This window comes from Equus asinus, chromosome 15 (genome assembly GCF_041296235.1).
Source record: "Equus asinus isolate D_3611 breed Donkey chromosome 15, EquAss-T2T_v2, whole genome shotgun sequence".
Classification (NCBI taxonomy): Eukaryota; Metazoa; Chordata; class Mammalia; order Perissodactyla; family Equidae; genus Equus; species Equus asinus.
The window spans coordinates 29,314,055-29,576,742 of record NC_091804.1 but is presented as its reverse complement, the minus strand read 5'-3'; the positions used below and the strand labels follow the sequence as shown (position 1 = coordinate 29,576,742).

At 48.5% G+C, this 262,688-nt stretch overlaps 4 protein-coding genes and 1 long non-coding RNA gene across 13 annotated transcripts; 2 read left to right on the top strand and 3 right to left on the bottom strand.

Annotated features, from left to right (window-relative positions):
• Nucleotides 1–36,990: 36,990 nt before the first annotated feature.
• TGM2 (transglutaminase 2) lies at nucleotides 36,991–69,732 on the top strand. Of its 2 annotated transcripts, XM_014847180.3 has the most exons (13): nucleotides 36,991–37,129; nucleotides 40,872–41,051; nucleotides 45,739–45,981; nucleotides 48,836–48,954; nucleotides 51,409–51,537; nucleotides 52,535–52,712; nucleotides 56,369–56,504; nucleotides 57,173–57,276; nucleotides 58,459–58,701; nucleotides 60,433–60,705; nucleotides 65,678–65,838; nucleotides 66,891–67,027; nucleotides 67,806–69,732. In XM_014847180.3, exons 1-13 carry the CDS (start codon nucleotides 37,120–37,122, stop codon nucleotides 67,954–67,956), a joined length of 2,064 nt encoding a protein of 687 aa, XP_014702666.1. In that variant the 5' UTR covers nucleotides 36,991–37,119; the 3' UTR covers nucleotides 67,957–69,732. The 2 variants fall into 2 exon arrangements, with proteins under 2 accessions (XP_014702666.1, XP_070342013.1); XM_070485912.1 differs by lacking the exons at nucleotides 66,891–67,027; nucleotides 67,806–69,732 and having other exon boundaries at nucleotides 65,623–65,734.
• A 4,053-nt stretch (nucleotides 69,733–73,785) lies between these two features.
• On the bottom strand, nucleotides 73,786–81,586 carry LOC139040324 (uncharacterized). Its single transcript, XR_011494638.1, has 3 exons — nucleotides 81,457–81,586; nucleotides 79,959–80,071; nucleotides 73,786–74,959 (listed from the first exon to the last, which is right to left on the bottom strand). It is a non-coding gene; the product is annotated as an uncharacterized lncRNA (long non-coding RNA).
• Nucleotides 81,587–81,649: 63 nt separating this feature from the next.
• Nucleotides 81,650–155,799, bottom strand: RPRD1B (regulation of nuclear pre-mRNA domain containing 1B). 7 transcript variants are annotated; one of them, XM_014847178.3, is made up of 8 exons: nucleotides 155,206–155,793; nucleotides 149,937–150,066; nucleotides 142,260–142,393; nucleotides 134,765–134,877; nucleotides 133,083–133,209; nucleotides 126,857–127,032; nucleotides 125,237–125,322; nucleotides 103,402–106,033 (listed from the first exon to the last, which is right to left on the bottom strand). In XM_014847178.3, exons 1-7 carry the CDS (start codon nucleotides 155,354–155,356, stop codon nucleotides 125,269–125,271), a joined length of 885 nt encoding a protein of 294 aa, XP_014702664.1. In that variant the 5' UTR covers nucleotides 155,357–155,793; the 3' UTR covers nucleotides 103,402–106,033; nucleotides 125,237–125,268. The 7 variants fall into 7 exon arrangements, with proteins under 7 accessions (XP_014702663.1, XP_044604731.1, XP_014702664.1 ...); XM_044748795.2 differs by lacking the exon at nucleotides 125,237–125,322 and adding an exon at nucleotides 107,282–107,365; XM_014847177.3 differs by lacking the exons at nucleotides 103,402–106,033; nucleotides 125,237–125,322 and adding an exon at nucleotides 81,650–81,724.
• Nucleotides 155,798–199,961, top strand: TTI1 (TELO2 interacting protein 1). 2 transcript variants are annotated; one of them, XR_006514395.2, is made up of 9 exons: nucleotides 155,798–155,882; nucleotides 172,133–174,475; nucleotides 178,730–178,939; nucleotides 181,809–181,957; nucleotides 184,977–185,117; nucleotides 187,099–187,303; nucleotides 187,595–187,682; nucleotides 199,246–199,552; nucleotides 199,719–199,961. XR_006514395.2 is itself a non-coding variant. In XM_044748791.2 (8 exons), exons 2-8 carry the CDS (start codon nucleotides 172,174–172,176, stop codon nucleotides 199,427–199,429), a joined length of 3,279 nt encoding a protein of 1,092 aa, XP_044604726.1. In that variant the 5' UTR covers nucleotides 155,798–155,882; nucleotides 172,133–172,173; the 3' UTR covers nucleotides 199,430–199,961. The 2 variants fall into 2 exon arrangements, 1 of the variants encoding a protein (XP_044604726.1); XM_044748791.2 differs by having other exon boundaries at nucleotides 199,246–199,961.
• A 25,519-nt stretch (nucleotides 199,962–225,480) lies between these two features.
• VSTM2L (V-set and transmembrane domain containing 2 like) lies at nucleotides 225,481–262,383 on the bottom strand. Its single transcript, XM_044748693.2, has 4 exons — nucleotides 262,020–262,383; nucleotides 237,710–237,879; nucleotides 236,100–236,150; nucleotides 225,481–226,871 (listed from the first exon to the last, which is right to left on the bottom strand). The coding sequence occupies exons 1-4, from the start codon at nucleotides 262,138–262,140 to the stop codon at nucleotides 226,599–226,601; spliced, it is 615 nt and encodes a 204-aa protein (XP_044604628.1). The 5' UTR covers nucleotides 262,141–262,383; the 3' UTR covers nucleotides 225,481–226,598.
• Between the last annotated feature and the right edge of the window lie 305 nt (nucleotides 262,384–262,688).

The window sequence follows — 262,688 nt, the reverse complement described above, 5'->3', positions numbered from 1 at the left end:
TGCCACTGACAAGTCTGTGAATATCCCACTGAGATGGGAGCCCTTTTTTCCAGCTCAAGGGTGGTGGGCTAGGGGTGGTAGGAGGAGAGTGGCCTGGGAGTCAGGGACCTCACGTGCCACTTCTGCCCCGAGGCCGACTGCCTGCGTGACCCCAGGCAGGTTGCTTCCCCTCTCTGGTCCTCAGTTTTCCCCAACTGTTTGATGGGTTTGTCAAGCCTGCTGGGCCAGGATAATAAGATTTTGGGATCCTCGAGCTGCACACCAGGCCTTTTTCCTCTCCAGAGGGGTGGCTGTCTGGTGAGGGAGCAAAGCCTGAGAACCCCATTGGGCAGAGGCCTGAGGCAGAGGTAGGACGGAGCCCAAAGAGAAGTTTAGGCACTTTACAGTTTACAAAGTACTCTTTTGTCCATCCATTTCCTCATCTGATATTCAACCCGAGGGCACAAAAGTCATACTCTAGGATGTCCCCACTTTACAGATGAGAAGACAGAAGACAGGAGAGGGGAGGTGACTTGCCTAAGGTCACATAGCAAGAAGAGGGATGGAGAAGGGGAAACCTCAGCATCTGGGCCCAGTTCTGATCCTTGCCAAAGCCAGGGGAGCAGATGGGCCTCCCTCTTGTCAGCCCCTCTGAGACAGGCGGCCACCCCCTCACACCCTCAAGTCACCCACACCAGACCCCGGCAGGACAGCTGGCTGGGGTCAGGGCACAGCCTGCCCTCACCAAACAGACATGTTTGTTCTCTGGGGGCTGTAAACTGCCTTCCAGCCCAGGACAAACCCGTCTGGCCCCAACCCCCTCCTCCCAGCTGAAAAATAGCTCTTTGAGGCGGGAGTCAGTGGGCCCCCTGGAGAATAAGTGCTCTGGCTGGGTGGCAGGACTCCTGGGGTCCCATTCCCCTCTGGGGCACGATGAGGGACCCTGGTGAACCACCGCACCTCCTCAGGCCTCACTTTCCTCGTTTGTGAAATGGGGGGATTGGGCCAGACCAGGCATGGCCAACTGTGTCGCCTTGTGTGTGGAACCCTGTCTCCTCTCCCACCCCGGCCCCTCTCTGTGCCCTCACCATCCGCCTAGGTGCCCAGGCTGGAAACCTGCAAGCTGTCCTTACACTTCCCAACAGGCCCTACATCCACCCCCCGCCATCTCCTCTAACTTTCCACTTCTCTCTCCCTCCACCTCCCCACCCTCAGAGCAGCCTCCACCCGCTCTCCCAGGAACAGCTAAAACAGTATCCTCAAGGATCTTCCTGCAGCCACGTGGGCCCCTTTCATCCGTCCTCCACACAGAAACTAGAGGGAACTTGCAAAATATAAAGTAACGTCAGTCCCCGCTTAACACTGCCCAGTGGCGTCCCGTGGCTGTCCGGATAGAAACCCACCCCTCGCCGTGATCCACGGAGCCCCGTGTGGCCAGGCCTCCACCCACCCTCTAACCCCGCCTTATTCCCTCAGCTCCACGGTCCCTGACTTCCAGCAACACTGACTTCCTTTCAGTTCCTCAGCCATCCAGGCTCTCTCTGAGGTCAACTTCCCCTAGAAGCAAGCATGGCGGTGAAGATTAAGTGCAAGTGACTTGTTGAAAAGGCGATCACGAGAGGAACCAGTGGAGGGAAGAGGGAAGCAGGACGGAGAAGGGAAGGGAGCCAAGGTGCCGTCTCAGACAGAGTCCCAGCCTCTGGGGGGGGGGGGGACTCTGCAGGGTGCCATCCCCCTCCAGGCACTTCGTGCTCTCTGCAAAAGCACGCTGCGCAGGGCCGCCAGCCTGAGGGCAGTCCTTGGAAGGGCGTTGCCCATAGAAGACAATATTCTGTGTTAAGATTACATAGAAAGCTCTTACAACTATATAAGAATTTTTTTTTTTTAGATTTTATTTTTCCTTTTTCTCCCAAAGCCCCCTGGTACATAGTTGTGTATTTTTAGTTGTGGGTCCTTCTAGTTGTGGACTGTGGGACGCCGCCTCAGCACGGCTTGATGAGTGGTGCCATGTCTGTGCCTGGGATCAGAACTGGTGAAACCCTGGGCCGCCAAAGCAGAGCGTGTGAACTAACCACTCAGCCATGAGGCCGGCCCCTAAATAATAATTTTTTTAAATTCCAGTGTAAAAATAGACAAAGGAGGGGCTGGCCCAGTGGTGTAGTGGTTAAGTTCACGTGCTTCACTTTGGCAGCTGGGGGTTTGCAGGTTCGGATCCTGGGTGCAGACCTACACAGTTTGTCAGGCCATGCTGTGGAGGTGTCTCACATACAAAATAGAGGAAGGTTGGCACAGATGTTAGCTCAGGGCCAGTCTTCCTCACACACACACAAAAAAACTAGGCAAAGGATCTGAATAGGCATTTCTCCAAAGAAGGTACAAAAAAGGCCAATAAGCATCAACATCATTAGCCATCAAGGAAACGCAAATTAAAACCACAATGAGATACCGCTTCACATTCGCTAGGCTGGCTAGAATAACAAAGTCAAATAATAACACATATTGGTAAGGATGTGGAGAAACTGAAACCCTCATACGCTGTTGGTGAGAATGTAAAGTGGTGCAGCTCCTTTGGCAAACAGTTTGGAGGTTCCTCAAATGGCTAAACATCAAGTTACCATGTGACACAGAGACTCCACTTCTAGGTATACACCCAAGAGAAAGGAAAACAATGTCCACACAAACATTTATACAGGAAGGTTTATAGCAGAATTATTCAGAATAGCTAAAAGGTGGAAGAAGCAACCCAAATATTGATCAACTAATGAATGGATAAACAAAATGTAGTCTATCCATACAATGGAATATTATCCAGCCCCAAGAAGGAATGAAGTCACTTCTAACTTATTCTATGAAGCAGGCATTATCCTCACACCAAAGCCAGATAAACGCATCACGAAAAAAGAAAATTACAGAGCAATATACCTTATAAATAGAGATGCAAAAATCCTCAACAAAATACTAGCAAACCAAACGCTACAGCGTATTAAAAGAATTATGCAGCGTGACCAAGTGGGATTCTCCATAAGAATGCGAGGGTAGTTAAACACAAGAAGAGTAATCGATGTAATAAACCATCTTAATAGAACGAAGGGAAAAAACCATGATTATCTCAAGTAACACGGAAAAGACATCTGACAAAATCTAACACCCTTTTGCAATTAAAAAAAAAAACTCGGAAAACTAGGAATAGAAGGGAACTTACTCAACACGATAAAAGGCATTTACGAAAAACCCAGAAGGAACGTCAAACTCAAAGGTGGACTGAAAGTTTCCCGCTCAGATCAGGAACAACACAAGGGTGCCTGCTTTCACCACTGCTATGCACTGTTGTCCTGGGAGTTAGACAAGAAAATGAGAGAAGAGAAAAAAATAGAAGGTATCTGATTAGACAAGAGAAGGAGCAATTAGCCAAGAAAAGAAGAAAAAGAATGAAAGAAAAGACATCCAGATGGAAAGGAAGGAATAAAATAGTCTCTATTCACAGATGACATCATCCTATATATAGAAAATACCAGGGGCTGGCCCCGTGGCAGAGTGGTTAAGTTCTTGAGCTCCGATTTGGCGGCCCAGGGTTTCGCTGGTTTGAATCCTGGGCACGGACATGGCACCACTCGTCAAGCCATGCTGAGGTGGCATCCCACATGCCACAACTAGAAGGACCCACAACTAAAAAAAAAAAATGCACAACTATGTACCAGGGGGCTTTGGGGAGAGAAAGAAAAAATAAAATCTTTAAAAAAAAAACGAAAAAAGAAAAAAAGGAAAAAAAGAAAATACCAAATAATCCACACGAAAGCTACTAAACAAGTTCAGCAAAGCTGCAGGTTACAAGACCAGTATACAAAAATCAGTTGTGTTTTCCTACACCAGCAATGAACAATCTGAAAAGGAAATTAAGAAAGTAATTCCATTTATAAAAAGCATCTAAAGGAATAAAATACTTAGGAATAAATTTAACCAAGGAGGTGAAAGACTTACGTGCTGAAAACTAGAAAACATTGCTGAAAGAAATTAAGGGAGACCTAAACTAATGGAAAAACATCCGTTTTCATGAATAGGAAGACTCCGCATTGTCAAAATATCGATACTACCCAAAGCGATCTTACAGATTCAACGTAATCCCTGTCCAAACTCCAACGGCCTTTTTGCAAAATTGGAAGGCCAATCCTCAAATTCATAGAGAATTGTAAGAGGTCCCAAACAGCCAGAACGACGTGAAAAAGAGGAACAAAGCTGGAGGACTCATGGTTCCAGTTTCAAAACCTGCTACAAACCTACAGTAATCAAAGGAGTGTAGCACCGCCGTAAGGACAGGCATCGAGACACCAGAGCTGAACAAGAGTCCAGAGATAAACCTCCACTGCTGTGGTCAATCGATTTCCAACAAGGTTGCCAAGCGCATTCAACGGAGAAAGAATAGGCTCTTAAGCAAATGGCGTTGGCGCAACTGGATTTCCACGTGCAAAAGAATGAAATTGGATCTCTACTTCACACCATATACAAAAATTGTCAAAATGGATCCACAACCTAGATGTCGGAGCTAAAACTACAAAACTCAGAAGAAAACGTAGGGGTAAATCTTCATGAGATTGGATTAGCAGTGGATTCTCAGATACGACACCAAAAGCATGAGCAACAAAGGAAAAAATTGGTAAATTGGATTTCATGAAAATTAAAAACTTTTGTACATCAAAGGACATTACCAAGAAAATGAAAAGATAACCTACAGAATGGGATAAAAGATTTGTAAATCGTATATATGATAAGGGTTTAATATCCAGAATATGTAAAGAACTCCTACAACTCAGCAATAGAAAGACAAGCAATCCTATTTAAAGATGGATGAAAGAGGTTGAATAGATATTGCTCCAAAGAAGATATACAAATGGCCAACAAGCACATGAAAAGATGCTCAACATAATTAGTCATTAGGGGAATGCAAAATAAAACCATAATGAGATAGCACTTCATACCTGCTAGGATGGCTATAACCAAAGAAGAAGAAAATCACAATGTTGGTGAGGATGTAGAGAAACTGGAACCCTTCTACATTGCTGGTGGGAATGTAAAATGGTGCAGCCCTTATAGAAAACATTTGAGTGGTTCCTCAGAAAGGTAATCATAGAATGACCCAGCAATTCCACTCCTAGGTATATGTCCGAAAGAACTGGAAACTGAGACTCATACAGATACTTGCATGCCAATGCTTGTTGCAGCATTATTCACAATAGCCAAAAGGTGGAAATAACTCGTGTCCATCAAAATGTGGTATATACATACAATGGAATATTATCCATCTATAAAAACGAATGAATTTCTAATACACATTACAATACGGACCATTTTAAAAAATATTAGGCTAAATGAAATAAACCAGACAAAGAAGGACAAACATTGTATGATTCTGTTATATGAAATATCTAGAACAGGGAAATTCGGAGACATAACGTAGGCTAGAGGCTACTAGGGGCTGGGAGAAGGGGGAACGGAGAATCGTTGTTTAACAGATGCAGAGCTTCTGCTTGTGGTGATGAAAAAGTTGTGAAATAGTTAGTGGTGATGGTTGCACACTGTGAATGTAATTAATGTCGCTGGATTATACACTTCAAAACAGTTAAAATGGCAGACTTCATGCTATATATGTTTGGCCACGATAAAAAATTTTTAAGGAAAGAAGGACTGATATCTGCTACAATATGGATGAACTTTGTAAACTTTATGCTAAGTGAAAGAAGCCAGTCATAAGAGACTACATATTGTGTGATTCCATTTACATGAAATGTCTAAAGCAGGCAAATCTGTAGAGACAGGAAGCAGATTAGTGGTTGCTTAGGGCTGGGGTGCGGGGTGGGAGGGTATGGATCCCTAAGGAGTAAAGGGTTTCTTTTCAAAGTCATGAAAATGTTCCAAAATTGACTGTGGTGATGGTTGCATGTACCTGTGAACACACTAAAAACTATCGATTTGTATACAGTAAGTGGGAGAACCCTACGATATGTGAACTATGTCTCAATAAAGCTTTAAAAAAAAAAAAGCCAGAAGAGGGATGCACAGACACGAAAAATAATCCTAGGGAATCTGGGCGTAGCATTGACAAGGTCTGCGTACAGGCTCTTTTTGCTCTGAAGGTCTGAAATGTTCTTCCCCGCCTTTTAAATTAGTTAAGCCCTCCTTATCTTTCCACATCAGCAACAGCATCAGTCTTTCCTGGCTACTCTGAAGGAGTCAAAACCCCCTTTCAGAAAAACCATGTACTTCTTCATTGCACGTATCTCAGTCGGCATTTTGCGATATTTTATTAATGCTCATATCCCCTACTACGCTGTGAGTTTCCTGAGAACAGGAACCGAACCTGCCTGTTCAATGTATCCTTGGCACAGGGAAGAAAGTCAACAAAGTTTGTTAAGTGGATGGATGGATGAAGGAATGAATGAAAGCCAACTTTGATCTATTAGTAGGGACTGCCTAGAGCACCTGGTTGGCTCAGTAAGACAGAATTCTACGATTGATTAATGATGTCTGCCCTGAATGCCAGCAGGGATAGAGATAATAGATGTGTCCCAAATTTGCCAACCCTGAACTAGTTAGGGCCACGCCTCTGGATGCTCCATCAGAGAGCACTCTAGAAACAGTCTCATTTTTCCCCCAGCTCCCAGGAGGGGCGTGCAGTTGTCATCCCAGCTGGCTTTGATAATCAATCACGCAGCCATGCGGTGCCCATTAGGATTTGTCACTGAGCCACATCCAGGTGCACCAGGCAGGAGCAAGCAGGCTCATTTGCATCTCATCTGCATGTAAATTTGCATACGCCTCCACAGCCCTGTCTCCTTGCAATTTTCAAGTTAAAATGTCATTATCGCTCCTGTGAAGCCTGTTATTTCTTGATTTCATTCTCCCTGCTCCTCCACCCGGGCTTCCTCCTACACCTCAGACGCTCAGACCTGGGCTGGGAGAAGGAAGGGCGTCTGAGCTCTGCTTCTGCTGCCGATTGGCTTGTGACTTCCCTCTCTGGGCCACATCTGTGCCACTAGGCGCCGGGGAAGGGATGTGGCCACGGGAGCTGCCCTTCAAGCAACCACAGAGGGGCCGACACAAACTTAGCTGCTCGGCATCCTCCACACAGAGCCTCCGACTGCCCACCTCTAAGCCTTCGCCCCTGCTGTGCCCTCCTCCCAGGAAAGCCTTCTCCCTTCCTGCAGAGTGAATTCGTTCTCTGCTATTCCGCGCCGTGGGCCTCTTGGTCACAAGCCAGTTGGACGAGGAGATAGCCATGTGAACCAAGCTTACCAATAAGATTCTTTTCCCGGGATTCGGATCTGGGAATCAGAGATGGTCGGCAGTTTCTGAACCCAGCATGTGTAAACTCAAGAGCAGAGGGCTGTTGTGTCAGCCATGTCCATAGAAAGCAGAAAAGAAGTCCTCGGGGGGAGGACCAAAGCCCACAGGCCCAGAGCCAAACTCAAGGGACCCAGAGGCAGCGATGGCCCCCGGCTCCAGGCCGGCCCATCCCCCGCCGAGGCCGGGCTGCCCTGCTCCCACGGGTTCCACCACTCGCCACCACACCCCAGCCCTCCACTTCCCGCTTCAGCAAGCTCTAGGGACTTGTGCTCTTTGCAACTGGGACAAAACAATAGGCAGACGAAATGTGAGCTCAAGGACCCCAAAAGGAACTCTTGAGGGAAAAGAATTTTATATTTGACATCTCAAAGAGCGCATGGAAGTTGTCGTAAAGATAAGCAGAATTTCAGGGAACTTTGTTTCTTGGTACTTATCCTGAGAAAAGGGGGCATTGTAAGCTCTTTAGAAACAAGAGCCATGACCTTGATCTTGCAAAGAACCTGGACTACCACCCTGCCTAGTGGCCACCTCCTCCAGGAAGCCCACCCTGATGTCCCACCCCCCTGCCCCAGTCAGAAAGACCCTCCTACATCTCTGAACCCCATGGCCCTCGGCCTATCCTTCATGCCCAGCACTTTCGTCCTTAACCTGGCCTTCGTTCCCATGAGACTGTGTATAACCTGAGGGCAGGGCCCTGTCTGAGGCCTCAAGGACTGCCTGTCTCAGTACCTGGCATCACTAATTAACAACAATAAAACTAATACCATATACCAATGACCTCATTTGCTGAGCATTTAATCTGTGCCAGCACTGTTGTGGATGATTACCTGCGTTATCTCATTTTGTCCTCACACCAATCCCATGGGTGGAGGTCGGTTTTATGAATGAGAAAATTGAGGGTCAGAGAGGTAAGGTAACAGGCCTGAGCTCACACAGCCCATAAGTGGCAGAAGCAGGCTGCGAACCCAGGCAGCCCCACGTCAGAGTATGTGCTCTGAACCTCTACACATAGATTTGAATCCCCCAAGTGGTGCCCCACGACTTGAGGAGTTCTCAAAAATATACCTGCCCCAGAATCTTTTGTCCTAGCTTGTGGCTTGTGCCTCTGCGTCTGACCCTCGTGCTTCTAATACTTTGAGTTAAGCAACGACCCATCAGTAGGGTGAGGAGACACCCCTGCTGGCCTTGGACAGTCTCGGTGAGTGCCTACTGTCCCCACATCATTATTAATAGCTCCCCAAAGTGTTCCGGTCTGGGTAATCAGTGATGTGGTCTCCCTACCCATCTGGTGCGTTCCGTTGAAGCACAGTCCTCCCCGGGGAATGAGGGGTGGGGACGGGCAGGGCTGGTGCCCCCCTCACTGCTGAGGAACAAGGCTGGGCAGGAAAGCTGAGGCCAGGGCAGCCTCGGGGCCACTAGGATGTGGAGATGAGTCACAGGACTGTCTGCACAGCTGAAGTCTGCGGGAGGGAGCCCTGGCTCCTTGCTCTTCCTCCATCAGTACTCCGCACCCCGCTCGCCCCGGGGAGGGGCCTTGAGCAGGATGTCAGCCAGGGTGCAGCTGCAGCCTCTGCTCCCCACCCTCAACTCCTCCAGGAGGGGGGACCTGGTTTCCTCTCTGGGCCTCAGTTTGCTCATCTGTTCAAATGGGGACAACAATCCTGGTGCTAACTCAGAACGCTGGGGCCGGATGGCTGAGAATAAGATGACTGTGGGGCCCACCTCCTCCCACAGCCCCTAGAAACTGCTGCGGACACAGCCACATCGGGCCGGGGCTCCTGGGGGTTCTAGTTGCCAAGGACCTGAGACAGGAAGCTCCAGTGTGCCTGAGCAAGGGCTTCCAAGAGCCCAGAGTCCCCGGCCCTCCCGGGGTGGGCCACTTCGCTCCCCTAAACGTGCACCTGAGCATGAGCACCAGGCCTTGGGTCTTGTCCCAGCTCAACCATTGATTCCCTGTGTAAGTCACAGCCCCTCCTCTGGGATGTGGAGGTGCCAGGAAGTGTCCCTACCCTTCAGGGCTGTTGTGGGGTTAGGTGAGGAGATGCATGTCACACGCAGCACGCGAAGTGCCAGGAGTGGGAGGGGACACCATTTACAAGGGATTCTGAACCTTAAGAGGCCTCTGCTGGACCACCGCAGTGGAAGGAGGCAGGGCCCCGGGTTCCAGTCCCAGCTTGGCCACCGGTTTACTGTGGGACCCCAGGCAAGCCCCTCCCCTTCTCTGAGGCCTGGGTTCTCCTCCCATTGCTGGGGAGAGTCAGATGGTGGAGGAGGTGGAAGTCTGGAACCAGCTGGATCAGGGAGCTGTTGTCAATCTCACAGAGGCTGCTCTGGCTCTCACATCGTCCCCAGAATCTCAGGACCCTCATCTCAACGCTTCTGTCCACTCTGAAAGCCGCTCAGGACCATATGACCCTGGTGTGCCCCAGCCTCTTCCAGGGGCCCTATTTGGACCATCTGCTCTCTGAGGGGCCCCGCTCTGTGGGCCCAGGCCAGGGCCCCAGCTCCACCCTCCAGCGCTCAGCCCTTAATCATGTCCTCTGGCTTGAGGAGGCTCCTCCCAGCTGGTTTAGTCTTCGCATCTCCCCAGCTGCTCGGCCAACCCTCCTACAAAGCCGGTCACCGGGGCGATGCGTGGGTAGGGGGCGTTCACTTTTGCTTCCTCCGTTGTTTATAAGAAGAAAGCTTCACAGCGCTGTGATGGCTCATATGTTCCCCGTGTAGGAAGGCCCCAGGATTAGCTCTGGAAGGAAATCCGGGATTGGGCACGGGCTGGCTTTGACCTGAAAGGCATGACTGGGTCTGAGGGAGGGATCGAGCACTGTGTCTCCCAGGGACAGCACTGATGCTGTCCTCAACCAGGAGATCCCGGGCCCAGCCCACCTCAGGGGCCCTCCCGCCACATGTGTGGGGCTGATTGTGTTTCCCAAGGACGCCATGACATCATCCTCCATCTCACACGCTTTTCTCATGATGTGACCCTGACTCTCCTTCTGTTGAGCAGCAGGGGCCTGTTTTCCCTCCCTTTTGTGACTGCTTTGACTAACAAAGCACGGCTGAAGTGATGCTATGTGGCTTCTAAAGCTAGGTCATAAACATGCACTTCCACTTCCCTCCCTTGGAACCCAGCCACCATCCTGTAAGGCACCCCAAATAGTCCACACAGAGAGAGTCCCGTGGGAGGGGCCCTGTGTAGGCGTTCTGGCGACGGCCCGACTGGGCTCCCAGCTGACAGTCAGCATCAATCTCCAGACCCGCCACTGAGAATGTCTCTGGATGATTCCAGCCTCCAGCCACTGAGTCATCCTTCAGGTATTCCCAGCTGACATTGGGGATCAGGACAAACTGTCCCAAATTGTGCCGTGTTCAGGTTCCTGACCCGCAGAATCTGGGAGCGTCGTAAAATGGTTGTCTTACACCACGAGGTCTTGGGTGGTCTGTGATGCAGAGAGAGTGCTGGAACAGTGTGCCTTTCTGGGGGCGCTGCCCATGGCCAGTCTCATCCCGCTCTCCTCACGGAACCTCACCCAGAAACTCGCCCAGAACATCCCCTCATTTCTTAGGTGAAGAAATGGATTCAGAGGGACCAGGGATTTGCTCTGAGTCCCACAGCCTTTAGTGGCCAGCTGCCCTGCTGCAGGGGGAGCACTGATCAAACCAGATCCCTTAGAACGATCAGCCAAGACAGGCTTCAGGTTGGCCCGGTCCTGTGTTTGTAAATAAAGTTTTATTGTTGGGGCCGGCCTGGTGGTGCAGCGGTTAAGTTCGCACGTTCTACTTCTCGGTGGCCCGGGGTTTGCCGGTTCAGATCCCGGGTGTGGACATGGCACCACTTGGCAAAAGCCATGCTGTGGCAGGCGTCCCACATATAAAGTAGAGGAAGGTGGGCACAGATGTTAGCTCAGGGCCAGTCTTCCTCAGCAAAAAGAGGAGGATTGGCAGTAGACGTTAGCTCAGGGCTAATCTTTCTCAAAAAAAACAAAGTTTTATTGTAATACAGCCGCACCCATTCCTTTACATATCCCCTGTGGCCGCTTTCCCAACAAGAGCACACAGTCTAGTATGGTCCGCAAAGCCTAAAACATTTACAACCTGGCCCTTTACAGACACTTCACCTTCCTTAAAGGCCTGAGGAGGTTGCAGCCTCTCCTGGAAGCCCAAACCTCCCCAAGGAATGAGTTTGAAAATTTTCAGCAAAAAGCTGTAAGTTTGACCCCAGGAGACGTGGGCTCTAGTCTCTTCTTTCTCCCCAGGCCTCACTTTCCTCTTCTACAAAACAGCAAGACCTGTTCCCGATTCTGACCGGTGCGGAGTGGATCAGGGAAGTGATGATACAGCCCCTCGGCGGGCACGCAGCAGGCCCTCACTCCTGCGAGCACCTCCTCATCCCCTTCCCTTCCACCAGAGAAGTTTCTGGCACACAGGGAGGGGCAGCATTGGAGCTGGAGCTCCCAGAGAAATCAGTTCCTTGGCCCCGGTGGCTTCACCTCGTTTGCAATGTTAATTGCATAGATTTGCATAATGTGCTCACTGAGGTGTTATTTTACTTGCACATTTAAATCATTTAATCATCTATGTTTTTCCCCTCTTAATCTTGATGATGCCAAGATGGGGAGGAGGAGGTGAAAGAGAGAAAGGAGGCTATGAGTCTGCAGGTCTCTCTCACACACACACACACATACACACGCACATCCAAACACTGACAAAATGCACTCTCAAATGCCACCCTGATGTCCAACACACTCTCCATCTCCATCGATAGACTCCGGCCATGTTGCCTCTTGCCACTCCTCACAGATCAAGCAGGACCTTTGCATGTGCTTGTCCTCTGCTTGGTATACTCTTTCTCCTGACAGCCACATAGTTCCCTCTCTCACTTCCTTCCGGTCTTTACTCCAAGGTCTCCTCTTCAGGGCATACTTCCTGGACCTCCCTGTCTTATTTAGTAGCTTCTAGCCATCTACATTTTTCTGCAAAGCACTTGTCTCCACCCAACCTTACAGGACATATCTGTTTGTCAACTCCCTTAGCAGAATGTGACCTCCACAAGGGGTAGGGTTTATGGTTTTGAATTTTGCTTCTTTCTTGTTTGCTGCGGTCTCTCCTAGTGCCCATTACAGCGCCTGGCACATAGCGAATTCATGAACTTGCTCACACTGAAGGCTCAAAGTTCCCGAAAGGAGGAGATGCGATGACCGTCCAGTCACAGGCTGCTCTGAGCCAAGGACGCAGGTTCACCACCGCCGAGGCCAGGCCTTCTCCAGAAATAGAGCTGTTCCTGGAAGGGCCCTCGAAGCGCTGACAGGTCAGCTTCCCCTGCAGGCCGACGTTGCCGAGGCAGACCGGAACAGCCGTCTGGCGGGGGAAGCCTGGACCCGCAGCCTTCCTGGGAACTCGTGTTTTGCAATCCAGGCGTCATTTGTGCGGGCGCTCGGTGTTCAGGCTACTGAGCCCAGACATTGCGGTCCAACCATGGAGGGCACAGAGGGAGGCTCTGGGTCACAGGGACAGAGGTCACTGAGAGTCCTGAGATGGTCGCTGTTCCCACTGCTCAGCGGGCATTTTGAGGCTGGAAGGGGAAGGCTCCTCTGCACCCTTGTACAGATGAGGACCCCTTCTAGCTCTGCACCTGTGCCCCTGTTGGGGTGCCTGAGGCTGCCAGAAGCCCCTCTGCCTGTGCCCAGGGGGAGCTGGGAGCACCTGGGAACTGAGGCCCCTGCCCGCTCCCGGCGTGCAGCCCCCCTTCCCTTGCCAAGCCCCCGGGGGGCGGGGTAACAGAGACCCCGGCTCTCTGCACTGTCTGCCCGGCAGGGACTTATGAGACTGGCGCAACTTTGCCAGGCCTCCTTCCCTGCCTGTCTCACTTCCCACTTGGCTTCTGGGGTTTTCCTGGAGACACTCCCTAATAAACCGCTTTCACCCAAATCCTGTCTCAGGGTCTGATTCGGGCCCCACCCAAGACCGTCCGTCTCACTCACTTTCACACCTGCCTGAAGCTGAGTTGCACATGCCTGGGTCCAACCTCACTTCTGCTTCTCACCAACTGTGTGGCCCTGGGCAGCTTCGTCGACCTCCCTGGCCACCTCTGCGATACGGTGCGGCAGGAATTAGAAATGGCCTTTGTGAGGTGTCGGATCCAGGCCAGGCTCCTGGTGCTGTCAGTGAGGGGTGAGAGTCCATCACGGGCCCCAGCATATTCTAACTCGAGACATCCTGGGTCCTGCCTGCTGCTGAAGCCTCAGATGGGCAATACAAGTTCAAAAGAGCAGCCACCCTCGCCCTGATCTGTGCATGTGCCAGGAGCTCAGGGCTCTGTTCTAGAAAGTTCCAAAGAAACTACCTGGCCTTCAGCTTCCCCATCTCTACTGAGCATCCTTGGCCCAGTCCCCTGCACCCCCACAACATCCTCCTGACCCTTGTCGGGGTCAGAGCAGGTCCTGGGGACTCAGAAACATGAGCATCAGGGCTTGAGTGGCCAGGAGAAAATCTGAGTTGGCCCGTGCTTCATCTTCCCCCAAACCTTGCTTCAGGCTGACTGGCTTCCTGGCAGGTCCTTAAAGAAGCTGCGCTCTCCTGCTCCTCCAGGCCTTTGCACCTGCTCTTCTCATTTGCCTGCCTAGGTAGCTCCTACACATCCTTCAAAGCGCAGCTCCAACATCACCTCCTCCTGGAAGTCTTCCCTGACCATGCTCTTCCCCAGGTTGGATTTGGTGCCTTCTCTGGACACCCACATTCCCTGTTCTTGACCCAACACTGAGCTGGCTGCATTTGTGTGCTTTTTTTTTTTTAAATATTTTATTTTTCCTTTTTCTCCCCAAAGCCCCCTGGTACATAGTTGTGTATTTTTAATTGTGGGTCCTTCTAGTTGTGGCATGTGGGATGCCGCCTCAGCATGGCTTGATGAGCAGTGCCATGTCCGAGCCCAGGATCCAAACTGGCAAAACCCTGGGCCACCGAAGTGGAGTGTTCAAACTTAACCACTCGGCCACAGGGCCGGCCCCATTGTGTGCTTTTGTAACTGCCTCTTGATTTGTCTGTCTCCAGGAGCATGCGACTGGTTTGCTCACTGGGGCTGGCTGTCATGGATCCCAGACACCCAGCACAGGGCTTGGAATACAGTAGGTGGTCAAACAAATGTTTGATGGATGAATGAATGAATGAATGAAGACACCAAGCCACCCCCAGACTTCCCATCTAAATTTGTAGCTCAAATGTTGGAGGCGGAGGCGGGTACAGCTGCTTATTGTGGGTTTGTCTGGTTTGGGTTTCATTTCATTTGTCTTTTTCCCTTTTCTAGGGAAATGGTTTCAGTTCCACAAGGCCCTGTGCTAACTCTCTCGTTACCAGGAAAGTGTGGGCCCCGGCCTCACGGGGGCAGCTGGCAGGGGCTGGGGAAGCTGCTGAAGCCGTCCCCTTTGAGGGGTTCCCCAGCACGCCCTGGGCGCCCCCAGTCTCTTCCCGCCCTCTCTGTGAGGCCCTGCGGTGTTGTAGAGAGCTGGACTCGAGAGTCCGACAGATCCAAGTTTGAGTCTCAGGCCTGTCACTTTACTTAGCTAACTGACCTTAAGTCAGTCACTTCCCTGCTTCCTGCCTCAGTTTCCCCAGTTGTTAAATAGACGGACTTAAAGTCCCTGCAGGCATTCTGGGTCTCCTCACCCTGTCTCTTGTCCCTGGGGAAAACAAGGGGCCACGGCATGTGTTCAGGGGGAAAACAGGGGTCTCTTTTCAGGAAAGAAGGCTGGAGCAGGAGGCAGGGCGGGGGGCCTCATGCCCTTGGGGCTGAACATCCTGACCCCCAGCCTCGGCCCTGGGGAGGGCAGTTCTGCCACCGAGGGCCCCAGCAGGGCTGGGCAGGCTGAGCTGGCAGAGGGAGGAGGATTATTTTTCAGGGCCTGGCCTTCCCTGGGGGCGGCCGCTCCTTGGCTGGCAGGGCTCGGCCCAGTTCCTGGCACATCCAGGCCTCGGTAGGGGTGGGAGATCCAAGAGGGCAACCCTGGCCTGGATTCGTCCTCCCATCTTGACTCTGGCTTCACCCTGCTTTGGCCTTCCCTGCTTTCCAGCCTGGATATGGCTTCCCTGGAGGCCACCCCCAGAAGCCTGGCTCTCTTGGACCGGGGCTGACTGTCTGTAGTACTGACCGTAGGAATTGACCAGGGTGAGATTTCCAGACATCACAGCCTGGTGGTTAAGGGCCTGAGGACTGCTTTTTTTGAACCCCAGCTCTGTCTTTTAACTTTTCTGAGTCTCAGTTTACTCATCTGTAAAATGCGACTAATACGAGCATGTTTACCTCTAGGGGTTGCTAAGAGGATTGGATAGTGATTATAGGCTTGGCACACTTATTATTATATTATCATATACTTGGCACACAGCCAATGCTCTATAATAAGTTCGTACCCAGGTCCATGGACCTGTGGAAGACCAGAAGTCCAGACCCTTCTCTGAAAATCTAGTTCCTGGGGGCCTGAGTAATGCCAAACGGATGGGCAGCAGGACAGGCAGGGAGCGTGTCCAGCAGGAGGGAAGAGAAGAGAGGGAGGCTCCCAGGCAGGGGAGAAGACGGGGCGGGTGGGGAGGATTTGTCTCTGACTGGGAGGATGGACTGCTTTACGTTGAGAGACCCTGAGAGTGTGTGCATGCGGTGGCGGTAGGACAGGGGTGAGGGCAATGCCCTGGGACTGGGGTCAGGAAGCCTGGGTCCCAGCCCTGTCTCCGCCCTGCATTGCTGTGTGACATAAGAAAGCCGCTGCCCATTTCTAGTCCCTTAATTTCTTGGAGGCCAGGAGCCAGAGCCATCTGGTCTCGAGGGGTTGCTTCTGGCACCATCAATGGTTAAGCCTGGACCCCAGAAGACCCACTCAAGACCCCGTCAAGACCAGAGTGAGCAGGAAGTCACGGCTCTGAACCTCACACTGAGGATCTCTTCCCTCCGGTGCAGGCAGAGACCTCACGCCTGTTTTACAGATGAGGAAACAGACTCAGACACTGAGCAGCTCACATAATTCCTCACCTTTCAGAGGCAGGGATGGGTCCCAGAGCCCTCCCACATGCATAATAATCCACTTCAAGAAAACAAACTGTCTCTTTCCATATCACACAAAAACAACTGAGCAGATTTTTACATGCTAGGGAGGGTAAGTTTGGATGATCTGATTTTAAATAAAGGCCACCTCGAGGATTCAGAGGTCACTTTGGAGTTTCCAAGTCTGCCCAGAGCATCTCAGGGAGAAAGCAGCTACCGTCTAGCGGGGCTGAAACCAAGGTATGAGGAGAGGCAGGTGGCAGATGCAGGTGTATTAGGGAGCCGAGCAGAGAGAGAAAACAAACAGTGATGGAGGGTGGGTGCCCCGGACGCAAGCACTGATTTCTGACCAAGCTACCATCAGAAAGTCAAGTGCGTGCTCTTGAAGTAATGTGTTCCTTGGCAAGAAGCTGTACGGCTTATTTATTTAGAGATGACGGAGTTGACATTCCCCTTGGATGTCTGAGTCCACTCAGATTTCATGTGTCCCAACTCAACTTCTGTTCTTGCCCATCAAACCATCTCCCCCCACAGCTATCCCACCCCAGACAATGACAACTGCCTCCTTCCTTAGGTCAAAACCCTTGGAATCATCTTTGATGCCTCTCTCTCACACTCACACTCAAACTGTTAGCAAATCCTACTGGCTCTACCTTCAAGATCTGTCCAGAATCTGAGCCTTTCTCACCTTACCACGGCTCACTACCACCATCTCTAGCCTGGATTATTGTAGGAGCCCCCTCATTCGTCCACCGACTTCAAACATCCCCCCAGTGTGATCTATTTCCCACACAGCATCCAGAACCTCCTGTTAAAATCTAAGTCAGATTGCTTCTCTCCTCTGCTCAAACTTCTTCAATGGCTCCCAGCTCACTCAGAATAAAAGATAATGTCTTTGGAATGTTCTAGAGGCCTAAACAGTCTAGTCCTCCTTGTTGGCTCCTTACAATATGTCTGGGAGGTAAGCAAGGGCAGAGGGGCTGCTCTCACTGTATAGGTAAGGAAACAGAGGCCTGGAGGACGGAGACTATGCGCCTGAGTCTGAGCACGTCTCACCCCTTTGGGGGCTCTGTCCACCACCCCGTCCCAGCCGCCTGAGCAAGCAGCTGCTGGTGTCTTGAATCCCCGCTCACCCCGCCCTCTCCACAGAGTGCTGGACCCCTGCCCATTCTCCAGAGTCAAGCCGGATGCCAAAATAGGCTTGTGGACACTGTGCGCTCGGCTGGGACGGACCCCTGGATTTCAGCCCTTTTTAGGCCAGATCAGAGCAGTGCTTTGTCCACTCTGGGCTGTTGAGTAGCCATTAGAGGAATTTAAATCCCTTGGGGCCGGGAGCGGGTCAGCCGTAGCACAGCCTGCTGTGCCCTGCCTCTTACTCTCATTTGCCCAGTGACCTTGGGCCAGTCACCTCTCCACTCCTATGGGGTTCCAACATTTAAGCGTTCTAAGAACAAGTTGATGAAACATGAGCTGCATCCTGTGAGGTCAACAAATAACCAGAAGCCAGGAGATGCCAAATATCACCTCACTGATAGGTCTGATGGCCGAAGGAAAGGTCTAGGGTGGAATGTCACAGGGCTCTGGCCCCAGCCCCATCCTGTTCACCATGTCTATCCATCACTTTAAGGTGGAAAAATGGCCCGTTGCAGTGTGGCTGGGATGGGCGATAAGACACTGCATATTAGAACCAAGGTGTCCAACGAGCTTGACCAGCAGGACCAATAGGCTGACTATGAGAAGACGAAATGCAATCTTGAGCGATTACATTCGTGAGTGGCAGCCCCGTGCTTGGACCGCAGGCCGACAGTTGAGTGTGGGATGAGGAGGACGGGGCTGCGATGACGCAGCTTTAAGTCAGTAGTTCTCTAGGGGGCATTTTACAAACTCATGGAGTTGTCTTTGGCTTTTACTACAATTGAGGGGCTCTAGTGACATTTAGGGGGCAAGGGGTGGGGATTCTGGGCGTCCCACAATGCACAGAACAATCGTACACTGTTGAAAGTGGCCCTATGTCCTTCACAACTCCCAAACGCCCACCAGATGAAAACTCACAACAAATATCAATAGGCTGGGCTTTCGTGCATCCCAATACCGGAAGGTTTCTACCAGAAGTTGCATAACAAACTCTCTAACTTCAGACGAGGTTGTTATTGACCAGGAAGCACAAATGCAATACGGACAGTAACTCAACTATTGAGTAATTTTCTCTTTCGTCATAGTCTATCTAAGTATTAGACCACCACCAACTACAGATGTACAGGAAAAGGGATCCAGGGTGTCGATGCAAGTACTGCAAAAACAGGGAAATCAGCTGGAAATACTGAATAGCGAAGATGTGCCACTCCTTTTTTACAGGGTTAGCGCCAAATACCGGTAAATTAGAGATGCAAGAAATCTCATGCAGTTTCTTTAAGGATGGTCGTTTGACTCTTATGTTGTGACAATCACATGTTGACATCATTTATTTGGGGGGCACCTGTTGTTTTTCCATCTAACTCAGAAACTGCCTGCCGCGTGCTTCCTCCACCGCCGTGGCTGGAAAGCCTCCTTTTGTCATCCATCTTCTTGTTGCCTCCACCTCATGAGGGAAGTGGGGACAAACAGATTGTCTTTCTTTAAGTTCTGAGGGCAGAATGCACCCCTCTGTTGAGGAGGGGGATTCTAAGGAAGATGCGTTTTCTGTGTGAGCACACCACTACCCTGTTTTGTATCAAAGATGGGAATTATTCATCTCTACACTCTGAGACTCACCTTTCTTATTCTGTGCGCGTGACAGGCTGCAATGTGTCTTGGCATGTTCTCCCAATTCAGTTGAGGCTATTTCCATCTTTCTCTTACCACACACAGAGAAGTCGGGTCTGTTGTCTCTTGCCTTAACAATAGTTTTTATTTTAATTTCCACCTGCACCTCCTGCCCTGTCATTTTCCTGCACTTCTGGTGTGTAACCGTGCCTGATCTGCTTATGTCTCTAGAATCCAGACTTATTCATTATCCGTTGATACGGGTTATTATGTCTTCTTGGGTAGTTGTGCCCAAGAATGTATTGAAATACACATGATTTTATTATAAATTTCTCCCCTTTTATATCTCCTTCACATTACAGACTGGGCATCATATTGACATAAACGTGTGTCGGTAGCTTATCATCCACGAATTTCATTTCAGAAAATTAAAGTGAAAGGAAGCATAACATATTTTCTATAAAAAAAGGGCTTTGGCAGTTACACTTTTGGGTTTGTCTCAGCTGGAATGTTACCCATGCTCACCAAAGGATACGTGCAGGAATGTTGGCAGCAGCACGGTTTGTAACAGTCTCAAACTGGAAACACGGGATAGCCATCAAAGCTGAATGGATACGTAAACTGAGGTGAGCCACACACTGGAATCCTCCAAACAAGAATGAGCTATTTACAACCACACACAACAATGCAGATGAATCCTGCCCGAACCTGCAGTGGAGTAAAAGGAGCCAGGCCCAAAAGAGTATGTTCTGAAAGATGCCATTGATGTAAAGTTCTAAAACCAGCACCACTCATCTGTGCTAACGCAAAGGATAACGGGCACATTGGAGGGGTGAGCGATTGGACGGAAGGGTGGACGGACTCTGGGGGCTGGTCACCTCCTGTTTCTTGATCTGTCATGTTCAGTTTGTGAAAATTCGTCAAGCCGTACACTTAGGTGCGCTTTCTATATGTGGTGAATAAGTCAGGTTCTCCAGAGAAACAGAACCAATAGAAGATACATTCATAGATACATACCTATATGTATATTCACAAAGAGAGAGATATCTATAAATCTATCGACATGTATATAGTGGGGCGTGTTTTAAGGAATTGGCTCACACAATTGTGGAGGCTGGCCAGTCCAAAATCTGCAGGGGAGCCTAGCAGGCTGCAGACCCAGGGAAGAGCTGATGTGGCAGGTTGAGTCCAAAGGCAGTCTGCTGGCAGAATTCTCCTCGCCTTGAGGGGAGGTCGGTTGGATTCTACTAAGGCCTTCAACTGATTAAAAGAGGCCCATCCACATTAGGGAGGGTAATCTGCTTTACTCAGAGTCTACTGATTTAAACGTTAATCTCATCCAAAAAATAGCTTCACAGAAACATCTAGAATGATGTTTGACTGAATATCTGGGTACTGTGGCACAGCTAAGTTGACATATAATAATGCTGTACCTCAATAGAAATTTATTAAGCAGGTGATGTCTTTGGACTAATAGGGTCGAGAACCACTAATTTAATTGACGCCTGTAAAGAAATCTACCTATGATTACAGTTACCATACAGCCAGTTCTATGTTAAGTTGCATGAGTAGGAGTATTTTAACTAGATCAAGGGAGGTGATTCTCTCTCTCTTTCTCTTTCTCTGTCTCTGCTCAGTCCTCACCTGGAGCATTTTGGTCATTCCTGGAGGCTGCACCTTCAGCATGACCCAGGATGTCACTGGAATGTTGTGGGCAAGGGAGTGGCCAAGAAGAATGATTGGCATGTCAAAGGGGCATGATTCAGATAACAAAACAAAAGCCTTAAAAATGGGTGAGTCCTCAGCCTGATAAAGAACATCATAAAAATTCCCACAGCTAACATCATACTTACTGGCAAAAGACTAGATGTTTCCCCCTAAGGTCAAGAAGAAGACAATGACGTTTGCTCCTGCCACTTCTAGTCAACGTTGTGCTGGAGGTTCGAGTCAGAGCAATCAGTTAAGAAAATAAAATAAAAGGCATCCAGATTGGAAAGAAATAAAACCATCTCTATTTATAGATGCCATTAGCTAACATATAGAAAATCCTAAGGAACCAACTAGAAAATTATGGGAACTAAGAAATGAGTTCAGCAAGGTTGCAGGATACAAGAACAATATACAAAAATCAATTTTTTTTAGACACAAGCAATGAACAATCTTGAAAAAGAAAAACTAAGTTGAAGGAATCACACTTTAGGATATCAAAATTAATTACAAAACTGTGACCGCACAAAATTGGGGTTCTCTTGCCTGATGAGCTTAAACAGCCAATTAATTATGGCGTCAGCCTTTGGGAAAAGAGATCAGCTTTATTCTGTGAGATTGACCTACAGAGAGACAGGGGGTATGTGCCCTCAGATCCATCTCCCCCATTCAGGATTTGGGGTAAATTTAAGAGGTTAGGGAGAACAGGCTGGCACGTGGAAATGCTGGTGGGGCAGATTTTGATTGGTGAGCTTCAAACATTTATGGTAAAGTTCTAAACTTTTATTGTGAGGTTCTAAGCTTTTATGGCAGGGTTCTAAACATTTTTGATGAGGTGGGGAAGGAATTTTAACAACGGATCTTCTTGAATGAGGGACCCTTCTCTTCTGGTAAGAGCCTGACTTTCAAGAGCTGGTCGTGTCCCCATCCTTGGGTTCCTCATGAAGGAGGATCTTTGGTTCCGTGGTCACCTCAGGTGAAGATTTCTCCTTTTGCACGTGCTCCGGCTACGTGACTGCAGATTTTCTGAAAGGCAATTCTTAATCACTCTGTTGATAAGAGTTGGAGTCAGTTGGACTGGTCCTGGAGGGCCTGTGGTTACAAAACTATAAAAGTCTTAGAGGAAAATATAGGCGTAAATGTTTGTGATCTTGGGTTAGGCAAAGCCTGCTTAGATAGAACACCAAGAACATAAACAGCAAAAAAAAGAAAAATAGATAAACGGAACTCTATCACAATTTGCATGTGTGCTGCAAACAATATTATCAAGAAATGAAAGGGCAACTCACAGAATGGGAGAAAATATTTGCAAATCACATGTCTTATAAGAGGTGTGTATGCAGAATATATGAATAACCCTTACAACTCATATCAACAATAAAAAGATAACTCAATTTTAAAATGGGCTAAGGATCTGAATAGACATTTCTCCAGAAAAGATATACAAGTGGCCAATGAGCACAGGAAAAGATGTTTAGCATCGTTAGTCATTAGGGAAATGCAAATCAAAACCGTAATAAGCTACTGCTTCACGCCCACTGGAATGACTATAATGAAAAAGAGAGATGATAGTAAGTGTCGGAGAGGATGCGGAGAAAATGGAAATTCACACGTTGCTATTGGGAATGTAAAATAGTGCAACAACTTTGGAAAACAGTTCAGCACTCTCTCAAAACGTTAAACATACAATTACCACTGTTGTTACTGCTGTGGAGTCCCTTCAAACTCCTAGCAACCCTGTGAATAGCAGAGTGGAGCCCTGCCTGGTCTTTTTGGTCCAACCTCTCCGCTTCCAGCGCTATACCAGACAATGCTCCACTCTACTCATAGGGTTTTCATGGCCAATTTTTTCAGAAGTGGGGTCCTTCTTCCTAGTCTGTCTTAGTCTGGAAGCTCCGCTGAAACCTGGGTGACCCTGTTGATATTTGAAATACCAGTGGCATAGCTTTCAACATCACAGCAACACACAGCCGCCACAGCATGACAACCAACAGATGGGCGGTGTGGCTCCCTGACCGGGAAATGACCCAGGCCGCAGTGGTGAGAGCGCCAAACCACTAGACCACCAGGGCTAGGATCACCATATAATCCAGCAATTCCACTTTTAGTTACATACCCAAGAGAAATTAAAACATCTATCAACACAAACACATACACACAAATGATTCGTAATAGCTTAAAAGTAAAAACAATCCAAATGTCCACCAACTGATGAATAGGCAGATAAAATCCATATAATGGAATGTTATCTGGCAATAAAAAGGAATGAAATCCTGATATATGCTACAACATGGCTGAACCTTGAAAGAAAGTATTATGCTAAGTGAAAGAAGCCAGTCACAGAAGACCACATATTGTCTGATTCTATTTGTATGAAATGTCGGGAATAGACAAATCCATAGAGACAGGAAGTACATTAGCGGTTATCTAGGGTTGGGGAGGAGAGAGACTGCTCATGGGGACGGAGTTTCCTTTTGGGGTGAAGAAAATGTTTCAAAATTAGATTGTGGTGATGGAGCCACAACTCTGAATATATTAAAAGCCATTAAATTGGGCATTTTAAATGGATGAATTTTGTGGTACATTAATTATCTCAACAAAACTATTTAAACAAACAAAGAATGAATCCTGATTCCATGGCTGGAAATTCCTCCTGAGGCAATCACTGTCAACAGGCTCAAAGATGAGGCTCACGTCGCTCGGCCTTCGGTTGCAGGAAGCAGAAACCACATTTACTACTTTAAACCGAAAGAAATTTAACACAGGAAGTTGGGTTCTTGCAAAATTATTGAAAAATCTGGGAAGTGGGCTGAGCCTCCAAGAATGACTCTCAGAACATCGCTATACCGTCTACTCATGGGAGCTGCTGCCTCTGTCACAACCCAGAAGCTTGGTGTCATCTTTAGGATTTTGTCACTTTAGCTTTTGTCTAGGGATCAGACATTGCTGATGGCCCCATCACCATCTCTGGACACCCATGAGCAGGTGACTGGACAATGAGACCACAGCTGCAAAAAATCTTAATGCCTTCCCAACCAGCAGGAAAGAGCCAAAGCAGGAAGCAGAAAAGTAAGGGAAAGCCACCTTACCTTTGCCTTCAAAATCTCACACATGCGCATTTATTGGGCATGACCTACTTGGTCCCCAAACCCCAGCTGACAGGGAGTCTGGGAAATGCAATCTTCGCCCTTCCAGCCCCTGCAGTACAGGAAGGCACACAGACAGGGGTTGAAATAGATGTTGAATGAGTCAACCCACCATAACCGATGGCTGCAGGCACGACCACTGTTTGCAATAGTGAAAAAATGGGAAACAACTTGAATGTGCAACAAAAGGGATTTGATAAAGTAGGCTTCACCTATTTGATGAAATTCTACACAACCAATAAATGTGTTGTAGAAATACACGTTGTGATTTCAAAAATGTTAGACACGCACTGAAAAGCGGCAAGTGACAAGATGGTGCTTATAGGCAAATTGCATGAGAGCAGGCAGCACATCGGTCTTGTCCACCTGTGTATCCCACTGCCTGGCACCCGGTGGGCACAGAGTAGGTGCTCCATATACACTTGTTGGGTGATTGAAAGTGATTCTATTTCTAGAAATTAAATATATACTTATATAAAATTATATATACATATACTTCGATATGATAGAGCAACTTGAAAAGAAATACAACAAAATGTGAGCAGTTGTCCTCTCTAGGGGACAGATTTGGAGACACTTTTACTTCTGTCCTTTGGTTCTTCTGTATTTTACAAATTTTGAACAGTGAATATGCATTCATATCAATTGGGAAAAAAACGCAGATGTTCTGTTGAAGCCACAGAAAGAAAACACACCTGCCTCATTTCTCTGTCTCCCACAGGGCCTGGCTTAGAAGTGGGCCCCAACCCACGCTGGGGACCGAGTGCCTGCATCTCCATTTGCTGCCTGAGGGATGGTCTCTGGGTCTTTTTCAAGGAGCCCGAGGGCAGAGCTGAGCTTCCAAGATGATCCTGATTCTAACACAGTTGCGCTTCTCCCAGCTAGAACTGGCCAAGTGCCAAAGCCATGTGACGCTTCCCAAGTGCCCGTCCCAATGCCTGTGGAGGCCCAGCCAGGGCAAGGTTGTGCTCAACAGTCTTTAAGAGCCAGATCCATAGCTCAGGCCTGCCCCTCCCGTGCACCTGTCGGGCCCCGGGGCCATTGCCACTTGGCCTGCCCAACCAGCAGGCAGGCCTGACATCACCGCCACTAGCTGGGTTCAGCCAGGCAAAGGCTCTGTGGGACTGCAAGGGGGGTCTGTCCTTCTCCAGGGCTGCCCCTCAGTGTTGTGAGGAGTCCCGCAGCGGACAGCTTCTATCACTTTCACTGACACAGCTGTTGAGGTCTCAGGTCACGTTCACAGGAGCACAGGGACCAGAATGAGAAAAGTGAGAGTCCCAGCTGGCTCTGTGCCACCCAGAGCCACACTTGGGCTAACGAGGGAGACTATTGGCCTTGGTCTCCCCATCTCACCGAGAGCTACCTTCTGCCTCACGCTGTCCGCCGGGAAGCCTGGTAACGGCTGGCCTTCTCCCTCCTTGGGGCCTTTGTGACGGCGCGGGGGGGCCCCAGAATGCATGACAGTCAGCGCCAGCCACCACTTCATTTATCGCACCCATTAGCCAGATGGGACAACTGACGCTGCAGAGGGGAAGGGACATGGTTAGGGCCACACGACCAGAAAAGGAACTTGGAAGAAGAGGGCTCCCATAACAACGGTGGTCTTCGGAGACTCCAGGGCAGGACCAAAGAGGAGAAACAGAGAGAGGGATGTCACAGAAGGATGGAACTCGTCCCCCTGGGAACAGCTTAGCTCACAGGACCTGCCAATATATCCCAGCCTCCAGGCGGGAGAAGGCGTTTCCACCCCAACCAGCTGTAGGCGTCATTTCACTTTTTGGCCTCTATTTGCTCATCTTTAAAATAGGGTCCAGGGGTCATGAGAATCACTAAACTGAAGCTCTGAAATTCCATGCTTAATGGTTACACCATTATCTTCTCAAAGATCAGCCCTAACCACAGCACTCCCCCATTTAGAGGCTTTCCCATGGCTCCCCACAGCCTAACCTGAGCCTGGCATGCAAGGCCCTTTGTGGGCTGGGCCCCACTGAGCTTTCCAGCCTTAACATTCCTTCCAAGTGTCCCTAAACTCCAGCCCCAGTTTGACACCCCTTCCTGTGAGTTCTCCACACTCCTCCTCCCCTCTATGACTTTGGCCCTGAGTGCACAGATAGGTCCCTTTGCATGAAATGCTCCTCTTTGCCTTATCTGCCTGGCAGACTCATATTCATACTGGAAAACTCAGATTAAGTGTCCCCTCCTCCGTGAAGCCTGCCCTTATCGGCCACAGAGAGAGCCCCTCTCCCATCCGGGTGCCCTCAGGTCCCCAGCTTTCCTCCACCACAACCCTGAACTCAGTTTATGGGAATTAATGTTTACATAGTGAGTACCTCACAACCTGGCTGTTTCCTCCACTGACCTCAGAGTTCCTTGACAGCGGGACTGTGTCTTATTTATGACTCACACCTCAGTAGGTGCTCAATAAATGTTCAATAAATAAATTATTCAATAAGGAAAATAATCTCTTAAAAAAAAAAAAAACCCCCGCTGCTCTGTCTGTAGCTCTTTATGGGTCTCTAGACAACATGAGCCCTTTCTGGGCCTCACGTCCCAAGTTATAAGATGGTAAGCCGAGCTGGTCGGCTTCTGAGGCCACAGCCTCTCTCTCCCCACAGGCTGTGATGAGTCAGAACCCCAGTGACACTGTCAGCTCACTTAAGAGCTAGTTCAGCTAAAGAGGAAATTGAGACACAGAGAAGTGAGGCAATCTCCAAGGTCACACAGCGTCTGATGTGTGGAGACCATATCACCTCCCCTTCATCACTGAAGAAGGGAAGGAGGTGGTCCTGATGCAGGCCTCGTCCTGACCTAAGATGGGGCGTCCATCACTTCCCTCTTCCCACCTCCCCACCCCACAAGAAGCCAACAGCCCAGCTGCCTCTTAGGAAAGGACAGAGTTAATTTAATTTGAGCCTCCAGAACGTGTACAGGATAATTCAGTTTATTTAAAAAAAGCTTAACAAAAAAGAACCCAACCTGTCAGATCTTGTTTAGAAACCTGAACATTCTGAAAATATTGATGAGGAGAGGGGGCCGCATCCGTGAGAAGATTCTCGGCAAAAAGGGGTGAAGCTAATCCAATGTGACAGGGGTATTTTTTTCTCAGGCCAGAAAGGCAGAGAGTGCAAATCGCTCTTCGGGGGGGTCCACCAGCCGGGGGCAGGCTCAGGAGGCCGGCTGTGGGAGCTGCTTCGGGGTGGCAGCTGGGTCCCCCTCCCCCACCAGCTCCCTTTCCCTGGAACTGTTTATTGGAAGATAAGGCCTTGATGACTCCGTGTTTACAGTCACAGTGTGTCGAAATCGCAGACTCTAGGGGCATCGGCAAGTCATTCTTTGATCCAACCTTGACATTTCTCAAATGGGCAAACTGAGGCCCAGAGAAGGGGAGTGAGGCATTTATTCGATCAACCATCAGTCGATAAACATTGGTGAGGACTTTTGCTGTGAAGTTCCTCCCCTCCCACCAAGGTGACCAGGGATCTAGGAAGGCAGCGTGGCTCCCTTCATGACTTTGATTTGGACTCAGGTCCCCGCTGTGTGGTCTGGGGCAGGGTATTTAGTCTGTCTGAGCCTCAGCTTCTTCCGTAAAATGAAGAGAATAACCCCGAAACCCCATAGAGTCGCTGGGAGACTTACATGAGGGAAACGTACGTGGATCTGTTGAGCAATTTGGTTGCACGAACAGGCACAGGCTCAGGGCAGCTTAATAACAAATTCCAAAAAATCAATTGGAAGGAAACGGGGATGGCTCAGGGGTATTTACCCCAAAAGAAATGAAAATGAATGTCCGCACAAAGAGCTGTCCCTGTATGTTTACAGCCGCTCCATTCTTAACCACCCAGAACACCCAAATGTCCTTCAACTGGCTAATGTATAAGCAAACTGGTCTATTCATTCAATGGAATACTACACAGCCATGAAAAGGAAGGAAGAGCCAACACCTGCAACCACATGGGTGAGTCTCAAATGCATTATGCTGAGGGAAGGAAGCTGGACTCAAAAGGCTACATACAGTGTGATTCTATTTATGCGACGTTCCGGATAAAACAAAACAATAGGAACAGTAACCAGATCAGCGTCTGCCAGAGACAGAGGGAGGGAGGAGAGAACCGCCTGCCAAGGAGCACGAGGGAAATGGTGGGGGTGAGGGAAACGTCCTACAGCATAATTGCCATGTGGTAACGTGACTCTATATCTTTGTCAACTCGCTGAACTGCACCCCTGAAAAGGATGAATTGTATTGCAGGTGAATTGTAACTCACTCAATCTGACTAAGAAAACAATCAAGCAACAAGGAAAAAGCTTAGCTTCAGAAAAGACAGGAAGCGAGGTAGTTCTAGGAATGAAGCAGCGAACTTCAACCATCGTTTAGAACTTGTGTCGGAGCTGGGAGATTGCAAGTCCCAGGAGAGGGCCTGAGTGGCTGCGTTTGGGTGCCAGGCCGCCTTTCATGAGAGTTGGGCAGGGCTGCTTGATTGACAGCTCCATCAAGCCCGTACAAGAGGGCAGTTACCCGGAAGCATAACGGGGACCAGCTGTCTATACAAAAAGGGCTCCCCCGGCCACGGAGGCTCGTAGTTGTTGGGGCTTGTTATCCCGGATGCTGAGCGCCACCCTTCCGGGAGTGAGGCCGCACCTTCCACCTCTTGTGACAAGGGGACGTGGTAACTGCAGGCCCCCCTTGGATGTGAACGTCAGGCTCCAGATGAGCTGGATCACCGCAGTGATGCTTCAGCCCTATAAGTGTTCGGTCGAGGCAGACAGTCACTCGAGTGTTCTCATCAAACAGGCGGGAGAAACAAGTGGTCAGTTCAGCCAAACAAGTGTTCGATTTAGTCGGACAAGCTCGGCCACTGCCCTAGACGGTCATTTATTTCCATGAAAGAAAGTGTGTTTGACTTTTATGCACTGGACAGGGTGTGTCAGACAGACACAACCAATGACTCAGCGTAAGGTGGGGAGACGCTGGGGAATGCTGCAGAATCCGGGTGTTTCGTCCCCTATGTCTCTGGCAGCCCCAAATGGCCATGGGAGCTTGACCGGGCACCCACCCCAAGGTTTGACTCCCCCAGCATGAAGTTCTAGCAGCATCATTTATAAGCATGGACCTCACTCTGCCCCTTCCAAGCTGTGTGACCTTGAGCAAGTCACCTCACCTCTCTGAACTTCCTTTTAACAAAGTAAAACAGTTTTCAAGCACTTGCTCGGCCTCTGTGTATGTATGTGGAGGGGGGGCTCCAGAAGCATTTTAACATATAAATAGGGTTGTGAAGTAAACAGAAACTCAGTGTACAATCCTCGAAATTCCAAATTTCAGATGTGGGAACTCTTATCGTGAATCTCCTCTTTGTTCACACACTGTGCTTATGGGTTTGGTTTTGTAAGATTGTGCCAGCATTGACAAAAGTATTTTATGGGTTGATTGTGGATTTTGGGGGGCACATTTATTTTCTCTTTTATCTCTATGTTTTTTCTACCAATTTTGCCAGCATTTCTTTATTTTGGAGTATTTCCATTTTTAGAAAAGCTCAATCCTAAATAGAAAACAGGTTATTCTTTTCTTTTTAAAATTTAATCTTTAAGGGGCTGGCCCTGTGGTATAGCAGTTAAGTTCACACTCTCTGCTTTGGTGGCCTGGGGTTCACCAGTTCGGATCCCGGGTGCGGACAGGGCACTGCTTGGCACACCATGCTGTGGTAGGCGTGCCACATGGAAAGTAGAGGAAGATGGGCACAGATGTTAGCTCAGGGCCAGTCTTCCTCAGCAAAAAAAGAGGAGGATTGGCAGCAGATGTTAGCTCAGGGCTAATCTTCCTGAAAAAAAATTTTTTTAATCTTTAATTACCTAAGTGATATGTAAAAACATTTCCCCACTTAAAGGTTCCTCACCTTCCAGGGAATACCGAACCCACCTTTAATGACCGCTGTTTGCCCCCAGTCATGGCCCCCAACAGCCCACCACAGCCGACAGCAACTTGGAATGATCTTTCCAAACTTTCCTCTGTATATTTAAATCTACATATTTTACATGTGTTGACTTATCTGTTCCTGTAGAAAACGAATGGTCCTCTGGAATCACAGCTCACTCTATGTGCTGCAATTTGTTTTCTTCGCTTGACTTTATGACGCGGAGTTGTTTCCACGTCCATACATAGAGGACTACTCTTTCCTTGTTATTTTTTTTTTAAAGATTGTCACCTGAGCTAACATCTGTTGCCAATATTCTTACTTTTTTTTCCTCTCCAAAGCCCCCCAGTGCACAGTTGTGGATTCTAGTCATGAGTGCCTCTGGCTGTGCTGTGTGGGACGCCGCCTCAGCATGGCCTGATGAGCGGTGCCACGTCCATGCTCAGGATCTGAACGAGCGAAACCCTGGGCCGCCGAAGCGGAGCGCGTGAACATAACCACTCGGTCACAGGGCCAGCCCCTGCTCTTTCCTTTTTTTTAACTGCTGTGTAATATTCCTAGAAATGGCTTATTTATCCATCCCCCTTTGCTAGGCACTGAGGTTGTGGCCAGTTTTCACCATAACAAATAATGCCCGTACACATCCCTTGGGAACCCATGCAAGTGTTTCTCTTAGGTTTTTGGTTTGAGAATGGGACAATATTTGCAAAGACTTTCAGAGCTTTATTCCTGGCTCTTTGTTTCTTCTTTTTTTAATCAACCACCAATTTAAAAAACCATCTTATTGAGATATAATTCAACTCCATTAAATTCATCCATTTAAAGTGAACAGTTCAATGGTTTTATAGCCACAGATTTGTGCAATCATCACCATAATCTAATCTGAGAACATTTTCTTCACCCCCTTCCAAAGAAACCCCATACCCATTAGCAATCACTCCCCGTTCTCTCCCTTCACCTCCTGACATCCATTAATCTGCTTTCTGTCTCTGCGGATTCACCCATTCTGGGCATTTCATGCAAATGGAATCACACAGTATGTGGTCCTCTGTGACTGGCTTTCACTGCACATGATTTTTTTTTTTTGAGGAAGATTAGCCCTGAGCTAACATCTGCTGCCAGATGTTACATCTCCTCTTTTTGCTGAGGAAGACTGGCCCTGAGCTAACATCGTGCCCATCTTCCTCTACTTTATATGTGGGACGCCTGCCACAGCATGGTGTGCCAAGCAGTGCCATGTCCACACCTGGGATCCGAACTGTCGAACCCCAGGCCGCCGAGAAGTGGAACGTGCGAACTTAACCACTGCACCACCAGGCTGGCCCCGTGCATGATGGTTTTGAAGTTCATCCACGCTGTAACATGGGTCGGTACTTCATTCCTTTCTATTGTCAAGTGGTCAACAACCCTTTTTCTGAGTGCTCACTCTCCACCAGGCACGGCGTTGAGCCCCACATAAAGCCTGGGAATAGACAGTATTGTCAGCACACCCATTTTCCAGACAAGGAAACGGGCTTGGAAGGGCTGTGACTGACCCAAGACCACACGAGAGAGCACGGGCAGAGGTGCGTTGGCACCCAGGGCTGTTGAGGTCCCAAGCCCGTGACCTTGTAACGGAGCCATGTGCTGCTCGAAGCCGCAGGGAGGGAGCGGACAGTGTCTCCCGGGCCCAACGCGCAGGTCATGGAGCCCCTTTCCACATAGGCCGCCCCTGGGTCACTGTCATGATCTCTGGAGACTGCCCTGCGAGGCGGGACAGAGAGAACAGGACCGTTCACCCAGCTCCAGATGGCCCCAGACGGGACCCGCGCCAGAGCTCCTGGCCTGCTCGGGCCATTTTCTGACGTCTCCCTCTCTCCTGGCACCACCCACCTTCAGCGTTTCTTCTCCCCAATCCTAGTGTCTTAACTTCTCGGCTTCAGGGCTGTCACCTCAGGTTAGGATGGGACGTCTCCGCTGGGACTGGACGCCAGCTAAGTGAGGGTCGGTGGTGAGCAGGGCTCTGAAGCGGGTTTTCCTGTGAGGAGAGCAAAGCCTGCTGCCGGAAGTGGTCAGGACTGCACCCTCCGGGAATCCGGAAGGTCTCTACCCGCCGGCTGTCTGGAGAGTTGAGAACTGTGAGGACCTGATGGCGACGACGACAATAGAATCAACTGACCCTCCTTGGAGGGCCTGTCGTTTCCTCTCCGGATTTCCTCCTCTGACCCCAGGAGGCTGGGGTTCCAGTCCCTTTCTGAGACAACTGAGACTGGAGGCCACACAGCCAGTAGGAGGGGGACAGGGCTGGCCGGAGCTGTGGGACCCCCGTCAGCCACACCAGCTCACCACTGATTCCACTTGGTGTTCCACCCTACTTCCTGTGAACATGCAACACCCAATTGCAAGTTAAGTAAAAGCAGCTTTCTAAAATGTCAAAACAGGGGGTAGAGGCACAGATCCAGTGCTTACTTTCTATAGCATTTGGAGGCCCCACCTTCACTCTGCCCAAACTTGCTGTGTGACCTAGGGAAAGTTATTTGCCCTCTCTGAGGCTCAGCAATAGGTCTTCCTGCTCTGCTACCCAAATATCCTCCGATCGGCACCTGCTTCACCTCCCAGTGGCTGTCCTGGGATTGTAGGTGACATGATTGGAGAAGATGTTGGGCTCAGACATCTCATCTGTGATGGAGGCAACAAGGGTTGAGACAGGGCCTGACATCATGCCCTGGCTCCTGGTCCTGCCATAGGCAGCCAGCACCACAAATCCTGCCAGCCAAGGCTCCAGGCTCTTGCTCTCTGTGGCATAGGTCACTTATTCATTCAACAAACAAGTATTAAGCAGCCGCTAAGAGCCAGGTGGGTCGGAGGCGGATGGAGATTCATGCACACTGGTCCTCGTACGAGGCAGACTGTGACTGTGTCCTGTGGGTGTGGGGAGCAAGAGAGAAGTCCTGCTCTGGGTGGGCTGCAGGAGGAGGTGGCCTTTGGGTGGGGCCTAAAGCCCGGGTGAAACTTTGATAGGTGAAGAGGGAGAGCATTGTGGATGGAGAGCACTGTATGGAGAGCACTGTGGATGGAGAGCACTGTATGGAGAGCACTGTGGATGGAGGGCTCAGCTTGAGCAAAGGCCTGGAGGGGGATAAAACTGCAGGGTGCATTCGGGGGCTAGGAGAGTGCCCGGTGAGACTGGAGGGTACAAATGTGGGAGATTCCACTGCAGGGTGAGTTGGGTCAGACCTGCGGGGCCTCAAATGCCAGGTGGAAGAGCTCAAACTTCCCCCTGGCGCTCTCAGCGGTGGGGCGGGCTCGGAGCGCCTCTCGGAAGGTCCCTCCGGCCCTGGCTCCTCTGCTTTCAGTCCAGTGAGGGCTGGGATGTGAGTTCTGCTTTTACAGAAATGGAAACTGAAGGCACAGAGAGGTGGACCGTGCGCCCACGGCTACACAGCTTCAGGGCCGCAGCTGAGGCCCAGGCCCTCTGCCGGGCAGGGCAGTGGGGACCGGCGTGCTGTGAAGGCGGGGCTGAACACCAGATGACCGGGTCCGTTCTTCCATCTGCACAATGGACACATTGGGAGGGCCTCCCCCGGGACGGGCCACCCGCCACACTCCCTCTCTAAGGGCCTGAAGGGTCACGCCTGCCCTTTGACATTTTCTCGTCCCCTGTCCTAACACGCCGACCTCGCCCCCTCCCACCTCCGGGGAGTCTGATCTCTGCTCCCGGGGCTTCCACATGCCAGACGCTGCTCATCTGCCATGAGTCACCCGTTGGTAGGAAAGCCCTTCACATGTCCCCTGAGGGTCCCACCCGCTACTGCCCTGCCCTCCCTCCCAGCTCAGTCATCCAGGGCCGTCTCTGGTGTGGCGGTCTCTTGTCCCTGGGAAATGGCTGAGCCCAGCCAGGGCCTTGGAGCCCAGTTGTGCTGTGTGACCTCAGGCGGCTTCCCCAACTTCTCTGAACCTTAGTCCTTCCCTTTTCTTCCTTTCCTTCCTTCCTTCTCTCCTTCCTTCAACTCTCTCTGACTCATCCCTCCCTCTCTCATGCTGCAAACATTTATTGACCATCTACTGTATACCAGACACCATGGGTCAGAAGCACACACCACCTGCCCATCTCTTGCTAAGGGCTATAGGACTGGACATGACACAGGCCCCTGAGGCCTCACCCCTGCGGGGCAGGGAGCGAATAGGACTGACCTCTGAACTGTGTTAAGCCAGCACAGGTCTTTGAACCAACCCCACGTTCCATGTCCCCACTTCCTGACTGGGTGACCCCAGGCAAGTCGCTTCACCTCTCTGAGCCCCAGTTTCTGATGTAACAAATGACAGGAATCCTACTGTGAGACTGAAATGGGGCACCTGGCTGGTAACGGGCTATTCAAAAGTTCTGAAAAATCACCTTCGTCTCCACCCTGAGGCCCGGAAGTCCTTACAGAAGTCAGGGACTGGTCTCCCTAATGGTGGGGTTCAGGCCACAGTCTGTGACCTTGGGTACAAGGCTTATCTGGGAGGTGGGCCTCCTTCTGAGCACTCCCCCCAAATATTCTAGGTTGTCGGCAGCCTGCTTCACCTACACACAGGAACCTCCCTTTGAGGAGGAAAGGGGGTCCTGACTCTTGATGACATCAACAGAAAACGTTTTAGGAGACATTTATTGAGCGCTTACTGTGTGCCCAGCACTGAACAGACATTATCTCTAATTCCCAGAGGTGGTGACTCTTATACCCATTTTATAGAGAAGGAAAAAGGCTCAGAGAGGTTTAGTAACTTGCCCAGTGTCACACAGCCAAGAGTGACTGCAAATGCACCCTGATCTAACCATTGCATGGCACTTCCCCTGCATGGGATAATGAAAGACCCCTGCCTACACTGTCTGGGGATGTCAAATCCATAACCACTCTCTCTAGGCATCAGTTTCCCCCTCAGTAAATGGAGTTTTGAATCCTTAGTTGCCCAATGAGGTGAGACAAAGCAGGGTTTCCCAGCCCCTCTGAACAGATGGGAAAACTGAGGCCCAGACTGGGGCAAGGGCTTCTTCCTGGTCACCGGGCTGGGAGTCCAGGTCTCTGGGCCCAGCCTGGGCTCTGGCCTCTGCCTGCCACTTCTCGAGCTGGGCCTGTCAGGGATTGCTCAAGGACTGTCACTCAGGTGGCCACAGTTCTCTGGAACAGGGGGAGGAAGGACGAGGAGGCAGCTGACGGTGAGGGGAGGCCCGGGGCTGGGCCGAGCCCCACGCGGGGCACCAGGAACATCTTGATCGTGTCCTAAAAATACTCTGGGTGGATTCCTGCCCCCTGGGGAGCCCCAGGCAGGGGCCAATGAGGGGAGAAGAGTGCGGCGCTTTCATGTGGGAAAGGGTAGACAAAGGCCAGAGGCAGCCTTCCGTTCCGGGCAGGGCTGACTCTCACAGGAACACGCCGCCTGCAGCCTTCCTGCCGCACAGCCTGACTGTCCCCGGGCCTCCTGTTTCCCTTTGAGGTCCCCGTCTCTCGGGCCAGGTTCTGGGACACTGGCACGTTTATTCCAAAGCTCAGGGACCCTAGTTACCCACTGCTCCCTGCATACCGGGAACTTGACCTGAGTCATTTGGGTTGAGTCTTACTCCATGCCTGTGAGGGAGGAATTCTTGCCCCCATTTGATAGAGGGGGAAACTGAGGCCTGGAGAGCCAAAATACCTGTCCACGGCCAGGACCCGATGGCTGGTCCAGGTCAGAGTGGGAACTCCACCCCTGGCTTCTCCAGCCACGTTCACTCACCCTGCTCCTTCCCCTGGGCTCTCGCCAGCCGCCGGGAGCAGTTTCTGCAGAATAACTGCAAAATGGGGCACTTACAGGCTCACCCACGGGGCTACCTGGCAGGTCAGTGGGGTCCAAGACCACGACATGAGTTCGTTCCCTAAGACCCCAGGCGGGGCCCGCTGACCCAGGGACAAACGTCCATTCCCTGTGCTGTGTCACACAGGAATGGAAACAGGGCCAGTCTTGCAGCTCAAATCCGTCAATAGACGTGGAATTTATTTTGGAAAAAGGGCTGGGGGGGGCCCACGGGCACCTGTCTCTCCAGGGACCTGCCCTACTTGGGCCTCATGGTGGGTAAGAAGCATAGGAGGCCAGGAGACCAGAGGGACCAGGATGGCAGTGGGCCCCCCAGGGTGCTGGGTTTGAGGGGCCAGAGGCTGAGTCCCTGGAAGGTTGGCTTTGTTCCCTTCTGGCACACAGTGGGCCTGCAAGGATCATCAGGGAAGGGGGCAGGTGGTCCGTGGATAGATGGATGGGTAGGTGTGTGGGGTGGTGAGTGGACGGATGGACGGACGGATGGACGGACGGATGATTCGATGGACGGAGGGACAGAAGCGATAGGCAGATTATCTTGGTTTTGCTATAGGAAGAGGTGTTGCTGTGTCTTTGGAGGTATGTCTGTATGTCTGTACCTGGGTCATATCTGTGTGTGTGCCCATCTCAGAGAAGCTGCATTTTCGTGTGTCCATAGGTGCCCCAGTCTGATTTTGTGTCCACGTCCGATGACGTGTTGGTGTCTGCGAGGTCCTTCTGTGTGTGTCTGTGATCTGGGTACATCTGGACACCCGCTTATTTGTATGTGGTTCTTGGGGGGTACCTGTCCGTGTGTGTCTGGCTGTGTCTCTGTCCTGGAATGTCTCTGTGATTTAATCTGATTTTGTGTCCACGTCACTGTGCCTGTGCGTCCCAGTTTATCTGCTGTATCTGTCAGAGTGCATCTGTGTCTCTGTGTGTCCACATTCCTGTCTCTGATTGTGTGTCTGTGTCTGCTCTGTGTGTAGCTGTATCTGAGTGTGTATGCGTCTTCTTGACCCCGGGTCTGACCTGACTATGGGTCCGTGTCTTTGTATCCAGGTGTGCTGTGTGTCCTGGTGCACCTGTGTGTCTGTCTCTGCGTGTGTGTATTTCTGTGTCCAGGTTTCTCTGTTCCCCAAGGTCTGATCTGTGTGTCCAGGTGTGTCTGTGTGTCCTGTTCTAATTGTGTGTCCCAGTCCTGCGCTCTGCCCATTCCCCCAGGGGGCGCCCTCGCCCGGCTGCGGCTCCCTCCCTCCCCCGGGCTCCTGCCCCCGGGTGCGCCCCAGTGGGCTGGCTGAGCGCTAACGCGTGGGCCCGACTGGGCAGTGGTGGCCTCACCAGGTCCCCGCCTCCCCGCACGGCCCCGCCCCCGCCCTCCCAAAGCGGGCTATAAGTTCACACTGCTCTCGGCCTCCGCAGTGCCTGCCGCTGGGGGTCTGCACTTGGAGGGTCCTGCCAACAGTCAGAGGAGCCACTGCCACCTCCCACCATGGCCGAGGGTAAGTCTCAGGATGGGCACAGCCGCCACTCAGGGCCCCACACCTGGCCATCCCTCCCTGGTCTCAGTGGTCCCACGGGTGCAATGGAGGGTCAGGACCCCACTGGGGCTCAGTCCCCAAGTCCCGGATTTCGAGAGCAACAGGAGGGCTGGGCTGGATGAGAGGGGCCTGGCCCCGGGTCCTGGCTCAGCCTGGGGCCTCAGTTTCCCCATGCCCAGGGCATAGTATTAACCCTTGCCTCCCTGGACCAGATGAGGCAATGGAAGGAGTGCTGTAAATTACGGTGCCAGTGGGCCATTGTCACCTGCCCTCAGCTAGCGGGGGCTGGGTCCCTGCTGTGTGCCAGGTGGCACGAGGCTGTGCAGAGGGCGCTGGCCCAGCCTCAGAACACTCCGCTTTAGTTATTCCCTGCCAGCCGGGAGGAGGTGTGCGTGCTGTCCCTGGTCGTGGGCCAGCCAAGCCTGGCTGACTCGTTGCCCCGGGGGCCAGAGAGGAAGTTCCAGCATCCTCTGGGGAAGCGGGCTGAGAGCAGGCGTGTTCTCGCAGGTCCTTTCCAGCCCTCGAGTTCTGCAACCCTAGTCCTTGGCCACCTGCTGAGTCTCAGTTTCCTTTCCTGTAAAACATGGACAATAATGCCAGCCCCTGGTATAGCTGTGAGGGCTGCGAGGAGTGGCGAAGGGGCTCAATTAATTGCCTACCTGTCCTCCTAGATACACGGACACACAGACACACACACACAGACACACACACAGAGGCAGCGCTCCTGTCCCAGGGGAGGGAGTCCTCCAATGGAGCAGGTCCTGCACTAATGCTGCTGGACCCAGTGTCCTTGCCGACTCCCAGGTCGAGTCCATCTGGAGATGGCCTCTGCACCACTGCACCCCCAGGAAGGAGACGTGGGGCCAGGGATGTGGGGCAGGACACGGGACAAGTGGAGCAGGGACAAGCAGGGGGACCAGAACCCGCCTGACCTGCTGTGTGATCTCGGGCCACCTTTGTCCCTCTCTGGGACCCAGCTCCCCACACATGGGATCGAAAACCAGCTCAGGACTGGCTGTGATGGTCACCTTGGTGGCCACTTGTCCCCAGTGCAGTTTCCCACTCCTGTCCCCATGAGTGGGGTTCAGTGGGGCTGGGGGACCCTGGAGATGCCAGTTATGATGAGCCCCCTGCCCCAGTGTCATGGCGACCACTTCCTCCAGGGGTCCTGCTGGCCTGGAAGGCCCCCGGCCGTTTCTCAGTGCAGGGAAATCCCATGAGTCTAGACCCCAAGTTCCTGCACCTTTGGAGTTGGGCGTGGTTTCTGGAAGTGCTTCTTCAGACAACAGCCTGAGAAAGTGCCCCACCTGCCCCAGACCAGGCACTGACCGTCTCTCAAAGGTCTCCCAGCGGTCAGGGGTGGCCTCTGTCCTGCTTAAACACGCTGGAGTAGAAGTTTCCAAAAGCAATATTTTTTCACCCCAACAGGAAGTTCTTCCTCGTGGCCAGCGGAGGTCTCTCCTGCTGTGCTTGCAGCGGTCACCTCCCCCCTCTCTCCTCCCAGGCTGAGAACAACATGGACGTGGGAGGGAGGGGGCGGGGGAGGATGGGGGAGGGGTGGAGATCAAACCCTGAGGGCCTGCCAGGCGGGTACCAGTATCTACAGCCCTGGGTCACATCCCAGGGCCGCACAGTGTCTCCTCTACAAAACGGAGACAGCGACAGTGCTCCATGAGTGGAGACGATCCACGCAGAAGCCTCTGCGGTCAGTGGGCATTTGCACCTCACTTTTGGGGTATTCCGTGGCGGGAGGCAGGAGACCTGGGGCCATGTCCCAGAGGAAGGGTCGACTTGCTGGGCGACTTTGGGCAAATCCCCCCTCCCCGGGCCTCAGTTGGACCACATCCTCTCCAAGGGCCCCACAACCCTGAGTCTGTCTTGCCCCCTCCCCACACCCTACCATCTTCCTAACCTGGAGCTTGAGCTCGCCAAGGTTTGTGAGGTTTGTGCTTCCTTCAGACCCCCACCCGCCCATCACCCCACCCCTTCCCTGGTCTTCGGCTCCCTCTGAAGCTATGAGTAGAACTGTCACATATCAAGCTTTTGCCCTGGGCTAGGCCCTAGGGACAGGGTGTCCCCATAGCCTCTCCTAGACCTCACAGCAGCCCTGAGGCTTCAGAGAAGGAGGCACAGAGAGGGAGAGACACTAGTCCAGAATCACACAGCAGCACAGCAGAACTGAAAAGCAGGTCCAGAAGACTCCCAAACCCCTGTCATTTTTAGAACCTTTTATTATAGAGAATTTTGAACCTACGTAAAAATAGAGAGACCAGAATAATAAACGCCTATGTTCTCATCACTCGGTCCCAACGACCTCCAGGCTATAGATACTCCTGCCTCCTGTACACCCTGTCTCCCCCTCCCATTATTTGGAAGCAAATTCCAGACATCACATCGTTATTTCATCTGTAAATATTTCAATACATATCTCGAAAGGATAAGGACTCTTTTTTAGACATAAACAAATTAGCAAAAATCCCCTAATATCACCATTATTCCATCAGTGTTCAAATTTCCAGTTGTCTTATATGTGTAATAAATATTTTTAAATAGTTTTTTAAAATCGAGATCCAAATAAGGCCCACACAACACGATGGCTCGGAACATCTCTTCAGTTCCTCTTAATCTATGCATTCTCCCTCCAACTTTTTTTTTTTCGTTTTTTTCTTGTAACTTATTTGTTAGAGAAACCAGAGCCTTTGCTTATAGTTTCCCAGAGCATGAATTTTGCCGATTGCATCCTGATTCCGCCTTTAAGATGTTCTTCAGTCCTGTGTATTTCCTGTAAATTGAAAAGTGAACCCGAAAGGCAAAGCCTGTGTCACTAACCCATGCCGAATCCCGCCCCTGCTTTTGCCGAAAGATGTCTCCAGTAGCGATAGAAGATCTCGTGTTCTTGTCGTTGGTGCCATGGAGTTCACTGTGACTCCTGGGGCCCCGCGGACAGCAGAGCGGGGCCCCACCCGGGCTTTGTGGGCCGCCCTCTCACCTTCTGGTGCTCTATCAGATAACGCTCCGCTGCTGGTCTCAGGGTTTTCATGGCCAGTCTTTTCAGAAGTGGGTGCCAGGTCCTCCTTCTTAGTCTGGAAGCTCCGCTGAGACCTGTCCACCATGTGTGACCCTGCTGGTATTTGATATAGCGGTGGCAGAGCTTTCCGCATCACAGCAACACGCAGCCGCCACAGTGTGACAACCCACAGACGGGTGGTGTGGTTCCCTGACCAGAAACGAACCCGGGCTGTGGTGGTGAGAGCGCCGGATATTAACCTTAGGCCACCAGGGCTGGATAGCTTGTGTTTAGTAAGAATTTGTTACGCGCCGGGCACCATGCTAAGTGGCTCACAACAGCCCTGTGAGATGGGTCCTGCTGTCCCCAGCTGTGGGCAGATGGGGAAACTGAGGCCGGGGACAGCTGAGTTGCCTGAGGTCACACAGCTGGGAGGTGACAGAGGCTTCTCCCAACAAGCCACAGTGGGCACAACTTTCTGATTAAGAGTTAGGGAGATTCGGCCCCAGCCCACCTCTGGGGGATGGGGTGGGTGGGGGGTTGGGAGGGGACGGGCTGACAGCCATTGTCTAGAGAGGGCTGGCTCCCTGGAAGGGCCTGAGGGCCCCCACGTCCCGGGAGCGCAGGTGTGTGTCCGGGGGTCACAGCTGGCTGAGGAATGCCGCCACGGCTCATGCCCTCCTGTTCTCTCTGTAGATCTGATTCTGGGGAGATGTGACCTGGAGCTGGAGGCCAATGGCCGTGACCACTACACGGCCGACCTGTGCCGGGAGAGGCTGGTGGTGCGGCGCGGCCAGCCCTTCCGGGTGACTTTGCACTTCGAGGGCCGAAACTACGAGGCCAGTGTGGACAGCCTCACCTTCAGTGTTGTGACGGGTGAGTACCTCCCCCCGTCCACCCTGACCTGCCCTGTCCTGTGGTATCACTGTCTCCTGACGGACAACGGGACAGGCGACTCCGTTCCTCTTTGCTCCCTGTGAAATTCCCAGCAGTCACTAACCAAATTTTACAGATGAGGAAACTGAGGCCCCAGGTCATGCAGCCTTTAATCAAGTCTGTGCTCCTGGACGCCAGGGTTCCTGAAAACCTGCGATCACCAGGGTTGGGGGTCAGCGGGTCCATCAAGACCTCGCTTGCTGTTTCCCATATCAAAACAACTTTCCAACTCTTATCGACAGCCACTTCCCCAAATCCACAAAACGTGACCAGGCCTCTGGGATCAGGCCCAAATCGTGTCTGGCGGTGGAGAGAACCCAGCCGGCTCCAGCCCTCTGGGTGGGCAGTTTTGTGTTCTGTTTGTTTCTTCTCCAAGCCTCGGGAGGCTATCTCAGGCTCAAGGGCTGGACAGACAGACCCGGATTCTGGTGCCGACTGGGTGGATTACCTGCTGTGTGACCCGGTGCATGTTGCTTAGCCTTTCTGAGTCTGAGCTTCATCATGTGGAAAGCACTCACGGAGTGAAAAGGACTCTGGGAGGTTGTTAAATGAGAGGGGCCTGACATGGAGGAGTCCCCTGTAGACGTTAGCGACCGTTGCTGGTCTCTCTCCATGGGTGAAGGGATGTTGAGACCCCAGTCACCCCCCCCCGGATGCCCAGCACCCAATCTTCTTTCTACACCATTCCTGGAAAAGTGGCCTTGAATGTCAAACTGGTTGGTTTGGCTTCTGGTGGGACCCAAGCCCTGGAGGTCGCCAGCAAGGAGCCGCCTGACTGGGACTGTGGCCCAGGGGTGGGAAAGGCCAGCTCTGTCTGAGATCTCCGGGGGCACAGAGAGTAGCAAGCGGGCTGCGGCCTGCATTTACCTGGGAGGCCGTTTGATAAGGCTTATCACAGCGCCTGCAGGCTGACCCAGACACCCCTCCATGCCTTTCTTCTCCTACCCTCCCCTTCTGGGACACCCACTGCCCAGGGACACCCACACACGTACCCAGCACCCTTGGGGCCCTTCCTAACAGACCAGAGTGGCCTCCAGCAAGTCTCTGATCTTTCTAGCCTCAGTTTCCCCCCTGTAAAGTGGAAGCTTGGGGTACATGACTGGTAAGGGCTGTGTATGGCGCCCTGAGAAGAGTCAGGCTTGGGGTGATGAAAATCTCAACACTTTGGAGCACCGACTGGATGCATGCTCATCCTCAGTCCTCCCATCTCGGAAGCATTGTGAACCCCCACTTGACGGATGGGAACACTGAGGCTCAGAAAGGGCAAGTTACTCGCCCAAGTCACACAGTGAGTTAGGGACAAAGCAAGGTTTAAACCATGACCCCAGAGTTGAGGCTTTTGGTTGCTGTGACCCCGCAGCAGACACATTTTGCTCTTCCCCACAAGAGCCGGCCCAGCCTCACGTGATCCTCTGTGGCGTGGAGTGGTAGTGACCTACCCGCTCCGGCAGCCTGCGATTTCCCACCATCATGTTTGTCCTCCCGCTCTTTAGGTGTTTCCTTTCTCTCCTTCTCCATTTGTGGACGCAGCCTGTCGTTGGGTAATTAAGGGCCCCAAGTTCAGGGTTGGTGGGGCAACTGACCTTCCCACCCCAGCAGCTAATCTGTGTTTTCCAGTCTCCCACCGACTTATCTCAAACCAGCCCCGCCCTGCCCTGGTCACTTCCACTGCCCCCGGGCAGCCACAGAGGGCACTGTATCTCTGGGTGCACACAGCTTCCTCGGTGGAGCAGCCGAGACCCTCCCGGGGGCTGAGGAAGCCCGAGGGACAATACCAGGAAGCTCGGCCCCCACCTCAAGGCCAGCAGCCAGCCCCGGGCCTGGCCTGGGGACTGTGCTCTTGTGTCGGAACATTCTGGCTTGTGTCAGCCTGTCCGACCTCTTCAGGGCAACTGAGGTCGGGAGAGAGGAGGGGGCTGGCCGGGGTGGTGCAGTGAATGGAGTGCGTGGCCTGACCCCACGCGTGCCCAGATGCTGTGTGCTTCACCCAGACTGTGCGGGACCCGACGGCTCGGTCACGGGCATAGAGCACAGTAGACAAACACTGTCTTATTTCTGGGGATGAAGCTCTGCCTCCCTCCAAGGGGGGGTCCAGGGCTTGGAGGGTGAGGGGGTGGATGTGAAGTCAGCCTGAAGGAGTGAAAGGGACCCTTATGAAGCTAAGAGAAGGGTTTCCTCTGCCAGGCTCCCCTTATGCATCCTGCCCTGGCCCCTGCCACCGTGGTCTGGGGTAGTGGCCAGGCCCCCTCGGGTCTCCAGGGTCATTTAGGCCCAGAGGGGTCCCTGTGGTGTCTTTGGCCCCTCAAAGATTACTGTCTGGAACCATAGCCAAGGAAGTTTCAAAGCTTCCACAGCAGCAGTGGGGCCGGGGCAGCCCGTCTACCTCCCACCCGACAGAGCCCCTCACAAGAAAGGGGGGGCGTGCACGTGTGTGTGCGTGTGTGTCTGCACCGTTGCCCTGGGACAGAGAGAAAGGGAAACAGTGTTCCCTGTCCTGTCCCCAGGGTGCTATTTCAACAGTGACAGCGGCTACGGGACCTGGCCCAGGCCGTTACCATGGTGACCAGATCATTGATCATCCAAAAAAGGACATTTCTGAGAATGAAAGGGGTGCCATTAAGAACTACGCTGGGACCACAGTTATAGCCTGGGACTGTCCCAGGCGAACAGGGACATGTGGACACCCCAACTTCACCCCCTCCACCTCAGTTCCCATACCTGAGAGGTGATTCAACTGAACTAGACAATTTCCACATTCCATCCCAGTCTTCAAAGTCTGTTATTTGGCCTGAGAATTCTGACTTGTAATGGTCCGTTTTGATGACAGGACGGCTCACATTGACTCCATAATTACTATGTGCTGGTCACCGTTTTCAGTGCTTTCTATGAACTCTCTTACTGACGCCTCTAACGGCCTCAGGAGCGGGTGGGGACACTGATAAACAATACTTACTGTTTACTAAGCATCTATTATGTGCCAGGCACCTTGCAACGTGCTTGATGCGCCCCATCTTCTTTAAGCCTCACGATGACCTCATGAGAAGGTACTGCAATTGGCCCCGTTTTACAGATGAGGAAACTGAGGCACAGAGAAGCTAAATAGCCTGTCCAAGGTCACAGAGCCAGTTTGAGACCTTGAATCAGACCTTCTCAGGCATATGGTCTAAGCCTATTTTTTTCTTTGATGAGAAAATTGCAGATCAGAGAGGCCTGGTGACTTAGCCCAGGTCACACAGTGCTTGGGGTCTGAGCAGGGGACGCAGACCCAGGCTGGCTCTTGGGCCCCCGCACTGCCCGACCCCTCCCCCAGACGCCAACTGTGGAAGACAGGGGTTGTTTAAAGGCTTACAGCTGGCTCCTGGCACCCAGACAGGGCCCGGAGGCCTGTGTCATGCCTGTTAGTTCATGGTTATATTTGGGCCTGGGTGTGGGTGGGGCCGGCCAGGGGAAGCAAGGGGCTGGGTGCTGGGAGGGAGCCCCTTGGTGCGCAGGCCCCCACACTGTCAGCAGGAGGTGGGCAGAGCTGCAGGGAGGGAGATGGAAGAATAAAAATAAACCCTCCTGGGCAGCTGTCCAAGCAGGCAAGGAAGGTTCTGTTTCTTCTCTCCAACACCCAAGTCCAGAAAGGGTGGCCAGCCCCCCGGCCCTCCCCGTAACTCAGCCCTGCCTGCCTGGGCCGGGCCCTCCCCTCCCCTCCCCTCCCCCTGCAAAAGCAGTCAGTCAAGGCGGGCCATCTGCCTCGCCGAGCCTGGAGACCCCCAGGGAGCGTCCTCTGGGAGTGAGCGTCACCATGGGGGACAGCCCAGAGCCTAGAGACCTGGGCTCAGGCGCCGACTTGGCCGCAGACCCCGGGATACCCTTGGAGACCCCTCCTCTCTGAGCCTCAGTTCTCCCTCCTGTACCAGGGGTCTCAGGGGAAGCGGGAAGGGACAGGCACTTCACCACATTGGGAGGTGATGGATGGTTATGACCAGCTCTTCGGAGCTGCGCGTGGAGACACAGAGGCCGAGATTTGGAGGGGCCCTAGGGAGACAAACACGTAGAACTGTATCGGCCAGCACCCTCTGCTAGCCGGCAGCAAGGGGCTCTCAGACAGGCCCCTGAAGGGACATCAGAGGACCAAGGTCACATCCTACTCAGAGTCAAGCCTGCTTTTCCTGAAAGGGAAAGCAGGACGCTAGCAGGTAAAGGATCTAGTAGGTAAAAGACATTCCCTTGGGCAGCATCTTGCCTAATTCCTGTCCATGCTACAGATGGGCAAACTGAGTCCAGAGAAAGGGATGGTCTTGTCCAAAGTCATGCCAGCCCAGAGCAGTGTAATGGAGACCCTGCCCCAGGCTGCACTGTCCCCTCTCCCAGGAGGAATCTCCCAGGAGGTTGAGGACCTGATGTGTGCCTGCAGCTTTTCATGCATTCCCCAAAACTACCCTGCAGGGCTGGGGTCAGACCCCGCTTTACAGATGAGGAAACCAAGGCTCAGGGAGATGACACCTCTTGCTAAAGTTTCCTCAATGGTTTGTGGCAGAACTGGGCCTTGAACCTAGGTCCATGGGACCCTAGGCGTGTGCTCCGCCCTCCCACGCCCGTCACCACCCGTGGCTCATGGCCCTGCTTTCTCCCTCCGCAGGCCCAGCCCCCAGTGAGGAGGCGGGGACCAAGGCCCGCTTCCCGCTGTCCGACGCTGTGGACGAGGGTGCCTGGACGGCCTTGGTGGTGGACCAGCAGGACAGCGCCCTCTCGCTGCAGCTCAGCACCCCGGCCAACGCCCCCATCGGCCTGTACCGCCTCAGCCTGGAGGCCTCCACTGGCTATGAGGGCTCCAGCTTCGTGCTGGGCCATTTCACCCTGCTCTTCAACCCCTGGTGCCCAGGTGAGCCACACTCTGTCCATGGGCAGAGCAGGGAGATGGGCAGGGCTATAGACACATCATGGGGGCCACTGAGGGTGGGGAAGGGGGCAGAAGAGACGTCAAAGCGGATTGAGTGAGGCCCACTCCGTGCTCCAGCCTCCCAAAACCCTTGCGGTGTGAGCGTTCTTATTATTCTCATTTACAGCTGAGGAGACAGGCTCACCAGAGCAAAACGACCTGCCCAAGTGCACACAGCTGCCAAGGGCTCCCGCCCATGTCTGAGGCCCTGTGTTCCCGTGGCACTGTGGCTGGGCACAGCAGTGGCCCAGGTTCAGAAGCCCTGTTTAGGAACAGGATGCCAAGCGGATGCCCAGGGCCGCGGCTCCGTGCCCGGCTCTGTTTCGTGGGGCTCTGTTTAAATCTCACCAGACTGACTTGGGAAGGGGAAACTGAGGGAGGTGGAGGCGGGGGCAGCCAGGAGAGGTAGGCAGGTGCAGTTTGGTGACTTAAGTGCCTCCTTACACGCTCTCTTTTATTCCTCTCAACAATCCCAAGGGGGAGATGTCAGCATCCTTATTCACAGACAGGAAACTGAGGCTCAGAGAGCTTGAGTGTCTTTTAGCAGCTCCTTCAGTAAGTAAGTGGACAACCTGGACAAAACTGGAGTCAGAGAAGGAGCTGAGGCTGTCTAGAGCAGGAGGGAGGAGGCAGGGGCCTCAGTTTCCCCATCTGACTGTTTCCTTCCTGCTCCTACACAGCAAGGCAGAGAGAGAGGCCTCATGGGTGGGCCCCAGCCAGCGACTGGGCTGTCCCTCCTCAGAGCCTGGGCCCGGGGCAGAAATTCTGGCCTCTCCAGCGTCAGATGACCAGCTTCTTACTGGACCACTGCTTTATTTTTTCTTTTCCATTTTGGGGCATTTTATAACAAATTTGAGCAGAAAGGTTTTTTATTTTCTGTTTTGCATACTTTGGTTTTTATTTCTAATTATAACAGTAAGACATGAGAACATCCTCTTTATAAAAGCTTCAGGCGCTACAGAGAAACAGCTCCCCTTGACTGCCCTCCTTGGGGAACGCCATTATCAGCCGTCTTGGGGGCTCGACCCCTTAGATTTGAGGGTATGTGCTGGAGACATCGCTGTATTAATGGGTCTCTCTGTCTCTTGAACACAAAAGGACCCCATAGTATAATACATCAGCCTACGACTTGGTTTTTTTTTTGCCTCTACGCTGAGTCTTGCGGATCTTTCCACCCCGATCTGCATACATCTGCTGGTTCTTTTGAAGAGCTGGGAGTGCCCCATATCTTGCCCATGTGAATGATCCGTTTATCTGCCCCCTCCCCCCGCTACCCCCCGCCCCCCCCGCCCACGGACCTGAGGTCGTCCCAGGGGCTCATCACAGGATGGGTGTCGCAATGAACACCCTTGATCACGTGCCCTGTGGCCACATGGAAACGTTTCTCGGGACAGAAGTGGCCTCGCTGGACCCCACTGGAAGCTCCTTTTGGTTTTCGTATGCAGAGCTACCAGCTAGTGGGCAGCACTGCCAGTGGAACGGGATCACGCCAGTGTCCCCACCCCCACCAACACCGCGGGGGCCAAAGGCCAGGGAACAGGGAGCGAGGTTCTGGGGGAAGTCCCCATTCCTCTGGCCCTGCCCCCGCCCAGCCCTGCAGGTTGAGGGGAAGTCAGCCAAGCAGCAGACTGACTACAGTGACCCACACCCCAGGCAGGGAGCTGGCTCAGTGGGGGTGGGGGCGCTGGCGAGAAACGAAACCACCGTCTGCCTGGGAAACGACCCTTCCTGCCCCTGAACTCCAGCATGGACGGGATCCAGCCCCCACCTTTACCAGACTGAGACCTGAGCTGGGAACATCACAGTCCTGGCTTCTCGGGCTGGGGTGGGGACAATTCCTCCACCTGTGCTGGTACTCTCATTCCGATGGCGAAACACCGTGGGTTCTCCTTTCTCTTTCACTTTCTCCACCTGCCAGATGGTTTCCAGGCACCCGGTTCGTTTCTCTTCAGGCTATTTTTATTGCTCCGTCTCCCGAGCCAAAGCACAGGACACATCAAACGCTCGGCCACTTCCCCATTTACTTTCCTCCTGGGATGGTAAAGGCCAGCCTGACCTTTGACCTCCTGCCATCTGGCCCCAACGGCCTCAGCCCGTTTTCCGTGGTCACTAGTCACAGGGAGCTAAATGCCCTGCACGTTCCTGCAGCCGCACCTTTGCTCTCTCTGCCACCCGCTCCAGGCAGCCCTCTCTGACCCCCAAGCTGGACTGGTCCCCCTGCCCTGAGCCACAGCGACCCTCTCTTTCTCTCCACCCTGATTCGTGCTCCCGCCTCCCACTGGCTCGTGCTTCAGCTTGCTCAGAGCCTTTCAGATCTGCCATTGCATCTGACTCCCGGGGAACACAGTGAGGCCGGTGGAGGAGCGACCTGGCCAGGGTCACACAGCAGGGGAGGATCGGAGCTCGGGGCTTGCTGACTGCTGATCCAGAGCCCCTCTGTCTCCTGTTTTGGCATCAGTTTCCCCATCTTGAGCCTCAGTTTCCCCATCTGTAAAATGGGGCTTTCAAGGATCCCCTCCTCACAGGGCTCTTATGGAGATTAAATGAGTTAATACATGTCACACGCTTATCGCAGGTGGCGAGTGTTGGATAAATAGTGGCCGTTGTTGTCACTAGCTGATAACGCCTTATCTGGTTGATATGGGGTTGTTAAATAATGAGTAGTTTTTCTGATTAAAAGATAGAAGGGCCTGGGGGAATCGGCGTGGCCCTGGGAGTTGGCACCCTGGCTGCCATGTCTCCTGGGCCCCTGGGCCCCGCCAGACTGGGAGCTGAGCCCTTTCCTTCCTGCCCGCAGCTGACGCTGTGTACCTGGACTCGGAGCAGGAGCGAGAGGAGTACGTCCTCACCCAGCAGGGCTTCATCTACCAGGGCTCGGCCAAGTTCATCAAGGGCATACCCTGGAACTTCGGGCAGGTAGGGCCACGGCCCGCCCCTCCCAACCCTCTCAGGCCCACGGTGTGCCAGGTCCTGGGTCTGAGGCAGCAAAGCTACAAAGGCGAGAGCAGGTCTCAGAGTCACCCACCCGAGGCTGTCAGGGATTCAAGGGCTCTGAAATGGCCGGAGGATCAGAGAGGGCCCAGGCCAGACCTGAGGTCACACAGCAAAGGGTTGCCCCGCCCAGCGTGGGAGCAGCAGCCCCAGATTCAAGACAGGAGGGAATTAGGAGAGCCTTTGGGCGCTGTGGGGCTGGCAGGTGCTCTGGGAGGGAGACGGGGAGCGTGCAAGGCCGTGTGTGAGAGTAACCAGCAGCACGGGGAGAACGCTGACTGTGCGCTGGCCATGAGCTGAGAGGGGTTTTAAACCATCATCTGGATCAGTGGTTCCCAAACCTGAAGATTCATCAGCATCACGGAAAAGTGTGTGAAAACACGGATCGCCGGCTCCCAGCCCTAGTTGCTGATTCAGTAGGTCAGTAGGCTGTGGGCTGAGAGTTGGCATTTTTAACAAGTTCCCAGGTGATACTGATGCTGCTGAACCAACGTCCACACTTAGAGCCACTGGTCTGGCCGCATCGGCTAGCTACTGCGAATAACGAGCAAGCCCCCAATTTACAGGCTTCAGACAACAACCATCCTGTGTTTCTCAGAATCGATGGGTTGCCAGGGCGTGGCTGGTCTCAGCCGGATGGCTCCCCTCGGTCCTCTGAGGGTCCTCGTCCTCCAGTAGGCCAGCCTGGACTGGTTCTCCACACCAGCGCTCTGCTGCGTCCGCCATCCAGCCTCCCATGCGCATTCTTGAGATGCTGCTGACAAAACTCGTGAAGCAAGAACCATCACCCCCTGGCCCCTCAACGTCCTGGCGTGTTAGGGGGGCTGGCCTCCTGGGGTAGGGGTCACCTTGAGACTTCTCCCAGCAGCCCCTGCGTCCGGGTCGGTGTTCAGCTCTAGAGAGTCTGGCCCTGGGATCACAGGAAAGTCCTCCCCACGGGAGTTGGGGCTCTAACCTCGGTTTTCTCATCTGGATATTGGGGATAATAATTGCAAAAATACCTGCCTGGGAACCCGGTAGCCTGCTGTGGGAGGTAAATGGAATGACGGTGTGACTCTGGTGCATAAAATACATCAGAAAACGAATGGCTCTATTTCCCAGGGCTCTGTATTCTCCCCTGAGAAACAGACCAAGCCCAGTCCTCACTTTCGTTTCCTGAGTTCCTGATCTGTGTCCAGGCCGTGGGACACGGCCCTCGCAAAGCTTGCGGAAGTCATCACGATCCCGGACAATAAGACCAAAAGGAAGGAAGGGGTGACTGCCCAGGAGGGTCAGGGCAGGTCCTGAAATAGCAGCATTTCAGCTGGGCTTTGAAGGAGGTCACGACAGGCAAAGGGACCTGGTGGACGGCAGCTCGCAGTGGGAAGCTCACGTTGTGCCGGAGAGGAATTCTGTCGCTGGGGGAGCACATTCTGTGGGAAGGAGCCCCAAGAGATGCAGTGGGAGGAGTCAGCATGTCTGAGTTGTACACAGCTCTGAATGTCAGGCTGATGGCAATAGGGAGCCACAGAAGGGTTCAAGCCGTGGAGGGAGGCCTGTGACGAGAGAGGGAGGCCTTGGGACAAAACCACGGAGATGAGGAGCAGGGGCAGACGGGAGAGCCTTTGAACATGACAGATGGGTGGTCCAATGGAAGGTGACAAGGAGGGGTCCTACTTTTGAAAAAGATAACAGTTGAGTTGCAGGGATGAGAGGATGTGAGCCAAACAGAGGGCCGCAAGAAGAACATTCCAGGTAAAGGAAATAGCAAGTGCAAAGGCCCTGAGGCAGTGAGCCTGGGGCAGAGTGAGTGTGGGTGAGATTGGTGAGAGACGAGGCCAAAGAGGGGTGGGGCACAGGTCAGGAAGGGCCTCACAGGCCACAGGGAAAAGTCGCGATGTTCCTCCGGGTGCAGTGGAAACAGGAGGGATGAGGTTAGATTTCTGTCTTTATAATCTACCTCGGTTCCAATCAGAGTGTGTTGGGGTGGGGCGGGAGGCAGGGATGCTCATCAGCTCTGGGAGGTGAGCCAGGCTTTAGCGGAAGTGGGACATTTGGCTGAGTAGAGAGGGGAAAGGGCCAGTGGCAGTGCCCGAGGTGACTGAGGGGAGGGAAGCTCCGGCAACACAGGGCTCCCTCCTCTGGTCTCTACTCCAAATTGCCAGGACCCCCCCAGCCAGGCCCTGGACACAGACACACTCCCTCTCCTTTCATTGTCCCACCCCAGCCCCTCCTGGATCAGGTGAAGCTGGCGCCACAGAGATGTGGCAGATCCAACCCCAGCCTCCTGGGGTATGAGGCAGAGCAGAGAGGTCCTGCAGCTGCTGGGCTTCAAGGCGGGCTTCCCGGAGGAGGTGACTTCTCATCTTCCTCATCCTCCCCTTGTTTCCTCTGACACAGTTTGAAGATGGGATCCTGGACATCTGCCTGATGCTCCTGGACATCAACCCCAAGTTCCTGAGGGACGCCAGCCGCGACTGCTCGCGCCGCAGCAGCCCCGTCTACGTGGGCCGGGTGGTGAGCGGCATGGTGAGTGAGAGGCAGGGCTCATCTCGGGGTCGGGGCTATGATGGGCCCCAGTTGGCTCCTCTCTTCCTGTGATGATGGAGGCCAGGCCTGTGCTGGGCACAGCAGGGGGGACCCAGAAGGTGGGTAAGTCTCAGCCAAGAGAGCTTGTGTTTGGAAAAACAAGATTTACACACTTAAGGGTAATGTCATGTGGTTCCTCAAAGCAATTCATTTATTCATTCCTTCACTCATTCAGCAAATAGTTATCAAGTGCTGCCTACATCCTAGACACTGGGGAAAAAGCCAGGGATCAGACACAGATGGTCTCCAGCTTCACAGAGCTGACATTCTAGCGGGTGGGTGGGGAGAGACAGGCGTTAACTGAAATACCACGTGGACAAGCACTCAGTCATAAATTACGATGCACGTGCTGGAGGGACCCAGCTGTGTGAGTGTCGACCACAGGGCCCATCCCTACATGAGGATCCTGAGCTGACATAGTCACTAGGAGGAGAAGAGTGTTCCAGGCGGAGGGTAGAGCTTGTGCAAAGGCCCTGAGGGGGGACTGACTTTGGCAGGTGTGAGGAGCGGAAAAGAGGCTGGAGTGGAGGGAGGAAGGGGGAGCTGCGTGCAAGCCGGGTTGCAGAGGTGGCAGATTTTTTCTCCAAGTAAGGGGGGTTTGAGGGGAATGACAATCTGAGCAGGGGCCAGAGCCAGTCTCTGTAAAACTCCGTGTCACTCCCCTGTCACCTGTGGACAAATTTGCATCTCCAGCATCACCTTCATGACCTTGACCCCACTCCACCTCCACCCTTCCCCTTCTCCGTCCTGCACCCTGGGCTCCAGCCCAACCATCTCTGACACACCTGTCTGTCACAGCTTGGGACCTGTGCACCTGCTGTTCCCTCATCCTGAACTCCCTTCCCTGCCTCTCTCCGTGTGCTGAACTCGCGCTCACCCTGGTGCAGCCACCACCTGCTCCCCGGGCTCAGTCCCCCTGATGCCCTGCTGGTTTCAGGTCAACTGCAACGATGACCAGGGCGTGCTGCTGGGACGCTGGGACAACAACTACGGGGACGGCATCAGCCCCATGTTCTGGATCGGCAGTGTGGACATCCTGCGGCGCTGGAAGAGCTGCGGCTGCCAGCGTGTCAAGTATGGCCAGTGCTGGGTCTTCGCAGCTGTGGCCTGCACAGGTGAGCTGCATGCTGGCCTGTGGGGAGGGCCTGGAGCCCGTCCTCAGCCTCCGGGAGCCCTGGGAGGGGGCAGAGAGAGCACTAGGGTGGGAATCAGGAGACGCCAGTTCTGGTCCGCCCTCTGCTTCTACTGCCACCAGTACACTGTGTGGCGTGGAGTCGGTGGCTGCCCCTCTCTGGTCCTTTTTCCAGCTACCCCTCAGGTGGTTGTTAGGATTAAGGGGTGTCATTTGGGAGGTGGCATGAGCTCAGAGTCGAGAAGGTGGGCTTTGGAGCCAAGCACAAGTGAGTTAAAAGTCCCCAGTTACACTCATTTGCTGTGTGACTTTGACAAATGACTTCTTCCTCAACCTCAGTTTCCTCACCTGTAAAAGGGAGGCAGCAGGACCTGCCTCCCAGCGTGGGTGGACATAAGGCTGCTCAGCACAGAACTTGGCCCAGAGAAGCTCTCAGTAAATGTGAGCTATTAATAACTTGATAATAAGAGTAATAGCAATATCAAGAAAGAGCACTTTCTAAAATGCAGAAGAGGAAAGATGAAGCAATTTAGAACCAAAAAGGTAAAATAAATCTTTTTAAAAATCTTGAAAATTTGAGCCCAGAAAATGTTGAAGATTGTTCCCAGGTTGATGACGGTGCTTACGAGAATGGCACCTGATGCCAGTTAAGAACGCAGACTCTGGAGTCAAGGGTTGAATTCAAATCCCAGCTCTGCTTCTTACCAGCTGTGCGTCCTTGGGTAAATCACTTAACTCCTCTGAGCCTCAGTTCCATTATATGTAATTTACATATAATTTCCGTTATATGTAAAATGGGCATAATAGTAGTGACTTTGCCCTGGGATGGTAGTGAGGATTAAACGAGTTAATGTGTGTGAAGTGCTTAAAATGATTTCAGGTGCATAACAGCAAATATTTATGCAGTGCTGCTGCTTATTATTGTTGCTATTATTACCATTTCTATTATTATTATTATTATGGGGATCAGGAAACCTAAGAGGCTGATCTCAGGTTCCCAGCTTCGCTGACTCTGAGACCAGTGTTCAGGCCCAGAGAAGGGCCCCCAGGATCCCCACACTGTCCTCCACACTAGCAGGCTGGGTGGGGGCAGCCTGGCTGGAGCCCCAGCTAGGCTGACTCTGCTCCCCCTCCCCCGCTGCCTCTCCACCCATGACCGCCTGCCCCCTGTGACCCCGGAGTTCCCCCTCCTGTGGAAATTCCGCCATCCCAGACCCTTCCCTCGGAGGGGCCTGGAACATGCCTTCTCAGAGGACCCCGGGGGTTTCCTGGAGAAGCCCCGCCCTCCGAGGCCTGGTCCCCGAGCCCACCGGCGGTGCCTTTCTCACCCCAGGCTGTGACTGCCTGATGGCCTGATGGTTTACTTGCAGATCTTGCCCTCGCTGTCCTCTCCCCAAGGCCAGGGCTGAGCCGGGGGCCCTGCAGCCTCCTCCCGGAACTGGGTAATGCAGCCGGGAAAAACTTACTCAGACGAGGCGCCGTCTGAGCCCCTTGGCCCCCCAGGAGCCATATGGTGGACCAGCCCACGGGCTCTGGAGCCGCACCGCCTGGTTTGAATGCCAGCTCTGCCTCCAACCCCTGGGTGGTCTTGAGCAAAAGAATTGATGTCTCTAAGCCTCAGTTTCCCCACCCGTAAAATGGAGACAATGGTGACTGACCTAATGCATAGGGAACTCTTAGGACCCAGGAGATGCCACATAGAACAGTCTCTGGTTCTAGTTGCATTTATGTTTGGGGGTTTCCGAAGGAAGCTGGGATTCCTCAGCAGGACCCTGGAGCCTGTTCTCAGTGTCCGAGAGCCGACCAACACTGACTGGACAGGCGTTTGCAGTGACAGGCACCATGACACGCTCTGCTGTTCCACCCGGGCAGCGGACAGACAGGGCTTCCCATGCCCACCTCCTCTGAGTCATCACTACATCCCGACAAGCTGCTATTCTTAGCTCCTCTTAGAGGAGGAAGCGGAGGCTCAGAGAGGGGAGTGGCTTGCCCAAGGTCACACAGCTGGCAAGCAATACAGCTGGGCTTGGAACCAGGTGTGCCCAGTTCTGGGGCAGCCTCCGGGGGTGGTGACGGGGCCTCCCGGACACCATCCCTGGGGCGCCTTGTTCCTTGGGCAGAGGGGACAGGCCTCGTGGTGGGGTCTGGGGATGGCACCAGCCTTTGCCGAGGGCAGCAGCCAGTCTGACCCCTGCCCAGGCTCAGGGCACGGGAACCAGGCGAGAGGCGGAGGGTCATTGCCGCTCCCCACGCTGTGCCTGCTCGCCTCCCAGCCAGACGCCAGGGCCCTCTGGGAAGCTCTTGTCCTGCGATGGCGGTGCCCTGCGGATGGCGGGCACAGGGCAAAGGTCACACCCCTGCCCCTCCCCCACCCCAGAGACTCCATGGAAACTAAGAATGAAACGGAGTCCCACCAGTTCCATTTAGTAGGCTTTTTGTTTCGTTTCTCTTTTTAGATCCTTACTTTCTTTATCGCACTCTGCGAATATGTCAGTGTTACAATATACCTAAAAAGCACTTTGAAAAGTGAGGGGGTGAGAGTGCCCGTAAATGCCTCCGTCCAGAGCACCAAGCACCACCGGCCACTGGGGGGATTTAGTCCGGACGGTCCTCCCCCTCCGCGGGCTGCAGCCGCCGCAGCCGCCGCTCAACGTCCTGCCTCTTTGGTGCAGGGCCCTCTGTCAGACACCGCAGCCCCTCTGAAAACCGCGCTTTGGCATGAATGCAGGGCCCTCTTCGTCACGATGGTGTCCCAACACATCTGAGGCCCTTGCCCCCGTCCCATGACTCTGTTTTACAGAGGAGGAAACAAGGCCCAGAGAGGTGAAGGGCCTGGCCCCAGGTCACACAGCCCCAAGCAACTGGGCCTTGAATGGAGGCCTCCTGATCTCTGCTCCCTCTTCCGCCTGCTCCTCGCTCTGAATCTCTAGCGTTCCTTCACTCCTTCTCTTCCTCCCTTCCTCCTCCTTCTCTCTCTACGTCACCTGCTCCTTCACGCCCCTTGACGAAATAGTCTGTGCTCGGCCGGTGCCAGGCTCTGGGGATAGAAAATAAGACAGGTCCCTTACCACCCTCAGAGGACTAATGAAAGAGTCCCTCACATGCCCATACATTGAGAATGGTGAGGAATCCCCAGTCTTGCTGTGAATGTAAATGATGGGTAATCTAAACCTGGTGGGCCTTTATGGAGGAGGGAACAGCATATGCCAATGCCCTGTGGCTGGTAGGCGTGTGGAGTGCTGGAGGGACTGTGAGGAGGCCAGTGTGGCTGGAGCAGATGCAGGAGGTGGTCAGTGGCCAGATTCTGCAAGGCCAAGTGCCACAGCCAGGGTCTGGCCTTGACCTCAAGGGCCATGGGGAGGCATTGAAGGTTTAACAGAGCAGTGTTAACGTCAGATTTGTATTTTAGAGTCTTCTTTTGTTAGCTGTGATGTGAGGGGGACAGAGTGGACGTGGGGTGACCAGCAAGGTCCCTTACTGTCCGGGTAAGGGAATGGCGCACACCCTCACCACCTGGACAATGGGTACAGTGCTCCCTGGGCGACAGATGGGCATGCCGAGGCCCAGAGCGGGGCGGGTGTCTCCAGGGCCTCAGCCCATCCTCTGAGCCCTCTCCATCACGTCCCCCGCCCCCCCCAGTGCTGCGCTGCCTCGGCATCCCCACCCGCGTCGTGACCAACTATAACTCTGCCCACGACCAGAACAGCAACCTGCTCATCGAGTACTTCCGCAACGAGTTTGGGGAGATCCAAAAGGACAAGAGCGAGATGATCTGGTGAGATGGGGCCCAGGGTCGGGGACAGGCCCGTGGGGAGGGTCCCCTGAAGAGGATTTCTCAGAGGAGGTCACATTTGAATTGGGTGTAAAAGTGAACAGTATCTGGACAGGAGGAAACGGGGGGACGGCCCTGCAGGTAGGGGAACAGCAGGAGCGGAGGCTCAGAGGAGGAGAGTCGATGCGCAGGGTGCGGACGGGCCTCAGGGAGAATGGGTCACCGGGATCTGGATGCCAGGCGAGGGGTCTGGGCTTGATCCCAAAGGCAACGAGTTGTCACTAAAGGCATCCTACTGGGAGAGGGACATGCTGACGACCCCGGAGCAGGAGGTCTCAGAGGAGAGACTGGGAGCGGGGGCCGGGGTGTGGTCCAGGCAGGTGGCGATAAGGCCTGAACCAGGGCAGAGCGTGTGGCCCCGAAAGGAAGGGACAGCCGAGAAATTAGGTCACCTCAGGACTCACGGGGCCGCTGAAGGGGAGGGGGTGGGGAGAGGCATTGGGAAGGTCTCCTGGGTGGGAGTGACACCTGGCTGGGGCCCACAGGAAGAAGAGCAAAGAGGAGTCCAGGGACACACAGCGCTCAGTTTAGGACAAGGGGAGGGCGGACTGCCCGTGAGCGGGACAGGGGAAGTCTGCGTCCTGGCCGACGTGTGGCTTTGTGTCCCACAGGAACTTCCACTGCTGGGTGGAGTCCTGGATGACCAGGCCGGACCTGCAGCCAGGGTACGAGGGGTGGCAGGCCCTCGACCCCACGCCCCAGGAGAAGAGCGAAGGTGGGTCGGCGTGGCCCCATTGCCAAGATGGGGAAGCGGAGGCTCGAGAGGGCTCTCCCAGAGCCCCCCGGCTGGAGAGTGGCAGGGCTGGCTGCCTCCAGAGGCCATTCACTAATTCCACTGAAATATAGTCATCAAAACTTTTTAAAATAAACTTGTGCTATGATAACATATGCTTTATGTGACAAGACCTAGTGGCAGAGTTAGTAAGTTCCATCACTTAGCGGGAGAGACGAGCATAAAAGCTGTTTCCAGTTATCTTTGACAACTGTAAAGGGATGTGGAAATCTCTGTAGTTGTCATGAGTGACAGGTCATAAGTGCACCTCACTGCGGTTTGTTGTCTGCTCTCACAACCAAAGGCAGCGCTGCCAGAGTATAGCGAAAATAGAGAGGTGACGTTCTCCCATCCAAGTTCCCGGACCCCTGACTGTATCTGCTGCACCGTCGGGGTCCTGAACCCCGGGGTTAAGAACTCTGGCCGCACGTGGCCCTTTATCCTCGTCTGTCACTTCTCCATACATCATTGGCATTTCCCTATCTGATAATGTTCCGCGATTTGAGTTTGAATTTAACATTGCTGTGTTCCTTCAAATGGACGCGCTCTAAGACAGCTGCCCAGCCTCTAGTCCTCAACACGCGAATTTGTGACCAGTTTGAGGCAGCCGTAAACCACGCCGAGATAAATACCCGACACTCACGTTCATTCAGTCGACACACGCTCCCTGAGTATGTGTCGGGCACTGACGTACTCAGTATGGGTGGGAAACAAGACAGACGCTGCCTTCTACAGTACTGCCTGCTGCCCGGCTCCTTCATTCCTTAGGGTGCCTTGGGTACATTTTAATTTTATTTATCAAACACACAGCATTTAGCATATGGGCATCCTCACTGGGTAGGCACAAATATCCCCACGTGAAACTGAAGCTTAGAGAGGTTAAGTGACTTACCCAAAGCCACACAGCGAATAAGAGGCTGAACTGAGATTTGAACTTGGCTGGGCTTAGATCTCCCTTCTTGATTTGTACCCTCTGCTGCCTGCCCAGAAATGGAGTCCCTGAGTCAAAGCACTGTGTGGTCCCGAGACTTTTTGCTACATGGGGTTAAATTGTGCGAGGGTTTGGGGGGGGTGCCGCCTCCCCTCAGCCCAGACCCATCTCTCCTTCCTCCTTCCCCCGACCAGGGACATACTGCTGCGGCCCAGTTCCGGTCCGTGCCATCAAGGAGGGCGACCTGAGCACCAAGTACGACGCCCCTTTTGTCTTCGCTGAGGTCAATGCCGACGTGGTGGACTGGATCCGGCAGGAGGATGGGTCCCTGCACAAGTCCGTCAACCGCTCGCTGGTGGTGGGGCTGAAGATCAGCACGAAGAGCGTGGGCCGCGACGAGCGGGAAGACATCACCCACAACTACAAATACCCCGAGGGTAGGCGCCCGGCTCCGCGGAGCCTTAACCCCGCCTCGCAGAAAAGCAGCCCGTTGTACCAGCCCAGCGGGCCTGTGTGTGTGGGGGGGGTGTGTGTGTTTTATTTGGCAGCCTGCATACAGCAATGATCTGCAGAGTACTTTCCATTTTAAGAAATTCCTTAGAAACGAGCACAAACTCAGCAAACATTGAGAGGCCGTGGTAGAGGACTATTCATTTAGGAAAAAAATTCTAAAGTCTACAAAAGGATTCCATTTGGTTTTTAAGCCTCACTTTTTTGGTTGGTCTGACTCTTAATAAAACTGAAGGGGGGGCTGGCCCGGTGGCACAGCAGTGAAGTTCGCCTGTTCCACTTCGGTGGCCGGGGGTTCGCGGGTTCGGATCCCAGGTGCGGACATGGCACCGCCTGGCAAAAGCCATGCTGTGGCATGCGTCCCACATATAAAGTGGAGGAAGATGGGCACGGATGTTAGCTCAGGGCCAGTCTTCCTCAGCAAAAACAGGAGGATTGGCAGCAGATGTTAGCTCAGGGCTAATCTTCCTCAAAAAAAAAAAAAAACTGAAGGGGATGACAGTCATATAGGAGAGGCATGCGTCTTAACAGAAAAATGAATGCTGTCCGTGTTGTTTATTAACAGCATTTATCAGTAGTGGGACCTACAACTGTAGATGGGCAATTCCACTCCTGTTTTATTGCAACGTATTTGTGCTAGAGAGGAAGGAAAGTCCAGAGGGGCCCCAGAGGAGAGGTTCCTGGAGCTCTGTACGGTTTATTTTTGCAATATTTCACATACCGCTGGAGAAGGGAGCATGAGGGTGGATGGGGAACGGTTAAATTAAAGAGAAATGGGCCAAGAGAAACTTAATAAGATGGGACCGATCAGACACAAAGACGAAGCTTCTTTCTGTTGCTAACATTAAATCGGTAGGGGGAAAAAAGGACGAGGTTTATTTTAAAAGTTGGGCTGAGCACCTCCGACAGCCAATTCAATACGACAGATAATTTCTAAGCACTTACTGTGTGCCAAGCACCTCGGGGCTCCCAGAGGTGGCTGAGAACCCATAGCCCGTGCCCTCCTCTGACCCCCACTGACTCTCCAGGGCTGTCTGTGGGTTGGGTTAAGTCCCTGCTGTGGCTGGAAGGGATAAAACAGAAGGCAAAGGTGCTTTCCCTGGCCTCTGAAAGGTCGAGAGCCCACGGTTGCATAGAAGAAATGAGAGCTCGGAGGGTCGGGGAGAGAGGGAAAGGATTTGGGGTAGGAGTAACCCCTGTGCACATGCTTGGAGGTGAGAAAGTTTGCCTTGCAGTAGTGCCTACTGTGCGCCAAGCATACAGACAAGTACGATACAGTCCTTGTCCCTGAAAGGCTCAAGAGCATAGGCACATAAACCGAAAACAACCTGGTGGGCTAAAAACCCATGGTGGGCAATAGGCAGCTTTGAAACTCCAGAAGACATCATGACTCATTCATCCTGGGAAGGAGTAGTCAGAGAAGGCTTCCCGGAGGAGGGGTCATTTGGGGCTGGGTCTTGAGGGATGTATAGGGGTTCACTTGTGGAAAGTAAGTAAGATACTTTTTCCTCCCGGCACAGAAATGTACACATGAGAAGGGGCTCCTTCAGGGCCGCTCAGAGTCCCCGGGGCTCTGAGAGGCTGGCTTGCCCTCCCCAGCGTGCTGTGCACTGATTGCTGTTCCGGTGGCCAGGAAGCTCTCTTCCCCATCCCCACAGGGTCCCCGGAGGAGAGGGAAGCCTTCACGAGGGCCAACCATCTGAACAAGCTGGCTGACAAAGAGGAGACCGGCATCGCCATGCGCATCCGCGTGAGCCAGAGCATGAGCATGGGCAATGACTTCGACGTCTTTGCCTACATCACCAACAACACGGCCGAAGACCACGCCTGCCGCCTCCTGCTCTGCGCCCGCACCGTCAGCTACAACGGGGTCCTGGGGCCCGAGTGTGGCGCCAAGGACCTCCTCAACCTTTCCCTGGAGCCCTTCTCTGGTAAGGCCCCGCGCTCCCAGAGCAGTTATTGACCACCGGCTGACGAGGTGTGTGCAGGGTAGCGCCCTGAGCACCTGGTGTGTGCAGTTTACCTCGCAGACACTTACGTGGACTTACTCTGGGTCAGGCCCTGCCCTAAGCACTGTATAGATAGCAACCCATTGAATTCTTATAACAAAAGTAGGAGATGGATTCTTTCACGGCCCCCATTTTCCAGATGAGAAGACTGAGCACAGAGAGGTTAAGTAACTTTCCCAAGGCCACACAGTTAGGAAGCGACAGGACTGAGCCCTGAACCTGTACTTCGCAACTCTACTATTTTGCTCCATCTCGTCTTCACCTGACCCCCGACTGCTTTCCAGACTCTCTACTGCCCTCTCCCAGCTAAGTCCTTTCCTCCGTCTCCAGCCACTCTCACACCGCAGAAGCCTCTGCCGCGGCCCCTGCGAGAACCTCTCCCCCTCCTCCAGGGGTCCTCAGCCTCAGAGAGAAGAGGTTCTAGACCGGCGCCGCCCACAGAACTTTCTGCGATGACGGGCATGGTCTGTAGGTGCGCTGTCCAGTGCAGTGGCCGCTAGCACTGAAAAGTGGCCGGTGCAACGGCAGAGCTGAAGTCCAACAACCGCGTGTGGCGGAAGCTGCCGTGCTGGACAGCGTAGCTCCAAGAGCGGTGGAGGACGTCCAGCCCTCTGTGGGGAGAGGCGTGGGCCTCCCAGCCCCGATCTTCTCCTCTCCACAGCTCCGGCGCCTGGCAGGGCCTGCCTGGGAGGCACATCCCCTTCCCTTCGCTCCTTGGCTCTGAGTCTCCCGTTTTGGGGTAAAATAATGTCCACGGGTGACCGAGCCCTCAGCCCTGGACAGGGCCTCTGTTGTTTTGTCTCTTTGGTCCCTTTCACTGCCCAGCTTTGTTACTACACCTCGTTATCTTCCTAAAAATAAGCTTCAGGCTCTGAGAGGGGTCACGGCCACTGGGGTCACTTTGTGAGGCAGCACAGAGGCGGGTCTCCCGCCCTCAGCAGCCAATCTGTTTCTGCGTTTGGAGCCGGCAGACATGAGGAAGGCAGAGGGGTCTTGGAGCCGGGGGAAGACGGGGAGCGGTGGAGGGACACCCTGGCCGTCCCCCGCCCGAGGGGTGGCGTGGTCCAGCAGAGCGTCGATCATCCCTGGGGCCTCAGAGAGGAGGGTTCCGCTCACTGTGCCACCTGGGCAGACGGCCACCTCCCTGAACTTTGGGGTCTCAGTCAGGCACGTGGGAGTCAGACCAACAGTGTAGGACGGTCCTAGGCATTCAGTCCCCAGCAGCCTGTGTACTGAGGCCCGGAGCTGGTGAGGAGCCCACGGTGGGAGGGCTCCGTTTGACCTCTCTGTCCCCCTCCTCTTGCCTGTCAAACCATTTTCCTCTCCTTTATTTCCTCTGCCTCCCCTTTTGACCCCCATGGCCTGACGTGTGGGGCACAGCCTTCTAGGTCCTAAGAAAGCCTGTCTGTATTTTGGGCCGTGAGTCTGCAGTGTAGACAGTGCCACCTCCTGGCTTTTCTACCTCGGGCCCACCCTGGGCCGTCCTGGAGCCGCATGCCCAGAGCTGACCCTCTGTCAGGCCCTCTAAGCAGGGGCCCAGCCCTCGGGGGCCGAACCGTGTGGCACCAGGGCTGGGGGCCCACACTCACGCTGTTGAAAAGTGAGTTCTGAGGCCAGTGGGCCTGGCCTTGAATCTGGCCTCCACCACCAGTCCCCAGTCACTCTCATGCATGAACTAGGGCCTTGGCACGCCCCTAGAGGGGCCACTGAGAGGACTGAAGGAGAAGGTTTGTGCTCAGGGAAGATCTGGAAAGCCTGACACGGTGCCTGGACCTGATGTGGTCCTTCACTCCTCACCCAGCAGAAGTGCAGACAGGTGTGGGGCAGCCGAGAAGGCCCCGGCCCGCCCTGAGCGACCCCTGTGCCAGACGATGGTCTCAGCACTGGGCTGGGAGGTACCTGGGTCCCTGCCAACCTTGGTGGCAGGCGAAGGACCCAGCTCTCGCTTCTGCGTCCAGGCTCCGAGTGTCGGGGCAGGGTCCGTCCCTACAGGGGCATGGGGTTGTCAGGACGCCCAGGTTGTAGTGGCTGCAGCTGTGCCGCTGGGCTGCGGGCTCCTGAGCATCTCCCGTCTCCATCCTAGACCTCGGAGTCTCTATCCATGCAAAGGCTGGCTCACCTTCGAAGGGCCCTCCCAGCCCCCTTGTGCGAATGCACACGTTGTCCGTTCCTTCTTGCGCTCAGAACCGCTTCAAAGGGAGGGAGTGTCTTTCCTGGAATGTGTGGCATGAGGTGAACTCCAGCCTGGCCAGCGATGCCAGAATGACTTCCTCCTGGGCCTCCTGGACACCGGCAGGCTCCTCCGGGCATTGTTGTGCTGAGCTTCAGCGCGTCGCTGTTTCTCATCATCCTGGGGATATGTTCACAGTAGAGAGCTCCTTCCTGCCACAGAGCCCCACGAGAGGCCAGCCTTCGGGAGAGGGCAGAGGAGGGCAGACGTCCTGTGGCCGCCCTCAGGCTGCAGGGCGGGGCCCATCCGGGATGCCCTCCTGGGGCCTACAACGCCAAGCTCAACCCGAGATAGATTGTCCCACCCCGGAGGCCCCCAGTTTGCCTAGGATGCTTGCTATTCTTTGATGATAAGACCTGGGGGATTTCCATGTGCTATTGGACGGGAAGCCAGGCCTTGGACAGCAGAACAGAATCCAGTGCCCCCAGCCCTGCCTCCTTGCTCCGCTGCCTCTCTCCCTTCCCCTTCCTGCCCCCGCCCTTTCTCGCTCTCTCCTCCATCCCTCCAGGTGGGTCACTGGGAATGCAGCCAATGTGGTGAGCACGCCCAAGGCACCTTCCAGAATGGGGCAAATCATCTAAGCCCTGAGACCCATCCCACGCGCTTCCTCCTCTCAGTCAGCGTCTGGCCCCAGACCAAGGTCGTGATCCCTGGCCTGTGGACAGCAGTCCTCAAAGGTCCAGCCCCACCCTGGCCTCAGCCTCCTGGAAAAGTCAACAGCTGGGGCCTCGTGCTCCAAGCTCCTGGAGGATGGTGTTTTCCTTCTTTCCTGTGGAGCTGGTCCGAGTTTCCAGTCTGTTCCACCAGGTCCTGCCCCAGGAATTGTCACTCCTTCTTGTCCCTTTTGGAAGAAGGTTTGGTTTTCTTCCTCCCGTGTCATCTGGCCAGAGGTTAGGGCAGATCCAGCCTTGGAGTGAGTGGCTAGAGGGTTGGGCGCGCCTGAGTGCCACATTTTCCAGAGAGTGGACGTGAGCAACGTGTGCATGGCCAGGCATGGACCTTGACTCACTCAGTGAGAAAATTACTGTCCCTCGGGTCTCCAGCGTCCTCCAGATGACCTCAGGGGGCATGTCTCAGCAGGTGCAATCTGCTCAGCCTCCCTAACCTCTGCTCATCTCTCTCTTTACCCGTAAGGTCAGGTCGCAAACCCAGAGCCTTCAGCAGACAAGAATACCTAGCCGGAGTTGCACATGCGTGACTCAGTTTGCTTGTGTTTATTTTTACCAGTTACCTCCTATTTGTGGTAAATGAGACTGGTTTGCTGCAAATAATGACAAAACGTTTCCCTAGGCAAAAAAGGTTTAAAAGCCCAAAGTGAGTGGACTGAAAGGAAAATAATGAGGATATACTCCGATGTATGAAAAATCATGTGCATGGGTGGAGATAGGAAACCCTGCTCTAGTGGGAGGAGGGGACAGGACAGAAAAAGAAGCAAGAGCATCTCCGGTGATGGCACTGGGACGTGGTCCTGGGAGGACGAGGGGAGGTTGGCTGGGCTCCAGGGAGCCCTGAGACCGTCCTCCTGGCACTCCTCTCTGACGGGGCAGGCCGGAGGAGCAGAACGGTTTGCACAAGGCTCTCCGTGACCGACTGGACAAGCAGGGCCTGACACGGGCCTGTGGATTCTCAGGCCCATGGTCTCTTCACTGCTTCTTCTGGCCTTTAACAGACAGACCCTGGTGGCTTCAGACCTCAGTGTTCTTGTCAGAAAAATGGAGCTAAAACCACACTTCGTTCCTCTGCAGTGGGTGGGGCGGCCCTGCCAGCTTCTTTCTCACCACCTCATCTCGATGTGGCTTTTGCCCCGAAATGACCTCTGGTCTTATCTCTGCCCAGCAGGTGCTGGATGTCTGGGGGAACAGAGGAGAAACAGAGAGGGGAGGTCATCTTCCCAGGCTCACACAGCCAGTCAGTGGCCAAAGCCAGGCCAGGTCTCCAGATCTGAGCACTTACTGGCAGACGTGTTTCTTCATCTGTAAAATGGGTACCATCCCTCGTGGGGGAAAATGAGCTCACGTCCAGTGAGTGCAGGTTACTAGATCTGGGTTGTCAGTTCAAATGCCTGCGGCACATCACAGGCGTGACCTGGGGCAATGTTGTTTCACCGGCTCCAGCCTCAGTTTCCTCATCTGTAAATTGGGCTGTAATAAAAGTACAACCCTTCCAGGTTGTTGTGAAGGTGAAGTAGGAAGCCTGGTGCTGGCACAGCAGCGGACGTCAGCTCCATCCCCCAACAATGTGGCAGCAGCTGACATGCCCATGCCCGGGGCACTGAGTGTGTGCCAGGCACCGCGCCGCACGCCCTGACCCCCACTCCTCCCGTAGCCGTATGGGTGCCCTTACTATACAGACCCTAGAATTGAGGTCCTGAGAGGTGGCGTGGCTTGCCCAGCATCTCCAGTTGGCAAAGGGTTGAGGCAGGATTAGACCCCGGGCCTGTCGGAGCTCCAGCGCTTCCCCTACCAGGTATCTGCCCTCTGCTCCCCGGCTCCTTCCCGGGAACCCTGGAGCCGGGGCAGGTGACCTAAAGGCCTGGATCTGCCCAGCCTTTCACCAGCTGTGTGCCCTTGAGCGCATTCGTTTCCCTCTCTGTGCTTCGGGCGTTGCAGGAGGAGGGGCGGGGCGATGACTCAGCTCTCCTGGTGCCCCCCTTCCCTCCCGCAGAGAAGAGCATCCCTCTTCGAATCCTCTATGAGAAATACTGCGACTGCCTGACCGAATCGAACCTCATCAAGGTGCGCGGCCTCCTCATCGAGCCGGCTGCCAACAACTACCTTCTGGCCGAGAGGGACATCTATTTGGAGAACCCAGAAATCAAGATCCGGGTAAGGGGCAGGCGGAGCAGGGCGGGGGCAGGGGCGGGGGCCCCGGGACAGGCCCCCACGCATGCGCACACCTGCCTCCCTGCCACCTCAACGTCTGCTGCCTCAGGGATCCTCAAATCAAAGAAAAGCACCGAGAAGCCAATAGAATTTGGGACTCGGGGCCTCTGGGAACAAATCTCAGCATCGGAGGAGGGAGGGTCATGGAACTGAGGGATATTGGAATCAAAGCTAAACTCCTAAGGCTGGATCCCCAGGCCTTGGTGGCCCTGGTGGGGCAGCAGGGGCGGAAGAATGAAGGGCACAGAGTCTGGAGTCTGACTCCTGGGTTTGTGCCTGGATGGCCTTGAGCATGTTTCTTGGCCCCTGTGCCTCAGTTTATTGAACTGCGAGATGGGTTAACGCTAGCGCCTGGGGAGGTGCAAGGATTGAGTGGGCACCCACGGGAAGTGCATTATAAGGGCTCAGTAAAGGCGGACTGTTCTTGTCACCGTCACCCTCATCTTCATCCCCATTCACCTGGAGGGGCCACAACCCCCAAACTCCAAAGGCAGCAGCCACCAGCAAATGGGAAAGAGCAGGGCGGGAGGGGCCTTGGGCGCCAGACTCCACTGGGAGCTTGCACACTAGTTCAGTCAATCCTCAGGAGCACCCTGTGATCAGGAGTGTCTCTCCCATGAAGAAACCAAGGCCCAGAGAGGGGAGTAACTTCCCCAGGGCCACACAGTGAGGAAGGGGCCGAGATTGGTCTGCCCCAAAGCCTGTGATCGTTCCACTCCAGACCCTAGAACAAGGGAGGCACTTACACACGCCCCGGGGCACGTGGCGCCTCAGCGCAGCTCCACGAAGGAGACCTAAGCAGCTATCATCATCCTCTTTTCCAGATGGGGAAACTGAGGCACAGGGATGAGGAGTGATAGTGGCAGAGCTGGGCAAACAGTGGGCTCAACTGCAGCCAATACAGAGGTGGCCCAGCGGGACCCTGCCTGCTCTCGAGGGGCACTGGGCCCTGTCCCTCAGTGCCACCCTGACATCTGCCCCATGCCCTCTCCCAGATCCTGGGGGAGCCCAAGCAGAACCGCAAGCTGGTGGCTGAGGTGTCCCTGCGGAACCCGCTGGCTGTGCCCCTGTCGGGCTGCACCTTCACCGTGGAGGGGGCGGGCCTGACCGAGGAGCAGAAGACCATGGAGATGTAAGTTCTGGTCCCTCCAGCTTGGGGGCCCGGGAGTGGGGGCAGGTGCTCACGGGGCAGGGGGCAGCCCTCAGGCACCGAACCCTGGCGCAGAACCCCTCCTCTCCACTCCCACATGCCTGCCTCGTACACCCCGCGTCCACTTGCACACACCCGCCTCATATACACCTGTGTCCACTCCCACGCACCCTCGGGGCAGAGTTCCCACCCTTGAATCCTCTCCACATGCACACCTGGTTAGCTGCATTCCATGCACGTGTCCTCACAAACCTCAACAGTTACACGTTGGGCCACTGAGCATCCATCTCTGGACACGCAGGTGCTCACGTAAACACGGGTGTCAGCATCCTGAATGTCCCCACGCGTGCGTGGGGGGCGTATCCTCACAGATACATGCTTACATACATACATACATACGAGCATTCACACTTCTTATTTACATTTTTATTGTAATGTGACACATACAGTAGAGAATATAAATCATGCATGTACAGCTCAATGCATTTTCATGCATGTAGCCACCTGAGCGTACCCACACCATCCACTTCCATGCACGCACACACACACACTGGCCTCTCTATACGTAGGAGGGCAGATGGCCCAGGCCCTCAGAGAGCGGGGAGCGGGGCCCGTGTTGTTCTTGTCGGCATTGGGCGTACATCCGGGGAGACTCTGTGCTGAGTTCTCCGTAGTCACACCTCGTCCTCCGGGCTTGGCTCCATCATGGGTGAGCAGGCCTGGGCCCCTCTCCTCACCCCGCTCCTCTCTCTCTCCTCAGCCCGGACCCAGTGGAGGCCGGGCAGGAAGTGAAGGTGAGGGTGGACCTGCTGCCGCTGCACGTGGGCCGCCACAAGCTGGTGGTGAACTTCGAGAGCGACAAACTGAAGGCTGTGAAGGGTTTCAGGAACGTCATCATCGGCCCCTCTTAAGGGGTCCTCAGCCCCACGTCAGCCGACCGAGAGCCCCCGACTTGACCCCAACTTTTATCCTAAGCTAATGAGCAAAATTTGCCCCTTCCTGGGCCCCAGAGTAGGAGTGGGCTGCCTGTGTGGGGGCTCTCTGGGATGGCATGTACTTCTGACCCGTCTTGTCCCCCTGAACCTGGTTCCGCACCCCCTTTCCTGCGAGCAACGTTCTGTGCCTCCACAGTGGGGGTCCTGACCTTGGCTGACTGGGCCTGTGGGGGGAGGAGGGATCCACACCTCCCTTTCCAGCCCAGTTGCCACTTGGAAAGCCACTGACCACCCACCATATCTGATCTGCTCCAGAGCCCCTTGGAGCAGGCAAAAAAGAGGCAATGTACCCATTGGCTGGATGGAGGGACCTGGCCCCCTAGAATGTCCTGTATCCCTTCCCCAGACTGTGCCCCGGGGCCCCAGGCACCCTTGGGAGAGCCAGAGCAGATGGGGACAAGGAGGGTCCCAGGAATAGGCCAGGCCCAAGCTCCCCCCACATCCCAGCAGCCCTAGCCCAACCGCCCCCCACCCACCTCACCATTATGGGGCACTGCCAGGTGCCAGGTGCTTCCTGTACTCGCTGGTGCTCATGTGGCCACCAGCCCAGTGAATGGCCACAGGAAGCTGCAGAGTGGGAACTGCTTTCTCTGCGAGGAGACTGAGGCTTGGTGATGGGAGGCGGCCCCCTCTGCACCAGCAGGCTGGCGGCTATTTGCAAGGCTGGGTAACGTGAAGGTGCAGGAACAGAGCCTGGACTGACCTTCTGAATCCGAGTCCAGTGCTCTGCTCGTGACACCAGCCCTGACCTGAGAATGTCAGAGAGGCCATTTGGGACCTGATCCAAAAGGACCAGTTGGGGCAAAAAGGTAGGGAGGAGACTGGAGAGATCAGAGCCCTGGGTTCAAGCCCCAAGTCTGGCTGGCCACTGCCTTCCCCTGTCTGGGCCCAGTGTCCCCACTGGTCAAAGGAGTGGTTGAACCAGCTCATCTCCAAGGCCCCCCCATTTTGAACTTCTGATGCATTGTGTGACCCAGTCTTGCAAATGACAGCGAGTCCGGCTCCCTGGCTGCACAGAGCCTTAGCCCACAGGCCTAGGATGTTTCTGAGCGTGCAGCCATGACGACGACCACTCTCCTGCCCCCGGCTGTGTCCAGGTCCCCTACCTGTGCCCAGGCACCTTCCTTCAGACCCCAGTTGTGTAGTAAACGAGCCCCAGAGGCCCCCGTCCTACCCGTGAGCCTGCCCGCCACAACACCTCGACTTCACCAGGGCCTTAGCTGCTGTGCTGGTCACTAACCAACAAGGTCGGCACCTCAGCACCCCCTCTTTGCAGGGCCCGGGCCCTGGACCCGGGCCCTGGAACACAGCCGGCCTTTGCCCGTGACTAAGCCTGGGGAGCCCACGAGATGTCATCTCTGACTTAACCCCCGCCCCCTCCACGTGGCTGGGCCTCCCTCATGCCAGCAGAGGGAAGGAGGGGAAATTCTCTACCTGGGGTGAGGTCGCAGCCTCCAGGGCCCCCAAATCCCAGAGAGGGAAGTGGGGAAGCCACGCCGATGCACTTAGAGCTTTCTGCTTTGCAGGGGAAAGAATCACAAAGTGAGCCAACGTGGATACGTTCTGTATAAATACAGCTCTATTTCTCTGGTTTCATAAACGCTTTTGGGTTCCAAGTAGGCAGTAGGTGTGCCTTTGAGCCACAAGGAGCGAGCACTGAAATAAAAAAATTTATTTTTCACATTCAAACAAGGTCTGGTCTTCTTCATGCTTTTGAGGAGGGTGAGTAGGCAAGCTCATTCACCTCGGGACCAGCCACCTCCTGCCTGAGAGCCTTTCCCCAGCCTCAGCCCCTCCCCCACATCTAAATTTTACTGGCATTCAGGGCTCTACACAGTCCAGCTCCATCCTTAGCATCTTCCTCAAACAAATCATGTTCAGACCACAATGAACTTCCTGTTTCCCTCTAAACACGCTGTGCGCTTGTCAACCTCCCGGCTTTTGCATGTGTAGTTCCCTGAGCCTAGAGTGCCCTTACCCATCTTGCAAACTCCTACTCATCCTATAATGCTTAACACCAAAGTCATCTCTTCTGAGAAGCCTTCCAGATTTCTTCTCAGGCCCCCAGGGCCCTGGAACATAGACCAACTCAAACACTTACCACAGCAAACTTTAACTCCATGTTGGTATGTCTGTCCTCCTCCCCATCCTATCTGCAGTCCTCAAAGGAAGGGATAATAATGCTAATAAGTGCTGAACTGGTAAATCAATGTGTTTCCACTCAGCTCCCAGAAGACCAGTGCTGTCCAGTAGAAATATAATGTGACTCACAAATGCAAGCCACATATGTAATTTAAATTTTTCTAGCTGCCACGTTAAAAAGTGTAAAAAGAACCAGGTGAAATATATTTTAATAATGTATTTTATTTAACCTAATGTGTCTGAAATATTGTTATTTCAACACAAAATCAATCTAAAAATTGTTAGTGAGATATTTTACATTCTTATTTTCACACTCGGCCTCTGAATTGCGGTGTCTATTTTGTACCGACAACCCGTCTCGATTCGGACTAGCTGCATTTCAGGGGGCTGCTGGCTATGGTACCGGATGGCGCCAGGTCTAGACTATGATCCCAGGAGTGTGGGGACTTCGTCATTCATTTCATTCCCCACCAATGAGGCACTAATAAACGTTTGTTGATTGAATAGGTGATGGAGGACCTCAGTCTAAACCCTCAGGGAACTCATGGTGGAAGACATGACATGAGCCTAAAAAATAAATAAAAATGAAAACACCGGATCACATTTTCTGAGTGTGGAATCCTTCTGTTCCTTGAAAAACATACCTGGTTCTGAGCTAGACGGCCTGAACATCTTGTCAGTTAGTGACCAGCTGGAAAACAGAAACCGCATGGCTTTTTCAGGCGGAGAGGGAGTGCATTAGGGAACTCGATCCCAAAGGCATGTGACATGCAGGAGAGCAGGAGGGAGAGGGGCATTACCCAGAATCCAGGGAGCAGCTGCGCCCTGGACGGGCTGTCAGGAGCCCAGAGCCAGGCCCGTGCTCACCGCCCAGCTGCTGGAGCCCTGGACCCAACATTGTTGCCGGAATCTGCGAAGCCTGCCGGGGTCGGCCGTACCAGGAACCAGGGGCAGGCTGGCATCTCTCGTCCTCTTGCCTTCTCCCCACTGGCAGATCCTAACCAGAAACCAGCTGGCAGGGTGTTCTGGAAAACACCATTTTCAGGCTTCCAGCCCCGTGAAAACAGAGCTGGTAGGAAGGGTCAGAGGGAACGGAGTGCAGTACTATATCTATTGCTGTTCCCTCTGCTAAGAACTGCCTCCCATCATCTCCACCTGAGGAACTCTTTCTCAGCTTTCAAAACCCTGCTCCAAGGAGGCCTCCTCTGTGAAGCCTTCCTGGACTGCAGCCAACTGCTTCACCCTCTGGTTCCCCTCAGCATGTCATGGAGAGCCTGGATTAGGAACAGCTGTTTGTGTGACTGCCCCAAGCCCTGAGCGCCCCAAGAGCAGGGTCGGGGCACACCCACCCCCCCCAAGGGGGCCACCAAGCAGACTCAGGACTGCCAACCCTGGCTCCCGAGCCTGACTGCCGCCACCGAAGAGCAGGGGTGGAGCTGCCCCAGCCAGGTCTGCCAAGGCTCAACAGACTCAGAGGCCCCTCCTGAGCAGCCGCCAAGCCTGTCCCACCCCGGGAGCCCACCAGCTAGGAGCCCAGGAAGGAGAAAGGCCCTGCTGGTCACAGAGGCCCACTTTACAGACAGACAGTGAGCCTGAGGGCCTGCTCCCCACTCCAGAGGTGAGGGCTGAGTCTGGGTCCCGCAGTACAGAGCCAGGCACTGCCCCGTGGCAGTTTGGAGCTCTGGTGTCAGGCACCCAGATTCTGGAGTCGAAGAGATCCAGGATCAAAGCCTGGCTCTGCCCCAGATTTGCAGTGTGGCTTCAGGCACGCTCTCAACCTCTCTGTGCCTCCACTTCCTTATCTGTCTAATGGGGATGATACGGTGTCTACTTTCATGACCAGTGTGTAGGTGCAAGAAAATGATGCATGTGAAACACTTCGCTGGCCACTGGCATCTTAGGATCCTAGTAGCCCACTTTACTCCAGGTCGGGAACCTTTACATGCATTGAGTTATTTACTCCTCAAAACACCCTATCAGGTTGTTCCCCCTCATTTCATAGATTTTAGAGTCACACAGCTGGTAAGTTGCTGAGCTGGGACTCAAACCCAGGCAGCCTGCCCTCCCTGGTGCACGGCCAGCCAGAGGAGGCCCCAATTTCTACAGAAACTTCCCTTCCCACCGTGTTCCAGGGCTCCTGGGGCAGAGGCCTCCACACAGGCCCTGACAGCCCTCGTGGAGTGGGGGTCTGATCTTCCCACCCTGAAAGCCCCTCTCCTCTCCAGCTGCTCTTGTTTACCTAGGAGGCCTGCCAGCTCGCCCCTGGCCTCAAGCCAAGCCCAGCATAACAGAATGTTGAGCAAGTCCGGGGTGGGGGAGCACGGGCTAGGGTGCAGGGCCAGGCTGGGGCCCCCTAGAAGCACGTGTGCCTTGGGGCCAGGACCAGGTCAGCACATACAGTCTCCCAGCCTCCCCGCCTCCCTCACCGCCGGGCCTGGGCAGATACATAGAGACATGCGCCCGGGAGACCGGGAAGCTCTGTGTTCTGTTTCAACAGGCAAAGCCCAAAGGGACTCATTAAAAGCAGAAGCAGTGAAAAGAATGATGGTGCACACAGCCTCGAAAACGCAGGATCTATAACGACCACAACACAGTGAGCCCTGCAGACCTAAAGTTGAGCGCAAGAAGCAGACACAAAAGACCGTGGACTCCACGCTTCCGCTTGTTTCAAGTGCATGGCCAGGTAGAACTAGCCTGCGGTGTAGAAGCCGGGATGGTGTTTTCCCCGGCTGGGGAGAGACAGCAGCACGAGGGCGCTTCCGGGACCTGGCATGGTTTTGATTTTATTCACAGGGGTGCCGGGGAAACAGGTAAGTTCAGCCTGTGAAAATGTGTCAGCTCTACACGTAGGATGCTGCTCTTTTTGTATGTAGGGTTTACTTCAAGAAAAGTTAAAAAAATACACTACTCGAAGGTTCTAGAATTAAGTCCAAAGGGGGAGGGAGGAAAGGGACTCAGTTCCAGGGTTCTCTCCATTTCTTCTTCCCGGAGATGGGGTACCGGCAGGGGATACCGCCCAGGGACATTGTGAGGCTTAACCAGGAAGCTCGGTATGTGAGGCATCTGTAAAGGCTGGGATTTTGTGTGTCTCGTTTGTGTGAACATCGCCTGGCACACTGGCCACAGATGTTGAAGGAATGAGTATAAACCTATGTTTTTATGGTCTCAGCAAATCCTCAGAACAGGCCACAGAGATGATCATGCCATTTCTCAGATGGGGAAACTAAGGTTCAGAGACGTGAAACAGCTCACTGAAGTCACCCAGCAAGTTGATGGCAGAGCAGGAGTTAGAATCCAGGTGGCTTTCCCACGGCATTCTGGAAGGTGGACGGGGGACTTGACCCCAGGACCCTGAACACTGGAAGCAGCAAGTCTGCCCCCATCAGCACCCCCAGGGTCTGAGAAAGCCAGAGCTAGAAGGCTGGGCTCACAAACATAGTTAGCCTGGGACCCAGCAACTCTACTCCTAGATTGATACCCAAGAGAAATGAGAACATACAACCACACAAAAAGTCACACACAGCAGTGTTATTCATGGTGGTCAAAAAGTGGAAACAACCCAAATGTCCATCAACTCACGAATGGATAAATAAAATGTGGTATATCCATATAATGGAATATTATTCAGCAATGAAAAGGAATGAAGTACTGACACATGCCATAACGTGGATGAAACCTGAAAACATTATGCTAAGAAGCCAGACACAAAAGACCACATACTGTATGATTTCATTTCTAAGAAATATCCAGATGGGCAAATATATGGAGACAGAAAGTAGATTTGTGTTGGGGCCGGCCCAGTGGTGCATTGGTTAAGTTCGCATGTTCCACTTCGGCAGCCCAGGGTTCGCTGGTTTGGCTCCCAGGTGCGGACATGGCACTGCTTGGCACGCCATGCTGTGGTAGGCGTCCCACATATAAAATGGAGGAAGACGGACATGGATGTTAGCTCAGGGCCAGTCTTCCTCAGCAAAAAGAGGAGGATTGGCAGCAGTTAGCTCAGGGCTAATCTTCCTCAAAAAAAAAAAAGAAAAGAAAAGAAAGTAGACTTGTGGTTGCCGAGGGCTGCGGGGAGGGAGGGATTTCTCAGTGGAGGGGTTTGACAGCTAAAGGGTACGGAGTTTCTTTTGGGAGTAAGACAAATGTTCTAAAATTGATCGTGGTGATGATGCACAACTCTGTACTAAAAACCATTGAATTGTACTACAAATAATTTAAAAGAGTGGATTGCAAGGTATGTGAATTATACCTTAATAAAGGTGTTTTAAAAAATATTTAATAATGAGCGAGGGGAAAAAAGAAGGCTCAGCCACCGAATCTAGACTTGATTCCAATTCAGGAGGCCTGCTTGGGTGTGCTGGTGACCTTGGGTAACTCTCTTGCCTTCTCTGGGCCTGTTGTGCCTGCTGTCAAATGGAAGAGGAGAGAGCTGGAGCGGAGAAGCTCAGCAGCACCCCTGCCTTGGGCACATTGTCGCACTTTTCCCAACAGTCATGCGTGATCACGTCTGCTCCTTGTCCGCCCTGTGAAGTCAGGGGGCCTCCGGGGGTTAATAAACCCCGAATTGTTCATCGAGATCTTTGCAGTTACCTCCCGCTCACCAGTCGCAGGCCACATTTCATCAACATCCTTTAAAACTGGCGGAAGAGGTGCTTCTCCAAAGCTTGCTCTTAGCCACTGCTCCATGTCAAGGATGACAGAGAAACAGGTGGAACCCCGGTCTGTCTCCTCGCCCTTAGTCTGTTCCCAACTCCACGTCAGCTCATTCCACGGTCATCTGGAATAGACAGACAGACAGACAGAGAGGCCGAGGAGAAATGTCCACCAGGCCAGGTGAGACAGGGATCTGCCTTCACTTGGTAAGTTAACCTCCTTTAAAGATGGGGAAACTGAGGCACTGGTGGGTCAGGGACACACCCAGGGTCCCAGAGCCAGGGACTGACCCCAAGGACTGTCCTCTTCCCATCGTCTTGAACAAGCCTAAGTGCCTACCGTGCTCAGCCTTTGGTGCTCACTGGAAGGGGTGAGAGAGGCCCCGGGACCAAGGGTGGGCAGCCCATCCTGGGGAGTCCTGACTTGTGTCCCATCTCCCCACTCTCTCTTGCTGTGTGACTTTGAGGAAGTCACTCTCCCTCTCCAGGCCGCTGTCACACTGGAAGTCCCACTGCTGCCTGTTACCCAACCCAGGGATGTGATTATGGAAGGGAACCGAACTTGTAAACTGTAAAGTGCTGTGCACATGGAGGCCAAAAGGAACTCTGGCCACAAGTCCAAGAAAGGCGAGATCAGGGTGGGCGGCTGAGGCTCATCCATTTAGTCAGCGCCTGCTACAGGGTGAGTGGGGAGGGGGCTTCTGCCCGCAGGGAGGGAATGGTCCAGGGTGGCCTCGCTCAGGGTGTGGCTGTGGCTTGGAGATGCCTGGCCGGATGTGAGATATACAGATGAGATTTATTCATTCATCCTTTTCTGTCTCTAATATGGGCCAGGTGCTGCCTTAGGCCCCAAGGCTACAGCGGTCAGCACGGCAGGCCTGTGCTGCGGAGCGTTCAAGCAGCGGGCCAGTGAGAAGGGAGATGTGCCAGAGGAGAGACTAAGGCTGTGGATGACAAGGCCTCATGTCAATCCTAAGAGCGAGGGTGCCAAGCACCCTTTCTAGTGCATTACACACATTAACTTGCTGGGTCCTTATAACACCCTATAAGGCAGGAGCTAGCATGACTTTCCCCACACTACAGGTGAAGAAACTGAGGCCCTGAGAGGTTACACTGAGTCTCTAAGGTCACATGGCTAGAAAATGCTGGAGCCGGGACACCAACCAGGCGGGCTGGGTCCACAGCAATTGCTCCTAACCTCCTGCTCTGTTGCCATCTGTCTCATGATGTGGACTTACAAAATGAGGTCAGAGCAGGCCTCCCTGAGAAGCTAATGGGAGAGACGAGACCCTAAGGAGGAGGAGGAGTCAGGCCAGGGAAGGTTTGGGGTGAGCAGGGGTGCTGAGGGCCGGGCAGAGGCCACTTCCCAGGAAGCCGACGATGCCTGAGCTCTGGGACCCTCACTCGCATGGGGCCTTGTTCACACAGGGATGGGCGGCAGCTGTGGAGTGTTCAGGGCGGGGAGGGAGCCAGGTTGCTATCAAGAAGCATTTCAATGTAAGCATTTCTGGGAAAGCCTCAAAAACTCTCGGAAGAAAGGAATCTGAAGCCTGAAATTCCCCAGCAATTTGTCGTGATTTCTTTTCACATTCTTAATAAATATTCTCTTTTGTGCCCAACTTTATATTCCTAGTTTTCTTTTATATTCTTTTTCTTAAAGATGGTCCCCTCAAATTAAAATTAAAACCATGATGGGATAACACAGCTTACTCACCAGAACGGCTAAAACGAAACAGCCTATATCTATAAATATGCGCACAGAGGGTCAGTAAGGAAGTGGAATGATGGCAACTTTCCGAGCAGCTGAGCGAGGACTCTAAAGCGGGACGACCACTTTGGAAAACTCTTCGCAGGATCTTCCAAAGCTGAACGTTCATTTACCCTTATAAGGCAGCAGTTCCTCTCATGGGGGTTTACCCAACAGAAAGGAGTCCATATGTCCTCCAAAGGACACGTGCAAGGACGTTTCTAGGAGCTTTGTTTTGTAATATCCCGAAGCTGGAAACAACCTAAAAGCCCAATGCTAGTCAAATGGCTATGTGAAGGGTGGTACGGGTGTCAGAGGAATAGTGGAGGAACGAGACGGAACGCACTGCAGCTGCGCGATCAGCTTACTGGACCCTCACAAACGCGGTGAGCAGAAGATGCCAGACCCGAGGCGCACACTGAGCGATCTCATTCAGACGAAGTTCAGCATCGGGCAGAAGTCATCTATGGTATTAGAAGTCATGATGGCGGCCACCTTGAGGGCATGTGTAGTAACTGGAAGGGGCACGAGGGGGCATCTGGGTTGCCGGTAAGGGTCTGATTCTTGAGCTGGGTGCCGGTTTACACGGGTGTGTTCGGTCTGGGGGATTCGTCGAGCTGCACACTTACGATGTGTGCTTTCTCTGTAAGCATGTTACACTTTAATGAAAACCCCTCCAAGGCCCTCAAAACCTTGACCTGACCTTGAGACCAGAGAAGGATCTGGATTTCATGCAGCAGTCCCCATTAGAGGGTTGTGAGCAGTGGGTGAGGTGATCTCCTTGATTCTTTAGGAAGCTCCCTCCAGCCCCCCCAGGGAGGGCGTGATAGGGTCGGGGTGGAAGTGGGGAGACTTGAGAGGGGCTGTGGAGTGGCCCAGTGAGGGGCGAAAGGCAGAGGCGTCTTCCTCAATGGGACTTCAAGGGCCAGACTGACATGGAAGAGGTGGAGGTCGATGGAGAGGATTGTTTGGGTGAAGACGGGAAGACTGGAATAGAATGGGGCAACCAGTGCAGGGGGCTGTGGGGTACAAGGAGGTCTGGTCTCTGATTATCCCACAAGGAGCCAGGCGCTTTGGCACCACCAGGCCCTGCTCCAACTGGAAACCAACTTTCTTTCAGCCAACTCCCCCCTCATTCCCTCCCAGGCCTGGCCAGCCCTGCTCATGGAGACTCTGAGGGGCCCACAGCCAGCTCTTGGCAGCCACCCAGACCTTCACGGCACTGACTCTCTTCACTCATGACTCTGGTTTTCTTTTTCCTCATTCCTGTTTTATTGACCCAAGCCTTCATCAGGGCCTCCTGGGACCAGACTTCAAGCTTGACAATGTTGTATCTGGTGTCATTGAGGCCCCTGGTGGTCCTAGCGAAGTGGCTGATACTAACCCATTTTACAGATGAGGAAAGTGAGGCTTAATGAGGGGTCAAGATCCCCCACCCAATAAGGAGCAGAGCTAGATTTTAACAGTAAGAACAATGGCTGCTATCACGCATCAGCGATAATGGTGCCAGCTGCTGGCTAAGCGCTGTGTGTGCATTCACCCGCTCAGCCCTCACGGGGACCCAGCAGAGGAAGCTGCGATTATCAGCACCTCCTTAAAAACCTGTTTATCTAAGTCTTACATACATGTGCAGAAAAATGCACAAATCAGAACAGCCTGATGAGTTTCCACGAGCTGAACCAGGAGACCAGCACCAGGGTTAAAAAACAGAACAACTGATACAACACCGAAAGCACCGCGATGAAAGAGAAGATTGATAGACTAGACTTCACAAACATTTAAAACTTTTGTGTTTCAAAGGACACCAGCAAGAACGTGAAAAGACAACCCAGAGGATGGGGAAAATATTTAAAATCATATCTCTGATGAGTCTAGCATCCAGAATATATAAAAAACCTCTTACAACTCAACAATAAAAAGGCAAATAACCCAACTTAAAGATAGGCAAAGGATTTGAATGGACATTTCTCCAAAAAAGATATACAAATAGCTAATAAACACATGAAAAGATGCTCAACATCATTAGTCATTGGGAAATAAAAACAAAAACCACAAAGAGATGCCACTTCACACCAACCAGATGGCTATGATCACTAAGACAGGTAATAACAAGTGTGGGTGAGGATGTGGAGAAATTGGAATCTTCATACTCTGCTGCTAGAAACATAAAATGGTACAGTTGCTTTGGGAAACAGTTTGGCTCTTCCTCAAAAGGTTAAACATAGAGTTACCATTTGACTCATCAATTCTACTCCTAGTAGAATTATAGAATAAAACCATGCCCATACAAAAAGTTGAACACAAATGTTCATAGCACCATTATTCATGGTAGCTAAAAGTAGGAACAACTTAAATATCCATCAGCTCATGAATGGATAAATAAAATGTGGTATATCCATACAGTGGAATATTATTCAGCAGTGAAAAGGAATAAAGTAACTGATCCATACTACAACAGGGATGAAACCTGAAAACATCACACTAAATGAAAGAAGCCAGTCACAAAAGACCACATATTGTATGATTCCACTTAAGTAATGCCCAGAATAGACAGATAGACAGAAAGTAGATTAGTGGTTGCCCAGAGTCGAGAGGATAGGGAATGACTGCTAAGGAGTACTTTCCTTTTGCTGTGATACAAATGTTCTAAAATCATGTTATGGTGATGTCGCACAACTCTTAAATATGCTTAAAACCATTGATCCGCACACTTTAAATGGATGAACTTTATGGTATGTAAATTATATCTCAGTAAAGTTGTTTAAAAAGAAAAAGATACCCCATGCCTTTTTTCATGCTGTTGCCATATCTGGATTTCCCCTTACCCTCTCCAATTTCTCAGAATGTCCAAAAAACAACTGCTTTCTAAGGCCCAACTCAAATGCCACTACAAAGATTTCCTTGATCCGTTCCCATCAGAAGTAATTTCCCTCTCTCCTCTGAACTCCCACAGACATTCACCTCATTCACTCAGAGATGATTTATAAGGCACCTATCATGTGTCTGGCACTTAGCTGGTTTCACACAGTTATTCGAGTACCCACCTCCCTCTGCTACTACACTGGAAACTGTTGGAGATTGTATCTTACTCCCTTCTGTGCACTCAGAACCCAACAACGTGACTAGCACACAGAAAGCATTCAAGGAGGTATCTGTAATTCGTTCTAAACTTCCTTTTTCTCATATCAGCCCCCTCCTAGGAAATAGCTCTTCAATGGCAGGTTCCAGGCCCAGTTCATCGTTGTATCCCCCATAGAAACAGCCTAGCACTTAGTGGGTTTCTTTGTTGAGTAAACACAAAATGAGTAAATGATGAGGATGGCTTGAGTTTCCACCATAACTGTCCAGTCAGAGTTTTGAAAGGAGGTGTGACTTACCTCCAGGTTTGGAGGATGGAGAAGGGAGAAGCAAGGACTTGCAATCCAGATGGGGAACAGCAGAATGGAAGAAGTGTGATCTGCACATATCTGCAGGAAACCATAAAAGGTACCTAGAAAAATTAACAGAGAACCAAGCGGAACTTCTAGAAATGAAAAATACAATAACTGAAACTTAAAACTCAATTATTGAGGTTGATAGCAGATTAGACAGAACTGAAAAGAGAATTAATGAAACAGAAGATAAATGATACAGAGTACAGCGCAGAGAAATAGATAGATGTAAAACATAAATGAGAAGTTGGGAGGCATGGAAGACAGGGTGAGGAAGTCTAAAATTCTTTTCTTAGGATTTTCAGAGGGATACAAGAGAAAAAAAGGCAATAATGGAAGAGATAATGGCTGAGAACTTTTCAAATGTGATGAGAGCTAATAATCTACAAATTCAAGAATCCCCACAAACTCCAAGCAAAATAATAAAAATAAATCTACATCTAGACACATAACAGTAAAGCTGAAGAACATCAAAGGTAAAGAGAAAAATCTAACAAGCACCCAAAGAATAAGAGAAATCACCTTCAGAAGAATGGCAGGGTGACAGTGACTTCTAAACAGCAGCAATGGAAGCCAGGTGACATAAAACGATATCTTTATTGTGCTGAAAGGAAATAACCATCCAACTAAAACTCTACACCCACCAAAATGTACTTCAAAAATAAGGGTTAAATAAAGACATTTCAGACAGAAACAGAGCTTTCTGCTAGTGGAACCTCATTAAAGAAAATTTAAAGGATATACTTCATGTAGACGGACTATGAATCCTGATGGAAGGCTTGAGATGAAAGAAATGAAGAGCAAAGAAACTGATAAATATATCTGAAGTCTACTTGAACATTGGCTATACAAATAATAATATTAACGTCTTGTAGAGTTTCTCTCTTTTTTTTATTTCATAGCATTATAATACTATTACAAAAACTACGGCATATGTGTCAAAGTATAATTGCAGTGTTCTAAAGCCTGGGGAAAAGATCAAAGGTACTGCGTATGTTTAGACTTTGGCAAGTTAAATATTCATGTTGTAATTTCAAAGATAACACTAAACATACACAAACATACATAAAACAATGAATAATGTCTAAATGAGTGGAGAGGGAAATAGAATTTAAAAAATGATCCATCTATAACAGCACAAAAAAGAAAAATAACATAGAAAGTGTGAGATAAAGAGAAAGCACAAAATAAGCTAGTGGGTTTACACTCATATTTATTTATATTAAAGGTCAAAAGCCTAAATGCTCCAGTTGAAAGATGAAGATTGACAGCTTGGATTTGAAAAATCCAGCTATATTTGGTTTATAAGAGGCATACAGGAAACACAAGGATATATTTTATTCCATCCTCTTACTCTCAATCTTTTTATATCCTTGTGTTTCCTGTAACAAAAAAACCCGAAGTCTTGGTGGCTTAACACAACGAAGGTTTATTTCTCACTCACATAAAGTCCAGCGGAGTCAGGCAGTTCTCAGGGCCATTCTCCTCCACGCAGCGACTCAGGGACACAGCCTTCTCTCATCACATGCCTCTGCCATCTTCATGTGTGGTTTCCACAGATGCTTCTACAGAAGAGGATGTGTGAAGGTAGCACACTGGCTCTTAAATGCCTTGGGCCAGAAGTTACATGTATCACTTCCATTCACATCTCTTTAGCAAGAACTGGTGCGTGGTCTCTCTTCTCTCTGAGGGTACTGAGAAGTGTAGTCTGCCTACACATCCAGAAAAAAGAGGAGAACCAGGGAGGAGTGAGCATTTACAGTCTCTACTTAGAGGATCTAAACAAAAGATGAATAAACTTGACCTAATGAACATATATAGACAACTCTGTATCCAAAACCTAATTTTCAAACACAGAAGACAATTTACAAAATTTGACTATAACCTGAACCATAAAGCCAATCTCACCACATTTCAAAGAACCAAAATCCTATAGAGCATAGCATCTAAACGGCTACTCCTTTTAACCAAGGTATAAACCAACGATAAGAGATACCAGAGGGGCCAGCCTGGTGGCGCGGTGGTTAAGTGCGCACGTTCTGATTTGGTGGCCGGGGGTTTGAGGGTTCGGATCCCAGGTGCGGACATGGCACCGCTTGGCAAGCCATGCTGTGGCAGGCGTCCCACATGTAGGGTAGAGGAAGATTCGCACGGATGTTAGCTCAGGGCCAGTCTTCCTCAGCAAAAAGAGGAGGATTGGCAGATGTTAGATCAGAGCTAATCTTCCTCGGAAAAAAAAAAAAATAGAAAACCTGATTAATCCTGTAACAATTAAGGACATTGAATCAGTTGTTAAAATCCTTTCTAGAAAGAAAACTTCAACTCTAGATGGCTTCACTGGCAAATTCTATTCAATATTCAAAGATGAAAGAATTTTAGCCTTTTTTTTTTTTTTTTTGATGTGTCAGCCACATTTATTCAGAGGACTTTTCTGCCTGACCAGCTTATCAGCTTGATCTAGTATTCTGTCTAGCTGAGTTCTTTTCCTATTTTTCTTACCCGGCAGGGCCATAGTGCTCATAGATATTCAAATGACATCTGATTAGAGTCTGCACATCTCTTGTCTGGCTTTATGGTCAGACTTTTAAAAATTATTTTGTGGAGGTCATATTGGCTTAGAACATAGTGTAAACGTCAGGTGTACGTTACTCTATTTCAGTTTCTGTATAGACTGCATCACGTTCGCTGCCAATAGTCTAGTTTCTATCCATCACCACACACATGTGCCCCTTTATCCCTTTCCCCCTTCCCCCACCTCCTCCTTCTGTGGTAACAACTGATCTGTTCTCCTTATCCATGTGTTTGTTTATCTTCCACACGAGTGAAACCATACGGTATTTGTCTTTGACTAATTTCACTTAGCGTAATACTCTCAAGGTCCATCCCTGTTGCCAATGGCACCATTTTGTCTTTTTACAGCTGAGTAGTATTCCATTGTATATATACCACATCTTCTTTATACCTTCATCTATTGATGGGCACTTGGGTTGCTTCCACTTCTTGGCTGTTGTGAATAGTGCTGCGCTGAACACAGGGGTGAGATTCAAAGAACTTCAGGAACCAAAGAGATTCTTTGAATCGTTGATTTCATGTTCTTTGGATAAATACTCAGTAATGGGATAGCTGGGTTGTATGGTAGTTCTATTTTTAATTTTTTGAAAAATCTCCGTACTGTTTTCCATAGTGGCTGTACCAGTTTGCATTTCCACCAGCAGTGTCTGAGGGTTCCCTTTTCTCCACTCATTTCTCTCCAACACTTATTTCTTGTTTTGTTAATTACAGCTATTCTGATGGGTGTGAGGTGATACCTCATTGTAGTTTTGATTTGCATTTCCCTAATAATTAGTGATGTTGAGCATCTTTTCATGTGCCCAATGGCCGACTGTATGTCTTCTTTGGGAAAATGTCTGTTCACACCCTCTGCCCAGTTTTTGATCCTGTTGTTCATTTTTTTTTATTGTTGAGTTGTACGAGCTCTTTATATATTCTGGAAATTAACCCCTTGTTGGATATATGGTTTGCAAATATTTTATCCCAGTTGATGGGTTATCTTTTCATTTTGGTGAAGGTTTCCCTTGCTCTGCAGAAGCTTTTTAGTCTGATGTAGTCCCATTTGTTTATTTTTTCTTTTGTTTCCCTTGCCTGAGTAGACATGCTGTTTGAAAAGTCACTGCTAAGACTCATGTCGAAGACTGTACTGCCTATATTTTCTTTTAAGAGTTTTATGGTTTCAGGTCTTACACTCAAGTCTTTAACCCATTTTGAGTTAATTTTTGTGTACGGTGTAAGATATTGGTCTACTTTTATTCTTTTGCATATGGATGTCCAGTTTTCCCAACACCATTTCTTGAAGAGATTTTCCCTTCTCTATTGCATGTTCTTGGCTCCTTTGTCAAGGATTAACCATCCACAGATGGGTGGGTTTATTTCTACACTCTCAGTTCTCTTCCATTGATCTGTGTGTCTGTTTTTCTGCCAGTACCATGCTGTTTTGGCTACTATAGCTTTGTAGTATAATGTGAATTCAGGGAGTGTGATACCTCCAACTTTGTTCTTTTTCTCAGGATTGTTTTGGCTATTTGGGGTCTTTAGTTGCTCCATATAAATTTTAGGATTCTTTGTTCTATTTTGTGAAGAAATGTCATTGGGATTCTGATTGGGATTTCACCAAATCTGTAGATTGTTTCAGGAGATGTTGACATTTTGACTACGTTTATTCTTCCAATCTATGAGCATGGACTATCTTTCCATTTCTTTATGTTTTCTTTGGTTTCTTTGAATAACGTCTTATAGTTTTCAGTGTATAGGTCTTTCACCTCCTTCATTAAGTTTATTCCCAGGTATTTTATTCTTTTTGTTGCAATTGTAAACGGGATTGAATTCTTGACTTGTCTTTCTGCTAGTTCATTATTAGTGATAGAAATGCAACTGATATTTGTATGTTAATTTTGTATCCTGCAACTTTACTGTATTTGTTGATTATTTCTAATAGTTTTTTAGTGGGTTCTTTAGGGTTTTCTGTATATAGAACCATGTCATCTGCAAATAGTGAGAGTTTTACTTCTTCCTTTCCAATTTGTATCCCTTTTCTTTCTTTTTCTTGCCTAATTGCTATAGCTAAAACTTCCAGTACTATGTTGAATAAGAGTGGTGAGAGTGGGCACTCTTGTCTTGTTTCTGTTCTCAGAGGAACGGCTTTCAGTTTTTCCCTGTTGAGTATGATGTTGGCTGTGGGTTTGTCATATATGGCCTTTATTATGTTGAGGTGCTTTCCTTCTATACTCATTTTACTGAGAATTTTTATCATAAATTGATGTTGGATCTTGTCAAATGCTTTCTCTGCATCTATTGAGATGATCACGTGATTTTTATTCCTCATTTTGTTAATGTGGTGTATCACACTGATTGATTTGTGGATGTTGAACCAACCCTGCATCCCTGGAATAAATCCCACTTGATCATGGTGTGTGATCCTTTTAATGTATTGTTGTATTCGATTTGATAGTATTTTGTTGAGGACTTTTGTATCAATGTTCATCAGCGATATCGGCCTGTAATTTTCCTTTTTTGTGTTGTCCTTGTTTGGTTTTCGGATCAGGGTAATGTTGGCCTTGGGCAATTTTATTCTTTGACAATCTCTTCCAGAGAATAGAAAAAGAGTGAATAATCTCCAATTCATTTTATGAGGCTAACGTAATCTGCATACCAAAACACAATAAAGATATGGCAAGAAAGCAAAATCACAGGCCAATTTTACTGGTAAATATAAATGAAAAATTCTTAATAAAGTGTGAGCCACAAAAATCCCTCAGTAAATAAAAGGATACCACAACCAAAATAGGCTAATCTCAGGAACACAAGTTTGATTTAACATTAGAAAATCCAGTAATGTAACTCAGCACATAAACTGATTAAAGGACAAAAACTACATGCAGAAAACCACTTGATAAAAATGTAATCTTTGGGGCCGGCCCGTTGGCGTGGCGGTTAAGTGTGCACATTCTGCTTCAGCGGCCCAGCCTGGGGTTTGCCGGTTGGGATCCCAGGCGTGGACATGGCACCACTTGGCACGCCATGCTGTGGCAGGCATCCCACATATAAAGTAGAGGAAGATGGGCACGGATGTTAGCTCAGGGCCAGCCTTCCCCAGCAAAAAGAGGAGGATTGGCAGCAGATGTTAGCTCAGGGCTAATCTTCCTCCAAAAAAAAAAAAAAAAAAAATCTAGGAAATTATGAACAGAAGAGAATTTCCATAATTTGATAAAGATTATGTCTGCAGCGAACACAATTAATGGCAAAACATTGCAAACTTTTCCTTTTGTGATCAGAGACAAGTCGAGGATGCCAACTACAGCCATTTTATTTAACATTTTATTGGAGGTCTTATCCAGTGCAGTAAGGCGAGAAAAAGAAACAAAAGATGCAAGATTTGGAGAAGAAACAAAACAGTTATCTTTCCAAGGTGATATAATTATGTATAGAGAAAACTCCAAGTAATCTTAAACGATGTTATTAAAACTAAGAAGAAAATTTAGCATTTTTATTGGATGCAAAGAAACATATTAAAAATATCTTTCTATATAACAACCGACTGAATTATTAGATGAGGCTGCTGGGGGAAGATTTGCACTTGAGGAGAAAGATGCTCTTCTGAGCACTCACAGATGAACCTGTGGGAAGAGGCGACTCCATATGTGAGTGAGCTCCCTGTTACCGGAAGGCTACGTCCACGGGTGCTGGGGATAGAACTTGGGCTCAGAGGGAGAGGCTGGTCCCTCCCGAGGGGCCTCTTTTCTTTCTTTTGGCTCCTCCTAAAGTCAATTTAATTTCTCTGGTAAAACTGGTAACATGAGCTGGGATTTACCTATCCGGGAAATGTTTGTAACAATCCTTAATCTTATTGCTGGCCACTCCTCCCTCCTAGGCTGTTTTCAAAGAAAATCCACAATGGTGGGTGGTTTCTCTTCCATTGCCTCCTGCCCCCGCCCCACGAGGCTTATCTTCCTTGTTCAAGTTTTCTGGCCCAGCACATGTCTCCCCCAAATGTGGGGGCTGTTGGGCAGGGGTCTTCTTGACAAGCACAAAGGAGGGAGGTCGCTCTGTTCAAAGCCTTTAGACTCCCTGTGGTCTGGAGTCACGTTTTTCTCCAACATCACAGATCTCTTTTATGAAGGCAATCCTTTCTTGCAAACACCACCACGCCGAGCACTGACTCTGTGCCCAGCATCGTGCTGAGGGCTTTGTGTGTTTGACTTCACTGAATCCTCCATCCATCACCACGAGGGAGGGCCTAGGAGGAGCTCCCCACACCACACAGTAAGTGGGAATTTGGGACTGGAACATTCTCAGTTCAGACCACACATTCTGAAATACCACACTACCTGGTTTGGTTTTTGGAACTGTTTTTTTCAAATGAAACTTTACCTGTCCCTGAATGGCACAACACGGATCAGTGGAGCTGCCTTTGCCGGAGCAGGAACAGAGGGCCTGGAGCCCTGCCTCCTCAACTCTCCCACCTTGTCCCCCGCAACAGTTCCCCAAACCAATAAGGCACCGAGCCCATAGCCCTCACCACGGAGGGGCCAAGGGGGCAGACCGGGTCAGCATGCAGACTTTGGAGTCCAACAGCCCTGCCCTTGCCAGCTACATGACCTTGGGCCTCAGTGTTCTCACCTGCAAAATGGGGCTAACAGGCATTCCTACTTTCGCAGAGCTATTGTGAGGATTAAATGAGATGGTGAACGTGACAGCTCGTCACATCGGAGGTCTCCATACCTGGTGGCTGTGGTCATGGGGCAGTCTCTGGGGTTTGGGGGAGCCCCTCCACACCCCTCTCTGGACTCTCGTCACAGCAGAGCTGGGGCATGAGCTCTGGAAGGTGCTGCAGCTCAGGATCTGAGGCAGTCCTGACCCCTAGCGGGGACATGGCCGTAGAGTCTCGCGGGCTCTACTCGCCGCTCGTGCGTCACGGGCAGATGCAGGCAGGCGAGGCTGTTAATAAATCTGTCTGTTTCCAGGACGCCCCCCGCCTCCAGGGCTCCTGCTGTGACAGGCACAACAGGAGGGCTGAGGCCCAGCTGGCAGCAGACCCAAATGTTGGCTGAGCTGCTAGATAACCCTGTAATGAACTGTCGCTCAAGCTGGAGGCATTAACCTTGCTGCCTGCCCAGAGCCCTGGGCTCTGGCGTTAACCCTTCCCTTCCCAGTCCCAGGGAAGCGGAGAGCACAGCTTGTGTGAGGGAGGGCTGTATCCATGATCTATGGCTGCCTAACAAATTATCCCCAAATTTAGTAGCTGGAAATAACAAATAATTATTAACTCTCAGGTTCTGTGGGTCAGGAATCTGAAAGTGGCTTAACTGGCTGGTTCTGACGCTAGGTTTTTCCCAAGGCTGCAGTCAAGGTGTCAGCCTTGGTGACAGTCATCCTAAGGCTTGACTGGGGAAGCAAAGGATTCCAAATCCATTCACGTGCCTGTTGGCAGGCCTCCAAAGATCCATTTCTAAGCTCACTCACATGGGCCCATCTGCAAGGCTGCTTCATGTCAAGGCAGCTGGCTTCCCCCAGTGCAAGCAATGAAGAGACAGCAAGAGAAAGCACCCAAGATGGAAGTCACAGTCCTTTTATAACCCCACCCCTTCACCCATCACTTCTGACATATTCTATTTGTTAGCTGCAAGTCACTAAGTCAAGCCTACACTCAGGAGGAAATTACACAAGGGTGTGAAACTCAGAAAACAACAGATCACTGGGGGCCACCCAAGTGGCTTCCCACCTCAGGCGGCTGCTGCTGGAACACACAGATAGATCTGAGGCCGGCTCACCATCAAGTGCACCTGCCCAGAGAGCCAGGAGTGGGCCTCAACTTCTGATTCCATCTATTGCCGAGCCCTGTTGGTTCAAAATCCCAAACAGCTCTCAAGTCTGACCACTTGCTCTCTCTCGACTGCCATGGCTCTGGCCAGGCCCCTATCTTGTCTCACCAGGACGCTGTCCCCCTGTCATCACCTCCTCACTGGTCCCTTTGCATCTGTTCTGCTCCCCTCAATCCCCGCCCATCCCTTCCACCATCACCTGTCTCTTCCTAATAGTATTCAGAGGAGTCTTTTCAAAACGCAGATCTGAACCTGTCTTTCCTTGCTGAAAATCCTTGAGAGGCTTCCCACCTTCTCAGCATGAAGACCCAAGTCTTCTCCATGGACGGTGAGACTCTGTGGGGCCTGGCTCACCCCAAACCCCAACAGCCTCACCTCACAACAATGCTGGCTCCGCTCAGTGCCTTGACCGTGCCTTGTGCCCTCCCGACACAGGCTTTGCACATGCTGTTCCTCTTCCAGGAACGCTTTTCCTGTCCCCTTCACCTAGTTAACCTCACATCACCGTTTGGATCTCAGCTCAAGAGTCACTTTCTTGAAGAAGCTGGCCCCGTCCAGCCCTGACTAGGTTCCAGCCTCCTGCTGGAAACCCACCCTCTCGTCACAGCACTTTACTAGGCACGCCGTTTCTTTATCTGATTAACCACTGTCTGAGTCCCCCCAGGACTGCAAGTGCCATAGGTCAGGGATTGTATCTGCGTTTTTTCCCACTTCGGATATATATTTTTCAAGAAACACAACAACCTTATCCAGGATCAAAACTAAGCTGCCTCTACTTAAAAACTGAGCAGTTATTACAACTGAAAGCCAGAAATTTAAGTAGTTTGTTTACAAAGTTAGGGTTCTAGCAGTAAACATGCTTAATCATCAAAAGAAGTATCTTCTTCATGAGGGAATTTCAGCAATAAGTTAACGTTATTTTAGGAACAGCAGAACCTCCCTCTCCCCTCCAAAAAAGGAGAAACTAGAAAATAGCATTAGAAAACAATTTTTCCATGGGTTGTGTCAACTTAAAAGGTAAATCGGCCAGTTGTTTCACTTGCAAGATGAGTTTATTTGGGAACAACCAAAAGACTTGCAATTTGAGACCCGGGCTGGGATGGACCACAGGCAAATCCAGAGAAACAAAGGCAGGGACTTGCTTTTAGGGAGGAAAAGAGGGAGTTGGGAGGGGCTGTAATAAACAGAGTCTGTTGGAGGACACGGGGAGTCCCAAGCGCAGAGGCTTTTCACTGGCTGGGTTGCTACAGTCTCTCATTGGCTGGGCTGTTGCCAGGCGGTAGAGAAATCTTCCTTCCTCCTGCTGGGTGGTAAAGCGAAGACATCTTCCTGTTGGAGATGGTTTGGAGGTATTGACCATGTGTGTTGGGGCGTGAGGGCTCCCCCTGCAGGCCTTCCTGACTCCAATTTAGTTGAGGTTTCTTTTATTAGTTTCATGGTTCCTGTTAGACCTAAAACTCTCAATATTCTGAAAAGTCAAAGACTTCCATAACCAGGTACTAAAGGAATTTCCTTTTTTTTCGATCCACAGTACACAGACACACACACACACACACACACACACAATCTACATCCTGAAAAGCTGTTTTTATGCAAACAGACAATAATTTATATGGGTTTCAGCAAACGCTTTTGGGCTAGGGAGAAAATTCCCCTTTGACCTCATGCCAGGAGGCCACCTTCTCCCTCTCTTCAGAGTCCCGGCGCAGAGCAAGGCACACAGTGGGCATCTGAGCGGAGTCGGAGGCATCGCACTGCCCCAGAGGGAGCCCTTGTAGGCTCACCTGTCCCACCACCGCCCCTGAGGCCCAGCCTGGCTACCTGCTGGTGCCCCCTCTGCTACCTTTCCACTGGAAGAAGGACAGGGAGGGCCCGGGTTGGGTGGAGGGAGCAGGGGGACTTCGCAGGCTGGGTTCCTTCATTCAGCAACTGGCCCGGACTTGCCGGTCCACAGTGGCTGCTACACTAGCCCAACAAGAGATCCTTCTTCTGGGTGTGGCCTCCCCGCATCCTTGAGATGCCCAGGCAGCTCTTGCCACCATATTGTCAACAAGCCACCTGCCCAGAGTTCTGGTCCTTTCCCGTGCCTGTATCTGGTTTTGCTAGCTGCATCCATAGTGCCTGTCACCAGTGGGTGCTTAAGAAACATCTGTTGAATAAAAAAAAATTAAAGTCCTTGTGTAGATGATAAAACTACAACTTTGAAACAAAATTCAGGGGCTGGCCCCGTGGCCGAGTGGTTAAGTTTGCGTGCTCCGCTGCAGGCGGCCCAGTGTTTCGTTGGTTCGAATCCTGGGCACGGACATGGCACTGCTCATCAAACAACGCTGAGGCAGCGTCCCACATGCCACAACTAGAAGGACCCACAACGAAGAATATACACCTATGTACTGGGGGGCTTTGGGGAGAAAAAGGAAAAAAATAAAATTTTAAAAAAAAAAAAAAGAAACATAATTCATGGGAATCACGGAACTCCAGAGCTCCAAGGGGGCTCGGAAACTAGCCAGCCAACCTCCTTGCTTCAGAAGAGGAAACTGAGGCCCAGAGACAGGGAGGGACTTCCTGGGCTGCAGAGAGAGTGAGAACAGGGACAAGAAGCCAGGCCACTGGTGTGACCTCTCACTGGCCATTTTCCTCCTGTCATAAGCCCCACCTGCTTTCTCTCACCAGCTAAACTTCACCATTGGCACTTGACGAATGCTTTCAGATCACCTCCCTCAGCCCTGAGACCTTGGCACAAAGACTCTGGAAGCCACTGGCAAAGCCTCCTTTCTGGTAAGTTCTTTTCTTAGTTTTGGAACTACCTGAAGATGCACAACCAGTCCTGAAAACTGTTTCAACCCCAAATCAAGAACAAGTGCTGCTTTTGAAAATTCTCCATTTTGGGTTAACTCTCAAGTGGAGCCCTACACCATGTGATCTGGCAAGGACCTGAGATGTTCTGGGCCAATTCCAGAAGGGGAAGCTGAGGCCAGAGAAGGACAGAGACTTTCCCAAGGTCACACAGGGAATCAGTGACAGGGCTGGGACCAGAACCCGGGTCTCTCTACTCTCAGGCCCATGCTCCTCTCTCTACAGCAGGCTGCAAGTAGCCGGACTGGATTAACTTGAAGGTCCCTGCAGACTCTGATCCGAGGCTAACAGATCCTTCTTAGAACAGGATTCTTCTTCAGACTGTGGTCAGCTATGTAGACACCTGTTGCAGGTCCTCAGCAGAGAGTAACTCTTCTTTCATTCCAAGTCATTCCAAGAACAAACAAACTGGTATTCAAAAAAAAAAATCCAAACTGGTATTCAAATTAGTGGCCAGCATTTAAAAACTAAGATATTTTTACATACAAATCCAGATTTCCACCTTATCTTAGAGAAATCAGACAGTGTGGCAATAATGGTCCTGCCCTCCAGCATGCCAACCGCTGGCTGAACTGCCCAGCAGTTGTCACACACTCGCTGTCCCCAGCTGGCCAAATTGCCTCCTTTCTATTGCCTTCCCAGGCCTTGAAGGCATTTGGGTTTGCAGCCCCTGTCCTACTGCACTTGAGAATTCCCCAGAGAAGTGGTCACGTAGGCACTGTTTGCTGCCTCCAGGGACAAGGAATTGATACCAGTCTGTACTGTGGCTGGTCAGTGGATCATGGTGGGGAGGCAGAGCGTGATTTGAACCACAGCTTATCTGAATCCATGTACAACAGGTCATGCTATAATGTAACTCCAGAGCCTAATAAACTTTAATTGCCTCTCCAGGCTTGTTTTGGCTGAGGCAGATAAGAAAGCCACTCTTGGGAATGACTTCACAGACTTGCAGGCCATAGAAACGAAGTCCAGATGCCACTGCATTCCAGGCAAACTAGAGGCCTGGTCCTGACGGCTCTTTTGAAGTCTCAAAGGCAGACACTGCTGATATCAAAAGATATTTTGGATGGTTTGGAGGTTGACCTGTGGGTTCTTGAGCAATGACAGCTCTCAGACAAATTAACTTTCTACGACCTTGCCAGGAATTGTCACCACCACCCATGTTTCATAATCCATGGGAGGAACGGGGGTTCTTATAGCAACGTCAGGCCGCTGAGTACTTCATCAGGAGGTGGCCCGGGGAATCTGGGCAGACACTCTTTATAGAGTTCTTGGCAAGCTTCAAATTTTGAAACTTTAAAATAGCAATGACTTTGTTCCTACCACACTTATCAGTGGTCAAATCTCAAAGTCAACAGAAATATTAGAGTCCAGCACTGTTAGATCTGGGAGGGGCCTTGTGTGTTTCACCTCGTTCAACTCTCTACCTTAACTGAGAAGCTCCCTATAGCAACCCAGAGAAGAAGGGTCAGCTAGCCTTGGTTTGGGCAACAAGTCTTCCTAATAATGGGTCAGAAGCTCTCCCCACTGAAACTTCCATCTCCTGCCCCCAGTTTTATGCTCAAAGTAGGAACGATTTTTATGCCTGTCTTCACCTACAGCCACTGAGCACCACCATACTTGCTTCCCCTCTGCAGGCTTAGTCTGCAGGCTAAGCCACACTAGGTCATCCATTCTTCCCTGGGAGGCCTTCATTTTGAGGCCTGGCCACCTCCTGCAATTGGCCAGTGTTCCTCTTCAGCATCTCTTCACAACAGCTGTAACTTTAAGAGGACAGAGTTCTTGCTCCAGGACCTCCAGAGAAGAAGGGCTAACTCCAGCTGTGCCACATTCCAGGTTCACGTGTGCAGAGTTTGCACAGATAGTTCCCTATCATCAAACAGCTTTTATTTATTTAACAAATATTCCTGTAGCAGTATTGCTATACTGGTATTTATTTAACAAATACGTTAGCAGTATTGATTTATTAGGTCCCCATAACCCTATGAGATAAAGTTTATTATCATCATCCCCAGTGTACAGATGATGAAGCCAAGACACAGGGAAGCGAAGCCACTTGACCAAAGTGCCAATTAAGCGAGGAGACTGGAACTCAGACTCAGATCGTTGGAGTCTGGAGCTGGTGCTTGTAACCTGGGCTGCCTCTCCATGCAGTTGTTAACATTAAACATGGGGATGAAGGCCTCCAGAGAGATCTGGAAACACTGTCTTCCTGATAAGTCAGCCCTATGCTGAGAGGACAGGTGACTCATCTAAAGTCACTCATTCTGCAGTGATGGAGTTGGGACTTCAATTGGGTTCCAAATTCAGGGCTCTTTGCTCTAGCCAGAGCGTGCTGAGTGGACTAGTCAGATTTAATTAGTGGAATCCTCCAACGTAGCGATTTCACAAAGATCCTATCCAGGAAAGTGAGATGCATTCTAGTCTGGCTTGAAGCCCATATGCATGTCTGACAGGCCACAATTATCCAGTGTGTCTCTGGGCCACGGAGAGAACTACCCAACCTAGACATCTGATATTTTGAAAGTGCACATATTAGAAAATACATGGAGGCCTCATTAATTCATAGCCCAATAATTCAGAAGTCATCATGGTCTCTGCTGGGCTGACGCACACATTATATTGATCAGAGATGGACAAACGCTTTCTTGTACAGGGCCAGTTAGTAAATTTGTTGGGAAAGGCAGTCATGCACAGCCTGGTGACCCCTGCACATTTGCGTAAGAGTGTGGGCCCCAAACACTTCCTTCCAGGAAGATAAGGAGCTCTCAGAGCCTGTGCAGAGAATATCAGCTTGTTTGGAAATATGTCTCCCCTGCTGACAGACTTGATGCGTACTTTTCTGTTCTGCTTTAGTGTGTGCATCAGAGGGAACTCGCCACGCCACTGGTTTATCTGCTCCTGGCGGGAGGGAACAGAGTTCTCCACCAGCAGCATAACGGGGGCACAGGCAGACCGTCTCCCTGCATCAGCTGCAAGACAAGACCTCCCGGCCATGGGGGCCTGATGCTCACCGTTGAAGCCGATCCAGCTCTGTCTCTTCTCTGTGAGTAAAGTGTGATTCCATCCAGGGCCTGTGTGAGTCGTGTCTTTCTTGGTGACCCCAGCACCTGAAACCATGCACTTTAGATATCTTACTACCTCTGCCTTGTAACTGAGGTATTGACCTATTTTCATGTAATGTGATTGCTGATATGATCAGGTTTTAGCATGTCATCTTCCTATTTATTTTCTATTTGTGTCATCTGGTCTTTGCTGCATTTTTCCTTTTTGTTGCCTTCTTTTGGAATGATTGAATACTTTTTATGATTTCATTGCATCTCCTTTGTTAGCTTATTAGCTACAACTCTTTGTTTTGTTATTTTAGTGGTTGTTTTAGACTTTTTAATGTACATCTTTACCTTATCACATTCTACCTTCAAGTGACATTATAATATTTCACAAATACTATAAAATCTTTATAATAGTATACACTTCCATTTCTCCCCCTTCTGACCTTTTATGTTATTGTTGTCCTATATTTTGCTTTTTCGTATGTTGTAAACCCCAAATACATTATTCTTTTTGTTTAAACAGTCAATCATCTTTTAAAGAGATTTAAAAAATATGAAAAAGTTCTATACTTCCCCATGTAGTTATCATTTTCAGGGCTTTTCATTCAGATCCAGATTTCCACCTGGTGTCATTTTTCTTTTGTCTGAAGAGTTCCTTTGACATTTCTTATTGTTCAGGGCTAGTGGTAATGAATTCTTTCAGCTTTGAAAAAGTTTCACTTTCATTTTTGAGAGACATTTTTGCTAAATACAGAATTCTAGATTGATAGGGTCTTTGTCCCTTTAACACTTTAAAGATGCCATGCCATTCTCTTCTGGCTTGCATAGTTTCTGAGGAGAAGTCTGCTGCCGCTCTGATCTGTGCTCCTCTAAGATGCTTCCTTTTACTCTTCACTTTTTACTTCTTACTATTCTTTTTACTTTTTACTTATCACTGGTTCAGCAATTGACTGTAATGTTTCTCAGCATGTCAAGTTTTTTCTTGTTTACTCTTCTTGAGGTTCACTGAGCTTCTTGGATCTATAGCTTTACAGTTTTCATCATATTTGGGGAATGGCCATTATTTCCTCAAATATGTTTTCTGTCTCTTTCCCTCTTTCCTCTCCTTCTGGTATGTACTTTTGATACTCGGTATTGTCCCACAGGATGTTCTATTCATTCCTTTTCCAGTATTTTTCTCTGTGCTTCATTTTGAATAATTTCAATTTCTGTAAAGCTTTAATTTTACTGATCTTTTCTTCTGCAGTGTTCAATGTGCTGTTAATCACATTCAGTTTATTTTAATTTCAGATATTGTATTTTTCATCTCCTAAAAATTTGATTTAGGGGGCCGGCCCCATGGCCAAGTGGTTAAGTTTGTGTGTTCCGCTTTGGCGGCTGAGGGTTTCACTGGTTCGAATCCTGTGTGCGGACATGGCGCTGCTCATCAAGCCATGCTGAGGTAGCATCCCACATGCCACAACTAGAAGGACCCACAACTAAAAATATGCAACTATGTACTGGGGGGCTTTGGGGAGAAAAAGGAAAAAAAATCTTTAAAAAAAATTTGATTTGGATTTTTAAATATATCTTATGACTTTCCTCATTATGTTCATGTTTTCCTTTATACCCTTGAATTTTCATAAGCTAACAATAGCTGTTTAAGGTCTTTATCAGCTAATTCTATCATCTGTGTCATTCTGGATCTATTGATGTATTTTTCTTCTGATTCTGGTCATATTTTTCTAAATCTTTGCATGCTTGACGATTTTTTGTTGGGTGCCAAACACAGTAACTTTTATGTTGTTGAGTGCTGGGTTTTGCTGTATTTCCTTCAACAGTGTTGGACTTTGTTCTGCCAAGCAGTTAAGCTACTTGCAGATCAGTGTGAGGCCTGCTGGTAAGCGTTTCTGTGGCAGGCTGAGAGCAGCCTTTACCCTAGGCCTAATGCAGCTCCACTACACAGGCATGACCTTCCTGAGGATTCTGCCCAGTGCTCTGTGTATTCCAAGGTCTCTCCACTCTAGGTAGCAGAAACCTCAACTATTTCCAGGCCTATTGGAGCTCTGGGAATGATTTGGCCTACCGCTTTCTGTTTGTTCTTTCCCTGGTCTCATGGAGCTTCATCCCACACATGTCCTGATCAGAACTCACCTAAGGTTCAAGGGGACCCTCTGCAGATTTTTTTTTTTAAAGATTGGCACCTGAGCTAACAACTGTTGCCAATCTTTTTTTTTTTTTTCTGCTTTATCTCCCCAAACCTCCCCTGTGCATAGTTGTGTATCTTAGTTGCAGGTCCTTCTAGTTGTGGCATGTGGGAGGCCGCCTCAACATGGCCTGATGAGTGGTGCCATGTCCGCGCCCAGGATCTGAACCAGTGAAACCCTGGGCCACCACAGCGGAGTATGCGAATTTAACCACTCAGCCACGGGGCTGGGCCCCTCTGCAGATTTTCTGATCTCTCTGACACAGTGGGCCTCTGGTTCCCTATGTCTATGCTGCAGACTGAAAGCACCCTCAATGAGTAAGACGGGGAATCACCTCTCTTTGTTTGTCTTTCTTCTTTCAGGGCCTCACAGTTCTATGCTTCCTGATGTTCAATGTCTGGAAACATTTGTTTTATATATTTTGGCTGCTTTTCTAGTTGTTTATGATGGAGGGGTCCCAATTCCCATAGCACTTAATCCTTCATGGGTGGAACTCTACCCAGTTGTTTCCATTATTGGTTTAGAATTGAAAATACCATTTAACTAAGAGAAGGTGACTTCACTGAATGTTGTTAGAGACCTTTAAGAAAACCGTGTTTGGAATTGGTTCATAAATATTCCTGAGTTTTACAATTCTACCAAGAAGCCAGGCTCTGTCAAGATTTTTATGAAATTTTGAGCTGGGAAGGGATCTTCAAGGTTAACCTGATTGATCAAGTCATAACCAATTACTTAAATTCACTTTTTAAAGTGTTCAAGATTTTGACAAGGGTGCCAAGACCATTCAGGGGGAAAGAATAATCTCTCCAACAAATGGTGCTGGGAGAACTGAATATCCACATGCAAGAATAAAGTTGAACTCTTACCTCACACCATAAACAAAAAGTTAACTCAAAATGGATCAAACACCTAAATATAAGAGCTAACAGTATAAAATCCTAGAAGAAAACATAGGAGTAAATCTTCGTGACCTTAGATTTGGCAACATTTACTTAGATGTGAGACCAAAAGGCATAGCTACAAAAGAAAAAAATAGATAAATTGGAATTCATCAAAATTAAAAACGTATATACATCAAAGGACTCGATCAAGAGAGTGAAAAGACACTCATAGGATGGGAGAAAAAATTTGCAAGTCACATATGTGATAAGGGTCTGGTATCCAGAATACATAAAGACCTCTTACAACTTAACAACAAAAGAGGGGCCGGCCCTGTGGCCGAGTGGTTAAGTTCACGCGCTCTGCTTTGGTGGCCCAGGGTTTCGCTGGTTCGGATCCTGGGCGCAGACATGGCACTGCTCGTCAGGCCACCTTGAGGCAGCATCCCACATGCCACAACTAGAGGGACCCACAACTAAGATATACAGCTGTGCATTGGGGGGATTAGGGGAGAAAAAGCAGAAAAAAAAAAAAAAGGAAGATTGGCAACAGTTGTTAGCTTAGGTGCTAATCTTTAAGAAAAAAAAACAAAAACAAAAACAACAAAACAACAAAAGAGACAACCCAACTCAAAAAAGGGCTGAGGACTTGAATAGACATTTCTTCTATTCTTCTTCTGCCCATAAATGGGCAACAAGGCATGTAAAAAGATGCTCAATGTCATTCATCATTGGGGAAATGGAAATCAAAACCACAATGAGGTATCATTTGATATCCACTAGGATGGCTATTGCTATGGATTGTGCCCCCTCCCAAAACAGTGATGTTCAAGTCCTAACTCCCAGTATCTGTGAATGTGACCTGATTTGGAAATAAGGTCTTTGCAGATTTAATCGTTAAGATGAGGCCATTGAGCTTAATCCAATTTGACTGGTGTACTTGTAGGAAGAGAGAAATTTGGGTAAAAACACAGAGAAGGAAGACGACCATGTGAAGATGGAGGCAGAGATCCGAGTTACACTGCCACAAGCCAAGCAGTGCCTGTGGCCACCAGCAGTTGGAAGAGGCAAGGGAGGATCCTCCCCTAGAAGCTGTGGAGGGCGCGTGGCCCTGCAAACTCCTTGATTTTAGAATTCCAGCCTCTCGAAGTGTGAGACAAGAGACTTGTTTTAAGCCACCCAGTTTGTGGAACTTTCTTACAGAGCCCTAGGACACTAATACAGGTATAATTTTAAAAATAGAAAGTAAGCGTTGACAAGAGTGACGGTTAATTTTACGTGTCAACTTGGCAGCACCACGGTGTCCAGATATTTGGTCAAATGTTATTCTGGATGTTTCTGTGAACGTGTTTTTTGGATGACATTAACATTTAAGTTGATGGGTTTTGAGTAAATCAGATTACACTCCATAAGGTGGGGGGGCCTCATCCAGTCACAGGTATTAATAAAACGAAGACTGACATCCCCCTCGAGCTAGAAGGATTTCTGCCAGCAGACTGCCTTTGGGCTTGAACTGCAACTCCTTCCTGGGTCTCCAGCTACTGGGCTCCCCTGCAGATTTTGGCCTTACCGAGCTTCCACAATCGTGTTTGCCAGTTCCTTAAAACAAATCTCTCTCTTTCTCTCTCCACGCCCTGTTGGTGCTGTTTCTCTGGAGAACCCTGACTAGCAGCAAGAATGTGGAGAAACTGGAACCCTCACACATTGATGGCGGAAATGTAAAATGGTGCAGCCCCTGGGGAAAATCATTTGGTGGTTCCTCAATTAGCTAAACATAGAGTTACCATATGATCCAGCAATTCCACTCCCAGGCATATACCTGTAAGAATTGAAAACAGGTGTTCAAACAAAAATTTGTAAAAGAATGTTAACAGCAGCACTATTGACAACAGCCAAAAGGGAGGAAGAACCCAAATGTCCATCAACTGAAGGATAAACAAATGTGGCATATCCGTACAACAGAGTATTACTTAACCATAAAAAGGAATAAAATTCTGATAAATACTACAACATGGATGAACCTTGAAAACGCTATGCTGAGTAAAAGAAGCTAGACACAAAGGGTCACGTATTGTATGATTCTATTTATATTAAAAATCCAGAACAGGCAATTTCATAAAGACAAAAAACAGATTAGTGGCTGCCAGGGGCTGGGCGTAGGGGGGTAATGGGAGTGACTGCTTAATAAGCATGATGTTTCCTTTTGAGAGGATGAAGATGTTCTGGAACTAGATTGTGGTGATGGTTGCACAACGTCATGAATGTACTAAATGCCACTTAACTGTACACTTTGAGAGTGATGAAAATGGTCAACATATGTCATGTGTATTTTGCCACAATAAGAAAGAATGTGTTCAAGTGTACACAGAAGGATAATTCAGGAATTCACTAATTATAAACAAACTGAAGTTGTAGAGATGTACTTTCTAAGTTAACAAAAATAAAAGTGAAGCAAGAAGTAAAAGTCCTAAAATAAATCACGTGTGTAACTACCACAACAGACAAGCAGTCTTGCGGAATCACAATCAAAAAGCGACTTCCTTTTTGTCTCCTACTGTCCCTTGAAATCCAATTGTGGTGCTGGCGCAGACCCTGACTCTAGAAGAAAACTCAGGCCTCCACAGCTTCTCTAGTCAGCCTTACTTCATCATCATCAATCTTGTGGTCACACTTAGGGTGCAAAACAGTCTCGACTCAGACATTTAAATGTTCAATCCCACGTTATCATCAAAGTGTCTTGTCCTCTGCAGCTGAGGTGGCTCGGGCGTGCTGGGGGGGAAGCCAGCATCACGGGACGGAGGCCTCCTTGGTCTCGGAGGCTTCCAACTCCTCCAGGGATGGGGCAGTGGGGGTGAGGAAAGGAAGGCGAAACAGGAGAAAAGCCTTACTGAGGTCTCGTGGTGACGGGGCACTGGCTTGGCGAGTTTAACTCCCTCGTTCTCACGTGAGCCCCTCCGACAGGCCTCAGAGTGGCTCATCCTCTCCCTTCTCCCAGTCAGCCCACCTTTGTCCCCCATCACCAGGGATCTCTCAGGGGGATGCCTCCCCTCTGGCTCTTTGCTTTCCGCTCCTTCCGCAGCACTGCGAGGAGGAAGTTTGCCTCCTTGAGGAGACCCCTCGCCTCTTGGTCAGGCTCTGAGATGACTCCATGCCAGGTCTCTGGCACGCAGCCCACATCCAGGCTTGGGGAGGCGGGCATGCACCCCCTGCCCTGACAAACTCTAGGACTGGGGCTGCGCCCAACTCAGCCACCTCTCCCTTGCTCCATTATCAAAGCACCTGGCCTTTTCATCCTCTAGATTTTTCCAGGCAGGGGTCTTTCCAGTCCACCAGATCGCCACCCTACAGGGGACACATACTGAGCTCCACTGAGGCCCTTTTCCCTAGCCTTGAGCTAACGGGCAGGTGGCATCCACTGCTCTGCTTAGGGAGACTCAAAGCACACAAATGGCTCTCTTCAAAGAAATCCCCACTAAACATCCTCTTCCTTCAGCTCTAACTCCCCTTTCATACCCTCAGTGTGGGTGGGGGACTTTAAGAGGGCTACAGGTTTTTGACCATCTCCATGGTAAATACGCATATGGTACAGGTATGTGGGACCTATTGCTGCCTTCTAAAAAACATCTATTTAATCTCTTGGTACATGTGCATTTAAATACCTACACTCATTATTGAGTATAGTAACAGCTATCATTGAGCCCCTAATTTGTCCCAAACATGGCACTAGGCCCTTTTTACAAACATCTCATTTAAACTTATTAATAGGTATGTTTGTAACTATTTTGATTTATCAATTTCATTACTACAAAGTCATACAGATAACCAGCATTTAAAGATCTACAGAGTGCATTATTAATAATAATATTCTCAGGGGCCGGCCCGGTGGCACAGTGGCTAAGTTTGCACATTCTGCTTCTCAGCGGCCCGGGATTCACCGGTTTGGATCCTGGGTGCAGACATGGCACCACTTGGCACGCCATGCTGTGGTAGGCATCCCACATATAAAGTAGAAGATGGGCACGATGCTAGCTCAGGGCCAGGCTTCCTCAGCAAAGAGGAGGACTGGCAGTAGTTAGCTCAGGGCCAGTCTTCCTCAAAAAAAATAAATAAAATAATATTCTCAGTAGAAAGAAATATTCTGAAAGCCTAGCCATAGAGCCATAGAGTCTAGATCTGGAAAAGACTTCAGAGGTTAGTCAACTTCATTCATTTCCTTTAAGAAGCAAATGAGGTCCCAAAAGGCTGAGGGACTTGCCCAAGGTCATCACAGTGAGAGATAAGTTGTGGGTTATCACTTGCCACAGCTGCCTCCTATTCGTAAAAAATATTAAATAAATTCAGATTTATACTGCTAATTTTAATATTTATCAAGCCAGTGATGGAAGTGAATTTTTAATGCAAAATAACTATTTCAGACTCTAAAAAATGGAATAAACTGAGCTTTCAACACTACATAAACCTGTAGGAACCCAATCTACTGTACAGGAGAATAATAGATTCTTAATTGAATCTGTGCTCAGAGTGGAAGAATGATTTTTAAATGGAAAATCCGCAGCGGTGGCGATGAGAAATGAGTTTAGCTAGATGAATGATCATAGGAGAAAGCAAGATAGCAAACCAGGCTGGAAAATAGCTGTAAGAAAAAGATGTCAATAAACCAAATGCAGATTGTTTGTGCCTAGAAGAGTGAACGGTCTCTTGTGTTCTGATCCTTATAGCCTACGATCTCCAGGGTTTCATGTACGCTATTTTTTTTTAATGTAAGTTATACAGCCCAATGGTGATGTTATTAACATATCTAACAAATATTATTGGGAACCTAGGACATGCCATCCAGCATTCTTAGACTTCAGTCGTGCATTCTTCTCAGGCAATACAACAATCATACGCCTTTAGGGCTGGCAGGGAGCCTAGATATAATTCAGTCCAATACCACATTTCAAAGATAAGAAAACTGAGGCCCAGGCAGAGAAGTACCTTGCCCAGGAAGGTCACACAGAGAGTTAACGGCTCTAATCAGAAAAGTTAAGCATTTTGACAGATTCATGAACTCTTGGGTAGTTCCATCTTCAGCTCTAAGGACCTCAGAGTCACATTTTGTAGCCAGAAGTGCTAATTAAACGAGAGGAATTATGGATTTACTATTTATAGGTAGGAGTGAAGACATTAACTAGGCCATGAAACCTGGGGACACAGAAGGAGATCTTGTCTCCTGAGATTCACATCTTACATTCAACCTTTCTATTTTCCGACAGAACTTGAGCAAATGCGTAGTCTCAGCCTTCCTAGTTCTGGACCTGGAGCTGAGCGCACGTGGGGGGAGGACCGCGGCTGCTGCCGTTCTCTGCATCATGGGATGAGTGGCTAACCCCACTTCTGCCAACGCTGCCCTCACCCAGCAGAAAGGTTAAAACCATCCTTCCAAACACATCAATTACTTCAGAAGAACCTATTTCAAACCATCTTTCTATTATTTTGAGTTTTAACCAATAATAGTCAATATGCTTTCATCGAATTTAAAAGCGAAAAGAAGAAAGGAAACCCACAAAAATGTTTTAAAAAGACATACCACTTGGGTTTGCAGTTATCTCACTTTTTTCTTTTTACTGTTCAGAGTGGCTTTCACTGTATTGCCAAAATCAAGTCTCTCTCAGGAGGCCTAGCAGTGCGAACAAAAGCGCTGAAATCAAACAACTTCCAGGTTTTAATCTGTCGGAGACTGTGTGGTACTGAGGAAAGAGTCATTTAACCTCTCTGCATCAGTTCCCACTTCTGTACAATGAGGATAAAACTATGGTGGTACGGTACTTCTCCTGGGTACTGTGTGGATTGCCTAATTAAAGCTAATTAAGCCCCTGGAAAGAACCAGAAAATACTATGTAAATGCTGAGTATTTATGGGCCACTAACAGTCACAAAAATTCCTACGGGACAAGATTCTGTGTAGACAGCAAAATTTCTATTGGTGATTATTAATTACCCATTGCCTACAAAGAAAGCACTGGGTGTTCTGTAACAGGGTGGGAAACAAAACATCACACAACGTCATTCAACAACAACATCTTTATTCAAAAATATATATCTATGAGACATTTCAGAATATACTGCTGCCGCCAATGACAGCCTATACTTCTAAATAAAGTCCTAAATTAATATACAAATTTAAGCTTTAAAAATATTCTTTAAGAAAAAAACAAACAATAAAAACAAAGGAAGATTGAAGACTTTCTGAGGAATATGACCTAAAGGAAAGGTCCTTTGAGGCCTACCGATGCCCTAAGTAAAGAAGAAAAAACACAAAACAAAAACCACCCATCCCGCCCCACCAGATCACTTCATACAGAGGGAAAAACGTTCACTTAAATTAAACAAATGGAGGAAGCACACTTAGAGAGGATGTGGGGAGAAGTCCAATTTAAAAAACAAAAGCATTTCATTTAAAACAACCAAAACTAACTTCCTCACAGGAAGTCCACTAGTAACAGGTGTTAAGAGGCCAACAAATTCATTTACATAATTGCTACAGTTTCATTTCTTGCTCTTGCTGTAAGAATTATGCACCAATTGCTGGTCAAAGACTCAATCAGTTAAAACATAGCAGTGGGCGAAATCCATTATGTTATAACATTTTCATCTAGCTGATCGTATCTACAATATCTACCACACCCTTTTCGTTGGTTTGTGGCTAGTAACATTTTGCTTCCTTGGTGAAAGCATAGAGAAATGTCCAAGATGGGTCTGTTCAGAAACAAGCTCATAGGCAGGACTAAAGCAGCGCATCATATGGGGAGGGGCATATGTGCGGAAACAGCAAAGACTGGAATTTATCTTGCAATTTTAGTAAAGTTACTGCCCTGGGAGAAAAACTTACACAGAGACTCATTAGTTTAATAATGACAGGACAATAGGCAGTATCAATAAGCAAACAACACACAGACCATATTTGAATCAGAAAAACAGCTTAAATGTTACCAGGTTCTACACAGAATTGAACTGAATACCTGCTACGTGTTCTCACTTCATGGCAGGCAGCCTGAGCTTCTGAAGGGAAGCTTGTTACACTTTTTAAAACATAGGTTATGTTTTAACATGTTTAACATGTAAAATTACAAATAATTGGCTTTTTGGTAATCCTGAAAAGAGCAACTCAAAATAATGGAGATTCTGAAGCCCTTTGCACTGAATTCCTTTTTATAGCTTCTAGATTTCAGCCTCTGGGCTACAATTCCTATTACACTATTGGGGCAAATTGTTTTCTGCCCTTTCCAATGTCAAAAATAAGCCTGCCAAATTAGAATGATTTACAGTTAACAGGCCTAACCTTTACTAAAAGCAAAGTAAAAATCCTCTCTAACTACATTATATAGTCATAATGTCAGCTGGCATGATAATGGAATTAAAACCCCAAACAAGTACCCCCATCTTTCCCCCTTCCCCTGCCCGGTGAGCTGTTCAACCACATCTGAGGCAAAGTACTCCTCCTCCTACGGGCACAGGACACGTGCAGTGGCGTGAACTGATGGACAGACAAGTGCACAGAGCATCATATGTGCAAGGGAGATATTCAAGTTTAGTCACCATACTGTGGACATGTGCCCACACCGTGAATTAAATGTTAGTGTGTGCCCTACTCCCCTAAAGAAAGGGTCATAGGAACACGCAGGCAGAGCCTGGGCTCTCAGGATGCCTGAGCTTCTGAAAGGGGCCCACCAGCACCATTTCTAACAATCGCCCTCAACCAATTAGGGTCAAAAGATCATGTTTTTAGGAACACGCTCTACGACAGTGGGTGGGACTCTCGACAAGTGCAGCCTGGGAAGGCTGTTTGTAGGAACCTGAAGCAAGTAACTTACTTTCAAGTCGTGCCTGTGATGCCTGTTTCTGTCTCTGGACTGTGACTTTACGTCCCAGACAGCTTCGAATGTCACTGCTAGATTCTCTAGCCTGCTTACGAAAAACGCACCTAACCTTTGACAGTACGTCACTGGAAGTAACATAAGGGAGGATCGGAGATTTGGCAAACTCTTTATGGCAAAGCTGCTCAACAGCTGGGCTCCAACCTTTGGGGTGGATGAGAGCCAGGAAACCCAACAACTGAGAGCCAGTCCCTCAGTGGACGCCTGGACTAAACTTGAACAAGCCCAGCTCAGAAAAGAGAAGCTGCTTTCATGACAAAATGCTGACATGAGGGACAAGATTCTTCTGAAAGCTTCCAGAAATACACATGATTTTCATAATCTTTTCGGGGTAGAGAGGTAAAAATGGAAAATCAACAGGGGCATGAGAGCACGAAGCAGGAAAGTTTGTATTCTTTCCAAACATGAAGCTAACTGGATCCCACCTGCCACTGTTCCGAATTGTGCTCACCAGGAGAGACCGGAGAGGAGAATCAGTCTGTGGTTTTTTCTTGAGGTTGGGGGCTGGACGGAAAGAGGGATAGAACCAGGGGCTACAAGGTTACTTCCAATCACAAGTTGCCCTCTTCTTTCTGCTGGTACAGATGGCAATCTGGGGCATGACACCTGCCCTAGTCAGTTGAAAACAGGTCACCAGCAGAGGGCAGGGGGGCCAAGCCCCCTGTGACGTTGGGCAGCAATGACAGGTCGGGCAAGCTCTGAATATGAGACTTCAGTTCCTTGCGGACCTGGGTTACCCGAGCAAGCTTCTGTTTATATTCCTAAGGAGACAAAGAGAAGACAATGCAGTCAAGTCTGTGTGTGCTGACGGTCAGGCACAAGGAGCCCAGACAGACGCTCTCGCCCCTTGCTCTCCTTTCTCCCCACCAGATCACCCCTCCCCCATTCAGCTAAACTACAGTACTAGGGTTTTCAAACTCTCAAAAGGTAAAAAACTTTATGTAAAATAGGAAAGCAGAGTTCAGTACTGGTCATAGTGAATTAAATGGTATTTCACTTAGCACTTGAGATCTGGAAGTAAAAAGTGACATTTTGTATTTGCATCGTCTTTTAATTGGTTCTCATCTATTTGAAAATGCTCTATAAAAATAAAACACAGATGCTTAGGCTTTACAATTATTTTGAGGGTTCCACCTAGACATAGCTAGAAAAATCACTATAAAGCTATACTTTCTGCGTTAAACTTAGAGATTAACCCAGATTTATCATTCTGGCTGACAAGCACTACAGAAGCTCCAAATACCGCACTGCCACTACGTGTGTCCAGGACCTCCTCATTCCATACCGAGTAACTACAGCAAGTCCCTGAGGAGGCCTTCTAGTAGTCTCTCTAAACACGCCAGACTTAGCTTCCATCCAATCACTCCCATGAGAAAGTAAAGCGTGGCACCACACCATCTCCATGACTGCTCAGAGCTCAAGGTCTTCTCAAATTAGCTCCTGCCGGAATGGATTTCTCACAGCTTCCCAACCCCCCATACACAGGCGATGGCCTGCATGGGCCATTTGTTTCCGATTGCCCTCATGCCTGGGGGAATCTCTTTCTTCTCCTGGTCCCAGGGAAGGCCTGTCTCCACTCCTCTGCCCACTTGCTGAGTCCCACCTCTCTCGGAAATCTTTCCTCCTTATCCGGGAGACTGGCCCCCATCTGCACCAGCTCTGGAGTCCTCCTGTGCACTGAGTGTGCATCTGAGCCCCAGGCTGCTCTTAGGTGCTCTCTCCATACGAGTTAGCCTTCTACATTCTTCTAAAATATGACTCCCCTGATGACTGGAACTGGGTATACTTTTTTCTTTCTTTAGCTCCCAGCAAAAGGTCCTCTTGGTAAATCTCTATGGAATGACAACCCTGGGCCATGTGAGGTCTGGGGTTTATGGCCCCCTTGAGGCCTTTCTTTTTTCTCTAGCTGTGGCATACTGCTCGGTATTTCTGCAGGACAAGGTTCCTGAGGCTGGGCCCTTGCTGACTAAAGCCCCCTAACAGAACACACGGGGCTGAGACTCAAAGACCTGGGTCTAGTTCCGGCTCTGACGCTAACTTGCTGTGTGAACGTGGACATGTTTCCTCTCTTTCTTCATCCTCACCTTCCTTATCTGAAAATGAAGGAAATGGACCACCCATAAGATTTTTCTTCCAGTGCTAGAGATTCCTTCATGCCAGACACGTTACACACACCTGGAGAGGCAGAGGGTTTGAGGGCACAAGCTTAAGCACTCTTGGGAGGAGTGATAAGACAGGAAATAAGTTAAATGAAAACACTTAGTTCAAGTTATGAAGACAAAGTCCCAGCAAGGAGAGGGAGAAGGGACTTGGGGATCCAGGCAGGGAGCCTCTACCCCAGCATTACTGCAGGCAGCCAGCCTTTCACCCGAAATGAGGGCTGCTCGGACAGGCCATCAGATGAAGAGCCAGGAAGGAAGCAAGCTCTCCTCGCATCTCATTTCCTGCCTATGTAGACTTCACCCCTAAAACACGACTTGTGTAAATGATCAATAATGACTCTCCTAATCAAACTAGCAAGCTTCAGGAGGCCAGGCCCATCTGCCTCACCCAGCACCCGCCATGCCTAGCAGTGCGCTGTAAACAGGGGTCCAACACAGCTGCCCAATGAATTAACAAGAGGTAAACAACACATAACGTTACGTATAAGTACCCCACATTAAGTAATCATTACCTTTCATTCTTGAAACTGAAAACTAATCTCAAATGTGAGGATCTAAAATGTCAAAGTTCCCTGCCTTTCCCTCTACGAATGTTTTTCTTCTTTGGTTTTATAGACTTCATCAGAAATTAATAGAGGAGACCAATTCTCTATTACTGGACATGGACTCATTTAATAACTCCTCCTGAATTCCAAGTACAAAAAGGATAAAATAGTTACTGAATAGTTACCCCTTGCTCCCTGCCCAAATCCGAGAGATGAAAGCCACCTCGATTGGAGCCAACCGCTCTCGGCAGCACAGAGTACTTCAACGAAGGAATCACTCAGAACAGACTGAAAGTCACCGAGGCTCTCGTGAGGCAAGCTGGGGTCAGAATCTAAGGCTCCTCACCCTTGGGTGACCCTCAGACTAACTCAGCAAGCCCATGCGAGATTAAAAAGGAAGGTGGATGATCTGATTAGACACCACCTTGAGTTCTAAGAACTCTCTCCCAGGAAATCTTGGAGAAAAAAAAAAAAAGATCTCATTTTGTTCTTGTGTGGGGACAGGGTTAGTAGTAGCTTAGCATTCTAAACATCACCAAAGAAACTTCACTTTAATCAAAGGAAATATGTTCCACATCAAAGTGCTCTCTTCAAGGCCACTCTGAAAGCTGATGGATCCTGCCCACACCTCCTCACACCACTGCGTGCCCCTTTCCAGAGGATTTCTATTTTCAGAGCAGGTGCATGAGCATAGGACGAGGGCATCACCAGAGAAAGGACAAGAGTGAGACTGTCCCTGAAAAAGATTAAAACATACAGGCTGCAAGACACAGGGCAATATACAGAAGTCAACTGCTTTCTTATATACCAGCAATGAACAAGTGGAAGTGGAAATTAAAACAAATAACCATTTACGTTAGCACCAAAACAATGAAATACTTAGACATAAATCTAAGAAAACATATACAAGTTCTATATGAGGAAAACCACAAAGCTCTGATGAACAAACAAAGAGCTAAATAAACATTTGGATGTTCCATGTTCATGTATAGGAAGACTCAATATTGTTAAGATGTCAGTTCTTCCCAACTTGACCTACAGATCCAACGCAATCTCAGTCAAAATTGCAGCAAGTTATTTTGTGGATATAGACAAAGTGATTCTAAAGTTCACATGAAGAGGCAAAAGACTCAGAATAGTCAACATAATACTGAAGGAGAACAAAGTCAGACACTACTTGACTCCAAGGCTTACTACAAAGCTACAGTAATCAAGATGGTGTGGTATTGGCAAAAGAAGAGAAAAAGAGATCAATGCAATGACAGAGCCCGGAAATAGACCCACATAAACACAGTCAATTGATCTTTGACAAAAGAGCAAAGGCAATACAATGGAGAAAAGACAGTATTTTCAACAAATAGTATGGGAACAACAGGACATTCACATGCAAAAAAACAAATCTAGGGGGTCTGGCCTGGTGGCATGGCGGTTAAGTTTGCAGCTCCGCTTCTGCAGCCCAGGGTTGGTTCAGATACCAGGCGTGGACCATACCACTTATCAAGCCATGCTGTAGCAGGCATCCCACATAGAAAAAAATAGAGGAAGATGGGCACAGATGTTAGCTCAGGACCAATCTTCCACAGCAAAAAGAGGAGGATTGGCAGCGGATGTTAGCTCAGGGCTAGTCTTCCTAAAAAAAATACCAAACTACATAAAGACCTTACACCCTCTACAAAAATTAACTCAAAATTACAATGGAGAAAAGATAGTATTTTCAACAAATGGTACAGGAACAACGGGACATCCACATGCAAAAAAAAAAAAATCTAGATAAAGACCTTACACTCTACAAAAATTAACTCAAAATGAATCACAGACCTAAAGTAAAATGGAAAACTATAAAATTCCTAGAAGATAATATAGGAGAAAATCTAGAGGATGTATGGTTTGGTGGTGACTTTTTATTTATTTATTTATTTAAGATTTTTTTCCCCCTTTTCTCCCCAAAGCCCCCCATACATAGTTGTATATTTTTAGTTGTGCAACCTTCTAGTTGTGGGTCCATCTAGTTGTGGCATGTGGGATGCCGCCTCAGCATGGCTTGATGAGCGGCGCCATGTCCGCGCCCAGGATCTGAACTGGCGAAACCCTGGACTGCCAAAGCGGAGTGCGCAAACTTAACCACTTGGCCACGAGGCTGGCCCCTCTTCATGACGTTTTAGATACAACACCAAAGGCATGATCCATGAAAGAACTGATAAGCTGGATGTCACTCAAATTAAAAATTTCTGCTCTATGAAAGTCACTGTCAAGAGAATGAAAAGACAAGCCACAGATTGAGAGAAAATGTTTGCAAAAGACAGCAAGTGTTATCAGGGAAATGCGAATTAAAACAGTTAGATACCACCACACACCAATTTGAATGGCCAAAATCCAAAATACTGACCACACCAAATGCTGAGGAGGATGTGGTGCAACAGGAACTCTCATCCACTGCTGGTGGGAGTGCAAAATAGTACAGCCACTTTGAAAGATAGTCTGGCAGTTTCTTATAAAACTAAATATACTCTTACTATATACCATCCAGCAATCATGCTTATTGATATTTACTCAAATGAGTAGAAAACTTAAGTTCACACAAAAACCTGCATATACATGTTTATAGCAGCTTTATGCATAATTGCCAAAACTTGGAAGTAACCAAGACGTCCTTCAGTAGATGAATGGATAAACTGTGGTACATTCAAATAACAGAGTATTATTCAGCTCTAAAAAAAAATGAGCTATCAAGCCATGAAAAGACATGGAGGAGCCTTAAATGCACATTACTAAGTGACAGAAGCCAACTGTATGAGTCCAACTATACTACATTTTGGAAAAGGTAAAACTACAGAAACAGGGGTTGGCAGGGGGGATGAACAGGTGGAGCACAGAGGATTTTCAGGGTAGTGAAAATACCATAATGATGGATACTTGTCATTATATATGTTCAAACCCACAGAATATACAACACCAAGAGTGAACCCTAATATAAACTATGGACTTTGAGTGATTATGATGTGTCAGTGTAAGCTCATCAATGGTAACAAATGTACCACTCTGGTGGTGGATGTTGATAATGGGGAAAGACCATGCATGTGTGGGGGCAGAGGGTACAATGGAAATCTCTGTATGTTCCTCTCAATTTTGCTGTGTACCTAAAACTGCTCTAAAAAATAGCTTTTAAAAAAACGACCTATGAGCCAAGAGGTTTAAATACATCAGCAAGGGTGACTAGGTATGTACCCTGAATACTCAAATATAGGTAAAGATTGTTTTTAAAACTGTTAACACATGTGCCTGCTTAATGGGGAGAGTTGAATGACCCAGCTTAATACCTTGAGGAGAGAATAGCAGGTCAGAATTCAGGGCAAGCTCTGATTAGGTCAAAGTGAAGTTACAATAACTTTACAGTCCGCTAAATAGATCCAGTAACTGAATCTGATCTCCCACCTTTCCTTTTTTTGAAAAAATAGATTCAGCTTTTCCAAATGAAGTCATCTATAAATGTTGCCATCGACCAAAATAATTAAGAGTGAATCCAAACAACACCATCCCCCAAACACAACTCCAGGCTTCAGCTGCGTCCCAGTTCTCCCCTTCTTATGCTCCCTAGTCAGGCCATGCCTCCCTCAGCAGCCGTCTTTCCAGTTATTCTCTTTGGTTCTGGACAAGTGAAGGAGACAGGCCTCAGGCAAATCCAAGAATCTTTTTTCTCAACCTACCAGCCTACCTTCTGGCAAAAGTGTTTTCCACAAGCTCTGTTGCTACAAGGTTTCAAATCGTGTTCTCAGCAACTCTTGCTCTCAGAAGAAATCCAGGCTTCTTTTCATGATACTACTAAGACCACCTTAAAAGTGATGAGACCCATTCAAATTCTTTTATTTAAGTGTGCTCTTTAATATACCAAGTACCACTCAGGTAGAGAAATGGTATGGCAAGGTGGTCACATGCTCCTTGTTGAAAATACTTTACCCTTGCAATAGAGGCCTGAGCCTTTAATCTGACACGCCATGCTGTCTGGTACAGGGATTCGAGAGATCAGGCCCTGCACAATTCACACGGGCAGGATGACACTGCTGAGGTGCTCCTGCTCATCAACCTTCCCCCTCACCGGCTGATTCATCCCAACCACAGCTCACATGGCTCTCTTTGCATGTCTTGTCTTCAGACACTTGCCTTTCCTCCACTACCAATCTTAAGCAAGAGAAGATGAGGCAAACACCCAAGTTTTCCTCTCCTGCTCCGCAAAATTTACACCGGGGCGGTGGCAGAGGTGAGGGGTGGAGTTGAATCCTCCATTTGGCTATATGCACCAACTGCAGCAAATCCCACCTCACCCCAGAGGGGCCATGGAGAGCCATGAAACATGTAATCAGACTTGCCGCTGCTACCCTGTTTCAGGATCCCTGAGGAGAGGAGATGGAGGAGAAGCGGGCACCTGGGATAAAGCCGCCTGCGTTTATGTGACTGCCAGGAAGTGTTTAAAATGTAGACGGTAAGGCCGAATGTGCAGTTCCTAGATAATGCCTAGGATTTACGCTCCTCGTAAGCTTTGCAACCCCACCTCATGGATTCTCCAAACTCGCAGGAGAAAATGTGTCCAACATCCCCCTGCTGCCTGTGGATACAGCTGACAGCGTGAACACGGACCATCACGGAGCACCAAGACAACTGGCTGAAGGGAGCAAGGCTTGCACATTCTTTGCCTTTTTTGGTTAGAGCTGTAAGCCAGACCTGACAAGCTGCAGATAAGCTCTGGGATAAGAGGGTTAGAAATGGCAGGGGCTGACACTGCAATGACCTTTCTACAGGAATTTCATTTTCAAAACAAACAAAATTATAAGCGCTTCCTCTAGCAATGCATGTAAGAAATGCTGATCAAAATGTAAACATTGTTAAACCTATTTTTTCTTGCCAGGAAGTATTTACACAAGAAAAATTATGTTAGAAATAACACCACAGGCAAGGGCTTAACTTGATGAGACAAGATTTCCAGTATCAAGACTCATGTTTTCCTTTATCCTGTCCTGTTGTGCTGTAGGACATATGGTATATAAAAATCACCCACTGCTTGGCTACTCCCAATTAAGAGTCATAAAGGGTTATCACGCACGGCGCAGTTTACGAAGGGCTCTGTTTTAAAGGTGAGCTGCCACGCTGAATTTAAGTCAAAGAGCTGCTTCATCACATGGAGGTTGAGAGCTGGGCAGAAAAGGGAAGCTGACCCTCACCCTAACATTAACACTCCACCCCCTCATCGCGCCAGCAGGCTTACCTCTCACCAGCAAGGCCCACAGGATCGACACTGAGAAATCACAGCCTCTACTTAAACCACTAGGAATTAATTAACAATTTCTCTCTCTCTCTCATTTACTTTTTAAGGAAAACAAAATATATAAATATTTGGACTGAAAATAAGAATGTTGCTTTTAATGTTTCTGGGAACAAAAATCCATCAGTGACCTGTACCTCTCTCCCAGCCAGCTCCAGGCTTCTATATGACTTAGTAGAAGCTGCAACATTTCAAAATGAGACATTCTGGGGTGTCGCAGCAGGGCTGGAGTGCTGAGTAAGATGCTGGGGAAGATACAAAGAAAACAGGAAGTTGTGGCTCCAATCCCAGTGCTCAGCGCCTCTCAGCTCCATTGCCAAAACCAGTAATAAAGGTACACACAAAGTAATTCCCAGAAGGGAAAACAACAAAAATGGCTCTAATTTGAGGAATGTTCTCAGGGCAATCCAACCATCCACTGGAGGAGTCAAATGGTAACGGGCTTCTTAAGCTTCAAATCGTACCACAGAGTATTTTCAGGGTCCTTCTTTCTCCCCAGAGCACCCTCTACACAAAAGGTTTAAGTGAGCTTCTATTGCCACAACAAAAACCCCCTTCTGACAGAGATCTGCAGAAGGGAAGAAGAATAAGAAGTTAGTGTCTAAGGATCAGCCCAGTGGCATAGTGCTTAAGTCCATGCACTCACTTCAGGAGCCCGGGGTTCACGGCTTCAGATCCCGGGCACTGACCTGGCACTGCTCATCAAGCCATGCTGTGGCGGCATCCCACTGACAAAAGCAAGTGGAAAACTGGCATGAATTTTAGCTCAACGACAATCTCCCCCAAGCAAAAAGAGGAAGATTGGCAACAGATGGTAGCTCAGGGCCAACCTTGCTCATACACACACAAAAAGTTAGTGTCTACACGTAACTAAACTAATAAAAATGAAACTAACAAAAATAAAACCAATTTTAGGACTGGGCAAATTTTCAAACCCTAATGTAATTATAAAGCTAAAAATTTACAATTTAACAGATCTCCATAAAATGCTTTAAAAAGATACTTATTTAAAACTAGACCTGGGTCCTTCAAAAATGCTTACATTTATGCAATGGGTCCCTCATCATATAAAACCAGGTAAAATCAAAATACTAAAGTACAAGAACTATTTACTATTTCTAATTAGTTCTTTTTTTTTAAGTTAACCGTCAAAAATGTAAGCTTTATACAAATAACAAAGCCCCCACAAACTGGCTTCCTTAACAACCATTTTAAGAGAAAACCAGGTTATTGTTGCTGTGCAGACAAACATCAAAGCTGCAGACCTTTCCATTGTTTCTCTTTTTGAGCCAAATCCTGGTGGAGTCAAGCATTTCAGGAGGGCAGCTGAGAAGCAAAGGGCAGAAAGGAAAAGAAGAGTTTTCACACAAAATAATTTTAAGCAGTGTTTATTATAATTTTAAGTGCTAGAGGGTCTGCCTGGGGCCTGGCAGCCTGTAGGATACTGAACTGCATTTGGATACAGCCCTCTACCATCAATAAAAAGACTTCAAATCCTTTCCATTAGCAAACAAAAAAGGAAGGAAATAACATTTCCTAGATCCTCCAAAAGACTGACAGTATATCACCCTCCATCCCAGCAGAGGGAAGTCACCGTGGTAGAAGAGAAAAAAAAAGAGTCAGAAAATCCAAGTTCAAATCCTGCAGTGTGACACACGACTTCACCTCGCTGGGCTCAGTGTCCTCACATATAAGAGAAGAAGGGAAATAATGCCTATGCCATGGGGCAGTTACAAGATTTGAATGAGACCAGGCACTCGCTCAACTGTTCAAAGCGAATTAGCAGATCTAAGGGGGGAAAAGGACAATCACACTTCTCACCTTCTATTAGTTTATGAGCAATAGTTAATCTTCCTGATTTATATGTTAAGAAAAGACATGTAGAATTGAAGAAAAAGAGAATTACTAATGGGATACAAAATCCTTCCTTCCACAAACCAATGAGCATGTCCTGAAAATTTAGCACATTTATCAGAAGCTGGCTTGAGAAAATGAAAGGGCCCTTGACTGGGGGGGAAAAGTCACAGAATTTTGTACCTAGGTGACACCATAGTCTAACTCCATCAACCTGAAGGCCAAGAGAGAGGAAGGAATTTGTCTAAAGAGTAAAGCCTTGATCTCATGGGAACATCTTCCACCTCGAAGGAGTCCCCATCAAAGATATGCCCTGACCTAGCCTGGAGATGGAGCGAGCTGCAGCGGTACCTGCCACCTGAAATCAGGATGCTGTGCCAACCATCAGGATGGGGTCAGGAATGAAAGAGGGACAACATAGACATGATTTTATGGTCTGGTCAGGGAAATAACCAAATAACCAAATAATACATGAACAGAATGACAAACTATGTGATGCTCTGAAGGAAAAAGATAGGAAGTTATGACAGTATACATGGGAGGAGGAGTGGAGAGACCTGGCTTTCTGGGTAGCAGGTCTCAGGGAAATACTGTTTGACTTGGGATATAAACGAATGGGAACCACCTAGCTAAGTATAACTGGTGGGAAGTAAAGGGAGGAAAGGGTTCTAGGCAGAGGGAACAGCACATGTAAAGCCAGAGATAACAGAAGGCCAGCACAGACAAAAGGCAACGGGACCTGTAAAAGATATGGCTGATGAGATCAGCAGGGGCCAAGTTATGGCCGGGGGTTGGGGGGCGGGGGGATCGTACATGCAAGGATTTGGGCCTATATAGTAGGAGCAATGAGAAGCCATTTAAATGTTTAAGCAGGGGAATGACATGCTCAGAGCTGCATTTTGAAACATCAAAGGGCTGCCACGTGAAGAATGGATTACAGGACAGAAGAACAAATGCAGATGGATCAGCAATGAGGCTATTGCAGGGGACCAGGTGAGAGATGAAGAGAGTTTGAACTAAGGCGGTAGAAGTAGAGACAGAGACGAAGAGAAGGAGGACGGATTCAAGAAAAATTGAGGAGATAAAAATCACAATGACTTGGCGACTACTCCAATGTGGAAGACAGGTGAGGGAAGGTCATCTGGCAGAGGCACAGCAGAGGAGCTGAGGGAGAGACTGGGACAAGGGGAGGCTGACCTGACCAATGTGGGAGGTGGAAAAAATGGGAGAGAGCCAGCGCTGATGGCCTAGTGGTTACAGTTCAGTGCTCTCACTGCTTCAGCGGCCCGGGTTCAGTTCCCAGTTGCAGAACCACACCACCCGTTTGTCAGTAACCATGCTGTGGTGGCGGCTCACAAAAACTAGAAACACTTACAACTAGAATATACAAGTATGTCCTGGGGCTTTGGGGTCAGGGGGCAGGGGGCAGGGGAGGGAGAGGAAGATTGGCAATAGATGTTAGCTCAGGGCAAATCTTTCCCTACAAGAAAAAAGAAAAGGAGAGAAACACCAAATGAGGTCTAGTGTTTGGTTTTGATGAAGGGTAATGTCATTCTCCAAGGCAGGGAAAGAGAAGGAAAGGAAAGGTGAGAAGGAAGAAGACGGTCTGTTTTGTCCATATGAAGCCTGAAGTGTCTGTGGAAATAAGATACATGGGTCTGAAGTTCAACGAAGGGTCTGGGCTAAAGACTTAACCATCAGCATGCAGGGGCAGCTGAAGCCACTTTAAGGATGTCACTCAAGGAAAAGGTCCAGAATGAGAAGAAGCCTAAAGGAATACCAACCTTTACAGCACAGGAATGAAGAAAAGCTTAAAGGACAAAAAAATAGACTAAAACCATCAAAGGGTGGTATACAGAAACAAGAGAAGGAAAACACACAAAAGGTAACAAATAGTATTAAATGCTACAGAGAGGGCCAAAAAGAAAAAGGGAGATGAGAGACAGAAACTGAGAGGATCTTCTGGCTTTTGAGATATGACCACTGGTGGGGCACTCCTCCGTGGAATGTAGATATGCATGCCAAGCTACAACAGGTTAAGAAGCAGAGGCAGGAAAGGAAAACAGGATATGGTGGTAGTTAGACAGGGACAGTGGTAGTGGTGTGGGAGGTGTGTTCACGTGTTTATGACTTTTTAAAAAAAAAATATTTGAGAGGCAAAGCATGCTACCTACTGAGAAGGACACCTTCAAGCAGTCTATTAGAGACTTGCGGAGAAAGGAAAATAAACTGGCCCTAAAGGCCCTGGTGATACGCAAAGACAGACACTAACAACTTCAGGTTAGACAAGTGTTGAAACCTGTTTACCCCAGGTGAGGGAAAAACTGTTATTTTATAAACGAAAAAACACAAGGCTGCAAGAACCACTGCCTCAACAGAGAAAATCAGAAAGAGCCTGGAATGGGCATTGCAGATCCTCATCAGTGAATCACAAGTGAGGTATATGATACCTTTATAGGAATAACTCCTAGTAAGTCTATGCCCCATAGAATAAACACTGTGGGAAAATAAAAAGATTCAAAAAAGCACCAAATAATCATACGAGACATCAGGAAGAAGTGGGATGTGTCCACTCATAATCACTATCCAGACCCCAAGAATGCTCAGAAGGCTACCAGTAAATTTTTGTTGAGTTAAAATTTGCAAAGTTATTCTGCTTAAAATTCTCAAAGTACTTAATGACTGGATTAAAGCAAGAGAGCTGTCCATACTTTTTCCTAAAGATGCTTAAAGGATATGAATAAAGAAGAGAATAAGGAGGCTTGCAAAATCATAATGAGAACTTCTTCATCTAAAGCACGACACACCTTCATCTAAAGGCACCATCACTTCTTCACCTAAAGCACGACACACCTTTGGGAGCTCATGGACTTGGTTTGCAAAGGTTTTTTTTTGGTAAGGAAGATTCACACCCTGAGCTAATATCCATTGCCAATCCTCCTCATTTTTTTTTTTTCCTTGGCTTGAGGAAGATTAGCCCTGAGCTAATACCTGTGCCAATTTTCCTCTGCTTTGTATGTGGGATGCCTCCACAGCATGGCTGATGAATGGAGCAGGTCCTCACCAGTGATCTGAACCTGCGAAACCGGGCCCCTGAAGCAGAACACATGGACCTTTAACCACTCAGCCATGGGGCCGGCCCCCTGCAAGGGTTTCATTTTGACTCCTGAGTATAACCATGAACATTTTTGCCCTAACCACAGAAAAAGACTCTTTATGATCTTATTTCAAGTCCCACAATTTCTATATAGAGAGAAACAAAGTCAGAGATGTAACTTCCAAGATTGCAAAGTATACCACAATCCAATTTTACTTTCTTCAAAAATCACAACTTGAAGTGAGAGGAGAAGGCCCACCTTAACAGTAGTAGGAACGTTCATACAGATCAAAATAGATCTTTGCTCAAAATAACATGTACGCATTGGGGCAAACAGACACTTAGACGCTAGAGCTTAAGTTTCTGTAATCTGAATCCTGCTCTCAAAGTTATACTCTTAAGACAATGTTAAAATAAGAAGTAGCTGCTCTTTTCCTGCAGCTGTTTCAAATGTAAACAGCTAACTAAAGCCCAGAAGAAAGCCCTATTTGTCTAACTAAACTATTCAATATTTAGTCCTTCATAAAGCAAAGATTAATCCTTAACTTGGAGATACACATGTCTTCTACCTGTCTGTCTGTCTATAAAATTCAATGAAGTTCAACCCAACATACGGTCTCTGAACTCCAAATTACTCACAGAACCACACAAGTCAAGCAAAGTCCCCACCTACTGGAGGGAAACCTGGGGGAACAAAGGCTCCCATATCAAAGCAGGAATGAAAAAGCAGTGAACAAGCACGGCCTGCTATGTGGGGAAGGATGAGTACAGGCCCCCCAGGACCACTTGACCAGTGTAAGCAGACTGACCTTCTCAACAACTGTTCTAATAGCCCATGGTGCTGACAGCACTGCCAGCCAGGGGAGAAAAGAATTACATGCTAAGGAAGGGCAGTGAGTGTAGAGGAATGGTGGGCAGGTGGGGCCAGGTTAGGCAAGGCCGTGAGAGGCAACCCTAGGCAGGGCCTCTCAGTTCCCAGGGGAGCACAGCAGAGCATCACCAGCGTCAGAAGGTCATGCTTCTGGTACTCAGTGGCATCATCTGTGACCCTGAACTGCTCATATAAACCCTGAGCTTTGTTTTCTCATCTAAAATGAGGATTAGATCACCTGCTCCCATCTGCCCTTACTATCATGGCTTTGATCATTATGGGGAAAGGGGAGAACTTACTCCAAAGTTGACAAAAAAGCTATCTCCACCTACTGAAATGAATGCTTCTAACCATCTGCAGCCTGCAGGGAGGTGGAGAACACTGCCAAAAACAAGAGACAGCCATCAGTTTGGTTTAGTACCCCTCAACTATAGCCAAAGAATTTCTCAAGGTGTTATAACCAAATTACAGAGTCACAAGGCAATGTTGGATTCTGGGCCATCTCCCCCTTCCCAGCTGTGTTGTCTTTAGTAGAAGGCACTACTCCTGAGTATTCATTACAGCCAGGGAGGGGGTGCCAAACTGGGGAGAAACAGCAGCGGCCCTAAGTTCAACGAGCCAATTTCTCCATGCACACACCCCACCCCACCCTCCCGAGCAAGAGCATGCATAGTTACAGCGAGGAGGGTACTTAGAACCTTGGTGGCAGAGTGGGCTCTCTCAAAATTTAGAAGGTTTTCTTGGAGGCCATTCTGGAAAGCTTCAGCCAACTATTTTAATCCCCACACACAAGATGTCTTTTCTCTAAAACAAGATTCTTGGGATTGCCGAAATGATTCAACTTTGGCTACTGTTCTGTGTAGGATGTCTTCCTGCAGTTGATCTTATGGAATCAAATTTAAAAGAAATAAAACAACAACAAACAAAACACATACCTGATGGAAAGTTACCAAATGTCTGCCTTGGATTCTATTCCTGGTCTGCAGCTAACTCCATTCTCTGGGTCTGAGTTTCTTCACCAATTTGGAAGTCAGACTACACAATCTCTAAGGTTCTGTCCAGCTCAATAATCCTGTTAATGATTTTATCTAGACATCTAGGTGTCTCCGTGCCACTTCACTTTGAAGAGAGAAGGCGGCTGTCATGACAGTGCCCCGGGGACTTTGTTGAGTGCACACTCATAGGCACTACTCGCTTATACCTTCTAGAGGTGGGGGTATACATTGCCTATCGAAAGGCAGCATGTACTACTGCCCTCTACTGTGATTCCCTGATACCTATGGCACCTAAACAGGGCCTTTGTAATGTCAAGTGCATCAGTAAGTGGTACTTTAGCACGCTCTTTTATATTCTGCCACAGGAATTAAAGACGATCTAAATAGGGGCCAGCCCGGTGGCGCAGCAGTTAAGTTCGCACGTTCCGCTTCTTGGCGGCCTGGGGTTCACCGGTTTGGATTCCGGGTGCGGACATGGCACTGCTTGGCAAAAGCCATGCTGTGGTAGGCACCCCACATATAAAGCAGAGGAAGATGGGCAAAGATGTTAGCTCAGGGCCAGTCTTCCTTGGCAAAAAGGGGAGGATTGGCAGTAGTTAACTCAGGGCTAATCTTCCTCAAAAAAATATTAAAATTAAAAAAATTAAAAATAAAAATAAATAAATACATAAATTAAAAAATCAAAAAAAAAAAAAGAAGATCTAAATAAATGGAAAGAAATCCCATGTTCATGGATTGGAAGACTTAAGATGGTTAAGATAGCAATAGTCCCCAAAGCAATCTACAGATTTAATGCAATTCCTATTATAATTCCAGTGACCTTTTTCGTAGAAATAGAAGAGCTGATCCTCAAATTCACATGGAATTGCAAGAGGCCTCAGATAGCCAAAACAATGTTGAAAAAGAACGAAGTTTGAGGACTCACATTTTCCAATCTTAAAACTTAATATGAAGCTACAGTGATCAAAATAGCACGACACCAGCATAGGATAGACATATAGATCAATGGAATAGAACGGAGAGTCCAGAAACAAATCCATACATCTCTGGCCAATTGATTTTTGAAAAAAGTACCAAGCATTCAGTGGGAGACAAGAACAGTCTCTTCAACAAATGGTGCTGGGACAACTGGATATCTACAGGCAAAGAATAAAGTTGGTCCCCCATCTCATACCATATATAAAAATTAACTCAAAATGTACTAATGATCTAAATATAAAAGCTAAAACTATAACCCTAGAAGAATACAGGAGCAAATCTTTACAACCTGAAATTTGGGAATGGATTCTTAAATGTGACATCTAAACACAAGCAACAAAAGAAAAAACAGACCTTGGAACTCATCAAAACTAAAAATTTATATGCTTCAAAGAGCATTATTAAGAAAGTAAAAAGACACAGAATTGGAGAAAATACTTGCAAATCATGTTATCTGATAAAAGTCTAGTATCTAGAATAGATAAAGAACTCATAATTCAACAACAACAAAAAACCCAATTCAAAAATGGGCAAAGAATTTGAGTAGACATTTCTCATAAAAGATAACACAAATGGCCAATGAGCACATGCAAAGATGCTCAATGATTAATCATGAGGGAAATGCAAATCAAAATCACAATGAGATACCACTTCACATCCACTAGGATGGCTAGAATTTAAAACAGTCAAGCAGTAATGAGTGTTGGCGAGGATGTGGAGAAACTGGAAGCCTCATACATTGCTGGTAGGAATGTAAAATGGTGTACCCACTGTGGGAAAGAGTTTGGTGATTCCTCAAAAAGTTAAACATAGAAGTACCACACGACCCAGGAATTCCATTCCCAGGCGTACACATAACCAAGAGAAATAAAAACATATGTCCACACAAAAACTTGTACACGGGTGTTTACAGCAGCATTATTCATAATGGCCAAAAGGTAGAAACCACCCAGGTGTCCATCAACAGATGAATGAATAGACAAATTGTTGCATATCCATGCCATGGACAATTCAGCCATAAAAAGGAACGAAGGGGCTGGCCCAGTGGTGCAGCAGTTAAGTTCACACATTCCGCTTCTCGGCGGCCCAGGGTTTGCCAGTTCGGTGTGGACATGGCACTGCTTGGCATGCCATGCCATGGTAGGCATCCCACATATAAAGTAGAGGAAGATGGGCACAGATGTTAGCTCAGGGCCAGGCTTCCTCAGCAAAAGAGGAGGACTGGCATTAGTTAGGTCAGGGCTAATCTTCCTCAAAAAAAAAAAAAAGGACTGAAGTACTGATACATGCTACAACGTGGATGAACCTCAAAAACATTACACTTAAGTGAAAGAAGCCAGACACAATTACATGAAATATCCAGCATAGGCAAATCCACAGAGACAAAAAGCAGACTGGTGCTTGCCAGGGGCAGGGAGGAGGGGGGCATCAGGAGTGACTGGTTAATGGGTATGTAGTTTTCTTTAAATGAAATGTTTCAGAGTCTGATGTATGTGGTGGGTGCACAATACTGTGAATGTACTAAACACCACTGAAATGTGTAGAACTTTAAAACGGCTACTTTTAGTTCTATAAATTCCACCTCAATTAAAAAGATACCTGCAGACAGGAACACATTTCCCCAGAGCTCTTCCCTGGTTAGCATATAATCTGTGTGTGTACCATGTGGCATGTGTACCACACAGGACTGTCTCCTTTCAGTTTTAGATTGCTGACAGCCAAAAAACATAATATGAATGAAAATAACTAATATGTTAAGGTGGTAAAATTGTGAGTACTTGCCCCTTTTTAATTTTTTCCTTCAATGCTTGTACAAATAGATTCCCCCCTCTCTCTCTTTCACCTGCCCTGATCACTCAATCACTCAGACAGCACCCACCCACATCATGCTTTATCCAAACTGATGAGACAGGAACTCTCTAACCCATGCTGATTACAGCTCTTAAGCTTCCAGCAGTCGCCAGGGTAACAGGCACCTCTGTCAACCAGAAACAAACCTTCCCTTTGCCCTAAGAACTGAAGTTCAGAGGTTGTTCTGGTACTTTCCCCTTCACCTTTCTGTATTAACCTTCTATGTTCTCCACGTTCCTTAACCGCTAGGCTGCTATCTGTTTCTTCTTCATGCCTTCTTTCGCATTTCTGGGTTTTCTCAAGTTCATGATAAAAGCATTACAAACAGATTTTAAGCAGCTCTCCCTCTAACCCTCCCTGGAGTTTGAGGGAAAGGTGGTAGGCCAATGTCAACCATAACACCCAGAAGTAAAAGGAAAAAAAATCATTTCAAAATAAATCATGATTCTACTTAAAGGAAAAAAAGAAAAGGAGCACAAAGGAGCAAACCCACAGGAATTTCTATCAAACAGTCACTTTTCTTTACAACCAATAATTAAATCAGATTCGTCAACCACTTTTCACGCAACCTAAAAAAAAAGGAAAAGATTACATCAAGTGATGAATTCCACTCGCAGAACAAATATCTACTGAGGAACAAGTATGGTCCTGGCACTGTAAGAGCAGTCAAAGAGCACACAGTCTATCGAACTCTGGAAGACCCACTGAAGGCACTGTGGTGTTCAGAAACTGCCTATGCATTTGACAATCCCCTTATGTTTTCAACAAACATCCGACCAAATTATAATGTTATATTAACATTTTTAATTATTTCTTGGTCTATTTCAACTTAGACATGAGTTAGTAATTCCCCCTACTTATAACATTTCTCACATCCTATTTTAACTCCTTGTTTGCTACTGTTTCTCCCCAAGCAGACTGTAGGCTCCTGGAGGGAGCAGGGTACATACATCTCCTGACTGGCGTGGCCTTTGTTGATGTCATGAATGAAAAAGCAGCTCCGTAAAGAGTGGAGAGCTGAATTCCCACTGCTGGGCTCTGGACCTCCCTCCCACACCTTCTGTCCTTTGTCTTTCTTCACACATCTGTCTGTTCCCCATTTATAAATATATTTCTCTTCTTCAATTGCTACTTCCTTTTACAAAAAGGCTTTATTGCCTGTTGGGAAGTTTGGACTTAACCTTAAACCACAACCCGAACTGCCAACTGTCTCCTTCATCTGCATTATACACAATCCCGCAGTTTGGTTTTCTGTTCACCTATGCTGTTTATGCCAGAGTATGACTTCCTTGAGGACAGAAACTCAATCTCTTTCTGTGAGCTATAACTTCCCTCTCCTATATCCCAGAGTCTAAATCATCCTGGGCTCTTAATCATACCAATCCCTATCCCAAAGTTCAGAAGACACTGAGAAATCTAACATAAAATTCTCAAGTGTTATGTAAAGGAAAACTTAAAAAAAAAAAAAGAAAAAAACCTTTGTATTAACAAACAAGAACTCTGGGAAGAAAACAGACTCTCAAGCAAGTAATGACATTTCCAGAGTTATAAGAATTCTATGTATTCATACACTCAAGGCAACAAAAGGACTAAAAAATAAAAGCAGATTTCATTACCATTCTGATGTGGCAGTTTTAAAACAAGAAATGGTAGCGTTAAAAAAAAAAAGGTATACTTTACGTACTGCCCTCATGAATAAGACACTTTTGGAGGATTTGTAAGAATTCATAGTAATAATGCAACTGTCAAGTGGCATATACTTAGTAAGTTTTACCATCACCATAAGGATATAACGGAATAAGACCAGCCTATTATGGGATATAAGAGAAAAACCTTAGATCCTGGAGAGCAGACTGTTCACATTTTTAGCAAATAAATAAAGATAAATAAATGGATAAATAACTAAAGCCATCTCTCAACATCTTATGTTGTATCTAGTCATTTGCTTTTTTAAATGCAGCAAATTTAGCTCCCTTTTTACAATAAATGGTTTTGCTCAAGAGGCTGAGCGACACGGTTTGGGGTAAGAACCTTTAGTTCAGAATCTGTACTTTCCAGTGGTGGGACCCTCCTGTTCTGATTCTTAAGCAATGGAATTCCAATGTCCAGATGACTGGAAGAATTTGGACGGAAAAGCTACAGAAAAGACTCAAATCTCTGAGCCACCTCTCTTCCTTAATGACCTCTCGTGGCATCCAGCCAACCCCTGGTTCGACAGAAACCAGAATGATCCCCCAAGAAATACAGGGAGGAAAGTGCAACCGTGAGGAAGTGAAACAAACAGTTAATCCACTCACCAACCCAATCTCCTTCTCAAAGACTCTGTCCTCTATGGTAGCTTGCCACATTCCACCCAACAGCAGCTGCTCATGATAATCAATGCCTGACAGATCAGAGAAAGCCCTTAATGTGTCGCCAAGGGGCAGTTCAACAGATGGCATGGTGACTTACAACCAGAATCATTAATTACACTCTCTTATTAGTCCCCGGGCACAGTGCTGAAAATGCTTCCTCAGTGAAAGATGAGCATTTCAGATAAATGACCGTCTGGTACTGCCTGTGAAATTCCCTTTAGGATTTCTGGTCAGTGTTGATTTCTAAAGCTAAACCATACTATTTTTACAGTTATTTGCCATCTACCAATTTCAAGCTGGCTAGGAATGTGAAGTTCCTACTACCACTGCCCATCATAGCTCCTATAATCATTGCAGGTAAGGATATGGTAAAAAGAGCCCCCTTAAGTCAGTTGACTGTGTTGTAAGGCAAACACTGTAATGTCAGCCACAGGGCTGGCTCAACTTTCCCTTCCTCTGTGCCAGAGAACATGTTCCTGGGTGCAGGGCAGTGGGGTGGGGTCTAGGTAGAAGACACACTATCCCCTCCTCCCTTATCTACTCTGCTGTTTTGTTTTGTTTTTCTGTGTGTGAGGAAGATTGGCCCTGAGCTAACATCTGAGCCAAACTTCCTCCATTTTTTGTATGTGGGTTGCCACCACAGCCTAACTTGAAGAGCGGTGCACAGGTCTGTGCCTGGAATCCAAACCCACGAACCCTGGGCTGCCGAAGTGAACTTAACCACTATGCCACTGGGCTGGCCCCCTCTGCTGTTTCTTTTAATATGTGATTGGTTCTCTAACTCAAAACTGCCCTCCCCTCCCAAAACACTGGCTGCAACTGCTCTCTGTCTCTTTTAAGAAAAGGGCAAACACTACTGAAAAGGAAGCCTAGCAGCTTGAGGCAAGCAAAAGTCCCCAGGTATCCACACTGCTGGCTCTGCTAGCCCAAGGGACTAAGCACTGGGGATAAACCACCACGCACTTAATTAAAAAGCCAAACAAATGCAGGGTTAGAAACCAGTTCTGAAGCCCCTTCCCAAGGTCACTGAGACTAATGTGAACTCAGGGTAGAAATTAGTTCCTTCTCACAGTTTGAGAACTGGGTTCCACAAACATTACTGTGAAATTTTAGAACTGACTGCAGACAGAGCTTGGAGGCAGACTATTTACTGGACTTCACATGGATACGAGTCAGAAATACAGCTCATATAATCCCGAAATTTTTAAGCATTTCCCAAATACTACGGAATAAACACTGGTTTCACTGACCTCCTGTTCTTTTTGTACCTCAACCTACAAATTGTTTTTTTAATGTGAGTTCAAACTAAAGCAAGGTTAAGATCCTAAATGCTGTGATTTAAGAGTTGTTTCGTACATTCCAATTTGTTCTTTCTCGGACATATAAAAACACGACTTCAATTTTCAACTAGATTCAAATAATTACAATAACTGATGGATGTTCTCATCTCATAAATTTCTTAAAAGACAAAAATGTGTTAGTAAAGGCATAATAAAAATCTCCTAATGTGGGCTACAGGAAGGGAAACATGGGAAGTCTGGGTCTGCCCTGCAATGTACTCACTTCTAGTTTTTTCTCCTTTTCTGACAAAACATCTTTCTGGTTCTGGGTGTACTCCACCAACATCCGAGCCAGCTGGCGCCGGTCTTCCAGTTCTGCCGCCAGGCGCCCGTTATATTCTGCTAGCAACAGACATGCTTCATCTACTGTTTTTGAAAGACGTTCAGCTGCCTCTTTGTCTAAGTACAAATGAGACCAAAAAATAGAGACAATATACAAATCACACAAGCACGATCACAAACATTTCTGGGGGAGGTTAACAGCTTCTGTCCTAATGTACAAAGTCCAAGAATAAGCCAGAATCTGTGGATGAACAATGGACTGGCTCATCAAGAACTCCAAAGGCACTCACTGCTGTCAACAAGACAGGACATTTCTGAATCACCTGGAGTGAGGCAATTGTACAAGGAGGGGAACCTGGCAAAGGATTTCTAAATGTTTATTCCTGCAAAAGCTCTACAAATAAAACAAACAGAAAGATATTTAAGGTCAGATGTGAAATAATTTCTCCTTGCCTCTGAGAATTTCAAAAGTGCTCCCATTCAAATTATTTCATTATGTATTCTTTGCACATTCCTCTGAAATACAAAGCAAGCATTCATTACTTGAGTGTGAAAACTAAAACAAAAAAAACTATACAACAGGTTTGATATCATGTGGTTGGCTGAGGAGCTGGGGACTCAAGCCAGGTCTCTAAATCAGACCTATAGGACTCTACCTCTTAAACTATGGAAGCCTGGAACCTGGGGATGAGCTCTCTCCTTTCGTTCAGCAAAACAGAGGGTCTAATAAGAACAGAGGCTTTCAAATGCTTCTGAACATGACCCGCAGTACGAAATATACCTTATATAAATACATACGAAACTAAAAGCAACAAAAGCATCATAAAACAATCCTTATCCTAACATGTGCAAAGTGTTCTACTCCTATTCCATTAAGAGAAATATGTTGGTCATTACCAGACCAATTTCATGTCCAATTAATGGGTTGCAACTCATTGTTTAGAAAAAACCTGTGCTGAGGTATCTACATATAAGAACGAGTATTCTTGGAAAGAAGTGGTGAACAAGGCTTAACATTAGGAAATGAGAGGAAGAGATAAAATGACAATTCGTATTTAAATTAATTGATATAATTAATTACACATGGGTGGTGGTGAGATTAGAACTTTATATATGTATATCTCATTTTAAAAAGGCCTTTAAGGATCAAGAGTAGATGCGTGCTTTCAAACAAAGTGCACCAGAAACTCCAGTAGTTCTGTGGGACAAACTAAAAGTGAGTTACACAGTGATATAGATATGATGTCCCTATGATTACAGGTTGTCAGAGGCGAGAGACCTCAGCATTCTAACAGGTAATTCAGAATTCAGAATTCCCAACAGTTTCTCTGTTTGGCAAAATGTCTGGCATTTAGATGTCTTCCTAATGTGAACACTGGGAGATGAACTGCTGAGGGATTCCAAATTAGGTCTGATACCAAAGATCAGGCACTTCTGTCCTCTTCTGGGATATGGAAACAAATAGATGTTCTTGGTGAAGGAGATGGAGTGAGCCAAACAGAATACAAAAGAAAGAGATGACCTCAGTCAGAGAGTAAACAGGACAGCAAACCTATTCCTCTACATGGCGTTACAGTCTGGGAACAAGCTGCTGGGGTGGTTAGCTGGGTTTTAGCTTTGTCATTGCTTGACTATATGATCTTTTAAAAAATGGTTAATTCATTGAGATGTTTGAGTGTGTGTGGCAAAAAAAATTAGTGTTTTCCTTGCCGTTCAAGGTTTCTAAAAAATCAATTCTCACCCTGTAAGAACTTGTTCAAGAGAGAGAATTCATTCACACAATTACAACCCAGCAAAATAACTTGTAACAGTTTGATGAGCTATAGAAAAAATGCAGTCACAATGTAGCAGCAAGATGCTGCTTTGGAGAACTTACCTGTGGCTGTCCTCACACGCTCTGCCCTCCAAGTTACACAGATGAGTGGCGGTGTGCCTTTCGGCCAGTCCTCCACTTGTGCACAGGCATTCCACCCCCTCTTTCTTCCTTCAAGATTCAGTTTCTGCGGCTGTCCCCTGTGCTTCCCCATGCCTCATCAATTTCTCTCTCTCCTGAAGCATGACCATCAGCATACAAACATGCTCTCCAGCTATTCATCCATTTCCCTGCTCCCTTTACAGCAGAACTCCTTAAAAAAGTAATCTATACTCCTTGTAACCCTCTCCTCTTCTACCATTGTCACTAAACCAACTCCAATCAGACTTTTATATCTAAAATCTTCCAACTGGCTTAACAAAGACGTGGTCTCCTATAGTGTGCCCAACACTGTTCTAGGCTCTCAGAGTCAGCAAGGAACACAAAGGACAAAAACTTTCTATCCCCAAGGAGTTCATATTCTCAGGTAGGAAGAGAAACAATATACTGTATTTTACTTATTTTTCAGCTAAAGATAAGAACTATAGAGAATGGGGCTGGGCCGGTGGCGCAGCAGTTAAGTGTGCACGTTCCACTTCGGTGGCCCTGGGTTCACCGGTTCAAATCCCGGGTGCAGACATGGCACCGCTTGGCAAGCCATGCTGTGGCAGGTGTCCCACATATACAGTAGAGGAAGATGGGCACGGATGTTAGCTCAGGGCCAGTCTTCCTCAGCAAAAACAGGAGGATTGGCAGCAGATGTTAGCTCAGGGCTAATCTTCCTCAAAAAAAAAAAAAGAACCATAGAGAAAAATAAGACAGAGAGAAAAAATGGGGCACTGAGAGGGAGGATTACAATTTTAAATAAGGTGACCAGGGTAGGCTTCACTGAGGTGACACGTAAACCAAAGCCTGGAGGAAGTGAGAACAAGCCATGTGACTCTGGGGAAGATCATTCCAGGCAGAGGGAACACCAAACACAAAGGCCCAGGAGGGGAGAGTGCCTGGCCAGGAGCCCCTATGACTGGAGTGCTTCAAGTAGAGGGAGACATGAAGCAACTGCCACTTTAACAGAGCATTCTGGTTACTATGTTGAGAAGAGAATGATGGCTGGGGTGGGGACAAGGAAGCGGGGACACCAGGTAGGAGGCTACTGTAACAATCCAAGTGAAGATGGTGGTAACCCGCACCAGGTGTAATGGGAGAGGTGGTGACAAGATGTCAGAAACTAGTTTTGGTCCTGGTCCTGATCAACAGAAGTGATAAAAGGTCGTTTATGGAGATAGGGAAGACCATGAGAGAAATGAATTTTGGAGGTAAGATGAATATTTGGTTTGGGATAAACTTTGAAATGTCTTTTGAGACATCCAACTAGTAACACTGAGCAGGAGGCTGGATATATGGGTCTCAAGTTCAAGGGAGGGGTCAACATTAGAGATGTAAATTAGGGAATCATTAGCATAAAAATTGTTATTGAAAGTCATCAAACTGGATGAGAGGAAGCGTCATTGAACCTAGCTAGAGAGGAGAGCTAAGTGCTCAACATTAAGAGGTCAAGAAGAAGTGAAGAAATTAGCAAAGGAGACTGAAAAGACATGGCCAGAGAGAGAAGAGGAAAGCTACGAAAAATGGGGTCCTAGTCTCCAATGCTGCTGTAACAAATTACCACAAATTTATTGGCTTAAAACAACACAAATGTATTCTCTTAATATTTATTGTTGTGGCCCTTTCCTCTATCTTCAAAATGCACCACTCCCCAACTTCTGCTTCCACAGTCATATCTCCTTCTCTGACTCTTGTCCTCCCATCTTCCTCTTTTAAGCCCTGTGACTACACTGGGCCCACCCAAATGAAACAGGATCATCTCCCCATCTCAAGATCCTTAACTTAATCACATCTGCAAAGTCCCTTTTGCCATGTAAGACAATATACTCACAAGCTCTGGAGATCAGAACATGGACATTTTCGGGGGGTCATCATTGTGTCTGCCACATCAAGTGAGAAAGTATTCTCAGGAAGAAGAAATGATTAACTGGGCCAAATGTTACTTAGGTCAAGTTAAGATGACCTCAACTTAAGATTAGCCAAAAAAATCACAATTGAATTCAGCAACATGGAAGTCATCACCAACACTGATAAGAAGAGTTTCAACAAAGTGGAATCAAGAGAAAGAGAGCAGGGAAAATGGAGACAGATGAGCAGAGGCAATCTATTTAGGATAGGATGTTTTGCTATAAAGAATAGAGAAATGAGGCAGTTGCAAGATGAAGATACGGATCAAGAAAAAAGTTTTTCCCATATGGGAAAAAAATACCTGGTTTTATGCTGTTGAGAATGATCCCGTAAAGGGAAAAAACAGAAAATGAAGGAAAAAAGGGGAGACCTATTGGAGCAATGTCCTTCAGTAGATGAGAATGAACAGGTCTAACAATCAGGGAGAGGGGCTGGTTTAGAAAACAGCATGTTCTGCCACAGAAATAGGAAGAAAAGTCAGCCAATGTGTCTTACTTGTTTTTCCCAGCCACATTCAGCTGTGCGGGCACAAGAAAGGAAGAGATGAAAAGCTGGACTTAAGAATGGTGGTTACCAGGGGCTGGGGGAGGAGGAACGGAGTTGTTGTTACTTAATGGGCATAGAGTTTCAGTTTCATAAGATAAAGAGTTCTGGAGGTTGGTTACACAACGGGAATGGACTTAACACTACTGAACTGCACACTTCAAAACGGTTAAGATGGTAAAGTTTGTTAGGTGTATTTTATCACAATTAAAAATCAAAATAAGTAATTAAAAAAAGCCAATGAGAACTTTAGGTCAGTGAAAACAGACAAATGAAATCATACACATTGCTAGCTTTACATTAATTGTTTCCAATTTTTGCGGCTTGTGATTCTGACAGTAAGAATAAATGTGGTGGTCCTTACAATAATAATACACTCATGCACCACATAATGACACCTCCGTCAATGACAGACCACATCCCCACTGTCAAGTGACACATGACTGTAATAAAAAACTTGGATTTAACCAGGAGAAACACTGGATTTTTGCCAGGAGGCTACAGTGAAGGGGAAAGAGAGGAAAAGGGATTGAGGGTATATGTGAGATAGTGATTACAGAGACTCTAGGCTGAGCAAAGAAGAAAATGAGGACATAAGGAGAGTGAAGGCTGGGAAAATGTGGAAGGATCAATAGACTATGGGATCAACAGACTGTTAAATCCAGTAGGGTTTCAGCGTTGGAGCTGGCAAAGTAGATGAAATGAGCCGAAATGCTTCTTATATGATATAGAAGGCCTCCGTGTTGAGTTCTCCAACTAAGCACGCTCCTGACTGAAGGTCTTTACAAGTACTGTCCCCTCTGTCTGGGTGGCACTTCCTTCCCTCAGATATCCTCACAGTGTGCTTCCTAATTTATCTGGGCCTCTGATCAAACAGTATCTCATCAGAAAGGTCTTCCCTGACACTTCCCTGACACCTTTAGAATAGAACCTCCTTCAATCATTCTCCATCCCACAGCCCCATGGTACTTTTCTTTTTTGCACTTAACCCCTGAAGGAACGTGGGTAGGAAACCAAGGGCATCTGCCACACAGTGTACCTCAAATATTTGTTGAATGAAGGAACTACTTCATGAACAACCTTGATTTCCCTCAGATGGATAGGGAGGAAATTAGTGAAGCAGCCAAGTCAAGGAAGAGACCAGAAGGGGAAAATGGTGGCCCTCAGAAAAAGTGAACAAAACGTCTGAGCTTTTGTAATGGGAAGAACATAGGCTTTGCAGCCTAGGTTGGACTCCCAAGATCCACTATTTGTGTGACCTTGGGCAAGACACCGAACTTCTCAAAGCCTCGATTTCCTCCTATGCGATATGGGGATAGACATTCACCAATCTCCAAAGATTATCAAGAAGAGTAGAAATATTTCACACAGAGCATACTCTATAAATATTAGTTCATGCTTCATTTCTTCAATTTCACAAGCATAAAGTGGGAATAATGTCAACCGCCACTCCCTGTTTAATTGGGGGTGATCATCAGGAGGGTAAAATGACACTAACAATACATACCTGGAGTTCTTGCCATTGAAGGCACTATCATCTATGGGGTGTGTCAGTGCACAGTGTATAAATCACACAGTGCTGAATCATAATTTTTTTTTCTTTTAGTAAAAAGGTCATGAGTTTAATGCCCTCTCCCTCAGCCTCCTGCACATACAATTTGCACTGTTTTCAACAGACCATACTTAGCATGCCTAGGGTTTGATGCATTAGAGATATGTTCCTGTTCCCTCACCTTTTACCCAAACTCTATCTTCTCACCTGTTATTTTTTCCAATAGAGAAACATCTTGCACTTCCTGGGGCAAAGAAGCAATTTTCTGTCGGACAGTAGCATCCCCTGATGCGGCATTTTCCAGGTCCTGCAGAGCTTTGATGAGTTCCTCAGTCTGGACGAAGAGAACACAAACAACACTATCCAGTAAGACACACGGGGTTTAAAGGAAACTAACTGGGAGTTAAATGAGGTGGAGGTAAAGTCTAAAGGATCATTCTGGACATGTAAAAAGATAACTGTTCTTAGTCCCAGAGCTGATGCTGAAGTCAACAAGATGTACTCTAAGAGAAGGTACAAAGGTAATTTTTCTAAGTCCATGGCCAAACGTGAAGAAAATTCTACATAATTCTTTAAAAACACAATTTTTTTAAAGAGTATATTTTTAGCAACTTAAGAAAATGGAGTCTGGTTCACCCTGTCTAATTTCAAATGATGCATAATTTCTAGCACAGAATGGTCTCCAATATAGAATAAAGGTACACGTATCAGATGTTGAACAACTCTGTGTTGACTGATTAAATGAAATGACACCACCTACTCTAATTCTTTCTTGGGTTTGCTTTACAGAACGATGTTGCAAGATGACATTTTCAATTTCGGCAGCCACTCCCAAAATTAAATGTGCCAAACTCATTAATTACAAACAAGGGGGAAAAGAAAATCAGGAAGAACAAACCAATTTGCATACTCTGTGTATACCAAAAAGGAGTTTTTAAATTGTCAGAAAACACAGAATGCTGACAGGTTAGCCCGTGCATAATGACCCAGGAGTAGTTAACAATGTAGATGGTGGTCAGGTTATCCTGAACAGTGATAATTCAGGATGTTCTCTTGAAGTGTTTAAATGCAAAGATACATGGACCAACACTGCCTTCACTTATCCCCCAGTTTAGTTTGACATTTTAACATAAGACAAACCAGACAGGCTTCCTCTTTACATAGGCCTTGAACACACCTATATGCAATGAAGAAAAGCTGTTTTAGACAAAATCAGGGGCAGTGTAACTCAGGGAAAACAACATGAGCTCTGACGTTAGTCAGACCCGGATTCAAATTAAGACATCGGGCAAATTACTTAATCTGTCTCCTTGGGCCTCATTTTCTTTGACTGTAAATAAATAAGTAAAGAGCTAAAATGAACCAACCACACAGAGTTCATGGGTTAACTTATATAAGAGCCAAATAATGCAAATATATGGTTAAAAACTCAGTAAACGGTAGCTCTCTGTTTCAATAAATAGGTTATATTATAGCAAATTTGCTATTGCCATGCAGACTGGCCACAGAAACTAATGAGTTGTTTACTTACAAAAACCAACCTTTCCACTGGGGACAAGCCACAGCAGAGGACTTCTGAACGGTAACATTATATACCCCTTTCACAAAAATCTCCTTTGTAAAAATATTTTCAACTCCTAGGAATGACAAAAAGCCAAGTCGACATACTCCATAAAACAGAAATCCGTCCCAGAGTCACGGCATGCCAAGACAAAGGCAACCTGCCGCCTGCCAAGCTTCACTGGGTGGCTCTTGCACCCACTGCCCTGGGAGCTGCCCTCTGGTGATTCCCTACTAGTGGTCACCACCGCCACCTAGTGGCCATAATCTTTAACTAGAGGTCACTTCACCAAGCCGCTGTGCCCTACACTCTGGGGGTCAAGACATACCAAGAGGGGTCCTGCAGAAGGATCTTGGGGAGAGTAGCTTCCAGGGTAGTCATCATCCTCCTCCTCTTGTATCTGCTGAAAAGTTCGCTTCAGAGACTTCTTCTCCTCTGTTGCTAGACGAAAGAAAAAAGTGACAAATCTGGGTCACAAAAGCCTGCATAGGTAAGAGTCAAATGCTATGTACAATGGGTCACATGTGAAAAAGGGCAGAAGGGGTGTCTATTTCCAAGATGGCTTAACATTAACCTTTACGCCTGGTCTTTTAAATTGGTGGTAGTTCCCTACATTACTGAAAAGTCAAAATGGCCTTAGTCTGTCATCTCAGATTCACTCACTTGAAAAACACTCCTGAAAACAAGCATCTAAAACTTGTTAGCAAACTAACATATTTGATTTAAAAAAGCTCATTATCTTAAAAAAAAAAGTTAACAGAAGTAAAGTGGTAAGAAACCCATCAGATAATAAAGAAGCAAGCCGATGTGTGCAAGAGTTTGCAGAGAATGTACTACATATAAAATGAGATACTTTATGCTTTCAAGGATAATTTCAGAAAATCAAAAGTAGAGAGAAACCCATCAATAAAATTGTGTCAAAAACTCTAAACACAAATATCCTTTAAACTATCCTTTTAAAAGCAAAACAAACCTAATTTTACCTTAAAAATAACCATTACTAGAAATATGATTGACACTACTAAGACAAATGACTTAAGTTACCAGTTTAAAATTAACCACTTTTGAGGCTAACAGGTTACATTTTTTATTATTTGTATCATATGCTTTTAAATTGTTATGACAGATGTGTTAATTCCAAAATCATTTCTTTTGCATCAAATTGGAAATACAAAATACATGCCAAACCACCATGGGACATAAATCTAAGTGATAAATTCAGGTTTGGAAAGTCAAGAAACTATCGGACACCTAACGTGTGCCAGGCATTGCAATCGTTTCTTTACATTTAATCCTCAACAATTCTAAGATGTAATATCTCTATTTTTCAAGTGAGAAAATGAAGACCCAGAGAGGTTAAATAACTCAACTAAAGGTATGGCTTCAAAATCTGTGCCCTATCCACTGCAGTCGAATTACTTAGCGACACACAACTACCCTCTCATCTGTCAAATGAGGGGTTACCATGCACCTGCCTCAGAACTCTGTGAGTCATACACAGAATAACGTACACTTCTTGCTTAATTAAACACTTTCTTCTGGAATCAAGGATGTAGTTCCTGTTTCCTACCTTATACATTAACTGACCAAACTATGTTTGACGTGAAAGCAAAGTCAATATCATGTTTCATCTTTTCTTAATGTTGTTTGTCTATTCTACTGAAAAAAAAGAAACAGCAGCATTTGCAATAGAGGCAGTCCTCACTTTGCATGATTCTATTATGCACGGATTTATTACCACTGTGTAAACGACACCAGTCCCCCCCAATAACATGGTTCAAATTTCAGATACCATGGTGTGTGAATCCAGAGTAACTGCACAAACAACAAACTCCACGGCTAACTTCAGCCCACAGACCACTATGTAAATAACACAAGTGCATCATGATCACTGATCACATTACTTCTTTCAAGGTCAGTGATGGGTCACTGCACATTTGTTATTCAGTTCACACAGACGGCAAAGTGATTAGTTCTGTTGTCTCCCAGTGATAAAATCCACGTGACGTTTTATAAAAATGACTAATCAAAACAGGGAACCGACTGAGAAAGATGAAAGCGCAGCAAAGAAATTAAAATTAATGCTGGAAGAGACATGTGAATGGAACATAAATGGAGTTGTAGAAGAAACAGCTGGCTGTAGGAAGGCTGGTGCTGTCACACCCTTCTAGAGACCAGATTCACAGCATGAGGAATTTAGTGAAGGCCAACATAGCAACAAAAGTGAAGAAAGGGGCTGTGATGAAAAGGATGACAATGTCTTAGAGTGATGCTGACAAAAAACTTCATATTAAAGGAACTCTCAGAGATATTTCATGACACTGAAAGCACAAGGCATAAAATGTTGGAAGCTGATCCAAATTTAGGAAGAAGTATGACAATACACTAAGACAGAAAAGATGCTTCTTCCATATCATCAATTATCTAAGAAAGCAACCTTTGTTCAAACCACTCTTGATAAGTTTGTTACAAAGAAATAAAACACTTTAATTCTCAATGTTTCTAATTTTTCATGTCATAGCACAATAAATAAATACTAGTTTTAGAATCTTCTTTGTTTCTCTATACATTTGTAATCAACAGTGAGCTTTCAATTTTTTGACAAAAAAATTTTAAAAGTCATAGAACAATCATGATTTTTCCCATTGATTTATTAAGATCACTTTGCATGGTTTCAGCTTGCATGGTCATTTTTTACAGTTTTGCACTACTATGCAAAGCAAGGACTGCTATATTTCTAAAACAGAAAATCTGTTAGGATATAATTTGCATGTGAAATATCTAACAGTACTTAGCGCACAGCAGCTGCCTAATTTATCTATAGTGTGTGGTATGGCCCCCCCAGACATTTAGCCACTACAGCATCAAAGTGGCTGTGTGGAGGAGTGGCCACTAGAATGTAACTCCAAGGGCAAAAAAAAAAAACTTATGTTCTGTTCACCTCCGAGCACCTGCTCAATAAATAAATAAATAGATGTTAAATACACAAAAGAAGGTAGAAAAACTTATAAATTTTGAATTCTTCAGTTTTCAAACTCTCATACAGAAATTATTGCATATAAAAACCACACATCACCAAATATCCTAGGACACTCAGAATCACGAAAGTTGGCACTGGAAGGCCTTAGATAGACCTGTTTCTGTTTTCCCCACCTATGTTTTTTCACGAGCATATCAAGGTCCACAGGCTGCGGTTTGTCCAGAGTCAGAGAGCTCGTGAGTCTAAGTCTGGATCCTACAGTCAAAGTCGTCTGCCTCCTAATCTGGAGTTTTTACCACTTCATGCTGCCACTGACTCATTAAAAATTGAAATCAAACTGATGAAAACAGTCTCAGGGCCATTTCCGTCCTCTGCCATGCTGATGCAAGAGGGTATAGCAGGAGGTAACTATATCATTCTACTTTTCCAGTTCTCGCTTATCTCCACTTGGAGGACCTACTAGAAATGAATTATTCATCATTCCCCCTTCGGGTTCCTTCTTTGCTGAGCTATCTATTTCCACTATGAACACTTTCACTGGCCCCATCTTCCAACCACAAAGCCTGAGACCCCCGGAATCTCTCTTGAAGTCCCGACTTCTAGCAGATGCCACACCTCTGAGGGATTCTTACATATCTCCTCTTCCTACTCCTTCCCACAGCCTCTTACCAGCAATCTGTCTTTTATCATGTCTCGTTCCGACCACTGTTCCAACCAATCCTCGCCTCCAGTCACTCCTTTTCCAACTCAGACTACACTCTTATGAAATTAATCTCTCTAAAGCTGAGCTCTCACCCCGTCACACCTCTATTTGAAAACCTGGAATGGTCACCTAAGTTCAAAGCCTACTTGTGGTAATGGTAACATCATCTCGAGCACTCCCTCCTTCTCTCAGTTGGCATCATCTCCCTCTAACTCCCACAGCACTGGGGCCTCTCTTTGAAAGTGCTTGGCCCTTGCTACTTTGTATGGCCATTGGCGGACACAGGCCTTACCTCTCTGATAGAAACACTGAGTTTCTTATTCCTTTACATTCCTATAATACCTAGACAAGCGTCAACAGACCTGTTTGAAACCTCCTGAAGGCAGAGGAAGCATAGAGCTTGAAGAGTGCTAGAGCCATGCCAGAAACGACTATCAATGCTTCCCTTTACACAAATGGGACAGCGTGCTCTAGCAACTCTCCCCTGACTCACTAGTACCAAGTTACCAGTGTTCTCAGTGTAGTCAGACAGCCATTAAAAATAGCCTAGGAAATCTGTCAGTCCATTCCTACGTCTAAGATAAGGCACCTTCCACTCTCAAGTTGGCTTCTGATCACAGTATCTACACTCCCTTTTTTACTCACTCGACCACTCTGTTTACAGGCAGGGCAAACACTATGGGTGGCCAAAACCATCCTGTCCTCATATTGTGCACCTTCTGTTCTACCCTCCAATCTGTCCCTGGGTCTCCAGGGGGCTTGTACTCAGCTAACCTTCAAGTCCCTCTGGTACCTAAGAGTTTATGGTATGCCTCTTGGAGACCTGATTGTGGTAGATTCCAGACATTATGGCAAACTGTGAAACTAATTTTAAGGCAAAAACCTAGACTGAAGGATCGCAAATAACATTACAAAATACAGCCATCTACCCATAAAGCTGGATCTTCTAAAGGATCCACTTGAAATTTTCTGTGATTAAAAAAAAATCCCACAGATTTTTATTATTTTTAGAATGAAAAAAGAATCAGGAAATATTGTTGGCAACAGCTCCCTCATTCTTTGCTCCCTCCCTGCAAAATAAGGGGAAATTTTTAAAAAAGCATATTAAACTTTACTTGTAGAGAGAAAAAGGTCTGCAGCAAGCAAAGGGCTGACACCCAAGGCACAGCTCTGACCGTACTACCCGTATCACTCACTGAACTGAGTGGCCAGGTCTGGACTTGAACCTGGGAAGCTGGGCCTAGAGCTCCTGCTCTTAACCCTTGTGATTTTGCCTGGCACAAAATCTGGGGGACTGAAAATACTAACCAATCTCCCCCACTTTTGCTACTAGTTCATATCCAGAAATTTAGAATATCAGATATTAGAACAGGGCAGGGGGAATAAAAATCATATCACATTAATAACATCTTACCTACATTATCTCAAGTAATCCTCACAACAACCCTATGAGGTATTACTATTAATAGCCATATTGTACAACGAGGAACCCGAGGCTCAGAGGGGTCAAATGCCATGCCCAAGGTCACACAGCTTCGAAGTGGCAGAGCTGGGATTAACACACTGGTAGTCTCATTTCAAATCCTTGCTCTGAATAGCTAAACTAACTATATTAAGGTCCAGGAAAGCTGGGTGACCTGTTCATGAATCCACACCTTAATTCAAGTCTACTGAATCCATGTGGTTTCAAGGAAAAAGTATGGTGCGAAGAACACAGGCTTTAAAGTCATATAGAAGTGGGTCTGAATTCTCTACTTACCAATTACATCTATTTGGACAAAATTACTATACCCTTTTGAGCCTTAGTATTCTCATCTGAAATATGAAAATAATACCAAATTCAGAGAGTAGTCATAAGGGTTTAAAATAAATGAACACGAAAAGCAGCCAGCAGAGTGGCTGGTGCCTAACAGTGCTCAATAAATGCTTTTCCCTTTGTATCTACAGTTCCTTTCTAAATCCCGCAACTATAGGATACCGTGTGATTCACGTGTGACTCAAGTAAATAACGAAGTTCCATTCAGTCAAGCAGCAGCCTGAGTATTCCCTAGAACAGAGTGACAACTCTAGAACACCTGGGGAGACAGGTATATAAACTCTAGAAACCTCGAGTTCTAAAACAAAATTCCTAAACTCACACATTTTCCAATGCTAGAAGATCTGTCAAAGTTTCAAAGCAAAAATGTTATTTCAAAGTTAAACTCTAAAAAGTTGTCTGAAGACAAAGAATTACCCATGAATCAAAGCTGAAATCTGAAAGGACTATTTAAATTTGGAAATAAACGTCTGAAGAACTCATCAGTATTTTGAAAGGACTGTGGTAAAATATTCTGATAACTCAGGTCCAAAGACGACAATGAGAAGACAGAGTGAGTGAGTTGGGACTATACACACATTGTAACCTTTTGAGATGTGTCGTCTTTACAGAACAGAGAAAGAAATTATCCCTGGACCAGCATTACCCTCCACATAGAGGAATACCGGCTCTACTGTTGTTAATGTCTAGACGCTCAAAAAAAAAACCCAGAAACTCAAGGGAGCTATTTTCAAATCTACCACTGCCACAAATTCCCCAATTTGTCTGACTGCTCCCTGAGTGCAGAACCATTTCTCACTCCTCTCGTTCTTTCCTGTAGCATCAAGCATAGCAGTTACTCAAAGTACATATCTGGCAAATGCTTGGTGAATTGAAATTCAACACTTAACTTTAAACATCATCTTCCAGAGCTCTCCTATTTGCCTTAAAGGTATTTTAAAAAATCAGCACTGTTTACCAACGAACTCTAAGACTGAGCAGAGAAAAGAATGCTGGATACTTCCCCAACGCTCTGCAGAACATCTCCACAGGACACAGTACAAACACTATCAGAATCCAAAACAGAACACCTTGCTTTCCAGAAGCTACCACCAGAGTGATCCCAAAATTGTTTTCTACAACTCCAAGTAAAACAAAAATGACCTGCAGCCTGTAAACACTTATGTCATTCTTAGAAAGCCTCTAATCTTTCGTTTCACAGGAAAGTGAAATGCATATAAACTCAGCCCTGGAAGAGATCATGAAAGGTACACAATAAAGGCTTACTGAATGAATGATATTATCATATGCTAATCATGGCTAAGTTCTACGGCAGAGACACGTACAAAGTACCAGAGGAACACAGAGGGAATGGCTACACATGCCCAGACAAGATAGAGAAGGTGTCAGAATGAGAACAGCATTCTTGAAGAGGTCACCACACAGTAAAAGGAACAGAAGGACGTTTCAGGCAGAGGCAACAGCAGATACAAAGGAAGTGGTGTCAACTGAGCATCCAGAGGGGAAACTGCTGGTAATTTAGAACGGCCCAAGAATATGGTGTACATGAGGGAATGGCAACATCTGGAAAAGCAAACTAGTTCAGATTATAAAGGGTCCTAAATACTATGTTAGTACTCGGACTTGATGCTCTAGGCAATGAGTATGTGTGCAGTCAGAGCAGATCTGTAGCTTAGAAACATGTCATGCCAACTAGAATCAAACTGCAGCTAACCAGAACCCAAAGAACCAAATAACGTTTGATCTTACTCCTCTTTAAAGAAAAAAAATAACATAAGCTCTTAAGAAAGAAGTGGTAAAATTCACACACATACCTGTCCACACTTCCTGAGGATATCCTGGGTTCAGTAAAGACCAAAATCAATTTTAGACGGCAAGCTGATAACCATCAAAAGTATGTTCCAAAATCACATCAGTATTTAATGAAACCAAGTTCTAAAAGGGCTAAGGTACTATTCAAGATCCTACAGCAGTTAGTGCAGGGCTAGGACAAAATCTTAGTCCTGAGTACTGCCTAGTTTCCCCCAACTCTAGACAACTTTGTTGTTCCTTTCCCTTGTGCAAAGAAAGTCTCTGAAAGGCAGGAGAGAGCCAAGGAGAATACAGAGCAAAATTCAGGGTGTGAGATGATGAATAGCATGAACACTAGAACCAGGCTTACACGCTTCGAGCACTACATAAATTCTCACCATCATTTATGATCATCTCTCTCTGAAGAATCATATAATCGCTGGTGGTTCACAGCAACCCCCACTGCAGCTTTTCATATTTGATTCGAAAGTAGGCAAAGACCAAGAGCTGTAAACATGTGGTGATGTTTCTACCTTTGGGGGGAGGGCTCTTGGAGTCCTCCATAGACAGCTTCAGCTGCTGTATGAACTCGCCGCCATACACACTTCTTTCTTGCCAGATGTTCAGCAATCTTTCTAAAGGTTTTTTACAGCCTTCATCTGCCTCTCTGCCCAGAAAAGACGAAAAGATATGTATAAGCTTAAGATTTTTTGTTTTTGATTATGACAGATCTGCTTAAAAAAAAAAAATCAACAACTGACTAAATGATTTACATATTTAAAAACAGAAGGAAGAGTAAGGTACATTTTGTGATAAATGGTTACCCAAAACTTGACCAGAAACTGCATTGTTCCTGTGGTGCACAGGGATGAGAGAGGAATTACGTTACAGCAGTAATCTGTGCCTTTTATCCCCTTTGAGAGATGGGGCAAAAAGGGCAAAAAGCCAATGGTTGATTTTTACAGACAGAGAATTATCAAAAATCGATCCTATTAATTGTGACAGATTGCTTTTTAAGAAGACATTAACTGAAATCTAGTGACAAACATTCTGCTGGAAATTAAAGGGGGGCCAAAACTTTCAAGGATAGAAAAAAATTTTCTAAAAAACCCACAAATGTTTAAAATGGGGAATAAATTCACTACAACTCATCAATGCTAACACACCAAGACCTCTACAAGTATAAATACAATTGTCCATGCACATATGCCAAGACTGATCTCAACTTTACATTAACTACTTCTTTTTTTTGGTGAGGAAGATTGCCCCTGAGCTAATAACTGTGCCAGTCTTCCTATTTTGTATGTGGGACGCCACCACAGCATGGCCTGATGAGCACTGTGTAGGTCTGTGCCCAGGATCTGAAACCGCAAACCCTGGGCCACTGAAGTGGAGAAAACTTAACCACTAAGCCACCGGGTCAGCCCCACACTTCATGATTTTTTAATTCTGGACGAGGTTTGTATTCCAGGTGCACGCAAAGGTGTCTAACAGATAATCTTAGAACACAGTGAGTATAAGACTGTCCTCTGTAATTTATTTCTGAAAGAAGCTAGTTTTTTTCCTGACATATTATAATCCTGAAACAACATTTTTCAATGAGCTGACTATAACTAGCACTTGATGTGAACCAGCTGCTTGCCATAAAATGGCAGACAGCAAGTGGAAGAGTGGGGGGAGACTTTCTGAAAGGAAAACGAATTCCCCATCCTCCACTGTGTTACAATGAACCGTTCTGGTTTGGAAAGCTGTCCGGATGTCAATGATCTTACACTGAGTGACTTCAAACAGGAAGGGATACCCTGACATCTCAGTATCTAAGTCAATATCTTTAATGGGAACTTCAAGAAGAAACCACACCAAATGCACCGAGATGGGAATTTCACCTCCCTCAGCCCTGACAGCACTTTTCTAAAACTTATGTTAACATTCAAGGTGAAGTGAGGTTTCAACCTAATCCAGTCATATTGTATTACTTATGAATTATTAGCGACAAGTTTCACTGAATTGGGGTCCAAGTACTAAATCAGGGTACATACAAATTATTTTTTGTTAAACCTTTTTTCTTTTAGTCAAAGGTGAGAGAGAGGAAAAAAAGGTAAAAACATTTCCACTAGTAGTTTATAAAACTTGAAGATATGACCTAATTACTTGATATTTGAGATCAAACACTTATTCCACCTTCAAAATATATCTAGAAACAAATTACTTCTCACCTCTTCTGCTAACAACCTGGTCCAAGCCACTATCATCTCTTGCCTGATTACTACAACAGCCTCATTATCGGTCTCCCTGCTTCCACCCTTGTCCTCCTACAATCTATTCTAAGCTTTAAAAACATAATTCTAGCTAGTGTGTTAAGGCAGATGACGTCACTCTTTTGCTCAAAACTTTCACGGTTTTCTCATTCTCCCTCAGAATACAGTGAAAGTTCTTATAAAGCCTATGATGCCCTTCTCAACCCAGCCCATTATTCCGAGGCCTTATCTCCTACTCCCTGACCTCCTCCCTCCCCTACAGCTACCCTGGCCCTCCCGCCTCAGGGCCTTTGCACTTAAAGTTCACTTGGCCTGGAACCACGTTTCCCCAGGTGGTGGCATGGCTCGTTCTCTCTCCTCCTTCAGGTGTATACTTACCTTACATAGCACCTTTTCAGTGAGTCCTTCCCTAATCTCCCTATTTAAAATTACACTCCCTAGCCCTATTTAATTTTTCTCCACACAACTTATCTTGTGATATGCTATACACTTTACTTGTTGTTTACACTCCTTGTATTTGAATGTAACTTTCTCAGGGGCAGGGATCTGTCTTTTTCTCCCACTGCTAGCCACCCTAGAACAAGCACAACAAATATCTGTCTGATCGCAATCTTTTTTGAAAAACTTTAGATAGGTTTCAGTAGCCCAAAAAATTAGTTAACTTTCAGCAATCATCTTTAAATCAAGGTCATTCATGTCAGACATCAACTAAGCACTCATGGCTCATTCAATGAGGTTTATGAATTACTGCGCTTGGAATATGAAGAATAAGGCATACGTCCTGACCTCTAGGCCTTGACCCAGGAGCCCTGCAACCTTTCCGTACCCTACCTGGGGCTTCACATTCTACCAACACTAACCCTATGTATTTTCTATGCAGAACCTGCTCCTTCTCATGCATGAGCTTTTGCTCATGGTATCTCCTCTCCTGTGAATGGAACACCCAATAGAACAAGGTGAAGAGGGAGAAGCTGTGAGTAACTCAGGTGGCTTAAGTATATGGGGAAGGTGTGGAAATAGCAGAAGAATCTGACGATGGACTGGAATTAGATTATAGAGGGCCCCAAATGCTATATTAAGCATGTGGCCTTTATCCTAAAGGCAATGGAAGTCCCTGATGTGATCAAATGTATGGCTTAGAAAAATAAAGTCATTATAACCAAATCACAACTAATCAGAACTTAATTAACTGGCTGGTACTTTTAACATAAAATCTGTTCTCTGCAAATTCTCTGATCACTTAAAAAGAGAAGCTAATCATGACAACAAATGCTTATCAAGGATTTAGTTAAAAGAGAGGGGAGGGGCACAACACCCACCTACCCAGCCACCATCGACAGTTCCTGGGGATATTGGCACTCAGTTAAGACTAAGACTGATTTTGAGCACAGCTTCAGCCACATTACTATACAGTAGAAAGTGATGCTCAAACCTGTTGTAACCAAAGGACATTTTCAAAAGGCTTTCACCACTAAAGGCTAAAGCCAAAACGGGGCTCTAGTTTAATCAGTGAATGTAATGAACCAGGATTCCTTGAGCACTATAGTAAATCAAGGTTTTGCCAGATAAGTTTCAAAGTTACAGCGACAACACTCAAAAAATCTTTTTACTGATGACGTTTTGCCATAAGTAGCTCCAATGAATTAGAAGTCATTTTAGCACCTGGAATCGGATACAACTAAAGCAATTCAGTTGTTTTACAACAGAAGGAGCTATATTTTCAGGTTGCACTAACTCCATTCTAAATTGAGAAACTGTTAGTGAAAAAACAAAAAAATCTTTGCTGCTAATCAATGAATAAACTGCAAGATGATAAATAACTACATACATAACTTATTACGTTGAACACAACTTAGTATGTATTTTAACTGATTAATTATAAATTCAATCACTGCAAAACTGATCTAAAAAGTGAAAAGTGTGTATTATACACACACGAAATTGCTGCTTGAAGTGTCAGCTGGATACCTGAGGCCTTGCCCAGCCAGGTTGGGGGCCTTTTCTTCCTCTGTAGTTCTAACGGCACTTCCTTGGTACAGCCACTATAATTTGTGTGTTTCTGTTTTATCCCTTGCACTGTAGGCCTATGGTAGACTTACTAAAGGCAGGAATTCTTTTTAAGTATCCCCAGCACTTCCAACAGCACCTCATGCAAAGCTGGAGCAGAAATGTTCTCTGCAATTGTGCAGAAGAGTTAACACAGCAAGCAGGAGACTGCTACCCTTAGAAAGGCCTGCTCACAAGGCTGGCCCTTGGCTGGCATCTGGGGTGTTCCGCAATTTCCTAACTGATAAGGGTGGCTTACTGTGCCTAAACTGTTTGTGCAAACAACATGGTTTATGCTGGACACCTGCTTTCTTCCTAGGAGTCCGGAACTTTGGCAGAGAGTGCCTGTAGCCAACCCCAATAAAAACCCTGGGCAACTGAGTCTCTAATGAGCTTCCTAGGTAGGCAACACTTCACACGTGCTGTCACAATTCAATGCTGGAGGAGTTCAGTGTGTCTTGTGTGACTCCACTGTGAGGACTCTTGGAAGCTTATGTCTGGTCTCCTGTGGACTCCATTTCATGCGCCTTCTCCCTCTGCTGATTTTGCTTTGTATTCTTTTGTTGTTAATAAATTATAGCCACGAGCAGATCTAAACACTGAGTTCTGTAAGTTCTCCTACCATGTCACCAAACCTGAAAGTGGTCTTGGGGACCTATGACACAATAGTAAACAAATAAGCATATGGTGATAACTCCAAATTTATGTCTCCAGAAATTAATTTCCTACTAAGACTATTTCATCCACCTGCCTATCTAGAATCGCCCCTTGGGATATCTACCAGCCATCTCAAACTAACATGGCCAAAAGAAAACTCTTAGTTTCCTCTACCATATCTTTCCCCCAATCTCCATTCAGTAAACAGCACCAACAGCCACGCACTTACTCCTATCAAAAACCTATCTTTGATTTCTCTTTCCCTTCACTACTAGCTCCCATAAATCCTATCAGTTTTACTTGGGGGGGGGGGCGGTTGGGGGGAACTCCATCCACAAAATATCCAGCAACCAGAAACTATTGTTATCTTCTCACTGTTTCTGAGTCCTAGCTGATGTCATCTCTAGCCTATACTAAAGCAAAACCATCCCAATTCCTGTCCCTGCCCCTCCCTTGGCCTTTATAATTCATTCTCCACAGCAAGCCAGAGGGATCCTTCAACAATGTATTGGAATATATCATTCCCCTGCTTAAAACCCTTCACTGACCTCCCATCAGAACGAAATCCTAACTCTCTCACAGCTTACGAGGCATACATGACTGGCACCTGCCTAGCTCTCCGATCTCATCTGGATGCCACTTTTCACTTTGCTCACACTGTGTTCTAACTATACCAGCCTTCATCCTGATCCTCTTAACATGCCAAGATTATTTCTCCCTTAGGTTCCTCTTAATAGCTGTTCCTATTTCGCATGATTCCCTCGAATGTCATTTCCTTAGAGAAGCCAGCCTCCACCACACTAGAAGAGGTCCCACTCCAGAACATCATTCTATTTTATTATGTCCACGTTATCACTCTCTGGAAGTATCTTGTTCATTGATTTGTCCTTGCCTGCCTTGTTCGCTGCTGCCCTCCTAGTGTCTGGATCAGTACTTGGCACATAGTATGCACTCAAATGAAAAATGAAGTGCACAACTATCTCCAAACTGAGAAGAAAACAAGAAGGCATCTGGGTGGGAAATAACTTCAGAGTCTCGTTATTTACACTGCTCTTCAAATTAAATCTACCCTATGAGCCTGGCAGCTTTCTCTCACTTGAGAGGTTGGTTGGTTTGTTTTCAGGGCGGTTTGAGGGAGGAGGTAGGATTACCTATCACAATGATATACCTAATCAATTTTGTCAATATTCATGCGTCAACTATCTTTGTTCATCAACTGGCCAGGAAAAACCTTACAGAGAGCACTTCTTACTATTGATAAGGTATTGACAAGGTGTGTCAGGATTGAAGTGGAATGGCTGGACTCACTGTTCTAATAATGTGGGGGGCGGGAGGGAGTTGGAACCATGGGAATCCTGAATATAATATCCAAACAGGAGCTTAAAAGAACTAGAATGCAAAAAAAAAAAAAGGAATTAGGGCTATTTTTTAATTAAGAAGAACCACGTATGTTTTCCCCATAATGTCATAAAATTTGCCAAGAAGTTTTCACAGTGCCTCCTAGACAGGTTACCAAGTAGAAAAGAAATTCTGAATCTTGGGATTGCCCATCCCTCTTCTCCCACCTCTTTCTACTTGCCCTTTTCTGGTTTGGGGGTAGCTAACGATTATTGTTCAATTTTTAAATAAAAATGTTAAGTTTACTATCCCTACAGGAAATGATTTTAGTCAATTTCCTATACCCTGAATTAATTAACTCAATCAACAAATATTTACTGAACCCCTACTCTGTGCCAGGGCGGATCAAAATGTTGCCCAGCTCCTGGGACACTATGCACCATCGAGGCTACATAAATGGTACTGCCTAAAGCTACATAACCTAACAGCTCTGTGCCACTTTATGAGATGCCTGGGATACAGCAAAGAATAAAAAAGAAATGGTCCTTCCCTTCGCAGAGTTTATAATTTAGTACATGCCCACGAATGAGCAGACTGTGGATCAGGCACTGTACTAGGTACTTTCGAACACAGTGTTCTACTGTAGCCTCACAACAACTCTAATGAGAGAGGTGGTGTCACCCCTTTTAACCAAGTAGGAAACATGGGCTCAAAAAGCTAAGTAACACATGCAAGGCCATTCAGACAGTGCCAGAGGCAGAGCTGCAGCCAAAGTCTACGGAACTTTGAACTAAATCTCCTCCAAATAAGAAAGCGCCTGTTTCCAATTTCAGAGAGCTACTCTAGCACTCTCTTCCCAGCTCCCTCTCTGTTATGAGGATTCAGTATTTATTCAAGCTCATCACACATTCTGCTTCTTCAGTGTTCATGTTCACCAAAGAGAAAGAGCCACCTCTGAATGTAGTTGACACACAGAAATCTTTTTTCCCTCTATAGAAAGCTAGATATCACTTCTTTCTTTTGGATTTCTTAATTTATTCCTTCAAACTTTTCAAATCTTTCATGGAATGCCAGACTTATTTTCACATCAAAGGTCTTTCACTTACACTTTGGACCCTAGAATAATTTTTGTTTAACCCACTCGTCTCGTTTTCACCCTTCCCAATTTCCTTTTGCAAAGATGTTATTTTTATATGTTTACTAGGTAATATTATAGTGAAAAATAGTTTTTCTTTGCTCCTCCTGGGCAACAAGTTTGTGTCTACAGAAAAGCAGTTTGTTTTTAAATGTATAAAAATGACTGATAAACCTTTTAATCAAACGTACACTTTCTGTGCTGCGAGCTGTGTGGGTGCTCTATGTTTCAGGCTTTCTTGTCACAAAACACAGTGGTGGCAGAAACGTAACAGGAGATAGCCAGGGCAAATACCTACTTTCCACACTAATAATTATCGTCTTTACAGTTACAGTAATGACTACTATTTTTAGTAAATTAGACATCTAGACATTCAGAAGGAAGTAAGTAAAAACGAAGGCAAAAACGGCTAATTTCTTGCTATTATGGTTTTGTTACTTGTACTGTTTAGCTTTGTTTTTTGACCATAAGCTAATGAGGCAACTCAGCCAAACCAAGGAAAATGTCATACTCAAGAAATGAAATCAATAAATGAATACATCTAGGGGAAAAGATGCACTTCAAGTGCTAGACTGAATCTCTTCATGCATCGAAGTGTTACCTGTCTAGATAGTTCTTAAGGGCCCAGCAAAACTTAAAGCCATAATTTGCAACACTTAAAGCATATCTCTGTAAAGTACAAAGCTGTCAATTTACACAGGCTATCATAGAAAAGGAAAGAACAAAGAGAAGGAAAAGGCAATGCATTTAAAAAGAAAACAAAACAGACAACATACCTGGCAACATGAGAAAAAGCATCCACAAGGACAGATTCAAATTCTCTAGTAAATTCAGGTCCTTTCCTTTTACTGTTTTGGATGACATCATTTGCTAAATACAGAAAAGTAAGCTTTCTATTTGATTTGGCTGGAAAAAAAGAAAAGATAATTTAGCTTACACCAAGGAAATTCTCAGTTCGCAATTCTTTTGCCCTAAGCTATTTCTAAAGAATATTGAGACAAGCATTATCTTGAGGTCAAGGCTGCTATATGTTTGAAGAAACAACTTAAGGAACTCCTGGATGTCTCTAAGAAAACAGGTGTGAGAATACAATTTTGAAAAAAATAATAACAAGAATGGGCCATCTTCATTTTTGTGTTATTTGAACCAGGGTAATTGATAGTAAAAATGAAGATAATAAAAAAAATTCCTAAAGGATAAGCAGACAATACTCTCCAGAAAACATGTTAAAACCAAGGTTTCCATTTATTCTATTGCAAAGATGAACATTTCTAACTCACTGTTAATTATCGCATACTGCAGAATGAAAGACTAAGTTAGGTATCAATTTTAAAATAGATTCTTGTCATTTATGCTCCTAGACTAAGAATTTTTCTTTGGACATTCCAATAACCATAATCAGTCAATGATACCGACTCTACAATCCAGAGGAATCTCTAGACACTCCAATGGATATTTATCTCAAATACAAATATACATTAATGCTGCATTTTTATTGAAAATTTATACACATCTGAAATCTGGATATGCAAAATTATGGCTCCCACAAAAACCATAATTCTTCTCTCTTACACATACTAAACGTAGGATTTCCTATTGCTCTATATGGTATCATATATTAAACCATAAAAACCTCACGCATATGTCTGAGTTACAGTTGCCTGGGGGAACATTACTGAATTTCCTGGCTTCTATGCACATAACTTCTCAACTGCAAAGTTACATCACTACCATTTTTGGTCCCAGTTTTCTTTTAAAAGAAATAAATAAGAACACAATCAGTTCAAAACGCTGAAGTTTTCTCCAATGCTAAAGTACCTGAAAAACTCAAGCAAGCCCTATGTCAACCTTTACACACCTGAATAACTAGTCCTTACTCCATTTGTCTTGGAAACCATTTCTGTTTCTTTTGAAACACACACAGCATGTATAAATTCTGACACAGCTGACATAAGATTGGACATTTTTAAACGCAGCTACAGGAGAACAATCCAGGTTAAAAACAAAATTTTTAAAGCATGTTATAGTTTAAATTGATGATGTACAGTGCTCATAAAATAAATATGGACATCCTGCATTGTACTAACCTTCTGGTAAGTTTAGATGGCCAACTGATGAGAATATTGAAAACCTGGAGCCATCTTCCACTCTAACAGCTCTAATTATTATTCAAAAGCAGAACAAAAGCGTCAATATTTACAATACTCCACTGTTGCTACAAAAGTATGATTATGGCAAAGGGCTTTTTTTTTTTAAAGCAAACCTTTCCTGGGATGTTGCAGCAAGTAAAACTACCAAGCCTATAATACCATGAAAGTTAACAGATTCAAAAGCAAAACAGAATTTCAACAAAGCAAATTTGACTAAGTACAGCTTCACAAATTCCACATACTTTGTTAAGAAAACCAGAATCCATTTTGTAAAATGTCAATTTAGACATTCAAGACCTGATACATTTTTCAGTATTACAAACACGATAGCTAAGACGCTAGAGAGCCAAGGTTTTCATATCTACAATGCCAATTAATTTTCATCATCCTCAAACTCAGCAATGGGGATTTACGTAAGATAAACTTTATCCCTCCACATCTAGCATCCTGCAGAGTCAACACAAGCACCATGTGTGTAAAGGTGATGGGCTGCAGTCCTGGAGCACCTGAACACAGCCATAATACACACAACACACACACACTCCACCTGAGCCCCGGGTGACAACTCACTTGTTCGGATGTCTTTCCAATATGACAAAATAGACCCTTTCACCCTCTACCGAGGCCCATTCCAAGTTGGCTGAAATGGTTCTTGAGCAAAGTTTAAATAACTGGCTGACCAAAAATTTTCATGTCTCGCTGGTTTTGACATCTAGAGAAAGCAATTTTGAAAAAAATGCCTATCTACCAGCATTCGGGCCAAGATACAAACACACTACTAAAAAAATGTTCACCTAACAGCATTTTACATTACACCAAACTATTCCATAACGAAGGGAAGAAGTTCGACCTAGAATGAAGCCCAAAGGGATAAATTAGGAAATATTCCTAAAATTGGAAAGAAAATAACACTCAAGAAGTAGCATTTAAGCAAGAAAAAGTCATTTTTGTAAGTCTCATAAGTATTCTGAAGGCAACACAAGAGACAGTCTGTGAACCTCTTAGATAGGGAAAATGACTGGCCCACAGATAGAAATGTCCCCTTTTAAAGACTCGGGGCGGGCTAGAACCTAAGGGGCTAGTCAATTTGAACATTAGGGCACAAAATCTTTTCCCACTTCAGTGGGGAGGGCATTTTCAATTCATGAAGGAAGGCTGGGTATTAGGAAGCTATATTCTGATGCTTGAAAGAGCATCCTCCAGCTCTGCACTGTCCAATATGGTAGGCACCAGCCACACGTGGCTACTGAACACCTGAACTGTGGTTAGCAAAACTCAGAAACTGAATTTTTTATTGTATTCATTTAAAACTTCAGTTCCTTAGTCAGACATTTCAAGTGTTCAAGAGCCAAATGTGGCAAGTGGCTACCTTGTTGGATAGTGCCGATATAAAACATTTCTATCACCATAGATGGTTGTATTAGACAGTGTTGTTTGGCTCCTTTATTCAACCATGAAAATGATGCCAGAGAACACAACTTAACTCCGAACCTATTTCTTAACTGCGTAACACACACCATGCTAAGCGCTGTGGGCGTTACAGAGCAACAGGAAGGCCTAATTTCTCCCTCGAAACACAATCTAGTAAAAAAGACTTAACTAGTAAGAATGAAATAAATGCTAAGTTGGTGTGGGACAGGGTGGGAGGCAGTGATTAATCCTAACAGACGAAAGCACTACGGGTCTGGTTGGAGTCGGACGACTGCCTTCACTTATTAAGTGCACTGAGGCACTGGGTACAGACTTCAAAGCACAAGTTTTGGCATCAGAGAGCTCTGGGCTCATGTCCCAGCTGCATGGCCCTGAACAAAGCACTTCATCTCTCTGTATCTTCATCTTCTCACCTATAAAATGGGGGATAATAATCCCAGCCTACTTAAACGTAAGATTCCACCATACGAGATTAGGGTCAAAGGAGCTTCATAAACAAATGCACTCTCTAAATTGTTATTTTCAATAACTCAAATAGGGTGAGGTGGGAAATCAAGAAGGCTTCACAAAAGAAGTGACATCTGAGATGGACTCTGACCTGTCTCTGAGATCCTACCAGATCCCATCCTCTAGAAGCAATTTGCATTTTTTTCCATCTCAGGTGTTGGAAATAATATTTGAACGGCACAGTGGGGAATATGAAGGCTCTATCCCCCAACCACCCAGAGGGCGGAGGGGACCCCATCTCAGTACAGCACAGGACACTGTGGGGGGAGGTTCTCTGCTAGAGGCTAGAACTGGGTCTCCTGAAAGAATCCTGGATTTTGGAGTCTGCCAGCCTGATGGAGTCTGAGCCTTACCTTTTTTTTTTTTTGAAGATTAGCCCTGAGCTAACATCTGCCACCAATCCTCCTCTTTTTGCTGAGGAAGACTGGCCCTGAGCGAACATCCGTGCCCATCTTCCTCTGCTTTATATGTGGGACACCTACCACAGCATGGCTTGCCAAGCGGTGCCACGTCCACACCCGGGATCTAAACTGGCGAACCCCGGGCCACTGAAGCTGAACGTGTGAACTTAACCGCTGCACCACCGGGCCAGCCCCTGAGCCTTGCCATTTCTAAGACCTTGAAAATACCACTTAGACACTTCAGTCCCCTGATGTGTAAGAGGGTGGAATCCTCCCTCACCGACAGCAGAGAACACAAGTTACTTCCTGTGCTATAAAGGGCCTACCAGACAGGCTGTCCAAATAGCTCCAAGCTTCACTCCTCAGCTTTCTGCAAGGGAACTCACCCGGGTATCGGAGAGCTGTGCAGTGCCCATCTTTCCCCACCAGACTGTAAGCATGTTGGAGGCAAAGACCATGCCCACACCGAGGAATCAGTAGCCCATGTCACGGTGATTTACCGAATGCCCACACTGTGCCCAACACCTTGCTGGATGTTCATTTGGGCTGTCCTGTCTACTCCTCACCCCAAGCTGTTGGAGCCTCAGTTTTTCCTCATCTGCAAAGTTCCCACTTCATAGGGCCCAGGAAGTTAGAAAATGACACTGTCTGTAAAGACATCAGTACTGCACCTGGCACATAATAAAAGCACAGTAAATACCAGTTACCATCATCTCCATTTTCTAGATAAGGAAATCGAGGGACAGAGATTAAGCTGTTGGGGTCAGTAAACGGCAAAGTTAGGCTTAACTTCCAGGCAGTCGGCCTCTGGAGTGAACAAAGCATCCAGTCCAGTGCCTGGTACACAACAGGCTGAGCTCCATGAATGTCCCACGTCAGATCCTGAGCAAGGTCTAGCATCAATGAAAGTTGGACGAGAAGAGCAGCCTGATGGGCAAAGTCTACGTGGCGTGGCCCCTCAACCTCTCCAAAATGGGGCCGTTCTGAGGACTGAGTGCACCCACACATGTAAAGGGCTCAGCAGAGGGACTGGCAGAGAATAAAGGCTCTGTAGGTGGCAGCTCTCCTGTCCTTATTCCACAGATCAGGAACGAGATAGATGAAGAAACGCCCGATGTCACTCAGCCAGTGTCTGGGCGGGACTCAACCTAGGCACTCATACTCCAGTCCGCCGGCTCTTACTCCAAATGCCCAGCAAAGCGCCTGGAAGCCGACAGGCTGGGGCCAGTCCCCCCGCACCAAGGCGCTGAGCTCCGCCGAGATAATAATGGGCACCAGCGTCAGGAGGAGCCTGAAGGGAAAAGGGCTAGAGGAACTGGGAATGCAGGCACCTGTGCCCTGGTCGGTGGAACCTCAGACCAGGACCTTTAATATTCCCGGGCCTCAGTTTCCCTCTCGGAGACATGGGGATAATACTGTTTCCAACCTCAGAAACGCAATCGGAGGCCCGGGCCTGGGAAGCAAGGCTCAGTCAAGAAGCTCGAGAGGCCTCGGGAGCGGGTGGCGGAGAGGATAACTCGGGGGAGGGTCCAAGAGGGAGGGGAGGGGGTCATTACCTTTGCGGAGCTCGCGGTGCCACACGGAGACGATGGGTCCCGCGTGCTTGCGGTGGTGGATGAGCCACAGGGACAGGGTCTGCACGCTCTGCTGAGAGTTACTCAGCTCCGAGAGCTTCTTCTCCAGCGCCGACTCGGAGAAGGAGGACATGGTGGCAGCAGTGAGGCCCGGCAGGGAGCGGCCTGGGCCGCCCAGTGCGGCGGCAAGAGCAACGGACGAGGCCCGGGCCTCACCTGACGGCCTTGGGGACTCTTTACTGACTGACAGACGGCCAGAGGGGCAAGGAGGGGGAGGGGATGAGTCTCCGCAGAAACAGCGGCCCGCGCCGCAGCCACAAGATGGCCACCGACCTCTCACCCCGCCGAGAAGGGTCAAAGGGCAAGGGCCGGAGTGGCTGGACACAGGAGCTGTAGAAAAACGCCTCTCCAGTGGCGGCGGCCTCTCTGGACCTCGCTCACGGCACTTCGAAAGCAACAGCCCGGGAAAAGAGCGCAGTTCAGCAGCCTCCAGAAGGCGCTTTCTCCGCTCGCGCCCGCACGCCGGCGCAGTGAGTCCCACCGGAACCCTTTCTCCCGCTCCCGCAGAACCTTTCTGGCGCTGTCCGGCGCGCTAGTTAACGCGTCACTTCCGGCGAGGCGGAGGAGGCGGGAGAGTGAGGGAAAGGCTGGAAGACGAGGTAAGGGAAGAGTGGCGGGAGCAAGAGGGAGCCCAGCAACCGCGAGCCCTTAGAGGGGGATCCTGAGGGGACACTGAGGCGGAGAGATCACGACTTGGGTATGGGAGGGGGCTTCCTCCCTCACCTAGCAGGCCCCAGGCCGCACTATCCTCTGTACGCATCCTGCTCTCTGGCCGCCCCCCCGCCCACATGCTTCTTTTTGGTTCTGCCAAACCACCCACGTGCCGTTTTCACGCCTGCACGCCTCGGCTCTCGCTGTTCTTTCTCCAAAGGTGACGCCCTGCTCTCTCCTGGTGTGCTCGCTTTCGGCCTCCAGGACCACCCTTTAATGTCCGGTTAGACATTTAGTCTGACAGCACGGCCGTGAAACACACCTTTGTGCTCTGGGCTCTTAACTGGTTGCTCATTCAGGGAGTTACATGCAGCCCTGGCCCTCTATAAGGGTCCAGTTGACTTTGTGAAGTTTAAGTGATATGTTAACTTTTTGGGGGGCAGGGACAGGGAAGTCCATGGAGCATTGACCTCCTGTAAAGAACAGTATTTGAGACTCTGAAGCTTCTTCCTACTTTTAAAAATGTTAAATTCCAATTATCAAGTCAGCGGAGAAGTTTTGCCCAGCTCCTTATGGGGGTGGACGTAGGGAGTTAGGTTATTGAAGACATAATGGAATTTCAGAATTTCCTGGGGCCGCCAGTGGTGCAGGAGTTAAGTTCGCATGTTCTGCTTCTCACCGCCCGCGGTTCACCAGTTCGGATTCGGGATGGGGACATGGCAGCGCTTGGCACGCCATGCTGTGGCAGGCATCCCACATATAAAGTAGGGGAAGATGGGCACGGATGTTAGCTCAGGGCCAGTCTTCCTCAGCAAAAACAGGAGGATTGGCAGTAGTTAGCTCAGGGCTAATCTTCCTCAAAAATAATAAAAATAAAAATAAATAAAATTTCCTGATTGTCATGGAACTTCCCAGTTGTGGGCAGACTCCAGTTAGGAGATGTTCTTCCAGCTGATGCCTCTTTTTGCTCTTACTAAACTGTATTGTAGTTCTTTGCTTAGATGTTTTTACTATTCCTCTAGACTAGGATCATCGTAATCATACCTAACATAGTGAGTGGCTGCTAGGAAGACACTGTTTTCACATAGTGATTCATTTAATCCTCATGATGAAGCTGTGAATAGGTATTATGTTCCAATATTCCCATTTGTCGAATGAGGAAGCTGAGGCTGATAGAGGTGTCGTACCCAAAATCACCTAACTAAAATTAGAGGGAAGGGACTGCATCTTATCTGTCTTTTTTACTCCAGCACCTGATTCATAGCTGATTGAGTGAATTAATATAAAGAAAAATGAATAGCCCAAAATCACACAGTCGGTATCTAGTCATAATTATAATCTAGGGCCTTTGAGTCCAAATCTAGACCATGTTTATGTATTAAGTAACACTGTCATATACTGAGCATTTTTATACCAAGTCACTGTATATTAAGCACATTATGTACATTCTTTTATTAAATCCTTGCAGCAGTCATATGGGGTGGGGATTATTATCACTAAGTGAGAAGACATAAAACATGGGTGAGTGTCCAATGTCACTTGGACATTGTTAGGAAATGACAGAGCCAGGAGTCAAATAAGGGTTATCTTATGTCTGATCCCAAATTCTTTACTCCCAAGCCAGTGGTTCATTCATTCATTCAGCAAATATTTTTTAAGCACCTATGTCTGAAGCACCATCCTAGGCAAACAGAATCCATGTCCTCAGAAACTTATCTTCTACAGGGGAAGACAGATAAACAAACATGCAAGTAGAAAATGAGTCGAAAAGTGATGAGTGCCTTGAATAAAAGTCAAGAAGGGTAAGGGGGATGAGGCATGCATGTGTGGGCGGATAGGAGTCTATTATATATGCTGCTCAGAGAAGGCCTCACTGATACCGTGACATTTGATCAGAACCCTGAAAGAAGTGAGAGAACAAGCCATCTGCTATGTGGTGGAATATTGTTCCATGCAGAGAGAAAACCAAGTACAGTGTGCTTAGGTTAGACCACTCTTGGCATTTTTAGGAACAGCAGAGAGGACAGTAAGGCTGGAGTGATATAAACCAGACAGCTGGAAATAAGCTCAGAAAAGTAGCCAGGGACCACATCACGTGGGGACTTGTAGGCAGTAGTAAGGACTTTGGATATTACTCTGAATGAAATGAGAGTCCATTGGAGAGTTTTGAGCAAAGGAGGAGCGTTGTGGCTGTTAAGTAGAAAATAGACAGTAAGGATGCAAGGGTGGAAGCAGGAAGACCAGTTCAGCAGCTGTTGTAATAACCCAGGTGAAAGGATGACTCAGACCAGGGTGGAGGTGGTGAGAAAGGGTCAGATTCTGGGGGTATTTTGGAGGAAGAGGTCACAGAAATCTTTGCTGACAAATTAGATACAAAGTGTAAAAGAAAGATAAGAGTTGATTTGGCCCCAAGAGTTTTAGCCTAAAGCAACCATAATGGAGTTTATGTTTACTGAATTGCGGAAAGAGCTGGTTTGGGGACTAAGAGCAGGAATTCAGATTTGTGTATGTCCGGTTGGAAGTGCCTATCCAAGTAGGAATGTCTCGTGGACAAGTGGGTTTTTGGTTCTGGAGTTCAAGGGAGATATCTGGGCGAGACGTGGGAGTCATAAGGAGTAGATGTGGAAAGAAAAGGGGCTCGGTGACTGAGTCATAGGACACTTCAACCTTCAGAGGTCTGAAAGATGAGGATGATTTAGTCATGTGACTTTTCTTCTTTAGCTTGTTAATATTAATTACACTGATTGATTTTCAAATTTTAAGCTGACCTTACATCCCTGGAATAAACTCTACTTTCTCATGGTGTCTAATTCTTTTTACTTACTGCTGAATTACTTTTACTTACTGCTGTTTTGTTTAGGATTTTTGCATCTATATTCCTACAGGAAATTGGTGTGCAACTTTTTAAGTTTTTTATTGTTTTTGTCAAGTTTTGGCATCGGTGTAATACTAGCTTCATAAAATGGATTGGAAAGTGTTTCCTCCTCTTCTTTTTCTAGAAGATTGCGTAGAATTGGTGTTAACTTTCTTTAAATGGTTGGTAGAAGTCCCCAGTGAAACCATCTGGGCCTGGAGATTTCTTCTCTCTCTTTTTTTTTAGTTTTGTAAAAGTTTGTAAAAAGTGTGTAAAGTTATTTGTGGTATTCCTGTATTATTCTTTGATATCTACAGTCTGTAGTGCTATCTCATTTCATTACTGATACTGGTCATTTCCCTCTCTCTTGTCAGTCTTGCCAGAAGTTTGTGAATTTTATTATCTTTTCAAAGTTCTTTGTTTTGTTGATTTGTGCCCTGATCTTTATTATTTCTTCCTTCTGCTTACTTTGGATTTATTTTGCTTGCCTTTTTCTAGCTTCTTGAGGTGGGAGTTTAGATTATTGATTTGAGAGCTTTCTCCTTTTCTAATATATGTATTTAGTACTATAAATTTCCCTCTCAATATGGCTTTAGTTGTATCCCGCAAATTTCGATATGTTGTGTTTTCATTTTCATTCATTTCCATGTGTTTTTTAAAATTTCCCTTGAGATTTCCTCTTCAATCAATTATTTAGAAAGATGTTGCTTAGTTTCCAGGTGTTTCTTGATTTTCCTGCTCTCTCTCTGTTAGTGATTTTTAGTTTTATTCCATTGTGGTTGGGGAACACACTCTGTGTGAGTCTATAAAACTTGTGGAAGTTTGTTTTAGGGCCCAAGATACGGTCTATCTTGGCATTGTTCTGTGGGCACTTGAAAAGAATGTGTATTCAGCTATTGTGGGTCAAAGTGTTCTGGAAACGTCAGTTAGATCCTGTTGGTTGGTGGTGTTGAGTTCTTTTGTTATCTGTGTTGATTTTCTGTCTAGTTGTTCTGTCAGTTATTGAGAGAGGAGTGTTAAAATCACCTATAGTTCTCCTTTCAGTTTTACCCATTTTTGTTTCATGTATTTTCTGGCTCTGTCATTTTGTTCATACACATTTAGCATTGCTAGGTCTTCTTGATAGATTTACCCTTTAATCATCATATAATGTCCCTCTCTGTCTCTGGTAATTTTCTTTGCTCCGAAGTCTACTTTATCTAATATTAACATAGCCACTCTTGCTTTCCTTTGATTAATGTTTGCATGATAATATTTTTTTCCATCCTTTTACTTTCAACCTGCCTATATTGTTATGTTTGAAGTGAGTTTCTTGTAGACAGCATATAGTAAAGTCATATTTTTTAATCCACTCTGACAATCACTGTCTTTTCATTAGTGTATTTAGACCTTTTACATTTAATATAATTGTTGATATGTTAGAGCTTAAGTCTGCCTTTTTATTTTTTGTTTTCTATTCTGCTTTTGTTTCTCTTTTTTCTTTTTCCACCCATCCTGTGGGTTAACTGAACATTTTTTAGAATTCTATTTGATTTATCTATAGTGTTTCTCAGTGTGTCTGTTTGTGTAACCATTTTCGTGGTTCTTCTAGGTATTACATTATGTGTATGTAACTTATCTTTACCAGTTCTAGTGAAGTATAGCAACCTTAGTTCTCTTTATCTCTTTACCCTCCCCTGTTTGTAATATAATTGTCTTAAATGTTTCTTCTACATACATTTAGAACCACATCAGTCAGTGTTATAATTTTTGCTTCAACTGTCAAACACAATTTAGAAAACTCAAAAGAATAAGGAAAGCCTCTTGTATTTATACATATTTTTGCTTACCTTGTCCTTTCTGCCTGCTTGATGTCCTAAAATTCCTTTTTCTTGACATTTTCTTTCTGTTTGGGGAATTTCTGTTAGCATGCTGTTAGAGTACGCCTGCTGGTGACAAATTCTCTTAGTTTTCCTTCATGTGAGAATGTCTTGATTTCCACTTCATTCCTGACAGACATTTTTGCTGGGTATATAATTCTGTGTTGGCATTTTATTTTCAACACCTGAAAATTATTGTACCGCTTCCTTCTGCCCTACGTGGTTTCCAATGAGAAATTCACTGTGATTAGAATTGTTTTTTCCCTGTAGGCAAGGTATCATTTTTCTGTGGCTGTTTTCAAGACTTTTTGTCATTAGTTTTCAGAAATTTAATTATGACGTAATTATAATTGGTATAAATTTCTTTGGGTAATCCTGTCTGCAGTTCACTCAGCTTCTTCAGTATATAGGTTTTTGTCTCTTGGCAAACTTGGGGGCATTTTCAACCATTATTTCTTTGAGTATTTTTTCAGCCCTGCCCTTTTTCTCTTTTCCTTCTGTAACTCTTAGATCTTTTGTTATAATCCCACAGATCCCTGAGGCTCTTTGTTACTGAATTTTTCAATTCTAAAATTTCCGTTTGTTTCTTCTTTATATCTTCCATTTCTTTGTTGAGGCTTTCTATTCCTTCATGTGTTTTAAGCAAGTTCATAATTGCTCATTGAAGCATTTTAATCCTGGCTGCTGTAATAACTTTGTCAGATAATTCTAACATCTCTGTCATCTCAGTGTTGACAAATATTGATCAATTGTCTTTTTTAATTCAGTTTGAGATCTTCCTGGTTCTTGGTATAATGAATGATTTTCAATTGGACATTTTTGTATTATGTTCTGAGACTCTGGATCTTATTTAGTCTTCAGATTTAGCTGGCTTTCTCTGACACCACTCTGGCAGGAGAAGGGGCGCCCCACCTTGTTACTTCAAAGTGCAGGGAGAAGTCCAGATTCCTCATGCAGCCTCCTGTGGTACTCACGAGGGAGGGTCCTCATTACTACCAGGTGGAAGGGAGTTCTGGCTCCTCACTTGGTATTCACTGACACTGCACTAGGGGTGGCCTCATTATGATTAGCACAGGGCAGTAGTGAAAGTCCTGACTCTACTAGGCGCTCTGACACCCCCCACAATGGGGAGCGAGAGGAGTACTTCCTGACTGCCAGTGAGAGTGGATGTTCAGGCTTCCCATGCAGTCTCTCCCATGTGATTGAGAAATGATTACCACAATAAGGGGTTAGTTAACACCTCAGTCACCTCACATAATTGTCGTGTGTGTGTGTGTGTGTGTGTGTGTGTGGTAAGAAACACTTGGAGATCTACTCTCTTAGCAACTTTTAAGTATGTAATCCAGTGTTGTTAACTATAGTCCCATGCTGTACATTACATCCCCAGAACTTATTCATCTCATAACCAGAAGTTTGTGCTCTTTGGCCAACGTATCCCCATTTCCTCCACCTCTCAGCCCCTGGCAACCACCGTTCTACTGTCTATTTCTGTGAATTTGTTACTTCACCTTCTCTGACACCCCCCTGAGCAGGTTTGGGGTGCCTCATTACCACCTCGTGAGAGTGGAAATCTAGGCTCCTCAGTCAGCCTTTGCCAGTGTGGATGGGGATGCGACCAGTTTTTTCTGTAGTATGTGGCTGGAGTAGAGCAGTTATGGTCTACATTTTTGTCCCTCTGGCTGCCCTTTCCTGGTCCTTTGTCTAGAGAGAGCAGGCTTTTGATGGGGCTTTTTGTGTCTGTACCCATTGGTGCTTCCAAGTTGCCAATTTCTTCACCTCTAAGTCTGGGATCTATGAGGCAAAAAGAAAACCCAAGGAACTCACTACTCTCTCATTCATCATGTCCTGAGATCCCGAGCTAGTCTTTTCTTCTCTCCACCTTTCAATCCTTGTATGTTTGTTTTATGTATATTGTCCAGGGTTTTTTGTTATACTTAACAGAAAGGATAGGGAAATATACATCTACTCCATCTTCCCAGAAGCAGAAGTTCTCTATTTTTATATATGTATGTATGTGTATACAAATATACAGAATTTTTGTTTATATAAATATTTATTTATAAATAAATGGAATTATATACACACACATCAATCACCTGGAGAGCTTATCCCAATTTTTAGTGCCCGAGCAGAAATGTGGGGGAGGCAGGGTTAGCTGTGTATTTTAATGTACACTGTTTTCTAAGTTAAGAATCACTTTTCTGGAATATACTGCCTACCAAAGAACTTCTTGCCTAGTGGAGGGGACAGGCACATAGTGTTAGTGTAATACAAGGCACTGTTTCACAAGTGTTCTGTACAGGACGGAGTCATTTCTGGAAGGATTTGTGGGATCTCCTTGATTCCTCTCCTCCACCTTCTGTTTTGTATACTTCGTGTACTTAGAGTGTATTACACTCCCTTTTGCAGGGTTAGACCCCCAGTTAACTTTGTATCTCCCTTCCCTCTTCAACAGCTTAGCACAGTGCGGGGCAGGTGCTATATGCTAGGGAAACGTTTTTCAGTAGAAGGAAGGCTGAAGGATGAGTAGGAAGCTGCAAAACTTCAGAGCATGCTAGAGGATTAATGTTTATCCAGCTTCTTTTACTCATTTATTAAACAAACAGTTAGTGAATGGGAACTGCTTGGCAGATACTGAACCAGATGCTGGAAAAACCACAGCAAAGCTGCAACACTAAAAAGTATTCCATTTATTTGGAGAGACACACAAATGAACCAGTCGTCTTAACCCAAGGCATTGGTCCTCCAGCATACCCTGAACACTACTGCCCGATGGATTATTGAACAATTTCCTCTTTCGTCACCTGACTCTTGTTCTTCAGGAGGCAGAGTGAGTGTAGAATGCACACAGTGCAGGATTCCCACACCTGGCTGGTCATCAGGCTGACCTTGCAAACTTTTGAAATAGATTCCCAAGCATACCTGCCAGCCCCCCTGCCCCGTATAGATTCTGATTCAGTAGATCTGGTATGGGGCTCAGGAATCTGTACTTACATTGTTCCCCCTTGATTCTGGTAAACAGTTGGGTTGGGAGCCTCTGGTATAGTGGAAAGAGTGCATAAAGCTTTTGGAGTCACTCGGGCTTGGGGTGAATTCCAGGTCTGACATTGCTTGCTGTGTGACTGTGGGCATCGCTTAACCTCTCTGAGCCTTGTGTTACTCAGTTTCTGGATGAGGAGTTTTCATACATAAAATACCTAGCACATTGCCTGGCATGTAATGGATTTTTTCCAACAAATATTAATTCTCTCCCTTCTATTCAAGAACTTGTATTGGCGGTTCTTCTGTCTCCTGTATCTGGGAGCTAAATCCAGTCGTCCTATCCATATGCTGGTTATTCAGACTTAGGCGTTTGGGAGATCATCTTATCCACCAAATTTATTTTATATTGAAGAAACTGAAATTCATGGAAATCACACAGCCAGGTGCTGCAAGAGCCAGGACTAGAACCTTGATAGTCGGATTCGTGTTCTCATACTCATTCTGTCCCTGTCCCGGAGACAGTGTAAAAGTGGGCTGGGGTACAGCCAAAATCTACAGCTAGGATTGCTCCAGAGAATGAATCTAGCAAGATCCTCCCATAATGGGTGAGATCAACTACCTATAGGAATAACTCACCCCAAGAGAGGAGAGTATGGCAGTTTTTACCCACAATCCAGTTCAGACGTGGCTGATATTAAAGCTCTACCAATGAGAGAACCAGATCTTGGACTATGGCTATTGATTCAACGAGCATGTATTGAATACTTGCTCTGAGCCAGAAGCAATAAACAAACCTGTCAAATATCACTGCCTTCATAGAGCCTACAATCTAGGGAGCGGAGAGAAACAATAAACAGATAAATAGGTAGATGGTCTGGTTTGATAGATGATGCTAAGTGCTATAGAGAAAAATTTTGAAGATTTTATTTTTTTCCTTTTTCTCCCCGAAGCCCCCCGGTACATAGTTGTGTATTCCTGTTATGGGTCCTTCTAGTTGTGGCACGTGGGAAGCTGCCTCAGCATGGCTTGATGAGCGGTGCCATGTCCGTGCCCAGGATTTGAACCGGCGAAACCCATGGCCACCGCAGCAGAGCACGCGAACTTAACCACTTGGCCATGGGGCTGGCCCCCGTGGAGAATAATTTTAAAGGCAAGGAAAGAAGATAGGGAGTGCCAGGGTGGCCCACTAGGCACTCGCATTCCACGGTTGGTTGCACGGAGGATGGGTTGCAGTTTTAAATAGAAGTGATCAGAAAAGGCCTCACTGAGAATTTGCATTTGAGCAAAGCCCTGAAAGAGGTGAGAGAGCTAGCCAGGAAGATTTATGGCGGAGGAACAAGTGCAAAGGCCCTGAGCAAGCAATCAGAATGTCACCGCTGGGAGAGGCGTGGCACCCTTGCCATGATGGCATCTCTGTCTATTGCCTCTGCCTTTATTAGGTGCTATGACTTTTCTTCCTTCTGGCCTTTGCTTGTGACAGGTGTTTTCGCCTTGATTAGCCTTCCCACACAGCCCCGAGTATGTGGACCCCTAACCCCAACCCCAGACCTCCTCCCTCCATGGACGCTTCCCTGTCCATGTGCATTCTTTTTCCAAGTTCCTTTTGCACTTCTTTTTTTCCTCTCTTTTTCATTTCTTGATTGTAGGACATAATAAGTGCCTTGTAACCTACCGTCTTATAAGTGTCTGTAAAGGGTAGTACCTTGTCCTGTATAGATGGTCCCATTTGTCTTCACCACCTATATGCCATGGCCCAGGGATCTTGTATAGCCCATCCCTGTGACGAGGCAGGGGGAGGGGGGAGGGGGAAAGAGCTGGCAGAGGGAATGGGTTCACTCATGCACTGTGACTGCAGGTCTCTTCCCTTACCTCTGCAGCAACTGCTTTCCACGACCGCAGGAGGATGTGCTGAATGAGGGAAAGTGCAGACGGCCATTATGTTTATTCAGTCACTGCTGGCCACAGTTGAGCTCTGGGTTGTTTTCTCTACTCACCCAGGGAATCAGCTTGGTCTGAATGCCTCGTCTCAGGATCACTTTCTGGGCCAGAATGCCCCTGTAGCTGTCAGTTACATAATTGTCAAGCTTTGCAGCATCACTTTAAATAATCAGCGTTGCATTTTATAGGAATAGAATCTGGTACTCCTAAGGCTCTAAATCTCTAAACAATTCCTTCTGTAATTGACATATTGTCACACGAGTGATTTCATGGCCATCCCATAAAGGTAGGTGATTGCCTTTTATAGTCATGTCAAAGTAGCAATTTGTTACACTGTCTTCCTTACAGAAAGCTGGTTTATATATTTCTAAGCGTATAACCCATTCTTTTGAAGATTTGCCATTGTGGTAAATCTTCATCTGTATAGTATTCCATTAAGAGAATATACCACAATTTATCCATTCTATTATAGATGGGCATTTGGGTCGTTTCTGTTTGGGAGCAATTGTGGATAGCATATCCAGAACACACCTTTTGGTAAATTTGTGTATGCATTTTTGTTGAGTGTTTATCAAAGATTGGAATTACTAGATCACAGAGCAGATGTATATTCACCTTTGGAATAGTAGCTACTGCCAAAGTGTTTTCTAAACTAGTTATACCAATTTACACTCCTACCAGCACTGAATGAGAGTTCTAGCTGCTTCATATCCTTGCCAACACCCAGTATTTTCTTTTTCTTTTTTTTTTTTCAGACTTAGCCCTTCTGGTGGGTTGTGCAGTCGTGTTTTAATGCGGTTTTAAATTGTGTTTTCCTGACTAATGATGTTGAATGTCTTTCATATGTTTAGTGGCCATTTGAATATCCTCTTTTGCCATATGTCTGTTCAAGTTCTTTTCCATGTTTTTGTTGGGTTGTCTTTTTCTTAATAATTTATAAAAAAATATTTTATATTATAAATGTGAACATTTTGTCAGATATATAGCAAATATCTTTCCTCACTTTATGGGTTGTCCTTTCACTCTCTTGATGGTGTCTTGATGAACAGAAGTTCTTAATTTTAATGTCCAATTTATCAGTTTTTTTGGTTAGCCCTTTTCTGTATCCTGTTTAAGAAATCTTTGCCTACTCCAAGATCACAAAGATGTTCTTCCCTGTTTTCTTTGGAAAGTTTTATTGTTTTACATTTCACATTTAAATCTGGTTTGAGATGAAATCAAGACATATATGTTTTTTCATATGGATGGCCAGGTGACACAGCACCTTTAATTGAAAAAACCATTCTTTTCCCCAGTTTATTGCAGTGTCACCTTTGTCAGGTATGCGAGTCTATATATGGACTCTCTATTGTATATGTGGGAGCTGTTCCTGGACTCTGTTCTGTTCCATGAATCTGTTTGTCTTTCTTTATGCCAATAACATACAGCCTTTAATTATTATACCTTTACCGTAAATCTTGAAATCAGATAGTCTAAGAACTTATACTACCACCACTTGACAGTTTAATTTCTGTTCTTCAAGATTGTCTCTGCTCTTGTAGGTGCTTTGCGTTCCCATGTCAATTTTAGAATCAGCTTGTTACTTTCTACAAAATCCTTCTGGGTTTTTGATTGGGATTGTGTTGACTCTGTACCAGTGGTTCTCATCCAGGGGTGATTTTGCCCTCTGTAGGACACTTGACAGTGTCTTGAGACGTTTTTGATTGTCACTTGAGGGAGTACTACCGGCATCTGGGGGACAGAGGCCGAAGATGTTGCTCAATATCTGACACTGCGTAGGACAGCCCTCCACCAACAAACACTTATCCAGCTCCAAACGGCAATAGTGCCACTGTTGGGAATCTCTGAATTAATACGATCTCTACTTCAGCTGGACTTCTGTCTACCATCTTACTGTTTTCTATCTGACCCACCGGTTTTGCTTCTTTTCTCTCATTTTTTATTTTCTTTTGGATAAATCAAAAATATTTATTATTCCACTTTTACTGCTTTCTGAACTTTTTAGGTATATATTCTTTTACAATTCTTTGCAAGCTTATCCTAGCAATTTCAACATGCTACAGTCTAATACAAATTCTTTTACTGCTTCCAGATGCCGCTAGACTCTTAATACACTTAGCTCTTTGTATACCCACCATGTGCCTTCTGTGCGTTATTGTCTTCTATTTTGGATTTATACATATACTTAGACTACAAAAGACATAATTATGTTTTTTACAGTTAATATTCTTTTATGTTGACCTGTGGCATTATTCTTCATTCCCCCCAACATTTCCATGCTTCTGTCTAGGTTTATTTTCTCCCTTTATTTTTAACTTTAGTGCAGACCTGATAGCAGTGAATTCACTCAATTTTTTGTTTGTCTAAAAACATCTTTATTTTACCTTCAGTTTTGAAAGATGTTTTGTAGAATATAAAATTCAAAGTTGGTGGTTATTTTCCTTTAGCACTTTAAAGATGTCATTCTGTTATCTTCTGGATTTTGTAATTTCTGTTGAGAGTTATGTGTCAATCTTATTGCTCCATTAGTTTTAGGATTTTTCTCTTTATTTCTGGTTTTCAGCAGTTTGACTATGAATGTGTCTGTGTGTGTTTTTCTTAATATTGTCAGCTTGGGGTTTGCTAAGCTTCTTGAATCTGTGGATTGATCTCTTTCATTTGTTTGGCGTTTCTCAGCCATTTGTCCCCCAGCAGCAGCCTCCTCCCAGAAGTCATATATTTTGAGATCCCTGAAGACAGCAGTTTTGTCCACCCTCAGCCCTGCGTTACCCCATTAAAAGCATTGTGGTTTCTCTTTCCTCAGTGACAGCCCTCCGCCTGGGCCACACCATTATCCTGAGCTCACATCCAGGATCAGCAAGGGCCAAAAAAACCCCAGGTATTGATTGTTGACTCACTCTGAGTTAACATTCACCCCTCACGAGATTGTTAGTCCATCTGTTGCTTCCACAACTATGTGATGCTTTAAGAAATGATTTTTGTAATTTATCTGGCTTTTTCTAGTTATCAGCAAGAGTATTGGTCTGCCATCCCCTACTGTATCCTGCTTGAAAGCAGAATCAGTACAGATGTTTTTGACTGCTTATCACATGCCAGATACCGTTCTAGGTTATGGGTATAGTATTGCCTGGTCTAAAGTAGGTAGAACAGACATATACAAAATAATACTGTATGCTAAATACGGTAAAAGGCAGTGTGTACAGTGGTGGGACAAAGGAGGCTGGTGTGAAAAAGCACCACCTGTTTGAGAAATTGCAAGTTTTCTCATTTTATGTAGCGGAAATTTCAAGTTTAAGGGGTGAAGCAATGAGAGATGAGGTTGATGAGACAGGCAGGGGCCTGATGGTGAAGGCCCTGTATGCCATGGTAAAAAGGTGTTTGTACTTTAGGCAGGCTATGAGAGCAGTTGAAGAATTTTAGGCATGGAGAAGAGTGATCAGATTTTTGTTTTAGAAAGATTAGTTACATGTCACTGTGAGATGTGGATTCACAAAGGGCAAGCACACACAGCAAGGGGCCAGAGAGGAAACTGTTACAGTCAGTCCAACATTAAATAGATGATTATCCTCATCAACAGATTTGAAGGATGTTGAAGGGGTAGAATGGATGAAACTTAAGGGAATAGTGAAATTAAGAGGGAGGTGAAAGAAAGCAGAGTCTAAGGTTTCTAGCTTAGGTAAGGACCATGTCACAAAGGGAATACAAAAGGAAGAGCAAATGAGTTCAGTTTGGGACATTTATGTGTTCCCACTTTATTAGTTCCACGTTTTTGTCAAATAATCTGAGAACGTAGGGGATCGCAGGTCATCTTCTTGAAACTCTTGAGATAAAGAGAGATGCAGGGCCCCAGGCCATTGCCTTCATCCCAGCTTTAACCAGACCCTCTGAGTTTATCTGTTTTATATGCTGGGCTTCCACGAAAACATTTTATTTGAAGAAAGTTTTCTGTGCTGAAAGGAAAAACAAAGTTACTCAGCAGTGTTTCCTTTTTCTTTCCCCTTCCCATTTAGGTCTCTGTTTCAAGTTGTTGTTTGAATGGAGTCTTTGCTCATGTCTCTCCCTCTGGTAGGGTATCTGGGTGATACCCTCTCTGCGTCCTTGCGTGTTGTTCTTGTACCCTACAGGTGAATCTGTGGCTGGATGTAGGGTTAGGGGACCACAGTCCTTTGTCTTCAGTCAGTAGGTGCTGTTCCACTGTCTTCTGGTATAACATTGTTGCCAACGAGAAATCCAAAGCCAGTCTTTCTTGTACAAGTTATTTGTTGTTTCTTCCTAAGAGGATATATGATTTTTCTCTTTATCTTTAGTGTACAGGAATTTTACCAGAATGTGACTAGGTGTGTATCCTTCAGTCTTGTCAATCTCCACATAAATCTTTTCACAGTTCCGGGAAATGTTTCAGTTATCTATTTGTTTTCACTCCTCCGTCTGTTCCTTTTCTCCTTCCAGAGTTCCTGGCTATTTACATGTTGGTTCTCCCAGGCTGTCCTCCGAGTCACAATTTCCCTCTCTCTGTATTTCTGCTCAGAGTTTTAAGATAGGTCTACTTGATCTTCCAGGCCACTAATTAGATCTCAGCAACTAGCCATCCTTTTTTTCTTTCTTTTTTCTTTTTTTTCATCAGTTGAACTTCTTTGGTGTGGAAAATGGTGTTTTAAAAATTCTAAGAAATATCTTTTGTCTTGTCGTTGAACTTCATTATTGGTCTTATTACTTCTCAGATTCTTGTCTGTCTCCTTCAGTGGTTCTGTTAATCTAAGATTCACCACCTCAGGGGTGCTCTGCTTGCTTTTCCTGCCTCCGACTGCTGGGTCCCAGTAAGTGGTTATTTTCCTGTCCTTCTCTTGTTCCACTCCCAGTACTTCAGCAGGGGATGGCACAGCAGCCTCTGGGACATCACTGTGTGAGCTGGTGCCAATGAGGTGTCAGTAGTCCCCAGCCAAGTGTTCTGGCATCCACACCTGGCATTTTCCTAGCCTGGGATAGGGACAATTTGAGCTTCTTCCCTTCCCTGGCTTCCTGGGGGGCTCGCAGAGACCAGGAGATATCCCTCCAGGAAACCTCACAGAGACAGCATTGCCCTTCCTCACAGGGGTCCCTGGAGCTCTGTGGATCCGACTCTCCAGGGTATTAGAGCCCGATTGTTGCCCTGGAGCCCTCTCCTGACCCCAGGGGGACTCCAGCACCCTCTCTCTCTCTGGGCTGAGCAGGTCTCACCCACACCCACCAGGCACCAATTGCCTGCCAGCCCTCTAGTCACTGGGGCTCAGGAGAGTTCCCTGGATTGGGGTTAGGGAGAGGCAGCAAAGACATTTTCTTGTCATCTATTCAGAAACTCCCAGCAAGTAGAGCCACCAGAGAGAGAGACCACCAGACTAGACAATCTGTAGGCTTCATCCGATCCCAGCATTTTACAGTTGTTCACATTTATGGTCTCCAGCTCCAGCTCAGTCCTCAGTACCCTTGGGCCACACTTTTATGTCTTCCCAGCATGCTCTGCTTCCCCAAAGGGAATATTTGAGACTTTTATTTCTCTCTTCAAGCCCTCTGTTTACCTCCCTTCTTGTTCATTGTCAGCCCATGACTTTGAATTTCTCCTCACAGAGCAGAGACTCTTGTATTAAGTTGCTCAGCTCCTTTGGTTACTTATAAACCTATCTCCTTTCACTGCTCGCCTGCTTGCCCGCCGTCCATCTTTCCATCCTGCTTGACTCTCTCTTCTCCACGGTTTCTGTGATAGTGTGCGCTCCTGGTTTCCCGTTTCTCTGGCCACTCCCTTTCATTTGTTTGGCTTTCAGCCTTACCCAGCTCGGATTCTTCTCCCACACTACTCGCTGCCAGGGCATCTTTTCAGTGCATAAAGTTTATCGTATCACCCCCTGCTTAAAACCTCTCCATAGCTAGAACAGGCAAAACTAATCTGTAGTGATAGAAGTCAGAATAGTGACCACTTCTGGGCAGGTGACATAGGAATTGATTGCAGAAGGGCATGAGGGAGCCTTCCAGGCTGCTGGAAATATTCTGTATCTTGTTTTGGGTAGTGGTTACATGGGTCTCTACATACATAAAAATTCACTGAGCTGTACATTGACTAGTGCATTTTGCACTATGTATGTTATACCTCAAGTTTAAAAAGACAAAACTTTCAGTAGCTCTCCATTACTACCACAGGTTAAAATTCCCACTCCTTAGGGAACCTTAGGGGTTACAACCCCTGTTCATAGGTTCCTGTCCATTCCTCTCTCGAGTCTTGGCTCCAGCGTCTTCTTCCTGGCTTTCCCAGGGTTATGAGGGTTAGGTCTCCACACTCGGGATGTAAGTATAGACCTGCCTTGTTTCTGGACAGACTGTGTGCTAATAACTTTACCTCTGCTTCCTCACTAGACTGGAGGCTCCCTAAGAATAGGAAGCGTCTCTTTTCGGTTCCATTGCTCCCCTAGTGCCTTGTGTGGTGACTGCACATGGGCCCCCCACTCTGTTGAGTGAACGAATGCAAGTTTACTTTGTATTTCCTTTGAGCTTCTTTACCGTATTGCTTCTGTACTGAAAAGTTTCCCTCCTCCAGCCTGCAGGATGTTTCCTCAGTGAGAGGAAAGCCACTGCACAATGGCAGTTTTTGATACTCCTGAGGAGGCCTTTGGCGTCTTACGTCCAGTCTGTGTTCAGCTCACAAAGACCCAGACGGTGGAGAACGTGGAGCGTCTGCAGGCACAGTTACAAGCCGTGAGTGACTCCGCCCTTCAGGAACTTCAGCAGTACATCCTCTTCCCTTTGCGATTTACTCTGAAGGCCCCGGGTCCCAAAAGAGAGCGCTTGATCCAGAGTGTGGTGGAATGCCTCACGTTTGTCCTCTCTTCAACATGTGTGAAGGAACAGGAGCTTCTCCAGGAACTCTTTTCGGAACTCTCTGCTTGTCTGTATTCGCCCACCTCCCAGAAACCCGCAGCTGTGTCAGAGGAGTTGAAATTGGCTGTGATCCAGGGCCTGAGCACATTAATGCACTCGGCTTATGGGGATATCCTTGTGACTTTTTATGAGCCCTCCATTCTGCCTCGTTTAGGATTTGCTGTGTCTTTACTGTTAGGCCTAGCAGAACAGGAGAAATCGAAGCAAATTAAAATTGCTGCCTTAAAGTGTTTACAGGTTCTGCTGTTTCAGTGTGATTGTGAAGACCATCCGAGGTCCTTGGATGAGCTTGAGCAAAAGCAGCTGGGGGACTTGTTTGCTGCTTTTTTACCTGGAATCTCAACTGCACTGACCAGGGTTATCACGGGGGACTTTAAACAAGGGCACAGCATTGTCGTGTCTTCCCTACAGATCTTTTACAAGACAGTGGGCTTCGTTATGGCTGATGAGCAGCTCAGAAGACTCTCAAAGGTCCAAGCAAAGCCTGCAGTGGAGCACAGAGTAGTAGAGCTGATGGTTCACAGGGAAGCCGATTGGGTAAAAAATACCAGCGACAAGTTGACTATCCTTATTAAAAAGATAATTGAGTGTGTTTCGGTTCACCCCCACTGGAAGGTGAGACTGGAACTGATAGACCTTGTCGAGGCCCTTCTTGTGAAGTGCAGTCAGTCACTGGTCGAGTCGGTTGGCCCCCTTCTGAAGGCGTTGGTGAGTCTAGTGAATGATGAGAGCTCTGAAGTCCAAGCCCACTGCAGTAAGGCTCTGAGACATTTTGCAGATCAGAAAGTAGTGGTGGGCAACAGGGCCTTTGCTGACATCTTGTCGGAAAACCTACATTCCCTTGCCACATCTCTTCCACGCCTAATGAACTCCCAAGATGATCAGGGCAAATTCTCTACTCTCTCCTTGTTACTCGGTTATCTGAAACTCTTGGGCCCAAGAGTGAACTTTGTCCTCAACTCTGTGTCCCATCTCCAGCGCCTTTCCAAAGCACTTATCCAAGTTCTAGAATTAGACGTGGCTGACATCAAGGTTGTTGAAGAGCGACGCTGGAACTCAGGTCATCTGAGTGCTTCTCCGAAGACTTCAGCTGCAGGGCCACGACGTCAGATCCAGAGGAGGTATTTCCGCTTCTTCACCGATGAGAGGGTTTTCCTGCTCTTGCGGCAGGTTTGTCACCTTCTGGGCTTTTACGGGAACCTCTATTTGCTTGTGGATCACTTTCTGGAACTGTACCACGAATCTGCGGTTTACCGGAAGCAAGCCGCCATGATTCTGAATGAACTGGTTGCAGGGGCTGCTGGGCTGGAGGTGGAGAATCTTCATGAAAAACATACTGAAACAAGCCCAGAGGAACTGAGAGAGATTGTGACGTCTATACTTGAAGAATACACGAGCCAAGAAAACTGGTATTTGGTCACTTGTATCGAAGCTGAAGAAATGGGAGAGGAGCTAACAGTGAAGCAGTCAGGCCTCCAGGCTATCACATCTGGTGCTCACACCTGCCAAGTTTCATCTTTTCTAGCCTTCTCAAACCCCAGTCCCACTATTTGCTCCATGAACAGCAACATCTGGCAAATATGCATCCAGTTGGAAGGGATTGGCCACTTTGCATATGCACTAGGAAAAGACTTTCGTTTGCTCTTGATGTCAGCGCTCTATCCAGTACTGGAGAAGGCTGGAGACCAAACCCTTCTCATTAGTCAGGCAGCTGCCAGCGCCATGATGGACATTTGCCACGCTTGTGGCTACGACTCCCTGCAGCACCTGATCAATCAGAATTCAGACTATTTGGTGAATGGGATCTCTTTAAATCTGCGTCATCTGTCTCTGCACCCCCATACCCCAAAGGTCTTGGAAGTCATGCTGCAGAACTCGGACGCTAGCCTGCTTCCTTTGGTGGCAGATGTGGTTCAAGATGTCTTGGCTACTCTGGACCAATTTTATGATAAGAGAGCTACTTCCTTTGTTAGTGTTCTGCACGCCCTGCTGGCAGCATTAGGTACATTGAAAACTCTTTTTAATGCTGATTTGGGGGAGGACTAGTATCCTTGTTTGGGTAACCTTATTTTTTTCTTTGTCTATAGTTAGGCTATAGGGGACATTATTTGAGTAGTTGTCTATCCAGTCCCATATGTTATGCTAGGGTTTGCTACCATTACTTATTTTTTATACTTTAATAATCTCTACCATCTATTGAGCTCCTGCTGTGTGCCAGGGACATAAACCCTACAGACTAAATGTAAACATTATTTTTATTTTACAGATAAGAAGAACTAATGCTCAGTAAGATCTTACTTAACCAGGGTCACACAATTAATAAGGAGTAAAGTCGGGATTTATGACAATTTAGTTCTTTTCAATATACTGTACTGCTTCTGACAGTACTTAGAGTTAGCAATATCTATGCTAATGGACAACAGGAATAACAAGAATTATTCAGTCACAGATAATCTAGAGCAGTACTGTCCAATAGGACTTTCTGTGATGATGGAATGCTCTGTCAATACAATAGCCACTAGCTACATGTGGCTAGTGCAACTGAGGAACTGAATTTTTAATTTTAATTGAAGCCACATGTAGCTCATGACTGCCATGTTGGACAGAGCAGGTCTAGAAACTCTGTTAACCTTTTAATTGCATGTGGTGGTTTGAGTTTCTTTCCTTCCCTTTGATCCTGCTGGGTGTCTGTGGAGTTGTTAGCTGCCATTAAAATGGCAAAGTTGGAGTATAAGAGAAAGAATTCCTGAACTGGGTAGTCAGGCTTTGAATGAAAAAAATGATGAGCTCTATACCTGTGTCCCTTTTATCCAAAGAGTGTATCTCCAGTGTTTACTGCTGATAGCCTCCAAAGTAGGGGAGAAGGTCACTGACCTCATTTTGTCAGCTGAGAAAGCCAAGACCATTAAGAAAGCTTCTCATGGAAGATGACTGGGACAGGGACAGTCTCCTGTCCTATAGCTGATACCATTTCCAGTGTTCATTCGTTCATTCATTCACAACATTCACATGCAGGGTAAATGTTCTTTTATTCCTTCTTTCAATAAAGAGTGCCTCCGTATGTCAGACACTGTGCCAGGTAATCAGGACACAGCAGTGAGCAAGACAAATAGTCATGGAGCTTTCCTGCTACTGCAAGAGAGATAAGTAAATCATTAAACAGGTTTGTTTCAGATTCTAATAAACACTGTGAAGAAAATAGACAATTTGATGCAAGAGAATGACAGGGACAAGCTACTTTAAGTAGAGTGGTCAGGGAGGGCTTCTCTGAGGAAGCAACAATAGAGCTGAGACATGAAGGCTGAGAAGGGTTCATCAGTACTTATGGAGCTGTCACATCCTTTTTATGATTTTTAAGAACTTTCAGGCAAAGGGAACAGCAGATGCAAAGGCCTGGAGGGAAGAAAGGGCTTGGGGTCTTTGGAGAATGAAAGAGAGGTCATTGTGGAAAGAATGATACACGATGACATTAGGAAGGTGGGCAAGGACAAATCCTGCTGGGCCTGTAGACCAAGGGAGGGAGTTTGGGTTTAATTTTGCCTGTGCACTGGACAAGTCACTGGGACGTCAGCCGTGACCAAGAAGAACCTGGTCCCTGCCCTCATGGAAACTCTGCGAAGATCAGCTAACTGCTTACACATTTTAGACTGTGACTGGCTTCCACGGTCCAGGTGTACCCCAGACTTCCACCTTCAGTGCTTTAGGAACTATACTACGTGTCAATTTGAGATTTAAAAATATATGAAGAAAAGGCCTATTAACTATATCCTCTCAGGAGACGTCTCAGTTTGGGCCTTGAAAATTGAACTGCCTTGGATTGCAGATGTCTTCAGTCATCTCTCAAGGAGAAATCCCGTGTAGCACTTTTATTTTAAATTGAATTGGAGGAGGAGGGGTCTCCAATGCAGAGAGGAAACTGAGGATGGTTAAGATCGACTCGAGAGCATCCTAGGAAAAGAAGCAAAATTGGAGATAGCTTTTCTGAAAGTTTTCAAATAACCCAGAATGCACTTGCATTTTGAATGGTAAGCACTGAGGTGGAGTTGATCAGTCACGCGTGAATCAAAGTGGCACTGTATGCTGGCATTTCTGTTTGTCATCAAGTTGCCTAACTGGTGGCCACTCTTTTAAGATAGGAGTAGAAGAACAGTTTCAAAGGACTTCCAAAAGGTCTTAAGAGAATCCAGAACATGTTTTAGGAAACTGAGTTACCATCAGCAGTGTTTCCCATGCATTGACTAAAGTAGCACAGCGGGAGCAAGCACCAGCAGTTCAGTTACTGCTCAGCACCAACTACCAGTTGGCTGATTATCCATAACAAAGAAATAGGGTAGCTTTGAAAACCACAAAGTGTCCATGCTTCCTACCTCAGCACTTGGATATTGTGCCACATCCATACATGTAGGGCTGCCACATTGTTGTGATGGCTGCATAGTTTCCTGTTGTGTTGCTGCACCATCATTTATTTAAGCAGTCCTTTCTTGGTGGACGTTTTGGTTGTTTCCAATTTTCTGCCACCCCAAAAAAAATGCCACGATGAAGATCTTTGTAGGTCATGTTGAACATGTCTAAGTAGATCAGTCGGGTAAATTCCTAAGACAAATGCTGGCTTAGAGGATAGTAGATTTAAATTTTTGATAGTATCACATTGCTCTGCAGAGGTTGCACCACTTTAAGCTCCTGTCAGCAATGTAAGAGAGTGCCAGTTTTGCCGTGCCCTCACCCACACTGTATATTACCAAGCTTTTTGATCTCTGCTGATCCAATAGGAGAGAAATAGCACTTTATTGTAGTTTAATTTGCATTAAGAGTGAGGTTGAGCTTCCTTTCTCAGGTTTAAAAGCCATTTGTGAGCAAAGACTTTTTAATGTCTGGCACTAGCCTTAAATCTAGAAAATAATCTTTGTGACATGTTTCTTTTAGCAGTGTAAATGGCTGGGTCCTGCCTTTAACTCATTGGGAATGCAGTCCTTTAGAGTACACGAAGGGCCTGACTTATGTCTGGGGATGGGGTTTGAAGAAATGGCATCATCGATCCCTACTTAGAGGAACCTCCAGATACTAGATTGAAGGCTCTCATCTCCAGCATTTGCTCTCTGCTGCTCCTGGTTGCCTAGCATCTCTCATCTGCTGTTGCTCTGGCTTTGTTCGGATGCTCCTTGATAGAAAGGAGATTGGCAGGTGCTAAAGGTTATCAGACTTTTTCCCTGCTGTCTGCAAAAGGAGAGCGAAAATTCAGGCTGTGGGGTATTCTTGTTGTTGTTTCAGTCTTTAACTAGTAAGAGCCTTTTTTGAAATGAAGCCCTTGGGGAACTCCACTATACAGAAAGAGTTGAAATTAGAGCTGCTCTGGTTAAAGAAGGGATAGAAACCTTGGACCTAGCCCCTTAGCCTGCTGTCTCTTGGTGCCCTCCGTGTTGTGACCCTGAGACGTTTCTGCAGAGCCCCAGAGCTCCTCAAGGCACAATTTGAAACCACTTGTTCAGTGTTGTTTAAGGCTCATTCTTTGGTGACACAGCAGAAGTATTGGAGCATCACTGAAGAAGAAAAGCTTCAGAGAGAAAATGCCAGCCTTCTGAAGCATTTTATGGCAGAAATACATATGTGCGACTGTGTCCATTCTCAAGGCTCTGTAGACCCTGTCTTCTCTAATGAATAGTGTATCCTGTGCTCAGAGTTTTGTCACTTGTACATGTTCTCCAGTCTAGTCTATTTATTCATTCAGCATATATTTTGAGCACCCACTCTGTGCTGGGCATATTGGATTTCCAGTGGTGATCAATAAGGCATAGGGTCTAATGGGAGATTCAGACACTAAGCAGTACACACAAAATAATATAATTACAAATCATGATGAGTTGGTACGACAGGAAAGAATATGGTGGTGTGTAAGACAGCATATAAGGGACCTAAGGTTAGATTGAGGAGTAAAGGGATGGCCTTGCTAGACAGCTTATATTTGTATTGAGACATGAAAAGTGATTTGGAATTAGCCAGATATGACGTGGGGGGCAGTATTCCAGACAGGGAGAACAGCATATGTGAAAGTGCTAAGGCAGGAAAACACCTGATGCGTTAGAGGAGCTGGAAGATGGTCAGTTAACAGGCAAATGAGAGTGGTTAGAAGGTGAAGTCCCCAGGTAGGGACTGGATCATGGGAGGGCCGTGCAGCCATGGCAAAGGACTTATTCTACTTATGAAGTATATTGCCTAATTGTCAATGACCAGTGTAATCATTATAACACTTTATTTACAGCCCGGTGGTTCCCAGACACAGGTAATCTCGGGCAACTCCGAGAGCAAAGTGTCGGGGAGGAGGGAAGTCATTTGAGCCAAAGACTGGCAACTCTTGAGGAAGGACTTGAGAATACCACCACAGCTGAAGACATTGAACAGTTTTTGCTGAACTACCTCAAGGAAAAGGATGTGGCAGATGGAAATGTCTCAGATTTTGATAATGAAGAAGGTAACTATTATTAATTTTGGCTTAGCCAGTTTTTTCTTTTTGAAACAGATTATTGTAAAAACGATGAAACGTCATTATGAAAAGTTTGGAAATACGAAAAGTCACTCATAACCCCAATCCCCGTAGGATTCTCACTTTTGGGGTAATCTTTTCCCATTCTTTTTTGTTGCAAACCTAAATTTATATGGTTGCAGCCACAGTTTAAATGCATTATATCCTTTTTGTATTTAGTTGTAGAATAAGGAGCTCTCTATATTGCTATAGAGTTTTCATAATTAATGTTTTAATAGCTGCCACTAGGTATCCATTCCCCTGGGGGAAGTTTAGATTGCCTCTGGCTTTTCACTCTAATAAACAGTGCTGCAATGGATGATTCTGTGCATGTGACCTTTTCCTTTTTGCATGTTTCTTTATAAATCCAAGAAGTGGGATTCTGGGTCAAGGATATGAACATTATTTTATGCTTGCCAAATTGCCTTGCAGAAAGGTTGCATCAGTTTACACCTTCCCTTCAGCAGAACAGGATTAATACTGGTTTCACCACAACCTTGCCAACACTGGCTATTACCCATTTTACTTCTTGTTACATTAAAGTGGTTCTTGTTATTTTACTTTGCATTTCTTTGATTACTGGCAAGGTTAAGCATCTTTCTATATGCTTCTTTCCTAACAATTTTTTTCTTATGCTCATTGTCTATTCATATGTTTTGTCCATTTATTTATTGGTGGGAGGAGATTTCAGTGTTTTTCTTACCAATTTATATGATAAAGGAGAAGGGAGTTCAGGCTAGTTGAAGTTCTGGCCTGTTGTTTTATTCACAAGCTCAATCTGAAGCTTCAGGTCACGGAAGGATTAATAAATTATTAGAGTCTCCTCAGCAAATATAAAATGCCAAGTCATAATGAGCTTGGTGGTCTCAGAACTCTCCTAAATCGAACTGAGTCCCAAATTAGTTTGTTAGGTTGGAATCGAGCAGATTTCCTTTTTTTATTTTTGGCAATTTCTACTCTGAGACTGTGGTGAACTGAAGCCAATACTTCCAGGATAACAGGAAATAGTAGCTCAGAGCAGCTAACTAACAAATTCCTTCTGAGTAACCGGGAAGCATCACAGGGCCCAAATAATGATTTACGCAGAGTGGAGTCACTGCTCTCCCCAAGGACAGAGTTTTCTGATCAGAAATCTGACAGGCTTTTTCTTCTCAGTTTTGTTTCTTGAGCCAACCCAATCCCTCCCTGAACTGCGCCCTCGCCCAAACCTGGAAACCCTGAAGAAGGGGAGGCATCTTGATCCCTCGTAATCCAGATTTGCCATTCTTGTTTGAAATTCTAGCATTGCCAATGAATCTATTCTTTCACGATTAGCATCTTCTGGTTCTAGTTGATGTTCACTAGGAGCAGACTGAATGAATCAAATCTTTTTCCCAATAACCTAAAAATCCACATCTCTCTAAAAACATTCTGCAATAGGTGAATTTCAAACAACAAATCCTCCTCTGGGAAGAAAGCACAGCCTTATCATTCTTAGAATTATCATTCATCAAGTACAGCCACACACTTGGCATTATAAAGAATGTTTGGCTCAATGTTGATTCGACATGCATTTTTGTTTTAACCACAATAAAAGCACCTTGCAATCTGAGGTCCCTTTCTCTGAGAAATCCAAGCCTTGCACAAATGCATTTTCATTTATCTTTTTAACATCTGTTAGAAACAGGTGTGGCCTCTATTGTAAGATTCTGTTGTTCCGGCAGAGGAAACTAAAATGGCAAAAAGTGAAGGCAGCAGTGCTCAGCTCAGGGGAAGGGAGCGCAGCTGGTATCGGGGGAGTAGAGCAGGGCTGGAGGCTCTAAACAGATCCACGGAAGTTTTTCAGGGTAAGGATTTTGGCCTGGGTTTCACCCAACTCTCAAGTCTTTTTGTTGTTTTAATTTACAAACTTGCACCTTCTCATGCGGCACAGCCCTCTAGGCAGTGAAAGAGTGACATCGCTGGTGACGGTCGTCTCGTTCAAGTCAACAAGCAAATGAGGCATGCATGCTATACCCCTGTCTTTCAGATGAGGGAATGTGAGAGGAGTTGCTAGTAGGTTGTGGAGGCAAGACTTGAACCAACTTCTGACCAAACCCCATCCCTGTGTATCACACCAAGCTGTCCTGGTATTCTCTCTCAAACACAGAGAAGTAAGGCTTGATCATGGCCACCAGAAGACCTCACAGGCTGGCAGAGAAGACAGACATGTACCCACTTTAGTGAAAGGATGAACCAAGAAGAATGGAAGGAGGGTAAAGGGCAGAGGAAAGGCCAGCCTGCTCCACCTCAGGACTCCAAGTTAGAACGTGTCCTCTTGTGTTAAATATTCATTAATGGAAACTTAGAAGAGAGCAAAAGTATAGGAAAAGAATTCATATTTTATCTCATGACCTCATCTCTCTTCATGTTTGCTTGTACTTCCTTCCATGCAAAAATTTATATAATAGTGCTCACGCTGTGTATGCAATTTTGTATCCTGCTTTTCTCTTTTTAACACAATGTTATTTCATGAACATTTTCTCTTGTCATTAAAGCCCTTGGTGCAGAGACATTTTAGGGCCCTCATAATGTGTCATTGAATGGATGTACCCTGGTTTATAGAACCACTCCCCCTGAGTGGATACAGGGGGGGTTTGCCCCCGGGTTTTAGCTGTTACAATTAATCCTGTGGTGAATATCTTGACTCATAGCTTGACCCAAATTTCGTGTGGCTTCCTTAGGATCAGTTCCTAGACGTTCTCCCTCATAAGTCCTGTTGCTGGGTCTAAGGTGGGAGAGCAAGTTGAAGTGGGGCATCTCTCATAAAACCCTATCCCCGGTTATGCTCTTTTTCCAGAGGAGCAGGCAGACCCTCCCAAATTGGAAGAGAATGACACCCGACCCGATATGGAACCACCACTGCCCGTGCACATCCAGATCGCCACGGATGTGATGGAACGCTGCATCCACTTGTTGTCAGATAAAAATCTGAAAATCCGCTTGAAGGTCAGTGCATGGCCCTTTCCCTGCATCCACAGAGCAGCAGAACCAAGGTTTGGTCTGGTTGGCAGTGACTCCACACATGAGCAAGTAGCTGCTCTTATCTCCTGGTCCATGTGTGGTGGCCAAGAGAAGACATCAAGAGGAATTTATCTGTGGGATGACAGTCTTACGTCTTTCCATATCAGCTCAGATACCAAAAGGGAGCTGAGTCCTCTTTGTGGAATTAAAAACCACCAAGTTTTGGAGATTCACTGAATCTCCAAGGGAAAGAAAGTCATATGCTTTGGAAAGGATATCATTTTCTGAGCCGACTTAACCTGGGATGCAGGTTTAAATACTTTAAAGTGATCATTCTTCCAAGCCTGATGCTAGCCCTTATCTCTGTTTCTGTTCCCATGTTCATCCTAGGAAAAACACCAAGACTTTTCTTAGTAAGATGTAAGCATCTTTCTTTGCTGGCAGATTTCCAAGTAGCATCCCCATCAGCAGGGACTTAAACTATTACAGTAGTGACTCCAATAACAGGACATTGGGGCCAGGTGGGCTTGTGGACAGGGCTTTCAGAATCACCTGGGAGAAGATCTTATACCAGAAGGAGAACAAGGCAGCCTGGCCCAGTCCTCCCCACTCCCAAGCGGGAGTGAGAGACACAACTGCCTCAGTGAATTACCGTTACTCATGGGAGCTCCGTGCCCTGCTAGGGGGTGGTGGGCTAGGAAACCCTGATCCACAGATTATCTCAAATCTCGGGGCCTCTGTCTTGCGGAATTTGATTAGTTTTCCCAGAGGAACTTCTTAGCGGTCATCTGTTGTTCCATTCAGCAAGCACTTTCTGAGTGCCCACTGCATGCAAGGCTTTACTGTAGGTGTCTGGTTGATGCATGTGCTGAGGGTCTTCCATTTTATGGAGGCTCTGTAGCATCAGTATACACACCATAGTGACTGAAAGCATCAACACTGGAGTCAAACTTACATACCCAAGTTCAAATCCTGGCTCTGCCTCTGTGACCTTGAGTCAGTTAATTCAGCTTTTTAAGCCTCAGCTTCTTCATCTGTAAATGGAGGAGATGGCACCTGTCTCACCAGGTTGTTGATTATAAATATGAAACAATTAGCATCAGGCATGGCATATCCACTCCCTCATTCATTCATTCATGAATGCTTGTTGAGGACTGCTACAGGTCAGACAGAGGGTTCTAGAAAGAAATGAAACAGACGTGATCCCTTTCTTCACAGAACTTCCTGCCTCTTTTGGGGAAAGAGGTGATACACAAACACACACAAGAGGAGCAAATGCTCTGAAGGTAATAAGCGGGTTCTATGATAGAAAATAGAAATTCACCCATTTAGCAAACATGGGTTAGGACCCTACTCTGTACCAGATGCTGTTGAATGAGACACAGCTCACATTCTGATTTAGACCAGGTGGTCAGGGAGGGCTCTCTGAGGTGGCAGCATTTAAGCTGAGACTTAAAGGCTGAGAAGGAGCCAGCTGTGCTAAGGGGCAGTGGCAGAGAGAAGAATGTTCCAGGCAGAGGGGAAATGTGCATCTTTGAGTCAATGAAGTAGGATGTAACTTGCCCAGTTAGTGACCGAACTCAAATTCAAAGCCAGTCAGTGATACCAAAACCGTTTCCATGATACTGCTCTACTCTCCACTTACCCTGAGCTTCCTGTTACTCCCCTGCCCAACTCTTCACCCCTCGAGGGCAGGGCCTCTTGTGTTCTTTGTTTCTGTTCGGTCTCAGTGTGACCAGCACGTAGTGGGCATCCGAGAAGGTTTTACTGCTCGGTGTTAGCGGACTTCCCGCTGTCTTTCTGATTCGGATGTGCATGCTCATCTGCTCAGTGAAGGTGGGCCCATCTGTGAGGTCATCGTGGTGACCACTGCCTGTGACACTGACGCAGGCTGTTACTTTTCAGTGAGCTTTGAGATACGAGAAATTAGGAAACGCATTCTCAGGGAAGGTAGAAAATCCACTTTACATCTAGGCTGCTCCACACGTTTCTTCTAAGATTGGCCTGTATCTCAGCTGCCTACATGACCTCTCCATTTCGAAGTAACAGAGCTTGATCTCATCCAGCCTCTCAATTTACTCCTCCTCCATTGCTCCTGTCTCATTAAATAGCACCTGCATCAATTCAGTTGCTAAGCCTGAACCCAAGCAGCACTTTTTGACACCTCTCTTCATCTCCCTAATATCAAGTCCTTCAGCAGTTTAAGCCATTTCATGTCCAAAACAGCTCTCAAATCCTTTGACTTACAGATCTCAAATCCTTTTACTCCTCTGCCACCATCACGTGGCCACATCTCTTTCCTCCTCTCATGTGGACATGTGCCATGACTTCCTAAAGGACCCCTCACTTCTTCTCTCTTCTGTTTCAAGTCCCTTCTCCACTCAGCAGGCTGAAATGACCTTTTTAAAACATGAATTGTATCACGTCACACTTTCCTGCTTAAAACATTTTGATGGTTCCCCACTGCACTTAGTAGAAAATAAAAAATTCTTCATGGTCCAGCACCATCTTACCCCTCCTCTGTCACGCTCCACACTGCAAGCTCTCCCCCTCTGGGGCTTCCTCATTGCTCTTTCCAGTTGTGGGAACACTCGTTACATGGCTAACTCCTACTCATCCCTCATGTCTGCCTTTAGAAGTTACTTCCCCAGAGAAGCTCTCCCAAGGGTCTGTATGGTTTAGATCCCTCCCTTTAGTTTCTTTGCACTTCACTCTTTACTTTCCTTCTTAGCACGAGTCACAGTTGGTAAATCATCCCTTTATTTGGGTGTTACCTAATTAAGGTCTTTCTCCAGTTGACCGTAAGCCCCATGAAGGCAAGGAAACATATCTATTTTGTTCCTGTGTCTCCCCTGCAGTACCTAGCAAGTGCTTGGCATGTAGTCAGTAAATATTTATTCAGTTAAGGTTTCCAGATTTTATCCTTTTAAAATGGTGACTTAATCCCAGGTATCTGGTTTCCAGCCTTGACTATCTGCTGAAACCATGTCTTCTTTTCTTTCAGGTCTTGGATGTACTGGATCTGTGTGTGGTAGTTCTACAGTCCCACAAGAACCAGCTCCTTCCCTTGGCTCATCGGACCTGGCCCTCACTCGTGCGCCGACTCACCAACGATGACCCCCTGGCGGTACTCAGAGCCTTCAAGGTACTGCACTGATGCCCACCACCGTCCATCATAGGCAGCAAGGGTAGTAAGCACAGAGCTCTCCACTGCCTTTTGGGATTGGTTCTCTTTTTATCTGATTGCAGTGCATACCTTGAAGAAAGTATAGAAAAATAAAGAAAGCACAAAGAAGAAAATAAAAGTCAGATTCCTCTTGAATTTGAAGCAGGGTCAACTAGTAGATGAAAAGGACCACCACTATTTATTGAACATCTACTGTGGACCAGGCAGTGTGCTTGGTACTTCCCCACATTTGAGCTCGTCTGCTTACAACAACCTTGCAAGGTAGATACTGTTATCCCCATTTTTGACAGAGGATGAAACTAGCTCAGAGGAGTTACAGAATCTTCTCAAGATCACACAGCTAGTAAGTGATAGAACCTAGATGTGTGAGTTCATGCCCATGTTCTTAGCACTGCACAAGAGTCAAGGTGAAGGGGCCAAGGTTCTGGGAATGGGCATCCTCTGCCCAGTCAGGTGACGTTGGGCAAAGCCCATGAGCACTGATTTTCAGATAGGGCTTAGGAACACCTAATCCACCTTTCTCATGGTGTTGTTTTCAAGGATAAAGCAGGACTAGTTGGTGAAATGCTTTGAAAAGTTAAAAGCCCTGTATATATCAGATATTCTTCTCCCTGACTTAGTTTGGCTTATATTAGCACACATATTTTAGCTTATTTATTTATATCTTTCCTTGTTCTGAAAAGCACTTAAGGCAACCTACGGAGATACATTTACCATGGCAAGCTGACATAAATTAGAAGTAGGTGAGCAAGATGAGGCAAAGCAAAAAGATGCGTAGGGATGTAAAATGAAGCCAGGAATGCAACTAATGTGCTTGGCAAAGTACTTTGGTTTTCTGTAAGATTCTTCAGCGTATACTGGACCAAAATGCAAGCTTACGCTTAAAACATAAAATTGTTAGTATTTTTTTCCAAAGCAAAACACGCAAAATGACACATGCTTGCAACCGCGTAGTGGGGAGTAAGGAAGGGAAGGAGGGAGGTGGGGAAGCGGGGAGGGGAGGGAGGTCTTGCTAAATCTTATTCACATGTGCTGTTTTCCTTTGTGAAAATTAATAGGTTATCTGAAATGCTAGCAAGCATAAAAAAATGAAAAAATATAAAGATGTGTGCGCTGTAACCGAGGCTGCTTTTCCATGCCCAGGCATGCTGACGACACCCGCGGTCTGCAACGCCTCATGCAGTCCAACTGAGGGACCTGAAATAAGCACCTCATTCTCTGCAAAGTCGGCAAACACTTCTGTGTTGGTTATGCCTTGCTTACCAATTTTTAAAGAAAGTCCTATTATCCTGGATACTCAGTCTTGTGCAGCGGGGCAAAACATGTTCTGCCAGAGAAAGTTCAAAACGAGACATGCAAAGAAACCGCCTGTTGGGAAAGATGGAATGAGGGTGATGCACATTAGAGATTGTGCAGTGGAACCCAAGGAACTCTGACTCCCCTCTGACCTCTGGGGGCCCTGCCCTGTCTCAGCCAAGGGACCTCGGCCCCCGTTGTCCTCCCAGTGCCCACATGTGGCAGCAGCGGGGCCTCGTGTTTGTGTTTGCTCAGCCAGCTAGAGTTAAAAGCACAAGTCTTTTCTCAAAGGATGTTAGGAAGATTCAAGAGATGATCTGTGTGAACTGCTTTAAGCTCTTCTTTTTTTTTTAACAAAAAGAGGAGGAAAATCAAGGTATTAATCATATTATTCATCCAACTCAAAATTCCTTTGAATTATTCTCCATGTAATCTGTATTTATGGATAGAATCAGCCATGCCTTAGGAGCAGAGACCTCCGAATTCATAACTGTCAGAATCACAAACCATAGGCAAGGAATTAACAGCAGTAATTCTATTTTTTTCGAGCAGAGACCTAGATGAAATTGAAGTACCAAACACTCTTTAGCTGTCTTGCTGCCTTGGCAATGTTCAGTCACCAGGTTGGGGGCTGTTTCTGCAGGTTTTGCGTACCCTGGGAGGCAAGTGTGGCGATTTTCTAAGGAGTCGGTTCTGCAAAGATGTCCTGCCAAAGCTGGCTGGCTCCTTGGTCACCCAGGCTCCCGTCAGTGCCAGGGCTGGACCAGTTTACTCCCATACGTTGGCCTTCAAGTTGCAGCTGGCTGTCTTGCAGGGCCTGGGCCCCCTCTGCGAGAAACTGGACCTAGGTAGGTACTAGCCAGTCTCACCTGGACAGACACACTGTGCCTTCTGTCTCACTCTCGCTATTGCACTCTGCTTACTCGTGCTCCCCTCGTGTCTCTTCACGTGCGCATCCTTCAGTCTTACTTTGGCCCTATTTGTCCATTTACCTTGATGTGTTTTTTGACTTGCTGGGTGGACTAAAGAGCCCACAGCATCCTGCCTAGCTGTTCCAGTTTCCTCAGATAGCATTTGGTTACTGCTCGTCCCAAATGAAGTCTGAGGGCCAATGCTTGTTTTGTTTTTCCTCCCTGCAGGTGAGGGTGACCTGAATAAAGTGGCTGCTGCCTGCTTGATTTACCTCAGCGCCAAACAGCCCGTGAAATTACAAGAGGCTGCCAGGAGGTACGTCTGCTTGATCACCCGCATCTCTTTACGTTTGTTCTAAATTATAGATGATTTGCTAATGGTGAGCAGAGTTGAGGCATCTCTGCTCTCTTCTCTCTCTTCTTGCCAGGTTAAGATGATTTCTTTAACTGTGCCAACTCTAGAGATGGTATTTTTACTAGACGCATTTCTCTTTCAAGTAACCTTTTCCTCTGCTGCAGTGTCAGCAACAATTCCAAAGGGGCAAAAAGCAGAAAGACAGTGTGCTGGAGGGAACAAAGCACTCTCCTGGTTGGGGGGCAGTCTGCTTCTAGGCCCTACTCCTCTGGTGACCAAGTGACCTGGCACCTCTGTGGGCCTCAGCTCTCTCCTCCTCAAAGCGAAAGCATCAGGTTACTGAGCTGGCATACCTTGACTCCACAGAGCGTCTTAACTGGGCGTCAGGCGCTGTGTACCCTCGCAAATTGTATGCAAAGTTGGGTGTGTGCAAGCAGACACATACGTGCCTTTTTCCAGACAGAGTCTGCACCATTCATCTAATTATAATAGGGGTCTATGAACCAAGAAACGTTAAGAACCACTGGACTAATGGCTTATAGTTCCTTAACTGACTCTGAAATTGTGTGATTCTAATTTCCAAGAGTTTTGCTTATTCGAGAACGGCTGTAGCACGTCTAACGGAAGAAGCTATGTTGGTTCCTTGAGTCCTAAAGGATTTTTCTCAAAAGCTAAAACTCTGAGCGCAGCAGCGTTTCCCAGGCTTGAGACGCAGAAGGCGTTCTGACCCCCTTTCCCCAGCTCTCCTCCAGCTGGGAGCAGCCTGCACCCTGGAACTGCCATCCCCTGGGCGTCTGCTGCTGGAGCAAAAGCTTGCCTGGCCGACCTGGCATTGTGTACTGCTCTGGGCCCTGCAACTCCACGTCCCAGAGCAAAGAAACAGTCCCTCCCCCTTCTTAGGCTTCTGGTAACGCATCCCTGATCTTCCTTGGGGGGTAGGAGTCATCTCTTTCCTGAAGGACTGAAAGGCTGCTCTGACTGTGAAATGAGGAAAGCAGACTTGCTCCCTTATAAACCTTGCACTCTGTGAGTGATGGAAATATCTTTTTGAATTGATTTATTGTCCTTTGCAATTTTTTGCTCCTGATTTCCCCAGTTCCTTTTTTTCTTTCTGTCTCTTTCCCGTCACATCCCCTAGGCCCAGAATCAGTCATGGTTTCTTGAGCACAGGGGCACACATCCCAACCAGCTTCTTATCCCCAGACATTCTTATTCCTCAAAGAACCAACTTAGGGTGAAAATAGTCCTTCCCTGGGCAGTGTCCCTGAAGCTGATCGTGCTGTGATTTAAAGTACAATTCAGGAACATAATGAACTCATCTTGAAGTAAATTCTTTTGTGTTTGTTACAACCAAGAATTATAAAGATCTGATTTTCACATTTCCTGTCCCATTCTACTTTTTCTACACCCACCCCATACCTACCCGTCCTTCCAGTTTAGACCCATCAAACAAGCTAATATTCACAGTTCATTATCTTTTCATTTCTAATTTTCTCTTTTGCTGCTGATAGCAATTAAACCTGGAGTGGGACCTTGCTGAGTTGAGTTGAGTTGCATTCCCGGTGCCTCTCGAGGAGGAGCATGCGGCCAGACCTCTTGACTGCAGCGCCTTTGTTTGCTCCTCCGCATTCCGTGTTCGTTTGTTCCGTGTGGAGTCAGATGACCTCCCTCTTGACGGGCTGGGAGGGGAGGAAGTGCAAGGTTGATTGCTTCACAAACACATCATCTGCAAACTTATTTTGAAGTCAGGGGAAAAAATCAGTGTTGTCCTTGATGAGGAGCTGATTTGGCATCTTGATTCAGAAATTAATAAGCTCTCTAAATGAGAGAGGAAGCCTGAGACAATGGGAAGCCTGGTCTCTTTGTGAGCCTCCTTACCGAGTGCAGAGAGGGAGATGGGTGGGCCGATCCGCACCGAAATGCAGGGATGCAGGACAGATAAAGAGGTCCCTGAGTGAGCAGAGGGACTCACCACCCATCCAGCTGTTTGTCTCTAATTCTCCTCTTTCCTTCACACCCCACATCCAGTCCAGAAGTAAAGCCTGTCTACCTAACTTGCAGAATCTCTCTTCAAACTGTCTGCTTCTCTTTACCTCCAAGCCACCAGATCAGGCCAGGCCTCCCTCATCTCTTACCTGAATGACTGTGGAAGCCCCCTCGCTGGCCCCCTGCTTCCACTCCTGCTCCTCAGTGTTACCCCTCAGTGGTCAGTGACACCCCCACCCACTCCTGGGAGAAGAGAGGGCTGTTGTGTTCGTTTCCAGGGCCCAAGAGGAAGGCCTATGGCCAGAGGGTTACAATCACTCCAGCCTCAGCTCCGTACTTGGAAGAGCCAGTAAAGCCAGAGCTCTCAGAGCTGGTGAGTGTCCAACCCGGGGCAGATGCCCCTCCATCTGACAGGGCTGGTGAGGACGCCTGTGAGGGCTGGTGGGTGAGCAGCCCACCGGGTCTGGCAGGTGGGCATTGAGACCTCTGAGGGACAGCCTCCCTCGAGTTGGTATGGAGGCAAACTCAGCAGCTCCATGAAAAGTTCCTCTCTGTGTCCATACATTTGGGTTTTTCCTTCCTCCTGTTTGCTTTTCCTGATTCAGAAGAATGACCAAGGCTGTGTTTGCTTTTTTAATTTCTCATATTAAATATAGCCTTCGTGGCAGGCTTTTACGTCCAGGCTGTAAACTCTAGAAATGGAAATTGATCAGGGGGTGGTTGATATAACTGAGGCTGTAAATGCTCAGAACGGGGATGCCATTCCAGTTTAATGCTTTTGTCTAGCGAATGTGCCTTGTGAGGAGGGGCATAAATCTTGCAACTTAGGGGAGGGGTGGGGGTACAGGCAGGGTACAACCTTGCTGTATGTTACCACCAGGTGTCACTGTTAACTGGCTATGCAAGAAAAATACCAGCTCCCCAAAGTCCATCTAGTTAAATAACTTCAATGGATAATAAATGAGAAAATCATATTTGGGGTGGGAGGAGGGCTCAGCCTACCACAAGCTGTAAATAAGGCAGTGTCCTTGAGGGTAAGCACTGGATCACAAAATAACAGGTCACGTCAGCCACGCTTCCAGCTCAGCCATGGCAGAGGCAAACTTAACTCATTTAAATTCCCAAGTGGCCCCCAAGATATCTCCCAGCATGCAGTGGGCCTCCACAGTTCTGTGCTTTCTGGCAATGGAGCTTTCCTTCCCATACATGAAAGGAATTTGAGATGAGAGCGCATACCCCAAATTTCTGTGTTTTTCCTTGAAGCCAGTACATGCTCTCAGCCTGGTTCAACTCAGCTCCGTTAAAACCACACTCCTTGGGCCTATGTCTGAGCAGCCTCGGAGAGTCCCTCTCTTTTGCAGGGAGATCTTAAATCATCCAGTGGATCTTCCACCCTTAGGCTGAAAGGAACAAAGGAGGCAATACCTAGTTTTAAAAAGAGGAAGTCCATGCCCAACAGGTGTTCACAATGGAGGAACAATGCTTTTAGGCCACTTGGTCTCCAGCTCCAGGCCTACCTCCACCTGCCAACCCCAGAATGGAGGTAGGGATGCAGGGTGCCAGCAGGTAGTATGTGCAGGTCTTGGATGCTGGAGTCCTTGATGTGTGTTTGGGGGCAGGGTGGGGGGAGGAAGGGCACCCTCCCAGCTTCCCCTGCCTGACCATTGTATATGAAGGCAAAGGGCACCAGTCTTGGAGGTGGACAAACCTCGGTTCAGATCTTGCTGGCTCCATGACCTTGAGCAAACGACTTAGTTTCCTTGTGCCTCATTTCCTTCCTCTATAACCTGGGGATGGTGATAACACCTTCCTCCCAGAGTCCTTGTGCAGATGAGTTGCATTCATAGGTGAGGGAGTCCATTCAGCGTTCATTCCTTCTGCTGATCACTGAGGAGCTTCTATGTGCCAGGCACTGTTCTAAGCACTGAAAGTAGAGGGGAGCAAGAGAGAGGAGCCCTCTGCCCTACACTGCTTATGTTCCAGAGGTATATTGATGTGTACACAAGCCTATGTGGGATATATATAGATATGCCAAACATATGCATTATGTATATGTTGCACATGCGCATGCACACTTGGGCATGGTATTTCTTGTGGTAAGCCTGCTTCATCTACACTCAAATTTGAACAGAGGTTTTCGCCTCAGAATGTGATCTTTTTCATGTTAATTGTGCCGCCTCCCCCTACTGCCCTTTGCATGAGAAGTCAGGACTAGGTTTGAAGGTTCATTTACTGACTGACTTCCTCGCTTTCTCTCTAGCAGTAGGATTCGCCCATCAAAGAACCAGCCAGTGCCTTCAAGCCCTGGACGAACACAGACTGGCACAGGCTGGTTCATTTCATCCCCGTCAGAGCCCCAACTCCTCTCTTTACCCACACATGGGCCTATTATATTTGAACGGGTCAGGAGCCGCAGAGGTGATCCTTTAGTTCAGCTGAGCTTGAAATTAGTAGCTCGTCCCCTTAAACGCTGTGGGCAGTTTGTTTGAGCTTGGGCTGCAGAGCTGTTTCCCCCTCAGATTGTACCCAGCATGGAAACGAGAGCACTCCTCGTATTTTTCCTTTTGACATTTGATTAATAGTTGACAAATCCAGACCCAAGTAGTTAGCTTTCCTATTATCCATCTTTTGACAGGCATTGCTGTTTTTCTTTTCCAGGCTCATTGTTCTAAAAATACACTCAGATCTAAAGCTGTTCGCTGTGCCTATATAGGCATGATTTCCTGGTGTCAAAGATAAGAGACATCTGCCATGCAGATAACAAACAAAGTGGGTTGCCAGGTTTCCGATCTGAAGGCAGGGACCTCTGTGCTACTTAAATCAAATACTACCCATCCTTTCCCTGCTACCTAGGTGTGTCGTGTGATTGACAATCTGCCAGGGTCAACTGTTTTACCACCCAGTGGGAAAGGTGCATGCGCTGTACATCCCATGCTGGCTCGGGAACCAGGATGCTCTTAATGCTCCTCGTAGCTGGACCACCAGCACAAAGTGGATTTCAGATATCAAGAGCCTTGGCAGACCACAGGGTAACTGTTTCATCACTTTGCAGGGCCTATGGTCTGTCCTGAGCAGCTAAGTGGCTGGACTGAGTGTGATGATTGATCTCTGTACCAAGTGAGGTAGCCAGGGAAATGGCCTCAATTCTCTTAATATATATCTCTTTATTTAAAAGAGCCAAGGACTGTGTTGAGGGTTGAAAGATTTCAAAGATGAATACCAAGTTGGAGTTGGCCTCACGTTGCTGCTCAGTTGCAGTGTAACCTTGGGTAAATAGATTTACTTCTCAGAGTCTCAGTTTCCTCGTCTACAAGGCTATAATAAGCATATCAGTTATTTTCCACCCAATAAAATTATTACAAGGATTCAGTAACATCTATATCATTCTTTAGCACAAAATATCAGCACAGAGTAAAAAGTCAGTAAGTAGTAGATTTTATCATTATTTAAACTTCCTCCTTATTCCAAAAAAGGCCTAGGGCATCAAGAGAAATAAGAAATGAAGAAAATTTTTAAAAGGGAAAAATAATAAGAGAGAAAACAAGGTGAAGCCGGAGTTGAGCTTAGTATATAAAGTGCAGACAGCGCTCTGCACCCTGACTAGAGAGGAGCCTTTTATGGCTCTGGGCTTCCTCACAGCAAAGAGGGAAGTGCACCTGTCGTGCAGCTTCCAGTCATTACTGGAATGAGGAAAGGAAGCTTTTCAGAAAGATGCACAGCTTTCCTTGGCACTGAACCCTAGGAAAATTTCTCCATGGGTCGTCTTAGAAGAACATTGGGTACTGTTGTGGCTAATATCCCTAACGTGCCTGCAGTCAACACAGAAGTACATTTCCCAGAGCTGATTCTTACAGCATCCATCAGTGGAGGCTGCTGGCTTAGTGCCAAAGTGTGGGTTACAGGAAAGCAGTTACAGGAAGCAGGGAGGGGGCAAAATAGGCAGGCTGCTACGAAGATGTCTTTATCTTCAAGGTTATGACTCTTCCAGGGAGGAGCAGGAAACACTGCGTGTGGCTGAGAGTACAGCCAGCCAGGCCAAGGCCCAGGTCAGCCATTGCATGGGGCCACTTTGAAATTGGCACCCAGGAGGTGTTCTCATGGGATCTAGGCCTGCAGGGGGCCTGGAGGCGAGAGAGCTGGCCAGATGGAAGGGGCTGCTTTTAAATCCTGCCCCCATGGGATTTAAACCCTTCTAAGTTCTGGCTTATTTTTGAATTGTCTGTAACAGATTGGTCCTCTCAGTGCCATATCTTTTTAAATATGCACAAAGCAATGGAGTCATTCCACTGCATTTATGATACTTTGTCTTGTGGTACTTCAGGGGCGCGATTAGCATCGTAAGCTTCTACTGGTGTTTATGGTTTTAAATCCTGTCCCATTGCATTTAAATATTTCTAATATTGGTCTCTGTGTGAATATACGGTTTGGAGTTAGATTGATAAATGAATGGTTTTGAACAGGTAAATATAGTTAAGTGTAACAAGTATGTATAGTTGCAAAGATAATTGGTAGTATTTATTTGGAGACTAAATCGTGGCTTCAAGTCATAATCCTCCATTTCCAACATTTAGAAACAAAAAATGACCTCCATGCAGGGGAAGATAGCTAAATTGAATAGCAAGAAAGGACAGGCTTGAAATACTGTTTAACCAATGAACTGAGACCCATTAGAGTAAATTACTGAGTATAGAAACATTGCCCCACTGCTTGCTGGCTAGGACACGTCGACACCCTGAGCATCCATTTGTTTAGAAGGAAACACACACAGCCTCATTTGTAGCATCAGCGTGTACGGAGTCATGGGAGAAGAGATGGCCAGAAAAAAGAAGAGCGTGGAGGCTGTTCTGCCAGAGAGGGAATAAGAGGGAAGCTAAAATAACTTTGTGGACATGCCTACTCTCCAACAACTGAGTTTATTTTCCGATTCTATTGAGTCATGCCCATGTAGAGACAGCCTATATCATGTTCCTAAGGAGACATCCCTGAATAACTTCTCTAGAAACCCTAAATAAATAAATAAATAAATAAATAAACAAATCACAAAGCCACAAGTTCTTTACCACTGGCATTTATGCAGACAGCTCATGAGAGCATTTTATAAATCCAGAAAGAGACAAGGAGCAGCAGATCCCTCAAGCAAGTAATTGACGGAGAAAGAATAGCCTGTCACCCGGGAGAGCTGGAAGCTCTGCGTTGCAGTTACAGTTTATTTAGCTTCGCTGGGCCTCCGTCGGCTGCAGTTTTCTAGAGCTCCTTTTGAGCAGATGTTGTCTAGACCAAGATGGTGAGGACACACTCTGTCATATCTGCATCTGCAGCAAAGAGGTTTCTTTTGGGTTTTGCCACATTTAAGAGGCAAGGGGCTATGACCCAGCACCCATGCTTGAGAACTGCTGTGGACTGTTGGAGCTAGAAGGGGCCTTCGAACTGGTCTGATACACCCCAGTGTCCCCTCCTCAGGAATCCTTCCACAGCTCCACCCCACGCATGACTTCTAGCACAGCCTTCTCCACGTTGCATCGTGGGCCCCTGTCATTAGTCTGTCCTCCCCACCAGACAGGGAGGCTTGAGGCCAGAGCATTTGTCCATCCATCTTTGTATCCCACGTGCCCAGCACAGTGCCTAGGCTGGACCAGGTGCTGTAAACCTTTGGTAAACCACCAAGAGATGGGACCCTCACCTAGCTGACCAGATTCTAGTAGCACATTTCCTACCTTCCCGGGCCACCTCATCCCCAGCCTTGTCACTCGGAGCACCTCGATATTGATCATAAAGGAATGAGCCGCTGCTCTTGGTTTGGTGTCTGGAGTTTATTAGGTTCTTACTGATGCCCACCAATTGTAGATAGGGCTGAAGTGCAGGGAAATGGCTGCCTGCATGAAGTGAAATTCAATAAAACCGCATTTTAAGTGAAAAATCAGTATAAACACCAGGCTTCTTTGCCATGGAAACAGAGGTTGCTTAGAAACTGCCTAACGGCGAGTTCTAAATTTTTTAAAGTCAAGTTATCATTTAAGCTACACGGCCCTACAGGTTATTGAGAGATAATCACTCCCCCCGGGACACTCGGAGGCATGAGGCACAGCTGAGTGCCTCCTGAAACTCTGGGGACCAGATAATCTCTTGATAACTGTGCTCCCTGGAGCCACTGATTTGGGCCAGGGGGAAGGAGAAAGAAATTTTTGTGCAGGAGTTAAATAGTGTACATATATATTTTTTAAAGTGTTTGAAAAAAGATGGAGCTGGCCATTTGGCAATTTCAGCAGCCATCTCTGCCGTGTCTCAAGATGTATTTGGAACATTTTCCAGTCAGTTACCCCAGTCACTTCAAAGCAGAGGTCCTGTGCTTGTCTTCTGGCTTTTGATGATGCAAAAAGGCTTTTGAAGTCTTTCCTCTCTGGGAGCCCCTCTCCCCAGCTCAAGATAGGCAGGAACTGGCCCCAGGATAAAGTGGTCCCAGAGTTTGGAGCAAAGCTCTGCCACTGAGCACTCAGACAAGACTTCCTGGGTCACAGGCTCAGCTCCCAGGGGCTTAAAGCAAACAAGGGTCCAGGTTGAGAATTTGTGGGCATTTAGAGTTCAGCGGGTCCCATGCCTTTTGCCAAGCAAGAACACAGCTACACCTGCCAGCGCGTGGTTGCATGGCACGGTATTTGCTCCCAACTTCAGGCATGCAGAGGGCAAAGAATACTGCATTCATTTCTTCCTGAAAATAATGGGCGAAATGAGAACCCCCTCTGGCTGAGAACTGGGACCCCCCACCAAGACAGTATGAAGAAAATTATGAGTAAAACAAAAGACAAATGTTTTGCCCTTTTCAGAGTATCTGGGAATTTTCTGTGCCATGGTGATGCTGCTAGGGTTGGTGGTGATGATTATTCCTCAGACGCACACACACTCTCTGGAAGGAAGTGCTTTTACTATACACTTCAAAGTGTTTTCCTCCTTAGAGCCTAGGAACAAACCTGTGAGGAGGGTGGGGCAGGTGTGATCATCTTCTTTTGGAGAAAGAGGAAACAGGTTCATGGAGGCAAAATAATTTGCTCCAAGCCACAGAGGTGGAAGAAGGAACCTGCATTGTTGCCTGCCATTCGGGGGAGTCTACCCCTTTAAGAGCTAAGAAGTGAGACCCAAAATAATTCTTCCAAGAGTTTGACTCCCACTTAATAAAAGAAAGTGAACTTTGCACACTTTTTTTTTTTTTTTTGCTTCCCTGTTAGCATTTTATTTAGAAATCTCCCAGGGGAAAAAGAGTGGCTTCCTTTCTTTTCCTGCCAACAAATACAACATCTGCATTTAGCATGTTAGAAAGGACTCAGAAAATGAGCATTGCTGTGTTTTCACACCGTGTAAGTCAGAGCAGAGCTGTGGCTGAACTGGGCCATGGTACTACTTTGCTGGGTGTTGCCCAGATCAAAATACTCCTTGAAGCTGAGAGTGTGCTGTGCTGTAGCTTGAGAAATTGTTCCAGTTCTTGAAAGGAAAAAAAAAGAGAGAAACCCCTTGCATTCTAACAGACTTTGGCACTAGGGAAAACTGTCAGCTGTGTCACGTGTAAATAGAAATCCGCCTCCCATTTTTGGTGCATTTTTTAATCATTTCCCTTGCCACTCTAATTATCAAAGATATTTTTGTTTTTAAACAAAAATTGTCTCCCACGCAGGCCCCATCTCCTTTCTGCCGTGAAGTGGAAACGATGAATTAGAATATTCTAATCACTCCTGCAGCAACTGCTGCTGAGCTTATAAACATAAGATCATCCTAAGTAATGAAAACTTAAATTATTTAGGCACAAAACAGGCCAGAAAAAATCTTAAAGTGCCCCCTCCATCTGCCCCCTTGCTCCTCAGCACATGTCTGTTAAACGCGAGGAAGAAAGCAGAACTGGCTTCACTGAGCTAAGACCCAGATCTCCTGAGGGCACAGGTTTTTCAGATTAACGAAATTAAAAACCAGAACTGAGCTCCATTTAGCACGAGTTTAGGTTCCTGTTTGATGCCCAACAGTATGGGAGAGGCTGCTAGGAATGGTGGTCAAGAATAAAATGTGATCCATCGACAGATACTGTCCACTCAAGTAGACAGGGATCGCATGTGCTAGACGCTGGCTGAGGCTAGATCTGTGTTTTCTCCTTTAAAGCTCAGCAAAAGCCTGAGTGAACTACACCCTCCATTTTTAGCAAGGAGGAAACTGAGACCAGGTTGAGTAATCTCCCATAGCCACAAAGCTGGTGATGTCTGCGTTAACGTGAATCCTGTTAGTAACGTTCCTTAGTGCTTCCTTGGGGGTGAGCATTGACCTTTCCTTTGGATCCTTTTATAGAATGTAAATATTCCAGAGAGGGATGTCATCCGGTCATTAGTGTGCAGCATAGTAAGTCACTTATCAAATATAAGAACCTGTTCAATCAAGTGTCTGTTGAGGGCTTACCATGTGCCATCTAGGTGTCTGGGATGCAGCAGTGAACCAAACAGACATGGTCCCTGCCCTCAGGGGCTTGTATTGTGGGGAAGGAAGATGGCCAGTAGACAAGTAGTTGATAAATGCTAGGAAGGCTATCCTGAAAGAGAAAAATAAGGGGCAACCACCTAGGCAAAACAGTCCAAGAAGGCCAACTCTTCCAAGCAGGTGATACATGAGTTGAGATGGGCAGGATGGCCCAGAGGGAGCCAGCTAGGGGAGGGCCTCGCCCTTCCTGGGAGTGAAAAGCCAGATTCTGAATTGCAGAGTGGCCAGGTGTATGAAGTTTACCCTTGGACTGCCCAGTGCAGTGGTCCTGGGCACGTGTTTGATTGTTTGGAAATGGGATAAGAGCGGATACGAGGCAAGGGTTGTGACCCCACAGTTCAGACCAAGACAAAGAACCTCACGCTTGGTGACCCTATGGTGTCAGGTGGCCCGGGCCCTTCAGCTCTGTCCATGTCTTATGTAGGACACCAGTGCTCTGCCTCTGCCAAAGCTCACAGGGCCGGGCTCAGGTGGTCCTGCCCTAGGAGAATAACTGGGTTTGATCCCTGTACAAGCATGTTCAGACCACCAAGAGTCCATGGCTCTCAGTGGCCAGAAAGAGGCCAACTACAGAGTTCACCAGCGAGCTGGAGGGCCGCAGATGAGGACCTGGAGCCTCCGAGGTTTTGGGCTTACCCAGGGTCCCCACGCAGGACAGGGAGCCCTTGCTCTGTGGCTGTCCTGTGAGCCGACTGGATCCTGTAATGAAGGGGGGCACTGTTAGTTTTCTTCTTTCTGGAAATTCCTGCTTTACATCCCAGAACTTAACCAGTTTCTTTACCAAGCGCTTGTTTGATGTCAATATTGTTCTACTCAGACTAATTACTTTTCTTCCCTGTGTCAATGGATATGAAACTCTGCCTCTATTTCTGTTAGGCTTTGGACCATCCAAATGGCCTTGTCTTATGAACTAAAGTGAGTTTGTTCTGCTCTTAGAAGTGGTTTGACATTATCATCAGTTTCTTCCAGAAAGCCCAGTAAGTGGCCTCTCCTCCCCCAGGCCCCCTCACTCCTTTTCGTCTCTTCGCAGCGTTTTCCTCCACTTGATGAAAGCAGACCCGGACTCCACCTGGTTCCTCCTGAACGAACTTTACTGTCCCATGCAGTTCACACCCCCCCACCCCAGCCTCCATCCTGTGCGGTTCCAGGGAGCCACCGAGCAGCAGAACCCATACTCCGCCAACGTGCTCCGCCTGCTCCGGGAGCTGCAGTGACCCCGCCCCTCCCCCAGGGGCAAGCAGGCGCCAGGGGAGCCCTCCCCCACCCCTTCCTAGGACATGGGGCTGACCCCACCCTAGCCGAAGGCGGTGGTGGCAGCAGCAGAGAAGACTTCAAAGGTGGGTTAGACAGCTGATCAATTTATAAATTGATCGATCACACAAATGCTTAGAAATTGGATTAAAGAAAGTAGCCAACTGTTATTTATATTTCATACCTGGTGTTTTCAAATGACATTGTCTGGCGGCTCTAAGGGCTTAACTCCTTAGTTTACCATCTCTGCAGCCCCAGCCGCCTCACAGGCCACTCCACACCAGCACACCCACACCGGAGAGCTTAAGGACACGTGGGCCTGTACTCCGCATCACATGTGTCCTCTGAGTGCCTGAGGACCACGTGGAACCGTCACATGTCCAGGAGCCTTCAGAACAGCCCTGCACTCCTCAAATCATGAGGTGGAACTAATCCGTGGCACCTAACCTGTTCTTTGGAAGAAAATGAAATAAAGGCACTTCTTGGATGAAAAGATGATCAAGAGCTCACTTTGAAGGTTGTTGCTTAAATTGGGTGACTTTTTAAGAATGAGTTTATGTTTTTGAATGGATAATGAGGAGCCATGATCTGAAATCCAAGCAGTCCAAAACAGATGCAGTAAAAAGTAAGTCTCCCCTCCCTGCTCCCCAGACAGCTGGTTTCCCTCCCCGAGGCCAAAACACTCAGGAAGATGTTCTGGATACCTTTTAAAAAGCAGGAGATTAGCTTTTTTAACTTTGTATTCTGGTTCCTAGTATACAGAGCTTGTTTGAAGCCCCAGGTACCCATAACCCAGCTGCCACTTTCCAGCACACGCTGCTCTGCTTCTCCCCCTGCCACTCCCCTCCCCACCCCCACCCAGCCTCTGGGTTATTTTGAAGCAACTCCCAGATGTCATATCCAAACCTTTTTTTAGCATGCAACCACAATAGCATTATCACACCTAAAAAATTAACAATGGTCCTTTAATATTGTATTCAGTCAGTGTTTAGATTTCCCCAGTGTGTTTGAATCAGGATCCAAATAAGATATGTACTTTACTGTTATCAATATGTCCCTTAATAAATCTCTTTTAATTTATAGATTCCCCCTCCACCTTTCTTTTCTTTTCCCCGTAAGTTTTTTGCTGAGGAAACAAGGTCATTTATCCTACAGCATTTCCCACAGTCTGGATTTACTGATTACATCCCTGGGGGTCGTTCACGGACTCCTGTCACTTGTATTTCCTGTAAATGGGGAGGCAGAATAAGAGGCTTGATTGGGTTTGGTTTTTTTGTTTCAGATTTTTTGGGGGGCAACACTCCTCCACAGGTGGTATTATTTACTTCCGTCAGGAGGTATGTAATGTCTGATCTATTCTTGTGATGTTGGCAGCCATTGGTGATCCCTCCTGGGTCCCCCATTCATGAGGGATTGCACAGTAGTGCTGTTCTGGCCCCACCTGCCAGCTTGCGTTTAGATAGAATACCTGTGTATGGGAGCCTTCCTTCAGCAACCCTGCCGTAACCTTGAGGGAGTTTGAGCAGAAAAAGCAGGGGAAATCATGATCTTTCTAGCTGGGGGAGTTAAAACACACAGATTATGTAAATTTAGGTACACAGCCACACAGCCACACACACACACACACACACACACACACCCATCCCCGTATGCTGAAGGGTCACAGGAATGATGAATGCTTCCTCACCAGATGCATGGGGAGACCCCATCCGGATAACTCCTCCAGTGACATAGATGGATAATCCCCAAGCTCTGAAGAACCCAAAAAGTGGTTGGCAGAGGGACATATTGGAGCAAGGGTTCCCAGCCAGTTCCAGGGAGGCCCCACTCATTTCCTTTTAGGTCTTCCCTACAAGGGCAGTGGATGTCCAGCTCGGGTCTGGGTGGCAACAGCCTGGCTCCTGGTCTGGCTCTGCTAGTGAGTCATCAGAGAGCTCCCTCTCTTTGGGCCTCAGTTCTCCTGCCTGTCAAGTGGAGGGAATAGGCCAGAGAGAGAGCTCTTAATCTGTTGGGATTCTGGGCCCCTCCAGGAATCTGATGAATCTGAGGTCCCACTCCCCGGAAACCTTCCTCCTCCTTGCTTGTCACCTCCAGAAGGACCCTGCATCCTCCAAGCCTGTGGTCACACCCCATCTCCTCATCTCCTGCTGGGTCTGCTTGGCTGACCTCACAGAATTCTATGTACAATTCCAGAGACTTCACCTGTGACCCTGCAGGGACCCGAAGTTAAGAACCCCTGAAAGAGGGAGATAATCACTTCACTCTCTTCCGATCTTAAAATTCTGGGATGATTTCCTATGGGAAACAGAGAAAATGCCCTCTAATTGAGGGGATTGTAAAAGGATTCACAGCATTGTTTCCAATTCCACTGGGGACACAAAGTGATAGGCTAATTCAGTCTCCGGGTCCTGACAAATGAGAAAACAGGTCAGAGAGGTGGCGTGACTTGTCGAGCATTACCCAGCCCCCAGTGAGATTAAAGTAGACGGCCTCCCCAGGGCACCTGAGTGTGGCCGGCCGCGATGGTGTACCTCGAGGCGGGCCACCTGCGCGCACATCCTGTGCTGTGGTACACCCTGGGCTCTGGGAAGCTCGCCAGGAGATACTCTGCGTGGGAGGATGTGCCGTGGCATTCCAAAAACCCATCCCTTCCTCAGAGAGTTAAGACATCCTGAGTTGCTTTCCGATTCCTGCAGGCAGATTGTTGCACTTGATTAAAAAAACAAACTAATTAGAATGCCTCCCCAGTTATTATATTCAGGCAACTTCAATTTTGAACCTGTCCAGCTGACTCAATCTAGTCCTTGTTAACGTAGGCTTCACAAAGTGCTTGTTTCCCCCTGTTAAGACTTGCTGGTGCAGTGAGGGTTTCTGCTTTCATTCAGGGCGCCCCGGCATTCTGAGTATTGGTTGGCTGGAGTTAGGGGTAGGTAAGGGATTAATAGGCAGATGCCGAAAGGCCTTGAATTTCGGGTTGAGATGTTTGAGCTCTGGTCTGCAGGTGGTGTGAGGCTCCTGGAGGGTTCAGGAAAGTGTAGAGCTGGATCTAAGGGATCCTGTGAAGCGTTGGACGTGGTCCTCAGGAGGCACCATATTGTGGCGAGAACATGAATGATGGGGTTGATTTCTGACCCTACCTCTTAGTAACTGTGACCTTGGGCAAGTTACTTTACTTCATTTTCCCGTCTCTAAAACAGAGTTGCTGCCTCTGCCTCTGGGTGGCTGCAGCAGGAGTAATGAGTACTGTAGTGTTTACAGTGTTTAGCATGGTGCCTGCGGCTGTGGCCACGTGCATTCCTTTCCCCCTCCTGACCCCATTGCTCATGGCTTTGTTAGGGATGCAATACGTACTCCTTCCGACAATTATGGGTGAGGAAGTAGATGGTTAAACCTCAGAATGAACCACCCAGGAACTAAAGGGGACCACAGCAGAGAAGGAGGTAAGATCCTTGTAGCACAAGCAGACTTATGGCAGGCAGAGAGGGTAAAGGGCGTTCCAGACAAGGAAAGTAACATCCCCAAAGGCATCCAGGCATACCTGCCCATAGCTGTACTCAACATAAGTCCTTCAGTTGCAACTGACAGGAGACCCAACCCAAACTGGCTTGAGCAAATGAAATGTCTTGGCTCACTTAACCAGCAGGCCCAGCTAGCTCCAGAGCCCACGGCCAGTCTCTGTCTTTTGATTCTGCTTTCCCCAGTGTTGGCTTCCTGCTCTAGCAGCCTCTCTCTATAAAGTATCAAAGATGGCTACCAGTAGTTCCAGGCCTCTCTCCTTTCAGTTTAACAAACCCAGGAGAGTGTCGGAAGGAGCGCTGCTTCTGACAGCTGCAGCTCAAGTCCTAGGATTTGCGCTCCTCAGCTCAACCCCGAACCAAGCCTTGTGCATCCAATCAGGCATCGGCAGACTCTCTGTGAAGGGCCAGGTGGTGGCTATTTCAGGTTTTGCAGGCCTTGGGGTCTCCATGGCATCCTCTTTTTTGATTGTTTTTACAATCTTTTAAAAATGTAAAAATCATTCTTAGCTCAAGGGCCTTACCGAATAGACTGGGGGCTATTCTTTTGCCCTCCACCTTAGTTTGCCCACCCCTGATCTACGTTCTCATGGGCAGGCCTGGAGGCAGGCAGTCAGGTCACTCACCCAAACTATGTGGGGACAGAGCTAGGGTAGAGGACTTTCCCCCAAAAGGAAGAGCTGCATTTGGTTCCCAGGAAAAGAGCTGCGGGGGGGTGGGGAGGGGCAGAAATGACAGGCATCCACCACCCTGTATTTGTGGCCCATGACAAGTGTGGCCTGGCAGTCTGGGAGGGTGCGTGTAGGCGTTTGTGGTCTCTGAGACCACATTTATGGAGGGCCTGGACTGCCAACCTGGGGATCTCAGCCTTAAGAGATCAAGAAGTGGCCTTGGAAGGTTCTTGAACAGGTGAGTAATGTATTGAAAGCATCATTTGAGGAATATTCATCTCATGGAAGCACACAGGAGAAATTGGCAGGGAGGGAGACTGCTGATGAAATTGTGTTTCTGCAAGTCCCAGGACGAGGAAATGTACCTCTTCCATCAGCCCCAAACTGTTTGACAGGCCGTGGTTCATGGGCAACTTGAGGCACATAAATATGTGCTTTAAAGTTTAAAAGTAAGAAGTGAGATGAATGGAACCTCTGATGAGGCGTCCTCTGGCTCATTCTGGAGAGCTGAGAGCCCTGGAAATGATTCTCTGCAGCTCCAGCTGTGATGAGCAGTGCCGGGTCCCTCTCCCTTTGTGTGACTTACCCCAGCCTCTGTGTCAGGCTTGATTGGAAGCAAAGTGCCCATATTGCCTTTCCTCCAGAGTAAGGAATAGAGGCCAAATTTCAGAAAATAATTCTGAGTGATGGCTGACTCTGTCAAAGCGTTGATTGCTTTATAAATGGCATTCTTCTCCCAGCACCCCCCCACCACCACTGAAGTTTTGAGGCAGCGGCTTTTCAAATTACGCTTGAAAAGCAGCCTGATTTCCCACAGGAATCATCTCCTAGATTAGGAGCCGTTCTGCCTTTTCCGACAGTTTTACCCAGAGTACAAAGCCTGTCTGCAGAGGGCGAGGCGGGAGCGCGGCCGTCCTCCCTAAAGCCTTCAGCACTGACTGTTTGTGAAGAGGCCTCTCACTGCAGCATCTCCCAGAGTTGGGGCCCTTGCTTTTGCAGCAGGAAAGGGTTAAAAAGCACTGATGAATGGCGGCCTCCTTCCGTTTTCCCTCTTTATATAATTTGCCATTCTTTTTGCACAACAGCTCCTGGGTCTCAACCTGCTCTCAGTCAGTACCCTCATGTCCTCAGCTTCCTCCCACACAGGCAGGCTCAGAAGTAAGGAGAACACCTTTCAGAATCTCTGAGGCCGTTTCCAAGGGAAAAGATATTGGAGGTGAGGAGTTGGGGAGGTGAGGTGAAGTAGTGGAGAAGAGTCAAGTTTCTTCATGAAATAAAATATGGTGCACTCCCAAGGGCAAAAGCGTGGAATAGGCACAGGCCTCAGTGCACCCCATCTCCCTTTCGCCCCATCTTCAAGTCCTTTCTCACTTCCTGGACCCCACCTGGTGCTCTCACGCATTCCACCCAGGACACTGCCTAGTTCCCTAGAGGAGGACAGTGGCCAGAAATGGGAATGGGTCTGTGCCTCAGTTCACAGGTGACCTTGAGCACTCCCTCCCCCTCCCTGGGCCTCAGTTTCTGCTGGGTAAAGGCTTTGAACCAATCGCTCTCCAGGCATCATTCCACCTTCTAAACTCTCTGTGATCTGATGATGAAGTGTGGGCAAGCATGTGGACACGGGTGTGTGAGTTGGTACAAGCTCTCTGGAGGTGAGTTCGGCAGTGTCTAGCAAATGTAAATGTATCCACCTTTTGACCAGCAATTCTGCCTCTAAGAATTTAATACTCACACAAAAGATGTACATGCAGAGGCAATTCACTGCAACACTGTTCCTGATGTACAAAAGCTCACAAATATGGAATGCCCAGTATGTGCCAAGTATTATGCTTAATGCTATACGTTAATGTCTCAAGAGACTAGAAGCAAAAGATAGGAAATAACCCAATCATAGGACTTACACATCCATCCAAGAGACTGAAACACCCCCTACCTCCCCACACACGACCCATACCTTCTCCTGAACTGTACTGAAGAATGGTACGTCACAAGTCATGAAATGTGACTGTTAACTATTTCCTAAAAGTAAATATGGAATTAAAAAGAAAGCAAGAGAAGAAGTTGGGGAGGGAGAGAAGAATGGACTGGCCAAATGAACTGTGATGCATCCATATAACAAAATGAATAAAACAGCGATAGCTATCAGAGTTTAAAATGCACATATAGTCCTGCTTTTAGGAATTTCCTTATCCACATGCAAAAAGGATGAACAAAGTGTTTGTTGAAGCATGGTTTGCATTAATAAAAGATTGGAAACAACCTGAAGGTCCATCCAGAGAGGCCTGGCTAAATAAGGGCCTTACTCACATGTAATGTGCCCTGTAGCCTTTAAAAAGAAAGAGCCAGTTCTTTGTGTATATCTCCAAGATGTATTATTAAGGAAAAAGGCAAGCAGAACAATGCTGCTGTTTGTGGGGATGGGTATTTTATGTGTGGAATTTCTCTTAAAGAACAGCCAAGTGGCAGCCTGTAGGAAGGGTAACAGGATCAGTGATGAGAAGTCTTTTCAAATCAGACCCTTTATATCTTCACATTTTTTTTTTAAAGATTTTATTTTTTTTCCTTTTTCTCCCCAAAGCCCCCCGATACATAGTTGTGTATTCTTCGTTGTGGGTTCTTCTAGTTGTGGCATGTGGGACGCTGCCTCAGCGTGGTTTGATGAGCAGTGTCATGTCCGCGCCCAGGATTCGAACCAACGAAACACTGGGCTGCCTGCAGTGGACCACATGAACTTAACGACTCGGCCACGGGGCCAGCCCCTATATCTTCACATTTTTAAACCCTATACATGTGTAACTCATTCACTCACAAAAATGGTTATTATTAAAATATAAGACATTTGTGAATCTATATTTCTATAGTAAACTCACATTTTGGTAACAGGAGCCTTACATCATCTGGGTTTCCGCTCCTGTGCTTTGCATTTCTCAAAGGGAACCAGGGCTGGGGGGAGAGGAGGCAGAGCTTCATCCAATAAGCAAAGAGATCTTGGAGAGGGTCGCTTCAGGGCATGGGTTGTGCGCTGTGCAGGCAGCCACCCCATGGGCTCTGTGTGCATTCAAGAAGATGATCTCCCAGGGCCGGTCCCGTGGCTGAGTTGTTAAGTTCACGCTCGCTCTGCTTTGGCAGCCCGGGGTTTCGCCAGTTCTGATCCCAGGCATAGACATGGCACTGCTTATCAGGCCATGCTGAGGTGGCGTCCCATATAGCACAACCAGAAGGACCTACAGCTAGAATACACAACTATGTACTGGGGAGGTGGGGGGGCTTTGGGAAGAAAAAGGAAAAAAAAAAATGAAGAAGATTGGCAACAGTTGTTAGCTCAGGTGCCAATCTTTTTGAAAAAAAAAAAGATCTCCCATCCATGCCCTAGCTCATCTGAGCCCCTCCGAGCCCCAAGAGAAGCAGGTTCAGCCTCAGTCTTTTGTGCCTGTCCAGGCACAATTTAGGGCTCACACTCAGTGCTCTCAAGTCATTGCATGATGCATTCTATCCCAGCCCCTACCACAGCAATGTCTGGGACTTGCAGCCTGCTCTCCGTGGAGGGGTCACATTCCTGACTGCATCTTCAGCACCTCGGACAGGGCTGTGGCTTGTGCCTTCCTCTCATCATTAGGATGACTGAACTATCCAGCAACGCCCAAAGGCACCAAGTAAAGGACAAAAATAGGATTCGAACCTGAGGCTGCTAACATCCCATGATGAGTTGCACGATGAGTTCCATCCGGTTAATGCAACAGGATCCAAAATATGCAGATTGGAAACTTCAATTTAACAAGCATTTTTCAAGGTTTTCTACGTGCCAGGTCCAGAGACAAAAAGACATAAATGCTGCTTCCTAGGAGCTAGGTTCAGGAGAGCTAAACAAAACAAGGCATTGTGAGAAGGCAGCAATAAAGTCTGCACAGGGAGGAGGTCAGGAGCAGCACTTAAGAGCATCGGCTCTGGAGACAGACAGTCTGGGTTTGAGTCCTGACCCTGCTGCCTTGGGCAGGTCTCTTCATTGCTCTGAGTTTTGATGAAATGGGACTAAAAATATACTTCCCTGAGAGCACGGTGACAGTTAGACTGACAAAGTTCTAGGCTCAGGGCCTGGTCCCTGGGCAGTGCTTTGTAGGAGCTGGCCGCTACAATGAAGATGATGATAGCTTCGAGGCATAGAGGGCAGCACGGAGACTGAACTGAAAGGAAACCGGGAGGCTTCCTGGAGGAGAGGCCATCCAGGCTAGCTTTGCAGTATTTGCCCATCGGACACACTGGGGAGGGCCCTTCTGGGCAGAGGGAACAGCACATGCAGAGGCTCGCCCAACATGGTCAGGGTGTTGCCCATGTCAGTGGGAGGTAGGAAGAGTAGGCAATGAGGCTGAAGAAAAGAGGGGAGCTTCTGGAAGGGACACTCGTCTAATTAATACCCCAAATGTGGGCCTGGGCTCTATGTCTATTGGGCACTCAATAGATCCCTGAGGAGTGGGTTGGTAGCACTGCCCCCGGGAAGTTGTTCTCTGGGGCTTGTCCGCAGAGCTCTGGTTGAGGGGAAGGCAGAGTTCGCCCTTGCCAGGCCACCCCCATGCCTTCCCCTGCACCATTCCTCAGCCTGTTGTGAGGGCAGAACAGTCCTCCCAGAGGTGGAGTGCGTGGGTTCTGAAGGCAGACTCCCTTTGCCATTTACACACCTTCCAGCCATGTGACCTTTGACAGGTCAGTTTCCTCATCTGTAAGACGAGAATAATAAGAGCAGCTCACCCCGTAGGATTTTTGTGAGGACTCAATGATTTAATGCATGAAAAGTACTGAGCACTGAGACCAGTATGTAGTTAGTGCTCAGACAAAGGTAGCTGTTCCATTTCTGCAGAGCACAGTCCCTGGGAACATGAGGATGAGTAAGACCCAGGGATGGCAGACCCAACTGATGCGTAGACTTGGGGGAGCAACCTTTTCTGCCTTGAGGGTCAGAGAGGAGATGCTCAGCAGGGGGAGGAGAAAAGGCCCAGGGAAGCACCTCTTCTCTCTGAGCTTCAGTTTCCACATCAGCAAATGCAGGTAGTAAAGGCTACCTGGTTGGTCTTGCTGTGAGGGTTAAAGGAGCTACTGCAAGGCCAGGGTGAGCACAGCATGGCCGACGAGTGCCCTGCTAGAATGGGCTGCTGATCAGGAGAGAGGAGCTTGTTTGTTAAGGCAGTGGGGCTACCAGGAACTCCATTCTCAAAAACAACCCTCTACAGGCCGTCAAGGAGGATGATACCAACGAGTGAGCTGACACTCCTGGCCACACAGCTCCCTCTAATCTCACCACCGGCTATGAGATTGAATATTGTGCCCATTGTACAGGGTGGGAGCTAGCACAAGAGCTGAAGAGGCAGGTTCCTTGGGTCCCACCGTGAGGGAGGACCAGGGTCCTAGCCCAGAGTATTTCCGGGCTCCTGAGCACCTGCTTTGCTGACTTCTGGGAAGTCTGTACAAAAGAGGGGATGCAGGGGCTGGCCCCGTGGCCGAGTGGTTAAGTTCGCGCGCTCCGCTGCAGGCGGCCCAGTGTTTCGTTGGTTCGGGTCCTGGGTGCGGACATGGCACTGCTCGTCGGACCACGCTGAGGCGGCATCCCACATGCCACAACTGGAGGAACCCACAGCGAAGAGTACACAACTATGTACCGGGGGGCTTTGGGGAGAAAAAGGAAAAAATAAAATCTTAAAAAAAAAAAAAAATGTTAGTAACTTTAAAAAAAAAAAAAAAAAAAAGAGGGGATGCAGCCCTTGAATTTACACTCCAGTGTGGGAGGCCAGACCTCCCAGAAACATTTTCATTTACTAGTGGATTTAATGAGTGCAGAACTTCCTGTTTTAAACAAACAAGTGATTAGCATTGACTACCAACGTGAAAATGGATCCTAATGAATTGCTAATTGGCCTCCTCCTCTTCCTGGGGTCTTTAGCTGGGAAATTCCCTCTCTGGCTACTGGGAGTCTTAGTCAATCTGACTGGAATTCATTCACTCATTCATTCACCTTTTTATTCATTCACTCAACAGACATTTCTTGAGGACCTACTGTGTGTCACTGTGAATAAGACAAGCAAGATCCCTTCCCCACAGTCTGATGGGGAAAACAGCATTAATCAACTAACTTTACAATCCTCACAAAATGACACACTTATAGGATAAGGAGCTGGGACAGTGTGCAACAGGAGGACTTGTCTTTGTTCTGGGGTTGGAGTAGGGTGTCCTTCAGAGAATGCTACCTAAAGGAAGGGACATTTGAGCCAAGATCTGAAGAATAAGTAGAACTTCACTAGAAGAAAGGGGATGGGAAAGAGTAGAAGAGTGTTTTAGACATCTAGAACAGCATATGAAAAGGTCCTGTGGTGAGAGGGAGGAGGGTGAGTCTGAGGAAAAGGAAGAGGCCAGTGTGAGAGGTATGCAAGGAGCGTGTGGTGTGTGTGTGAGAGAGAGAGATGAGGCTCGGGCTTAGGCTGTTTTGTCTTCCTCCTTTGTAGTGCTGAGAGCCCAGCCCGTATCCTCAGGTCTTACCACTTCAGTGTGTTCAAGCCAACTTCCAGCGGCCCCAGTTTGCATCTCTTTGCGTGAGGACTTTCCCCAGGTAAGGATGGCCTTCCATACTTGGCAGGCCAGATGTCTTGCAGAATTAACATCCTGGGAGCAGCCTTCAGCCAATGGCTGATGGAAGTTGATGTATGAAAACCCCAGCTCCCCCAGCCCTGGGGCAGGCTGACTATGAGCTGCATGCTCTACACTGGCTCCCAGAGTTCCCCAGTAGGATGGAGCCCCACTTGCTCACAGTGGTCACTCACCTGACCGTGCCCTCTTTCCCTTCTCACTTCCCCACTCTCTTACTGGTGCCTCCTGGGATCACCTCCCGAGTAAACTACTTGCTCTTCAGTCTTTGTCCCTGCATCCACTTCCAGAAGAACTCATACTACGACATCCTTTAAGCAAGACATGGATGTGTTTCTAGTCCCCTCTGCACTGGATGCCCTCCTCTCTCATTCGCTTCCCTCACAGAATGGGACCCCCGGGCCATGGTGGCCCAGCTGGGGTCTGCCTGGCATGGTGTAGACCAGCCCCATTTCCTGCCTCTTTCTTAGTACTCTGCCTCCGTTAATACAACCTGAAATGTCTTTCCTCTGGGGCAGCACTGTCCAATAGAACTGTCTTCAGTGATGGGAATCTTCTGTATCTGTGCTATCCAATATGGTAGCCACTAGCCACAGGTGTCTATTGAGGACTGGAAATGTGGCTAGTACAACCGGGGAACTGAGTATTTTATTAAATTAATTTAAGTAGATACATGTGGCCAGTGGCTGCCATATTGGACACACAGCTCTAGGACATGCCCTACTCCCTGTAGGCTGCTAAGTTTCCTGGAGATCAAGCATGATGGACTGTGGGAAGGCAGCTGAGTGGACCCAGTTCTCTGCACCCGGCTCAGCCATTGGGCCCACCAGAGCTTCCTGAGGAGGGTCACCAGAAGGGAGTCACTCAGGTCCCAGGGAGTCAGCAGTGTGGGCCCAGCCACAGATCCCATCATTAACTTCCCCTTCTTTGAATGCACCATCCTTCAACTGCTCCCCACCTCCCGTAGTCTGGAGCAGACAATCTTGAGAAAGGAGTCAGGGAAGCTGGTCTTGGTGGAGGGGATGGGGCCTTCCTTACTCACCAGCCTGGCGTTCTTATGTGCAGTGAATTGAAAGGGTTCTCCCTGGAGTTGAGGAATAGACGTTTTCTGAGTAATATAGTTTATTGAGCTCAAAGTCCGTAGAGTTCAGGATGAAGTCAGGCCCAGGGTAGGACCTGCTAGAAGTGATCCAGTATCTGTCCTCCCCTTCTTCTAAGTAAAAGAACGCTGCTGTTTATCTAGTTGCACAGCTGGTCAGAATAAAGGCCCCAGTTTCCCAGCTCCCTTGCAGCTCGATGTGGCCATGCAACTAAGTTGTGGCCCATGATAGATAAGCAGAAATGATCTTCAACTTCAGGCAAGTATCTTAAAGAGACAGTGTGTGCCCTTCTCTCCCTTTTCTCCTTCCTGCTGGCTGAAATGCAGACCCAGTGCTGGGAGGTAGAGTGGCCATCTTGGGCTGTGAAGAGAAGCCTGGCTGAAGGGATGGTAGATCTCATAGTAATGGGGTAGAAATGCTGACTAGTTCAAAACAAGGGTCTTGTAGAATCTACAGAAGAAGAAAACAGGGCTCCAAAAAACTTCCTTTGGTTAGATAACATGCAGTAGATCCAGGCTTTGACACAACCCTTATAAGATGTTAATGTCTGTCAGAGACAAATTTGTACTCATCGATTTATTTATTGAGTTCGTGCCATGAGCCGAGACCTGCAGTAGGCATTGGGGATGCAGCAGTAAACAGGACACTCAGAGTCTGTGCCCTCACAGAGCCTTCATTACCGTTCCTGGCATTTTATAGCTAAGTGGATATTCTAAAGTGTTTTCACAGTCACCTCCAGTCAAGATGGCACTGAGTTCATGCTTTGAAAATAAGCTGCTCCTCAACCAGAACTCTCACACATTGCAGACGGGCAGGCAAAATGGTGTGACCACTTGGAAAAACAGTTTGGAAGTTTCTTATAAAGTTAAATATACAGTTAACCATACTACCCAGTGATCCTACTCTTGATCCTTACCCAAGAGAAATGAAAACCTGTCCACACAAAGACTTGTGTATGAATGTTCATGGCAGATTTATATGTAATAGCCTCAAACTAGAAACAACTCAAATATCCATCGATGGAAGGATGGATAAACAAGTTGTGATATATCCAGACAACAAAATACTACTTAACAGTAAAAAGGAATGAAGTATTGGTATATACAACATGTGTAAATCACTATACTTAGTGGGAGAAGCCAAACACAGAAGAGTATATACTGTCTGATTCAATTTACGTGAAATTCCAGGAAAGGCAAAACCAATCTGTAGAAAGCAGATCAGTGGTTACCTGGGGCTGGGGTTTGGGGAAGGGGCTTGATAGCAAAGGGACACAAGGAGAGCTTGGGGGGGTGATGAAAGTATTCTTTTCTTTTTTTCCCCCCACCTGAGGAAGATTAGCCCTGAGCTAACTGCTGTCAATCCTCCTCTTTTTGCTAAGACTGGCCCTGAGCTCACATCCATGCCCATCTTCCTCTACTTTCTATGTGGGATGCCTACCACAGCATGGCTTCCCAAGCGGTGCCATGTCCACACCCGGGATCCGAAATGGCGAACCCCAGGCTGCTGAAGCAGAACATGCACACTTAACCATTGCGCCACCGGGCTGGCCCTGAAAGTATTCTTTTCTTGGTTGTAATGGTGATTATATGACCATATGTATTTATCAAAACTCATTGAATTATACACCTTAAATTGGTGTTTTTATTGTATTTAAATCATACCTCAATAAAACTGATGTAAGAAAAACTAACCACACTGTCCATGAATTAGTGGGAAAAAAAAACCTCTGTTCAAACACTACAATAATACGTAAATTATGTTTTTTAAATAAGTAAAATTACATACACACTCAAAAATATGATAAACTTCTCTTTGAAACAGAAACACAAAGATAAATGGAGATGGAAGCCACACATCTGCCAGGCTCTGGTGTGGAAACAGGCAAAAGTGACCAGGAATTCAAGTCCTGCAGAGTAAATGGGGACCAAAAGGATTCTTTGAGAACTGGGGGTCGAGCATCAGACTCACTGCTTGTAACAGGAGGGAGCAGGTGCAGGTCTGGCAGTTGGGAGCTGAGCCAAGCCACCTTGAGTCATTAACTGCATCTATGACATCTCTGATATCACCCCAAACTGGGAATCCTGAGCTGCCAACAGAAAGCTTGGTTTGGGACTAGGCTCCTGAGGGTCTAAGTTTAGACAAGTGCAGAGAAAGAAAGTGGACAGAAAGATCCCTCTTCAAAATGAGCCGGTAAAGCAAAATTCTAAAGCACAAGAAGAAAACTGACACTAAAAGAGACAGCCAACAAACTGAACTCTTCACAGATGAATTCACCTGTGATAAATGCAAATAATACAGCAACTAGACATTGCTTTAAAAGTTTAAGATCCTGACAAAGGAAAAGGAAAGAGCGGCTTGTAAAGAGAAGAAAGTTATGAAACAAAAACAGGCAGAATTAACTGTTGATGTGAAAAAGAAACAATTAGAAACCCTAAAAATGAAAAGTATCATTATTGACGAATTCAAATGGGATAAATTCTAAATCAGAAACAGTTGAAGAGGCAATTAGTGAACTGAAAGATATTCCTGAGTAATTCACCCAGAAAGCAGCATAGAGATAAAGAAATGGAAAATATGAAAGAGCAGTTAAGACACGGTGAGCAAATTGAAAGAGCCCAACATACGTATATAATAGAAACTCCAGAAGGATAGAATAAATGATGTAATGGAGATCCAATATCCATTGTACCGTATCCAGAGGATGACTGAGAATGTTTCAAAATCAGAAAAAAAGTCCTCAGATGGAAAACACATACCATGCTCTAAACAAGATGGTTAAATGTCAACCAGAAACATTGTAATGATAGAGTAGAATGGCAACGATAACAAGAAAAATCTTAAGAGTTATAAGAGAATAAGGGCAAATTTCCTACAAAGGAATGCCAATTGAACTGAGCAGATTTCTCATCAACAGCAATGGATGACAGAGACAGAGAAGTAATATCCTGAATGTGCAGAGGAAAAAATATGATCAACTTACCTCAATACACGGCTAGCTGAACACTGAAAAAGGAGAGCAAATTAAAGACATTTTCAGACTTTCCTAGATTAAGAGAGTTTACCACCTGTACCCTCACTGAAAGGATTACTAAAGCATGTACTTCAGCAAAAGGGAAAGTGAAAAAAGAAAAACAGTAAGTACAGAAATTGGTCAAATATATTGATAATCTAATTAATTTCTGACCACATAAATACTGATTTTTATGGTAAATAGTGGAACTAAATTTCTAGACAATAACAAGGAAGATGGGGTTGGGGGCAGTTCAGTTGGTGGTTACATTGTGTTACAGGAGTTGTCTTGTAAAGAGGAAAGTAGAGATACTGAATAACTTTATACTGTTAGAAAAGTACATAGTTAAGTATGTTAAAAAATTAAAATGAAACCACTAAAAGAAATGTGATTTACAGCCTTCAAATCAGTGGGAGGGAAAAGGAAAAGGATGGTACAGAACACTCCATCAAAAGTCAAGAAAGAAGAAAAATTTAAAGTAACTACATGTGCCCCTGCCTCAAAAAAATCTCATGGTGATAGAAAACACGCATAACAGCATGCACACACACAATAAGATGGTAGAAAATAAGTCCAAATAAATCAGTAATCACAATAAATGTAAATGGATTAAACTTACCTATTAAAGACAGAGACTATCAGATGAGATTCTTTTTTGAAAAAATCAAAATCCAGCTATAAACTGTGTATGAGAGATATACTTAAGACAGTGACACAGAAATATTGAAAATAGACAGAAAAAGATATCCCAGGAAAATACTAACCAAAGAAAAGTGGTTTAACAATATTAACATCAGGCAAAATAGAATATAATGCAAAAAGTGCTATTAGGAATAAAGTGAATCATCGTATTTATGATGAAACTAAAAATCCCACCAGGAAGGTGAAAACTCATGACTTAAAGCCTTCCTTAGCATGTGAATGGAGTTCTTTTGCAGCTGCACTTATTCAAGGATTGATTGTTCATTAAACTGAATCTTCATGCAGGCCTAAGTCCCTTAATGTGGGAAAGGATGAGGTATAAGGACAAAAGGAGATTAAAAAATAAGATTGCTTACTAAATTATTAACCATAAAGCTATGGGCTAAATCAACATAACTGCAACTAGAACAATAAAGGCCCAGCACACTCTAAATCACTTGTGGTACATTTGCATCTTAAATTGGAACATTTATGTAACTGTATCCTAGAAAATGGCCTTTATTAAAATGTGCCCACAGTTAACACTTTCAGGGACCAAACTCATGTGTCTCCAAAAGCAACTTAGCAAGCCTCACCTTCTTCTCTTTGGGACAAGCGGTGAAAGGGTGAGCTGCAGATGAAGGAGATACTGGAAGATCAAGAGACCTGGGGCATTTGACAAAAATCACATTTGATGACCTTGTAGACAAGAAAGAGAAATAAGCTGGATGAGGCACAATTAGGTAAATTTGTCTTGGGCCCCAAAGGGCAGCTGATTAATAGATGCTGTTAAGCAGGAAGAGAGTTCTATAACCAAGGCTCAAATGCTGGGTCCCTCATTTGTTTACCAGCTGGGTGACCTTGGGATTTTTTTTCCTTTATTTCTCTGGGCTTTAGCCTCCCCAGAAAGAGATAGCTACCCATTTCAAGGGTTCCTGTGAGAATTAAATCAGATAACTCATTAAAGCACTTGGTGGATAATAAGCACTCAACAAATGATACTTCCCATTCTATAGAAGAGGGGAGAGTTTAGGAGACAGATGTATGATACAGATTCCAGAGTTTTGGCGACATGGAGTTCAACAGTATGAAAAAGCAGTTTGTAATTTGGGCTGCAATAATAGGAGCATGCTGTTGATATTGAGGAAGGTGATAGTTCTGTTCTGCTTGGCACTCGTCAGACTCTATCTTGAGTAGTGGTTTCATTTTGGGGAGCCATGTTTTCATAGGGGCCTAGACCAGTGGGTCTCAAATTGTGGTCTCCAAGACCAGCAGCATCAGCATCATAGGGGAATTTGTTAGAAATGCAAATTATTGGGACCCATTCTAGCCCTCCTGAATCTGAAACTTGGGGTGGGACCTAGAAATTTGTGTTAACAAGCTAATGTTAACAAACATTAGCATGATTCTGATGCTTGCTAAAGTTTGAGGACCACTGATCTAGATAGACATACATGTTAGGGGTAGATAAAGGTCTCAAAACCATGTCTCTTGAGTTCAGTTGAAGGACCTGAAGATGTTCAGCCTTGAGGAAAAAAGATCTGACCTATCTAAATAAGGGTCAGATGGAAGAATGAGCTGGCTTGTTTCTCCATGTCACCCCAATGATAGTTGGGACCAGGCATGGAAAACATGGGGGAACAAAAATAGCATGGAGGTTAAAGATGCTCTTGGCTGCAAGTAAAAGACAACTGACCCAGCTGGCCCAAATCAGAAAGGATTCAGTGATTGACAGTAGGAGTCCAGCAGTAGGGAGATTCCCTATCTAGCTAATTCACCAGATGAACTACATCCTCAAAGACCTAGGCTTTTCCTATCAGTCGTTTCTGCATCTCAAGTGGATTAGCTGCTGTCCTCATGATTGCCCAAAGATGGAAGAAGTTCCCAGATCTCATGCTCAGACACTGAGAAGCAAAGACAGAAAGTATGACTTCCTCATATCTCCTTTTAAGAAACCCTCCCCAAGAAGGATTCCCCTCTCCCTCCAGCAGATCTCCCCTAGCATTTCCTTGTGAATTTGACAGCCCAGGTCACATGACCCTTCCTGAAGTGTTCCCTTGGCTGGGATAATGGAATTGCCAGCACTGGCTTAGACCAGGCTCTGTCCACCTCTTCTGTGCCATGGACCCCTCTGGCAGTCTGGCGAAACCTAGGGACTCCTCAAATACTGTTTTTAACTGCATAAAATAAAATGATAGAATTACAAAGCAAACCAATTATATTGAAATACAGTTTTCAAAATATATGTTTTTAAGGTGTGAATAGGAATACACTTGCTCCTTTATTAGTGCATTAAATAAAAATCTAGCAGCAGATCTAATAACAACCATAATTCTGAAGCAGTGATGAGTGTAAACAATGTTCTGAGATACCTATAATAACTGTTTTGTGATATGAAAATATTCCTAATTTCTATTGGTGACGAAGTCACAAGTTACTGCTAATACTATTGTGGTTTGTTGCTTACATTCATAATAAAAGGAAATGCTAAATTTCAGTTGGAGGTTAGTGAAAATAAAGATGTAGGGTATTTTTCCCCATGCATGTTTGAAAATCCCATGCATTCCATCCATGGCCCCTTGGTTGGGGTGATGTGTGGACCTCATGTTAAGAGCCCCTGACTTAGATTAATCAAGATTCACATGCTGGGGCTAGGAGTAAGCAAGTCTTTACTGAGACAAGTGGCCTCAAAGGAGTGTGGATACCTAACCTAAATCAGAACTAAACCAAGCAAAAAAAGAAGTAGGAATGGGAAGATGGTGGGAGAGTAAGGTGGGACATGGCTCCAGGGTCTTCTGCATGTAGTGTCACCAAGAGCTTCCTTCAGAAAGAGAATGCTTTTCAACACCTGAGGAAAAGACCTTGTCAAGGGGACACCACGTGGTGCACATACCAGGATTCCTGCCAACCTGGCATTCTTTCATTTCACCCATTTTATTTACTTTTGTTTCCTGATTGGTTTTCGTTATTTACGTTTCAAGTTACAGATTTAATACTTGCCCTTTACAAATATTCAGCTTACTAGGGTATATCCCTTCTATCACACATTTTAGAAGTGACCACAGCTCCCAGTTTGGTGGGTATCTTTTCAGACAACTTGCTGTGCACATGTGATAACCAAACGTCTCACAAATTTTCTTGTGAGAGAAACTTGTTAGCAATGCAGATTCCTGAGCCTTGCCTTCCTCCACGCTGGTGAATGAGAACAACTTCAGTGTGCCAGATAACGAGCTCACAGTGTCCCTTTAAATTCTCCAAAGAAACTTTCAGATTTGGGGAGGGGAGGTAGACCTAATGCCACATATCTCAGAAGTGGCAGAGCTGAGATTTGAACGCATATCTATCAGACCTCAAAGTCCATGCCCTAAATACCATACCTGTTGGCTTCCAGAGCTGTACCTGAAGGTGGCTAAAGTAAGGCACTTAGCATCATTCCAGACATTTTTTCTCTTTCTTTAAGGAGTAGGGTAGGCGTATTCTTGGAACCTGGCTTGGATGGTGCCCACTTGCACTGGGCATTCACATTGACGTATTTGGGTGCCTCCTCAATAAGGTTTGAGTCTCCTAAAGTATCCACAGGAGACCCCAGATGTACCTTAGAAGCCAGCATTGGAAACACAGGAAGCAATCACATTAAAGCTCAAAGCAAGGCAAAGATGTCCTCTAGGAGCTCTATAATTTAATATGATCTTGGAGGTGCTGGCCAATGCAATTAGACAAGAAAAAAAGCCTATGTAGATTGGAAAGAAATGAGGATGATAATCTTACTTGGGGATATTATTAATCAAATGAAAAACTATTACAAGCAATACGAATTCAGTAAGGTGGCTGGATATAAAAGTTAAAATACAGAAGCCAACAGCACTCACAGTATGCAAACAGCAGCTAGTTGGAAGGCATAATGGAAGGAAAGACTCCATCACAATAGCAACAACAACAACAAGTATTTAGGAATTAATTTTTTAAATTATGCAATGTCTATAGGAAGAAAACTTCCAAATGCCCTCTCTTCCCTCAAGATATTGTTATAAAAATTTTTAAATATGCATAAGAGTTTAAATAATTGTACATAGAACACTCATATACCCACTATTTAGATTCTACAATTAACATTTTTCTATATTTCACATATACTATGCATATTAATCCATATATAGTCCTTCTATTCATCCAAAAATCTATGTTATTTTTCAAATACTCTTTTGAGAAGCACACAAAAGAAGTCTTAAACAAAATAAGAAGGCATACCAGGGAGGAGAGTGTTGAGACATGATAGGAAGATATCGTCATAAAATGTGTAAGTTCACACTGTGTTAATTTATGAATTTAACATGACCCCAACTAAAATAACAATTGAATTCTTTTTACCAAGACGATTCTTTTTCTTTGTTTGTTTGTTTGTTCTGCTTTTTCTCCCCAAATCCCCCCAGTACATAGTTGTATATTTTAGTTGTGGGTCCTTCTAGTTGTGGGATGTGGGACACCACCTCAACGTGGCCTGATGAGCAGTGCCATGTCCATGCCCAGGATCCGAACCAGCAAAACCCTGGGCCGCTGAAGTGGAGCACACGAACTTAACCACTCAGCCACGGGGCTGGCCCCTAAGAAGATGATTCTAAAGTTCACATGGAAAAGCAAAGGAGAATCTAAGCAAGTTCTGGAAACAAAAATTAGAGAAAGGAGTAGAAAACAGTCTTAGAATATATTAAAATATGTTATAAACCTGTAATAATTAAAACAGGTTGGTGCTGACCCATTATGAGATCAAGGGAGTAAAAAAGAAAGTTGAGAAGTATTCCATATATAAAAGTGGAGGTTTGAAATATGATTATGATGGCATTTCATACCAGTGGAGGAGAGATAAATAGTGTGGGGACAATAGATAGACATCAAGAAAAAAGGAAAACTAGAACCTTATCTCATACTTTAAAATGATTTAATGTCATGAAGGGTAAAATCTACACTTATAGAAATGAAACATAACACAGAAATGATAAAATAAAAGATTAATAGATAAAACTACTTAATAAAAAAAGTTTACTAGGAAAAAAAACCCACTAAAAGCAAAGTCAAAAGACTGAGAAAAATATTTGCAATTTATCTTACAAAGAGCTCCTACAAATCAGTAAGATGACAACCAACAAGCCAATTAAAAATGGCCAAAGATTGTGAACTATGAATTCACAGAAAAGAGAGTACAAATGATTCTTAAGTAAGCAAAAAGATGCTTAATCGCACTCATAAGAAAAATGCAAATTGAAACCACAACGAGATCCCATTTTACCCCCGAGTTTGACCAAGATCAAAATATTTGATAATAGGGTTGGTGAGGGAATCAGGCAACAGGTATGCCCTCTCACAGACACAGCTTGTAGGAGTATAAATTGGTCCAAATTCTGTAGAGATCAACTTTGCAATATTTACTAAAATTAAAAATGCACAAACTCTTTGACCCAGCGATTCTAATTTGTAAATATTTATCCTACAAACATATTTGCATGTGTATACACAGATTTATAATCTAGGAAATTCACTGCAACATTGTTTCTAATAGCACAAGATTGGAAACAACCTCACTGTTCATCACTAGGGGATTGGATAGATAAATCATGCTTCGTCCATATCATGGGATATTGTACAACCATTAAAAAGTCCATGTGGAACCATTGCCAAGGTAGGTTGTAAGGTGGAAAAAGCAAGGTCCAGAACCATGTATATAACATGCTAGCATCCCTGTATTTAAACACACACACACTGGAGCCAGCCCCGTAGCTGAGTGGTTAAGTTCTCGCGCTCTGCTTCGGCAGCCCAGGGTTTTGCTGGTTCGAATCCTGGGTGCAGACATGGCACTGCCCATCAGGCCATGTTGAGGCGGCGTCCCACATGCCACAGCTAGAAGGACCCACAACTAAAATATACAACTATGTACTGGGGGGCTTTGGGGAGAAAAAGGAAAAATAAAATCTTTAAAAAAAATTTAAAAAAATAAACACACACACACATGTGCTCACACTCACATGCGTATATGCACAGAGTGTAACTTCCTAATGGTGATTGTTTCCAGGGAGAACTGGGAGATGCTGCGTGGGTGGGAACAGAATGTAATTCTCTATATATACTCTTTTGAACTTTTAAAATTTCATATCATGTCCCCTTACTACTTATTTCAAAAAAATTTTTTTTAAGATTGTTAAGGTTGTTTGGGGTGAGCACTTAGATAGAATATCTCAAATTGAAAGTGTGTATTCATCTCCCTGGTGCTAGCAGTTCCATTTTTAAGGACTTCCCACCCTCCTTGAAATACCTCAAGTGTGCCAAGCTGTTCATAGAGCCATACTTGGAGAATCATTATCTGTAACAGCAGATTGTTAGAAGCAACTTAGAGGTCCCTCAGTAGGCAAGTGTTTGGGGTAATTGTGGCGTATCCATGTGCTGAAATGCTCTTCAGTTCGCAGCAAAAATGAAATAGGTCTATGAGAGCTGGTGAGAAGCAAGGCCTGTAGCATGTGCTTCAGTGAAACAAACACCCACTTTCATAAAAAGTATTATTATTTTCTTAGTTATGCATGTCTGTTTCTTTAAAGGATTGTATGGTGCAATATTTCTCCAACTAAACTCCAATGGCCGCCTCCATCAGAATCCTCTTGGACATACAGATTCCTAGGCTCCACTCTAGAACTACTGGATCAGAATCTTTGGGGACAGAGCCCTGAAACCTGGGTTGGTCACAAGCTCTCGTGGCTCAGATGCCTGGGGTTTGGGTGACATGTGGGCCTGGGAGGGCAGTGGACCCCACCCACTTCCAGGGTCCCTGAGTTCCAGGGCTCCTGAGTTCCTTCCTCCTGCCCCTGGACCAGGACTCCATCATCCCCTGCCCCAAGCTGCTTCCTCACCGAGGTGCCGGGATGCTTCTGGAACTGTCCCTGTTCCTCTAGGCAGCTAATCACATAGCCAGCACTTGCCAGAGACTAGGAGTGCGGTCAGTCCTGCCCTGAACCAGGAGGGCCCAGCCTCTCTTACCTTCTGAAATGGGACATCCCTGCCTCACACTCTGAATCCCAGGGTGAAGGGTGAAGAGTTGGGGACAGAGGCCTTGTCCTTGCTGTCAGTTTCCCCCATCCCCACCCAGCGAGGGACGGAAAGGGAAACTCCAGGACAGGGTTGGCCGGGGACCCTGAGAGGGATGCACACCTGAGGGGAGCCAGGCAGCCAGGCTGTGTGGGGTTTGGGTCATAATTCAGGGCCTTGGAGACCAAGGAAGCTGGGGGGCTGGAGTAACTCAGGAGCAAGAGTGTGTGTGAGACTGTCCATGGCCAGAGGTCCGCTCTTTCCTCATCGTGCGAACCACCGGGGGACGCTAGGTATAGATGCTGATGCGTGGGGATCTGAAGGCCAAGAGGGGGCCTAGACATCTGAATGTATAACAAGCACCCCTCTGCACCACGCCCCCGCCCCCGCTATTGTTATTCTGGGGCGCAAAGGGGAAAGTGGCCTGCAACTAACCTGGGGTGTGAGGAGGTTTTTCTGAGCCTTCAGGACAGGGCCTGGGTACCCCCTTTAGGAACACCGCCCCCAGGTCTCATGTTTCTCTATTGCCCCCCAGCCCTACCCCGCAGGCTGCCACCATCAGCCATGCCCTGAGGTCAGCCCAGTTCGGCTTTGGCTTCCACGTTAAATCACAGCAATATTAATAGGAGCCAGAATTTCCTGAGTCCTCCACATGCCTGGTGTGGGCAAGTGGGTGCTGTGCTGCAGTTGGGGGATCCCATTCTTTCAACAGCTTTATTGAGATAGAATTCACATGCCATACAACTCACCCATGTAATGTGCACAATACTAAAAATTCAATGGTTTTCAGTATATTTAGAGTTGTGTGTCCATCAGCACAATCAATTTAGAACATTTTCATCACCCCAAAAGGAACCTGTACCCATTAGCAGTCAGCCCCGCCTCCTCTCCCCCAGCCCTGGCAGCCCCCCATCTACTTTCCGTCTGCATACATTTTCCTATTCTGGACGTTTCATATAAATGCAATCATACAGTGTGTGACCTTTTGCGTCTGGCTGCGTTCACTTAGAATAATGTTTCCCGGGTTCATCCACGGTGTAGCATGTGTCAGCACTTCATTCCTTTGTATTGCCAAATAATATTCCACTGCCTGGGCACACCACATTTTATTCATCCGTTCATCAGTTGATGGTCATTTGGGTTGTCTCCACTTTGGGGCTATTATAAATAATGCTGCTGTGAGTATTCATGAACAAGTTTTTGTGTGGACATATGGTTTCATTTCTCTTGGGTATATACCTAGGAATGGAATTGCTGGGTCATATGGTAATTCTATGTTTAACATTCTGAGAAACTGCCAGACTGTTTTCCCAAGTGGCTGCATCATTTTATAATCCCACCGGCCAGTGTATGAGGGTTGCAATTTCTCCACATCTTTGCCAACACTTGTTATTCTCTGTCTTTTGGATTCTCGCCATCTCAGTGTGGAATCTCGTTATGATTTTGATTTGCATTTCCCTGGGAGCATTTCCATTTTACAGAAAAGGAAACTGAGGCTCAGAGGTGAAGAGCCTTGTCCAAGGTCCTGATGCAAGGATGAGCAGAGGCAGGGTTCTAAGCCAGGCACCATCCTCTCCCCTGGGCTGCATTCCCAATGGAGCAAGACAAATCCCTCCCATGGGGAGGGGACCGAAGATGGGACACAGGCCCTTGGGAGGGTGAAAGGAGATCCCGTGGACTCTCAGCGTTTCCCGTGGAAAACCCTGCACTAGTCCCTGCTGTGTAGCAGGTGCTCAGGACCTGTGAAGATTGCTATCACTCCAGCACGAGCCTGTATCCCCCCAGACCTTCCCAGAGGGACCTGGGCTTTTCAGGGCCTGTCCTGCACTTGGGCATTTCTGGAAGGGACTGTATTCGTTGAATAAAGGCTGGCTGCTGGCCTGAGACGACCACAGGTCATAGACCATCTGGCTCAGGGATCCCTGGATTCTGTAGCAGGTCCAGGGCCTTGCCTGCTTCATCACCTGGTTTATTCACGTGCTCTGCCACCCTGCCCTCCTCCACCCCTGCTTCTCTGAACTTCACTTTCCTCATTTGAAAGCTGAGGATATGAGCCTCCCTTTGGGGCTGCCGTGGCATCAGCACAGGGCCTGAGGCACAGTGCTCAACCAGCATCCATCATCATCTCAGCAGGTCGCAGTCCCTGCCCTTGAGGGAGGCTCACTCAGACTGGCTGGCAGGGGAGATCTGAGGCAGGCAGAAGTCCGATGCTTAGTATGGCTGGTGTCCCTGGCTTCTGCAGGCACACAGAGGAGGGACCAGCTGGCCACGCTGGCTGTGAGGGCTTGACCCAAGAGCCCCACACTAACACACCCTCAGGCAGAGTCTCAGCAGGACTGTGGTGGGTGGGACCCTCAGCTGGGATGAGCCAGGCAGAGTCCAGAGCCCAGGGCATGATGGAAGAGGTGTGTGTGTGTTTAGGGGATGTGGGGGTTCAGGCCGAGCAAAGCAGAGTTCAGCAACTGTGTGACCTTGGGCTAGCTACTTAACCTCTCTGAGCCTGGATGGTGATACCTCATTGGAGATAACGAGATTCCTAAAGTGCAAATTCCAACCTGGCCAATCCACCCCTGAGAATCTCGTGCTTGTGTGCACCAGGGGACGTGGACTAGAATGCTCATGGCAGTCTTGTTGGGAATAGCACCAGATGGGAACACAAATTCTTGTCAACAGTGGAATGGATAAATAAATTGATACGTTGTAGGATATTCATGCAGTAATAAAAATGGACAAATTACAGATACACGCAATATGGATGTCTCACAAATACAGTGGTGTATGAAAACATAGTTACAGTGTGATTCCACGCATACAAGTTCTGAAAGATAGACAAAACTCAACTATGTTGTTGAAGATGACATACATGCAGGTAGTACAACTGTAAAAAGAACACTAAGAATGTGATTATTTAAAAAGTGGGAGGGTCGTGGCTGCCTGGAGGAGTGGGGAGAGGGGCATGATCGGGACGACGCACAGGCCAGGCTGGGGGCTTCTGTTCTGGATGCTGCTTGGTGGGTAGTGGCTCACCCTTACTTGCTTTCTAATTTATTTATTCATAAAACAGTGTGAACATGTTTTCTGCACTCCTCCGTACGTGATTATCTCAAAGTCTAAGAATAATTCAAGTGCCTGGTAATTGGATTGGAGCTGGATCAAGACCCGGTTTCCTTCACACTCTCCTCGTGCCCCCACCAGCTCTTGTTCTGTGCTTGGGGGGCAGAGAGCAGGAGCGAGAAGATACTGAGTGAGGCGTGGGTGCGGGCTGGCCAAGATCCCCCACATCCCCGTCCGCCACTGCCCCGGTTTCCGGACACACATGCCCCAGAAAGACGCTGCCCAGAGGTTTTTTAAACAGCTTTATTCAGGTTGGCTGGTAGTCACGGATTGGATCGTGTGTACAGGGTTACCCACAGCCCCTGGGCCAAGCCCATGCCCCTCCCACATCCCCCACTCCATTGCTGAGGGGCGGCCAGAGGTTTGAGCCAGTTCTAAGGGGTGTTGGGCCCGATAGAAATATTTACAAATCACCAGGGGTGGGTGTCCCCCTGATCAAGGATTGTGAGGGGATTGGTATTAAGGGACACTTGGCTCCCAACAGCCCCAGGCCCTTGGGTGGGCTTGGCATGGGCCCCAGGAGGGGGCTGGGACCTTGGGAGCTGGCAGAGGGGGGCTCCTGGGAGAGCCTCAAAGACCCTGGAAGGGGTCCTGCTGGTGCAAAACTCTGCCTGGGGCCATGCGGTCAGAGCACAAAGGTCCTCCTTCGGACCTGCCATGTGAAGGGGCAGATTCCTGGTGCCCCCGCCTCCCAGGAAGGTGGAACAAGGAGCTGTTGCTTCCGTGTAAGGAGGCTGAACATGAAGGACCCACCAGGAGGCAGCCGAGGTCTCCCTCTCCTCCCAGGGCCCCTGTGAGTGACCCTGGAGCCCCAGAGCAAGGTCTCCTGGGGACTCTGTTCCCCAGTTCCTCACCAGGGGAGAGGCCCTAGTTCAGCTCAGAAGATTCAAGTCCAAATTCGGGGAGGAGTCACTGTCCACACCCCCAGGTCCAAGTGGGGGATGGTAGGAAGGAGGAGAGTAAGGCTGGGAGGCCCCGGCTCGGGACAGGGTCGGGGACAAGCAAGCAAAGCGAAAACACTGGACTCCACTGAAGCTGGTGACAGAAAGGGGGCAGCCCGCCCCGGCATGGTGCCCCACCCCAGCGTTCGAGGCGGTCGTCCCCTTGGTGCCCGGGCCCACCTTCTCCCAGCCAGGTCACTGCAGGGTCTGAAAAGGAAGGGTTGGGCGGGGCTTACATGCTGGGCGAGGGGGTGGTGCGGAGGGCCGGCGGGCCGCAGGCGGCCTCGGGGATGGGGAGGCGGCTGGACCCAGGCAGTCCCGTCCCCAGCGGTCCAGCGGCCCCTCATGCACTCTGGACAGCCGTAGGGGCGCGGGCGGGCGGGTGGCGGGGCGGCCGTCAGTCTAGAAGCTGCAGGCCTCCGCGTCCACCGAGCGCTTCCGCAGCTCCTTGCCCGGCTTGGGGGGCGGCGGCGCGGGCGCGGCGGGCGGGGCCTCCGGCAGGTGCAGGACAGAGTTCTCCCCCGGCTGCACCCGCAGGTAGGCCTTGACCTTGTGGTGCCGGGCCTTGCCGTCACTGAAGTCGATAACACGGCACTCGTAGGTGCCTTCGTCCGTGGGCTTCACTCGCGACAGGCGCAGCTTGTGGGAGATGTTGCTGCCCACCACCTTGACCACCTGGGGACGACAGAGAGACCGTGACCTGGCCGCCCAGCGGCAGCTGGAAGACCGAGAGCCCTGGTCCCGAGAGCCCACTCCCAGGCTGGGGCCCCAGAGCTGCTCCCACCAGGACACACAGAGTTAAATAGCAAAAAAGTAGAAGCAACTTCATTGTCCATCAACAGAACGGATAAACACGCAGTAGTCCGTTCATTCAGTGGAATACTGCACAGCAGATAAAAAGGTGCTAGAGCTGGGCATGTTCGAGCTGAGAGGCATGCAGGAAGTGCAAGATCTCATTGCAAAACTCCTACAGTGCGATGCCATTTCTGTAAATGGACACAGGAAAATACTCTATACGGTCGTCCCTCGGTATCCGCAGGGGACTGGTTCCAGGACCCCTTTGAGGACACCAAAATCCCCGGATGCTCAAGCCTTTAGTTGGCTCTCGTTATCCGCGGTTCCGCATCCGCGGATCTGAAGGGCTGCCTGTACTGGTTTTAGAGACGGTTGTGTGTGTAGAAGTTGAACATAGACGGGCGGAACACAGTGGCCTCCCAGCAGTGGTTCTCTCTGGGAAATCTCAGCTTAGTCGGAAAGGTCTTGTTTCTTTAAAGAGAATAAAGGCTGATCACAAATAAATCAGGATGCTAATCACTGTTCACTCCAGTTGAGGGGAGCAAGAGTGTCTGTGATATTTGTCTTTGTATTTTGGCCTTCTGCTTGTTTATTTGATTGAGTTTTTTAAATTCTAAAATTGAAATTTAATTTATGTACAGTGAAGTGCATACAGCTTGATGAAATCTGACTCATGTGCACGCCTGTGTGACCGCCCCCAGAGCAAGGGTGGGCCGCGGATACCCCTCCAGAGCACAGCCTGTGGCCCTTCCTCATGGACTCAGGCCCGCAGCTATCCACTACTCTGACTCCCATCACCACTGATTAGTTTTGCCTGTTCTTGAACTCCTTTGTGTGCAGCTTCTGTCACACAACATAACACCAATGAGATTCCTCCGTGTTGTTGCCTGGCTCCATGTGCTCTTTTTCACTGCAGTGTAGTATTCCATCATACCGATATACCACCATTTGTTTATCCAGCCCCCTGTTGACAGACACTTGGGCAGTTGCCAAATTAAAACTCTCATGAGTAAACCTGCCCTGAACATAAAGCTACTATAGGGAATTGTTTTCAATCAAAAGAGAGAAGGCAGGTGGACAGTTACATAAGCCAGTTCACTGGGGAAGCTGGGTGAAAGGTACAGGGGAGTCTATGATCTATTTTTGCAACTTTCTGTGAATCTGCAATTCAAAATAAAAAGCTTAGAAAAGGGATGGGGGAGTTGAGCCTATGGAGAGGGGTTGGGGGGAGGGGGCTTCCGTCCTTCCCTGGCCCCCACTTACAGCCAGAAGGAGCCCTGCCCTGCCCCCTGCAGCCCTGCCCCGCCCCTGAAGCCCTGCCCCACCCGGACAGAACAGGGTAGGTCACTCTCAGGCACCGCTGGGATCCCTTCCCAGTGACCTTACACCAGCCAGCATTACAAGCTTGCCAGGCCCAGGCTGGAGCTGAGTGGGCTTCAGACCTGAGGCCCCAGCCCTGAGTCCTACTGGTCCCTCTCCCCTGGGGGGCAGAGGTGGGGGTCGATAGGGATGGACAGCCAGCCTGCCTCTTCTTGTCAAGCCCCAAACCCTGGATGGGAAGTCCCTGCTGATCACCCTTGCAGTGAGGAGGCCAGGATGAGAAAGGGGACAGTCTCTGAGGGGTGCATTCACTCTGCAGCTGGGCCCTCACACACACACCCGTGACTTCTAACCATCCTTCAAATCTGCTCTGGCTTCTCTGGGCCCTTCCCATCTCCTCCCAGATGCCAAGCTCCTTGTGGCCTTTGCACATGCTGGTATCTCTGCCTGGGTGCTGTTCCCCACCCCTCTTCACCCGCTTGACTCCCCTTCATTCTCAAACATCACCTCCTCCAAGAACCTTCGATCACAACCCCCTGTCTATTTCCTTCATAGCAGTCGTCACAATTTAAGAACCGTTTAATTTGTTTGTCTGTTGACTTGATTTTTGTCTCCCTCTCTGGCTAAACTATAAGCTCCATGAGGGCAGGGATGATAGCTATTTTGTTCATCTTAGTGACCATCACAGGGCCTGGTACCCTGTAAATAATAATAAAAACACTTGTCGAATGAATGGCCTCACTCTAGTTCCTTCTTTCTCCAAATGAAGTAGTACCCAGATAGCATGCTTTCTAATTGTAGGTCACAGACATGACTATACCCACTTTACAGATGGTGAAACTAAGGCTCTGAAAGAAGTGACTTTCACATGGGCACTGAGTCAGTGAGTGGCAGAGCTGGGAACTGAACCCAGGCCTACTTCCATGTACTCTGACCCTCCAAATGGCGTGACAGGCCCCACAGAGGGTCACTCAGAGCTGGCAGGGGCACAGGGGGCTTCCCAGGCTCCAGAAGGGAAGAGGGTGGGTGGGCAGCAGCCGGGAGCCTGGCCCATCCTCCCTTATTCTGAGCCTTCCTGGCTGGTCATCATCCCCCCTGAGGCAGGGAAATGTGGGCTTATGGCCAGGCAGGAGGTGAGACACAGGCAGAACTTCCCAACAGCAAGTGGTGGGAACTCTTCCGGCTGCCCCTGTCGGTGTGGGGCATCCCCTCCCCAGTGCGGCCGGCCCAGCTGGAGGCCATCAGCCCTGCTGACGCCATCACCTCTGACCAAGGGCACTGAGAGGTCCTGTGGCCCTGCCATGCTCTCCGGGCGAGTTAGGAGATGCTGTTGCAAATGCGCAGCGGGGAGCGAATTACCTCAACATCTGTTTCCCTCACGGATATTAATTATCCTTCATTTGTCAACCCTACAAGGCGCTAATGGAGTAATAATGCGAAGCGCTGGGAGCAGCGGCTCCTAGGGAGGGAGCGACAGCGAGGCCCACCCTCTGCCCACCTCTCCCACCTCCAGCCCTGATGCCAAGGCCTGGACCGCTCTCCCCAGGAGCTCTCAGCTCCTCCCCCCGCCACCCCCCTGCCAGCAAGCACGCGTGGCCTTCAGCAGTAGCGCTCCTCCCCTCTTGGGGAGGAGGAGGGGGCAGGGCGCACTGCAGGGGCACTGGGAGCACCCTGGCCTCGGTTTTCTTGGGCTCGATTCATCCATTCACTGGACAAACATTTAGCAAGTGCCCACCTTGGGCCCCAGGGGTACAGCCATGAACCAGCCAGACCCCAGCCAGGCCCTCACGGGCTCCAGGTCTAAGGGGGAACCCAGACCTCACACCCATAGTCAAGCACCTCAGGGAGCTGATCCAGCAGGATGAAGGGAGAGGACACACAGCAGACTCTGCTCCCCCCACCCCAGGGGTCCTGCCTTTAAGCACCATCTGGAGAAGGTGAATAATAAAAACAGTGACAACAGTAATAGTAGTGCTGGCAGCTAGAGTTCATGGAGCGCTTGGTCACTGAGATGATGCGCTAAAGCTTTGTACATCTTACATAAACCCCACCATAACCCCGTGATGTAGGCCCTGCTAGGATACCCATTGTATGGTCAGGAAACTGAGGCTCAGAGAGGTCAAGTGATTTGCCCAAGCCCCCCCAGCTGGTGACAGAGACCAGGTCTTAACCACATCTCTGGGGAGCCTCCCATGACCAGCAGACCACAGGTCTGTCTTTCCAGCCCCTCCCACCTCATTCCCCAGGTCCTTAGCACTCCTGGTCTTGGAGGCTCCCGGCCCCTCCTCAGTGGCATGTCCTGTGGAGGCGCCCATCACCCTGCCCCAGCTTCTTGGGGGTGCCGGGAGCAGCCTCTTGGATTTCATCATTCACAAATTTCGCAGAAAATCCTGTGGCCTGGCTCTCCAGCGTGACCGGAGAGGCCGCAAGGAGAGAGACCCCCACGTGGCGGCCAGGCTGTAAATCATAATCACCTGGGCGCATGCATCGACAGGCCTTAGCGGTGCAATTAAGCACCTAATTATGCTGAAAGAGACAGGGCCAGGCGACGCCGGGAGCGCTCAGCCTCCTCCATGTGCCCTGCCCAGGCCTTTCTGGGCAGGGCAGGGGCCCCTGGGCCAGCGGTGGGTTGGGGTCTTTCTCCCCAGCCAGCGGTGCCAGGAGGAATGGGTGGTGCCAATTTGCATCTCTGGTGCCAGGCCTTTCCCACATGGGGCCTCACAGCTGAGACCTAAGAGTGACATGGTGGCCCCAGGAAGGTGCTGGGGTGGGGATCGGGGTCAGATGGGCCTGCCCCAGGCACGGCTCTGCTTTGAGCTCCGCCGCTTCTGTGCCTCCATCAGCAACGCCCAGCCACTTCACAGCCCCTCGGCATGTTCAAATCCCAGCCCAGGGTGTCCTCAAATCTCAGCCCTGGAAGGCCTCACCCACTGCAGCCAGACCCTCTGCAGTCACAGCGCCATGCTCCTCCAGCGCTCCAGCACAACCCACCCTCGAAGACCACTGATCTTCCCTCTCAACATCACTGCACCTCCCCTTCTCTCCAGACCCCAGATGCCCCTGCACCGGCCAGGGCAAGGTGCCAGCTTCTCTCCTCTGGGTCATCACCTCAACTTCCTCCCGCATCCACCCAAAGCCACGCTGGCCCCTTCCAATCTGTTCTCCCATGACGGACAGATACATCTTTTCAAAATGCCTCCAACTTAGAACCCTTCCTTTGGTGGCTCCCTGCAGTGGCTGCCGGGATGAGGGGTGGCTTCAGGGTCTCATCCCTGCCTGCCCCTTAGCTACAGCAGCCTCCAGCAGTTTCTCCAGCACACACACCAGCAAACCTCCCCCTGCTCCTAGCCAACTCCTCTGCCCTTCAGTGTTCACTTCAAATAGCACCTCCTCCAGGAAGTCCTCCAGACCTCCTAGACTAGCTCAGGTCCCTTGTTCCAGGCTCAGGCCCCTGGGCGGCTCTCCTCATTTTGATGGTCACAGTTGTCATTTTACTTTTTTTTCTTAAGATTTTTCTTTATTTTTCCTTTTTCTCCCAAAGCCCCCCTGGTACATAGTTGTATATTTTTAGTTGTGGGCCCTTCTAGTTGTGGCATGTGGGATGCCGCCTCAACATGGCCTGATGAGTGGTGCCATGTCCACGCCCCGGATTCGAACTGGGGAAACCCTGGGCCGCCGAAGCAGAGCGTGTGAACCTAATCACTTGGCCACAGGACCGGCCCTGTCATTTTACTTTTTATCATATATGATGGTTGGCTTCAGATCCATCTCCCATACTGACTGGGAGGACCTTGAGGACAGGAACGGGGGGGGGGGGTGACGATGGCCTTCACAGAGGCATCTTCACGGCCCCAGACCACAAACTGGCCACTCTGTGGATATTTCAAAGGATTCCTAAGATGGATGGAGTGATTTTGACTCCACATGAGTCTCGCCTCCCTGGCAGACTTCAGAACTTAACGTCCTATGGATACTGTGGATCACTGCAGGAATTTCAAGAAAAGATAGAAACGTCTATGGCAGAAAATAAAATCATAGTAACCCGTGCCCGCCACCCGGCCTGTTACTCCTGTGTGAAGGATGCAGACCTTGTGTGCTGCTCCGGTGGCCCCAGCCTTACCACGCCCCCATCAGCAACCGTGCGCTATCCACACATGTGCTCCACGTGTCTGGGGCAGCCAGGCGGATGGTCAGGGGCTTGGCCTGCAGGGCCACTTGGCCGATTTGACAAATGCAGTTGCCTTGTAACCATTCATAGGGACTCGGGACGGGGGCCGCAACGTGCTTCCTGGGGCTTCTTGGGCTGTGCCTGGCTTTTAGGGCTGGGCTGGCGAGGAGGCGGGGTTTGTGAAGAGTGAGCCAGAGCAGGGGGCCCCATGTACATGGGGACCCAGGCTGCCCACAGCTGTTTCGGACGGAAGCAGCTTACATGAACTGAGTCTACAGCACAGACAACTTCTGCTCGACCAAAGGAGGGACTTACGGTAATGAAGGCGGGAGAGGCCCCTGGGAAAGAAGACCTGTGTGGAGCATTTCACCTTGTCTTAAAATTAGGAAGCTGGGGACCATCTCTACTTGCAAAACTGGTTAAGGGGAAATTAACCTAAGAACTTCAGTTAGATCAAAAGAAAAACATCCAGAACTTGAAAATGGCCAATAAACAGAAGAATTCTGAGCGACAGGAAGGAGGCCCTCACGGTGGAATCCTCAGCATATGCAAGCTACCAAGGGAGACGTATCAGGCCAGGGGTCCTTCCCCAGGCCCCGAGTTAGATGAGATAATTCACGTAAAGTACTCATCCTGGCTCCCGACATGGGGCAGGCACTCAACAAACGTGAGCTGCTATATTATTATGATTTTCTCACAGACGCCTGTGCCCCCACATAAACGATCTCCCCACGAGATCCTGAGCTCTTTCTTTCCCTCGCCCGGTTCCTGCAGACAAGCGGGGCCTTCTTTCAAGGCTCCGGGCCCCCACATGCTTTGCAAATTCATGTTGTTTCCACGCTAGTAACCACTGTCATTCACACAGCCGAATCCATAGGACTTTACAGTTTCCAAAGCGTTTTTGTATGAGCCTCAGTGAGTGGGGAAGGGAAGCCCGAGGCGGTGGCAGAGCTGGAGCGAGGACTCAGCTCCCGGGACGCTCAGCGCCGGCCCCACTGTGTCCTCACAGTCCCAAGCTGGCGCTCCACACAGCGACTCTGCACCTTCCCAGGGTTACCATGGCGGCCCCAGCAGGTCACGGAGCCCTCCCCACACCGGCTCCTGGAAGTTGACGGTCCTTCCTCCCCAGAACCTGAGACCCACGGGCGCGGAGGCTGCCCAGCAGGTGGTCGGTGCCGTTCGGCTCCCACAGGGTTTTCCAGAAACCAAATTAGGTCCCAACGGTTAGAAATCAGGACATACTCCATCCAAATCAGCACATTTTTAGGAGACATGGGACTACTGGGCTGGACTTCCCTCCTGGCTCAGCTGGCTCTCCCGGCCCCACGGTCCCCACGAGCCCCTCCACACCTTCATGTCACCCATCCACGTACACGTCCAGGCACGGATGCACATCGCATTGGTGTGTCCGTGTATCACCGCTGTCTGGATTTACGCCCCCGTTGGCCTGGGTGGGTGTTTGTGTGTGACAGTCACTCGGTAATTTTTAATTGGGCACCTGCCACGTGCCAGGCTCTGTGCTGGGCTCTGGAAATGGAGCAATCAGGCAGGCACAGTCTGCCCCACTGTCTCCCGGGGAGACAGACAGGAGACTGTCTCACACACATAGATAATTGCAGACGGAAAGGCAGCCAGCAGGGAAAGTCAGGGGGGCCGACTGAGTCGCAGGGTCAAGGCAGGCTTCCTGAGCTGAGCCCTAAAGGAAGAGAGAGGAACAGTTTTCTGGGCAGAGGGACTGACCTGTGCAAAGGCCTGGAGGTGGGAAGCAATGGGAAGGCGGAGAGGCAGCCAGGCTGGGAGGGGATGGGGAGCCCCAAGCAAGATGAGCTGAGGCTCAAGGGAGAGCAGAGTGAGTCCAACAGAGCTGTGGAGGCCACCGAGCCAATTCTGAGCCTCCTCCTCGACGGCAGAACCCAGGGGTGCCTCTGCTTATAGCTGCCGCCAACCCCGAGTCTGTGTATTCAAGCACAGTCATGCGTGTGACGCCATCTGCATGGGGAGCCTGTCTGTGGGCTTCCCAGCCAGACCAGGCAGCCCAGCTGGTGCAGGACATGCAGGGGCTGGGGGTGGGGCATCGGTTGCACCATCACGGGAGCGCCTTTATTTTATTTAACTAATTAGCATCTTCGCATTCCCCTCACGTGGGGCCCAGCAGCCTCGAATTCTAATCCTCTTAGTCAATTAGATTATTCTCTCCTTTGCCAGAGACGCTCCTTAAACCCCAAACACCATCCTAGCAGAGAGAGGTCCCGTGAACGGGGCGCGTTAATATATGCGCAGGTCCCTCCCTGCCCGGGCCACCTGGTGGCTGTTTGGGCAAGAAACGGGGCATTACCTATGGATGTGCCCTTGGCAGAGGGTGAGGGTGAGGGGTCAGGGTGTGGAGAAAGTGGACCAGCAGCTGCCCTAAACTGGAAATGGCTTGAACTTCCAGACCCCACCTCGGAGAGGCCCTGGGGCATTTGGCACAAATGTCCTTCTTCTCTAATCTGCCCGCCTCTGGCCTGAGTGGCTGCAGGACCTCCTCCCCAGCCTCCCTGCCTCCGCTCTGCCACCCCTGCTGTCCGGCACGGCACCCCATGCCTCCCGGTGCCCACTCTTTCCGCTGTGACTTCTGCTTTGGAGTGCGGCTCCTCTGTGCATCCGTGTCTCACTGGCCTTGGGGTCCTGAGCTCCCCCGCAAGTCCTTGAAAAGTCGTGGAAGACACAGCAGGAAAGAGTGAACTTGGAGGTCTCTCCCCCCACACACACATTCACACCCCTGCGGGCACCCGCATTTTCTGAGTGTGTTGCTGGTGAACTTCCAGCCTCCCGCCAGGCTGACCTCGAGCCCCATGCACAAACCGAGCCGGGTCCCATGGCCACACGTGTGCCCAGGCTGGTCCCCTCTACTCAGTCCCCCTCGCCTCCTTTCTCAATCCTGCCTGCCTCTTCTAGGCCCCGCTTTGGGTGCCCCTCCTCCACAAAGATTGTCATTCCCAGAGCCCCCAGGGTCCCCCACCTCATTGGGCTCCTGCAGAGCCTGGAGACGAAGAGCTCATAGCAGCTCAGCCAGGCCATGACCTCCAGCAAGTCTTTGACCCTGCTGAGCCTCAGTAGCCCCACCTGTAAAATGGGTGAAGGGCTGCCCTTCCCCATAGAGCTGCAGCAAGGATAACACTGGCAACGCATCAGGGGGCCGGCCAGGCCTGAGTTCCTCTGGCTGCAGCTCCCCAACCCTGCCTCACTCCCGGGAGCCGGGGGACCCCTGTGACTGTGAGAAGCGGCAGCCGTCACGATGGGCTGAGAACCGCCGGCTCAGTTTCATTAGACCCTGCTGGTTCTCCAAATAAAAAATGCTGCTGAGACAGACACGAAGCATCAGGGACGCACACAGCCTTGGCCCCGACAGGAGAGAATGCGTCTTCTCTCCCCCTGTCATTTTTTGTGCCTGTCATTCAATGAACTTGAAAAATCTGTGGCTTTTAAAACCCAGAGCAGGACCATTTTTCCCCTCTTTCTGTCTCCTCCTCCATCTTCTTGCCCAAGCTCCCTGCTGAAGGAGACCAAAAAAAAATTCTTTTAAATTACAGCTGTGTCCTCCATTAGAGCCCTTGCGAGAAGTCATTATCAAAACTCACGCTTATTTTGGTTGCGTCCTTCCCGGCGTCTTCCTGCTGCGATGCTTTTAGCTGTTGGGAGCAGGAGGGGCAGAGAGAGCAGAGAGGGGCGTTAGCGCCGCAGGGCGGGCGTGCGGACAACAGCAAAGATTCTAGCCAGGGCAGGTGACGCGCTGGGGGCCACGGGGCCTGGAGTGGGGGCCCCTCAGCGTTGTTTCCACTCGGGGGATGGGGAGATCCCAAGCAAAGGAAGATACAGGAGGGGCCTGGACACTGGGCATGTGCTGTGCGTGTAGCTATGCGGGCATCTGGGGATATATGGGCGGGGATGTGTGAACGGGAAAATGTGAGTCTGCTTGGTGTGTCTGTAGGAGTGTCTGTCTCTCTCTGGGAATGTGTTTGTATTTTCAGGTGTGTCACACACGTGAGCGTGTGTAGCAGATGCTGGCGCAACCCTGCCCACGCGCCATGCCCTGCAAGCTGACCCCGGGGCTTCCAACTGCAAATACCTACAACTCTTCAACTAAGGGCTTTCTCCCCCCGCTGGAGTCCTCCAACCCGGGGGGCAGGCTGGAAGGGCTGAGGGGTGACACCCCCAGGAGCCAGCCACAGTTTACTGCGTATTTGTGAACACGTTAGGGGCTATTTCATGAACATGCGAGAATGCGTGAACACGCCCATGTGTGCATACGAAGATGTGTAGACACGTATTCATGTACGCATGGGTGGGCAGACAGGGATCAGAGTTTGCAAGCTATATGTGTATGCACAAGTGTAAGAATGAAAGTGTCTTAGTTTGGGTTCCCCCAGGAGCGGACCTTGAGAAAAGATTTGAGCGCAAGCAGTCTATCTGGGAGGTGGTTCCGGGAAACATCGGTGGAGGAGTGGGTGAGTAAGTCAAAAAAGGGAAGGAAGTCAATATGGGGTGTTATTAAGCAAGTTACCATTGTGGGCAGCTGGACCTTACTCCCTCGGGGCACCTCGGGAGCATGCAGAACAGGCGTCAGTCATGCCAACTGAGGGCGAGGGAGCTGGGGCCTCACCCTCCAATGCCCCTCAGGCCCTGGTGGAGCGCCCCTCCAGCCTGCCTGGCCGGCCCGTGGGCTCTGTTGTCTGGGGAAAACCCTCAGGCAGAGTCGCAGGGTCTGGCAGTCGGCAGCCGGGCTGGTGGCTGGGACGATGCACACCCCAGCGTGCAGGCGGCACCAAAACCATCTGCCCCGGCGCTGTGTGCCTCTGAGCCTGTGTGTGTGTAGAGGCGAATGCGTGTGCAGTGTCTGGATGCAGGAGTGTGCCTGCACGCACGTGGAAGGGTATGCACCCGTGCGTGCTCGTGACTGAAGTCGGCAGCTTGGAGAAGTGATGGAAGGGGAGTCCACCTGGCCCCTAACCTGGAGTCAGCTTCTGTCCCTATGGCCTCAGTTTCCCCACCCATACACTGAAGGGAGGGACTCTGTGCGCTTTCAAGGACCCTTCTTGCTGCACCCACCCCAAGTGCTCAGCCTACCTCTGCCTCCTGCTCCAAGGCAATGAGGGGCAGAGACACACCCCTACCCTGGGGGCCAAGATTCTCCCAGCCCAGCTCGGGGGGGGGGGGGGGGGGGGGGGGGGGGGGCCCCCAGGGGCGGTACCTGGTTCGAGGCCCATGCCTGCTTGTCGGTCCAGTCTCTGTGGCTCCGCACGTACCACCACTGGATCTCCAGCGAGTAGGAGGGGGAGCCGCTGCCTCGGAAGGAGCAGGCCATTTCCACGTCCTCGCCCGTCCGCGCCGTCATGTCATGGGGCGTCTCTGTGAACAGGGCTGTGCGAAGAAACGGGGGAGGAGTGGCCGGGGCTCAGGAAACCGCAGGGCCAGCAGGCACAGGGCTTGGGGGGAGAGGTGGTGAGTGGGAACAGCCCGGCCTGCAGGCGGGAATGGCCTGGTTCCAGGCGGGGCACCTGGAGAGGCTGGGGAAGCTGGCAGAGGGGCGCACAGCATCAGCTGGCACAACGTGGGGTGGAAGGAGCAAGTCTAGGGCCCTGAGTCCCCACCCCCGCCAGCCTCTGTCCCGGAGCCCGGGGGCAGTGTGGGAGACCCACGCAGGGGAGCGATGGATCCGAGGAGAGCTAGGTTGCAAGGTGTGAGCAGGGAGCCCAGGAGGCCAGGGAGGAAGCTGCTGTTTGCAATTCTTCCAGAGTTTTCCGGCTGCCCCCAGCTAGTTTCCCTCCTGGGTTATTCCCAACCCCCAGTGCACAGCAGTTAGCAGACTTTGTAAAACCAAATCAGCCTTGGCCACCTCCTGCTCAGAGCCCTCCCTGGCTCCCCACTGCCCCTATGAGAAGGCTCCCCAGGTTGGGGGTCAGGCCCGCCCGCCCGCCTCCCCCGGTTTCTTCTCTGTCCTGTGAACACACCTCGCTTTCCCACCTCACTTTCGCCCTCGCTGTTCCCAAGGCCTAGGATGTTCTCCCCTTGGCCACTTTTTTTTATTTTTTATTTTTTTATATTTTTTATTTTTTTTTAAAGATTTTATTTTTTCCTTTTTCTCCCCAAAGCCCCCCAGTACATAGTTGTATATTCTTCGTTGTGGGTCCTTCTAGTTGTGGCATGTGGGACGCCGCCTCAGCGTGGTTTGATGAGCAGTGCCATGTCCGCGCCCAGGATTCGAACCAACGAAACACTGGGCCGCCTGCAGCGGAGCCCGCGAACTTCACCACTCGGCCACGGGGCCAGCCCCACCCCTTGGCCCCTTTTTGCCCAGCAAGTCACTCAAAGCTCAGCGCAACCTTGGCCCCCTCAGAGGCCTTCCTTGACCACCCTGGATAGGTTCCCCCCACCCCACACCCCCGCCCACCCAGGTCACGGCCACGGTCGCAGATCTGTTCACCGCATGCACTGCCTGTCGCAGACAGGGACCTGGAGCTCCCGGGGGCTACACGTTTCCTGGCACTTAGTAGGTGCCCTGAATGGCTGGAACATTCTCCATCCTCTCAGGGCCCCCAGGGTGTGGTGGGAGCCACACATGTCTCCTGTCCCCACAGGGCCCAGCCCCCCAACCAAATCCCAGGGCAGGCAGTTCCCCTGACCCCGCAAGAGCCCTCGCCACCCGCCACCCCCACCATGCCGCCCAGGAAATGAGAAAACGAACCCCTACTCAACACAGCCCAGTGCCCCCCCCCCACCATATGTTCCGTCTCTCGCGTCCAAACAAATATTGTCCTGAGATGTAATTAGAATTCTTTCCTCTTCTCCAGAGAGATTATCTCGCCCTGGAAAGATGGCTGGCAACGTGCAGGTCGCCCAGGGAATACTGTGCCTGTCAGTCCCCCACCCTGTGCCATGCCCGTTGCTGCAGCTCGCCAGGCGCCCTCCGCCCGCGGGGCAGACGCGCCGGGTCCCTCCTGGCCCCTCCTGGCCCCGCTCAGCTCAGGCAGGAGGAACAGGGAGCCCTGGGCTGGGAGGGGGCTTCCTGCTCCGGGGTCGCCTGCTCCTCCCCTTCCCCATGACACTGCGGGCTTCGGGAGGGTAGGGGTTGACAAACGCCTCCATCCAGAAGCTTCTGCTTTCTCTGCTCTACACACAGGGTTTCCATGTGAGCTTGTCCCCAGCAACGGGCTTCTGGGCTAAGAGAAAGTTTGCAACGTCCCTGACCCCCAAGGTCAAAGGTTCGGACAAAGCCTGTTTAATAAGAAGGAATGTTGTTTGGGGCCAGCCCCCGTGGCCTAGTGGTTAAGTTCGGTGTGCTTTGCTTCGGCGGCCTGGGGTTCTGTTCCCGGGCATGGACCTACACTGCTCTGTTAGCGGCCATGCAGTGCTGGTGGCCCACATACTAAAAAATAGAGTAAGATTGGTGCAGATGTTAGCTCAGGGCGAATCTTCCTCAGGGAAAAAAAAAACAAAAAGAATGAATGTTGTTTGAACTACTGAATGCATGCCAGGTGTGGTGAGTGGTGTCATCTGAAAGCTGGGACTGTCCTTAGTCTCACTGGGCAGGGGATGAAACTCGGATCCTGGAGGGAAGATCCTTGCCCAGCCCACCTTCGCTTTCCTGGTCCCCGGGCCTAAAACCGCAGAGCCGGCACTGCCTCCGTCCCTCTTTCTCACTCCGCCATTTGGTCTCCAGGTGACGCTGGGGTCTCTGCCTCCAAAACATCTCCAGAATCCAGCCCCTTTTCCCCACCTCCGCAGCCCCCAGGCTGGACCAGCCACCGTTACCTCCCACCTCTAACAGTGGGGCAGGTCCTCACTGGCCTCCCTGTTGCCACCGTCCTTCCTCCCTGACAATCTGTTTCGACACGGCAGCCAGAGGTATTTTGGCAAAACATAGATCAGTCCCTGTCCCTTCTTTCCTCAGAACCCTCCCACGGCGTCCTCTCACCAAGAGTAAAAGCCAGAGTCCTTACAGTGGCAGACAAGGCCCTCCACGTTTGGGCCAGTCCCACTGGCGTCAGCTTCTGCTTTTCTCCTCACTCATTCTATTCCCACCACAATGGCCTCCTTGCTGTTCCTGAACATTCCAGCTGAGATCTGACCTCAGGACCTTTGCACTTGCTATTCTCTCTGCCTGGGACACTCTTCCCCCAGATTCCAACATGGCTCCCTCCCTGCCCAGCTTCAGGAGTCTGCTCAAATGTCACCTCCTCAGTGAGACCTACCCTGACCTCCTCATTTAAAATGGCACCTCCCGCCCCAACCCAGTGCTTCAAAACACTCTTCTCTTCCAACACACTGCCAGTGCTGTCTGATGGGACTTTCTGCAACGAGGAAAATGTTCTATATCTGAGCTAATACAGTAGCCAACCAGCCTCCTACGTCCATTGAGCACTTGAAATGTGACTAGTGTGAATGAGGAACTGGATTTTAAATTTTACTTCATTTTAACTCATTTAACTTGACGTAGAACTTGTAGGTAACGTCTGCCGTGCTGGGCAGCACAGCTCACACGCATTCATCGACGTTCGTCGTCTGCTCTCCCTTCCGGGAGGCAGGCGCTGGGTCTGTCTTGTCCAGCGACCTAGCCCCACCTCCTAGAGCAGGGCCTGGCAACAGCGGGCTCAATAAATACTCGTTCAACGAACGAATGAATGAGCAGACGTGGCTGGGCAGTGGTGCAGCAGGGTCCAGGGCCAGGAGGGCCCCACCCTGAGAGTCCGGGCCAGGCCCAGCCCTCCTCACCCACCCTGATGCCTACCTGCCGACTGGAGCAGGACTGAAGGGGCGATGGAGGGTCCAAGCCACCAGGAGGGGCTGGCGGTGATCAGAGTGGGCCGTGGGCCCCTCGCCCTGGGACGGCGGGTTCTGCCTTGATCCCTTTGCAAACAGGGGAAGGAGGAGAGTGGCAAGACCCCTTGTTGGATCCAAGGTGACCAGCAGCGTGACCCTGGCTAGCCAAGAGACAGTGGGAGGGACGTAGCTGTGACCGCCTCCAGGTGCCATTGCCTGAGCCCCGGGAACCAGAAAGTACGCACCTTTTCCCTCCGGCAAAGGGGGGGGAGGGTCCAGAGCTCCTGAAGGCTTTGTCACCCCAGGAGCACAGACTGGGAGGGAGCCAGCCCTGGCAGCCGGGCCTGTGTGACATCTGGCCGGCAGGAGGATGGAAAATGGTCTGCGTGGGTCTCATGGGCCGCCCTTGGGTGGGGGCTCCATCAGGGTGACCTGGGGAGGGGCCAGGCCTCCCTCACTCAGCATCCCCCTGCCCACAGGGCCCCCCAAACTGACTGAAAACCCTGAGCCTGGCCCACCAGCTCTTCTTACGGATGCAGAAAGGAAGGCTCAGAGAGGGCAGTGTCAGGCCTGGGGCTACTCAGCAGCCAGGGGTCAGCAAGGTCAGGCCCTGGGCTCCAATCCTTGCCCAGACCCTCTCACCCACAAACAGCCATCGGGGAGGACCCCACCACAGAGCCAGCTGTGCCCCCAAATCCCAGTAATGGTCATCTAGAGGGCGCTGTCCAACAGGAAGAGACGGCGAGCCACACAGGTGAGGCACATATGGAATTTTCTAGTAGCCACATTAAAAAAAGTGAAACAAAAAACATTTTTAAACAGGAGAAATTAATTTTAATAGTGTATTTTATTTAAACCAAGATATCAAAAAATTATTATTTCAACACGTAATAAAAATTATTAATGGGATATTTTACATCCTTTTTCGTGCTAAGTCTTGGAAATCCACATGTATTTTACACGATTACAGCACATCCCCGTTTAGACCAGTCAATTCTCAGTGCTCAGCTGTCACGTATGCGGGACGTCTTAGCAGGCGACCCTGGGCCGGCCTCAGTTCCCCTCCCCCTCGCATGTCCCCATTGCTCAGAGGAGGCAGCCGAGGCCCAGTGTGGGGCAATAACCCCTTCCAAGGCCACACAGCAGAGCCAGGAATTGAACACACACCTGTCTTACTCCCAACCCCATGTTCTTCTCCCAGTATTCAAATTCTTTTTGGCTGTAGGGCTCTTTCTTAAAAAAGAACAGTCCACGATGGCCAACCTTGCAGGGTCCCATGGGGCAAGGTGGGGAGTCTCTTTTATTCCAAGTGCAAAGGCCTGGGCACTGAGGAGACGTTTCACCCAGCCTGAGGCAATCCGGGGAGGCTTCCCAGAGGAGGTGTGGCCACCCCAGCCCCTAGTTGCGGGCAGGTGGTCCTGAGCCAGGAGTGGGAAGGGGCTTCGGGTGGGAGGAGGGATGGAAATCTGGCTCCGAGAACCTGTGGAATTCATGAGCCCACGAACTCCTGGGGGCAGCCACCAGCTCTCCTTCCCTAAGTGGACTCTGGTCCCTGGGTCTCTCTGATCGCCTCAGTCCCTGCCAGGGGCTGCCTAGGTTGGGTGGGGTGGGGGAGGCCCCTGCAGAATCCCATCGGCTCCAACCTCAGTGGTGAAGGGGGCAGAGTGTCTACAGGACAAATGGGGAAATCGAGGCTCTGGATGTTTGATGGCATATCTGAGTCTCCCTACTCACGGGCAGCCACAGCAAAAGGCTGTCCCAGGCCCCATCCCAAGGAGCTCCCTTGAGGGAGAAGCCATGTACGCAGGTTAGCACCGGGCACGCAGGGCTGGGAGCCTGGAATGGGAGACTGTTTCTGCCAACAGATTTGCTACTTGCTGTGTGACCTTGGGAGAATCTCTCCCTTCTCTGAGCCTGAGTTTGATCTTCTGTACAACAAGGGTTAGAATTCATGGTCTGAGAGTCCCACCAGCTCGGACAATCTAAGGGAGAAAGTGATGTGCGTCCTAAGGGTCGTGCCCTGGGCACTGGCAAGGGGAGGGGTCACTTCCACTCGGGGCAGGAGGGGAATCTGGGAAAGCTTCAGGGAGGAGCAGAACGTAAGCCGGCCCTGAAGGGTGGATAGAGACTGACCAGCATAGGCAAGGAGGAGAGGAGCCGAGCGAGACAAGGCAGGCAGGAGGGAAACTCAGAGAGCTTCGTCAAAAAAAAAAATCCTCACCATTTATTGAGCGCCTACTGCATGCCTGGCCCTATGCAGACGTCTCTATTACTCTGGAACCCACTCACTCGCACTTGACAGATGAGGAAAATGGGCTCAGACCTGCCCAAGATTCCCACAGAGCTGGGCTTTGAACCCGAGTCTGACCAGCAGGTGTGACCAGGACCCCGGGGTCCACCAGGTCCATCAGGATCTGGTCTGAATTATCAGGTGAAGTTCAGCTGCCAGGCTCCACACTTCTGCATCCCACTTGCACACCTCCAGAGACGGGAAGCTCAGCTCCTCCTCCCTCCACTGAAAGTGGGCAGCTCTAATTGGCGAGAGGTTTTTGCTCCCTCTCCTAAGTCTGTGAGAGAGGACTCTGCATCAGCACCAGAAACTGGAAGGGGAACGACACTAATTTTGATGACAATGATGACATGATAATAACCTCTAAGAAACAGAGAGTACTTGCTTTGTGCAGGTACGATGCCAAGCCCCCGACATACATTGTCTCATGTTCCCACCATGATGCTCTGGGGTAGGGGTGAGCATGATTATGCCCATTTTTCAGATGGGGAAGCTGAGGCTCAGAGAGGTTAAGTGACTTGGCCAAGGCTACAGAGTGAGTGGTTACATCTGAGCCCAGTTCTGGAGGACTCTAGGGTGGGAGCCCAAAGCTTCTAGAGCTTGCTCCTGCAGCACCTCTTCCCAGCCCCTACTCACCTCCATCCCTCCAGCCACCCAGACCCCAGGTCTCCACAGTAGCATCCCAGCGGAGTTGGGACATAAAATCCATCTCTCCTCTTTGACCTCCTCCTGCCCTGAGCCATCTCCCTGCCCAGGTAACTCCTCCCAGCAGTCCCCAGGAGGCGGGCATAATTATAGATTTGTGAGAAGGGTGCAATTGTGTCCTCCAGCCCCAGGGCCGAGCGGGGCTGGGCTCCCCAGGCAGACAATTAAAACCAAGCGGCTGCCCACAGATTAGGATTCCGCAGGAGCAGGAGGAAGGGGCCTGACTGAAGGCAACGTCGTCTTCCTCTCCGCTTTTAATTGGGGGTGTGATGCATTCATTAACCCCAGGCCCGGCTATCGGGCATCAGCTGCAGGCCATCAGCCCTGTGGCCCTGGCTGAGTCACGGGGTTTGCTTCTGCTTAAGGCAGGGGATGACCTGAAGATCTTGCCTGCCCTTCGAGCCCAGGGCCTGACCCCCTTCTTAACCTTCCAGGCCCTGGTTCAGCACCAACATCTAGGGCTTTGCCTTCAGGCCTCAGTTAGAATCCTGTTTCCTCCACTCCTAGCTGTGTGACCCGGACAAGCCCCTTTACCTCTCTGAGCCTCAGTTTCTTTGTCTGAAAAAAAAGGAGAATGAGAGGATGGAGGGGAGGACACAAGGCGACACATGCCTCATGCCCAGCACTTAGTAGGTGCTCAACCAAGAGCAGTCCCTTCCCCCACCTTCTAGCTCAAAAAGTCTCTCATCTCCAGAAAGGTTTTAAGATGCCTCCTTGGAGCCCCCTCAGACCCTGCAGTGGTTGCAACATCTGTGTTTCAGGCACGCCTGGGCCCCGAGACCTCCCATCCCTCAGGCCTGTACCGCCTCTCCTTCCTCATTTGCTCCGGACAGCACCACGGCCCCCAGCAGCCAGGGGGACTCAGGCAGGCCCGAGGGGCTTGTCCACCACAGGCAGCCCAGCCCAGCCCCCAGCTCCCTCCATCTCTGAGCTCAGATTCCCCTCTGGTCCAGCCCTAAATCTCCCTCCTCCCTCGGCACAGCCCTCCCTGACCTTCCAGTCTTCAGATCGCTGGTTTGAGGCTGCCTCCTCCAGGAAGCCTGCAGGGACTGGACCCCAGCCCCCCCATCAGTCACTACTGGAGTGAGGGCAGGGCTCCCCTTGGGGACAGGTGGCAGGGGAAGCTCCCACTCAGGGGGATCAAGGCAGAGCTGGAGCTCAAGGGAGACCCAGGGGGCAGAGCCCCTTGATCACCCCTCAGCCCAGGCCCCATCTCTTGCCAGACATGCCATGTCAGTGCCTGCTCACAAACCTCCACTGATGGACAGAGAACCAGCATGTGTTCTCTCCATACCATGGGATATTAGTCAGCCTTAAAAAGGAAGACATTCTGACACAGGCTACAGCATGGGTGACCCTTGAGGACATTATGCTGAGTGTAATGAGCCAGCCTCCAAAGGGCAGATACTGTGTGATCCCACCCCACGAGGACCCCAGAGTAGTACAACTCACAGGGACAGAAGGTCGAAGACGGGGGCCAGAGACTCAGTGGGCCCACAGGTTCCCTCTGGGGTGATGAAAACAGCAGGAAGTGGATAGTGGTGATGGTTGCACAGCAAGCACAATGTCTCTGATGCCACTGAACCATACACTTAAAAATGATTAAAATGGTACATTTTACATTATGTATATTTTAGCACAGTTAAAAAAAATTAAAAAGCCCCCCATGGCTTCCTGGGTCTGCCACAGTGGTTTCCATGCAAAGAAAATGTCTCTGGACCCGTGCCTGGAATGTCCCTTGTCCACAGCTCCTAGCCTCTTAAGTCGTTGCTCAGATGTCACCTCCTGAGCCTCCCCTGCCCCCTCGGTCCCCCTTTTCTCTACGTCCTGTCTTTTCCTGCCACTGATCACTAGCACACCACATCCTCACTTCTTTATCCCCCTCGTCGCCCGTCCTCCACTTTGTGGAAGCCCCTCCCAGGCGGGAGGGTTGAGTGGGTTCCGTTTGCAGCTGTGTCCTCACAGCAGAACAACACCGGGCACGCAGTGGGTGTTCCATGGACACTTTGCTATGTGTACAAGACACACGGCAGCTCGGGGGGAGGCAGAGAAAGGAGGCCCTCCCCCTGCTCGGCCGCCTGGGGGCTCCAGGAAACCCTCACCCTGGGGGGGCTCACGGGGAAACTGCCAGCTCCCAGGGCCAAAGCCAGGCTCCCAGGTTGGGCACCCACCTGCATCTCTGGCCCTGGCAGACCCTAACTGCGGCCCCCTCTGCCCTTCCTGGCCCCTTACATGTGTCCCCCTTGGGCACAGCCTGCACACGGTTCCCAGGATCCCGGCTCATGGGTGGCCCTCTGCCTGGAGACGCCCGCCCTCCCACGCGAGGGTGGAGCCCTCCTTGGTGCCCCCAGTGGTCTCCAAGGCCCCCTCTCACGGCCCCACTGGAGTGCATCAGATGACAGATATGGAGGTGTCTGCGTCTCCCCCAGGGCAGGGCCCCTACATCACCCAGCGTGGAGCAGGCACACAGGAAGAGCTGCTGGGCATGTGCTGAATGAGCGAATGAATGAATGAATGAAGTGAGAAAGGAAGGTCAGACAAAAACCCAGGGGACTAAGTCAGAAACTGTAAGATAAAAGCAAGAGAGATGGACATCATTCCTTCCTTCCTTCACTCATTGATGCAGTCATTCGCTCACATATCACTGGGCACTGACTGCGTGCCGGACGGGTGTTTTAGGGAAGACTGCATCCACAAGAGCAGGGATGGGGACAGACACATGGACAACATGGACAGAGGCAACCAGGGAGGTCCTGAGTCAGGCCCCAGCCGGCCAGCCCCTCCCCGCCCTCCCTCCTTCCGGCCCTCCTGGCCCCCAGCACCCAAGCCCAGCCTGGCCCACGCGGGCCCAGCCGATGGGGTGCCCAGCCGATGGGGTGCCCAGCCAAGCTGACGGGCAAGCTGGAGGCTCCCGAGAGGACCTATAGCGCTGTCATGTGAGTGCAGCCAAGGATGAGATGGGGCAGTAACGAAACAAAGGCCCACAGTGCCGGGAGCGGCCGTGGCTGCTTCGCCCGCAGCTCCCCCACCCTCGAGGCCCCCGAGCGGCCCCATCAACCCTGCGGGATCGTCCTTCTGATTGGAGGCCCAGCACGAGCCAGAAAGTCGATGGGCCTGAGGCCACACAATCCTCAGAGCGACCCTGCAGGGCAGGGATCGTGGTCCCTTCATCCAGGCAGGGAAACCAAGGCTCAGAGAACCTGGCAGCTCTTGGGGCCAGTCCCCTGTCCCGATGCTGAAGGAAGGAAACCCCTCCTATGTGCGAGGCGCTGTACACAGGACCCCAGCTTTGTCCTCCTGAAGACTTGATAAGGTGGCACGATCCCTCTGTGGTATCAAGGGTCAGAGAGGGAGTGTCCATGCCTGAGGTCACACAGCATCAAGAGACAAACTCCGATTTCAATCCCAAGGCTGACTGGAAAATTTCCCAACCCAGAACTGAGTCTCCGCTAAGCCCCCTCTCTCCCTTCAGCTCTAAAAAGCGTGGCTCTCTGGGGGCCACTTCCAGAAGCCTGCCCTGCGCCCAGCTTGGCTGGTGTGGCACAGGGTCAGGGAGGCAGAAGCGGGCAGGGCTGCAGAGGGGTGCTCCATGAAGCCCCCCGCTCACCTGTGGATGTCCCGGTGCCCCTGCAGTCAGCAGGGAGAAACCACCCACAGAGGAGAAGCTCGAGAACTGGGAGGGAAAGCGCCGGGGACCGAGAAGGCTGGCTGCGCGGAGGGGCCCTCTCCTCCCGGGGCTGGTGCAGAGGGTCCTCCCCGGGCCCAGGGCAGGCACCTGAGGGCTCTCTGTTTGCTGCTGGGAGGCCCGGCCGCTGGCAGGCTGCCTGCAGCAGAAGGCACGGAGGTGCGAGTGGGTGGGGAAGGCTCCCTCTTGGAGTGGACAAGCTTCCCTCTCCTCAAGTGGAGAGGAAGGCATTTTGCACAAAAGCTTAAGGAACTACAGTGTGTCTCGGTGGGAAGACGGCAGCCCAGGCATGCAGTGGGAGCTCAAGGCCTCCCTGCCAGAAGCAGTGGAAGAGATCAACCTTCATGGACCCCTACCCCAGGGCCAGGCTCTGTGCTGGGTTTTCCAAGAGGCTCAGACCCGGCCCTGGCCCTCAAGGGCCCACAATCCGCAGGAGGGACAGACACACAGACCATTATGTGGACAATGGCTGACACTGAGCCTGGATAGCTATGTACAGTTGTTCAGGTTGTGCACCATTCACATAGCTGTGAATCGTCATGCAGGGCACAGCTATATGCAGAAGCTGTGGATGGAGGTGCAAGCACTGGGAGAGGAAAAGATAGGCCCACGTCTGCCTGGAGAGTCAGGGAAGGCTTCTAGGAGGAGGAGGCACACTGGCAGTTGGATGCTGAACCGACAGGAAAGGGTATACCAGAGAGAGAGTTCCCCAAGCCCAACCTCTTGGGGACCACCTTCATCTTTTCTGCAGGATCCCTCTACCACCTGCACTATTATTTACTTAATATTTATTTTCAAAGCATCTTTTCCTTTTTCCTTAAATAAATTCCGCTTAAAAGGAGACTTTTATTACCTCCATAAACAGAAAATCAGCCTCACTTGCCATAAATAGAGGGTAACTGTAAAAATAAACAGTATGAGAACCAAGCAGCCTTCATAAATTCCAGCGAGGGAAGCCTGCCTGCCGAGGGCTGCGAGCCCGGTCTCGTTTGCGCTCATTAACAAGGGAGATGGCTGAGAGCTGGGCGTTAAATTCACAGCAGCACCGAGCAGAGACTTTCTTCTTGATCAAAAGGGGCTGGGAGGTGGGTCCTGCTGAGTGTGGACACCAGCGGCAGCCACCCCCACCAATGTCACGGCTCTGGCTCCCTCGCCACTGGCCAGATCCCGCAGTCGCCTCTGGTTCCTCTGAGACCTCGGCCGCCCTGGCCACATACCAGCCACCTTCCCCGCCCGCACCTGTCAGGATCCCACTGACCCCTCCCGGCCCGAGACAGGCCGCCCCCTGTCCCTTCACCGTGAGGTTCCCTCTGCCTTGCCCCCCACGGGGACTAACATGCATTTCTGGAATGAGGAGGCCTGACTGCGTGCTCGCAGAATGAATGAATGAACGAACGAAGAAATGGATGAAGACCCCCCTCATGGTCTGTGCCCAAACGGGGAAGGAACTTCCTGAGGCATCGATATTCCTCCCCCAAAATGAGGAAAGAACATTATTTTTGTGTTAAAATAAACATGAATATATTATGGAATAGACTCCAGAATTCATGAATTTTGAATGAAATAGGAGACATCAAGGAAATGCTGGCCCCAGTGGGGAGCTGTTTACTCTCCCCACTCAGGGGCCTGCTGTTGATCCATCAGAGGCCTTGGGCTCCTTCCTCAGAGGTCCTCTGTGCACAGGAGTGTCCGTGTGTCAGCTGAAGGGGAAAGGGGACCAGGAGGCAGGACAGGGACTGGCGTGAGAGGGAGCCCAGGATTTACAGGTGAGGATGCAAGTTCCGGCTCTGCCCTGCCTTGCTGTGTGGCTTTATGGAAGTTGCTTCACTTCTCTTAGCTTCTGTTCCCACGTGTCATGGCTTAAAGGCTTAGTTTGAGGATAAAATGAACGAACGCAGGCAAAGAGCCTGTTTCTGGGTGTGGGACACAGTAGAGCCTGGACCCCTGCTATTACCTGGTGGCCCCGCCACCACTGCGGAGTTTTAGACACATGACACATGTGTGCACACTTGCCCGGGGGGGTGGAGGGTCCCTGCCCAGCCCTGGCTGACTGGGGAAGGGGGGCTGCCCCACCCAATAAAAATTAGAATAGCTAACATTTTTGAGCACTTACTACACGCTAAGCGCCTGGTGAGCCTGTGCCTCGGTTTTCTCCACTGTAAAATGGGGGTAATACACACAACTACCTCCCAGGGTTGTTGCGAGGACTAGACGCATTGGCATTTCTAAGTGGGCTGCCTGCACCCGTATGTGCCACAGAGGGGCTTCCTTTCATTCACTCACTTAGTTTTAACTGAAGTGAAATTCACATAACATAAAATTAACCATTTTAAAGTGAATAAGTCAGTGGCATTTAGTACCTTCACACTATTGTCTAACCAACTCCTTTATCTAGTCCCCAGCCACTTTCAGCACCCCAAAAGGCACCCCCGTACCCCGTAAGCAGTACTTTGCACCCCCTCTGCCTCCGTCCCTGTGGCTTTGCCTCTCCTGGATATTTCACATAAATGGAACAATACCATATGTGGTCTTCGGGGACCGGCTGTTTTCACTTAGCATAATGTTTTCGAGGTTCGTCCACACTGTGGCATAGATCAGACTCATTCCTTTTTATAGAGCTGTTCCTTTAACAAAATAAAATATCTCACCAAATACCCAAAACAGCCTGGGAAGTAGCCGCTATCATCTGCCTCTTCTTAAAGGTGAGGAAACTGAGGCACAGAGAGGGTGGGGGCTGGCTCAGATCCCCTGCCAGGCAGCCGGGCAGTGCTGGCGCCCGCGGGCGGGGGCAGGGCGCCTCCCAAGGCCGCCGGCACAGATTGAGGGAGACAGCAGTGGAATTACAAATCCAGGGAGATTTAAGGAGAGGGAAAATATTCTGGCACTTGCAGGATGATGGGAGTTGAGCAGGCTTCCCCAGTGGAATTCCCGCCTCCTCTGCCCACACGTCTGGGCCACAGGGAGTGCAAGGTTTGGGAGGGAGAGAGGCAAGTGTGGGAGCGTGCAGGGAGCCAGGGACAGGGCAGGGCCCGGGGCGGGGAAGCTGAGCTGGGAGAAGGCAAGAGGCATCCTGACGTCTGTGCAGATGCCATTTCTCTCCTCCTCACCTGCGCATCCTGCAAAGGCCCTGGGGTGAGCCCACCTCACTGACGGCTGGGAAGGCTCAGAGAGGCTGAGTGGGCCAGGATTCAAACCCAAGCGTGCCTGAGCCCCAAACCCAGGCGTGTACCCCTCCCTGCTGCCTGCCAGGGGCAGAGGGGGGATGGAGGGAGCAAAGGCAGGCTGCCCCAGTCACAGGGGTGAGCAGCCACCCAGCTCCCCAGAAAGGAGCCTCCCCGGATCCAGTGAAGAGAGAGAAGAGCCAGAGATATGGGGAGGCACCAAGGTGGAGCCGGGGCGGGCCAGGGCCGCGAAGGAGAGAGCAGAAGAGGGGAGGCAGGGACGAGGGCAACCGGAAGCCAGGTGCAGAGACCCACAGGAGGGGAGAAAGTGAGCAGACCCCAGGGAAGCTCCAGACACAGCTTCTGGGGGTGTCCAGCGGGTGGGGTCAGAGGGCAGAGCGGCCATGCCACCCCTCTCCCCAGGACCCAGCCTGGGTCCCACCAGCCTCCCTTGGGACCTAGTGCCTGCCTGGCCAGCCCCTCCCCCTCCTGCCCAATTGCGTTTGGGAAATCCCAGATTGCAGCAGTAAGTGTGCAGGCTCTGCAGTCAGGCTGACCCAGATTTGAACCCTATCTGCACTTCAAATCTCTGAGCCTCAGTTTCCTGATCTGTAAAATGCGCACCATGGGGACTCCGGGGGGTCACGGACACCTGTAAATGTCCGGCACATGGTGGGCTCCATGGAGCCCTGTATGACAGAGATGATCAGCTGCTATTTACGCTGCCTCTCACAGGGTGGTCTTACTCTAGCTCCTCCCTCCCCAAGGCTCCCAGCTCCTTTTTCCCCACCTAGAAGTCTAGCCTAGCCTGGCCTTTTCAAACACAGGGACTCTTCTAGAAGCAGAGAATGCCTAGCTGAAGGGATCCTGCCCCACCCCAGGGCCTTTGCACTTACTGTTCCCTTTGCCTGGGAGGGGATTTAACAGAAAGCAGCAGAGCTGGGATGGGGCTCCACGCACCTGGCACCTGGCTGCAGTTTAAGCACCACTGCGGGGGGGTCTCTGGGGGACGTAAGGAGACTCGCCGGGGAGTCTCAGGCCCTGCCCAGAGCCCCTCTGGTCAGCCGGCAGCCAGCTTGCCCCCCCTCCACCTGCCCGGAGACCATTAGTGCAGCTTTGTTTTGAGCGCTATTTCTACCACCACGCGCTCCGGCCGCCGGGCCTCCATTAGGGACCCTTTCCCGGGCCGATGACAGGCGGCAAACAGCTCCCCGGCGAGCCGGCCGTAATTGCTGCCGCCTCCGAGGCCAGAAATGATTTTTTTAAAACCTCACAAAGCAAAACAGACACCCTGCGTTTGCTCCCGCCTCCCTGCCTCGGCTGGGAGCCAGCCCGAGGTTCCAGGAAGGCGGCTCCAGTCAAGACCCCCAACCCGAGACCCCCGGAGCGTGCCAGGCTGCGGGAAAACCAAGTCTGGGCTCTGTTCCAGGTGGGCCCAGGCCCCTGACCCTCTCCCGGGCTCAGTTTCCTCCCCTGCAGGATGGGCATGTCGATGGGTGCCCAGGGGGCCTGCCTGGAGATGGGGACGAGGTTCCAACAGGAGGAGGTAGAGGAGGCATGAAGGAGAGAGCCGGAGGGCAGGAGAGGGCGATGAGAGCCTGCCGGGTGCAGGAATGGCTCGGAAAATGTCCTGAGAGGAAGGAGCTTGGCGTGTTCAAACACTAGAAAGAAAGCCAGTGTGCTTACACACACGCGTGCACACACACGCAGTTCCTGTCTTCTTCCGAGCCCATGTGGCCAGCATCCCTGGACCCTGTGCCCAGCCCCCGCATCCCATGAACCCGCAAAGTCAGCTCCTTCCCTGGGAAGCAGCCCCTCCTCCTCTGTTAGCCCCTCCAGCCTCCAGTCCCTGTTTGAGCCCCGGCTTCAACTCACACAGCCAAATGCCAGCCACACCCTGGACCTGTCCCACTCAGAGACCTTCCAGGGCTGCCCCTGCCCCGCGGATCAAGACCCAGCTCCACAGCCTCTTCTTGGCAGCTCCCACTGCAGCCTGCTCTTCCGGATATGCATGCACGACTCTCCAAATGAAGCCCCTGCCAGAGCCAGGCAGTCGGGCGAGGCTCCATGCTGGCCTCTGACGTCTCCTGGCGGTCCCTGGATGCAGGCCGAGAAGGAGCCCACCTCGCCCAGGAAGTTCTCCCTGACTACACCAGGATACAGCGACCACTCTTGCTGGGAACCTCCAGAGGCCTCCTTCTGAAGGGCTCCCCTGTCTGTGCCTTGTTTCCCGGGATCTCATCTCTGGTTTACTGTCCTCCATTATCTCTCCCCAATGCCCACCTGCTGAAGACACTCACCAGGGACTTGCTGGGTAAGTCACCCAGGTCCCCGGGGTGGGAAGTGGAGGGCAGGACTCGAGGTCCACGCCCGGCTCTGCTGCACGCTCGCCCTGGCCCTGGGCGGCCCTGGCTCCCTCTGGGCCTCCACTTCCTCCCCAGTGAAAGGAAGGCTCTTCCCCTGAGAACCACAGTGGCCTCTGGGCCTCAAGAAACCCTCTGAAACTGGGCGAAACAATGCAGCATTTTTCTGAGGACGTGATCCAGTTTTCATCAGATTCTCAAGAGGATTGTGACCTCCAAAAAAATGAGGAACCACAAGTCTAGGCAAGCTCCAGCGTCCCTTGTGGCGTCACCATTTGGTCATCGCTCATTTATTCACTTCATTCGTTCAGCTGATATTTCTTGAGCGCCTGCTCTGTGGGCGTCATTATGATACACAGAATGTGTGTATGTGTGATGCTGAGGTGTCGCCTCTGGAGAGGGGTGTGTGCGCGTGTACAGAGACAGAAAGCGAGGACCGAGGTGGGGGAGAGGAGGAGGGAGATGGATCCAGCAGACAGACAAAGAGACAAAGAAAGGTGGAGAGAGATTGAAAGACAGAGAGAGCGAGCAAAAGAGGGAGAGACAGAGAGAGGGACAAACCCGGGGGAGAAAGATCCAGAGAGAGAGGGGCAGGGAGAGGCTTTGCCACAGATGGGCCCTGCCAGCCCCTAATTGATCGCTCTGGGCAAGGCCCCCTCCCGGCTCCAGCTCTAACCTTCCAGATGTTCCCAGAGCCTCTAGGTCTCATGTCCCTACAGCACCAGCTGGAGGGGGCGGGGAAGGCTGGTGTGGAAGCAAAGGCCACGGGGCTGGGCACCAGCCTGGCCCTCAGGCCAGACGCTCAAGGACCACCCAGGTGCCACAGTTCCTCAAACCTCAGACACACTCCAGACACATGCTCAGACAAAACACCAGCCCCTCGGAGAACACCCAGGCAGGGACGCCCAGTGTCACACGCGTGCCCCGTGTCCCACCACTCCCCCTGCTCCTGCTGCACTCGGATCCAGAAGCCTAGACTCCCAGCCGGTGCTCCTGCAGCCAGACCCAGGCCTGCTCAGCATTTTGGCATCACGACCCTGAGAGAATGCGATGAAGCCAGGGCACCGCTCTGGAACAAACAGCTGCACACACTCTCACACACTCACTCACACACACTCACACCCGGTCTGGCAGCCAGGAGCAGGACAGAGGAGCAGGTGAAGAACTCCAGCTCTGCACTCCGACAAGCTGGGCACCAGCCTGCCTCTGCCATTCGGCATCTGCGTGTCCTCAGGCAACTCAAGCGCCTCCTGAGCCTCAGTGCCCTTGTCTGTACGATGGGCGCATCCTCCTCATGGGCAGGTGAGGATGAAGCGAGAGGCACAGAGGACATGTGGATGAGCGCCGGCTGGAGTCTGGTTCACAGGCCCCTGAAGGCCCCGAGGCCAAGCATCACGAGCTGGATGGACTCCATGCCACCATCGGCTGCAGCCTCACCTGCTGGTCGCAGGACAAAGCATAGGGTCTGGGAGGATAGAGATGGAAGAATTCTAGAGGCTAAGAGCTTAGGCAAACTCAGCATTGTTCCAGGGGGAAAACAGGCCCAGAGAGGGGCAGGGAACTGCTGAGCCACCCAGCAAGGCAAAGGCAGGGTGAGGGTGGAAAACAACCACGGTCCCCTTCCTCTGCCCCAACACTGGCACTTTAACTCGGAGCTGCAGCGAAGTCACCACGGGCCACTGGTTCCACCCCTCAACACAGAAGACAACGAAGGCCCCCGCCCCTGCCACGTCCCCATGTGGGCCAGGCATCCTCTGAGTCAGGAGCTCCACCAGCCTGGGCCCTTGTCACCGCACCATCACTAACTTGCTGTGTACAGATCTTTATCAACCCCCCTCTGTGTTCTGGCCTCTCTGCCCACTTCACCAGTCTTTGCTCCTTTGGGAAATGAGGCAGGAATCCCCTTGATAACACCCCCAGCTAATAACTGGGCGAGTACAGCTTGCATACCTTCTGTGGCAGGGAGCTCACTACTGGGTACCCTCACTGCCCCAGAGATAAGTGCCCTCCTCTGGGCTGAAAGTCATCCCTGCCTCTTAACTCTTATCACAATTTATACATATACATACGTATATACATATTAAATAGGTTTACTCATCTGAGCAAGAACCGTATCTGTCATGTTCACCGATAGAAGAAGTGGCTAAATGAGAGCCCGGTGCATGGCAGGTGCTCTATCGATATTTGTTGAATGAAGGAAGGAATGAATGAATGATCAAGCTTCCAGCACGTGCCAGCAGCTCCTGTGAGGCCAGCAGTTCCCAGTATGAGAAGTACGGGGTCTGAGGTGGAGGGGCGCCTGTGGCCAGCACACCCTGAGGACAGTCATTCTCATACACAGACGTGCCTGGGCACCACCCAGACGATTATGTCCCTAATGTTTTCTATAAACTAACCCACTATTTTTTAATACCCCCGCTAGTTTCATCCTAAGCAATAATATCTGTGAAATCCCAGTTTTGATGTGCTGGTTGTATTTTTCTAATCGGCATTAAAATAAATGCATAACTATTAAAATGTAAGAGGTTTGTCCGGGTTCTGCCTATGATCATCTCTCAGGTAGGACCCGGTCGCACTGAGGGCCCTGGGCGTCTTGAAGAAAGGTTTCCCCCGGGGGATGGTGGAGTGGAGTCCTAGGGACTCCTCTGCTGGCTTCGGGAAAGGGGAGGGGGCATAGCGTGGGCAGGGGCTGGAGGAGCAGCAGCCCTTCTGCCTCCCCCTCCCCCTCTCCCTTCTCCACAGGAGCAGGGACCAGGGGCTCCCAGGCTCCCCAGCTGGCAGACAGGTGGATTTCTCCCCCAGTGAGACCACCGCCCCATTTTCTAATGGAAGAGTCTCAGGGGGGCTGGGAGAGGGGGTCACACCCTGGAACCCCATCACCGTCAGGGCTGCAGCATCTCACACACACCCAAGGGGCCGGGCCTTAGCCACCCCAGGACATCCTTGCTGTGGTCTGTAGGGATGGGAAGGGGTTTCAATTTTGTGATTTTTCTACTGAAAACATGGATTCCTTATGAAATTAAAATTATATGAACGTTTAAAACTACAGTACCTTGGAATGAGCAAAAGCTTAAGAATGCGGACCTCAGCCCTCTGCCTTGTCCTCCTCCTCGGCCATTCCTTCCTTCCCTGCCACCCCCTTGGACTGGGCATTGTGGTGGGGCCAGGACACAGGGAATCTGACCTGTCCCTGCCCTGGAGCCCCCGTCATTACAACAGGGGTGGTGAGAGTGCCCAGAGGGTGCCCGGCTGGCCCCAAACTCCCTTTGGGGCTGAGAGACTCTTCCCACAGCCCCAGCAACAGCTGGTTCCATCCCAAAGGCCCAAGGTCATGGCCGACCACCAGGAGGTGGGCTTGCCTCATGCCACCTTCCCTTCTTCCGAGACCTACCCCTCATGTGGGCGCCTATGTCACTGTTCACACCACAACCCCTCTCCCTACCCCTTTGATCTTCTCACGCTCCGAGGGAAGTTGGAAGGGCACTGAGGCAGAGTTCTGTTCTGGGGGCCGTCACTTCGCTGCTGCACACCCCGGGCCTGGAATGTGGAGGTCACCTCACTCCTTCCACCACACCTCAGGCCTCTCCCTCCTCCTCTGTGGGCCTCAACAGCATTGAGAGCACGGGGCCTGCAGCCACATTCCTGAGTTCAAATTCGGGCTCTGACACTTGTCGGGTGTATGACCTGGGCCAGCCTTTTAACCTCCCGGAGTCTTGGTTCCTCATAAATGCAGGGGGCCAGGGAGAGTCCCCTCCTCTGAGGGTTCTTGTGGGGATAAATGAGATGATGCCACTTAAGGCCCTGGTGTGACACTCAGTACACATTTGCCTCCATGTATTTTTCTATTTGTACAGACGGGTAAGGTCACCCCACAAGCCAAGCGCTAACCTCCCAGCCAATTTGGGGCAAATGCTCCCTTGCCTGTGGCCTCAGCCTTCCCCTCTGTGAAAGAGGTCAAGGAGGAGGGTCCAAGGGGCCCCGCCAGCTCCACCTGAGCTTCGGTGACTCATGCCAGCTGCTCCATGGCCCACCCTGGCGGCCTGTGGGTCGGAAGGGACCACTCTCCCTGGACCCCTGACCCTGCCGGCTTGCTTGCCAAGGACTTCCTCCAACACCCCTGCTGTCACCATGGCGAGGAGCTGAGTCCCTGTCCTGCAAGCAGCCCTCAGCTCGCCTTGCCTGGAGAAAAGGCTGCAGGAACCGCTGATAGGCAAGGTGTCAAAACCAATTGGTGTGAAGGACTTGGGGAAAACCGCTTGTGAGGGCCAATTCCCCACAGGAGGCCGGGAAACCCTCAGCCCAAGGCAGAGTGTTTACGGGCGTAATTGATAGAATAATCACCAACGCCCGAGACAACGGCGAACACATTTTTAACATCATAACCTTCGGAAGACAGTACTCAATTTTCTCCATCTCCCAGCCACCAAACTCGCCAGCTTATGGATGGTGCAATACCAGTGGTCAGGTAAGGAAAGGAAGAAAGCCAGAGTCATTCTCAGTGCACAGGCTGTTTGCCAAATGGCCCCCACCCCCTCCCCCAGCACCCCGCTGCTCCCTCCTGGCAACAGAGAGAACCTCAGGATGGTGAATCACTCAAAGGACAAAGCACCGGGCCAACTCAGGATCTTTGTCTGCACTGGGGTGTATTAATAATTGAAGGTGCTGGCCTTGGTGCGTGTACGTGTGTGTGTGTGTGTGTGTGAGAGTGTGTGTGTAGCAGGGTGGGGGTGGGAGGATGGATGCCTGCTGCAGTGTAAGGCTTCCTGGGGCTCCTCTGGGGTCTACTTACCTGCTCCAGCCTGGACCTCTCCCTCCCTTGCAAAACCAAATGAATCCAGCAGCCCCTGGCACAAGACATTTCCCATCCCTACTTATCTCATCAGAGATGGGCAAACACTTCAGGCAGTGGCTCCCAAACTCCAGGCTGCACGGGAATCTTCCAGGGAGCTTATGAAAATGCAGATCCCAGGGTCCCAGCAACAATCATTTTGGCCAATGGGTCTGGGGGGATCCATTTTAATAAACTCCCTGGCGGATTCCAAGGCAGGGGGTCTGCAAAGATGCTCACAAAGATCCTGCCTTCTGGATCCCCACCCTGGACAAGATCTGGAAAGAGTACTGGAGAAGGAGTCCAGCCCCACTGCCTTTTTCTAACTTGTATGTGGCCTCAGCAAGATTCTCTCACCTTTCTGAACAGCTGGTTCCTCTTGGTGGAACCCGCTACTTTACCAGTTCTCTGGGGAGCTGGAAGACAGCATGCTTGGAGGGGGCTGTGCAGAGGAAGAAGTCCCGTCACGTGACCAAGTCTGCCTCCAGGCTGTCCTGGAGGAAGCAGGCCCAGAACTGCCAAACACATCTTCATTCCAGGCACAGCTCTCCAGCTCTCTGTACAGACTCAGTGACCTTGGCCAAGTCACTGGCCCTCTCTGAACCTTGGTTTCCTCTTATGTACAACATCAGCCTTGCAGGAATAACGTTACCCTTAGCGAGTTAACAATGGTAAGGGGTTTGCAGCCCCGAGCACACAGTAGGCATTTCATAAATGTCAGTTCCCCTTCTTCCCACCCCTGATGTGCTCAGGGCAATGAACTAAGCCTTTCTGATAAGGAAAAATCAAAAGAGTTGCCATTTATTGAGTACCTACTAGGTGCAGACACTGACCATCCCCACCCAGCCTCCCAATTCCTGGTGCCATGAACACTTCACTCCCCGTTCAGTCCTCAGGCCTTTAAGAAGACCTCTTTGACGTGGGCTGAGTGAGGTAGCGGGGGATGGAAAGTGAGACAGATGTCCTTGCGGACCCATCTGACCGCAGGCTCTCCCCGTGACAAGCCCTGGGGCGGGCAGGCAGAAGGCGTTCGCCTGGCGGCTAGGCTGATCTCAGATCAAACTGGAGAGGTGAGCAGCCAGCAAGCAGTTGGGGTCAGTGAGCCCCTCCCCAGCCCCCACCTGCAGACACAGAGGCACCTTCCTAACCCAGCCACATTCCCCGAATCAGCTGAGGACACGAGGAGCCCAGGAATAACGAACAACGATCGGCCTCCAATCTGCTAAACAGCAATTTCTGGGCTTTTTCAGCACACACAGCTTTTATCAAATTGGTATTCTCCTCCTGAACACAAACGGCTTATTAGACATGACCCACTTCTTCGCTGCATCTCACTATCATTAATAACAGTTTCTTTTTGTGATTAAGTGAGTGGCTCCAAACCCTTCCTGTGGTGGCGGGCGCTGGGCCCAGCAGAGGGGCAGCCATGGGGCAGCCTCGCCGTCCACTGCTGGGTGACTCTGAACCTGGCAATGCTGAGGGAAGGCAGTCTGGCCCCTGCAGAGCAGCCCGGCCTCCTCATTTCTTGAGGGACAGAAGGAGCCCCAGAGGGGTGACTCACTTGCCCAGAGCCACACAGGGGGTCTGTGAGAGAAGCCAGGCTCCCCAGCGGCCAGTGCTGTGTCCTTTTCATCTAGCCCCGGCCCCGGGCCTCAGCTGGACCCCTCCCGGGTTCAGAGGGAACATCACAGCTGGCCGGCAGAGCTGTGCCCCTAAGCACTCCTGGCACCAGGGGGCAGGAGGAGCCTGCCACACAAAAAGCAGACCCTGCTTCCCTCTGGGGGCCCTCCTCGGGCGAGCATCAGGAATGACAGAGTAGCACCCATATCCTTGCGGTCTGGTGCTCCAGGGACGGGGCGACCACAGACCTCAGAGCCCCAGTCCTCCTATCTCTCGGGACCACAAACTCAGGAAAGCCCTTCTTGGAAGAGCCTCCAGTGTAAGTTCCAGCCGTGCCAGGGAACTGAGCGGAGCAAGGAGGGGAGCGGAAGGAGGAATTCCCAGTTTCCCTTGAATGGGAGGGAATCTGACAGGGAGATGAATGTCCTGGAAAAAGCGCTGTCTTTGCCCGACAGACCCTGGGGGTAGTCTCAGCTCAGTCACTCTCTCACTGCGTGACCTTGGGCAAGTCCCTTCACCTCTCTGAGCCTTGGTTTCTCCACCTGTAAACTGAGGATCAAAATAACCCTTCGCCTATTTACCACCAATCCAGCCAGGTTGGCCGAAATTAGATGAGGGATATGAAGGGTGCATAAATGACACACACAGCGGTTACTATCAAACATGGGAAGGCAGAAGGATCCAGCGAGTTGTGGTTCCCAAAAAGGAGAGCCCCTGAGAAGGGCTTTGGAAGCCCCCCTACCCCCTGGAGCAATCCCAGCGATGAATGACACCCCAGCAAAGCCTTCTTTGATTATCGACCCCCGCCCCCAAACACACACAGCCTTCACTCTTTCCTTTCAGAATAAATCACCTAGCTCTCTGCCCTTTGTGCGAACCTCCCCCAGCCCTGGGCATACAGTGCCCAGCATCGGTGCTGCAGCCTCCCCGGCCGGGTTTGGAGCCCCTGCAAGGAAGGGATGGGTGGGGAAGGGTCTCCATTTTCATCTATGCCCTGGCCTCCATACTGGAGCCTGGCTCACAGGGGGCAGGGGGAGCCCCCACAGCTGCCAGCCTCAGATGATCCAACTCTGCTGCCAACTTGGGCTCCTCTGGGGCTAGAAGGAGCTTCTGACACTCAGGCAATCAACGCTGGGAATGCTTGCTTGCTCCCCGGCTCCCACCGCGGCTGAGTTGAGATTTCCCACCTTTCAGTCTTGGCTGAGGATGAGGGTGAGTGGGTACCCTATAGAAGGATGGCAGGGGCTTCCTGCCTGCCCCAGAGGCAGACAAAAGCCCCTGGCATCCCTCTTCCCCTTCCTCGACTCTGGCTGGACGCATCAATCCCAACTATTCCAGGGTCTTCGAGGGGCTCTCACCAAGCCTTCATCCCTGAGATGCCACCCACAGGGGCGGCTGCAGCCCTAGGCTACCAGTTCTCAAGAGGAGGGGTTTTCTGTCCCCCAGGACCTTTCCCAGTGGTATAAGGGACAGGTGGGGAGACAGAGGGGACAAGGGCGTCTGTAGGGATAAACCCACAAAGGGGAAAACCAGATGGGCAGAGAAGGGTGGGCGAGCAAAGTGTGTTCACAAGTCTGTGTATATTTGCCAGTGTGTCTGCAGGCAGGCGGGCAGGCAAGAGTTGTGCAGAGTGTGTGAGCCTGGATGCCAGCTGGCAGGGTGTGAGCCCACCAGCCGTGGCGCCTGATGTGTATGTGTAGTGGGCATAAGTGTGAGTGCTTATGAGTGAAGAGGGGAATCTGAGAAGGTGGCAGGAGATGTGTGACAGTAGGAGTTGTATGTGAGAAAGCAGTGAGTGTGGCTCTGAGTGTGCCCGTGGCTAATATTTCTGTGGTCGTGGAGGTGTGTGTATCGGTGCGAGTGCGTGTGGGGAGGAGGGGGCTCCCTGCGAGAGCCGGATGGGGGATGCGCACGGGGTGCCCCCTCCTCCGCAGGGGTGGTCAGGGTGGATCCATGGCCCCGGCAGGGGGCGCCACAGCATTCCCGCCACGGCCAGGGCGGGTTCGAGCCCGAGGAAGACCAAGTTGGAGCGGTGCAGCCCGGGGTGGGGTTTGGTGGGGAAGTCTGCGGGGGCGGCGACCCGACTCACCGTGGCCGGAGACGTGGTTGTCCCAGGGCGCGTGGCCGGCGGGCCGCGTGGCGCCGCCGAGTTGCAGGAAAAGTGCCAGGTAGTGGAGGGCGCCCAGCGCCACGGCGAGCGGGGCCCCCATGGTGCGCGCTCGGGCCGGGGGCGCCGCCGCCTCACATCGGGGCTCAGGAGACCGCAGACCCCGCGCCCGCCGTCCCCTGCCTGGTGCGGCCTGGCTGCCCGGCTCGGGCCGCTGCCCCTTGTCGGCTGAACCCGGCCCGGCTCCGGCCCCAGCCCTCGCCCGCCTCCGGCCCAGCCCCGGCTGCGGGTAGCGAGCGCACGCCCAGCCGGCCGCCTCCGACTGCGGGACTCTTCCCTTCCGCGGAAGGCCACTCCGCTCGGCGCTGCCGCCGCACCCCCTCCCTCCCGCTCCCTCCCGCTCCCTCCCGCCCGCCCAGAGGAGGTGGCGGCGGAGGGATCTGCCGCTTGATTTATCATCAAAGTTTTGCCCAGGCTGGGATTTTTAAAGCGGTACCCGCAACTTCCCCTGCCCTAGAGCGCAGGTGGGGGGCGGGATGGGGTGGAGGAAGCCACCCCAGAGACCCGGTTCCGGCAAAGCATAACACAATCAGCTTCAGAAACAGAAACACTATTCAGCGGGATAAGGAGGAAAACCAACCCACCTGCCGC

What these genes read in the sequence shown, in the direction of transcription:
- TGM2 (XM_014847180.3), top strand. An exon ending in CACCTTCAGTGTTGTGACGG is followed by an intron (nt 41,052 to 45,738) that starts GTGAGTACCTCC and finishes CTCCCTCCGCAG; the next exon opens with GCCCAGCCCCCAGTGAGGAG. An exon ending in GCCCCAGGAGAAGAGCGAAG is followed by an intron (nt 57,277 to 58,458) that starts GTGGGTCGGCGT and finishes TCCCCCGACCAG; the next exon opens with GGACATACTGCTGCGGCCCA.
- VSTM2L (XM_044748693.2), bottom strand. Translation starts at nt 262,140, where the DNA reads ATGGGGGCCCCGCTCGCCGTGGCGCTGGGCGCCCTCCACTACCTGGCA. An exon ending in CAACCACGTCTCCGGCCACG is followed by an intron (nt 237,880 to 262,019) that starts GTGAGTCGGGTC and finishes TTCTTCGCACAG; the next exon opens with CCCTGTTCACAGAGACGCCC. An exon ending in AGGCATGGGCCTCGAACCAG is followed by an intron (nt 236,151 to 237,709) that starts GTACCGCCCCTG and finishes TGCTCCCAACAG; the next exon opens with CTAAAAGCATCGCAGCAGGA.
- RPRD1B (XM_014847176.3), bottom strand. Translation starts at nt 155,356, where the DNA reads ATGTCCTCCTTCTCCGAGTCGGCGCTGGAGAAGAAGCTCTCGGAGCTG. An exon ending in GCACCGCGAGCTCCGCAAAG is followed by an intron (nt 150,067 to 155,205) that starts GTAATGACCCCC and finishes CTTTTTTTCCAG; the next exon opens with CCAAATCAAATAGAAAGCTT. An exon ending in TCTATTGGAAAAAATAACAG is followed by an intron (nt 127,033 to 133,082) that starts GTGAGAAGATAG and finishes ATTTGTACTTAG; the next exon opens with ACAAAGAGGCAGCTGAACGT.
- TTI1 (XM_044748791.2), top strand. Translation starts at nt 172,174, where the DNA reads ATGGCAGTTTTTGATACTCCTGAGGAGGCCTTTGGCGTCTTACGTCCA. An exon ending in CTGCGAGAAACTGGACCTAG is followed by an intron (nt 187,304 to 187,594) that starts GTAGGTACTAGC and finishes TCCTCCCTGCAG; the next exon opens with GTGAGGGTGACCTGAATAAA. An exon ending in TTACAAGAGGCTGCCAGGAG is followed by an intron (nt 187,683 to 199,245) that starts GTACGTCTGCTT and finishes GTCTCTTCGCAG; the next exon opens with CGTTTTCCTCCACTTGATGA.